Genomic DNA, 229206 nt, shown 5'->3' with positions numbered 1-229206 from the left:
AAAGATTTAGAAGTAAGTAGTTTTTCGAGAATTTCGATTAAACTGTAAATCACTTTCACGAATCAGCCCCCAAATGTAGTCTCCCATCATGTTCTCGTTATACTGTCCTTGGTAGCGGCATTCAAAGTCCAGTATATCCTGGTGGAAGCGCTCGCCTTGCTCCTCCGAGTACGCTCCCATGTTCTCCTTGAATTTATCAAGATGAGCATCAAGGATATGGACTTTGAGGGACATCCTACAGCCCATTGTGCCGTAGTTCTTCACCAGAGTCTCAACCAGCTCCACATAGTTTTCGGCCTTGTGATTGCCCAGGAAGCCCCGAACCACTGCGACAAAGCTGTTCCAAGCCGCTTTCTCCTTACTAGTGAGCTTCTTGGGGAATTCATTGCACTCCAGGATCTTCTTTATCTGTGGTCCGACGAAGACACCGGCTTTGACCTTTGCCTCAGACAGCTTAGGGAAGAAGTCTTGAAGGTACTTGAAGGCTGCCGACTCCTTATCTAGAGCTCTGACAAATTGTTTCATAAGGCCCAATTGGATGTGCAGTGGTGGCATCAGCACCTTCCGGGGGTTCACCAGTGGCTCCCACTTGACGTTGTTCCTCCCCACAGAGAACTCGGTCCACTTGGAAGGGTCCACCATGCAGAAGTAGCAGTTGCTTGAGTGGTCACTGGGTTCCCGCCAAATTCTTGGAATAGCTTCATGGCTCTCTTTTCCCCTCTGTACCATCCTACAAAAATACATTTATTTCACCCATGACTAATGTGTAAGAGATTCTCGCAACATTTTTCATATATGATATATTTTTTCAATAACATTGAAAATTGTAAAACATTTTAAAATTAAAAACTTTTACAATTTAAAAAATTAACAAATTTTATAACATAAAATTCCGAGCAACAATTGTCCATCTTACCTTCCAGAGATTTTTTTGCAGTGCTCGCAGGTGAAATGAGGTGCCCAGGGTTTGTCTTGATCCCCGACAGGCATGCCGAAATATGCCTTGTAGGCCTCACACATCTTAGCAGATGCTTCCACGGAGTACTTTTTCGCTCTTGTCTTGATAAATTGGCCGCAGACATAGCAAAATGTTTCTGCCGGATGCTTGCAGCCTCTTGATGCCATCTCAGAAAAATGCAGATATGTATCCACTTAGGCAGCTGGAACTAAATTGAACTGGTGGGCTTAAGGCCCCTGTATTTATACTACTATTTATATTACTGGAAAGTTCTAGAAAGTTCTAGAAGTTACTCCAAGTTTACTCAGCACTGAATCTATCTGGAATGTTCTGGAAAATAGGTAAATTTCAAAATATCACTGTCCTGGTCACAAAAGCAAAGTTTGTGGGGAATAATAGCCATTTTCTATACTTTTGAGGCATAAGCAATTAGGAAATAACACTTACTGCCCAGGAACAAAAAACAACAAAAAAAAATTGTTACACGGTGTTTTCAATCACTGAATATAATATAGAATATAATATAATTAGTTCTATAAAAAAATGTTACAGACTTTAAAAGTGAATGTGTCATTTTTTAAATTACTTGAGTTTTTTTTATAAATATTAGCCAGGCACATTTGCATTAACTTACGTGCATGGATCAGAATCTGTAACGGCAGTGTGTTCATTTATTATATGAAAACAAAAGAGATTCTTGATTCAGAATTAATTTGCTAATAAAAAAAAAACATGTTCTAGGTGGAGATTTATTAATAGTAAGCATTAGGAAACAGAATGTTCATGTAATATTAAAAGAAAAATGTGTGAGAGCACTTCTTGTTTACATCTAGTCACCCAGAGGTGGCTTGATTGATGATTCTATCTGGAACACATTCAAAAAACATCACCAGTTATTTGAAATTCCTGCTGCATAGATCCATGGAAGCATTAACAAGGCATTTCTGGAACCATGGTAACCCCAGAGAAGCCCAATTCAGTTGATAGGTGTTAAATATGAAGGCTCTACTAAATCAGTGTTCAATTTGTATTTATTCAGGCAGGACAAGTCCCACCACTTACAAATGGTAACGTTAAAAGAGCAAAATGACTGTGATACACCAGCTATCTTAACTAATGCAATTTTCTTGTTTAGATTCATATTGTATATTATTTTGTTTTTCAGTCATCACATCCTGTGACATTTTAAAAGCTAAACGCACCCCTACAGTGTAATCATTAACCTGCCCCCTGCAGCATTCTACATCCAGTGGTTGTAATTAATACCACGTTTGTTCAATGTTGAATTTCTTACTGATGCATTCCTAACATCCACTGGGGTGTTGGAGGCGGACAGGGTAATGGTTATTGTGTACCAACTGTACATCAAGAGAAGACATGCTTAAGGGCTCTTATGAGGCAAAAAGGGTGCTTTAAATTTTAGAATTTTAAAAAGTGGTGATGACTGAAGCAGAAAATCATATACTCTAAGTGACTCTAAGTAAGAATATCTCAGCTGAGATTACTGTGATGTTTCATTCCCATGCCAAGTTGCTGTTGAATGTGCAGGCACAGGGCTGGCTGGTCAACGTTTAAAAATCGCTGTTTCAGATGGGAGCCCCTTGGACACAGTAAAGATCATTAACCAGCATGTGGGCATTTCAATGGCCAAGGAGGAAACCCTGGATAGTGGGGCTTTTTGTAGGGAAATGAAGGTAAAACTACTGTATAAGGTGGCAATTGTTTCCATGTTTGAAGTAGAAAATGCAAAGGCAAAAACAGAGACGCAACAAGCTACCTTTTCCTGGTATAAAAATCTTTCACAGCTTTGTCACTGCTTACTAGTGTCCCCACAATCCTAATAATCAATAATCTTTTATTATATACATATAAGTTGAAAAATATTTACTGAGGAGGTTTATAATTTGTAAGCTAGTAATCAACACTGCTGATAACATGTTTTTGAACTGTTAGCTAAAACCCTTCAGCCCTGTGGTCTTGGTGATTTAGAAACCCTAGTGGGTCCATAAACTGTAACATGGAGCCCATGAAGGTGATAATGATTTTTCCTGGAAGAGTTCTTCAGAATCAATTTTTGCAAAAAACAAATAAAAACATCAATGAGGTGTACTAGAATTCCCAGAGGGACAGCAGCATCCGAGATTAGATTCCCAGCAACTGTACACGTCTGAGGCCCATTTCACAAAACGGTTGCATCATGCCGTAATTGCGTTGAGGACAACTTCTCAAACCAGCCCACATGTAATGAGAAAAATATATGCGCACACCTCAGTAGCTAACTCAGCAAGCTGGAGTTTCTTCCTCTCATATGCCTCATCCGTAGAATCCTCTCATGGCACTGTTAGCTCCACCAGGGGGACATGGCATGCTGAGACTGACCACAGGACACTGTCAGGTTCAAGGGTAGATGTAGCCATCTCAGGGGGAAAAGGCACTAGCAGCTTCCAATTGTCCCAGGCGAATGTTAGTTCTAATAACCTTTACTGTTGGTTGCTTTCCTGAATGGAGGAATGTTGTTCTCTGTGTGCCAGCTATTGCTGCTCTTATTACGTCGTTCTTCCAGTGCTAATGCCTAGCATCGCAGTACCTGGTCAAGTGTCCCTGGCTCCAAGACACCTTACATAATGTGCTTCAGTGTAGCTGGTGACGAACACAAAGGACATGCAGGTTTCTCACTTACCCACACATTCAGGCTCTGCTGTGATGGAATAACATCATATGTGGGCCTGATTAGGAAGCTAATCCTCCTCTGTTCCATTGTCCACAGGTCTCGCCAGTCAATCTTATGCTGTTCCACATTCTTCAATCTCATCCATTCTCCCTGCTTATCCTGGGACAAAGCCTTGACACACCTCATCCTCTCCTCCTTCAGTAACTACCAACTTCATCCTTGGAGCTGGAGTTGCTTTGTGCCTCTCGGGGGAGTCGAACTGAGACCAAGGCCTCCTCCTCCCTGTTGTACTTGCCCCATGATGTCACTGATACGAAGGGTGTCCTTTGCTGCCCACTTTCTCTCAGTTTTCACTCCTCACGCGATTCCATCAGTGTCACTTCCAGCCGAAGCTTACTGCACTTGAATTCCTCATAGCCGAGACTGGTAGCTGCTGTTTCCCCTTTACCACAGAGTGCTACCCTGCGAAGGCCTTGTTGAACTCCCAGCCATGTCATAATGTATGAACAAATCAAGGTTTCTAGTCTCTCTACTGTTGCCAGGTAGCACACCACTATCGATCCTCTTCAGCCCTTGCACTAGCTGCTGTCTCACCACTCCCACTCGGACTGTATCCTTTAAATCCTTATCGTACCACCTCCTAAGAATCTTTACAGGCATTTCTGCCATCAAATATATAACACTTTTTCTACTACTTTGCCTTCGATGATGGTGATGTTCCTCGATTTGGCAGGCTTGTCGTCCATGTGTGCTTGTGACCGGGTCTTACGTCACGTGCGTGGGTCACCGCTGTTTAAGCAATACAGAGAGACAACTGGGGGTGGATTTGAAACGCCGGCACAGACGCACAGGATTTATTAATACAAACGGAAATGAAAGTAAAGGTGGTCATGTGACGTTACCAGCCATGGTAACGCACAGAGGACACATACAGCAAGCTGTACAAAAGGCAAAATAAAACACAGTACAAAAACTACAAATAAAAGGTGCCCCAGAGGGCGAGCGCTAGCCTTAAAACGAGGCGTCCCACTCCAGGAACCGGCTACACTATGTAACCCTCGCTATACATCACATGGGATCACAATCCCCTAACTAACCTACTCATGAGCCGGTATTCATACAACGACTCCTGCTGCTTCATACGGCCTTGGCTGGGCATTGCCTTCACAAGCACCGCTTGCAGTCTCAGGGTTGCGTAGCTGTCGTTCCTGCAGCGCGGACCCTCTCCTCCCGAGTATACACCGCTCCCCTCTGGCATGGCGTTGCAGTCGCCTCGAACCATCTCCCGCAGATGCTTTTGAACTGAGGGACACTCGATCAAGACCCGCCCACCTGCTGATTGAGGTCCAGCACAGCCAATCACTTGCTGCCCTTCCCCTCAATCAAGCCTAGCAGGCAGCAAGTCTCAATCGAGCGCCCGTCTGTAAAACAATAATTCAATTAAACAAATCGACTCCAAAACGACACACAATAAACCCATTTCCCCATACAAATTATACCAACTCTAAATGCTCTAATAATGATAAACTACAAATGCAGTGATACAAATGGCTCTACAATTGTATGTTAGGGTATTATCACAACGCTTGTTCCCTGAAATACAAATGTAACCATTACAAAATGGGTATTTACAGTGCTCCCTCACGATAAGGCTCTCGGTTATAACGCGGCTCGGATATAACGCTCCTGCAGCATGTCCCCCAATTCCCTATTGATTCATGCAATATTTCTACAGTAAATACAGTACTGGTGTTCAAACTATAAACAACTTCTCAGTCCAACTTCCATTTCTGTCTCTCCCTTTTGATACAGTATCTAAACTGAAGAAAAGCTGCGCTGGCACTTTATAACACAGACATCTTATTCAGCATTACTTTTATATAACTAAATAAATATTAGGCCTATTACGTGGTTATCTTTCCTAATGTAGTTACTTTTTTGCTGCGAGAGAACCTGCAGCTTTCTCCGGGAGACGAGACGCTTCAGCCCCGCTCCGTCAGCCGAACCTGGGGCGAGCCCATTCCTTCTTCCTCTCTCCCGACCCGATCTTCTTCTCGCACTTGGTTTGCTTGTCTGTCGCTTCGAATTGAATCTCGACCGCCATTTAGTCAGGCTATTTATAGATTAAAAACTGCTAATTATAATGATCCACAAGTGGGAATGTTAGCTTTTTTTTGTAAAAAAATATAGCGTTGATTACATAGTGCTTTATGCATGGTTAATTCACGAAAAGTTACATTTTTGCTTCACTATATATGCATTATAGAAAGGGAGTTATTCTATTTTGTATTTTAGTCAGATGTATGTTATGTGTCCCGCGGCACCCCTCACAGCCTCCCCCATTTATAACGCTCTTTGGTTACAATGCTCATATTGTGTGTCCCCCGAGACCCGCGTTATAGCGAAGGAGCACTGTACCTCTTAACCCTTTGCGGTCCATTTATTAAATGTGCGTCAGCCAAGTCAGGTCTAATTAATTTTCACACGCGCAGTTAATTTTATACGCGCTGTTTAAAAGTATTTTTTTCACAGTCAAACGGGTTTAAATGGCCCTGCATATCAACAAAGCACTCACTAGGCATCTCCAGCCCGGTTTATTTTTCCAGAAAGCTTTTGACAACGTCCTGCATAAAAGATTAATTCTCAAAGTGAACACAGTAGGGATTCAAGGAAATGCATGCACATGGATTAGGGAGTGGTTAACATGTAGAAAACAGAAAGTACTGATTAGAGGAGAAACCTCAAAATGGAGCGAGGTAACCAGTGGTGTACCACAGGGATCAGTATTAGGTCCTCTGCTATTACTAATCTACATTAATGATTTAGATTCTGGTATAGTAAGCAAACTTGTTAAATTTGCAGACGACACAAAAATAGGAGGAGTGGCAAACACTGTTGCAGCAGCAAAGATCATTCAAAATGATCTAGATGGCATTCAGAACTGTGCATAAATGTGCATTATAAATATCATATGGGAGATACTGAATTTGAAGAAGGAATCTATGAAAAAAACCTAGGAGTTTATGTTGACTCAGAAATGTCTTCATCTATACAATGTGGGGAAGCTATAAAAAAGGCCAACAAGATGCTCGGATATATTGTGAAAAGTGTTGAATTTAAATCAAGGGAAGTAATGTTAAAACTTTACAATGCATTAGTAAGACCTCACCTAGAATACTGTGTTCAGTTCTGGTCACATCGCTACAAAAATGATATTGCTGTTCTAGAAAGAGTGAAAAGAAAAGCAACCAGAATTATCCCGGGTTTAAAAGGCATGTCGTATGCAGACAGGTTAAAAGAATTGAATCTATTCAGTCTTGAACAAAGAAGACTACGCAGTGATCTGATTCAAGCATTCAAAATTCCAAAAGGTATTGACAATGTCGACCCAGGGGACTTTTTCGACCTGAAAAAATAAACAAGAACCAAGGGTCACAAATGGAGATTAGATAAAGGGGCATTCAGAACAGAAAATAGGAGGCACTTTTTTACACAGAGAATTGTGAGGGTCTGGAACCAACTCCCCAGTAATGTTGTTGAAGCTGACACCCTGGGATCCTTCAAGAAGCTGCTTGATGAGATTCTGGGATCAATAAGCTACTAACAACCAAACGAGCAAGATGGGTAGAATGGCCTCCTCTCATTTGTAAACTTTCTTATTTTCTTACCAAAATGCTGTTCAAGTTGCCCAGCCGTGTGGCGAACGCACCAGCTGAATAGGCAAGGTTAAGGATCACCTCAGAGACCCGCTAAATTAGGCGCCTGTACCAATGCAGCAATAGAAGCTTCCACTCCACATCGTGCCCATATATAGGGTGTCTGTAATGGATTAAGTACCATCCCCATTACATGGGCGCTATTAAATGAACTGTATTGTTTAAAATGAAAGAGCTTGTACGTGAGAAAAAGAAAATGTTACCTGTTGCATGGTTTGGGTTAAAAGGTGCAGATCAGGTTTGGTAAAAGAAACAAAGTTAATAATAAAAATCTCATTACTGATCTTTGATATGCATTGGCCTAAACGCTAGTTCAATGGAGAGGTGCACATCTGCTGCGAAATGCGTTTCCTAGTTACCCGAATGATTACATCTTGTGAATCACTTATTTCATAATTAACTGGGAGACCCATTTAATAAGGGGAAAGAATGGAATTGGGGTTACTGAGGAAATTGATTTCTTAACTATTTGTATGCCTGCTGTTTTAAAAAAACGAACGGACCACATTAGGGAGATTCTCTGGAACACCATCTTGGATAGAGTAGTTGTCAGGTGATGCCATGTTTGTAAGGGCAGGGGTAGCAGTTTCTTACTGTATTTATGAGCACTTTTGGTAAGGGGCAGTTCATTGTTGGACAGAAGGGGTGTAAAATGAAATAAACTAAGGTAAATATTTTTTACTAATTATTCTGGTGTGATTAAATGAATGGAAAAAGGAAAATATTTAAATGGTAATTTAATAAGGTGGAAATTTTAGACATGTCTAAATTAGTTTGGTACTTGTTGGTAGATCCTGGAGGAGGTGTTAACTAGTACCAGCTATATAAGAGGGAAAATGTGTTAGTTGGGAGAATGGCTAGAGGTCTGAGGTAGGCGGTCTGCATTGACCTAGATATTGAGGGTGTAATTTTTTGGTAGTTTAAAGGAAAAAAATGCAAAACTGTCCAAATGTTTGCTGGAAGATATTTTTATAAACATATCTTTATTTCAAAGTTTGATTACAATACCCTTCTGCTTCCTGATTATGGCCACTTGGCAACTCTACAGTGTTCATAGACCGGTAAACAGCAGGAGCTGTAGCTGGGTGACCCCAGGATGACTGGATCTCAATCTGGGTGCACTGGGGGGGTGGGGGGGGCATGGGAGAGGTGGCAGGCTCGTCATGAAAGACTGACTGCGTTGCCTCACCTTCTGTAGACCAGGGCACCTGCAAGACTGCAGTGACCCTCTTGATCAATGGCAGAAGCTCTGCTGAAAGGGAGAGCTTAAGCGTAGGGGACGTGCTATCTGACTCCACGTCCTCAGACGGGAACGCCAGCTCCTGTTCACCCACCTCCTCAGAGGCGGTGGAGAGTGTGTCATCCTGTTGCCGATCTGCACTCGTAGCCCCTTAGGTGCCCAAAAGGATAGCCGGGGCCAAACATTCATGCAACTCTTCCTTGGTGGGAAACTGCTGCCCAGAGCTTCTCCATTTGCTCTGTCTGCCAATCACTTGGACGGTGACTCTTCTTCTTTGGAGAGAAGGTGAAGGAGAGGCAGAAGATGAGGAAGACTGTGGAGATGGCTTCCTGCATGGGCTTTCCCATGTGTGTCACCGCTCTCCCTTGGCACACAGCCATGGTGTGAGGACCCCGCAACATTCAATGCAGAAAATCCTGCGCGTATTCTCAGTGAAAACAGAAAAATATAATGAGAAAAGAAAATATTTTTTTCATACAATAATACAGTAATACAACTACTTAAATTATATAAACCGTCTCATAATATTGGCTGGAGCCAAAACAAATATAAAATAACTCCATCCGGAGCAACCTAGGAGGAGAACACAAAGTCAGCCGACTTACTTTGCTTGATCCCTGGGAAGGGGCAACTCGGGATGTAACAAACAATAGGCTGTAGTGCACAAATACGTGTAATTAATAAAACTAATACAGTGATTATTTGTAATACCACATATAATTTCCACACCCTGTGCCCCCCTGCCATTCCACACAGCACCCCAGCCCAGGCTGGAATGCGTCCGTGGTGATGGCCTCCTTTCTGGTGACACTGCCCAGCGCAATCGGAGTACTTATGTGAATAGGCTCTCCTGTCAGGTCAGTTCTTGAAAGGAAAAATGACACTGAGATTTGTGCGCCTAGTCCTTTATACCCACAGGGGCGGGCATGACTGCGTCACTGAGGCTCGGCTGAGCACCTTTGATATATTTATTCAGGTTTTGGTTCTTTAGGAGGGAAATAAACATTCGGTAATGGTTACTGTAAAAGGAACAGCTGTGTTTACGATGTTAGGTTATGCAATCATGTTAGCACCTGTTAATGTTTTCTTTAATACGTAGGGGTCTGTTTTAATTAAGAGTGGCAGATCTCAATACAAGAGCACCTAAAATTATGAAACCAGCACTTTCACTGAACCTTGTATTTAGTGTTGTTTATAGGAGGGTCAATAAATCTCCAGCACGATTAATGAACAAATGTACATGGATCCATTGCTGTAAGATAATTAAAATAGACCTGATTTTCCCCTGAAGGATTTATGCAATCAGCACGGCTTCAATGCAAACTGTACTTCAGGATCACACACTAGAGATGGGCCACTGGGGATTGGATTTGGTTCAGTTAGCTGTGATTGATCACAAAATGATCACACTAGGGGCTGTTTCTCATGGGCATATCTTCTCAGGCACATACAGCAAAGCCAGACTGCTAAGCCCTTGCAGTCTAGATATTGTGGAGAAATGAACACCAAAATGTTTGGCCAATACAGATAGCCCAGCAACTATCAGGCTCATAATATCCACTCGCAATGCTTTTCATCACTATTATTATTTATTTATTTAGCAGACACCTTTATCCAAGACTATATACTCAATAGTCAGTCAAAAATAAAACACCAGTTTAAATATAAGTTAATACTTCATTAACATAGCTCAAATAAAATGATTTATTGCATACACTTTTTAAACACAAAAACATTCAAAATATTTCTCATTAAACTTGTGAGCTTCATTTATGTATAAAGCACAAAGAGAACATTGCATATGTCCATAAATATCGGTTTTATTCACCACAGGGGATAAGCTTCCAGCATGTGTTATGTAAATACCATACACTACAATTTACTGCGTTTACTGCAGATCTAGACTGACACATTTATATATTTCTATATGTGAAGAGCAGCAGGCAACTTTCAATAAAGATAAGGGCTTGTCTCTACCCTGGTAGCATAGCAACCTGGTTCATCCCTGCCTGTCCATTCTCAAAAGGAATTTCCAATAATACTTCTTAAGTAAAAAAAACCTGACTTATTCATTAACAATAGCAGCTGTTGTATAACTGGGTAATATTACAGCTAAGTGTGACTAGCACGAACCAAGAACACCAGCACCCAATGTTTGTTTTACTGGTTCCTAATGCACTCCAAACAAACTAATGATCGTTGTAATATTATAATCATGATTAGGAACACAATGATCAATTCATTTTATTGGTCCACAAAACAAGTGCTGCAGTGGCAGTACAAGAGCAGTTGAGTATTGCAAGTAGATCTTTATCACAAGAATCAAATCTACTATCATTTTTTTTTTTTTTTTAAATTACACAAATTCAATTTTACTGAACTCTATTTGTTTCTTTTGCATATTCACTTACAGAAAGCTTTACAAATTACAATTGGGATACCATTAAAATACAAATATATTACCTTGAAGCATCCATTGCCCATACCATTGCAACATAATTGGTTGTAAAGACACAGTATCACATGGGTGCTGCACTGGATTACCATGGCTTATTGGTTCTTACAATGGGTGTGTATTGATATGAAAATGTTACCACTGAGGTACAGCTGCCCTTGTCCTAATCCATTGCATAAAAAAACGGATTAGTCATTGAAGAACATATGGTAAACGTAGCTTTTTTTTGTTCATGCATATTTTCAACAGACCTTATCAAATCCAATCAGCACACCCAGTACACAATAAAGAACAAAACCCTTTGACCAAGTTGTGTTTGTTTTTGTATGCTAGAAACATGAGCAACAGAGCTGTCAAATTTTATTTCAACATTTAGTAACCAAGTGATTCTTGTTATGTTCCAAACTGGTGGTCTCCACACGTACGCTATTTATTTATAGCAATGAATGAGTCTATCAATACAAAAGCTGTTTCCATGGTGACAAACATCCATGTTGCAGCAGGTAAGATGCTGTGGCTCGGGAATACGAAGAATAAAAGTGTTAATCACATGCCAAACTGTATCGCAGTCGTGTGACTTTATATGACAGTATATGATGATTTTTCTTAAAATATGTTACTACACATAGCAGGGATTCATATTCAGTACTTTGCCACCAAGATCTAAAATGTTGGATGAGCCAATGACATCAACGGTTCACTTTTGCATCCCTCAGTCAGAGCATACAATTTTGTCTAAGTTTCCTTTTACCTGGTGAAAGCTCTGGGTCAAACATTAAAAGCAAGGACCCTTTGCACTGATTCTCAACAGTAGAGAAACCTGGGATCCAATTAAAGTTTGTGCAGAAAACCCACATTCACAATGAGCAGTTGATATTGGTAATAGAAGCCTGGTTTCCTCTAAATGGATGGATGGATGGATGGATGGATGGATGGATAGATAGATAGATAGATAGATAGATAGATATGGAAAGAGCTTTTTACTGTGGCCTCAAATGACCTACCCCATTGTGTTTAATGTTACATTCCGTTTGCCAAAAGGCCATTATATAATTCGGTAGAATTTCCAACTATTCATCACCAAAGTTACGGCAGAAAAAATACATGATCAAATCATTGAATGATTTTTTTGTGACAAAAAATGTCAGGTTAATTAAAAAGTATGGCTGACACTAAAAAGGTATACATCTTTTTTACTTCTTATTTCTTTTGGTAATGTTTGTGACCGTCACATCCGCTGTTTACAATGCATTAGTAAGACCTCACCTAGAATATTGTGTTCAGTTCTGATCACCTTGTTACAAAAAGGATATTGCTGCTCTAGAAAGAGTGCAGAGAAGAGCAACCAGAATTATCCCATGTTTAAAAGGCATGTTCTGTGCAGACAGGCTAAAAGAATCGAATCTATTCAGTCTTGAACAAAGAAGACTATGCGGTGATCTGATTCAAGCATTCAAAATCCTAAAAGGTATAGACAATGTCGACCCAGGGGTCTTTTTTGACCTGAAAAAAGAAAAAGAAAAAATGTTGTTGAAGCCGACACCCTGGGATCCTTCAAGAAGCTGCTTGATGAGATTCTGGGATCAATAAGCTAAGAACCAAACGAGCAAGATGGGCCGAATGGTCTCCTCTCGTTTGTAAACTTTCTTATGTTTGTAGAAGCTGTGACATAACAAGTTTTCATAAGCTGCTATGTTTTGAAAACTATCTCGCGATTATGTTGAAAAAGATGCATGCAGTCATGCAACATGTTACACAAGGTAGCAATGGTAAGCCTTTAAAATATTAGTGGTTTTGTATGAAAAAAAGGAATTTATTAAATAAATCTTTACTTGATACATAGGAAGTGGGAACTGAACATTCCATTTGCATTTAAGACAATTACAATTCTATTACTATGGTACTGTGCTTCAACTAAGACTACATAAACAGAGGACTGGTCTTTGCTTTGTAAACAAATAATAGGTGCACAATTAACCACAGACACTTGATATCATCCCACAGCACTAAGTGATGCATCACTTCATCCCACATCTAAAGTAATTCCAATTTATATTGCTAGCAGCTGCTGTTGCTCCTCTATTCAAGCTGGCAGTCGGCATCCATCAACTGAATTTACTGAGAAGCATTTTACCAGTTCATTCATAAAATGCAGTTTTCATAAGGGCAATGACAGGATCTGCAGGAGCCTGCCTGCTCCACACAGCTCACGCGGCTCACGTGAAAGCCTCTGCAATGCTGGATTATTACCAGCGCCATGTGTGTGGAAAGGTCAAATCCCTCACACTGATTTACACCTGCCCCCAGTCTACCAGCTTCATGTCACCTAGGAAACATTCAAAAGGCAATTCAGTAACTAAGATAAAAGCCTCAAGGAAATGAGTGCATATCAGTGCGTGTAGGTTTGCAATTAAGATATAAATGGCACAGATTAACATAAGTTTATTTGCAAGCAAAATCCACAACCACACATTCTGAAAAATGAGTTTAGTAAAACAAGATTAACACATTCAGAAACAGTTGGTGCTGAAGGACTGCGATGAGCAGACATTGAGAAACTGTATCAAGGTTGCATGATGACAGTGTGCAGCTAGTCCCACGGAAAGTTTTTTGTTCTACATGCATCTGTTCCGGATGTACTCCCTGTACATCAGGATATCATCCTTGCAAAGTGACTGCACCAGACCTCTTCCAGCTTGAACGTGGCTTTCAAAGATCTCCCTGGATTTCCTGTCCACTTTCGGCTCCTGAGTCTCGTATATACTGTCGTTGGGGAAATATGATATATGGTTCCTGTAATAGATAAATAAAAATAAATAAATGCATTAAACCTTCTGTTTAGCTTAATGAGGTAGGCTTGTTAGGTCCCTCGTTTGTGTAAACATTTCCTTGTTGGAGTGGAGTGCTCCTACTAGGGATCGTGCTCCTGAAACAGGCAGATTTTCTTAAAATCTTGTGCGTGGTGACAGGGAACAGCGGCCGGGATTGGATTGGTGTGGATCCCCGACCGCTTGGTAGGCGTGTGTCTTGGCAGAGCGTTTCGCTATCAAAATGAGCCGCTGACACACCCTCAAGGCAGATAAGCCAGATCATGGCGGTTCACGGGTTTTGCAACAGTATTGTGAGTAATCCATACAAACTATTCGACAGCCATATGTGGAACAGGAGTCTTGGGTTTGTGTAACTAAAGTACTACTAGCTACATGGCCACCATCTGTTTAACCGAGTCGATGTAGCTTAGCATAGGGATTAGTTAGGGGATTTCCAATTGAAAGTATACGGAGGGCGTGCGTGTCAGTGTAGATTCCTACAGCAGGACCTCCCTTTTTAGTGACAGCAGCACTTGGCCGACTACAGGCAAGCTGTGTTTTTTATATTTTGTTTGCCTTTTTGTATAAAATCCATTTGTATATTTACTCCTGTGTGGTGTACCATTTTTGACATAGCCATGTGTTTCTACTGGAGCAACGCCACACTTGGGATAGACCATCGTCTCTCCCTGTTTGTCAGCGGATACGCACATCCCTATTACAGTCACTAACTGTTGTTGGTGCTCAATTAAGTGTGATAAGTTAATGGTTTTTAACATTGGGAAAGAACATTTAAGTGAGCATTGACTATGTATATGGTTCTATGACCAATAATTGATTACTATTAATAATATCAAGTTTAATCATAATTGAGAGGTTCTCAAGATATTTCTACCACGTATGGGCGCCTGTTGCCAGGGATTTGTATTTTAAACCATAGCTTGATTTATAACTCTCAATAGATCTGTTTTAGTGTAGATGAGTTTGCTAGTACGCTGGCGTCAGCATGATTCAGTGGGATACCATATAACACAGGTATGGTCTTGTCAGTGTCAGACCATTGGAATCACAAAATTATTATTATTATTATTTATTTCTTAGCAGACGCCCTTATCCAGGGCGACTTACAATTGTTACATTATTTCACATTATACAGATATCACATCATTTTTACATACAATTACCCATTTATACAGTTGGGTTTTTACTGGAGCAATCTAGGTAAAGTACCTTGCTCAAGGGTACAACAGCAGTGTCCCCTACTGGGGATTGAACCCACAACCCTCCGGTCAAGAGTCCAGAGCCCTAACCACTACTCCACACTGCTGCCCTATAACATTTATTTATTATTTATTTATTTCTTAGCAGACGCCCTTATCCAGGGCGACTTACAATTGTTACAAGATATCACATTATTTTTACATGCAATTACCCATTTATACAGTTGGGTTTTACTGGAGCAATCTAGGTAAAGTACCTTGCTCAAGGGTACAACAGCAGTGTCCCCCACTGGGGATTGAACCCACAACCTTCTGGTCAAGAGTCCAGAGCCCTAACCACTACTCCAAACTGCAAAACTACAAAAGAGCAAGGCTCAATATGTTGTTATAAGCACGCCCCTATTTAACACAATTAAAATAGTTAATAGTTAATATTATAGAATGCAATAATGTTAAATAACCAGATATGGCTTTACAATTATCAGATTTCATTAATTACAGACTCAAAATCCCATTTTCTTAACCTTTCTGAATCATGAATGCTGTTTTATTATTAGGTATTTAGAATCTAATTACTCTAATTGTGTTTATTGGCTTCTTCTTAAAGTCATGAATATACACAGTCTTAAAATATACGTAAAGTAGCCCATGAGCTATGACAGTTTATTTTCATTAAAATACCAAACCCATTAAAGGCTATAAATAAGGATTTTAAACATGACTATTATTGAACTACTGTATTTACTCAATCACAGTTTTGTTTTTTTTCGTCCTATGATGAAAGCAGTACATTAGGTCACTCAGTTTTTCTTCAACTTGAATCCAGCTCTTGTATCTCATAATTATATATTCTGCAGCTATGTATTACTTCCCAGGCTCTTGTTTTTTACATTTCACAAAATGCAGGAGTACTTGCATGAGATCAGGATATGTCAAGTTTGAGAGTCATTGTTTTCACTAAGCAAATCTGAGTATTAATTTATTATTACTTCTTTTTGCAAGACACTTAAAATAGTCTTCAGCTGTTACTGAGTGCATTGCAATCGCAGCAGGAAAATGCCATATTCATCTCCTAATGTTTGCATCTGATTTTATCAAACATGGTGGGCCAATGCAGAGCTGCTAGAGTGTGGCTCTGCCAGACACCAACAGGTGTTCTAACCAGGGGTCCTTTTCAGAAACTGAGATAACAGCTCAGTACTGTAGTACCATAAATGAAAATCAGCAGGAGAAAAACACAGGAACTCAGATTACATGTAAAGTGACAAAAAAGACCTGACATCTGAACACTGATGTGTATTAGGTTGTCAAAATAAAAACACTGACTGTAGTTAATATTTTACTGCAGTAACAGAAAGACAGCTGTGCTACAGTATTTGCTGGAAAGATCTAATCATTACCCACAACAACACCACCACCACCACCACCACCCACAACAACACGATTACGAAGATCACCTGTTATGGTTTCTTCGTAGGATGAAGTCCACATACAGTGAACTCCCGGTCTCCATTTTGCTTGGGTCAGGAGAACAAACAGATCTCTAAACCAGAGATCATTGCAATACAGTCCTTTTTGGTGCCAAAGTCGGTATCGTTCCCGTTCATTGTTGTCCAAATTTCGAAACAGTAAAAAGGGGGAATGGAGGGTGGAATATAGGTGTGTGGAGTTCTTCATCCTATGAAGAAACCATTGATTCCCTGAAATAGAGATGTAACCATTACCTAAAAGACGTATTTACCCTAAAGACCCTGATAACCTGAATAAGATATATCAAAGCTGCACGTCTGAGCCTGTGCCGCAGTCATGCCCATCCCCGAGGGCATAACTGGACTGCAGACACAGACATCGTCATCATTTTTCCTTCAAGGTTGCTGCAATCATGGATGCAGCGACCTTGAAGGTTAATGGTTACATTTCTATTTTAGGGAACCAGGGTTATGACAATAACCTAACATCCCCTATCAAGTACGAAATGTAACCATTACCTAATGGGTAGAAATACCAAAGCTGAACGCAAGGCAATATTGCAGACCAAATGGGAATGCCACAAGGCTAAGCAAGGCTACCCTGCCTGTTACCATTAGGAACCCCAGTAAAAGTAGCTAGGGCTAAAAAACTGAGGGAGCACTCACTTCTATGTTTATGTTGTAAGGGTGGACCCTGAAGCCACCCTTAACAGTCTTGTTCCAAAGCCTGGGTTTTGTGGATCTACGACATTCAGTCGATAGACCTGTGTAAAAGTATGGGGAGTGGCCCACATCACTGCATTGCAAATGTCCCTGACAGATGCACCTTGGAACAAAGCCCACGAAAGTTGCCATGCCCCTGGTGGAATGAGCAGTGAGCTTTTCTGGAGGGGGCAAGTTTGCTCACTCATAGGCAGTTTTGACTGTCTGTAATCCATGTAGGCAGCCACTGCTTAGACAACGATTTACCATGGGACTTAGCCCTATAACATACACAAAATTCTTCAGACTGCCTCCAACACTGTATTCTGTCCACATGATATGCTTGTGCCTGCACAAGACAAAGCATATGGAGCTGCTGCTCCCTATCAGACCGGAAAAGAGGTGGATGGAAAGCCTCCAGTTCCACAGACTGGTTGATGTGAAATGCCAAGATGGTTTTCGGCAAAAAAGCAGGACTGGTACGAAGCGTAACCTTTGTCCTGGCTTGTGCAAAAATTAAGCAGGCTTTCGCAATCAAAAATGCTTGAATCTCACTCACCCACTTAGCGGATGCGATTGCAAGCAAGAAAGCCGCTTTATTTATTTATTTATTTATTTATTAAATTGATAACCAATACTATTTTTTTTTATTTTTCCCCCAATTTGGAATGTCTGGTTATGCTTTTTTTCTCCTCACCGCAGCGAGTCCCCACAAGGGGCTACTGACAGCACCCTGGCCCAGTCCTGCCTGATTTTCTCCAGGCACAGCGGGAGCATGGCAAATGGTGGAAAGGCATACAGCAGCTGCCTCGGCCACTGGTGTGCCATAGCATCTATTGCCAGCGGGTCCCCGGCTCCTGTTATGGAGAACCAGAGGGGACAATGGGTCGATTCCTGGGAGACAAAGTGGTCTACCTCTGCTCTCCCAAACCATTACCAAATGAGGCTGACCACCTCCGGATGAAGCCTCCATTCTGAGGCATTGGGAACTCCCTTTGAGAATAGGTCCTGAGGCTGTCCTGGTAGTTTATATAAGCCACCACGGTATTGTTGTGCATCTAGACAAGCACATGTCTCACTTGAACCTCCTGTAAAAAAAATTTGCAAGGCTAGAAACTGCCTGCAGCTCCAAAATATTGATATGGAGACCCACGGGGGGGACCCTGCTGTGTTTGTGAGCTACTATCCTGTACAAGATGACCAAATACATGCCCAACAGAAGAAGCTAAGTACCTCATTGGCTCAATTTACTAAGTACATAGTTAACGTTAAGTTGTTGTCTACTTACCACTTGACAAAATCTGGGTCTGGCAAATGTTTAAAGGAGAATAAAAGATCCCTAAGAAAAACATAAAACAACTGTTGCAGGCCAGTACCCATTTCACTTTCATTAAACCTGCAAAAGAGGAATGTCAGGGTTTAAGAGGAGTGGTTAAAATGATGTCAGGGTTTAAGAGGAGTGGTTAAAATGATGTCAGCGTTTAAGAGGCGTGGTTAAAATGATGTCAGGGTTTAAGAGGAGTGGTTAAAATGATGTCAGAGTTTAAGAGGAGTAGTTAAAATGATGTCAGGGTTTAAGAGGAGTGGTAAAAATGATGTCAGAGTTTAAGAGGCGTGGTTAAAATGATGTCAGGGTTTAAGAGGAGTGGTTCAAATGATGTCAGGGTTTAAGGAGTGGTTAAAATGATGTCATCCCATTAAGCTGGTCATATTTGCCATGCTGTCTTTTTCAGTTACAAAATGTACTATTTTTTTTTTTTTAATTGAGTTATTTTTTTTTTTTATTTAATTGTATCATTGTACAAAAAGGTTGAACTTCTTTTTTTTATATCCTTTTGCATTGCACTGTGAACATCTAAATTATATTATTGTCTTATGTTTATCTAAGTTGTATTGTACTAGCAATATCAGTGCAAAACAAAACAGCAAATGTCAATAGATGACAAGACACCATTTCATGTCCATATATTACACTATATTATTGATACAAGTTCAAAACTCTTTGTAACCTGATGTCACACCGCACCGTGGGGGTCACCATTTTGCCATTATCACATGATTCTCTCCTCACGTGATTGGTAGTTTTATTGGACAAGCAATATGAAATATAAGTATTCCATACTTTCAAGCAACGTTGTTGAATGCAGCACCACGTATGCTATACAGTGTTGCATCCCAAGATCCCTCAGAAGATTCTAACTTAGAAGTTGGCTTTTTTGGGTTGTATCTGTTGACTCCAACATACATCAACATAGAAAAAGGTGTTTTATAAGGACAGCTGCAGTTTTTTAGTGTGTACAATAGCTATGCTGCTGCTTTTAATTTGAATTTGATTGTTGAGAAAAAATTCTGTACTTGTGTACTTTAATAACTGGAATACTATTTAAATTATTTCTACAGTATCATATTTGTAACTCTGTATGTTTTCTATCTGTGCTCTTGTTAACAGATGTAGGTCCATTACTAATAAGAAGCAATGGACCTAACACGCCTAACCTAGTATTGTGAAGGCTCTTTTGTGTCTTATAAAACAGTTGTTAAACTGTTGGGCAGAGCATCATACTTTCATTATCTGATTACTCTGAATTGCCACCAAAAGCTTTGCTTGATTTGCTGAGGCAATTCAACTCTTTTATTAATGTCTGTTTACATAAACATTGGCAAGGCTTAGAAATGTAAGCACAATTGTGCAATTTAACCAGACCCTTTCCTGATTGGGATGGCCCAGGGAAAACACCTATAAGTAAAAACTATAGAAAACTCATTTTAATATAAATGTTCTTGGTAAACAAGTTATATTAGGTATACAGTAGTAACAATAGCAATAGCAAAAACAAATAGTATTAAAAACTCCTAATTAGACACGCTAGTTAATAAAAAGCAGGAATCTGGTTTGTGTCCGTGAACTTCAATTAGATACGATCAACATTGTAGAAACGCTTGAGCTACTCTGCTGCTGAGTGGTATTTTTGTGAGCCCTAACTATATTCACAGCAATTATTTCACCTGCATGACTTCCATATAGTTTCTGAAAAGCAAAATTAAAAATGGCAGTGCTAACCTACAGTACATAACAACAAAAAGAAGAAAACACTGGACTTGATGAAGTTAAAAAATACACAATGGAACCAGAGAATCCACAGAGCACCTCTTCACTGACAATAAAAACCATGTGCGGCAAATTAGCTGCTTGGGCCCAGTCTCTCATTTTTATATTTGGAGCTGACTCTTAACTTGGCCCTTTTTGTAGATATCGCCGGTGATCATTTGCTGTTTAATATTTTAATATTTTGTACAGATAGTAAAGATATTTTAAGTGTTTTTTTTTTTTTTTTAAACCTGTACTGGTCAAATTCACATGACAGGCAAATATTAATAAATATGTGAGTGGTAACTGTTAGTATGTATCAATAGCAAATATCAATTTCTGTACAATGAAGCCCATATAAAAATTCAATTGCTTATTATTCTACGGACCATTTATTATCGTAGCAAAAGTATCATGTTGCCCTAAAACAAATCACATTGCGTCTGTTGTGTAGTGTCCTCCAGCTTGCTATACTAATGAGAAAACTTCAGCATCAGGAACTTTATATGTCAAGCAATACAGTCTTTAGCAGGGGAGTCGGTTTACGTCTATCTGCAGTCGGTATCAAAGAGGTCATGTACAGAGTTCACAAAAACTCCATTCCAAAGATAATATCATACTCAGTGTCCACAATCATCGGGATAATGATATTCCTGTCAACTTTCCCCCAAAGAGTTTGGTTCTTTATATAGAGTACCAGCAAAGTATGTCACATCATTCTATCCTGTCTAACTTAACCACTATTTTGCAACAAGATTTTATTCCACATGCAGTGAATAACCGGACATGGTGATCGACATCTGTCGTGCATTATTTATATCCTTGAAAGCAGTTCTGTACAGTATCTTTTTTTTTAAATTTAGTCGTCGCCAATTATTTTTACCCCGGTTTTCACCCCAATTTAGCATGCCCAATTATTATCTGTATCCCCGGCTCACCGCTCGCAACCCCCCCGCCGACTCAGGAAACGGAGGCTGAAACACGCGTCCTCCGAAACATGCTCCTTCCAAGCCGTCATTTTTCGCACTGCAGATCCACAGCAATGCTACCAGACCTATAGTGCCGGAGGACAACACAGATCTGGCGGCTCGGCTGCAGAGCCACAGGCGCCCGATCGGCCACAGGGGTCGCTGATGCGCGGTGAGCCGTGGATTCCCCTGCCGACCTAAGCCCTCCCTACCTGGGCAGCGCTCAGCCAATTGTGCGCCGCCCCCTAGGAACTCTCGGTCACGGTCAGCTGTGACATAGCCTGGATTCGAACCAGCGATCTCCAGGCTATAGGGCACATCTTGTGAGGAGCGCCTTTACTGGATGCGCCACTCGGGAGCCCCCCTGTACAGTATCTTACTTACATAGCCTATGAATTCAAGTCTCGAACTTAGACATGAAACACAGCATGCCAGCAGACATGGATCATGAAATGCCATTTAAAAAATATGCCACTTCATCTTTACTTTACTTCAGTGGGTTTCTGACCCTTAGTCATCTGATGAACTCCTGTGTCAAACAGTACACACACACACACACAAGGATTATATACTAGTATTTGTGGGTACTCGTTTGTTTTTGGACGAATAAAGAAACACATGAATTTGGTGTGGTCACTCCTGGTAAAGGATCTTGTGATTTGTTCTCACTGAAAGGAAACCACTAATCCAATTAGAGGTAAAAAGTGCATTATCCCCAACTGCAAAGTACTTTCAGACTCTAGTCTCAAACAAGCATTAGAGAATGTGTGTGTGTGGTCACATAACATTTCCACAGGATGCCTTTTCTGAATGTTTTTTTTTATTTTTTATTTCCATTCTTTCTCACTTAACAAAAAAAACATTTATCAAAGCTTTAGATTGGGATTTTATATATATATATATATATATATATATATATATATATATATATATATTAGGGCTGTCAAGCGCTTAATTTCTGATCGGTTAATTTATGGGCATTAGTTGATTAAATCAGTAGATTAAAATCGGTAGATTGACCTTTGCACATTTTTAATAAAGGTAACAATATTATAGCGGCTGTCCTGCACAGTAATACTAAAAAATCAGTAGAATCTAAAAAAATATAAAAAAAGCCCAATGGCAATTTGGTCTTTTTAAAAGCATTTTTATTATTATTTTTATTTTAGTAAATGTAACACATTTTCACAGAACAACCGTTCTTTTGGGCCATTGTCAGTCATATACTAGTACCTGAAAACACAAGACAGCTGAGCTGTGTTTCCATCATCAGTTGTTTACCATTACAGCTACGTATTTGGCTTCCTGTACTTTTGCTTTTACTCATTCCGAATCTTGTTAGAGGTACCAGAGAATACTGTGGCTATTGACAAGTGACTGCTTAACATGCTGTCGTAGTCAGAAATCAGAGAAAGTAATCCCACATAATTACCTCTATGTGAGGAATTGGTGCCTTCATCCAGTTGAACATCAATCTGGGTTTGTCCAAAAGTTTTGAGTGTAACAGTGGCTCGCAAGTGACTTTGGGAACGCATAGACATTCTAGATTGTTGTAGCCAGTGCTGTTCAATATCACATTTTCTGTACTGAAGAAAATACAGTTCAAGCAGTACCCTTTTTTTTAATTGACAGCTACCGATAAACAATATCTTTCATAATTTCAATTTTGGAAGTGGCGAGTATACCTTTCTGTGTCAGTTCAGGTATTTGTGGTGTATACCTCAATTTTTCCTGAGAAAGTTCTTCTTGAAAATTGAATTGTAACAAAATCGACTACAATGTCTCTGTTGTCTTATGACATTTGTTTTTTCATTTGTAAAAAGCAATTTGAAATATTACTTAGAAGTTTTCAATATAATTCTCAATAATGGTCTCTATAATAAGAAATATCGTGCAAAATTCAGTTATTCTTACTCCCTACTCTAGCATATTTATGTCCCGCCTCTGCTCACTAATGATTGGACAGCTGTAAAACCAGGGCAGATCTTTGACTTACCCATTGGTTAAATTCCCAATTATTGGACACCTGTATAATAAAAGGCAGATCTTTGACTCTCCTATTTGTTGCATTTCTTGCAGATAATGCAGTAGACTACTCCTTTAGAGGTACATGTCAAATGTTCATGAATGTTGAATGAAGATTTAATGCCTCTAATCTCTGTTTCAGAATGAATGTATTTACAGGTATTACATTGTGGTCTATTACATGGATATGTGCCTTTCAGTGGTTCCCCAGAAGGACGTGTACCACATATTCTCTTGTGATCTTGTCTCTTCTATATGACATCAAAGGGGGAGCCTGGAAAATAGGTGCTGTAGATGGGTCTTGTTGTAAAATGTTAAAGTTTCTTTGCACAACTGTCTGTATCTTTTTGTTGGTCGGGTGGTAAGTGAGGACCAGAGGGATTCTATCATCTGTGTGTTGTATTTTATTATTATATAAAACATTTTTTTCTATTTATATTTGAAATGCGGGATTTAGCTTTAGTGATGATCTTGTCCGGAAAGCCACAATTTCCTCTAAAGGAATAGTCTACTGCATTATCTGCAAGAAATGCAACAAATTGTATATTGGGGAAACTAAAAGGCGTTTAGCAGACTGGTTTGTAGAACACTTAATACCACTGCATTTCCAGTAGTCCGTCACTTCAACAGTGATGATCACACTGCTGAAGACATCACAGTCTGTGTGATCAATCAGTGCTATGGAACAAATGTTGCTAAGAAACAAAAGGAGCGAGAGTTTATCGTCAAACTGGGAACTTTGGAACTTCTGGGAATGAACATTCTATTCTAATAATCATGACACCATCCACAGAATTGTTGTATAATTACCAATCATAACAACAAGTTTACTGCATTGTGTTTACTATTCTTTTTAAAACAGCTGAAGGGCTTTTGCCCAAAACGTCCTGAAAATAAGATTTTTTAAGTGTAAAGATGTAAAGCTAGTACATTCGTATCTCAGAGAAACTGGAGAGGAACGGGAAATTAAAACAAGGTAAAGGCAATCATCCAAATAAAGCTGAAGCACTAACAGATAACGACACAGAACGTCTGTACAGCACTGAAATACTATGTTTAAAAAAAACAACTGTACTGTTGAACCTAGTCTTCTTTAATATTAGCATCACAAGGGTATACATGTATTATAAAAAAATAATAGATGGGCCTCCATCTATTTTATTTTATATATATATATATATATATATATATATATATATATATATATATATATATATATATATGATACAAAGAAAGAATTATAGAGATGGAGTTAAGAAAAGTGGATCAACTAAAAAGAGATGATCTACTAGATTATAAAAATAGAGCTAAAAAGGTCAAGAGTAATGACTTACTCTAAACTTTTGCCCAATATTTCTAAGATAGTTTGGAAACCCTTGCGGATTCTACATAATTCAGAAAAATTGAAAAAAAGTATTTCTTAAGGCTCCAGTTGTAGCATTCAAAAGAGAAGCTAATTTAGTTGATATTTCAATGGGGTTTAGGTCTGGACTTTGACTAGGCCATTCCAAAACTTTAAATTTCTTGTTCTTCAACCATTCTGATGTAGACTTGCTTCAGCTTCAGCACACGGACGGATGGTCTGACATTCTCCTGTAGAATTCTCTGATACAGAGCAGAATTCATGGTTCCTTCAATGATGGCAAGGCGTCCAGGTCCTGATGCAGCAAAGCATCCCCGAACCACGACACTACCACCAGCATGCTTGACCGTTGGTATGAGGTTCTTACTGTGGAACGCAGTGTTTGGTTTTCGCCAGACATAACGGGGCCCATGTCGGCCAAAAAGTTCCACTTTTGACTCATCTGTCCATAGAACATTGCTCCAGAACTCTTGAGGATCATCCAGGTGCTTTTTGGCAAACTTGAGATGAGCATTCATGTTCTTCTTAGTGAGCAATGGTTTCCGCCTTGCTACTCTGCCATGAATCCCATTTTTGCCCAGTGTCTTTCTGATGGTGAAGTCATGAACACTGACCTTAGCTGAGGTGAGAGAGGCCTGCAGATCCCTTGATGTTGTTCTAGGGTTCTTTGTGACTTCCTGGACGATTTTACGTCCTTGCTCTTCACTACTGTCCCAAACTTTCTCCATTTGGACAATATGGCTCTGACTGTGGTTTGGTGGAGCCCCAGAGCCTTAGAAATGGCTTTGTAACCCTTTCCAGACTGATAGGCATCAACAACTTTTTTCCGGAGGTCTTCAGGAATTTCTTTTGTTCATGGCATGATGTGCCTCTAGAACCTGTGTGCTGACAACTTCACTCTGATGGTAAGGGCCAAAGTTAGTCAGATTTATATTGGGCAGGGCTGGCCCAAATCAGGCCTGGATGTTAACCCAAGTACTCAAACAGCTGACCCTAATTATCCCTTTAATTGGGTAGAGTTAACATAACTTTTTCATACCTGAAGATTGCATGTTTGATTACATTGCACACCAAACAAAAGCACCAAACTTTGGTGTCATTTTTTCTCTCAGACTCCCTCTATATACTACTACAACCCACAAAAAATCTGACCAAATACAATGTGAAAAATGTGCAAAAATGCAGAATATATATATAAAATCAACAATAATATATTAGTATTGGTTGTATGGAGATTAGTTATAAATCTTCATTTGAAAAAAAAAAATTCTACCTTTTTCCTGTCGCTGTTCTGTGTTCTTTTCCTTTTCCGTTTGTTTATATCAGATATGAAAATCAGCATTAGTGAGCTATTAGAGATCAGACAAGCATTGATGGGCTGAATGGCCTCCTCTTGCGCACAACTTTTCTTATGTTTTTATGCAAGTAAGTTGGCTATTTCTATTTATTCAACAGCTTCAGAGCACGATAGTTAAAACTACAGAGGTGACGCTATAAACAAAGTTTTTCAATCACAGTTTCCAAAAAATGGTAGTAAACATATTCACACATTTTGAAGCAAGGTTTCAAAAGGTACTTTTTTTATTGTAATGGTTTCTTTAGGAAGCTAAATAATGGAAGCCCAAATCCTCTTATAATTAAAACTTCATTATAATGTGTTAGTACATTGACATTTAGAGGTGGAAGTGTATTTATAGTTATCTCTTGCATAAAGCAAGACAATCATCTGGTGATGGTTGGTATAAATGCAACACTGTTTAAGAATATGTAATAAATCACCTTGTACTTGCTTTTGCTGCTCAGGTAGCACATTTCAAAGCTATCAGATGGTGCATTATGTTTAGACAAAAACTATACACATATCCATGCTGTTGAAACAGAAGTAGGTTTGCTTACTATAAGCTGGTGAGACTGAGAATAACATGCTAACCTTTTAAACATGATTCAGTCAAGATGTATAGAAATACTGTGAGATGCTAAAACCAAAAGGGCACCTTGTTCTCATTTTCTAAGCTTCTTCGGAAGGGTACTTCCACTATTTTCCCTGGCAGGGGATAATAAATATATATATATTGTCTTATACACTGTCTTTTAAAAAGAGTGCTTTATACTGTAGTAGTGACAAACATACTGCACAGACATTTGATACCACACTTCTCCAGTATTAAACATATTATATTGAAAACCTTAAATGATATTGATTTGAATATACAAGTATTTCTGAATCCAGCTGGAAAGCATGCAGTCCATTACCATAACATCCAGACCAAATAAAGAAGCTGCCATGACAACCTGCTGCTAAGGATTTGTATATGAGGGTTAGGGAAGCAGCTTTCAAAACATGTTACATAACTGGCAAAGAATCAGACAAGTAAAATCCCAATCTCGTGCAAGTCACTTCACACACTTCATCCCAGTCATATTCACAACAGAAAGCAAATGAACAAAGAAGGAAACATTGATAAGGTGGGTCTTTATATACAGTAAGAAAGTGTGCAATCTAATAGGTTGAGAGAAATGTTCTTGTTGGTATGTTCTATTGAATAGGGATTGTTGGGTTACACGTGGAATCTGTTTATTTACAGTATTTTAATTACGTTTAGGTTCAGATAGGACATGGCAAGATTCTAAATACTGTACAAAGTTGTTAAATGCATCATCGTTTTACATAAAAAAAACCAAAAATCTATGCTGTTAAAGGTTTGTCGTGCTTCGTGTGTATACTGCATTGCTATACACCAGTTAATAGGTGAACCTTCTTTTTATTAGATCCCACGCTCTTGTTATTTATAGTATTTATTTTGTATAATGTGTGTGGTCCAGTGGTTAAAGAAAAGGGCTTGTAACCAGGAGGTCCCCGGTTCAAATCCCTCCTCAGCCACTGACTCATTGTGTGACCCTGAGCAAGTCACTTAACCTCCTTGTGCTCTGTCTTTCGGATGAGACGTAGTTGTAAGTGACTCTGCAGCTGATGCATCGTTCACACACCCTAGTCTCTGCAAGTCACCTTGGATAAAGGCGTCTGCTAAATAAACAAATAATAATAATAATAATAATAATAATAATAATAATAATAATAATAATAATAATAATAACAACAAAGTAAACCTTTTCGGTAAGGAAATGCCCAATTACTTTTCACAATTACTGATACTTTACATAAATTGTAGTTAATTTATAATAATGTTTTTGTATCTTGGAACTAACAAAGCTTTAAAAGTTGTTTTAGAAAATGTTTTAATTTTTTTTTTTTTTTTTTAAATAATTATAATAAATATTTTCGAATTTTCAGAAAATGTGATGTTGAGAAACGGTTTTAAGATTGCTCACCACAGGGGGAACAAAGTGTGTAGTCTGTATTACTGATGCAGCCTGAGGTTAAACTAGTGTGGCAGTAAATTTTCACTTGACAAAACCAGAATGGATGACGACAAAATATTAAGAAAATAACTAAAATTGTACAGTCTTCACATGGTAGAAACTTAAATAACACATCAGTAACTTAATATTTTCTGAAAATATATCCAATTTATTTTGGCATTCCTACTCCAGCCTCATGCTGTCCAGTTTCCTACTGGAAATGCTGTAGAACTACAATATCTTATTCTCATAAATCTCAAAACACTGATCTAGGGGGAGTCTGTGAGTTCTTTTTTATTAGGCCTTTTGTTATTTTTCAGCACTTTCCACCCAAATTGGTTTGACTTTGTTATGGACATGTTTGATTCCCACACTGCCTTCAGGTAATTTAAGGCTTGTCTAGTCTTACTGATTCTGGATATTATATGATTGTGTTCTCTTGACTGACACCATTGTCATAGTTTGTGAAGGTTATTACTTTGTCCTTGGCATCACTTTTCATGATCGTTTTGTTTCTGGCAATTACTGTCTAACTGAGAGCTTGCTTTTTTTACCTCATGAATGTTGTTTTTATTACTGTATTATTATTATTATTATTATTATTATTATTATTATTATTATTATTATCATCATTATTATTATTATTATTATTATTAAGACAGATAGAAGGAAGGACAGACAGACAGAATCAATCAATAAGGGTCAACGTTTAGAATAAGGGTCGTCATTTTTTTTCCCGTGTGTGTTTTCACTGACCTAATTTTGTACGTTCCCAAACATGATTTGTTAGCATTATTGTGATGATACACCACGGGAGGATTCTTTAATAACTACAAAATACGATTTGCCCGATTCCTGATGTGGTGACCCACTCATGTGATTTCTTTGGAATCAGAAAGTACTCAAAAGAGCCATCAGCTAGGATTGTACAGACACAGACAATGCCAAACGGATTCTGATCCAGGGAAAAAATATTCAAGTTCAATGTTGGAGCAACAGAGCTCAGAACCTGAATGATGTAAACATCATAAAAAGATTACATTTGAAGCAAATTATTTTGCACACTTTCAGATTTGCAATGAAAGTAACTACCAGCATTGTGACCATTTTGGAAGGATTTGGTAAAGGTGTGGAATTCCAGGATCCCCACAAATATTTCCAAGGGGGAACTACCGCTCCCGGTCACAGTCGATTTTGTGTAAATTTCTCCCTCACAGTGTTTTACTTGGACGCAGTAGAAAGTAAACATGTATGAAAGAAGAGAAGAGTCTATATTTTGGGAGGTCAAACTAAGTATTGCAAGTTGATACTTCTATGTGGCTTCTGGTTATTCAATACTTTAAATATAAGTATACAATATTAAGGAGGCAGTGTGGTCCAGTGGTTAAAGTCCAGAAGGTCACCGGTTCAAATCCCACCTCTACCACTCACTGTGTGACCCTGAGCAAGTCACTTAACCTCCTTGTGCTCCATCCTGTGGATGAGATGTTAAATCAATGTCCTATTATAAGTGACTATGCATATAATGCACAGTTCACAGCCTACCTCTGTAAAGTGCTTAGTGATGGTGGTCCACTATGAAAGGCGCTTTGTAAAAATAAAGATACTATACTACTACTACTACTATACAAGACAGCTTGTGTTTATCCTAATAGCACAGAGGCTTATTGCCAACGCTGTGGAAACGTGAGGTAGGCAATGTAGAACATTATATGGATTAAAAGGGATGAAAAATGCAGAACTGTTTATCCAAATGAAACCAATGTCTTTCAATCCAAGAAGACTGTTCTATCCCTCGCAGACGATGAAATCCCAGCTGACAGGGATACAGTGGAAGCAGTCATACATACAAGACACTTTACATTCCTACATATATCTGGAAAACTGCTCATCCAATTGTAATGAAACTAGGTTTTAGCATTATGTAGCATAAGCTATTGAGAGTATTCGTGTTTGGGGACACATGGGGGTATCTGTCTGTCCATGCATTTGTCCATCTGATTGTCACACTTACATTTTGGCATGTATCTTGAGAATCTTACCTAATGACATAATACCACTGTTATGCAACTTTCATGAACCTATTCATTGTTATTTCTTATTCTGTACAATTCTGTACATTCTTTTTTGATATACGTCATGGTCATCAACATTTTCATTCAGTTTAATTCTGAATTTACAGCCAAGGCAGGGGATGTATGCTACTAACATATGTATATCTGGGATGCAACAGCAGTTGTTCTGCCGTTAGTGGCTCCCTGAATGCTACAGTACCCCTTAAGCAGAATGAGCAGAAATTACCAACATGTTTTGATACACTATAGCCTCTTTTACACTGGCATGCTCTACCCAGGTCGCGACCCGGTGTCATGTGGGTTGGCTATGCGATTTCACACTGCTTTTTGAAGAAGCAGTGTCAACCTGGACGACAGAAGCAAGTACACAATGCGAGTACTCACGCAGGAGTGGCTGTTAGTTACTTCGTCAGCTTACTAACGGCCATCGTGCATTTTGTGTCGCTCAACCCGTGTCAAAGCGTGTCGACTCACATCCGGAGGGTCGCAGGTTTCACACTACTTGGGATTGTGATCCGGGTAGCCAAAACCCAGATCGGGATGCGGGAAGGAGCGCCAGTGTGAAAGGGGCTTAAGAAAACAGGATTATCATGGAACCAACAAGTAGTACTGTACTAACCCTTTGCGGTCCATTGTCGGACCTGGTCCGACCCTTTGCGGTCCATTGTCGGACCTGGTCCGACATTGCAATTTTTCCTATCCGGTCCATTGTTGGACCCTGTCCGACATCATCAAAAAAATGCAAAAAACGGGTTTCTAGTCGTTTTTTCTCCGGAAAAAGCCGAGAAAACCATTCAATGGCCAAGTGGGAGAGACAGGAGCCGAGACAAGCCGATAAAAATAAATTTTTTTTAAAAAAAAAAAGCGTATCTCATGATTAGTCATACATGCCCCTGGCATTACATAGGGGCAGTGGTCATAAGGAAACAAGCTGGCTATTACTGAATCAGCGCACAGAGACTATCACGGACATTTGCAGAGCTTTTTTGAGATGTTATAATAATAAAATAATGACTTGGATTGCATTATTGAGGAGTTTGGTGATAAAACGAGTGATCAGGAGATGATTGATCGGTATGTACGACTATTATTATGATTATTATTAATAATTATTTATTAGCATATATGAAAGCGATAGCGAACGAAAGGGTGGGGCGGGGCTGGAGATGCCTAGTGAGTGCTTTGTTGATATGCAGGGCTTTGTTGATATTCCCGTTTGACTGTGGAAAAAAAATACTTTTAAACAGCGCGTCTAAAATTAACTGCGCGTGTGAAAATAAATTGGACCTGACGCGCCTGACGCGCACTTAATAAATGGACTGCAAAGGGCTAAACAATAAAAAATGCTTTTTCTAAATAACCATTAGGTAGAATGGAAATAAATAATTGTGATTGACTACTCACAGGCTAATGACATTCTCAAAGTATCTTGAATCAGTCTTCTGCTGGCTGCTCCTCTCTACTTTATGCTGATTTTGACCGAGGTGAACGAACCTGTAGTGAACACAAGCGAAGGGACACATTAATAAATCAATCACTAGGAGTGCACTGTACCGTGCTCTGTAATCAGGATTTCTTAATATTATTGTGACAGATCAAGCAATCTGTAATCATGACATTCTCTCAAAATTACAGATATTGTAAAAACTGCAGACCTGTAAGGAGTTTAAACTTCAGCACTTCCCTGCCAAAAAATACTACTACTACAGTATACTATATAACTTTTTTGTCATTTTTTTGGCAGGGTTGCTTGTACTGGTGTGAAGTAGGTACTGTACATGTTTGTACAAATTCATCATGACTCATGTAACTAACTATACATATATATATATATATATATATATATATATATATATATATATATATATATATATATATATATATATATATATATATATATATATATATATATATCACACACACACACACACACACACACAGAGTAATATGCCGCATATCCGAGTGTGGTGGGACCAGAGTGAGGGCGGATATGTAAAAAGGCGGATAAATGAATCCTGTTTTAAATACCATTATACACAGCTGTAACAATTACTATATGCTCACAATTATTGTTTTGAGATTCAGCTTTTATTAGGGTGCTCCCCTAAATCCCTTGTTTTCGAAAGGTACTGGGTATTAATGCTTGTGACAGAGTAGCTGTCTGCCGTGTCTGTGTGTGCATTCACTGCTGAGTCACAGGCAGGAGATTGAGACGAAGGTTGAAGCTGATACACCCCGCAGGCGAACAGGATTTATTTACATATCAACACACTGAACAGCTCACATGACACTACAAGCAATGGCAGTGCACGGAGCACATACAACACAGTGTACAAAAACTCTGGTAGGATCTACAATATCTGAACTAATCTTCTCTGTTCAATAATAACATTGCAACTAACATTGCTGAAGAGGTTGATCATGGCGGATAAACGGTTAGGGCAGATATAAGAACATAAGAAAGTTTACAAACAAGAGGAGGTCATTCAGCCCATCTTGCTCGTTTGGTTGTTAGTAGCTTATTGATCCCAGAATCTCATCAAGCAGCTTCTTGAAGGATCCCAGGGTGTCAGCTTCAACAACATTACTGGGGAGTTGGTTCCAGACCCTCACAATTCTCTGTGTAAAAAAGTGCCTCCTATTTTCTGTTCTGAATGCCCCTTTATCTAATCTCCATTTGTGCCCCCTGGTTCTTGTTTATTTTTTCAGGTCAAAAAAGTCCCCTGGGTCGACATTGTCAATACCTTTTAGGATTTTGAATGCCTGAATCAGATCGCCGCATAGTCTTCTTTGTTCAAGACTGAATAGATTCAATTCCTTTAGCCTGTCTGCATACGACATGCCATTTAAACCCAGGATAATTCTGGTCGCTCTTCTTTGCACTCTTTCTAGAGCAGCAATATCCTTTTTGTAACAAGGTGACCAGAACTGAACACAGTATTCTAGGTGAGGTCTTACTAATGCATTGTAAAGTTTTAACATTACTTCCCTTGATTTAAATTCAACACTTCTCACAATATATCCGAGCATCTTGTTGGCCTTTTTTATAGCTTCCCCACATTGTCTGGATGAAGACATTTCTGAGTCAACATAAACTCCTAGGTCTTTTTCATAAATTCCTTCTTCAATTTCAGTATCTCCCATATGATATTTATAATGCACATTTTTATTGCCTGCGTGGAGTACCTTACACTTTTCTCTATTAAATGTCATTTGCCATGTGTCTGCCCAGTTCTGAATGCTGTCTAGATCATTTTGAATGACCTTTGCTGCTGCAACAGTGTTTGCCACTCCTCCTATTTTTGTGTTGTCTGCAAATTTAACAAGTTTGCTTACTATACCAGAATCTAAATCATTAATGCAGATTAAGAATAGCAGAGGACCTAATACTGATCCCTGTGGTACACCACTGGTTACGTCGCTCCATTTTGAGGTTTCTTCTCTAATCAGCACTTTCTGTTTTCTACATGTTAACCACTCCCTAATCCATGTGCATGCATTTCCTTGAATCCCTACTGCATTCAGTTTGAGAATTAATCTTTTATGCAGGACTTTGTCAAAAGCTTTCTGGAAATCTAAATAAACCATGCCGTATGCTTTGCAATTATCCATTGTCGATGTTGCATCCTCAAATAAAAAAAAATGTGACAGATTACTATATATATATATATTATATATATATATATATATATATATATATATATATATATATAGGGCACGAAATAACCTATGGCACCGGCGGCAATTGTAGCAATTTCCAAGCTGCTTGCTGCAATACCTCTCAAATAAATTTTTTTTAAAAACTTACAGAAAAAATTACCTGTAAGCCTGCCTGTCATTGCCACCGGTGTCCCTCAGTCCCTCAACCCATTCACAAACTTGCTCAGCATCAGCTGGCCCGTTCTCTGTCTAATCTCGTCCTGCGAGAAAATGACTCATTATCATAATCTACTATTGTTGCCATTATTTTTACTGTGCACCGCCCAGCACCAAGCCATGAGAAAGACATACTGTATCTTTGGTTAATGAAGGGCAAACAAGAGAGAGGGACGCTGTTAGACTGAGCTCACTATGACTGTGTTTGTTTTGAAATTGGATTATTTTTATACTATTTTATTTATACAACGGAAAAGTGACCTATATTTTATTTTTGTAAAAATTAGTGTGTGAATCACTCAGAAACATTGATTTGTGTTTGTCTGAATTACACTTTCATCAACATAATAGGCTCTCTATTTCTTTTTTGTTGTTTTATGAATGAGTATTACAACTACCTATCTCTCTATCTATCTAGAAATGTCTCAAACAAAGAATTTTAGGAAAAATCTTTTGTACAAAGGTTTTGCTTTTGTGGATGAGGAAAAAAAAAAGTTACAAGAAATTCACACCCTTTGATGCTATGATAGTTTTGTCTACAAGGTGCTAGAAATTCCAATATGATAATGCAGAACCTAATTCTAGAAAATGCTGGATTGTAGGCGAGTATAAAAGGGTTAGGCATAGGATGATTGCTGTCATTACCAAGAAATCAATATGGGAAAAAGTAAAAAGCTATCTGAAGACCTTAGGCAGAAAATGATTTATTGTCATAAAGCTGGAGAAGGATACAAGAAGTTTTCCAAGCATTTCAGTATCCCAATTTCAGTGATTGTTTCTGCTATCAAGAAGTACAAGACTCATGGTCTTGAAGAAGGTTCTTTCACCAAGAACAAGTAGAAGAATTGTGAGCAATGTTAATAACAACCTGAAATTGTCTGCCGAAGATATTCAAAGTGAACTAGCTGAAAGTGGGACTAAGGTTTCCATTTCAACCATAGGTCAAGTATTGCAAGGTGAAGGTCTGTCTCAATGTTCGCAGGCCAAGGAAAAAGCCACTCTTAGGAAAACGTCACAAGGAGTTTGCAAAACGGCATTTGAATGATGGTCTGGTGACAGGTTTTGTGGAGTGATGAAACAACTATTTGGTCACGCTGATAGTCATTACGTTTGGAAAAAGTCTGGTGAGGCGTACAAAGAAAAGAACACCATACCCACTGTCAAGCATGGAGGTGGTAATATCCTTCTATGGGGCTGTTTTTCCTCTAATGGCACAGGTAACATGGTAAAATGGATTCCATAGCATACCAAAAGATATTGGCCAATCATCTGAAACCCTCCACTACAAAACTTGGTTTAAAGCGCAACTGGACGTTCCAACACAACAACGATCCAAAGCACACATCAAAATCTACTTGACCTAGTCAAAGTCCAGATCTAAATCCAATTGAGAATTTTTGTTATGAGTTTAAGGCAGCTGTGCACAAGAGAAGTCCTCGGAATTTGAATGAAAACTTGTATATGGCCACAGTTTATAGTGAAGAAATGGCAATGACAAGGAATGAAAAAATAAGTAAAAAAATAAATAAAATGCAGTGTCAACATTATGTACAATTTTTTTCAGGAATAAACAAAACAACACTTATCTTGAACTTATCCTGAACTGTTATTTGGCATCCTTTTTGTTAATTCACTGGGGTAATGCAAGGCCTACACAATGTATTCTTTACTCCTGAGATATTTTTCTACTTTAAATGTGTAAAATAAAGGCACAAAAAACACACACGCACACACAGGGACCACACCCCCTGCTATGCGGTCTCTGCCTCCGTTCAGAGCGATATAATGGCTTTTATTACTTTTGGAAAACAAACGAATAGCCGAACTAATAGTTAAATTATGCACGAATATTCAAACATGAAAATCCAGTGTTCGTCACAGCACTAGTTTTTTTAGCAATTTAAAATAAACACAATCTTACCGCTTGTAGATCAATAAATCGTCTTCTGAAGGGAACTCCAAGAGATTTAGCCCGTACGCTTCCCTCATGGGTTGATGTATAAAGTCCTGAAAAAAAAAACACACACTCTATATATATATATATATATTAAACCTCTCACCACAAATACATCTCGCATCACATGCATCAATTTCTGACCTTTAATGATTACAGTTAATAAGCTGTGGGGGCGGGGGTAAGAGCTTTATAAATGGACTGAAATATAATAAAAAACATTAAGACACCATTCTGCCTTGCAATACAGGTGAAAACAGGTTCACAATGTACTATCACAAAAAACAATCTGCATCACCATTACACGAGTCTCCAATTCCCCCCTGCGATTACCATACCCCCATGAATACTGAAAAAACTTCTTTGCCTTTACAGTAAGTTAAGCGGCATTAAAATGAATGACACTGCCACAGTAAATACCTCTTTCCATGATACGTATGTGCTTTATTTAAGCTAAAGAGATGTACAGCATAAATTAGGTTTACTGTTTTGCATTGTGTTACTCAGACAACGAAAAACATACTTTCATGTTTTTACCTGTTTAGTTTGAATGACTGTAAAAAAAAAAAAAAAAAATGCTTAAGTTGTTTACACATGATGCTCACAATAAAAGATGGATCCATTCCACAGCCAAACAGTGGAATTTACACTTGTTAAATCTGAGGACAAACAGTTTAAATAAATGTTATACGTGAAACAGAAGGTGCAAAATGTCTTTTTACTGCAGATACCTTTAAACAACCTACTGGAAAGTACAATCCCAACACATTCTTTTTTTGGTTTGAGAAAAATAGCAGTTGCTGACTCTTTAGACCACTTGCACTGTATTGATGACTGCAAGAACATTCTAACTACACTCCAAGAAATGCAGAAACTTCAGATAGCTGATTTATGTTTTGATATAAAAATAAACACATTAGAATCAAATTCATTAAACTGATTCTTAACAAATTAAGTTTTGTTTTTACCGCATATACCTCATTTTCTTTCACTGTTTTTGACCCTTGCTTGAAAGATGCATACAGTTATTATTATTATTATTATTATTATTATTATTATTATTATTATTTATTATTATTATTATTATTATTATTATTAATTATAATGTATAGGCTGCACAAAGTTGTAATTTATACATCATGATGGAAAATAAGATAAAAGTGGTGCTGCTAAGGTTCTAAAAACATTACAAAAAAAATTAGAAGGAAAGAAAACACAAGAGATATCAAACCTAGGTCATAAAGTGTTTACTGCTAAACTATTTGTCATCATCAGTTAGCCACTGGTTACAAATTAAATCAAAATTTGCTGGTTTAGTTAATTCCTTTTAGTCAAATACAGTATTTAAATCAGTCGCTAACCACTCCTAAATGAGACCTATAAATAAAGCGTTGCTCTTCAAAAACAAATCATTTATTTTTATTAAAATATATCAACTGCCTATTAAGACATTCCTGTGTTCACAACAAAGAAACAAGACACTATAAATAAGCAATAATGTACGTTGTAATTTTGTTTTTCAAAAGGCACTTTGACAATAACTGGAATCCATTTAATAAAATGTCATCTAATTAGTCATTGTGTGTTTTTTTTTCAAAATGTTATGGGAAGAATTGCGTTATATTTCCTGTAAAAGTAATTAAAAAATAATAAAATGTGTTGTTTGGCAAAGCTTAAGAACAGAATAAATGACTTTCATTTCCACACCAATGTTTACATCCCACTCCTGCAATATCTCTAATTAATCTCAAAAAGGTCTTCTCTTTATTCTCCCCAAGAGGATAATAACGCAACTTATACAATGGTTGAATCAACCTCTGATGTGATACATTCGCATAGTTTGTTCCCTGCATAGTGAATTAGGTATACAAACTATTTAAAAAGTTAATAAGTCTCTAGTCACCCACCCAGGGATGCCAAAATGTAGTGAGATTGAGATCTATCTATCTATCTATATATATATATATATATATATATATATATATATATATACACACACACACAGACGTGCTCAAATTTGTTGGTACCCCTCCACAAAAAACGAAGAATGCACAGTTTTCTCTGAAATAACTTGAAACTGACAAAAGTAATTGGCATCCACCATTGTTTATTCCATATTTAATAGAAATGAGACTTTGCTTTTGATTTTTTATTCAACATAATATTGTAAATAAGAAATCAAATGAAAATGGCATGGATAAGAATGATGGGACCGCTAACCTAATATTTTGTTGCACAACCTTTAGAGGCAATCTCTGCAATCAAACGTTTTCTGTAGCTCTCAATGAGACTTCTGCACCTGTTAACAGGTAGTTTGGCCCACTCTTCCTGAGCAAACTGCTCCAGCTGTCTCAGGTTTGATGGGTGCCTTCTCCAGACTGCAAGTTTCAGCTCTTTCCATAGATGTTCGATAGGATTCAGATCAGGACTCATAGAAGGCCACTTCAGACTAGTCCAATGTTTTGTTCTTATCCATTCTTGGGTGCTTTTAGCTGTGTGTTTTGGGTCATTATCCTGTTGGAGGCTTTTTTATGTTTTTCTTTCAAAAGTGGAGTCCTCCTGGGTCTTCTTCCATGGAGCCCACTTTCACTCAAAAAGCGACGGATGGTGCGATCAGAAACTGACGTACCTTCACCTTGGAGTTCAGCTTGTATCTCTTTGGCAGTTATCCTTGGTTCTTTTTCTACCATTCGCACTATCCTTCTGTTCAATCTGGGGTCCATTTTCCTCTTGCGGCCGCGCCCAGGGAGGTTGGCTACAGTTCCATGGACCTTAAACTTCTTAATATTTGCAACTGTTGTCACAGAAACATCAAGCTGCTTGGAGATGGTCTTGTAGCCTTTACCTTTACCATGCTTGTCTATTATTTTCTTTCTGATCTCCTCAGACAACTCTCTCCTTTGCTTTCTCTGGTCCATGTTCAGTGTGGTGCACACAATGGTACCAAACAGCACAGTGACTACTTTTCTCAATTTAAATAGGCTGAATGACTGATTACAAGATTGGAGACATGTGTGATACTAATTAAAGAAACTAATTAGTTTGAAATATCACTATAATCCAATTATTTATTATTTTTCTAAGGGGTACCAACAAATGTGTCCAGGCCATTTTAGAATATCTTTGTAGAATAAGCAATAATTCATCTCTTTTCACAGCTTCTTTGCTTTATTCTATGACATACCAAAGGCATGCAAGTATACATGATAAAATAGCTTTTAATTTCATCACTTTTCAGGAGGAATGAAGCATTATTTCAATGAGCTGTAAGGGTACCAACAAATTTGAGCACGTCTGTATATATATATATATATATATATATATAGAGAGAGAGAGAGATACACACACACACACACACACACACACACACACACCTTAAGAGTTCCGCTTCATGTATAACAAGAATTCCCTTGACAATAAATCAGTAGTCACAAAACTTATCAGAAATATAAAACAAAATTTTATTTAAGAATAAAAAGGGTGCACAAATAATCTAATATTACAGAAAGGAAAGGCGATTTGTTAGAGATATGCTTGAATAGTATACAACTAATTGATTTCTTAGTCAAACGATTACAACTATCACAACATTATTAGCATACATGGCTAATACTAATAGTAATTATGGCTGGTCCCACACAGTATCTACTTTGCATTAGTAATTTTAATACTAGTAATTATTACTAAGTATTATTAGTAATAATTAATTCAACTTCCCATTTAGAATGGAATCCAACACTCCAATTTTTCAAATTCGTTTTACCGTGTTAATTTAGTTTAGACGTGATCTACCAAACTGATAATATGTTATCAATCTCAATTGATTCTATATTCAAATTAGGGGTGAGACCGAATAGTCGAACATTCGACTATTCGATAACGATGGCACCTATCGACAAGTTAATCCAACATTCGAAAGCTAAAAAAAAAAAAAGTATATTTTGAGTTTATTTTAAAGCCTGTACTGCTGTTTGGCTCTATGTAGCGGTAATGAAGATTGACTGGAGGGTGGGATTTGTTATTTCTTGTCTGTGATTGGCTAAACTAGAACGTACCTCGGCTAACGATGGCTTCCTCACAGAAAAGTTCAGCATGGAAATACTTCGACAAAGTAAATGAAAACACTGTTAAGTGTAAAATATGTGCAGTGCAATTAAATTACCACAAATCTACAACTGGTATGTTAACCCACCTAAAAGCCAAACACCCTTCTGCGACGCTAGCAACGACAGAAAAGGAAAGAGGACCGCAACAAACCGCCATTGCATCCTTTGCAGTGAGGCCTCGTCAGTGTGACAACGTACGTGCTGAAAAATCATCAGCCCTTATTGCTAATATGGTGGCAAAGGACATGCTTCCCATAAGTTTTGTTGAAGGTGAGGGCTTTCGGGAGTTGATGAAATTTGTGGAACCGGAATACACAGTCCCTGCACGAAAAACAATTACCACTCGACTCGAAAAAATGCATGCTGTTTCAGCAGCTTCTGTCCGCAGAAACGTGTCAAAGGCTGAGAAGGTGGCGATTACTACAGATGCGTGGACTGCACTGAATACCGAGTCGTACGTCACAATAACCTGTCATTTCATAGAGGATTGGGAAATGAAAAGCGTAGTTCTACAGACTCGTGCCATGCCAGAGAGGCATACAGCAGAGAATCTCCCAGATGTGTTGAACACTGCTGTAGACCATTGGGGTTTACTGGGGAAACAAACTCTGCCTGAGCACCGTCTGGTGCAGTATTGCCGGACCCGATGGAATTCAATCTATGACATGTATGAGCGCTTACAGGAACAGAGATGGGCAGTTGTCGCAGTCCTGTCTGACAGGGTGTACACAAAGCATTCAGATGCCCGCACACTTGACCTGGCTGACGACAGTTGGGACGTTATCGAGGAGCTACTGCCAGTGTTACGCTCCTTGAAATGCGCTACAACTGCTTTGTGCGGTGAGTCGGAGGTATCGTTCTCTATGATGTACCCTGTCACGTCCACTCTGCTGTCCAAGCATCTGATTTCTACCACAGAAGAGTCCACAAAAGTCTCACAGTTTAAAACAACTGTATCCGAGTCACTTAAGCGCCGCTTGGCACCCGAAGATACAGAAACAGCGCAGAAGGTGGCGCTCATCGCTTCATTTCTAGACCCCAGACACAAACACCTGAAGTTTACAGAGGATGCTGTCAGGAATGCAGTCAAAGATAAAGTTGTGGAATTACTTTCAAGTCTCCCGGAGAACACTGATATCGCAGAAGAGGAACCAGGTACATCAGAGGCAAGTGGACCACCCGCAAAGAAACAACGATCTGACAAGGATTCTACTGTGGCTACTTTATTCGGAGATGAGTACTACACAGACGCCACAACCTCTCTGCAAACGGAACTGGAAAAGTACACACAAGATGAGTGCATTCCTCCCTATGAAGACCCTTTGGCATGGTGGAAGGTGAATGAAAACAGGTACAGGAAGTTATCACGGCTTGCGAAAGCCTACCTGTGCATCCCAGCAACTTCTGTACCAGCTGAGAGAGTTTTCTTGGCTGCGGGCCTGATAGTCAACAGACTGCGCACTCGTCTTCTCCTGGACCATGTGGACATGCTGATTTTTTTAAACAAGAATAACTGAACATGATAATAATAATGGACATTGATAGCCTAATTATTCCTAAAGTTTTTGTTAGGATTGTTTTTTTTTGCTTCCATGGAAAGCTAGTGCGTTAATTCCACTCAGGTCTTTTTGTTCATTCATTTATTTATTAATGTTATTAAGCTAGCTACATACATACATAGCAAGCTTTTTTTTTTTTTTTTTATTCATTGAACTCGAACGCACAGGTATGTTTCCGATTTGATTTAACATAGACCGGTAGTCTATATGTTGAGTGTGGTTTGAAAACGTGGGAAAAGTAAATCGTTTAGTTAAGTGGACTGTATAAATTAGCTAGCTAGATAGTCTAATGCATTTTGTATTTCGCTGTTATGACCGGAAAACATTATTGCCACAAGGACGCTAATGTTAAGGCATTTGCCTCGCAGCTCACATTGCTAAACTATTATTGAATGAAAATTAAATTAATAATTGAATGCAAATTATACGGGAGACGCCCATATTTTATAAGCAATTGTTACTTTTTTTTTTTAAATTGTCACAACCTTTATAATTCATTTGAAATTGTAATTAACGGAAAAGGCTGTGACAATATCGGTAAAAAAAAAAATAACGCTTGCAAAATACAAGAGTCTCACACGAGAGTTGACAGGTGTGCTTATGTTACTGCTGTTACTATGGCATTTCCGTATGTTTCCTAATAGGAAGGTATTTTTTACATAGCCTAATGTTTATTTAACAAAGTTGTTAAAGTTGTTGTGTTAGCTAAGTATTTTCAAATAAAGTTCAGAATTTATTGCAATTGCAATAATTGTGTCACATTGCATTACTCCGCATTTAATGTACGTCTCATTTTGAAAGACGGGGGGGGGGGGGGTGGGATGGGGGATGGTGCGGCGACTATTCGATTAGTCGACCTCAACAGCTGTGGAATTATCGATAGTCAAAATATTTGTCATGCACATCCCTAATTCAAATTAACTCAGAAATGGGGCAATGATCAAATTCTCTGCATTTATTAGGTAACTCCTTTGAGTTACACATTTCAACAAACAAAATACATTTCTTGCACACTCTAAAACAGGAAGTTATATTCTATTCCTAGAACAATTTATCCACTAACTTGATAGCATTATCTACAGTTAATTTCTCGAGTCATAAAATGTTTAATATTTGATATACTGAATACTTATCGATTTTCAACAAATAAGTCAATCTTCTTTGGTGATGAACACAGCAGCTTCTCCCATCTCTCTCAGTTTGACGTTCCAACGAAAGAAGACGGTACTTTGCATTGTATTGCGTTGGCTGGCAATAAACAATAGGTCTTTTCAAAGGGAGGTAGGTCCTTATCTCCAACAGTCCTGCAACATTATCTTTGATTTGCCGAAAGGTCTCCAACTGGAATGGGTTCCATCGATCGGACGCAAGTCTGAGTTCAAAGAATGCGTTGCAATTGAAAAGTTATGTAGGTTGTGAAAGTGTCCCCTTTGCAACCGTTTCGTACGGGCCACAGGACCTTCCAGTTACACAGCTGCTGACTAGTTGCTTCAATTCGTTTGGTTAATTTCAAGCAGCGAAATAAGAACAAAGACACGCTATCGGACCCATGCAGCTTTCCGTTTCCTGGTTCAGTCTCTCGCAGGGCAGAGAGCAGAGCACCCTTTAGAGCTGGTCAGTTTTTTTTTTTGACGTATCTGATTCTATTCCCACTTCAGAGCAGATTTTAGAACAGATCTCAGGCACTTTCAAAAGCACATTTCAGAACCATCTCTGTCCCATTTTCCAAACTCTTGTCCCATGTTCTGACCTCTTTCAGAATATTTCTTCACCAGTCACTTTTCTTTTTCAGTCAGCTTCCATTTCTTGACCACACTCAGCACATAACTTCAGACCTTGTTCCAGTCTTTTTTAATTAAAGCTTTACCCGTTTTGTTTGGATCGTTGAATTCATAGGTGGGGTTTAACATCATGCAACGTGCCTAAACACTGGTTAATTCGTCTCTGGCCAAATGCTTGGCCTTGCCCACAGCTCATGATTGACAGTTCACTCAAAGTTTCTTTGTCTTGTCAAGCGTGATTGATGCTCCCCTGCCTGGTTCATGTCAATGTCCAGAACTGCCTGTTTGCAGAGGTCTCAGCTCGTGATTACGCAAAGGAATCTTTACAACTCAGCTTCACAAAGCTGCATTTATCTACTTTGACCGAGAGATGGGGGAAGAGAAAAAACATTAACTTGCAACTTTCTCAAACAAGTTTAAACAGTGTATATTACAGCAATAACCTGATTTGACTGCACTGTCCGCTACACCTGAAATACAAATGGTATCCATTACCGATTTGGATATACCTCTGTGTTGTCCAATTTTCCTGAGCACGGATGTCAAAGCTGCTCGGCGAAAGCAGAAGGGATCAGCCCCAATTTTTATTCAGGCCTGCTGTGTTGGAGTACCTTTGAGTGTCAGAGGGACCAGTGTAGTGTCCATGCACTTGGAAAACGTGCGAGGCGCCAGGGAGAGACCAAATGGCAGGACACAGAACTCATAGGAGGTTAAATGAAAAGCGAACCGCACATACTTCCTGTGGTCGGGACTTATGGGGATGTGGAAATAGGTGTACCTGAGGCCTACCGTGGTGAACCAGTCGCCTGGCCTCACTGCCTGCGACAGCTGTTGCGTTGTCAGCATTTTGAATTTCCGTCGCCTTACGAACAGGTTGAGCTGTCTGAGGTCGAGGATTGGCCTGAGGCAGCAACCTCATTTCAGCACCAGAAAGTACATAGAGTAAAAACCCTCTATCGTCGAGAGGGTGTATGATGGAGATGGCCAGGGCTGACCTCCCAAGACACTAAGATAGCATCTTGTGGATTCATGACCGTTGTCCGGGAAACAGTTTGACGCAGTTGCCTTTGTGGATGCAGTGGCAGAATGTGCCGGTTTTGGGAGCTGTGGGGGCCTAGGCCCCTTGTGCATCATTGGAGGCTTAAGAGCTGTGGTCCTCTGTTTAGGAAGGCTGCGAGTCAGCTCCTTGGTGGACTCCTGTGCCTGGTGAAAAGGCTGCAGCAGCTCATCCACAGTGGGCCCGAACGTGTGCCCTGGTGCAAACTGAGCATCAAACAAAGATGCTTTGTCCCCTCCGGGCAGCCCCCAGCGCTGCGATATTCCTCACCAGAAATAATACTCAATAGCAAGCTGTGCACTGATAACTGGCCAACATGCCACTCAGACCAGTTAAGGCACACACAGAAACAGAGAGAAAACTACCTTTAAATAATCAATTATTTTACAGAATAAAGATACAAGGTAGTTATTCTATAAATGTTTTCTGATTTCAGGTGCTGATATGGACTTTAGTCAATAGCCACGCTAGAATAACCCTCTCACTGATCCTAAACATTTATTTTATTATTATTTTATTATTGGAGACTTATAAACAAGTTAGAGGTGTCAGTATGGGAACAAAAATGGGGCCCTCTTATGCCTGTCTTTTTATGGGATGGATCGAAAATAAAGTTTTTCAACAGTACAAGGGACATACACCAATGTTATATCTTAGATACACTGACGACATATTTGGCATATCAGATAACACTAATGAAGATTTAATGGATTTCATACATTTTATTGACCAGTTTCATCCAGCTCTAAAGTATACATGGAACATTTCTAAACGAATTTCTTTCTTAGAAATTACAATCACGGTTTCTAATTGTACCATCAATACTACAATTTTCTACAAAGAAACAGACTCTCATTCATATCCAAGATACGACTCCTCACATCCCAAAGCTTGTCGCAACTCCATTCCATACTCCCAATTACTAAGACCGAGACGCATTTGCAGTGATGATAGTGATTTTTTGAATAAAACAAATGACATGTGTGCATTTTTCAGAAATTGTGGTTTTCCAGACACTATACTTAGAGAAGCTCAGTTAAGAGTATCGACAATAAACAGAAAGGATGCCTTGTACAAAACCAAAACACAGAATACCAACAACCGTATTCCCCTTGTTCTTACATATCATCCTATGACCAGAAAAGTACAACACATCATACAAAGAAATTTTAGCATTCTTCAAGCTCCTATTTTCAATAGCCCTCCTCTAATGTCATACAGAGGAGACAAAAATCTAAGAGAGCATCTGGTCCACAGTAACATTCGACCCAATCTGCAACTTGTAAATACATTCACAGCAACACAGTAGTTAAGGGAGCAAAATCCTCATTTACTATCCATGATACTTTTACTTGCATTAGTAAAGGAATAGTATATTGCATTGGCTGCATCAAATGTTACAAGCTATGTATTGGTCAAACAAAACGATGCTTGGCTGATCGCTTCATGGAACATCTGAGAAGTATACGAATTAACACCTCTACCTTTCCTGTCACCACACATTTTAACAGACATGACCACACTATAGAAGACATCACAATTTGTGGGATGGTTCATTGCTATGGAACTAATGCCACCAGGAAACAAAAGGAATGTGAACTTATTTTCAAACTAGGCACTTTGGAGCCATTTGGAATGAACATTCTATTCTGAGGTCATCATCATCATCATCATCATCAACATTCTGGAATTTTGTTTAAAAGACTACTTGTTTGTTTTGTTTTTTGTATTCAGCCGATGAAGGACTTATAGTCTGAAACGTCCTGATAATTGATTTGTAATCAATTATTCTACCTTTTTAAGTACCTGAAATATCCTTTTCTTTTTTTTCTGGTACTGATTGAGTTCCTAAGACAGGTGTTTTATAATGACATTCTGATCACCTGCTGAGTATGGAAAGGAACAATTATTAAATATTGGCAGAACTCTTAAGTGCCATCTCTAAAATTAGTCACTAAAAGTAATTTGAGAATAGACACAAAATTATAATCTTCAATGCACTCATGCACTGTTACAAAATGATCTTGTTTCAGACCCTAATTATCACTTACATTTGGGAAGGTAGTCTGTGAAACCAGCTGTATGTGTCTGCAGAAGCATGGAGCCTGGATAGAGGCTCAACATTACTTTCTGTTATTAAATTACAAAAGTCATTACCTAAATGTTAAGTGTATACAGCATCTACATGTATGTCATGATCATCCATGCACTTTTATAAGCATCATCAAAATCAAACTACTTTGTATTACGGTTGTTGCATTACATACATTTTGGCAGACACTTTACAAGCATGGTCAATGCTGTATATTTCTAAACAACATCACCTTCTACATAACAAAGACATGTTCCTGCAAAAAAGCAGACTTTTTTTGTTCAATTTTTAGAGCACAGTTTCAAAGGTCAAAGCATTTACATCTTAATGATATAAAATGTATTCAAAAATGAAAAATACATTGCTCAATCAAATGTGATTGTTTTCACGTTAAGAACGGCTGATATAACCATACTACATAATAGCAACTAACACCATGTTACAGATAAGTATCCTTTTAAATTTTTTCTGGCTAATTGTCACTTTCAGATTTCAATGCTGGGAACAAAAATCATCCACATTTTTTGAAAGAATCATTGAATTGTCTACATAATAAAAAAGGGCATTACATTACGGCAGAGCAAACATACAACCCGCAATGTGGATAGTAACTTAAATATATATATATGACGAAATTATTAATTTATTATTTTTCCCCCCATAAACTCTTTCCTATAGTAAAGGTGTACTTGAGGGGTCCACAAATCCGGATTTGACAGATATCAATAAATAATTAACTGATTGAGACCTGGAAAGAGGTTATGGGTTCGATTAAGTGATTTAAGGTATAGGTCTTCAGACCTTGAGGGCTGGAATTGTGCACCCCAGGGGATTTGTTACTGTTTTAAGGTCATGTGAATAGTACACCTTTTAATACGCACATATTAATTTATTTTTTAAATAAGAAAGCACTCTTTGATTTCCATTTAGGTGCAACATGCCACGCCACACAGGTCTAAAGAAGTTGGCAATTGTAGCTGCTCCTGACCACATTAACAGATTGCATACCTCCTGCATTCTGGCGCTGTCTCCCACCTCTGTGAGTTTGACTGGAGTGGATCGCTGGGATGGAGCTCCCTCTTCCTCCTTGTCGGTTCCAGAGTCGTCATCAGAGCTGCTCGAGATGGCCTCCTCACTGGGCGGGGGCGGGGCACTGGCTGCTGTCTTGCGCTGCAAAATCGTTTCCTCCTTGTTGCTCTTGTTACTGCAACAGCAGACAGCACAGCGTCAACGTATGCAAGGTTTAGCTGACTGCAATGTATTTCCATTATAGTGGAAGTCTCTAAATGCGATTGCATGCTATTTACACTGCTTGAAATGTGTCTCTATTTTTATCATTGATCAATGGTACTCCTGCAACTACCAATATTGATCCCCATCTCAGACCTTTCACAATTTCTACTATAAAATACATCATAATCATCCTTTTTTGTGATTCTCAAACTTTACCTACTTCAAAAGATGCTCTAGCAGCTGCGAAATTAATGTTTTACAAGGAGGGTTCCAAAGATTTTACTTTTTAAAAGTCTTTGTTTATTTTATAATGGGTACTCCCTTATAATTCAATCAACCTTCCCATTGTCCAAGAAGGAGTATGCAGTCATAACAATTCTATATTTTTTAATAATTCTGTGTTTTATAAAAACCGAAGTAGTGTTTCTATGGCAGCAAAGGTCATCCAAAATGATCTCAGCAGCATTCAGAACTGGGCAGACACATGGCAAATGACATTTAATAGAGAAAAGTGTAAGGTACTGCACGCAGGCAATAAAAATGTGCATTATAAATACAATATGGGAGATACTGAAATTGAAGAAGGAATCTATGAAAAAGACCTAGGAGTTTATGTTGTCTCAGATATGTCTTCATCTAGACAATGTGTGGAAGCTATTAAAAAGGCAAAAAAGATGCTCAGATATATAGTGAAAAGTGTTGAATTTAAATCAAGGGAAGTAATGTTAAAACTTTACAATGCATTAGTAAGACCTCATCTAGAATACTGTGTTCAGTTCTGTTCACATTGCTACAAAAAGGATATTGCTGCTCTAGAAAGAGTGCAAAGACGAGCGACCAGAATTATCCCGGGTTTAAAAGGCATGCCGTATGCAGACAGGCTAAAAGAATTGAATCTATTCAGTCTTGAACAAAGAAGACCACGCTAAAAGGTATTGACAATGTCGACCAGGGGACTTTTCCGACCTGATCAAAGAAACAAGGACCAGGGGTCACAAGTGGAGATTAATAAAGGGGCATTCAGAACAGAAAATAGGAGGCACTTTTTTACACAATTGTGAGGGTCTGGAACCAACACCCCAGTAATGTTGTTGAAGCTGACACCCTGGGATCCTTCAAGAAGCTGCTTGATGAGATTCTGGGATCAATAAGCTACTAACAACCAAACGAGCAAGATGGGCCGAATGGCCTCCTCTCATTTGTAAACTTTCTTATGTTGTTCTTATGTTGTTCTTATGAAAACTCAAGATATTGTAAAAAAATATTTATGGGTTATATCTCTCACTTTTAAAAGCAGCATCCCTTGAGGTTTACTGCAAAATTATGGATCTCAGGCAGGCAGACAAGTCAGGGAATTAATAGAACTCGAGTTCTATCCTTTCTTTTAGCAATTAAGGGTTTATGAGTTTGCTTGAGAACATTGGGAGCACTTCAAAGTGTCTGAGGAAGCCAATCTTGAGTCCGAGACACCTGCTGCCATTGTCAGGTAGAATTCTGATCATGTCTCAAGTTAACTCTGGCATATTATTATTATTATTATTATTATTAAAGAGTCAATGTGAACAATACTGGACGGTCCTTTTGCACACAGAAAACGAACAATATAAGGTAAACTCGGAAGTAAACATGTTGCACATAGTTTAGTTGAGGAAACAAGTAGAGCAAAAAACAAAAAATGTCTTTGAGAACTACATGAGGGTTACCAGACATCCCGTGAAAACTGAGATTGTCACAGTTTCAGAATTAATTTGTTGTCCCGGTCGGAAACAGTAAAACTGCTAAAATCGCCCTGGTTTTGCTATTGTATTTTATTTGTATTTTTTAAGTATAAAACTGCATCAGTGTGCTCTACAAGTTAATAGCAGAGTAATGTATTATGTTGTGTTAGCGCCATTCAAAAATAAAATAAACAATTATATGGATTATTTGTTTAACCGTTCTGATTATGTGTATACCATATGTTGAAATGGTAATAGCTGATCTATTTTTTAAAACTGGCTTTTTGTACATTTAACACGTGTTGACTAGATGACAATATAAAATTAACAAATTAATTGTAATGATCTCCAATAAATTCACCTGATGTTTAATTTTTAAACTATTATTGTGTTACACTTATTTTAATGGCTTCAGAGTTGCTATGACGTCAGTGAACTGAAGAAAAAATATATATATATTTTCCCGGTTTTTTACTGTGGAAATCTGGACATTGGAAGAAACTGAAGCTCCGATATAAATTCATCAGGCACCAAAATCCAAGCCGAACTGGACAAAACTCACAAAAATAGTAAAATACATATTTTACTATTATATCTTGTATCTTTTTTTAAATTAATTTGTTTAATGATGACAGTAGGAGAACTGTGCTGAATTTGCGTAAACTGCATTACTCTCCTACTGTAGGCATTCAATACATGTAGATCTATCAATTAATTTAGCAAAGTGCTCCCCCAGTGATTTCTTTCACAGCAATAAGTAATAATCTAAAACACACTATATTAAAAACCAGAGCAATACATCAATAGCTGCCATCTTTCAATATGCCTTACAGGATATTGTATACATCCGGTTCACACACCATATAAACGAACTGAGTTCACTTAAACTGCATTGTGAACACAAATAGACTCGGTCCTGAAAAAGAAAAAAAACTTTAGTTTGCATCCAAACGAACGCAGTCTCTTTGAACGAAGATAAGTGTGAACAGCAAGCACATTGATACACTAAACAAACCAGAATAAGTCAGTTTGAAACGGATCCAGTGTGAATGCAGCCTTAATAACCAAACCACTGCACTTTCCTGTCTTAGTGTGCGGGCATAAAAAGCCCATCAGAACCCTCTGTTTTTAAATCTAAAAGCACAGAAGGCATTCTGAATATTAAATCACACAAGTGAAACCGACACTCAATGCTGAATTTTTCATGACAAAAAAGGTTACTGAAAATAAAACCATGTGATGTTTACTGAGGATTCAGTTTAAAACAAATTGCATGAGAATATTATATTTAAATACAAAGTGTCAACTGAGTATGAAAAAACCAGAAATACACAGACGTGTTCCACGTGTCTGATCTCCACGTGCTACCCAGAGCTGAGAGAGCAAGATTGGCACACTCTTTAGTTTTAAAGGCAAAGGTTACAGACTGCATTAAAACCACTATAAAGCAATAAAACACTAAAACAATGCAGAGCCAAATGCATCATACCCTACCCTAACACTGATTTCCCAGTCTCCTCGGGTTTGCGAACAGTGAATGGGCTTGGGTCAATTCCAACAGTCTTCGGCATGAACTCCCTGAAAGAAAGAATATAATCATTTTAAAATGGAATGAAGTTGTATTCAGAATGGACAAAAAAACACCTTAGTACTTTCCAAGAACTTGTGGTATTTTTGTGGTAACTGTTAATCATCTCTAAATGTGTTAAGCAAACAGCATTTCTGCCTGAGGACAATGCCCAAGATTAGCACAGAAGGTGAAAAGATAAAAAGATGGACATCTGGACATTATTGTTGGAAAAAAAATGTAGTGCTGAAAAGCAGTTGCACCCCACACTAGCCTTCTGTTTCTGAGGGTGCACCAGTCTCAGGGCCAAAGTTGTTTTTGCACTCTAAATTTTCTAAAGTTTGGTAAGCAGATATAAAATCGTTTTAATAGATATAAACAGCACACATGCTATACAGAGACTGATTCAATGACACACTAAGAAAGCATCTGTGATCTTGTGAAATCAAGAATGAAATCCTATATAATGAATGAAGATTAGTATTAAAAAGATATAGCATCTCCTTGTTCCAAGTCTTTCAGTGTTATTTTTATTTATTTATTTATTTGTTTATTTATTTATTTATTTCTTAGCAGACGCCCTTATCCAGGGCGACTTACAATTGTTACAAGATATCGCATTATTTTTTACATACAATTACATTCTTTTTTACACATTATTTTTACATACAATTATCCATTTATACAGTTGGGTTTTTACTGAGCAGGTAAAGTATCTTGCTCAAGGGTACAGCAGCAATGTCCCCCACCTGGGATTGAACCCACGACCCTCCGGTCAAGAGTCCAGAGCCCTAACCACTACTACACACTGCTGCAGAGTGTTATGCCATGTGTCTCTATTTCTTATCCAACCCCATTATGCAGTTTACAATATAACATCTACTGTAAGTATACATACATAAATATGTATCTATCTAGGTTCAATATGGGCAACTCAAGATATTTCACTTGGTGAATTGGATGATGCACAGTATTTTCCCATTTTGCACCAATATTACTCTAGTTCAGTGGTTCCCACTTGTGGTCACCACTGAACTATTATTAGTCTCAATTAGTTTGGATAATTCACTCTTTACTGTTTATAAGAAAAACTTTGCAATTTTTCTTTAGTTATCTTTTAAAGATAAAAATGCACTGAAGAGACTCACACACACACTGTTAGGCCCTATCCTCACTACATCTCGAGAACCAGCTCAAAGCGTCCACACTAAAGTACCGTTTCATGTTTAGTCGGGCTTAATGCATACAAACACTATTAATATAGTCCGGTTGCAGTTCCTAGCAGCGCAATGGACTGTGGGACTTAATATGACATTATCCCACCATGCACTGCATTATGTTTACAACCCGGCAAATATGGAGACCGTGCACACGGAAGACAAAGCGCTTCTTAGCATGAACGTTACGGCTTTGTTTCATAAAAAAAACACAAGGCACATTTTATCATAATGTGTACATTTCGTTTTGAACTCTGAAGTTCTCCTTGACTGATTTAATCACTCCAGATATCAATGTGCCTTTGGCATCTGATCACGTCACTCCATGATCCACCGTTTTACAACAAGCCTCAGAAACTGTATAAGGTACAGCAGTATTGATAGTCATTCTCAACTCCTTCAGGTGCCTGTTCTGAGTAAGTACTTTATTTGTAATGTCCACACACCAAAACATATCACAAAGCATTTTGGGATACTGGAGGATACACAAAAAATGTAGTTCGGTATTATAGCGTCCATACTTCTGACAAACCACACTACCTGATGCGCTCAAATTTATAACCGGACTCGAGACTACCTCCTGAGGTGGTCTTGAGTCCGGTTCTCGAGTATGGCATTAAACGCCGTGTAGTGTAGACGTTAACCGTATTTAGCACTTTTAAGCTGGTTTAAAAGACAACTAATACAGTTTAAAGTGTACCTTGCAGGTCAAACACACCAATAAATTTCTGTATAGATTTCATCAATAGAAATAAAATAGTTTTTATGCGGTTAAAAAATATTAATAAACAAAGATATGATGGATTTTGTGTGGTGTATGGCCACACCCACTCAAAAATCGTGCTGGCCGGAATAAAAGCGGAAGTTACGTACGAAAAGGTAAACACACATGGGGACCGCCACTGAAAACATCGAAGATGACGACGAAGACCCAATTCATTTTAGGGAACAGGTGCCACAACCCTACATTTTTGAACCGCTGGCGAGGCAGTGGGATCCCACTGATCAACAGAGGCAGCGACTACATGGGGATCGACAAGAAATAGAGTTGTGGACCATCCAAAACCTGTGGCGGACCGGCAACACTGCATGGTGAGTGGAGTTTCCAAAATTGTAATGTGTTTGATTACCAATAGTATACACTTCACTATCTATACTCTGTAATTAGTTTTTATTAGTTTAGCGATTGTCTGTTATGGCCTATAATACCCATTTTTGTCATATTTTGTCTGTGATCACAGGGCACAGACTGTCACAGAACAGCAGACCACTGACAGTGACAAAGTGAAATCTTTTCAAAGACGATAAATTACAAACATTACAATAATGTACAGTACACAAGGATTGATAAGATGGCATTATATAAAGCAGATAAGACAACTTCAGCAATGAATATGGAAAAATAAACGTTTCTTTACTCACTGTTTCTTTACCATTACGTCAGTGGTACAAATTTTCTGATGCAGTAAAGTTCGGATAGTTGTTTGTAATTCAGAAATACAGGTTTACATTCCAATATGGTAATGCTATAACAACTATTTACATGTTTTGTATCCTGATGATGCACACACAATAATTAAAGTCTCTATATAATTTTAAAAGTGAGTGCTGATATTATGACCATAAGTTTGTCAAAAATAGTAATGTAACTGAAATACTGTAACTTACTTACTCGTTAGGTAAGCAAGGAAATTAAGAAACTGACAACCCACAGTCCACAAAACGATTGCGTGGGCGTTCAATAGCAGTTATTTTGTCCTCACCTGTGTTTTAGGTGACATTAATTTTTCAGCAGCACAATAATTGCTGGATGAATCAGCTTTTCTCATGATCTTAAAAACTGCATCATAACTTCTTCGTAATCCCTTTGATACTTGACCCCTTTCAATCCACTCTCTTCCATATGATCACTGCAGCTAGTTTTATCCATTTTCATTACTGTGTACTGTACTCAATACGCACTTTCACAACAGCCTTGACTTGAAGGCGAGTTGTATTTTTCAAATCTTATTTTCATTACAAAAAAACCCAAAAAAACAACCTTGCCTTATATTTGGGCTAATATGGTGTGGCAGGGAGGAAGCCCTACACATGGGAAATATGTAGTTTTGTTGTATATTTTTGGGTTAATTGTTGTAAATAGATTGATTTAATTAATTGTTTAACTGATGTTGCGCTCCGCCGGAGACGATTACCTGCCTGCGTGGAGCAGCAGCTGAAAGCAATGAGCTGTTCCAGCAGGCAGGTGGGCGTGTCTCAGCAGAGCGTCAGTATAAAAACATAGCGATCACTGTGATCGGGGCTGCTGCAAGGCCTGCCGTTTTCACGGCACCTTTGATTTATAGTTTGTTGTATTGTGTTTGTACAGTCATGTATCATCCTCTGTGCGCTACCATTGCTGGTAGTGTCACATGACATTATTGTTTAATTTTTGTTGGTGTTTACTGATTAAATCCCGTGCGCCTGTGTCAGCGTAATAACGTCAGTCTCTCCACCTCACTGTCTACTGTGTTCTCCTCGGCCGCCTGAGGCAAGTATACCAGGACACTACCACATGGGTATATATGTATACACACACCTTTGTGTGTGTGTGTTCATGGTGGTTTCCTATAAAACCTCAATGATATATTTATATAAAAAAAAAAAAAAAAGTGCTTCCAAATCCCAAGCAAGTCGCCCTCCAGATAGTCACGGTCGAGAACGTGCGTGCCACAAACGACAAAATTATTTTGGTGAATATTATTATTACTATTATCGTTTTTTTTTTTTTAGTGGTCCGTGATCCACATTAATCACATTTTAGAGGACAATCTTTTTTTTTTTTTTTTTTAAATAATAATGCTAATATTCTTAATAAACACTGCTGTATCCATTTCAGTGATAAAAAAAACCCTGCAAGATATATTTTAAAGGCATAGATATGTTGACAAGGCCTTAGATATGTTGATTTTCACAAATGCCCCTTCTTTTAATGATTTCAATGACAGCAGTATTTAGGTTTCTGGAAAGGTACGTTAGCATCAGTTGAAAAGCTATTTGGGTGTTTATGCAAAAGAAAGCAACATACCGTGCTGAATTAGTCATAGCCAGGCAGAAGGTGTCATCAAAACAACTCAGCTCATAGGGTCTAAAGAATTCTGTATAGGTATCAATGCTTTCATCGTATTTGTTGAGTCTCCTTACAGTCAACTTCTTTTTGTTCTCCTCACATGGGACTGCATATTGACAAAAAAAAAAAAAAAAAAGACATGCTTTAAATATAGATTTATTATTAGGACTAAATCAGCAAAATCTGCTTATAATAACTGACACCCTCAACCAACACTGAAAATGCCTTTAAAATACTTTATTTTATACTCTTTTGAAAAGGAAACAGCCACAATGATGCTGAGAAAGTGTTTGATCATAAGGAGTAGGTTTTAGATTTATATTTATGAGTTCACTGTTTGTACCAGAATGCACTAAAATCGGCAGCTGTTGAGCCATTCCATGAATATGGGTAATTTGTTACACTGGTAAATCATTAATGTCAGACAAGCACAAGATTTTTGTAGTGATGGGTCTATATTAAATTCACAAAAGGTTTAAACCAATGTGCCAGATGTACCAAACAAATGAAACATTTTCTGTGAATGGCCTTTGCATTTTACTACACATACGATCCAGAGTATTATTGACTCCTTTCTCATTATTATGTGGACCCTCATTCACCGCTCCTTTTTGATCCACTTGAACAAACCATTCATAGTACAGTTGGAATACAAAGTTAAATAACAGGAAACATAATTAAGTCTGAAGAATTTCTGCATATGCTATTCTTCTGAGCCCCAGAATTCAATTTGCTTACAACTGATCTCTTCAACATATTATTTAGATACAAATCCTGCAGTATACGCCATATAAAAACGAAAAAGTAAACAGCTTCCGCTGGGCGCTGAGGATTGACTTAGGGGGCTCTTTCATTTCTTTATCAAATGGTTGATTTTGTTGTGAATGTTTTATTCCCTTTTACTTACTAAATTAACTTTCATATAAAAAATAATCTAGCATTCTCTCAGAGCAGGGCTTTTCAAATTGTGTAATCAGTTGGCCTAATCAATTACCAGTGAATCTTGTTTAGCTAGACCCCATTATGTAATTGTTACAGCATAGTGTGCTGCAGCTGGTGTTTTGCAGGAAATGTTATGAAAGTCTGTCAGAACATTAAAAAACAAAATACCTTCATCAAAGGGTAATGGGAGATATGATAATATCCCTCCTGTCCACCAGTAAGTGTAACTACAAAATAAGAAACACAGAATTAAAATCCAAGGCAGAAGATGTTACATAAACATTTACCAGAATATGAACTCCAGGCAAAATGTTGAATTTTTATGTTCAAAATCGATAATTATCAAATAGCTACTTCTGGCTATGTAATGTTGCTGAAGTGACCTAGGAAGTGAAAAAGTAAGTACAGTGGTAGTTGGAACATGCTTACATTATTCATGGGAATGATTCTCAGGCACTATGGAGCCACCAGCTATGTATGTACCTTCGTCTTTCAAGAGGAAGCACCATGGTGTTCTTGTGATGCAGATAGAAATCAGTGGGGAGCTCCCAGAGGTGAGGTTTAGATTCAGAAGGCTGAAACACTTGCAGAAATAGATTTATGGCGTCCTGTCTGTCAGCATCTGTTTACAAAAACAGGAACATAGAGAAGTTGTTATAAACTGCTGCTGCCTTTCGTTCTGGTTTCAAGTAAAATGATTTTTAATGCGAGATCAGTGTAATGCTGAGCTCAGCACATAGCATTCAGTATGTCACACAGTCAGAAAGATGGACTCGCATCTAATATGAAACATTGATCAGCATGACCTGTATAAAGCGCTCCAGATAAGGTTTTGGGTCTGGGAGTAACTTGCCCTCTCATTTTAACACTGAGAGAGTAAAATGTATTTTAATCTCGATAATGGTAATGAGGTTAGCATTAAAACAGAGCCTTCCATTTTAACTGCAATTTTACTTTGAACTACTTTACAACCATGCGTGTGATCTACAAGGTTCTTTATTAGCACAGCGCATTTTTTTTCGAGGAATCACACTGACTCTGCAAATTAATTACATACTTATATTTTAACATTAAATTCAGTGAACATGTATCATTTATCAAGGAGAACAGGCTGATAACTGAAAGCACCCAGTGAAATGAATATAAAAGGTGTCATATTTCCATTGACAGGTTTGCTTATTTATTTACTGTACTGTATATTACAGGATGCAAAAAGCTTAAATAGGAGATTGATCGATCAATCTCTATCTTACTCTCTCAGTACTTTCATCTTCCAGCTTTATTTTGTATTGCTTTGGTTTTGTTGCTATCACTACTTACAAGTGTGTTCATACAGTGAACCGGATTTCAAATGAGACAGCCCCCTCCCCCACTAATCAGCACACCTTTAGGGATAAGTCAATAAGTTCTAGTGAAAAATCTCAGTTTGTAGGCAACACATTCAGTCATTTTGTACATATCCTTACCAAGAGTGAAACCAACAATAGGAGGTTAATGGTAAAGGCAGGTACACAAAAAGGTGAATTGGCTCCCTTAGTCATCATGCCAAAACAAAGTGAACACCCACTGTAATTAGAAAAGCCGGTTTATACTAGAAAGAGGTATTCATTGATGTCTGTGTTTATTCAGCTGTAGGCTTTTTTTTGTTTTTTAACCTTTTGTACAGAGAATTCAGGAGCATATACATGAGTGAGCAGGTTTCTGAAGTTGCATCAACGTTTGGGTATTTAAGAAATAAGGAATACAAAAAAAAAAGATACATCCAAAGCAGCTTACCTTACATTCTTTATTGACTCACTAAAGATGTGGCCGTGTTAAATAGTCTTTGGAGGAAAGTTTTAAAATGTGAATTCTTCTCTTGATAAGAGTGTGATAAGATTCATGCAAATGTTTTTAATGCAGCAGTGACTAAGTCAAGTATCATTCCTTCAAGAAACATTGAAATAGTACTGTTGGGATTTTTTAAATAACTACACTGCAACTGTTACATATGATGAGATGGGAAACATGCCATTTCACTACCATATTGACATTTCCCCCATCCTACTTGACCCCTTTGCTCTTTTTCTCAAGGGCACATTGTTTCAGTTGCCTGCCAGACATATGCAAGTTAGATCCAAGCACACCGGGAATACAGAAGAAAAATAAACACTTGATTACTTAAATATTTATTCACGTAATAAAAATATATGAAGTCTTATTAAATGATACGGAGGGAGCAGTTTCTCATGTGTCAACTCATTTTTATTTTTAGCACTTGTGCTCAGGATCGGTGTACTATGCAAGTAGGAATCTCTTCTTCCTATGAAGCAAGATGTCCTACTTTATTATAAGATATGCATGGCCTCCTCTGCATGCTGTTGAGGGCATTAGAAGGTCTCACAGTCAATTAGATGGTGGCTTCAGGGATATTTTGATCTAGAGCTCCTCTCTCCTATACATGCACTCATCAGGCAGCAAAGGAGACAATACAAAGGAAGATTCTAAATCACCCATTCATTTTTAACCCAGACTTTTCCTAGCACATACAAACTACTGTTGGCCATGTTGGAAGTCACACTGGAATAATCTGGATTTGGCCAGTACACACTGTAGAGGAGTACCTAAGCTACTTAAATCATTGATTTTACAATCAATCATAGGAGCCTTCTTGTCAAAGCATTCCAAGAAGATGACGGAAGCACTGGTTTACATATTAATCAAACAGTCATACAGACAGGTTAAGTTAATGTAAGTAGTGTGCATTGACATATATAACTAAATCTACTTTAGTTATATGGCAGTGGGCCAGGCCAAATTCTCAAAGCGATTTACTCCCAAATTTTTACCCAATTTCCAGTACATGTCCCTTTCACCAAACACAGCAATTCTAAAAGTAAGGTATTTAATGATTTACTGCTTCCCACCTGCTTTTTTATTTTAAATATCATGTACATACTATATCCGGTTTAATATCTCTTAATTTAGGGTATTTCCAGCAGTGAAATAAGAAAAAAAAAAAAAAAGAAAATTAGAAAAAAAAGAAAAAACTACTTGGTTGTTAACTTATATATTTAACTTGTTTAGACTTTCTTTCGTTTTACAAAATATCTGATGCTTGAGAGTTTAAAAGTTATGGAACACAACAGTCCAAGCTGATGGCATTTTCATCGCCCTTGATGTCTGCTGTAGATGACATCACACAGCTCACCAGGTGGCCAACAACCTTACAGTCTTCCATTCTTCAGTTTTCATCACAAGCATCCACCTTTCATTTAACTTGCTACATACTGAGTGTTTCTGTAGTAGATCAAGCCTCAATCCCCACTGCACCCCCTACCACCACCATTAGCTAGGTCAACCATGTAGTTTCAGACAGTGGATAAAGAAAAAAGGTATCTGAGCAAGAAGATCCAGGTTTAAAATCCCAGCTGAAGAAACTTCAACGGCTGGTTTCACAGGCCACTATTGGCGTTAAATATGGACTACCTTATCTAAGGTAACATTAGGTAGTATTAAGATTAGTGCTACTGCTATCCAGGGTCTTTGAAACCTGTTGACAGAGCAACTTCCTGTGGGTGTGAACTATCAAGAGTTATCTTAACTAATGTACCTTGCTTGTTCTTTATGTTCAGTTTGTATCACTTTTAGGTTTCAGTCATCACATCTTGGTGACTTTTTAACATTCAGCTTAAAGCACCTCTGTTGAACTCACTAGAGTTCTCGGAATCATCTCTATCCTCCATACAACCATTCACGACCAGTGCTGGGTTAAGTAGTGCCCTAGGCAGCATTTGCTCATAGTTGAACAAAGATACGTTTTTATTAGTTTCACTTTGGAGAAACTTCTCTCTCCTGACGCCACGCTGACAGGGATCAGTAACAGTATTCAGAGTGCAATCCAGGTATTGTGAAAGACATCAGTAAATCCATGTGATAAAATGAGCTGCAAAGCATCCACTGGTGATGATTTCTGTGGCAGGTGGTCGGCCAAGCTGAAGAATTCTTCACATAACTCATTTCCATCGCTGTCGGACTTTCCTCAATATGTCAAGTGTATCTGAAGATTGTTACACTTACTGCGTAACTCCTCTTTTTCCAGATCTTTAACACTGTGGATGTCGTACAGTACACTGAAGTATCTGCAGTGTTCCTGTGCTCAAAGCGATGCTCAACGGATTGCAAGGCAGTGTCGACAAGCGTATTGAAGCACTGAACACGAAATCGCTGTTCTGGATCTAGTGCAGCTTGGTCATCACACTCACAATCAAACTGTTTTCTCTTGCGACGTGGTTGTTCACATTTTCTGCTGAGAACTCTGGTGTATTTCCCATTCCTTCAGCAAGGTCCCTTGCTGTGGTTTTGGCATCATTGAGTCCTGTTTCGCCTCGGCAACTCAAACTGCCACACTGATGTAGAATGGTTTGCTTTGCATGATTTTACTGACTTGATTAATGCGAAACAGTATATCATACCACACAACGAGTAATACCTGGAATGTATACTCCTGCAAGCCTCATGTCACACTCCTGCGTCAGCACCCTGCTCTTCGGCAATAGCAATGAGAGCATCATGAACCTCTGCAATCTGAAACCGCACCTCTTTGACACTTTCCACTCTGCACTCCCATCGTGTTTGAGACAGTGGTTTCAACATTAGACCCCATACGTGGTCAGTAAATTTCCAGCAGTGAGTCGATACAGAGAATATAGTGTATATTCTCTGCAAAACACCAAAAAAAATTACTGCTTCGGTCAAGCTCATAGCTGCATCACCAATGACAAGATTCCAACTGTGGCATCCACAAGGAACATAGAAAGCCAAAGGATTCAGGTCCAGGATTCTATGTTGAAAACCCAAATTCTTTCCTTTCATATTGTCCCTGACCTCTACAGTCGTCAATGTTTAAACCAAGCCTCTCCAGTTTTTGCAGAAATTATTCTGTAAGACCACTAACTGTTGTGTCTTCAACAACAAGTGTTTTATGGTTTCAGGTCAAACACGAGGATTACAAACAAAGTGATACATGCCGTTGTATCACTTCCATCATTTATTATTTACAGGTGTTTGCCCTAAGGCTCTGGACATTGTATAAATCAATAAACAACCTTGCATCATTGTCTGTCTGTTTTGTATCCGTTCTGCACTGCACACATCTGTAACCACTCACCACTTTGCCACAGCCCCCCACTGGATGGCGCTCTAGGCAGCCGCCTATGTCGCCTACCCCTAACGCCGGCCCTGCAACCATTAACCTGTTCCCTGCAACACTCTGCCTCTAGTGGATGCAAGAAACACCACATTGAACAAATGCACCAAATTGCTTTTTAAAGTCAACTGCAGTACTTGTGCTTCGGTCTTATAAGGACAGTCAGGACACCACCGGGGAATAATAGGCCTTTCCGCTGAGCCGTTTTATCCTGGTAAAATAATAAAACTAGTCTTCCTCAAGCCTACAGCTCGTATTATATTACCATTGAGGGGGACTGCTTTCATTTCAAGAGTGTAAGAAATGTAGAAAAGCACTGTATGATTATATGCATGCCATCTCTTGCATTCAGTTCATCATACATGCCTACTGCGTTAGTATTCCAAATTCCATTAAAAACACTGTCAATTTGAAATGCCATTTGCACTTGAAGATCAATGTTATGAAAATAAATTAGGTTGGAAAACTGAAAGAACACCCACCAAGATGACCTGAGATGAAAGAGATGAAATAATAAGTGGCCCTTTCCAAACACAGCATATGTATATATTTATCCCAAAAACAACAAAACAGAAATAGGTGCTATTTCAGATCATTATAACAAATGGCAATGTAGCTTATCCGACAACAATGAAAGCCAAAGCAGTTACAATTGTGCCATTAACATGCAGGGATGGAAATAAGACTCCCGTTGCATAGCAGTTTGATCCATATCTGGTTTTACTATGAGTTGAATAAGACATGCCTGGGGTTGTTACCTATACACTGTGGCTAATCAAGCTCATAGTAACACCTGGAATGGGTAAAACTGCTATGCAATAGGAGTCTTATTTTCATCCATGATATGTTACATTGTACATCTAATTTGTTATACTTTTTGCTCCTGCTTGACCTGTAACTGATAAGGGATTCTTTAATGCAATAATTAATTACTTACAATAAGACATTCCCCATAATCAGTGACTTTACCTGAGAATGCATTGCTGTAGTATCGGGAGAGGGTCTGCATGATGTCTTTCGAATGCTGGGTCCAGGGTGCAATCTTTCTGTAGGTTTTCACTCTGTGGACGAGCTGAGAGCCCCCATACTGCAGAGACAGTGTGTCCCCGTGGTCTTCATACAGCTCTTCAAACAGTCTGGACAAAGGACACATCACTAAATATTATGTAGCATGCTAGAACACGCTATGTATAATTATGCTCCATCATATACACATCCAATCATTATAAAGATCTCAAAACGAGCAGTTTCAAAGTATTAGAAAATCTGCAAGCCATGCTGTCTTGTATTTCTTGGGTTGTTTTTCGTAGAGGTTGAAATTTTCCCCATCCCTTGCATTTGTTTCTTTCCTGTCAATAACCAATCAGCTGCTTCTCCTATAGACTGGCATACTTTCAGCCAGTAACAGGCTTTGGCCCTGAAGACGCTACTGAGGTAAAATGACAAAGGAGATAAAGTATTACATACTTCCTGGAAGGCCAGGCAGGCAAATGACAGCTTTCTTTAACCTAGTATAGTGGCGGGTGTCAGTTTTAAAATGAGAATACATGTCGTCTATAACATGTTTCTTTCAAAATTGCACATTTGAGACCTATGTAGCTAACGGTAGTGCAAAATGGGTAATATTTACAGAATTAATGTGTTATACAATTACTTTCAGTTCAGATATACATAGGCAATGACAGTGCAGATGCAGCTAGACGCACATTTCAGCTAGTGTATTACACAGTACATAGAATGCCTTCATCATGCAATGTATGATCAACATTGCACTAGCTGAAACAGTCAACTTTGAAAAACTTCAGTTAAAAAGCAAGATATGCAGGGACACCCCTCTCCCCCCAAAGGAAAGAAAATCAGGTACCTGCAGTCCACTCTAGTCGTGTAAATATGAAAATACACGGCACAGAAATTGCTGGTATACTAGCCTGTTTGTTTCCAGTGCATAAAGAACAGCTTCAAAGTGTGTTTTATCTCTAGTGTGGCATGTGTATATTCAGCAGGTATATGCTTACAGAGATGTATTTATTTTAATAGGAAAAAAAAGAGTCACTCTCCAATCACAAATACTAATTTCGAGCATCATTTTGTTGCATTCAGTTACAGGTCAACGCAAATTATGAAAATCAGGCAGAGCACAAAATCTGCTATAAAACAGTAACAAAACAAATGAAGTACCGTATAGACATTAGTTACCTGACACAGTCCGTATCAAACTGTAACCTAGGCTTGTCGATCATGCCCAGGGTATAAAGCTGGTATGCCAAAGCACACTTCCCAACCATGAACTGGGCAGTATTGGTACGATCCAGACAGTCCACACAATTAGTCCGCAAAACACCAGTCTACCATATAATACAAAAAAGAGATAGTTAGGTGATGGATCTTGGATACACTCTTTTATAACTAGATATTATTATTATTATTATTATTATTATTTATTTCTTAGCAGACGCCCTTATCCAGGGCGACTTACAATTGTTACAAGATATCACATTATTTTTACATACAATTACATTATTTTTTTACACATTATTTTTACATACAATTACCCATTTATACAGTTGGGTTTTTACTGGAGCAATCTAGGTAAAGTACCTTGCTCAAGGGTACAGCAGCAGTGTCCCCCACCAGGGATTGAACCCACAACCCTCCGTAGTCCAGAGCCCTAACCACTACTCCAGACTGCTGCCCAGATTTTCTAATTAGATAAATAATTACATTTGTACATCCCTAGAGATTAATTCTAAAATCACGTCACCAAAAATCTGTGTGCAAAAGGACATTTTATTTTTTATTTAAATTTAGTCGTTGCCAATGATTTTTACCCCATTTTCCTCCCCAATTTAGAACTGCCAATTGTGTTATTATTAATCCCGGTTCACCGCTGCAACCCCCTGGCGACTCGGGAAACGGCGGCTAACACACGCATCCTCCAAAACGTGTCCCTGCCTAGCTGTCTTTTTCCGCACTGCGAATCCACAGCGAGGCCATCAGACCTATAGTGCTGGAGGACAACACAGATCTGAATGGCTCCACTGCAGACCCGCAGGCGCCCTATAAGCCACAGGGGTCACTGGTGCGCAGTGAACCGTGGATTGCGCTGCCGACTTAAGCCCTCCCACGCTCGGCCAATTGTGCGCCGCCCCCTGGGAACTCCCGGTCATGGTCGGCAATGACATAGCCTGGATTTGAACCTGCAATCTCCAGGCTATAGGGCGCATCCTGCACTCCACGCGGAGCGTCTTTACTGGATGCGTCACTCAGGAGCTCTGGCAAAAGGACATTTTTGGTGGAATAGTTAGTAAGCATAGAAATACAGTAGAGAATGAAATACAGCAATCATGATAGGATATTAAACAGGTAATACATTAGGTATTTTAAGAATATAGAAAGATTTTGGCAAGTGGACCCCAAGATACCGGTACGTAGCCTTGAACAGCTCAGTCAATCGGGGGCCATTACTGAATAATGACTGATGGTATTTTATGCAGATTTTTTTCCCCAATTTGAAATGGCATATTCCAATGTTACCTCACAGCTGTTCCCCCTGTCTGGCCAATCACATCTTTTTAACCAGCAGATGTGAGGATAGTGTTGCCAAGCTACTCAACCCTGAGGAAAGGAGTTCAACCTTGAGGTTTTCATCTGTCCTTGTCTGGCACCTGGCCACTATTGGCAAACTCTATCCATTAGGTTGAAACACTTGTTTGTCTGTACCTGCATACGACCGCTGGCTGTAGAATAACCCCCAAGGTCACCCCACCTACAAGATAGACAAAATGAAACAAGGAGTCATCATGGAAAAACACTGATTGGGAACACTACAAGGCAGCCTAAAATGAGGGCATAATTATAAAGAGGAAGACATGGACTAATTAGTTACCAAAAAATCATCAGGTAAAATAAAGATACTTGTTTCCTCCTGTATTACTACACTGAGCAATACCACTTCGATGCTGCTTATGCCAAACATACCATTGTTTGTATGACAGACTACTCCTGGATCTATTTTTACAATCTCTTTACTTTTGGCAGCTTGTTAGATTCAGGCACTGCATACGCCAAAATACAACAACAAAAACATGTGCAATAAGTGATGCTAATATATTCTTAACACATTTCCTGCTGCTTAAGGCACACAACTCACTTGCTCATCCCACTCACACTAATGACTGAAGCGATTTGTGTGAAAAGATTTTGAGAAATTGCTTAAATATTATTGCCCACTTTAAAATGCCAAATATACTGCAGGTGAATGTTTATTTAAAACTGATAAACAGAGCATGCACCAAGCCTGAAAAGGTAAACAATATTTCAATATATTTCTGGAAAATGCCAAAAGTCTATATTTGTATGTATAAACAGTACTTTGGGATGCAGCATCTTATTTACATCTGTTATGTACCAGCAGTTTCTGACTGGATATTTTCAAAGTATCTGCCTAAAAGAAAATGCTTGGAACACAAAAACGTATAACTAGTATTTTGTGGTTTCATTCTCTGTGAAGTTTGCAATTTTTAATCTCTTGTATCTTTTGTTGCACCAACATTCCCAAACATGGCTCAGAGAATGAATACCACCTAAAAGACGATATCAAATATGTTTCATCCAGATTTCAGTTTGAGATCTATTAACCAACAGAACTTTGTATGTAATGATTTTTGGTTCTCATGAAAAAGGGGCCCTTATTGGCAGCATAGGAGACCAAGGGCCATTTTATCCACAAATATGGACAGCAGAAGCTTCCCAGATTGCCCTGAGCCATCTTTTTAAGACCTTTTATAGAAGAAATAAAGCATAAAAGATTGGTGCTTACCTTTCATCAGGCCTTGCTGTGTTACAGTAGAAATCTGGGCGATTTACAAAGAACCCTGTTCTTTTTACTACATTTTCTGCTATTAAGCTGAGACGATCCAGCACATTGCACAGTTTGCTTGTGAAAGTAAAAAAAAAAAAAAAAAGAGTCAATATTACTGTGAAAACTTGGCGCTGAGCTCCCACATTAAGACACCATGTAACATCAATCAGAAAATGTTATGAATGTGGGTTACCATTAACATGAATATTTAATGAGGGTGATTAAATATGCTGTAATTCTTTATTCATAGTTCAGATCATTAAAACATTATTTTCTCTCTGAATGCTGACGTTATAACTAAGGAAACAAAATAAACTAAAATATGCTCAAAGCTACCGACTATTAAAATTAATGAATATGTTAAAATTGCATTGCTTTCATTGCTGTAACTTCTGCTTGATTGGACAAGTGGATGCACAGCATTATAAATAGATTAAACCAATTCTTATCAGTTTTTGGATCTGTTGGATTTCTGTACCTCTTTGTGTATCTGGCCATGTCCCAGGCAATGTAATCGATGTGGTGCTCCGGAGGCAGAAACTGGTTGAGGTACGTCACGGCAGGATAAAGCTCTTCACTCAGGATGTTTTCATGCTTCCGCTTCTCACGTTTCTAGAGTTCAAAAAATAATAATTAAGATAGACTTAAATCGTGACTGACAGTACTGAAGACTGACACTCTTCTGATGATACGTATCTACGAAGTGAGTTCTCATTTCTCAGCCATCACTGGTTTGGGGGGAGGGCCAAACTGGTCTTCACTAGATAATTAAAAGGACAAAAATCTAATCATGTTGTTATTCCCTATGAAAGCAATGCTTTTTACTATTCACATCCTCTGGTCAAACAATAGCTTCCCCTTGTGTTCAACTGAGAGGGTTAAACACTAACAAAATGTTTCTGTTTCGGTGGTATGCTTTAGGTTAGCTTGAAAAGATGGCAGTGCAAAATCTTATCTTACACAGTATAATTATATAAGCTAGTCTAACAAAACACAGACATATGGAAATACACACAGTAAAACACTATGAATTAAACATCCCAATGAAAAAATAAGCACCGGTTTAGTTTTTAAAAAGTTTACCAACAGGTTACAAGGGTTTTTTTTTAATGTCGGATTTCTTGTGCTGTTGCTATAACATTTACAAACGTTAATCAGTTGTTCGCTTAATGGCCTTTTTATTTTGTCTTTAAAATGGCAATACCAAACAAACAACAAACAGAAAACCTTTTTTTCATAAGTGATTACAGCTGCTTTGGGGTACATACAGAACAATTACTGTAAAAATCATTAAGAGGTTTACAGTGACTTCATAAAAAGGCTATGTCATGTAGGTAAGAGCATGGCTTTCAACTACATCCAAATGAACACAGGCACGATGGAATTAAAAGCAAACTATGTAAGTAGCAACACAGAACTCCAAGAGAATGAGTCCACAGACTGCACCAAACCAGCCTGAACAGGCAGGTTCATGTCCATTCTAGTTTGTGAAGAGATAGAGGGCTTCTTCAGTTGCCAATAACTACAGCAGCCTTTCACAGGTTTTGGAATTGACGAGTTTGTTTGATGTGGGAAGAGGGTGAAAAACCCTTGATCACTGGATAAATGACACATGCTGAATACTTGCTATCGTCTACTGCCATGCAGGACAACAACAACAATAAAGTAAGACATCTTTATAATGTTATTACTCTAGGATTTTAAAAGCAGTATATAGGTGTCATTAGGAAGACCCCTAGTCATAATTTACAACAGAAGTACTCTGTGCTGGGCCAGACACTCGCTTGAAAGTAGTTACTGTATTACCTACATCAAGCACATCGATTTACAAATGCAAACAGTGATCTACAGTACATTTGAAACATGACACATGGTTGGCTGAGCTATATCTTGATTTCTACTTTTCCCAGATTAAAAATTATTAAACATTTATTCCTTTCTATTTCTACCCACCCAGCATTATTTTGCAGTGTATTTGTCTATTTTATTAGCATTTGTTTTCTTTGTCACACAGTGCACTACTTGCTATTTTTCATTCTTGAAAAATAACAAGTTTACTGCACTGTTTACGTTTCTTTCTACACAGCTGAAGAATGACTTTTGTCCGAAATGTCATGAAATACATTTTTGTATCACTTAAACCTTTTGTGCACATCTAATAAATACACTACAGTTATACCTCCTTTCAAATTTCTCTATCTATCTATCTATATCTATCTATACACACACATACATATATGCACATACAAACACAGTACTGGCACAGGTTATGGCAACAACAAATGATTTTCAGGAAGACTAGGCGTGGGGATTGTACAGTCCATTTATGGTACCTTAAAAATGTTTCTCCTTTTCCTAGGAAAGCAGTACAACTGGGGATGGGAAGTTTGTTGCCAGATAACTTTACTAAGACTAGGGCTGTGTTCAAAGGTTCAAATGCTAATTCGCTAGCCAGGAATTCGAAGGTAGTTCTAAACCTTCAAAGGTTCGTCACTAAATGTCACACATTTTAATTTTTAAAACTGAGCACTGTCCACCCCTCTCCGGGATCACTCGACAAGCGTAAATTCATATTATTATTATTATTATTATTATTAGTTTTATTAGTAGTAGTATTAAAGTAGTAAAATGTGACTGTGACTTATACCCTGCTTGGAACAGTGACTGTTAAATAAAGCTTTGTTTTACTTGAGTCAGCTGCAGTTCTTTTAACTGGCCGCAATAAGGTGCTGCTGCAATGCAAGCTAACTGTATATATCACAAGCAGCATCAATTACATGTACATAAACAATGTGTATTTTTATTTAAATGATAAAAACATGATTACTGTTCTATACAACATATTTTTAAACTACATATGAATGTTTTATTCCATTTATTATTATTATTATTATTATTATTTATTTCTTAGCAGACGCCCTTATCCAGGGCGACTTACAATCGTAAGCAAAATTTATATGGATTACCTGTATAATAATAGGATTTTCAATGAAATATAAACTAATAGCTATGGCGATGTCACCAGTTATGCAAATTAGTACAATTGAAGGTTCGAACCTGCATTCAGTAATGTGTTTCGAACCTTTGAAGGTCAAAATGTACCCTTTGTTACAGCCCTAACTAAGACTATTAAATATCCTGGTATCCTTGCATACAAAATCATCTCCTCTTTAAAAATATGCAAGAGATTTTAATGAACAGTCTGTCCCACATGCTGTGGTTCCCCAAATATGATCTACTTACTATCAATTCGGCATGACTGAGTATGACATCTTCTTCATTTTGCCCTCAAAAATAGTTTCTGTCTAAGGACTGCCATGATGGACAGCACTACAGTGAATATTATACCAAGTCCTGGCAGTCACCACTCAGGAGTCACCATCCCCAGTTGTACTGCTTTCCTAGAAAAAGGAGAACATTTCTGGGTTTCTACTAGATGTCTTGCTCATTAAAATATTTAGCATATTTTGCTAAATTAAAATATCAAAATATTTAGCAGGAGATGATTATCTATTCAGGGATATCAAGATATTTAGTAAGGAATTGCAATACAATCCCCACCTCTAGTCTTGCTGTAAATCATTAGTTGGTCGCCATAATTTGTGCTGGTGTCGTAACCGATACTGCCTCCCCGTACGACAGTGCCTCCCAGATGCATTATAAGATAGTATAAACCCATCCGATCCTGTCTAAGTGTACGACAGTGCCTCCCGGAGGCATTATAAGATAGTATAAACCCATCCGATCCTGTCTACCCGTACGACAGTGCCTCCCGGAGGCATTATAAGATAGTATAAACCCATCCGATCCTGTCTACCCGTACGACAGTGCCTCCCGGAGGCATTATAAGATAGTATAAACCCATCCGATCCGGTCTACCCGTACGACAGTGCCTCCCGGAGGCATTATAAGATAGTATAAACCCATCCGATCCTGTCTACCCGTATGATAGTGCCTCCCGGAGGCATTATAAGATAGAATAAACCCATCCGATCCTGTCTACCTGTACGACAGTGCCTCCCGGAGGCATTATAAGATAGAATAAACCCATCCGATCCTGTCTACGCGTACGACAGTGCCTCCCGGAGGCATTATAAGACAGTATAAACCCATCCGATCCTGTCTACCCGTACGACAGTGCCTCCCGGAGGCATTATAAGATAGTATAAACCCATCCGATCCTGTCTACCCGTATGATAGTGCCTCCCGGAGGCATTATAAGATAGAATAAACCCATCCAATCCTGTCTACCCGTATGATAGTGCCGCCGTAAGTCGAGAGATGCAAAAGGCAAATACAGCTTTAAAATCGTTGTACATGTAACTGTCTTTCACCAAGAACAGACTGTAGAAGCTGAAATTCATGCACAGTATTAATATAAATCGTCATGTTTTATTTTCAATACTACAATGGTTTAATACTTCTTGGACGTAGTCTGCATGTTATTTAGTGTATTGTGATATTAGTTAAAAAAGAGACACTCATCAAACCTTAATTTATATAAATAAAGCAACAACCAATGCCATTGATGAGTTAACACTGAATAATATATTGAGAGCTTCTGGTTTTCTGTGTTTTCGTTGTGTTTAACTACTTTCCTTTTAAAATGACTCTGAGCACTGTGTAATGTGTTTTAGCTTCTGAATTAAAACTGAGAAACGTCTTAATTCTGAAATTAATTCGTAAAGGAGAGGCGAAAAGTCAGACAAAAACAGAAAACCAGAAGCCCTGATGTAAATTGTGTGTACCTCTCGACACACAGGAGAGGCAGAAGGTCTATCGGAGAAAATTAGAGGTAGTCTGTTTTTATTTATTTATTTTTTAAAGGAAAAAACCTTCCAACTGAATGTACAATTTAAAAAAAAACGCAAAAGCAGCACAGATCTAAAAATAAATAAATAATCACAGTGTTCCACTGAAGCAAACAGTGACTAACAATAAACAATATAAACAATGACCAAACAAGATTTCTCTGTTCAATATTCTTTATTTCCTTGGCCAGAGCTCAAAGACATTTGCTCAAAGTACCCCTTTGTAACAATCTAAGGTAAGGTCTTCCAGTTAAAGCTACAGTAGCATTAGCTACACAGTTTTTTTTTTGCTGTATTAATTCTAACAACTAATAACATTAATAAAATAATCTGAGCAGTGCAAGTACTGTAGCCTGGTTATAACACTAGAAAATACATTCCAACATTACACAGGCATTATTGCAGAGGGAGTATTTTTAACATTAGGTAGGATTACGTTACAATTAGGCATGCTTAAAAGGGAGGGGGTCTGATCATTCAAACAGGGCGACTCAGCAGAATCTGGCATATTATAATATAATATATATAATTTTATTTATATATATATATATATATATATATATATATATATATATATATATATATATATAGCTAGATACAACATATATATATATATTTTTCTTTAAGTAGTAAAGAAAAGTCTTGACCACTTGACATAGCAAGCTTTTTGCACAATGACCCCTCATAAGTAAGATAATGTTTTTAAATGCCTCCCCAGGTTAAATACTATAAATAAATAAATAAATAAATAAATACATATTTAAGACAACTGGATTCCGAACTGGAGATTGTACAGAACCTGGCTAATTAGAAATTGTGTTTATGGCAAGCTACGTAACGGAATACTTTTTTAAATGAAAAGGGGGTGCCACAAGATCCACATTTCCAAAAAACGCAAGCTCCTGTGGTCAGCAGTAAACTAGTTCTGGTCCCTGCATTGGCCAGGGCACCTAAATAGCTTTATCAGGAACCAAGGCATACTGCAAGAGGCCATCGCTAAGCAGTCAAACTAACATCTGTGAAAAAGTCTATAAAGTGTGCAAACAAAGTGTGTGACCCTAATGCCTTTCCAAAGGAAGTTAATCTTCACCAGGAAATGGCTTCAAAGCTGTGTCCAGGCTCTATTCAATTTAACTAAATACTTTCCTTTCTTTATTTTTCTTCCTACTTGAAATAATTGTTCATCACTCTGTGCATGAACTACATGGTTCCCCATTATAAAAATGGCTGAATACAACCGGTGTCTTCCAACAAAGCACAACTGTCAACTAATCTTTATTTTTCCAAATGTGACAAATTCAATTTTCAAACTTGGTTTCACACATACTGTGCCTCTGTCTTCTTCCCACTTTTCTATTACCTTGAGCATGTAGTGGAATCATTACTGTGAACACTAAAGTGCTATTGTTTGGATTCTTTAGCAAAACGTTCAAAGCACCCCCCCCCCCCCCCCCAACACCACCAGCACCACCCACACACACACACACACACTGAATCACATGGCCCGACCTTGTGAATCTGTAGCATCCAACATGTGAGTCGCAATGTGACTACAATCAACTCAATGTCAAAAATGTCAGGCTGAAGCATTTGCAGCAACATAGGAATATTAATAAGATAAATCTAATGGGGTTTGTTTTGGAAATAGTTGGTAGTAATACCATTTGTTGCTTGTCAACGTGTGCTATGGATTCTTGAGATATGGATTTAATATACAGTTTTTACACTGTACTCGTACAATCATGCTTTTTGAGTTCAGTAAGGGTACCTTCACTCAATAACCCTTTCTATACCTGATATTTTCATCAAGTTTTACATTCATCAAGGTAAGCTTTGATCTGGATTTTAATAGTACTTACAATATGGCACTGGCTCTCTTGTAAATCTTTTTAAAACATATCCAAACACAAAATAGTACAAAAAAGTTTTAATGCACAAGGTTAAATGTGTTTCTAGGAAACAAACAATAAAGTAACCAGTTTGAGTTGCTGATTATCCTCTAAAAACAGCATGTTAACATGGTCTGATTTTATGCAAATTCTCAATTTTTATGCTTACGTAAACTTTCAGACACCAAAAAATGTATAATATAGCAAATCAACTAAAGCCATCAGTTTAGGTACTGGATAAATAAAACTTTTTTGCTTCGACTAGATTACATGAATAGATGTACTAAAGGGTTGCGTCCGTCGCAATCGTTGCAAACCACATGCAAACCAGTCGGAAGTGTAGCATGAAATGTACTAAACAAACGCAACGCTGTTAGCATCATTTTAATGAATGCTTTGCAGCTGCAGTTCTTACTTGCACTTTAGCCTTAAATGAATATGTAATTCTGGGCGTTCCTGCAGAAATTCCAAAAACAGGGTGGAGACAGTGCAAATGAGGGATCAAAAATATTGTAATGAGATGTACTAAAGCTACGGGCAATTGCAACACTTACAATTGCATCAATGTGTTAAGAACTTTTGAAAGCATGTTTAAACAGTCGCAATTGTTGCTAGCATTTCCCAGTCCGCTTTTTCTCGTGTGTTGCCAGTTGTGCTCAATGTATTTTTTGAGACGAACACCCAAGTACCTAATTTTCACTAAAGTCAGGGTGTACTTACAAGCCTTGAAAACAAATTTCTATGACATTTGTGGTTTTCCCAGCGTGTTGGGAGTAATAGACTGCACACATGTGCCACTAACCCCTCCAGCTCATTCTGAGCATCTGTATAGGACCATGATCTACTGTGTGTTAATTGTCTAGGCTACTAAGTAGACCAAGTTAAAAATAATAATAATACAAATAAAATAAAAAAATAATTTAGTTTCAATTTAAAATAATCTTTTATTTGCATTGTACACCAATGTGTACAATGCAGCAGCATGATTTATTTTGTGTTACCAGTAGGCTAAATTACAAAAAGTGCGCTAGATATTCATTTGATTTTACTACTGTACTGTATACTGTATAGGCCTACTGTACAGATTTATGATATTTTTACAAAATGTAATATGTAGCGTACCTAAAACACATTAGTGTTATTTCGGACAAACATGTCCGGTTTAGCGAGGGGCTACTGTATGATTATGAAAAGTTTTTGGGGGTGAAGGTTGGGGCCCCCACTATAGTATCTGCTGGGATTAAATTGCCTTTCATTTATATATATATATATATATATATAAATAACAGTACTAAAATAGATAAAATAAAGACAGAACAGAATGCATTGTACAGATGACAGATTTAACAAAAACAATGTTATTTTGATTCTTGCACCCTTGCATGTATAGATGTTATCCTTCGGGCACTCTCTGCTGCAGCAAACAACAACTCAACTGCTGCTATTTTATTCAAAAAAATGTTGCACAACTCTCGCTAGAGAGCTCGCTAAGATGATGTAAATAATATTTATATTAGTATATTGCGGCTCTTTTCATTAACATATATTTTCTTAGTACATACGACAAAATGTGCACTTTGCGAATTGTTAGAATGAAAATGCAAATTGGGGTATGTTTGCGCTGCGACTGGTCCATCTTAGTACATCTACCTCTAAGTCTTTTAATTGTTTCTGAAACTGACAAAACTCTCAGTCAAAAACATCCCAGTTGCTACAGATTTCAATTTCCTGTTCATATCTATATTTTTTTCACTGGGGTTACTCTTAAACAACATTACATTGTTATTTGTTTTTAAAATGCTCTAACAAAAGATTTTATAGTGATAGTTTTGTTAGTGCCAGTAAGATGCAAGGAAATTGATTTGAAAGCCCATACAATATGTAGTAAACTATGGAAAACAACCTGCAGGTGGTATTATCTCAAACTGCAGTGACACAGTACCTTGACTAGATTCAGTATAATTATTGGAGACCCGAACCTCTGAAGCATCTGGTCAAAGTGGAGTGCTGCTACGTGGGCGTAGGGGTCTGCTTGGTCCACTGCAAAAGAAAACAGATGAAAGGAACTAGTCACCTATTGTAGCAGTGTAGCAGACTCAAGGGGACACACATGAATCGAACCATAATGCCAATTCTGCACACATACTGTATACCTTCATTTTAAGGTGTGTCAGTGATGTGATGGTTGCCTGGGAACAATGCCCTTCAAGCCCAGGCTTAATGCACATTGTATTTTTATGTAACTGGATCAAAGCAGTAGGGTGACACCTTTGCTGTGAAATCGTAGTATGTGTCAAGAAGAAACTAACTTGGTTTACTCTTCATCATGAAATGTTGTCAAGGAGCACATTTATAAAGGTTTCTTTTTCGCCAAAGTCAGAGAAATATGGGTCTTTATTGTTCATTATAGGTTCCTTTCAATGGGAACCATGACTTGGCTATCCAGAGAGACTGAGAACCATAGAACTGTATAAGAACAATATAGTTCACGTGCTGGGATTGAAGTGAATGATTAATTAGAAATTAAATCCCGGCACAGCTGTATATATAGAGGCACGAATCACTCACTTGGGGTTGGTATATTCAGGGTGAAAGAACGGGAGAGAGAAGGAGAAGTAAGATCAGTCTAAAAACTAAAGCAATTGCTACTCGTGCTGACATAGCTAAGCACGATACTTGTGTGTTAAGTGTTCACTGTGTTTTCTGTTTTGGCCATAGTGCCATTTTGTTTTGTGCCAGTGTTTGTGTGTTTTGTTAAAACCTTTTGTTTTGTTTATTTAATATTAAACCGCACAAGCAGCGCTTTCAACAAAGTACCGACTGTCTGTGTTGATTCTCTTCCTGGCCTGACGTCATCAACAGGTAGCCTGTGCACACCATTATACAAAGACAAGCTATTTTGTGGATGAAAAAGCCTGCTTCTAAGACGGCCAGTGAGGAATGTGAACATGGAAGTCATGAAAGTATGAAGCTTTCAAAAATGCGCCATCATTTAGAAAACAAGCATCTTTCCCTGAAAGACAAACCAACAGATTTTTTCCAGAGGAAGTTAGCGAATCTGCAAAAACAACAAGATGTCATTTGATGCAAGCAGTGTGAATACTAAAGCTCTCTGTGCGTCCTACATGGTGGCTTAAGGATAGCAAGAAGCGGTAAGCCCTAACCCACTGCTGAATCACTATAGCGCCATGTGCTGCTGACATGGCAACTAATATGTTGGGACCTGATTCCACAAGTAAATTAAAAGTTATACGCCTTTCAAACGATTCAGTTGCACGACGCATTCATGAAATGACTGCTGACGTTCATAAATAGCTTTATATGCAAGTGAAAAACAGTGACGTTTTTTGCTATCCTACTTGATGAATCAACTGATGCATCAGAGGGCTGCACAGCTCTTAGCTTTTGTAATATACAATTGCGACAGATCTGTGCAGGAGGATGTATTGTTTTGTTGTCCACTTTCAAGTCGAGCTACTGTGGAAAGCATTCATGACACTGTTTCTGAAGCAGTTAAAGATGCTGGGCTGGTCTGGGGTCAGTGTATTGGTGGATGTACTGATGGTGCCAGAGCTATGACGGGAAAAAACAATGGTCTGGTGACTCGAATTCAGCATGTTGCACGCAATGCTACCTGGACTCGTTGTTCAATACATCGCGAAGCTTTAGCTGCTAAGAATATGCCTACTGGTCGATGGCTTTCCTGTGGGAAGGTTTTGACACGTTTGTTTGAGCTGAGATGAGAAGCAATGCTTTTTTTTTCTGGAGAAACAACGATTTCCTTATGCTGGACTTCTCCAAGATTCACAGCGGCTTGCAATGCTTGCTTATCTTGCAGATGTGTTTGATCTGCTCAATAAGCTCAACAAAAGTCTACAAAATGCAGCCTTGCCCCCAGCAGTACAGGACTTGTAGATTTATCATGTGATAATAGCCTGAAGCTCTCTTTTTCAAAACAATTACTTCATGATTTTTGGTTATCTCTGCGTATGGAATAATGAGAACTAGTATGCAAAGCCATTTAAGTGCTTGTGCCTTTTGCATCGACATGCCTTTGTGAGTCAGTATTTTCGAATCTGGCTGCAATCAGACAGTGCAAGCGGAGCGGACCGAGCCAAATGTATATGGAGCGGGAGAGTGGAGCGGGGTAGTTGCTGAAGCGGAGCGGACATTTCCAGCCCGCTTTTTCACAGCACTGTGAAGAACTGAGCACTTTTTTGGATGGAGACACATATGGATCACATTAGTTTACTGTAAAGCTACGTCTTAGTTGGTGCTTATCTTGGCGAGAGCCGAGTTCAAATCAGCATGAAGTTTTAACATCTACTCTCGTGTAATGGAAATCATTTATAAATGTAAAAGATTACTTCCACAGAAAATTCTTCACCATAAATAAAACAAGAATTAAAAAACTACTTTAAGGATGCTAAGAGTTCAGAGCTGATCACATTGGACAGCATTAATAAAGATGGTACCCATTATGAAAGTCAAGAAAGTTATGGGCAATCTTGTGTGTCAATGGCATCTGGGTACTTTCACTGATTATCCTGAAAACCTAAATAAAACACATGCTAATTCTGTATTATTTTTTTTTTTTCAAACTTACATCTAATGGGTGGTTTGGGCATCATGGTGGAAATGTCCTGAGACCAATACAGAGGGACAGAACCTCGGACTTGGACATAAGAAGAGTAACTCCCGGCAGTAAAGGACATCACTGATGCATCATGGATTATCTGTTCTGTTTCTACTTCATTAGCTACGTCCCCCTGCACAAAAAATAGCATGTTAAAACTCCCAGTCTATGACTTGAACTGTATATGTTGAAAACATGATGAGCAATTGAGCAACATTGTTTTTAGAATGCATTTTGTTGATCACCTTTGTTTGATTAGCTGTTACATACTATGCTGTTCATTTACCCCAACTATGCTCTTGTTAATTAGGAATCATATTTAAAAAAGCACTCAAATGGCAAACTGGTTCAGGTAAATTTATCAAGAAAGCACGCTTTATGAAGTGTGACCTTCTAGTAGTGCTAATGCCAAGAAATCAAAGCCAGCCAAACTTAAATCAAACCAATTGATGGCCAGCACAGTACTGTACTGTACCTCGCAGTTGGCTCCTCTCTTCAGGAAACGTGTTCCAGCAAACTTGCTCGATCTTCTGGCAATCAGGGTGACGTGAACTGGTCGACCATATATCAGCAGCTCTTGGGTGTTAAGGTTAAGGTTGGGAAATAATTGAGTGATGAATCACAAAGCATTCTGTTCCCGGAATTTAACCAAAAAACGGTGGGAGTTGTGTCATTTGTATAAACGCCTGGCTGTTTTGTTTTAGTTGTTCTTCACTTCATATGAATTAACTTGTGGTTACCACATGCCATTTGTAATTTCCATCTATTTAAAATGTGGACTGTACAATATAAATGACTTCAGTTGTATTAACATTGTTTTCTTTGTTCAGCATTGCTGAAATGCTGCTTGCCATTTATGTTTAATGTCTGTTTTTATGGAGGGATTTATTTAACGCGAGCAACACTTTCTATTTTGGGCTTTTACTCAAAAGATAAAAACAGAGCACACAGAATCTAATATATTGATATTCAAAACACTGACATTCTAGGCTGTAATCCAGACCAGTCACTGGTGGTTTCATTTGCTAAAAACTAAAACTAAAAAGCAAAACAAAATAAAAGAATCCTTGGACAGTAAACTGCACTGCTTTACTAATTTCCATGCTAAAATGTTTATAAAAAGGTAGAATTATAAAAAAGATACTGGACTGCCCACAGAATCCATGAATGACATACAAAAGCCAGTCTGGATGCACATTATCTTTGATTTTTTCCAGCAGCTGGGCATTCCACACATATTTTGCATAGGGTTCGTTGCTGATGCCATAAACCACTGAAAAACAAAACAACCTGAAAGTTAAGTCATGGAGTGCACAATACACTATCTGCCACAACCCTGGCCTTTCATAGACTTCAGTGTTTCTTTTTTTAAGGTCACTCAAATACTCTCAACACAAATGAACCTGACAATCCTACAATAACAAATTACATCGTTTTGGGGGTATCCTGGGCTTCTAAATGTACTAAATAAAAATACTTTATGCCGCAGGATTACATGGTCTACTGTGTTGAGAAAGGTTGTTTTTCCTATACTGCACTAGGCGTCTGCTTCTTTGAGTGGAGTTATTCTGGAGTGGAGTCAACAAGTTTAAATTAAAGGCTTTTATAATATGGACCTTGTTTTTTCCCCTGAACTGATGTTCAGCTAGTCACTCAAAATGCCAAAGTAATTAACTCCAACCTTGTGTAGGTAAACCTTCATCTTCGAAGATATCAAAGCTGTCCTGTCGACTCTGTGTTGAGACCTCCTCCGTCTTCAGCATCTCACTGGGCATCTTCAGGACTGTGAGATTGTACTGCAGGGAATGGCTCAAGTCATAGCTGTAGCTACAATTTCAAAACAAACGACCAATCAGAGCAATTTGAAGACAAGCTCCTGAATAAACAGGCCACTAGCTGTATATGTGATTCTATGTTATTCTCTTCACGTTATGGTATGCAAAATAAAAGAATACAATTAATGTGAATAGAAAATAAACACAGCAGTTTAAAATTTACCTGAAGTAAAAGTTGCTGGACAGATCAACATTTTGGAAAATCCTCCCATATCTAAAGGTGGAAAAAAAAAAGTTTAAATTATATTCACAATACCAGTTACAAGTTTGTGATACTGTAGTACTGCTAGTACTAATATTTGAAAAGCATGTTTTTTAACATAGCGAAAAAAAAAAATAAGACATGCACAGATTGTTCTTTTTTCATATTTGTAAGATATTTCTGCATGTAATACATGGCTATAGTATGCATTTTATTAACTCTTGTTTAAGAATGTTGAAATACAGTATAAAAACCAACACACATTATAGTGTATTGAGTTGACTATTGACCATTTTGTCCACAGTGACATTAAACATTATTAGGTAATTGAGAGGAAAAGAAAGATAAAAATAACAATATGGTTATCATACAGTAGTCAATGTTTGGTGTATTTTCTTATTTTGTCTTATTTAAGGTCACATTTCACATTTTTTATTAACCTACTACTAGATTTTTCGATATACTGCTATCCTTATTTGTGGTTGAACTAACTAGTAGAATGTTTCCAGGCAGATTCCTTTAAATTGGGAGTACAGTTAGTTTTCCAGCTGAGCTTGAATCAGCCCAGATATATAGACTTTACACAAGCAGGCTGACTTCTCTGTCTACAGGGATTATTATCTTGCCATTGGAGGCTAATGTAAAAACATAATAAAATAAACAATAACAACATCGACGTCATCAAGTTTGGACTACCTGGCTTCATCAGGATGTGCAACTCTGACCGAGTCATTTGGAATGTAGATCATATTAGTATCTTCAATTTTATAGATTGAATGCCCTCCTATATCAGCCATCTTTCTTCGTTTTGTAATCAACACAATGTAATAGCCTTCTAAAAAACGTACAAAACCTGTATTTGAAAAAGCAAAAAGAAAATTTACATGCTGGTTAAAGAAACACTTTCTACTGTCTGAATCTACATAATATTGTTTTTCATCTTTGTTGGATCCCATGACGATAAACACTCTCCCTCAGAAATGAATATCTGGCATGTTTAATAAATTTTACAGCACGTTTTACCATTGGGGGAAGTCTTGAGCAAACTGGCATAATTCAGTTTTTTAAATGTGTTTTTTTTAAAAAGGAATCTGTTAACTGATGTCAGAGTGCTGTTATAGCCTAATAACAGTAACAGGTTTAGGGTCTTGTTATGTTCAGGTAAAGAATGATTACACTCTCTCAGCATGATAAAGCACTGAAATATCTATTCTGGAAGTAAAACCTATACCATATACTTTAGGTTTCTTGTGCTATTTGTTGAAAGGAAGCATAGCAGCAGAATTTTTGCAAACTCACAGAAGTAAAAACAGACTTTCCAATTAATAACTTGCTTTTCAAACTGACCTATATAGCCCGTTAAGATCTACTTGGCTAAAAAGGTTAAGACACTTATTTGTAAATAAGCACTCTCCAAACCTCTTACCTCGACTTTAAATACAACAAAATGACCTACTTTTTGCTCTTGAAAGCAGCACTTAGCAAATAACCCAAATATTATATAAGAAAGTTGGGTATTACACACATGCTAATTATCTGTTTCTCCCACTAGTAGAGCCAACACATATCTACAAACACTAAGCAAAGAAAAAAGTCTATTTGACTACACAACTCAAGAACAGGTCAGCTTGCTCAGTGAGATGATTATATTTTAGAATAAAACCTACAACATGATGTGTGTTACATGCCAGTAAATGTCAAGTTGTTCCATTTGTACCTCATCAACTTGATGCATTTCCTTGAAGCTAGAGAATCCCAGTCTGTAATATTATTCAGCAATTTTATTACTTAGTGTATGTCTAAAGGTTTAGTCTGTGCTGTGTCAGAGACTTGATGTCACAGGCTTTTCTGTATTGCTTTCTTTGATTTGAACACATTGTATTTCTAGATAATTGAAGACATATCAGAAAGCATGCAGAATTATATTCCCTAGCCTTAGCATTAATGAAACAGCTGTTGTGGGAACAAAATAGGAGGAAAAATGACAGCGAAAAGAGATATAGGGGTTTATTTTAACAATCTACACAGTGGAGCATCTAAATACCATCGCTGTTTAACTGGGATTTCCCTCCAGGCCTGTTAAAGACCCACTTAAAAAAAATGTAGGTGGTGGCAGTGAGACCCGCCACTGTTTAAATTGTTAAAACAGACCACTTAAAATGTCATTATCCAAGGTTCTTACCAACAATGCCAAAAGCAGAAACAGACCTCGACAGTCCCGAAGATCCTTTCTGTCCGATTTTTGTCCGGTTCCCCAAATCTAAGCGCCCGAGAAGTTCCCTCACTTCTTGTTGGTTGTACACATGCTAACAAAAAAAACACATTTTATTTCTCCACTCTGTAGAATCCTACAAACATTTTTTCATTTCCCTGTGTTAGCAAACCACATTACAGATCATACAACTTTTTCTAGAACAACCAAAAAATATATAAAATCTGGAGGAAATGTTATTAAAAAGGAGCTGGACTGCAGAACGTGCCACGTGATCAACTGTGCCTACTACTGTAGTAAGCATGGTATAAAATATGTAAAAACAAGCATTTAAAACCATTGGGAAAAATCATAACACAGTCAACTCTCATTAATAGGATTAAAATTTAGCAGTCACATATTAGAAATTACATCTTATAGTACAAATTCATTAAAAACACATTTCCTGTTTGTGCAAATTATTTTGGAAATATACTTCTGCATAACCTTGATAATGCAAAACCTAAAGGGAGGACGGCTTAGAGTTTTGGAGAAGCATACAACCCCGACTTGCAGCTCTTGCTGTAGTTGCCCTGCGGTGCTTAACAGTACCTGTCAACAGCGTAAATGCAGAACGAGCCATATGTTTAAACAATGTGCTCAGGGATGACAGACATCGCATCAGAAGTGAACATTTAATGTAGATCTTGTAATCCCAAAACCACAACTGTGTTTAAATAGACACTGACGAAACAGATATTGTTGTAAAAATCTCAATTTACAACCATAACATTTTATTATTATTATTATTATTATTATTATTATTATTATTATTATTATTTCATTTTTTTTGATTTTTTTAAATATTTTTTTGATTTATTTTTTTTTTTTTAACAAATACGGACAAGGAATACATGTTAAAATTAAAAGCATATTCCTGTTAAAGTTGTTTGAAAAGGCACTGAAAAAAAGAGCCTGTGTTAAAAAAAAACATAAAGTACATGTTAAATACATTAAATAGATGTTTATTTAGCACAAATATTAAAAAAAACAGTGATCATTCTGTGAAATTGTCTATTTTCTGCTAGCTAGGACTATGCCATGATTTTTACCATGACAGAATCTAAACTATAATACATGATAATTACACTTAGGGCCTGATTTTGATCACAGGGAAACACACTAACACGAAAGCAAAGGTTGTTAGCACCTGATTATGGGGCACCCGGTGATCGCAAAACAAGCGCAATGAGACTGCCCGTCAAGTGATTTCAGTACCATTTTTTACCCTGAGTTTTTACATCTGTGCTACTACCAGGTGTTGGACAAAAAATAAGAATATGGCCTCCTTATCATTTTCAACTTAGTGATTTTAAAGATGGGGCAAAGGTTTGAGCACACTATCGCATGGAAGCTACTGAACACACTGTAAAAAAGCAGCTTGTGAGGGATACAATTAAGGAGGCAATGTGGAGAAAATACGTAACGTAGGTTAACACAATGTATTCTTTATTTCAAATTTTAAAAAGTCTTTGTCAATTGTGTGACAAAAAACATACCCTCTTTGTTAATTAGTTGTACTGTGTACGTCTAAAATAATAATATAACATTTCACTGGAATATATTTGAGACGAAACACACATGCTTTACAGATTTACAGGACAGTGTCCGTTTTGTACCTTGCAAAATTACAGGCTTAAATTTTCAGACACATCAAACATATTTAACACAGATACATACAGATATGTTATTGATTTTGAGAGGTTTTACGTACCTCGTAAATACAAAATCATAAAGAAATGAATGAAAGAGAGATATGAAAATGACACACATTGCCTTCCTTATTTTTTTTTGTTTAGTGTTGATCAAAATTGGGCCCTTAATGATACATGTCTAGAAACTAGGCCAGACAGAGAACTTTCATCATTTGTATTCTAAAATAAAAATACTAATTAGAAGGGATTCGCTATTACAATTACTTCATATTAAATAGGTCTATCAAACCAAAATAGTCAAATTTAAGAGAAATCAAAGGTAGTAAAAAAAACAACATGGAAAACTCCTTCCAAAAAGAGAAATTGAGGGGATAGTCATATTGTACTAAATTCTCAAACCAACAGTATTTTCTTCAAATTCTCATAATAGCTATTTTTCAATTCAAAGGGAAAAAAAAACAATTATAAATGTAAAAATAATAATATAGGAAGAAACAACTTTACTCATAAAGGCACTACATCAGATAGTCATTTATTACTGGTTTGGTAATTTGGGTACTGTGATGGGGTGCCAGCTCGGCCCTATAATTTGTGTTTATTATTGTTATTTTACTGTTTTTCTTAGAATTCTTGTTTGTTTTAGATTGGCAGGGAGGGGGTTAAATTCCTCCCTGTAAAATACATGTGAGAATGTGGCTGGAGCCTTAAGTGTTTAATTGTTAATTATTAGTTAATTGGGCTCCAGCCACAGACTATAAAAGACAGCTGAAACCCTTTGTTAGGGAGAGAGTTTTGGGGGTGAGTTTGTTTGTTGGTGTGCTGTGCTGTTTAGTTTTGAGAAAGAAACTGTAGTGAAGGCGAATGCCCAGCCTACATTTCTGTATTTTGCTTAAACCTTTTGTTTGGGCCCTTGTGCCTATTTATTTGATTATTTTTGTTTAATAAAGATCATTATTTTGCCCCTTACACTGTCTCTGAGCCTCAAACCTCTGTCATCCCTCCACAGGTACATTTTCATTTCTGGAAAAAAATCATGCTGAAAGATGAAAAGCTAGCCTAAAATGTTATAAAGAAATTGTCTGTCTGTGAACATATCAATAAAACTATTCATGTTCATTGTCACATGTTCAAAGAAGCTCTCCTGATCGGGCCAAGGCAAAACGTTTCTGGAGACATGTTTATCAAAGTAGAAGCCAGGTCTTTCTGAAAACACACTAACAGTCTGCACACACTAGGAAGCACTGTTTTTTGAAAAATGTTTCTGGAAATATATTGCCTTATTTATTTGAACTTAAAGAGTAAGAAGTGGAGTTCCAAAAAATATAGCGTTACACGTCCCCATGTGTTGCTACAACTGTTTAAATAACATACCTGTCATTTTCCTTTTCATTGTTAATATCCTGACAACTTTTTTACACTTATATCATTAAAGTCTGTTTCAAAACTGTTTTTAAAATAATTTTGTAAATAAGTTTAGAATTGTTTTATTTTCCACACCCGTGGTTTATGTCCATTTGCTTCAAATCGTCAGAAATTCGGGCATAAACTTTCTTATTTTTGACGCACGACTCCAAATCTTCCTGAACACTTCTATCTTCCCACAGAGTGTCCCAAGGCTGTACTTTTCTCTTATCACACTAGCTGCCCACCATGTTGTTTTTCTTTCTGGAGTGTACTGACTGTTGCAACATAATGATGAAAATCCTGAACCCCACTTTTGGCTCGGCTCGGCTCACAGACAGATTCAGACATCTTGTGAGGCCAGAGTTTCACGGTTTGGTTCTCACTCAGTTCGACAAATAGCCGGTGGAGAACGACCCGTACCTGTAACGTACCAAGCCCTCAAGGGTCGGATGTGCCAATGGAGAAGTGGTATAAGTGTCCTGTTAGACCTAAAAAATGTTACCTTAGGGAGTCCAAAATCAGTGCTACTATGGGGTCTGTGAAAGCAGCAAACCAAATCCTCAAGGTTTACCATATGTAACACAAAGATGTCCAATGTAAATATTAACAGAAAGATGCAAGTCAGTTTTGACACTGACTATAGCCCTATGTGAGATAGTTTTGATTAAAGAGTTCATACTGATCATGCATAATTACTTTAGATGACGAAAAATAATCTCCATAATTCCATTAGGACCCATTATTTTTTTTTTTACATTTAACAGATTCCTAAAACTAAATTCATAGTTGATATTATAACAAACTGAATAGTATCATTGCGTCTATAGTACATGACAATCAATCTCGCCAATATTTAATCATAAGCTATGTTACAATATGTCACATGAAGTACCTCCTAGAAACAGATTTGTTTACCACCTGCTGGTCAATATTTACAAATCCTTGCCTGTCAAAAAAAAAATGTAGCAGGGATTAGGAGTAAGATTGCTCAAACTTCAATGGAACTCCAGTACATACATTTAGTTTCCTATTTTAAAGGCAATAGTCAGATAGACGTTACACTCACTGACCACTTCACTAGAACCGCCTTTTTGCTGGAATGACACCCTGGAGTCAGAGTGGCAGTCCCAATTTCAATTTACAAGTTCATGCCATTTCTTAATTGGATTGCAATCTGGGGATTGAGCTGGACATGGATAATGACTATCCCAGGAAATACCTATCACGATGGACAGTCGAATGATCATATTGAAAGGTGTGCTGTCCGGAAGGATATACATTCAGAATTGATTTGATGACATAGTTCAGGTACTGTATACAGGAATGTGCTTCTGCAAACTGGAGTAGGAGGTCCAATGCAAATAGGAAGGGGTCCTAATAAGTGAGTGACTTCAGAGAGCTGATGTTTGATTTGCAACAATAATTAGCAGAACAGTGAATAGAGCAAAACGATTTACATCAGTGTTCCTTCGCCTAGTTTGAGACAGTTCCAAACCATTTTCTTCTTTTTATTTTTGTAATGTTTTTCACAATTCACGATTATAATTTAATTTAGTGGTGAAAACAAATATTATTTCAAGAAACTGAAATATAACCCAATGTGTTGTATTACGCATTGTGTCACTCAAGTTGTTGCACCCACTCTGTACCTACCTTATCATCAATAATAACCAAATCCTTGGGTTCTGTGCGATCAATTTTCAAAACACGGTATTTGGTTTCTGCCTGATTGCTTCCAACAAGGAAATACCTCTGAAAATGGAAAAAAGAACACGACAATGAAGTGTTTTGGATCACATAAACCTTGCCTAATCCTCTATGAATAATACAATACAGTGGTTTGGGTGCTTTAAAATACACACAGCACAGGAACAAAACTGCGGTTACGCTGTCTTGTGTCACAATAAAATGATCTACTTTATTTGTAATACCTAGGTTGTGTGATCCAGTGTATACTTCAATTTAAGTGATAGGACCCTTTTTATCATCCAACAGGTAAACAACCTACCATCTCCGATTGAGGCTCAGGCTTTTTCAAGGCAAAAAAAAAGAAAGATTTTGGAGTCTGATCAGGTCTCGGTTTGATAACTCATTTACTGTCTACTGGGTCAAAAAACTTTACTGCCTGAAAAGCATGTCAGTCAGCAGGGGAAGCACCTGGTTGGTTAATGACAGGAAAGAAGGCTTGGGTAAAACGTTACTCTCCAGGCGAAATAACCAAGGATATGCAAGACTACCTGAAAGTAATAAATATTTATGTAACCGAGTACCTTTTTTTTTTCTGTTTTTAAAGAATGTGTTTCTTTCAAAACCGCATACTATAGATCTATATAGCAAACACAAAGATCTGGTTTTGTTCACAGTGTGCAGCTCCACGCTATTAATAAAAAAATGGTATATTTAGGGATTAAATATCATTGTTACATACCAGTTATGCTCTTTTTGTCAATAAACAACTACTAAAATTGTAATATTTGTTACTTACAGCTCTTGTTTCATACAGAACAAGCTTCTGCACACAGTTAAGGATTGGAGCGGAAGTAGGCATGATAGCAGTGCTGTCTTCCAAGGTCTACGAGCTCTGAAAACACTGAAGAAAAGTCTCTAGAAACAAGGGTAAAACAGAATATAACTGTTAAAATTACTGCACACATATGCATACTGACATACAACATTATAGCGGCACCAAAACAACCAACATTTCGATTAAATAACTTTCCAAACACATATTCTTAGTGGAGTCCTGCGTTGAGTGAACTTGGCGGCTATCAGGGTTTTATTAATTTCACCCATTACTTTAAAACACAGCAGAACTAAGAAATAAAATTATACTAAACACATAAGAGACTGCCAAAGACTTTCCTAAATGTATCACTAGGTTAAATGCTGTTGTGGTGTCTTGTTTGCCATACACCTCTTTAAATCAGGGCTCTCTAATCCTGGTCCTGGAGGGCTGGTGTCCCTCCTGGTTTTTGTTCCAACTATACTCTAAATTAATTAATTAATTGAACCAATTAAGCTTCTAATAAGCACTTAATTGGTCCAATGAAGTAATTTAGGGTACAGTTGGAACAAAAACCAGGAGGGACACCGGCCCTCCAGGACCAGGATTGGAGAGCCCTGTTTTAAATGATAGCCACCAACACATATAGCATACAGGGTGCATAATACAACCCTGCAAATATGAAGTCACAAAGGTTAGTGCCTTGTTGCTTCTTTAGTGCAAGTAATTGTAAATATCAGTGAGGCAGATCAAAAAGAAATGAGCTAATGTATTTAACATAGTTAATCTACAAGATCACAGACAATATGGAGTAAATTAAACTAATTATACAGCATTGTTAATTTAATTGATTTATTAATTACAGGCTGTTCATGCTCACCCTGCTGCGGTACATCTTGTTCCTCTGCTAATGTATCTATGTTTAAATAAAACCTAATGAACTGCACATTAAAACAGCTTCAAAAGCTTACCCAACTGTTACCTTTTTTCTTCTTCACGAACTAATGCATTGGCAGGGCTATCGGTTTTATTATTATTTATTATTGTTTTTAAAGCTGAACAAGCCAAGATACAATCTGCTTTCAGTGCATGTTTACCATGTAAAATAATTCATGAGCCCAAAGTCAATGTCTCTGTTTAGCTGTTTGGACCAACAGTGGCATCAAATGGTGCATTTGGGTAAATGATGTAATTTGTACAAATTCTGCTTCCACAAAAAGAGCTAGCCCTGTAAAGATGTAATAATACAAAAGTGACAAGACAATTGGGACAAACTTTTTTTTTTTTTTTACCACAAGAACATAAGAACGTTTACAAACGAGAGAGGCCATTCGGCCCATCTTGCTCGTTTAGTTGTTAGTAGCTTATTGATCTCAGAATCTCACCAAGCAGCTTCTTGAAGAATCCCAGGAGACCGAGGAGGTATGACAGATGCCCGGTTTTTGGGATGGAACTGCATAACAGTCTCATGTTTTGATTGGTCCATGTCTGTCACATGAATATGTCGTCACACGAGTGGGAAAGCTTGAAGGCATTTTTAACAATTCGATCAGAGAGAGAGAGAGAGCGAGATCTGCTTTCCACAACATTTCAATTAAAATATAACGTGGTATTTTGCTGTACTAATGTAACAAACTATGGGTGATTACTTTATATGAATTGTAATGTGATGCACAAATGTAAGAATTGGCTTTCTGTAGTGGTGTACTTTTTTCTTTCAAATAGCAAATATCTATAATCATTTGCACGATACATTTTAATATCAAATATATATCTTCCATACTATTACAGTTTTGTTACAGGATACATTAGTTTATCTCTAATGTAATCACAGTTTTACATATAGACTGCTCGTTTTCATTTACGTCGCAAATTCTGGCCCGCTTTGCTTTTCAGATAATGTCCCAAATGGTGGGCCGCTACAGTTTTCAGATAATGTCCCAAATTCCGTGCCGCTCTGATAAAGTCCCAATTTCTGGGCCGCTCTGGTTTTTAGATAACGTCCCAAATTCTGCATTTTTGAATTCAGCCCAGTTTTTGGGATATTCTGCTTAGCTGACAGCCAAGTTTCTAAGTCATGCAGTCACAGTTTACCATAAACTGGACTGTGAATTCATTTAAGAGTATCCCTTAGTACATGAATCAAAGTTAATGTATTTTTTACTCTCCCCAGAAAACTTTTTTTTTTTTTATTATGAAAACAGAAATAAAATGTAAATGTTAAAAAAAACGGATTCCTTATTACAACGAAGAAACTACATTGCAATGAAATAGATACATGAAAATTAATTAAAGCAGTTGTTATCCTTATTTAAAGGCTAATATTAAAACACATCTCATTTGCTTATGTAATGTCCTATATATAGTCATGTGTAGGGGTTTATCAGACCTTCTGGGTTTAAGAGACCAGTGCCTTTCAACAACTTCAAATAAATCTTATTGTATTGTATGTGTCAACAATTTCCTTATCTATTCCTGATAGTTTATACTGTAGGCTAGGGCTTTTCACCTTTTATTAAACTGTACCCCTTCTATCTTGAGGTTTCAGCTCAAGTACCCTTTTACAATTTTTGCTCAACTGAACGGTGCATTTCCCTGATTAGGAGGCTTGGTGGTCCAGTGATTAGGGTTAGGAGCACAACTAATTTTTTCTAACTTTGACGGCCATTTCACAGCTTTTTTTTAATTGATGGCCTTTTGTAAAAGTGTTGGCCTTTTTTAAAAATGAGGGCCTTTTGACTGCATGGGAACCAAATAAGCTAGACACTCAAGTTTCTGGATTCATTATCTGCATGTCCCACAGGTACTCAGTAGCAATTTCAGCCTCCCAGCCCACTCACAGCTTGTTTGACACCCTCTTGTAGTTGACCGTTTCTGCTGTTTGTCAATCTCTTTTTTTTTCTTATAAATCAGTCCTTGCAAGAATCATTCCAAAAACACGAATCAGTTAGGGACTACCAGTCTGACACTACAGCCCTTTAAATGGAGTTCCTTCATCATTCTGTGGTTGAGAAACACTTAAACAGGGACGTTTTCAAGTACACTGAAATATAGTGATTTGCGTCAGTCTAAGACACCCAGTTTGTGGATAAAATGCGTGTGCATGTGTTTGTTACTTAAGTAATTTAGGGTACAGTTGGAACAAAAACCAGGAGGGACACCTGCCCTCCACAACCAGGATTGGAGAACCCTGCTAGCAGATTCATTGCTCCATATCACCAGATTTACATTGCGCCCTTTTTAATTCAAACACCTAATGAATCCCCCTATTGTTTCTTGCTACTTCTGCATTTGTTATGTGCTTCTCCAGGCAGAATGTATGTATTTTATGAAACAAGCGGTGTGAAGTGTAGTGACTACATCTTCTTTACAGTGAGTGTAAAGCGATCAGTTTTGTTCAAGGAATGTATAGCTAGGTGTGTGCGTGCAAGGGTGTGTGTGTGTGTAGGGGTTGCATTGTGGTTTGTGCTTGCAAGGGTTGCATGGTGGTGTGTGCGTGCAACGGTTGCATGGTGGTGTGTGCATGCTGGGGTTGCATTGTGTGTGTGTGTGTGTGTGTTCAGGGGTTGCATGCAGGGGTCGCATGGTGGTGTTTGCATGTAGAGGTTGCATGGTGGTGTGTGTGCGTGCAGGGGTTGCATGGTGGTGTGTGCATGCTGGGGTTGCATTGTGTGTGTGTGTGTGTGTGTGTGTTCAGGGGTTGCATGCAGGGGTCGCATGGTGGTGTTTGCATGTAGAGGTTGCATGGTGGTGTGTGTGCGTGCAGGGGTTGCATGGTGGTGTGTGCGTGCAGGGGTTGTGTGGTGGTGTGTGCGTGCAGGGGTTGTGTGGTGGTGTGTGCGTGCAGGGGTTGTGTGTGGATGTGTGTGTAGGGGAATTGGAGTGCAGGTTTGGTGCAAAAGAGGGGGCGGGAGGCGAGGGCATATAAGGGGGTGCAGGGAAAAGACTGGGAAGGGTAGGGCAAGGAAGATATATATTTGATATTAAAATATATCGCGCAAACGATTATAGATATTTGCTATTTGAAAGAAAAAAGTACACCACTACAGAAAGCCAATTCTTACATTCATGCATCACATGTTAATTCATATAAAGTAATAACCCATAGTTTTTTATATTAGTACATCAAAATACCACATTACACTTTAATACAAACCGCTAACCAAGATCATGCAAAAGTCTCTTGACAAAGGGGTTGTACCGACAGACTGGAGAATTGCAAACGTAATAACGATCCACAAAAAGGGAGACAAAACCGAACCAGGGAACTACAGACCAATAAGCCTGACTTCAATTATATGTAAACTTACGTAAGATCCAAAATGGAAAATTACCTATATGGTAACAGTATCCTGGGAGACAGTCAGCATGGTTTTAGGAAAGGGAGATTGTGTCTAACTAACCTGCTTGATTTTTTTGAGGATGCAACATCGACAATGGATAATTGCAAAGCATACAACATGGTTTATTTAGATTTCCAGAAAACTTTTGACAAAGTCCTGCATAAAAGATTAATTCTCAAACTGAATGCAGTAGGGATTCAAGGAAATGCATGCACATGGATTAGGGAGTGGTTAACATGTAGAAAACAGAAAGTACTGATTAGAGAAGAAACCTAAAAATGGAGCGAAGTAACCAGTGGTGTACCACAGGGATCAGTATTAGGTCCTCTGCTATTCCTAATCTACATTAATGATTTAGATTCTGGTATAGTAAGCAAATAGGAGGAGTGGCAAACACTGTAGCAGCAGCAAAGGTCATTCAAAATGATCTAGACAGCATTCAGAACAGGGCAGACACATGACAAAATACATTTAATAGAGAAAAGTGTAAAGTATTGCATGCAGGAAATAAAAATGTGCATTATAAATATCATATGGGAGATAATGAAATTGAAGAAGGAATCTATGAAAAAGACCTAGGAGTTTATGTTGACTCAGAAATGTCTTCATCTAGACAATGTGGGGAAGCTATAAAAAAGGCCAACAAGATGCTTGGATATATTGTGAAAAGTGTTGAATTTAAATCAAGGGAAGTAATGTTAAAACATTACAATGCATTAGTAAGACCTCATTTAGAATATTGTGTTCAGTTCTGGTCACCCTGTTACAAAAAGGATATTGCTGCTCTAGAAAGAGTGAAAAGAAGAGCGACCAGAATTATCCCGGTTTAAAAGGCATGTCGTATGCAGACAGGCTAAAAGAAATTAATCTATTCAGTCTTGAATAAAGAAGACTACGCTAAAAGGTACTGACAATGTCGACCCAGGGGACTTTTTCGACCTGAAAAAAGAAACAAGGTCCAGGGGCCACAAATGGAGATTAGATAAAGGGGCATTCAGAACAGAAAATAGGAGGCAATTTTTTCAGAGAATTGTGAAGGTCTGGAACCAACTCCCCAGTAATGTTGTTGAAGCTGACACCCTGGGATCCTTCAAGAAGCTGTTTGATGAGATTCTGGGATCAATAAGCTACTAACAACCAAACGAGCAAGATGGGCCTATTGGCCTCCTCTCATTTGTAAACTTTCTTATGTTATTATGTTCTAATTGAAAGATTGTGGAAAGCTCTGTCTCTCTGATCGCAATGTTAAAAATGCTTGCAAGCTTTCCCACTCATGTGACAGACATGGACCAATCAAAACGCGAGACTGTTATGAGGTTCCGTCTCAAAAACCAGACCTGTGTCATACCTCAGATTGAGGGTCACAGAATGCTGTACAAAATATTACTTGTCGGTTTTCAGCTAAAGATACGTTGAGTTTCATGCTGACAGAAATAACCAAAAACAAGTGTCACTTTGGCAAACATTTGTCTTCTAAACATTTAAAAATGGGACCCCCTCCTTTCCTTAGTTTCATGGATGCATGGGGGTTATCATATTAGAAGAGTAACTTACAATGTGTTTCATCAGTCAAAATGAAAATAAATAACATACAAAATATGAGATATGGATAGTTTTCTTTTAAATATTACTTTTCATCTGGGAACCGTGGGTCTCTTCTATCTGTTATTTGTTATACCAGTAAATGCAACTACGTGTTTTTAACCTTACCGAAAAGGCCATGTCTGCGTTTGCAGAGTGCGGTGCAAATTAATGGGGACAATAAAGAAAAAAAACCTGCAAGCAAATAGAGACAGCTGCACAGCTCAAATAACGCCTTAACCAAAATGAAGTCTTAAACAGAAACACGCCGTCTAAAGACAAGAAGTAGGATGTGAGTTAACAGTGCTGAAATTTAATACAAACAAACACCGCAGTGAATTATAATGAAAAATAATAGACATTTCGATGTCAGTACCTTTGCAAGCTTGTTTCCATCAGGTGATTGTCATGATGTGAATCAGCTAGTACGGAATGCGACACAGCCAAAAACACTAACCAATTTAAAAACGCGATTTCGAAATACAGTCGTTGTTTCCTGATGTCAGGGAACTGCAGCACATTTATTAGACTAAAATTAAACAAAAATTACAGATAATAGCACCAATTACTCATTTAGTAATGTGGATTTAAAAAGCAAACCAAAATATTAGTCCTCTAACAATTAAGAAACTAGCCATGTTTTACAAAACATTATTCTGTTCACGATACGCCTTTTTCAAATGTAAAGTATATACATTATATTATTTTCTGTTTGTATACATATTTGTTGTAAATAAAATGCATTATAATATATGTAATAAATCATTGTTCAAATAAAAAATATAAATAATTAAAAAAAAAAAAAAATTGCCTTTCCCAGAATGCAAATTATGCTGTGACGTCCGGTATCTCCATGGTTACAGGTAAAAACAAATCAGTCAAAGAAGGGGATTGAAGCTAAAGCCACACGAAGCAAAGTAAACAGAGTAAGTGAAGAGCTAGTTTACATTTTAACGTTGTTGTATTACTGTATGTCTTATTGTGGAACATAAATGCATGTAAACATACTAGTAGATTAAACTGCAAAAAAAAAAATAAACAGATGTGTTGTTTAGATGCGACTAGCAAATCCATGTTTGAAAAATGCAGCGTGATAGTATTACTGATACGAAATAAAGTAAGAAGTGGCAAGAATGCAGAAAAGTTTGTCTATTTTTACGCAGATGACTGGAATAGTCTTCAGAAACAAGCAGGAAAAAACAAGTACAAGTAACCAAAAAAATGGAAAACAAATTTCGCTGTTCTGCCAGCTCTGTGTCCTGTCACCTAGCAACCTAGTAAGCTATTGAGAACGAACAAGTCTTTACCGCAACATGCCGTAAGGCAATGCACATACAGTACTCACTTACTATGAGCACAGTATTCAGACGCCTTCTAAAAACGACCAATTAATATGTCGCAAGTCTGAATGATGATTTTGTCCGTTAAACTGGATCAAATTCATTTGACTTTTAAAACACATTTCTAGTGGAGACGTATTTCTAAACAGACTGAAGCAGTAGGGTAATTAAATATTCTTAGTGTCTAATACTGACAAATAAATACAAATGGACAGCTATATTAGAATAATAACTGAACGGCTCTGTAGTATCTGCTGATCGGGAGGGGGAAAAAAATCCAAACAACTTTACTCCTTTTAAGGTAAAAAATATGGACACCGCAGAAAATGGACAGGTCCTGGAACAGATCCCTTTTCTTGACAAATTTGACGAAGATGAAGCTGAAAAAGAGATTCTTCTGTCAAAACCAACCTGCTTCATTATTATTGGAAAGCCTGTGAGTTGAGAACAACTTCTAAACGACTTGTTTAGGTTTCTCATCCAACATGTACAGCTCTGGCCAAAGGTTTTGCATCACCCTTGGGAATTAACAAATATACATTTTGCTTCAAAAAGTAGACGGAAACCTGCTGAATAATGTTACGTTAACATATTGAATTACATACCGCTTTGTAGTTTTCCATATACTTAACGAAAAACTGGAAAAATGAAATGGAAAAATGTGACATTTTAAAATCTAACATGAAATACTGTATTACTATTATGGCTTCCAGTGCACTTTTGCATATTATTTCGTAGTTTCCTTTATGACATGATGTTAAGTAAAATATTTAAATTACGTTCATATATATATATATATATATATATATATATATATATATATATATAAATGATGTCTCAAACCTAAAATTCTGTGTGATGCAAAACTTTTGGCCAGAGTTGTAAACCCTTATACTGATCATATTCCCTTGGTGAACACCTTAATAGCCTTGAATTTTCTTTTCAAAACCTTTAGCACAGATACCTATAGACATTTCAGATTTGCTTATATACAATAAATATATACAATACACTATTAATGCAAACAACCTTTGAACCTATATGTTTATGTAGAATGAATGAGATTATGAGAATCCTCTGTATGTGTGCATTTTATAACATTTTAAATGAAATCACCATTTGAAAAGCCATGCATCAAAACTTTGAACACATTGACCCTTACAATCTGTAAATCTATTTTCTGAATTACAGAGCATAGGCAAGTTCACACTAGCCAAGAGATTATCACAGACCTGGAAATGCGTCCTTATTAATGGTAGGTTACTGTCTGGAATCACACAAATTATTTGCCATCTTTATATTGGAAATGTGAACCATGTTGTGTAATTTTCATGTATGTTTACTTTCAGCTACTGAACTCATAAAGCAACATATTGCCATTAAGACAGAACATGGCTTAAAGGTAAGTTATAATTCTTGCTAGTTGCAGTTCCGATTACGGAAAATAATTTAGGGGATGTAATGTCTGTGGAGAAGCCAGGTTACCATTAATGCAGAACAGTATCAGGTTGTAAAATGAAATCAATTATTTTCACTTTCCATTCACTATAAAATGTAATAGCCTTGACATCCTTGACACTCGACCCCCACAGATTTGTATTTTGTTTTATTTTGTAGTATTTAAATAGTGCATTTTGTTTTAATGAACGTCTATTAGAAAGGAAGTGAATAATTAAAGAATGAGTAGTTTTTTAAACATTTGTTTACTGCCCCTTTCCTTTTTGTGATGTTTGCAATTATTCTGAGAGGTTCCATTGCAATTAGTAAAATATTTTTACGTTGTGGTATTTTCTGTGTTAAGATGTTCTGACCTGTTTAGGAGTGGCTCTTCTGTTCCTGCCATTGACTTATGTAACCCGGGCTAGATCAGCAAAAGTGTCTTATAATGAACAGGTATTAAATATGCTTCTTTTTGTATTACTTGCAATACACCTGTTCATAGCAGTAGATAATACTTCTGAAACAGTCTTTGGCTGATCTAACCTGGGTTACATCAAGAGTATAGTGACTCTTTTCTGATAGTTACAGTAAGAACCAATCAGAATGATTTGCAAACATCACAATTTGGCAAGGGGGGGGGGGGGGGGGGGCGGTAAAAAAACTTAACTTTTCAAATTAAATCATTTTTTAATATTCATCTGAATTTTGGAAAAACATTTAAACTTAAAAATACATCTTTATTTCAGCACTAAGAAATTAGCCTGCAATTCTGTGTGTGTGTTTTTTTTTTCTTACAAGTTTATGGAGTTGCTTAATCAAGGACTAAGCATTCATGAAGAGCTGGTCATAAAGATTATTCTGGACAAGATTAACTCACCAGAAGTTGAACATCATGGTAATAAAGATTAACCACAGCATCTAATTCAGAATTCAATACAGCAGAAGATGAAGGCTGCAGATGCTATCAGAAGCAAAGTACAGATAATTGTTTTGTGTTGTTAATTCTGAATTTTGTACCACCACTTTGCAAGTAACAGTAATGTAAGTATTATTGAAAAAAAATATGAAACCTATTTAAAACAGTAATTAGAATATTTTAATTGTATTTTACCTTATAATATAATGATAGATTCTAGAACTGTGCAAGAATTTCCCAGAATATTTGCAAAAATTTCTCACCAACAACTCAACAAACATCCAAAAGCAGCAGATACTGAACAAATGGCACACTTGTTTAGTTCTTAAACCTCTATGAATTTGAACTATTTTGCAGGTTATGTTCTATGTAGCCTTCCTTCCATGTCAGAGGAATACCTTAAGATCTCAGAGCAGATGGAGCTGATAAAAAATCTGAAGCTGAAACCAGATTTCATCATAAACATTAAGGTAACATATTCATAATGCATTACACAGATCAGTTCTTTACATCTGCCATTGATGTGTCCTGAACTTTTTAAAATTTAAAAAATATCATTCCCTCACTGACTTTAACCAAGCTCCTATAATTCAGAGAAACCTAACAGACAAAGCAATATAACCCCCCCCCATATAAGTTCAGTATAATAGTTTCAAGCAAAGGTTTTTTTAAACTTAAATGATCATCTACGTAGTTACTGATCAATTGACTTTTCAGTATATGTGAGAGCTTGCCTGTAGCGGCAGGCAGAACAGTCAGAAAAGGTCCTATACTTCTTTTTGTTGTTGTTCCCTGTCTAATTTCCCATTGCAATAGGTCTCTTAGTTCTTTTAGACTGCTGCATCCTGGCACATGCAGGTAAGCTTTTATACTATAAAATCACTTTTGTACATGAAAATTAAACTTTGAACTTATTCAACTTAATTGTTATATTGGACTTTGCATAAAGAATCAATTTCAGGTATTCATTTCTTGACTGGATTGTCCAGGAATAAATCATTTAAGCTTTAACATTATGGCAGTAGTATTTGTTCAGCACACTAAGTGGAATGTTCCCAGATATGACAGTGTGTACATTAGCTATTTGAAAATGTTCCATCCGATTGTCCTTCAGTATCCTTACGTGTCAAACACAATCTTTTTCATCACTGTGTCAGTAACAGAGAGTGTATTTGTTCCTTATGAGTCCTTGATGCTTTTTAATTGAATTAGTGTCCTGACTATGACCTGTGTAATCGGCTGTCTGGGCAAAGGCAACATCCAGAAACAGGGCAGTTGTACCAGAAGGAACAGTGGGACCCTGAGAAAGTAGAGAAAAAGAAGAAAAAACAAACTGGAGAAATGGAAGAGGCAGAAGAGGAGGAAGAAGAAGAAGAGGAGCAGGAGGTATGCTCTGCTTTAAGATGTTTTGGGATATTAAGGGGTATGTGAGTGGCTCACCTGGTAAAGGTGCGGGCGCAGAATGAGTCATACAGTCAGGGGAGTGTCCTGGCTTTGCGCTGGGATTCACATTTGCTCTGGCTCCCCCACGGCTTAGGGAGGCAACACTTTAGAAACACTTTGAAAAAGCAGATTCTGAGTGAGTGTATAGTTCACAATTTGATTGCCAGTAACGCAGCAGGTAAAATGGTGATCTAGACCATTCAGCAGTACAACTAAAGCAGACTTTTAAACAGTGCTTTAGTGTACAAATGTCATATTTATTTTTAATGGGCCCCTCTTACACACTTTCAGTTTAGCACAATCAGGGAAGAAGTCTAAATGGTAATAATACTTCAATGTTGCTCCTCAATGTTCCTTAAATTTGAACAACACTTTTGGAGACAACCACAAAGAGAAACAGACAAAACTTTACTGCTGAGGTATTTTTATTTTTTATTTTCTGTTCACTTTTCAGACAAAACTGCTGCCAATACCTTACATCATCTTGATAGCATTTAAGCACTGCCTTGCAAAAGATTGCAAGCATGACCTATTTCCATTTAATAGATTTCCTTGAAAATTAATAGGAGTAAAGTTCATACTAAACTGTGTATTTGTGCAATATTTTATTAAAATTAGATAATTGATTCTACTTCTAATTTCAATCAATCAATCAATCTTTATTTGATATAGCACCCTTCACAATGAATTGTCACAAGGCACTTCACAGGTACAACATAATAGTAATTATTAATACTATACAAGCAATAGCAAACATTAAAACATTTAAAACAAAAATCAATTAAAATGCAATACAATACAATACAAGGTAAAACTATTAATATTAAGATGTGAATGATAGATTGTAGAAGTGTGTCATCAGTCGTGTTTTACAAGCTGCAACAGTTGGTGCCTCCCTTATGGAAACAAGCAGCCCATTCCATAATTCGAGGGCCCTAAAGCCAAATGCTCTACCACCAGTGTTCTTTTTTGATACCTTAGAGACAGTAAGCCTGGGATCGCAGTGGTCATCTTAGTATATATGGGATTAAAATATAATTTAAGTATGAAGGAGTCAAACCATTTAATGCTTTGTATGTAATAAGCATGACCTTAAAATCGACCCTAAACCTTACAGGAAGCCAATGTAGGGCTGCCAAAAGCGGCGTAATGTGGTCATGTCTTCTACTTCTTGTTAAAACCCTGGCAGCAGCATTTTGCACAAGCTACAATCGGGATACGGGAATACCAGAAAACAGAGCATTGCAAAAATCCAGTCTGGATGTTATGAAAGCATGCATCAGTCTCTTTGCATCTTCCATGGAAAGAAAGCGTCTTAGGATAGCAATATTTCTTAAATGAAAAAAAGACACTTTAGTTATTTTTCTAATATGAGTTTCAAATGAGAGATCTGGGTCAAAAATGACACCCAGATGTCTCATTTCAGACCTCAATTTAAATGGGAAGCTGTCAACTGCAAGAACATCTGAATTTGTACTGTTTAATTGATTTTTTGATCCCAATAACATTACCTATGTTTTATCAGAATTTAACAATCAATAGTTTTTTGACATCCATTGCTTAATGTCGGCCAAACAGATAGTAAGGATATTTGCGACTGAGTTGTCACTTGATTTAAGGGATAAATATAATTGGGTATCATCTGCAGGACTTCTGTTTGTTGGTTAGTTCAGCGATTTGTTCAGACCATCTTTACAGGCAAGATAAAAGACCTGTAATTTGGTATCGTTCCAGCTCACAGCATGCACGTTTAAGCTTCCGAGTTGTGTCATTAAACCACAGGGATGATCTTTTGAAGGCTATTTTTTTGTTTTAAGGGGTGCTACTATCCAAGATACTACTTAGGGTGGAGTTGTAGCTGTCCACCAGTACATTAACTGATCCTAAATGAATGGGTGCTGAAGTAGATAAAGCTTCCAAGAATTTTTCAGTAGTGGAGCAATTAAAGGACCGAGTTTTCTAGGGGTTTTATTGGGCTAGGTATTATTAGTTAAAAAATAATAGCAGAATGGTCTGAGATTGCAAGATCACTGATCGACACATTTTGGATGTCAAGACCATGGGTGATAATTAGATCAAGTGTATGACCATGAATGTAAATTGAGCCTGATACATGTTGAACAAAACCAACAGACTCAAGTAAACTCATAAAATCCTTTCCAAGGGAATCTCCGTCCATGTCAACATGTACATTGAAGTCACCCGGAACCACAATTCTATAATGTTTGACAGCGGGCATTGACAAGAGTTCACCAAACTCAGACAAGAACAGAGAGTTGGGTCTAATTTGAGAATGGAAATAAAGAATGTATGGCTATTTTGAGTGTAATTTACAAATTTTGTTCAAACTCAATATGAATCAGGTTGGCACCTAACTGTTGCATTTTACTAACTGTTATCCAAATCAGATTATCCAGATGTGTCCAAATCAGACTGATAATCCCTGACCTTGACCGAGGAGTCAAAGGTTTCCCACAATCCTTGTATATGATTCCATTTGCCGTTTGACAGTTAACTCTGTAACCCACTTTGTTTGTGAGATGCATAAGGAAAAGTTATTTTAGTTTTCTGCAGCAACTACAGATAAATATTGTGCTGGAATGGTGACCACAGGTTAATTTGTAGGTATTTCTTTACTTTGTTCATACTTTTGGACTAATATAACAGTTTCCTTTCCTGTTTTTACTTTTTTAACTATTATATTTATGTTGTATTTTGTTTATTTACTGTTTTTCTTATGGACTTCTGTTTACAAAAACTACCCTGTCCATAATGGTTATTTGTATTTTACAATGTTTTGTACTTAGGCAGAGGAAAGTGAACTCCAAAAAGAGAATGTTGCTCAATTTGTGAAACGGCCAGAAGATTTTTTGGAAAACTCAGAGAGAAGCATTGCACTTTATAAAGACACTTTACTCATTCCTTTAGAGGTAAGTACATGTTCATTAAGCAGTCTCACACATTTTTTAAAGTTTGAAAGTATTTTAATTGATTGTACTATAAGATTATAGTGTGGCCAAAACTTTGACTATTCATTTCTGGAAGAAGGATACTGACAAAAATAAAATGTATGCTGTTTGAAGGGGTTGGAAGTTTAAACAGTGTAATCAGATACATCTGTTTTACATCTACACAAAAACAACGAGCACTTGAGAAACAGAGGCCAATTAACAGTTCTCAGTTGGTGCAAAAGTCCCCAAAAAGGTCTAAATGGACATATACACTGCTCTGTGGTTTCAGTTGCTCATGCAACTTTTTCTTTTACTGATATATAAAACAGTTATACCCTTTAAATGCAACGTGTTATAATCTCTTGTTATATTTATTAACATATTACTTAATTCGTTAATTCAGAATATATAAATATTTCTAGCTAGTTTGCAGCTAGAACATCACAGCTAGGCCATTGAAGCAGCTGTTCATATAGAGTGCTTCACATATCTGCATATCTTTTACAGTATTATATCTGCATATATTTTACAGTATTAAGTAGAAAAAAAGAAGAAAAAAAAGAACCGCAAGAAGGGCGGGGTAGTTGTAATGTTGCTTGTGCTAATAAGAGGTAAACAATTTTAAATGTGTGTTATCAGTTCTTTTCAATGCATGAGATTTACCTTATTACTTTGTTCTATGCAGGATTATATGACTGATCATGATCCGCAGTACCTGATTGAACTGGACGGTAACATGAGTCCCAATGAGCTGTTTATGGTCAGTCCTGAGCTTTGTTCCAGGGTCACTATGTTTATTTTTTAACTGTATTTCATAACATTATTTCACACATTTTTTACAGAATATTTTTCAATAGGCTTTTATAAAATACAGCTGTGGCCAAAATATTTGCATCACCTAGAATTTTAGGATTGAAACATAATACAAATAAAAATAAACTATATGAACATAATTTAGATCTTTTATTTTAACATCATGTAATCAAACAAACTAGAAAATGATATAGCAAAAGTCTACCGGAAGATTTGTCACATTTTTCTATTTTTGTCTATGAAGCAAAATGAGTTCATTCTATAGAGTGATGCAAAACTTATGGCCATAGCTGTACATTGCTTACGCTGCCACAGTGATATTTTCTGGGGGCTGAAAAGACTGATAAAATTGATTTGCTATGCCTTATCACTATGCAATATAGATTGGTATGTTGTGTATTTTATTGTAACATAAAATATACCAATATGTGTGGGAAATAGAGAATAATGCATGGAGTAGTGTGTGATATGAGAATTGAATGCCCACCCAAGGGTGGACATTAAATTCTCATTTATCACACACTACCCCATGCAGTATTTTTTATAATCTGTGGTGAGCAATTTTATTTCCTGGCTGAGAAGTGAGTGAGAGAAGACAGTAACCATGCATGTGAGGTACAGCTGGAATTCCTTTCAGTTTGACAGCTCGCGCTGTTTCTGGTGTTAATGATGCGCTGTTTCTGGTGTTAGGGCAGCAGTGTGGAGTAGTGGTTAGGGCTCTGGACTCTTGACCGGAGGGTTGTGGGTTCAATCCCCAGTGAGGGACACTGCTGCTGTACCCTTGAGCAAGGTACTTTACCTAGATTGCTCCAGTAAAAAAAAACAACTGTATGAATGGGTAATTGTATGTAAAAATAATGTAATGTATGTAAAAAGAATTTGATATCTTGTAACAATTGTAATTCGCCCTGGATAAGGGCGTCTGCTAAGAAATAAATAATAATAATAATAATAATAATGAGCGCGTGTATTACGGGAAATACCAACTGGATGAGCCCATTGAAAAAATTGCTCACCAGTTTATTGCTGTGTAATGTTTTTGCACCATTTTAAGATTTGGGACATTTGAGGTGGAAGGTGCCATATAAATAACTGTATGATTTTAACATTTGAGGGTATATTGGAGCCTCTGTCCTTATGTTAAACATTCAGTTTTCCATGTGCATACACCTGTGGTTTGTGTTGGGTTCTACTTTTTCATGTTACTAATACTGTAGCTCAAAACTGAATTTATTTCACTGGTTGGTTCTGTAAGAATGCACACATTCTGCATAACATTGCTGTGGCCACTGACTGTGTACGAGGTCTCTTTGACAACAGTAGAGAAGCTGGAAGCTTTAATCAGTTCATACATCAGGAAATGGTTGGGAGTTCCACGCTGCCTCAGCAGAGTGGGACTTTATGGTAAAGGAATACTGCAGCTACCAGTCTCCGCTCTAACCGAGGAGTTTAAGTGCGCCAAGGTTAGACTGGAAATGACATTAGTAGAGTCACGCGACAAATGCGTAAGGGAGGCAGCACCTGTGCTGAAAACTGGAAGGAAGTGGGCGGCAAAGAAAGCTGTGGAGGATGCAAAGGCTGCCCTTCAAATTGGTGATATCATGGGGCAAGTTCACCATGGAAGTGGGGGTCTTGGTCTCAGTTCAGCTTCTCCTACATGGCACAAGGCAGCCCCAGTTCAACGGAGGAAGCTGGAAGTCAACAAGGTGCAAAAGCAGGAGGAGAGGATGAGGTGCATAAAGGCCATTTCCCAGGCCAAGCAGGGAGAATGGATGCGATGGGAGAGTGTGAACAATGCAAGATTGGCTGGCAAGACCTATGGTCAATGGAACAGAGCAGGATCAGTTTCCTCATCAGGTCAACATATGACTTTCTCCCATCACCACAGAACCTAAACCTCTGGGTAGGAGAGGATCCCTCATGTCCTTTGTGTTCATCACCTGCAACATTAAGGCACATTTTGACAGGATGTAAGGTGGCTCTTAGCCAAGGACGGTTTACTTGGCGCCATGACCAGGTGCTGCGATGTTTGGCCTTAGCATTGGAAGACAAGTGTAACATGACCAGTAAGTTGCCACCTGTACCATCAAAACATTACACACAAAAGACAACATTCCTCCGCCCAGGAGAGCAACCACCAAGAAAGGGTGTTAAAACCAATCCTCGCCCAGGACAACTGGAAGTTGCTAGAGACTGGAAAATGCTGGCAGATGTTGGTCAACGGCTTATTTTTCCACCTGAGATTGCCACCACTAACCTTCGACCAGATATTGTCTTGTGGTCTGGATCAGCACGCCTTGTTCACCTGGTAGAGTTAACAGTGCCATGGGAGGATGCTGTAGACGAGGCGTATGAGAGGAAGAAACTGCGGTATGCTCAACTAGCCACTGAAGCGGAACAGCGAGGAAGGAGAGTCCGGGTTTACCCAGTGGAGATGGGTTGTCGAGGATTCTCAGAGACGTCGTATTCAGTGGCCAAGAGTTGCGTCGCACAGTGAAGAACTTATCTGAAGCAGCAGAGAGGAGCAACAACTGGCTGTGGTTGAGACGGAAAGATTCTGGCTGTGGATCTCAAGCACAATTGAAAGAAAGAAACTCTGATGTACAGGTAAGTAAGCTGGGCTGAGTTGAGTGGGGGATGGAGGGGGGTGATGCTGGGACACCAGAATCACCGTCGAGCCCTCTTGAGGTGTTGTGGGCTAGTCGATGAAACACCGAGGATGGAAGGTGCCCACTTGAAGACCCCAGAGATGTACCCTACTTAGCTCAATCCAGACGGTTGTCATGCTGATGCGCTGGGGAGACCGCACTGTGGTTGATCCCCGGAGCCAGCATCGCAGCCGTTGTGTGTGCTGATGCACTTGGGAGGCAGTAAGCTGATCCCTGGAGCCAGCATTACACTTCAGCCATTCACACCAGACAGAAGGATATCTACATCATCATATGGAAGGAAACGCAAATGGATGGAGACACATATGGATCGCATTAGTTTACTGTAAAGCTACGTCTTAGTTGGTGCTATCTTGCTGAGAGCCGAGTTCAAATCAGCATGAAGTTTTAACATCTACTCTCATGTAATGGAAATCATAATGAAATGTAACCAAATGAGCCATGCTTTCTGACTATATGTGATAAAGAATGTCTTATTAATATAGCTTAATAAATTACTGTGTACTAGCTTAGGCAGTTTTCTCCATTGCCACTATGAAATTGTCAAACCGCTTATTTCCTGGCAGTCAGTAATATCCCGACTGGAGTCCATGGGTCTGAGAAGTGTGGCGGTGGCAGTCAGATTACTAGAGTCTGAGGAAGAGGAGATTGATACTGTAAGTGGAATGGGCAGTATCAAATATTTATAACCATAAAATGTTTGTATTTTTATTTCTATACAATCTCTACAAGATCAAACTGTATTTTTTAAGTCTGTTTTAAAAACATTGTGTATGTCTCAATAGTGCCAGCTAGTGGAAGTGATTGTATTTGCAATAGTTCTTTAGTCAGTAGTCATATGCATTTACTTGGCAGGCATTTCATTTAGCGCTATCTGTTGCATTGTTTTTGCACACAGGAAGAGCTGTTGAGAACCCTTTCAGCCAGTAATATGGTGGCTCCAAGATACAGGTGGCGAAGGAGTCGGTGGGGTCGGGCCTGCCCTGTAGCTTTGAAACAAGGACACATCATCATGGGAAAACCAAATTTCTCTGTTGGGTAAATTGCATTTCATCCCTCTTAATGCATGATCTTTAAGACAGTATAGACACCCTACCAATACTTTGTAATTTAAATGAGAAAGTGATGATAATGTCATTCGTGGGTCAAATGAGGACAAGCCTCTGTGCATTTTTTATTTAAAATAGAAACATGCAGTTATGTCAGAAAGAAGTGGTGAATTATAAACATAACTCTTTCCTGAAATGGTTCACCTAATATTAAACCCTCTTAAAACATGTTAAAATGACAATATTTATGAAGAATATTATGTATTTAAGGGTTACATAGTACATTGTGGTGTTTATATTAAATGCATTACTTTACCTTAGTAGTGTGCTGTATTGCACGTACCACAGCAGTATATTTCTTTCAATCTAGATCATTTTTATATATTTATTTCATGCCATGGCATACATCAGCTGGGGAATAAAAAACTCTGAAGCATTTAGCTTAAGAAAGAAGATTTGGCTTGGCTTCATTGTGTATCCAAATCATGCTTCCTCCTACAACAACACTGCTGGTTTACTTTTCCCCAAATTGTCATGTATTTCAATCAGAGCATCAGCCCAGCTGGCCCAAAAGCATTTATTATTATTATTATTATTATTATTATTATTATTATTATTATTATTATTATTATTTATTTCTTAGCAGACACCCTTATCCAGGGCGACTTACAATTGTTACAAGATATCACATTATTTTTTACATACAATTACCCAATTATTCAGTTGGGTTTTTACTGGAGCAATCTAGGTAAAGTACCTTGCTCAAGGGTACAGCAGCATTGTCCCCCACCTGGGATTGAACCCACAACCCTCCGGTCAAGAGTCCAGAGCCCAGAGCCCTAACCACTACTCCACATAGCATGGTTTGTATAACCACACAGTGTCAGAAAAGAAGTAGTTCATACTATTGGTTAAGAAGAGTGCAAATTAAATTCAGCCAAGAAAGATGCTTATCCAACTGTAATGAAAAGGACATTCTTTAACACAAGATAAACAGAATATCAGAATCTGGGAGTACACTGTATGGAGGCTGTCTTTGCGGCCATCTGTTTATATGTCGCACTACATTTTTACATATATGTGGAGAATCACTTATCTAATTGTGCTGTACTGTGAGTTCTTTAGTGCAAGGTATTGAGAATATCACATTTACATTTTTGCTTATACATATGTATTTACAGGTGATGTATGTCACATATTTGCTTATTTAAATTATTGTTTTTATTCTTACATTTTATTTACAGGTTCCTGGATAAAATATATGTGCTTTCAACCCAAGAAGCCATGGACAAATTTATGTCAAACCCCCGGCCATACCTCCTGCCCCCCATGCCTAGGCCCCCCTGTAAAGTAGTGGTTGTGGGACCACCATCCTCAGGAAAAACAACACTTTGCAATTTAATTGCAGAAAAATACGGTGCAAAGGTAGTTATAAGTGAACACAGAAACTGGTAAAATGATACATATATCCTGTTAAAAGATTAACTCCCTCATTCAGTGTTCATCTCATTCAGTTTGTTTAGATACAGTGCATATTTGAAATATGAGTATTCTAGATATGAATTCTCGATAAACCGTTTACATGCTACTGGAATTTGAAATTTACATACAGACATTTTGCATGACCACAGAATAACCAAATAATAAGACTAAAAATTAAAGATGTTGTTTTAAAAAAAATATATTTGCATTTTTAATGTTGTAATGTTAAATATATATATATATATATATATATATATATATATATATATATATATATATATATATAGAATAAAACTAACTAGTTTAGGGCTGTTCTCTCAAGGAACATATCTATGCCATGTGAGAAGAAATTACCATATTCCTTCAAATTTAAGACGCACTTTTTAAACCAATTTTTTCTTCCCAAAAATTGCCTCTTAAATTCGAGTATAGTGATGCGTGTATTAAAATCAGCAACAAAAGATGTGACGCCCGAGTACACAAACAGCAACGTGACTGACTGCCGAGAAAAGACAAATAAAAACTTTACTGCCCAATCTCAAATAATCCATGACATACAGGCAGCCATTTTCAAAGAAGTGGGAGTCATTGTCTGGGTGAAGTCAAGTAATTAAGAGGACTCCTCCAGCTCAGAGGATGATGACTAGGAGAGATTTGTTGTTGTTAAGGCATGTTAATTTACCAATATACAATATCCTTTACCAATATGCCTAATAGACAAGTTTGTAGCATTTCATTGTTTTATTTTTTCCTCAAATTGAGGGTGGGAAATTTGGGCTGCGTCTTAAATTTGAGGGAATACGGTATGTAGCTGCATTGACAATAACAAATCTAACAAATATTACAAGGCCTATAAAAATATCTTAATTATAATATGTAAAATGTAACTGCATTTCTTTTTACCCCACACATTAAGGTTGTGGACATGGAGAAGCTGATCCAGACCCTGCTGACTGAAGAGCGAGAGAAGAGCCTGAAGAAGGTCACAGAGATGACACTGCCTGTTGCACTTGGAGAGGTGATGGAGAACCATGAACAACAGGTGATAAACGGCCTGACAGGTAAGTCCAAGGAAAACCACAGTGGAACTTCTCATTACTGCCCTATCATTGTAGTTTTTTCTTTTTTTTTTTTTTTTTTTAAAGGATTTATCATTAGTTTCTTGTTGATAAAATGAAGTGAACCTTGTTTTCATCCATTTGAAGCCCCTGATAAGACGTGCTTTGTTTTGTGAAGCTAGATGAAATGAATTATTTCTCAGATGAAATCACAAAACATTTTTTTTCCGTGGTAATTTAGTGAAATATTAGATTTTATTTAGCATGTTGATACATGTTTATGTCTGCAATGCTCTTATTTAGTCTGCTGCACTCTGTGAATGTGGCTCGTAATACCGTATTCATAAAGCACATATGACTGCTTGCCAGAAAGGGTCCATCTAACGATTGCTTTTGGATTGTGTCCTGTAGCCACAGGAGATGTTGAAGCAGCTAAGATCCTTTCACACCAAGCATGTTGTGTCAAAGCATCAGCATCCAGTGTAACATTCGGTTTTGTAGATTACTGTACATACCAGTCATGTAGCGTAAAACAGATGGCATCTAACATCGTTCCCATTTGCTGTCTTATTATATACTGAGCATCAGAAGAAACTTATCACTTATATTTGAGCATCAACAGAAACGTATCACTTATATTTGAGCATCAAAAGAAACGTATCACTTATATTTGAGCATCAAAAGAAACGTATCACTTATATTTTTATATTTGAGCATAAAAAGAAACTTAGCACTTATATTTGGATAAAATTCACTAGATGTGATCGAAAAATGACAAACTGTGTTTTAGAGCAAGTGCAGTGACTTTTTATTCTGCTTATTTAACAATCATGAAGATGCTGCAAAATGATCTGTCAAGTTTCTTTTGATGCTCAGTATATATATATCAAAAGTCAAAATGTATCCTTTCGTGCACAACAATGCTTCAGTATACAAAGGTGCTGACCACAGTGAGGTAAAAGTCAATGGTACAAGTGATTGTCTCTTAACTTACTCCAATAAATAGGGAATGGTCCTTCAAACTTCAGTTTCCCATCGCTCAGGATAATCGAGAAAGCTAAGGTCGCACATTCCGTAATGTTCCTTAATGATACACACTAAATCAAAGATTAAAGATTCTTTTCATTTTATTTAGTCAAACAGGAGATTTAAAAGTACACGTCCCCAATGCGTTTTGACTCGAACGAGTCTTCGTCAGGTGGTGAATACAATGATCAAATATGAGCAGCAACTCTCTTTATACAGGTCATCGTTAATTACATTCAATCATAGTATCAATTAACAAGTTAATGGCAAGTTTAAATCTTAATACAACACTTTGTTAATACTTATTTCGTCTCTTCATTTAATTGATAGATGACTAGCCCATACTTTTTCAATTAAAATCAAACAGCACTTAGGTAGAAGCCAACCACTCACATATATCAAAACATTCCAATTACATTCATAATCTAGCAATTGCATAGTCTAAAATTATTATTGCGAATAGCTGCCTTATGTTCCGCTATCCTTGTTTTTAAATTTTGTTTCGTTTGAACGATATATACTAAGCCACAAGGGCATTTAAGTATGTAAATGACATGAGTTGTATTGCAATTGATGAAACCTTGTATTTTGTTTTTTTTACCTGTATGTGGATGGTTAAAATACTTAGTATTAAGAGTATTGGAGAATTGCACACATTTACCACAACGATAATTACCATGTCTAATTGCCGTTAGCCAATTGTCACTGGGAGATGATACACAGAAGAAACAATTGAATCTTTTATGTTTCTGCCTCTTTTAAAACAGAATCTCGTCAGAATAGTTGATAGTACACCCAGATTAGGGTCATATTTTAAAATACTCCAATGTTTCAAAATGATTTTTTGGATTTCATTGGAGATATGATTGTGTTCCATTACAAGCATCATTCTTTCTTTCTTTGGTTGGTCATTATTAACGGGTTCTATTAAATCTATTTGTTTCAGTTGTTCCACTTTGTTGTATGCCAATTTTAACGTTGTATTATTATAACCTCTAGATCGAAATCGATTCTGCATATCCAATGCTTTAGTTTCATAATCTAATGAGTTACTACAAATGTGTTTCTAAATGTAACAATTGCCCACAAGGTATGTTAGAAATTAGGTGTTTTGGATGATCACTTTTCACATGTAAAATCGTGTTACTATCAGTTGTCTTAGGAAAAACAGAAGTGTCTAGAGTACCATTGCAATTTATTGAAATTAGTACATCTAAAAAATGTATTTGTGATTGACTATATTCCATTGTAAATTGAAATTATTTGAATTAATGTATTCACTAAACATAATCAATTCAGCTTCAGATCCAGTCCATACCATCAAGATGTCATCAATACATTGTTATCGTAGTTGTTACAATTAACTACATTTGTGTTAAGATCGAATTATTTTTTATTTAACAAAAGTATTATTTACAAATTCAAGGCACAGCAATGGGGTCATCCTTTGCACCTAACTATGCACATGTATATATGGGATATTGGGAACGCCTGTTTATTAATGACAGATCCTCCTACACTCCTTTGCAAAACACGCTTTTCTGGAAATGACATATCGATGACATCTTGATGGTATGGACTGGATCTGAAGCTGAATTGATTATGTTTAGTGAATACATTAATTCAAATAATTTCAGTTTAAGATTTACAATGGAATAGTGTAAATCGTGCAGGGCAGCAGTGTGGAGTAGTGGTTAGGGCACTGGACTCTTGACCGGAGGGTTGTGGGTTCAATCCCCAGTGGGGGACACTGCTGTTGTACCCTTGAGCAAGGTACTTTACCTAGATTGCTCCAGTAAAAACCCAACTGTATAAATGGGCAATTGTATGTAAAAATAATGTGATAACTGTATAATGTGAAATAATGTATAATGTGTATAATGTGATATCTTGTAACAATTGTAAGTCGCCCTGGATAAGGGCGTCTGCTAAGAAATGAATAATAATAATAATAATAATAATAATAATAAATCACAAATACATTTTTACCACTTGACAAAGACTTGTTCAAGCCGAAATGCGTCGTGGACGTGAATTTTTAAATGTCCTGTTTGTCTAAATAAAATGAAAATAATATTTAATCTTTGAGTTAGTGTGTATCATTAAGGAACATTACGGAGTGTGTGACCTTAGCTGTCTTGAGTCATGGAAAACTGAAGTCTGAAGGACCATTCCCTACTTATTGGAGTAAGTTAAGAGACAATCACTTGTACCATATATACATTGTGGCAAAGCAACCAAAGGCATTGGATTGTTAGCAGTCAATCAGGAAGCAGGAAATCTCCAAGTCATTTTATAAACACAGTTATATGATTATATGAAAATTTCAGCTTTCAAGATATCAACTTTCTCTTTTGATGTCCCACAGCAAATGCAGATGGTGTATCGACTATACCAGATGAGCAACAGGGAGATACAAAATCAGTTTCATCAAGTGAAAAAAGTTTTAAACAAAGTAAGTTTCCAGTCAGTTTCAGTGAGTTTTTCATCATTTGGTAAAAAATGAAAATGGTGCAGTAAACGGTTACGGTACACTTAACTCACACACTGAAAAACATAAAATTCTGCCACAGTTACGGAGGCGAGGAGAGCAGAGCAGAGCACTTTGAAAATCAGATATAGGCTTTACTTTCTGTGAGGTTGCCGAACAGTTGCAGTAATGGTGAGCAGAAAGCAAGGCAAGAAGTCCTAGATGGAAGATACAATATTATAACTTTTATTATCAAAACAACAAAAAAAACAAAACAAGGATAGATGTGGCAAAATAAACAGAGCTCTTCAAAAGTAAAAACAATAGATAATTAATAGGGTTAAACTCGGCTTTAACAAAGGATTAGCTTGCCTTTAGCTTCTCCAAACATCAAAACAGTTATAGAGTTGACATCGTCACTACTTCAAGATCAAACTACAATAACAAACCCCCTGCTGCCTAGGTGAGCTTATTTACACCTGACTACCATCAGCCCTGCCCTCTAAACTCATCCAAGTGAGAGGGGAATAATTATTTCAAAATATTTTGTAATTTACATACTTTACAAATAAAGCACAATTCGATGGCCATTAGATTTTCATTTCTTTCTGTTTACTAATATTTCTAACATAGGTATTTTCCTATACCGGTACCACTAAATTTGAATTCTCCCTGTGTATTTTGTATTTTAAAACACAACCCCTCCTGGAATATTCTTCCAACAAAAGTGTGCACCCATTCACTAAAAGAATATGCACATTTTGCTGTGTTTACACAGATTACTAACTTTTCTTTCTTTTTTTTTCACAGGTCTCCCGGCAACAACACCAACACCCCTTCCTACCGGTAAATACACTGATTTACATACTTTTGCAATATGTGACATATGGTTTAAATGTACAATTCAAAATTAAAAGTACAAGCAGTTAGTACAGTAATGTTTTGTACCAGTCCTTGTATCACTGTTCAGTCCTTCTAAAACAGCGATGAAACAGCAAAGTTAGCTTCTGTTGTTTTTAGTGAGGGTTGGAATGAACCACTCCCTCACACTTTCCAAAAACATGCATCATTTATAAAAAAAAATAATTAAAAAAAAGTATGTTTAGTTTTATGTTTTCATATTAGGTCTGTATTGTATCCTTTTATAAGGTTATTCATTATGTCCATGTGCACAAGTCCATGAAACAGGGCGAGGCGACTAGCATATCGTTTTTTAAAAGGTTTGTTTGTGTTGGTATTTCAATCTGGATTTTTTTGGGGGCTTTTTTTAGCTTTTTTTGTGGTCTGTCTGGGTTATAGTAATACTATTTATGTCTATGCCTAGGCAAGGGGTAAAAAATAAACAGCAGTTAATTTGTTACATTACATTTTGTTGAAATCCAAAGCAATAGTATATCTTGTACATCATGTAATGGGCAGTGCTTTTACCTTAACAAAGGTAAGATATATTTTGAGTTAAAAAACAGGCATTGTTTTCTTGAGCTGTTTTGTTGTGAGATGGTGTCTCTGATGTGCTTACAGTCAACATCTATTTTATGTATCCAGTAAATACTTTATCCTGCTATTTTGTCACACAAAGAACCTACAGTACTGTTTTATTATACAGACGTTGAAAATAAAAGCAATAGTATATCATCCAGTCTGGAAAGGTAAGATATATTTTGAGTTGCTTGTTAATAAAAAGCCTGAGTTTTTTTTTTCTTGTGCAACAGTATCTTTAAATTCAGTCTTCCTTTAATTGTTTTAGTTGACCTAAAATAATCTGGTTAAAGTGGTCTCCACTTCAACTGTGTATATGAACCACCCCATCACAAACTATCCCATACAATTTGATAATAGATAATAAACGTCTTGCTTAAGAAGAATTAAACTTACACATTTGGACTTCAAAATGATTAAAATATTTGTTTAATAAACATTGAAACACTGTATGGCCACTTTGAGTCAGAAATTAATTTTTCTGGTGCTTAGGTACTGTGATGTTGACTGATGACTGCTGATACTTTTTCACTGTTTCAAAAATGGATATATAAAACTATGTATACAATGTAAGAACAAAACAATATTTGTATACATCAATAAATCCAATAACCTAGACTTAAGCTGGAGCACTAAAGACATTACACACAGATTTATTTTTTTTTAATAGATGAAGTCATCAAGAATGAGATGCAGCTTCCGATTACATTTTCGGTTGAAGCCTATATAGATACACTGGAAAAGGCCATCCATCAGGTAAATTTTATTTTTATTCCATGCAAGGTCAGGAAGTTATCAACACCACTGTAACTGTTTCTCTATTGCAGAAAGTTAACTGTTCCAATATTTAATTCTGCCGTTGCACTTGAGTGAATGCAAGGTAAATTACAAAATTAAAAAAATCACCCGTTGGGTACAATTTTTAATTCCATTCATATACTTGTAGGTTATCAGAACCTCAAACAACTGTATTCAGGTAATTTAAACAGCAGCTTTCAGAGCAGTCAGAGCAGCTTTTCCTATATCTGTGGCAACTTTCTGAGTTCTGTGTCCTGCCATTTGGCCTCTCCCTGGCGCATCACACGTTGTCCAAGTGCATGGACACTACACTGGGCAGCAGTGTGGAGTAGTGGTTAGGGCTCTGGACTCCTGACCGGAGGGTCGTGGGTTCAATCCCAGGTGGGGGACACTGCTGCTGTACCCTTGAGCAAGGTACATTACCTAGGTTGCTCCAGTAAAAACCCAACTGTATAATGGGTAATTGTATGTAAAAATAATGTGGAAAAAATAATGTAATTGTATGTAAAAATAATGTGATATCTTGTAACAATTATAAGTCACCCTGGATAAGGGCATCTGCTAATAAATAAATAATAATAATAATACTGCTATACTCTTATAACATCAAATAGGCTTGTTCTCAAAGGCTTACCTCATTGTAAAATTTAAAACAGTCTCATCAATTTATTACGGAGCCCTATTTTCAATCGATGCTAGGTTAAAGGCACATTTTCTGAAATTAATTGAACAGTCCTTACCAGTAAATGACATTAATACTAGAAAATGTGTCTTTTCTCTGGTACTTAAAGATAAATGGGGGCCCTTATAGCCATATTCAGAAACAACACTTGAGTGTTAGTGCTCATCTAAGTGTGCCAAGTTCATTTTCAGAAAGCACTCTTAAAATCATTCCTTAAATCTTACGTTATGTGCACGCCAGTCGCTGTATAGGCGTGCAAACAAGCACATTTTATATCTAATGTGTATTTTCACTTCGAACATGATACCTGGTATTACACACCTCTTCTTGTGAGCCATGCATTCAGTTGTCTTGCACTTCCTTGGTCATTTATATGGTCTCCACCCCTTCAACACTTCTTTGCTGTCATTAACCAGGTTTCCTAACCTGCCTTGACCCTGAAAATGCTGCTAAAATGAAATGACTAAGAAAGTGAAACAGTAATGTACTTCCTGAGTAAGGAATGCAAACCGAGAACTTTATTTAACCTTGTACAGTGACAGTTTTTCTTGTTTTGGAAATGTGTAACATTTGTTTCTCTCAAAACTGCACATTTGAGACCTATATAGCGAATGTAAATGTTGGACAGATAAGATTTATGGAAATGTTTTGTTTGCTACAACTACTTTAAGTGGGCATTAGTGTTTTTGATTCTGAAGTTGGCAGTAAGTATTAGATTTATAAAGCCTTGTGTTGTTATGTTTAAGGGGTAATAACAAAGGCTTAAAAATAACTCTGGTCAGCATTACAGCTTTTCCTGCAAGTCCTGCACTTTTTTATTTGGTTGAGGGAAAAATGATAAGGACTAGGAAGAAAGTTGTAACGCTTTTGAAAGGTAAGAAAAAAAATTGACGCCTGGTTATTACCTCTTTTAAATTGGGTGAGATAAGTAATCCAAATTGCATGCATTTTTATATTTAGACTAGTGAAGAACGAGGTACCGAAGTTCCAATTGGAGGAGGATGGGTGTTGGATAACTTCCCAAAAAGCAAAGCTCAGTTGATATTGATGCAGGAGAGGGGACTTATGCCTGATTGTTTAATCTGTTTGAGAGACAGTGAAGATGATGGTAGGTACCCCAATCCAGTTTAAGGACATAGCAATAGAAACTGCTTTAGTAAAACAAGAAATATAATGAAGTACCAATGGTTCATCCTGTTAAGTCTTCTTTTCTTACTTAGGGCCTCTTAGTTGTTTCAGTGAAACTGCGTGTTCTCTGTTTTTGTACACATCTTAACACCATATAAGAAGTGCATTCAAATTAATAAAAGATTAATTATCAAATTAGTTCATTATTTCATTTTACCTTCCAATACTGTGATTGGGCACTCCTAAATTAGAGGTATAGGCACTACATGTATCATTATTAATATTATATGCTGTACTTGGAGACAACAGTTTCCCTCATTTGTATAACACACAGATTTCACCTCAGATTTTACCAACTTGGATCACTATTATTGCTTTGTATAATCAATGTAGATGTTGCTTATTATACATGACTGCAGAGGTTAAAGAAAAAGTACACACATATATGTATAAAACTACCATGATTTGATAACCATATTTTGTCTTTTCCAGGTAAGTATCTCCTTAGAAGACTTTATTTACTGAATCAGGATCAGATTAATTCTGCCATTTTGGAAAGACTGAAGGAAGAAAGAACAGCGAGAGTACATGAAGCAAGGGAAAGACAGTAAGTCCTTCTTGTATTGAAGCATAATTTCTACAAGGCACTACAAAACTTGCAGTCAAAATGAAATATAACATTGGCATTATACATCATATAAATGTCTTCCAATTTCCTTTAAGCGTTCTATTTTTATATGCATGGTTTATGGTTATATTTTCTTTGAATAGACTTTATTGATCAAATGTTCAAATACAAATGAAAAATGAGCAATGTAATACTTGTAACACTGGACTTGGTAAACAATAAAATAAAATGGATGTATCACCATCTTATCACCATCTTTAACTGATACAGTTGGTACGTTAAGTAACTGAGTAGCTCAGAGCGAGAATTCTAACACTCACTCAGATCATAGATTAAATCTGCTCTGTAGCTCTGAGCTGCTCAGGGGGAGTGGAACTGAGCATGCCGTTACTTGGGCTCTTTCACTGAGCTGCTCTGAGTGGCTCACTTAACTCACCCACTGTCTTTGTTTCATGATCAGGTAGTATCTTGAGCAGGTAGTTACTTGTGCTGTTTTATTGCAGACAAACAAAGTTGGAGGCTTTAAGAGAAGCAGAGCTGAGGACGGAGGAAGATAAGCAGGGCAAGCTTGAGGCAGTAGAGGAGTTATCAGAAGGTAAAAGTCCATTACTCTTTGTAAAATACAGGACATTAAAAAAATAAAAGTACTACTACTACCTTGCTTATATCAACAGAACAAGATATAAAAGAACATTCACAATCAGAAACAGATGACAACCTGTCACAAACCGACGCAGATAGTTCACAACTTGAGACACAGTCTGAGGTGGAACCGCAAGCCAAGACTGAGGTTGAACCGAAGTCTGAGGTGGAAACAGATCTTGAGGATGAACCAGGTTAGATTCTCACTTTCAGAATAAACAGAATCTAGAGATTCAGGTCAGGAACCTGAGCACTTTCTTTAACTTAGTGTAGTACCAAATATCTTGTTTTAAATAGAATACATGTTTGCTATAACGTGTGTTTCATTCAAAACTGCACATTTGAGACCATGTTAATGCACAACAGGTAAGAAATGTGAAATTATTGTGCCAGCTACAATCACTTTATCATTACCAGGCTAAAGAAGATTGAAGGTCTTTATGCTGACTGAACAAGGGAATGAAATGTGATTGGAAAAGTATGACAGTGGCATTAAAATAAATGTTATTTAGTTAAAAGTTTTACTTTGAAACGTACTAGTAAAAGTTACTATTGTCTGCTTTTTTATCCATGTTATAATTAAGTGTTAAAAGTTCTGGAGGAAGTAATTATAGTTTATAATTGTAGTTTAACTTCGTTATGCCTAGAAATTACTTTGCCCCCGATTTTGGAAGATGGTTACCCAGAGGTCACAGAGATGGAAAAGTACAAACTTCAGGTGAAGAACTTCATATTGGAGTGGCAGACCATGGAAAGCATTTTAGCAGGAACCTCTTCCGTCATGCCCACACTGTTGGAGATTGCTGGGAAAACCCCTCTGACTTTACTCAGTGATGCAGTCACCAAAATTGAGAGTAAGTAGAAGCTGTGGCCTTGACATGTCCTTGCAGGCATATTTTCCAGTTATTTAAAGCAAGAAATTCACTACATGAACATTTCCCAAGCTAAACTGAGGGAACTATTCTGTAGTCGTTGTTTGCAATTGTTTTGATGGCTTCTATTAACTTCGATAAAATGTAATAATAATAACACAATTATAATTTAACTTTTCTTGATTAAAGTAACTCAAAGTACTATACTGTACGCAGTCAAGTAAAGCATGTGGTTAGACATACAGTACAATACAGTACAGCAGGTTAAGCAATTCAAAACATTAAGGTTGCATGACATAACAGTATGAAAATGCCAATACTTGCTTCTTGTTGTTGTACCCAGTTTTACAACTGTCTTGTACTGAGGTACTAGTCTAGTGGCCATCGAGATCCATTCTAGTCCAGGTCTTTACTCCAAGAAGGTCCAAAATTAGTTAATTGAAGTAGCTAAGGGTCAATGATCTCATTTAGGACATCATTAGAACAAAAACCTGAATTAGAATGCATCTAGAGGCCACAGTTTTGCACCACTGGTGAAGTCTTATGATGACAGTTAAGTATTAGAATGTGATCAATTCTGGATCAAAGTTCATGTAGCCAGCTGACTCACTACTTGAGGTCCGTGGGAAAGTCCTTAGATGTGTGAGATCTAACAGCACATGTACCTCGACAGTGCCTTTAAAGTACAAAGCCTGGGAGATGACAGGGGTGGATCTGGATGAGGAGGAGGAAGATGCCCAGGCAGCTGCTGAGGCTGAGGAGCAGAACTTGGAAGAAGAAGAAGAAGAGGAAGAAGAAGGCAAAGACGAGGCAGAGGTCAGATATCAAAAGAATTGTAATTAGGTCAATGTTTGTATTTGCTAGTTTTTGACCTGTTGTTATGGGTGGTCACACAGAAAAATATAGAAACAAGAAATAACCAAGCAAGGGTGCATTCTTACATACTTTGTTATGATTGCTATGGGAGGAGCTGTGTTTTTCTTCCTTGGGCAAGACCTAAAGAAATCAGCTGGTGAGCTTTAAATAACCTTTTGGAAGAACTTCAATATTTGTGAAAGAAAGCATTTACAGTATCACTATATTATGCTATACTGTATAACATTTGTTGTACTTTTGGGATCAAAAATATATACAGTAGTTGTGTCCCAAGAGGCTTACCTAGTAAAAGCACTGGAGTGCAGGTTAATGAAACATTTCAAATTGAGTAGAAAAAGTAGGGTAAAAAGGATCAGAAATTGATACAAAAAAAAATCTATGAATCTATTCATTAATTAAAATATGGTTGGTGAAATGTAATATCCAATGCACTGTTGTGGAATTGAAGTTACCAGTGGAGTTTAAGTTACTTAAGTTGGATACATTAAAGATTTGATAAAACTGAAGAAAATTATTAGTAAACTTGGAAAAAGATTGTCGAAACGTCAGGAAACACTTGTCTGTTACCTTTCTTTAGTTTTACTCTAATCACGACAAGGCAATGGTATATTGACAGTGGTTTGTAAACTTTTTTTTCATGTAGAAAGAAAGCCCTTCACAAAGGAACATGGGAGACAGCAAGCACTTCTGTCCAGTAACTCTCAAGGAGAAAAACATATTGTTTCCATGCACTGATGAATATGCTGCCAAGTATAAAGAAAAGGTTTACTATTTTTCTAGTAGTGAAGCCCGGGAAACTTTCCTGCTCAACCCTGAGGTGTATGTGGCTAAGACCGAACCACTCAAAGTAAGCGATCATGAAAACTATAGAATTGTAAATGGTTTAAAAGACAAAAAAATGTAAACCAGTACACTTAATTTTTAGTATTTCAACACCTGTACTGTACATTACTACGTAAAAGCATATAGACCCACAATAAATATTTGATTTACAGTAAGATGACAAAGAATAATATTTTATTGCAATGTAATTTTAATACTGTCTTAGCAATGGAAAGCATCGTTTTGAGTTATGAAATAGTCATACAATTTCAAATTGAGTCTTAGTTGCATGTTATTTTTAAAACTATTGTTATAATGTTTTACTGCATATAGATGTGATACTCAACCAGTTACTATTTTTTGTTTTACATCCCAAAAATTGACATGAAATGTCATTTTTTATTATAGGTAGATAGTAGATAAATCTGTCCTTTTTTAATAGGTTTAATTTTTTTCCCCCAATATTAACCATTATTCGATCAGGCCCCTCCAGTGAGAGTGTTTCTTCTGGGTGCACGTGGCTCTGGCAAAACAACCCATGGTAAGTGGCTGGCCAACAAACTGAGCATCTTCCATATCCAATTCAAAGAATGGCTGCAGGAGCGCATCATGTTTAAAACTCAGAAAAAGATCAGGCCTACAGATGAAGAGGAGCAGGCCACCGATGAAGAGGAGGAGGTGCCCCAGGACCTGGTGGACATGCTGGCCGCTCGAGGTTTGGAACTGCCTGCTGAGCTTAAGTCTGAGGAAAAGCAAGAGGAAACTCCAGCTGAGGTAAAGATCCGTTACCTTACCTCTTCCTTCGATAGTTTTTCAAACTCAGGTTGATGTACTAAAGTGTTGTGCCTGTCACAATAGTTGCAAACCAGTTGCAAACGAGTCAGAAGTCTAGGGTGAAATGTACAAAACATGTGCAATGCTGTTAGCGGCTTTTTAGGGGATATATAATTATAATGAGATGTACTAAAGCTGCCGACAATTGCGACACTTACAATTGCATCAATTTGTTAAGAACTTTTGAAAGCATGTTTTAAACAGGTATCTCTAAATCATTAAAATATCTCAAAATAACTTCCTGTTCATTTGGAGATACCTCAATCATTTCGATATATCTTAAAATAACTTCCTGTTCATTTAGAGATCTCACTAAATCATTTTAAGATATCTCGAAATAATTTCCTGTTCATTTAGCATTATCTACAAAATGGTTTATTTACAGATATCTCAAATTCATTTAGGGTCAGCTATTGTCGCCTGTTTTTTTACTGTTGCTAGATGTGTGGCTATAACTCGTTAACTATAAAGGTTACAGGTACATGGCATACATGAAATGAATGTGCACACACTAGGCTTTCATAACAACAACAAAAAAGTGAAATAGTCTGAAACACACCTTGTTCAATACAGATAACAAAAACCACAGAAGAAGAGAAACTCTTGAGAAAAAAAATATTATTTATTGTTTGTAAAAAATATCAAATTAGCATGGCCAGCTCAAATCTGACAGTGTACAATGAAACTTCAACATGTAGGGAACATGGAAAAATAAATTGAACAAATTGGATAATAAATAATGAAATGATGGCCATATATACAAAAGGGACCAAAAGCAACCAAAAAAAAGTATTCATTGAAAATGTGCAAAAGAAAACAAAAAGAAAAAAAAGAAAGAAAAACCCATTCAAGTGATTCATCCCAGGCACCCTGATCATGTGGCACAAGGTGGGGCTGTTCACTGTGGCTTGATTGGCCAGCGAGGTGGCGACCAGGGCAATGTAACCCTAAACAGCTCTAGTCTCGTGCATCTGATCCACAAACACAAAAAAACAAATATATATTTATCAGAAAATAGATCCTTGTGCCTTCGATGTCGCCATTTCTCTTATTTTGTAAAGACTTTGTGTGAAAATGTTTGTTTACTGCACCGAGGTAGGTCTGTCTTCAGCGCAGAGCAACATTCCAAAACACTGGCATTCAAGGCCGTCTCACAGTGCCTGAGTAAAAAAGAGTTAGAGCCAGGTCGCAGGCGGGATATTTAACATCGAGCGGACCCTAAAGAGTTAGAGATATCTGCACGATTTACAGATATCTCAAAATATTTCAAGATATCTTAATGCAATTTGAGATATCTCTAAATTATCATTTGGCTTGCCATAGTATGTGTATGATGTGGTCGGTGATACATTTTCTGTCCTGATATTCTCAAGGTGGAGCTTAACGATGAAGAGGAGGCAGTCAGATCTTACCTGTCTGATAATGAGGCGTTGCCTCCAGAGGTTCTCGACATGATCGTTCCAAAGTGCTGGGAGGAGGAACCTTTCCGGTAACATTGCACTTTAATCTGAGGAAATCATCATGAATGATTGGTCAAAATTTCAGTACATCAGTACACCGAGACCTCTCTAATAAAAGGTCCTCATTCTAAAAACGAGTTCTGTTAAGCCCGCCACACACAGCCCGACTGAAGGCGTCCCGACTCATCTCATCTCAACTGGCCGTACACAGTTTGCATGAATCGTATCAGTGTGCGTGCCCTTAAAACCAAGATTATGCACATTTCAGTCGGGATGTCTTCAGATTTGAAGATTGAACATGTTGAATCTTTTTCAGACGCAGTTTTGTTCAGATGTGATCAGTCTGTCTGTGTGCAGCGGTTGCCGACCAAGACTGACTGAGACCAATTAGTCATAAGGGTGTCAACCAATGGTGAAGCAGGTTTAAGTGACATAGCTTGTCATGTAACTTGTCATACAAGATGGCGGAATATTGACAGCTTTAGTTCCACAGGTAAAAATACATTAGTCTTGAATTGCTCCAAGTGTCCCGAATTAAAAAATTTCAGATATGTGCACATTTGAATAGGGTTTTTTTGGCGTTTACTAATCAAAGGTAAATTATCAATTTACCTTTTTATTATCAATCTACTGGCAGCCTATATTTTCTTACTGCGCTAAAACAGAAGTAACCGGTGTGTCGATCTCCAGTAGGTCACAAATCACAAGCCCCTAGATCCACACGCTGAGAAAAAAAAAAAAAAAAACGCCAAAGTCAAATAAAAAATAAACAGGTTGGATTTTATTTACCACAGGCTAAAGTGTAGTAGACAAGCTATACAAAAAGTCAAACACTGCCTGAAACGTTTGCACGGTGTAAATGGTCAATTAATTAATAGGCTAAGCGGTTTTTTTGGTTGCCTCGCAGCACTGTCTCCGTGGTCTAATCACTATACGATGCCATGCATAATACGAGGGTCGCTATGTTGGGCTAAGTTAATACAAAAATGTGTACAGGGCAGTATTAATTAAATCTGCATACATAGTAATCACCAGGATCTAGTTGTGGTCCGTCTAATTCAGTCTTAGCAGTGTGCGACACCCAGTCGTGAAAAACTCAATTGTAACATCAAACCAAAACTGAGCACAACTGATCGCAAAATCTGTGCATACTCAGATGAGATGAGTTGGGATGGCTTGAGTCGGGTTGTGTTTAGCGGGCTTCAGTGTTTGGCTAATAAACAATTACTTAAAAATGCACAATATCTAAGAGGCCTGAAGTCCTTAACTGCAAGTACGATGGCAAGAAGTTCTGTTAAGCTGTTGACCGAGTTGTGCTTTGATCTTCAAAGGTGATTAGCCCCTAGCTGTGCAGTAAGACAATTCTTACATAATGTATGAAGTCACACCATTCTACTCTATGTAAATAGTAACACCCAACATTTATGACTGACAAAGCTGCTATTGCAATGTTGTTGTTTTTTTTTCACAGTTCCAAAGGGTTTATATTGGAAGGATTTCCACAAAGCCCAGAGGAAGTCCAGTACCTGGTGGAGCGCAGTCTGTTCCCAGACACCTTTGTGATTATGGAACTGGCAGTAACTGATATCATACATCGTTTGTTGCCCCCGGTCTTATCCAAATGGCAGAATAAACGAAATAAGAAGCTGGAGAAACAGAGGATTATCAAAGAATTGAAAAACAAATTGAGGGTGAAGACATAATATACTGCACATAAAAATCCTAAAATGGCATTGTCTGTCGTATCAATGCATCTTACACTGAAATAATCCTGATGTTCAAAAGTTAGTTAGCAAAAACTCAGATAATCATGTCAGATTTTCAGTTTATGTTATTATTGTTTAATTGTATCTTTTAAATGCCAAAGTTGTATTTAAATTGTTGATGATGCTTACCATCCAAACTTAAATGTCATACAATTTCCAGATTGTATAGTGATTTTCTTTTTTTTTTTTTTGCTCGACTTTAGGAGGAAGCAATTGTTAAAAGGAGAGCTGAACTCTTAGCTGAACAAGCAGAAAAAAAGGCAAGTAGAACCAAAATTATTTATCTCAACATCATGCTGTTTTTAATTTTAAATTGCATTTTCAGATTTTGAGTTTTTAGTGCTACAATATTCCAAATTATGGAAGCAAGAAGTAAATGGATGCCATTCCTTAAAACCCCACCCCTAGGAAACCAAGAACAAATTAAATGAAAATGTATTCGGTCATACAACCATTAGTAAAACCCTCACTTTTCTGTGTATTACAGGAAATATTAACTGTATGAGCCCATTGAAAAAATTGCTCACCAGCTGCTCAACAATCCAACCACAAACTGTGCACAAACTGTTGACTATATTTTTAATTATTGGCTTGTACTGTCTAATTTGACGACTTAAATAGCAAAAGTTAACAAAGTATATACAGAATTAACTTGGTGAACATACACAATAATAAACTACTTACAGTTTCACACAGAAATCAAGCGTTGTCGATTGTTTCGCATGCAAAAACACACACTTTGAAAGTTCTGCTGACAAGCTTGTTATCCTGAATAACCTGAGCTTTAAAGCCAATTGAACGAGAACTCATTTTTCGCTTCTCACTCATTGTAACCAGCTGCACTTGGCAGTTGCAAATGAATGAATGAACTATCTGTTTCCAGTGAGAGGTCAGTCAAATGAAACAAGAGTGTCAAGTAAAGTTCAGTCATGTGAAATGACAGTGTCGAGTTATTCACTAGTCTTTTTAATATTTTTTTATCCCTTCGGTACCGGTAATAAGTGTCAAATTAAAAAATTAAAAGAGGCAGGATGCATATATTTTATATGGAGAAAATCCAGAACCAAGACTGTCTGTTAATATGGCAGGGGGAGGTTTAACCATTATCATCACTGTAGATTTATGTGTATGTGTGTACTAACATCCATGCAAACCCCTGTGGTTTTCTACAGGTAAAAAAGGATAGAGAGGAAGACAGTGAAGAGGAGGAGGAGGTGGAGGAAGAGGCGGAGGAATATGATATTGAGTCAGCCCTCTTGGACGAGTTCCCGCCAGAGGAGGATGAGGACGATGCAGAGGAAGAACAGGAGGGTGAAGCCATTGAGCGATTGGAATCAGAAATAGGGGAGAGGTTTCAGTCAGACACCAGCAGTCTTCAATCTGTTCAGGTACTGATAATACAAAGCACTATGGCAGTTTGCATCCTCTACTTCCGATTGGTTGCTAGGATAAGTATATTAAACATTAATGTATACTGCATACTGTACGTACTTTTCTTACAACTGTTTTTACATCTGTTTCAGGAATTGTTGCTTGAAAATCATATACCCAAGATCACTGTCAGGGCAGAACGGATGTCCCATATTGTGCGCTTCCAGCTGTTTGAAAAGCTGAAGCCCCTGGTGGAGAACAGAGAGGCTATTTTCGAGAAATGCTACCCACTGAGTTTCAGTCTAGCTCGCAAGCTTCTACACTCCTCATATAAAATCACCAGTGGTTTTGGCTGCTGGGACCCTGTCAAGGTAAGATTTGGATGGATGTGGTCAACAACTATTGTAAGCTTAACTTTTCATTGCTAAATGTATGAGTCTACAAATAAAAATGTAAGTACATTAACAGATGGGTATTATACATTTACTGTATACCAATGGCTTCCTGCTGGAAAATCAAGTGTTTAGAGTGATTTACTTATTTATATAATTTGCTATTGTCTTGACAGCTAAGTGAAGGAGCTGTGATTCAGCCGATACAAGGTCCTCAAAACCCAAGCTACCCTGTGATCTACCGCCAGTTCATTTACTTCTTTGCGTCCAAGCAGAACAGAGACAAATTCATAATGCATCCCATCAAATACCTTCGACAACCCAAACCAAAGCCTATGGTGCCAATCAAGGTTGCAGTTGTTGGACCCCCAAAATCTGGAAAGAGCACTGGTAGGATAAATGTGACATCTTTCTCATACAGATCTCTTAAGCTTCAGATTGTTGCTTTACCACATTCTTTAGTTTCATTGAAGAAGTTAAACTTGTGAAGTGTTTATTGGTGGTTATATTCCATAGTACTAAATATGTATCATGGAGCTTAAAGTTTACCTCAGTTTGTATTGATGTATTGATCTTTAACAGTCCAATAAAATATAAGCAACTGCCATTACACTGCAAATAAGAATGTCAGCCACCATGGACAGCACTGATGTTTCCATCTTTCAGTCAAGCCCTTGTATATATAAACTATGGTCAGATCTAAAAGCTTTCAATCTCCATGGTACTTCCTGGATAAATCTCACATTTCTGCCTAACACCTACAAATAAATTACTAAAAGCTGAATATGGAGAACCTATTCATTAATCTATGTTTAACCTATTACTTTCTTCAATCACAGTTGCCAAAATGTTTGCACGTGTGCATGGTCTGCAACGTTTGTCAATAGGAGAGGCCATACGTTCGCTGTTGTCCAATCAAAAACAGAGAGAGTTGACCATTCAGATAAAAAAATATCTAACCCAGGGTTTGGCAGTTCCAGACGAACTAGCAGTTCAGTGTCTGGATTTGGCCCTGATGGACCTTGTTTGCCAAAGCAGAGGGTATGCTTATTCATTTTATAACTATAAGTATTCTTTGTTTGGTTGTACTGTTCATGTCTTTGTTTGTTCCCTAAATGTATTTTGTTATCAGTGCATGGATTTTTTCCCCCCCATAATCTCATTTGAAATTCAGTTAAACTAGAGTGTCCCTATTTTCCTGCAGAACAGATAAGTTATGACTAACAGCAGTGCCAATGACCCACACTGTTAACCTTTTTTGCAGGGTTGTTTATTGTCTGTACATCCTATTTGAGAACTGGTGCCAGTTATGGTATTAAATGCCCACTAGAATCTGGGCTGAGACAATCAGATCTTAATTTTATTGGTACGCAATAAAATAGTGCATTTCATGTATGTATTTGTTTGTATGTAGATTTGTTCTTGATGGCTTTCCTAATACAAAGAAGCAAATGGACCTCTTGGAAGCCCGCTGTATAATCCCTGTGAGGATCTTTGAGTTACAGATGGAAACACAGGAGGTTCTAAAAAGAGGATTAATCGATAAAATCAATAATGAGAGGTAAACTGTTTAACCACCCCTTTTTGATTACTATGTGTCTGTTGTCTTTATTGTCAATTTATCAGCCTTTATTATAATGTCAGAATGGATTTCCATGACAAAGCCCAATCTGAATAATTTCACTGAAATGGATATCATCTGTTTTCTTCTCAAGTAACATCACCCTGGTTTCACAGAAACCTCTAATCTTAGATGAAGATAACATCGGGTAGTCCAAGATTAGTGTCCTAGTCTGTGAAATTAGGTATATAAGTATTGAATGTATAAATGTAAAATATATAAATTATTTTAGTAAAAGTGTTGAGTTCTAGCGCTGAATCACTTTTTTGAATTTCACATTACGCTGCATGGCTAAACAGATGTTGATCTTGATCTACGTAAAGTCATTCTCTGTGTTCAGCTGTTTAATTTAGTTTTAAACATTTTTTCCATTCATTGTACTTGTTATGTAAATGTTTATGTAGTGATGTGTTTTGTTTTTTTTACTCATAAAGATGACCTCATTCATGGAATTACCAATGTACTGTATCCTTTATTTATACAGTCATCTGTCTTTAATGATTCGCTAATAAGAGTTTAACTGTTAACTAAATCGCTTTCTGTAACACGGATATGTTTTCAAATGATTTTTACTAAAGTACATTTTTTGCAGTGTTCCAACACTGTTGTTATTTTATGAGCTTGTAATAAAGATTAGCTGTGAAAGATTAGCCCCTGGGAGAGAACCCAACACTATTAACCAGTTGATGTGTCAGATCAGGGATGACAAAACACTGCAGCGGGTGGAGATTTAATAATATATACACATTTGAATAAAGAGACATTTCACTTTGAATCAATGCCTATAATACAGCAGAAAGTGTTATACTAATAGTTCATTATAGGGATCCCCACAGCCATACATTATCTGTTTCCTAATGTGTTTTCTCTTGTTAGGCCCTACCCACTGCATGACAGTCCACAAATTCTCGCCATCCGCAATTCATGTTACAAGACCGAGATCCTTGGTGTCAAAAAGTACTATGAAGAGCAATTCCAGAACTGGGTGGTTATTGATGGTGAGAGGAGCAAGTGGTGGGTGTGGAATAAAGTACTTGAGGAGGCAAGTACAAGTGTGAAGCAAATTCAGACTTACCTGGAGAGGATTAGAGAAGGTAAGTGAAAATGATGTGCCGTCATGATCATTTGTTTTGTTTTATTTTATCTTACTAGTTTTGCTCAATAAACCTCTCTAGAGTAATTCTCATCATTTTTACCTTGTTAAGCTTTTTTGTTCAATATTAATTCAGATTGTTGTTGGGCTTATGTGAATGTGCACTACTCATCTTTGTTAAGGTTTTGGTTTAAAATGATTTACATGTCAGGGATTAAAAGGCTTTCATTTTAAGATCAACAACATATTGCATGTTTTTTTATTTTATTTTATTTATTTATTTATTTTTCATTTCAATTACCAGTATGTATTGCTGTGGCAAAGTGCCCCCCCTGTGTGTGTTATATGTTACGTGTTGTGTGTAAATGTTGGTGTATAGGCATTGGTACACGGGATATAAGCGGTCTGTGTTTCACGTGTGTGTAAATTGTATATTTGTATTTAGGCACGGGGATGGCACATCACATCACGTGCAAGTAAAAAGTAATATGTGAGCACGGGGAATTGCACTTTAATTAATTCACGTGCAGTTGTACCGAGATTCCAATTGAATGATTGACTAGCAATCGAATCTCGGTACAACTGCATAAAAGCTGCATGTTTTCACTCACTGGGGGTTGGTGTTCGGTGAGTGGAGAACGGGTTAGGAGACGGAGGGTATTATAAAGTAAAAGTAAAGTAAAATCGTAAAGATAAGTGTTTTCACTCACCGTGTTTGTTCGTCTGTCCTGCACCGTCTGTTTAGTGGTTAGTCGTTTTGTATGTCTGTTTATTTTGGCGCAAGTGCCGTGTCCTGTTTTTTGTGTTTTGTTACAAACGTTTATTTTCTGTCTGTTTATTCATTAAATGCTGAGCGAAAGCATTCGCTCAGCTCCACCAAACTCCACATCTCTCTGTCGTTTGTGTTCCTGTCTTCTGGTCTGACGTCACCCACTCAGCCATTCTTGTCACAATTGCTAAGAGCATTCCAGTAATGTTAATGTTTGTGACAAAGTGACAAAGGATAAAATATCAGTTTTTTTTGTTAGATTGTACGAGTTGATAATGTTTTTATTTGTTGAAGGCCGTGTGATCTGGGTTTTTAAAAGGACTATTTCCACTGGAGTGGAATAGACAGACCAGACCATGTTTCAAACAATGTTTACCATTTATTAGTTCCAAATACCCACATACCCTACTGTATTTTACAAGGTCACTGTGGTTAAGTGTTTACCATATTTCCTCCTTTCCCATTGTACTTGCTGTATCTCTTCAATCATTCTAAACCTAAGTTACCTTCGCAACTCTACTTAGGTCAAAGTCACCTCCAGCAAACTGATTTAACATTACCAACACATATTCTTTCATATGATTACCAATACATTTTACGCTACAACATGAGGATATTACTTTAAATGTACTGGGAGTTATTATTGGTTCACTGAAGGTAATAAAAAATGTACAAAAGAGCAAATTAAATACAGTTACTTGTATTTACCATACAATTAACTCAAACTACTGTTCAGTTTTATTAACGCACTGAAGCCACTGTTGAACTGGGCCAGGTCACTATGTTGAGAAAATAGATAAACTTCAGCAAACGTGTTCTTTGTTCTAATTCATAAGCCATTGAAAAAAAAGCTTTCATTTGGATAGCAAGCTAATTCATGCAACATAATCTGTAAGTGAGACAGATTATGCTGAACAAAAAGAATAAAACACTAAATTATACATGAACCCTACTAAAGGAAGTGGCCTGCATGACAGCATACAGTAATCAGAATATAAGGTACAGCTTTGTCTCCAAAACACTTGTAAGTATTAACAAAGCCATGAGTAATATGCAGAGGTTTATGATTGGTGCTGTTCTCTTTAAAATTTAACGACAAATTATAACGACATGTACTTTGAAATGTACGGTTCTATTCACAAATCACTTTCAAAGGTGAGTTTAGATAAATTAAATACATTTATATTCATGAAGTAGACCCGGACTAGGATTCATGATTACCACATTAGATTTTATCCACCAAAACAAATCTTAATGTAATTTATGAGTTAAAGCTTAGCATGCCCCTATATTCATATCAAATACTGTCAAAATTGAAAGTTTTATTAAGTGGAGTAGGGATTATCTCAAAGACAACATTGTTGTGAGCAATCCTATTCTCAGTTTCACCAGAATGTGCAGTACAGTACAGTACATTCACACAAGTGTGTTCTTCCTTTTTTTTTTTGTTTAGGGAAATCAGCCAGCATTGATCGGTTATGCATCACACCCCAGGAGCTGCTATCTCGTTTGGGAGAGTTTGGCCAGTACTGTCCTGTCAGCCTCGCGCTGGACAAAAAGCTGGTGGATTGCTCCCTCTCCACATCTTTAGAGTACACAGCCGAATTCCGTGGGCACTATTACAAAATGAAGTCTGGGGAGTATTTGCAGGTTAGCTGAATGCTGATCACCATATAAGAAAATCAAAATAAGTAAAGCTCATCCCTTTATAAAAAAAAAACATACAAAATTGGTTAGCAAACACAGCCTGTTGGTGTTTGCTATCTAAATCAACACATCTAGGCCACATCAGAGTTTTATGGCCTAGGTTTTATTCACACCTTTTTTTCTCCCCAAAGAAATTCCTTGATACACCGGAGATGTTTGTCCTGCCACTAGCTCCTAACCCCCTCCCTCCACCACACCTGTTGCCGAAGAAACTGTCTGCGGCAGCTGTTAAGGCCAAGTTCCCCAAACAGGCAGAAATGCTGGGATACTGTCCTGTGACTTACCTGGATGGAAAACAGAGGTATTGTTAAACACTTATTGTATACATTATATTATAAATCACATATCACACATCAACCAATCACAATATTTGCCAAGATTCCAGTACCTCTTAGCTTCAGAGCTTTATACATTTTTTGGCAGACAATACTGATAAATAAAAATATGGTAAATGTACAAATTCTGAGTATTTTTATGTATTTATTTGCTCAAATACAGGTGCTACAAGCATTATTAGAAATCCAAGTTAGTGAAAACCCTTTGTACAAGTTGTCAGTTTCTATTTTTTGTTCTTCCTCCTAGATATGAAGCACTTGTTCCTGGAAACATTGAGCATGCTGCTGAATACAGGGACAAAATTTTTATTTTTGCCAGTGAAGAAAAGCTGGAAACATTTCTGAGGTAATTTATACGGTACACTGTGGAATTCCTTGTTTGGGGGAAATCATTTAAACCTGTATCTAATTTCACTTCATCTTTGTTTACACAATTTGTAGGTTACCTGAAACATATTGGAATCAAAAACTCCCAAAAAAACTCCCACCAAAGAAAGAACCAGTGTTGCTTACTTCCCTTCCGATGCTGGGTTACCTTGAACAAGTAAGACGCTCAGTAATACTAAGGGTTAATAAAATGACAATAAGCAAGTTGCCTCCTCTTAGGATGGTTTACATGAGAATGAGATACAAACACAAGTCTTTGCCACAAATCCACATGAGTGAAATAAACACTATTCTCCATGATAGTTAATGGAGTATTCTGTTTACATAACAATTACAATGTATGGATTATAAAACCTAATTTAAATTAGAATCTGAATTAGGAGAATGACTTTACTAGATCAGCTCTGCATCTGCTTACTAACATGACTTAATTTGGAACAGTGTGATTCGCACGGCCATTCTGTTGCTGTATTTCAATAAATGAGAGAGAGAGAGAGAGAGAGGGAGAGAGAGAGAGGGAGAGAGGGAGAGAGAGAGAGAGGGTGAGAGAGAGAGAGAGAGAGAGAGAGGGGGGGGGGGGAGAGAGAGGTTATGTAAGGCATGAACTCTCAATAATTGTTGTATAAACATATTTATGTCCCTGTTTATACATTCTCATTAGCTAAGTAGATTGAGCTGGATAATTCTAGTATTACCTGGATTATATTTATTGTAAAAGTCTAAAAACCAATTCCACATAGAACCTACCAAATTTAAAATAAAATTGTTCAAATTGAGAAAATGATTGTGTCCAATAATGTGCACTTTGTTCTTTTAATGTAAATGATAAGTGTATTTAATGTAAAGACTTAATTAGTTATTGTTATTCCAACATTTCGATATATCTCCCTGAATATTTCTTTAAACATTTTTCAACAGGGGACAGCAACTTCAATAATAAATGCTCTGACGGCTGTCGGTTGCTTGAAGCCTAAGTACCCATTTCTCAGTGTGACGAAATCTGCTCTGCTATATCTGGGGTACCATTTAAAAGGTGAGATCATAAAGAAAACCAAAAAAGTTCTGCACTCAAAAATTAGAAATTATTTCCTTTATTTAAATTTAAAACTTTTTTTTTTTTTTTTTTAAATGTGCAGTTCTCAGTCACAAACATGTTTCGTCCATAGGCTTCATCAGCGTTCACAGGTGCCTGTGATACTAAGAATGTATAATTAATCAATTAGTAGAGGTGTTAATCATTTTACAATCAATAATTCAGTATAACACAACATGTTTTACATTTAAATAATCCTTGTCATTCGTTACATGAACACAAAATGAATGGCATATTATACAATGTCTATTTATCAAACAATATATTGATCTCATGCTTCAGCTAACAAAGGTTAAAAAGAGTTATACTAATAACCCAGAGAATATAGACTGGAGCTGAATGCATACAATTAAACAATTAATAACAGTCACTATTGAATATTAAACAGTAAAGACACACATTCATACCAAAACGAAACAATAAGTCAAATTAAACGAACTAAAGATATGGAGATAATTCAAAGTCTTCTTGGGCATTAATGTGTTCAGTTTTAAAATCAAAAAAGTTTCCTCTTTGCAATAATTTAACAGCAACATCACAAAGGTGAGATCATAAACATTTTTATTAACATCAATTTGTTGTTAATGAAAGAAGCATGATAGGCATCACTGAGACCAAAGTCGTCTGAATAAGCCTACCTTATTTCACAAACCTTATTTCACTGTAATTTTTATTGTAGGTAGTACAGTAATATTAATAAATGGGTCTAAAAAGAGTAAATATAGAGTTAGAGTGCTATATTCAAATACGACTGTTTTTTAGTGTTTAGATAATTAAAATAGTCCCCATTGCCCTAAAAGCATGCCACAGTCTGGAAGGATCAATCTTTTAGGGTGTGAGGGAGCAGTTAAGTCTCCATGTCTTTTTGTGTTCATAACCTGTGAACGCTAAAACATTTTGTTCAACCTTTAATTCCAATTCTCAAATAATAAAAGATAACAAAAAAACGTATTTTGTTCTTTTTCACCTCACAGCATATAACCCCAGAAATTCGGACTATGTGCGTAAGAAGTACAAGAAGAAGCTGGAACAGTTTGAAGAGTGCTGTGAACTTGTATCATACCTGGGATCAAAAATGACTCACAAATACAAGGAACCTCAAGAAAGGCCTATTGACTTTGATCATAAACTTCATACGTTTTTGTCTCTTAAAGGGACTGAACCAACTTCAACTTGGGTTGTTTAATAGCCTTCCTGAGCTTCTTTACATTCAGCGTGAAGTTGACACAAAATTTAACTTTTTCTTCTGCACAATTCTAATATGTTAAGAAACTATATTCTCCATTAACTCGTGCTGTTTTTAATTCATACGGTGTAACATACTCTGTAAACCAAATAGCGGCATCAATGTTGTGCATAATTTGGTGTCTTGGTAAATTATTTATGAAATGCCAGTGTGAAAAGGGTCTTTCTTTGCCTTGGTAAGGGGAACACAAAGCATACCGCATATAGTATTTTGTTTGAAATGCTTGTATAAAGAGTTTGTAGATATGCATACTATCAACAAATCCATAAACTGTATTAGTCAGTTCTTCGATACTCCCAGTTCATATGAAAACATAATTTGATAATAGCAATAGGCTAAAATGTCCTGCTTTGGATATACAATGTGTGATCAATTACCAGTAGAAATAATAATAATAATAATAATAATAATAATAATAATAATAATAATAGAAAATGATTCAGTGCCATCAGCTTCCAGCTCTAGCGGACTTCATCAGATGGTAGGTGCCCATCAATCATCAACTGTAAATCAAATTTAAAATCAATCAACAACAAACAACAAACCGAGACACAGACAGTTCAGTAGTAATATTGCTCCATTCAGATATCTGGCACTGTCCAGATAAACTATATGTAACTCTGATAAGTAAAAAGTTATTTGTTTAATAAACTTATTTGTTTTTTTGTCTCATTATGAACATTTTCAAGACTATTCTCCTAAAACTTCTCAATGGAAGAGTACCTGACGAATCATTACAAGTTAAAAAGTAAATCAAGGTTTTAAAGTGTTGTTTTAAAGAAATGAATGAGAAAATGTGTTTGGATCTATCACAGTCCTGGAGTTGGCTCCCCATTTTTACAGTTTAACTGTACATGCCTCTGAATAGATCATCAATCATTTGGCGTTTGAATTTGCTGTAGGAGCTCAAACGTTGTGTAAGAACATGAGAACATAAGAAAGTTTACAAACGTGAGGAGGCCATTCGGCCCATCTTGCTCGTTTGGTTGTTGGTAGCTTATTGATCCCAGAATCTCATCAAGCAGCTTCTTGAAGGATCCCAGGGTGTCAGCATCAACAACATTACTGGGGAGTTGGTTCCAGACCCTCACCATTCTCTGTATAAAAAGGTGCCTCCTATTTTCTGTTCTGAATGCCCCTTTATCTAATCTCCATTAGTGACCCCTGGTCCTTGTTTCTTTTTTCAGGTCGAAAAGTCCCCTGGTCGACATTGTCAATACCTTTTTAGAATTTTGAATGATTGAATCAGATCACAGCTTAGTCTTCTTTGTTCAATAATTCTGGTCGCTCTTTGCACTCTCTAGAACAGCAATATCCTTTTTGTAGCGAGGTGACTATAACTGAACACAATATTCTAGATGAGGTCTTACTAATGCATTGTACAGTTTTAACATTACTTCCCTTGATTTAAATTCAACACTTTTCACTATATATCCGAGCATTTTGCTGGCCTTTTGTATAGCTTCCACACATTGTCTAGATGAAGACATTTCTGAGTCAACATAAACTCCTAGACCTTTTTCATAGGTTGCTTCTTCAATTTCAGTATCTCCCATATGGTATTTATAATGTACATTTTTATTGCCTCACACTTTTCTATATTAAATGTCATTTGCCATGTGTCCGCCCAGTTCTGAATGCTGTCTAGATCATTTTGAATGACCTTTGCTGCTGCAACGGTGTTTGCCACTCCTCCCATTTTTGTGTCATCTGTAAATTTAACAAGCTTGCTTAATATACCAGAATCTAAATCATTAATGCAGATTAGGAATAGTAGAGTATTCCTAATCGAATGTAACCTTTGCACGCCTGGACAACCTCCAGGCTCACACGAAGACCCACAACAAGGAGAGACCCACTGAGGAGTTGGCAGAGAGCAGTGCAGGGGTCGAGGAGGTCTGGAGCATTCTCCAGATGCAGTAGTACCAGCTGCCAACCTCCGGGAAGCAGAAGATTCAGCTGGTGGTCACCAATGAGGTGTACAGTATCAACTTCGTGCCTGGTTAAGGCCAGGGAATAAGTATCATCACTGCTGACGGATCCCAAAACATGACTCCAGAGCAGGCTTCTGGACTGACCCTTCTAACACAGCCATCACAGCACGTGCAGAACCTGGCCCTGGTCACGCAGGGAGAGTAGGCACAACAGATACAGACCATCAGTGTAATGGAGGGTCAGGTAGGCGTAGGCCAGCCAGAGCAGATGCACGTCATTACTCTGACAAAGGAAACCATGGAGCACCTCCAGGTACACCACAGGCCACCACAGCACCTGCAGATCATGCAGAGACCTTCACAGCCCATCCACGCCATGCAGGACTCAGCCCAGCAGATCTGTATCAGCCAGGAGCCTCCTGCTCAGCAACTGCAGATGAGTAGAGAGCAGCAGGAACAGGCAATACACATCAGCGGACACACACCCCAGCCGATCTCCATTAGCCAGACAGCCCAACAGATTCCCAAACATCAGATAAAGGGCACACTTTTCAGATCAAGGCAGGGACTGTTTCTTACCTCTACACCACAAATGTGCCAACACAGGACTCACCTGAATCAAGTGCATTTCTAAAAACTCAATTTGTTGAACAATTATACAGTATACCAATGTGATTCATAAATAATGAACGGTATGACAAAGAAACACTTACTGCCATTCGCCAGGCACTCGGTACTTTCCATGAAACTTTGCAACAACTAGGTCGCTGCTGTACTACAAAACTTTACTTACTTGAATACTTGAACACCAACACATGTTCATCATTCAACACTCTATGTGTTCCTGTCCGCCATTACAGATTTGAAATTTGTCCATGTTTATTATAAATAGCTACAAGCCAGATGTCTGCTCAGGTTTGGGGGTGATATATTGCGTGATATTTGTGTGGAGACAGCACTTTCCCTTCCCTTCATTCACTTGAATATCGGTTATCTTAATGTATATATATTGTCTGTTGGTTTCCTTTGGAATTTTTGTATTTATATAATACCTTGTGACAAACGTTTGAATAGAATTTGAAAATAACATCTGAAAAGTTTGTTTCTTCATTTTTTTCAATATTCTTAAAAGGTCATTGGTTTTGTGATGTGTTATCTGATTGTCAAATGATCAGAGATTTATTTCAATGCTATAAGAATGTATTGCAACTAAAAGACCTGAAAAACAATTTGTGGCTGAAGCATATGAGAGGAGAAAGTAACAAAAAGTAAATATAATGCAAACTCATCTATTAAGCTCGCTCTTGCTGTCTGCCACGTTCAGCCAAACACAGCTCAAATAAAGATCTTGCGCACCCTAGCGTAAATTGAATTTCAATTTAATGGAAGCTGTTTACAGCTCAAATAAAGAACTTTCGTCCTAGGATAAATTGAATTTCAATTTAAGGTATGCTGTTTTTGTCCTTGAGTAAACTGAATCTCAATTTAAGGTATGCTGTTTTGTTGTTAATCGATGAGTTTTTTGTTAATAGATGAGTTTGCATAATATTATTATTTACTTCTTGTTACGTTCACCTCTCATACTAGAGCGGCCATTTTGGGGGAAAAAAAGCTTTGAAAGATTTAAAGTTATAAGTGTAAATAGTTGTCAAGATGTTAATGAAAAGAAAAATGACAGCTACGTTATTTAAACTATTGTAGCAACACGTGGGGACGTGCAACGCTGTACTATTTGTCAGAACCAGCTACTACTCTTTAAGCACATTGGAGGCTAAATGGTTTAAATGGGAAAAGATGAAAATTATATTTTTAAAGCAAAAGGTCTTTCCTTGTTTAAGATTACTTAAATGCTGTCACATATTTCTTTTAATTTTAAGTATGCATTTGATCATTTTCTTAAAATAAATAATTGTAATGTAAGATTGGCTTTAATGAAACAGAAATGTAATACAACGTTAATGATTAGTTTAGCCCACTCTATTGTTGGTTCATGCTTTTAAAGCTCCTATAACCCATGTTTTACTGTACACATTTCAATGATTTAACCTTCAGGGACCTTGTTGACAGTACAGTTTGTTTACTTAAGAATCTAAGGACTGCTCCCTAGCAAAGTAAAAATGGCTTGTCTCCTATTGCAAACATACAGTATTACAGTACTGAAGACTGTGTTGTTGAATTCAAAGTGTGCCACAGATCAAAACTTGACCAGAAAGGAAAATATATTTATTGTGCTCATAGGTCCTTGTTTATCAAAGTATTCTACTGGCAATGCAATTTACACCATTTTGTGAGTAATAATAAAAAAAAAAACACTATGAAACAATCAATGTGAACTGTTTTAATTAGTCAGTTTATCTCAGTTAAAATTGTTATCTGATTGCAAATTGCATACTAAAAGTTTTCAATAAGTACAGTGGAAAACACTTCCCAACAGTAGTCCTTTGCAAGTCGTGATATCTGTGAATTAATATTCAATAATTCAAGGATCTGCTTTCCATTTTTTATATAATATATTGTTTTTAAATGCAACCACCTTTCTGTTTACAAAGCGTCAATAGCAACACTGGCGCGTTCAAAAGAAAACTGCATGTCTTCCGCTAATTGGTGTTGCCATGGAGATCACGGATTTGTTTACAGTCTGGCTCGTCCTCTGAGAGTACAGAGCATGCCATGGCTCCCGAAGTGCAGCTGGAGATTGTGGGTCTCCTGAAAGAGACAGCCTTTCAAATCGCGAAATGCATTGCGGAGGTAACTCAAAAACCCATCGAGTTTATTTTAAAATAATAATAATAATAATAATAATAATAATAATAATAATTAGAATAATAATAATAATAATAATAATAAAGTAGCGGTTTCACGATAAAATTTTGTTGTTGATTGATAATCAGTCATGTTATTACACATTTGCATGAAGTTGGGTTTTACTGGATGCTACGACACATTTTTTTTAATTATGTGTAATATATGTGTGTATTAAACGAAAAAAAAAGTAAGATCATTTTTCGTAATGTATTGGTTATAGTTTTGGTTGTTTTACAGTAATTGTAAAATAAAACACCTGTACTATTTTCTTAAAGACGCATTTGTTATATAATTTTATTTATTGTAATAGCACGTTACTTAGTTCTACACACGATTACTGCAAATTGATTTTGTGCAGTTATCTTTGATTGTTCTTTCAATTATCTACTTTATGTAGGAAAGTCAAAGAAATTAAGAAAAAAAAAAATGTTGTACCAAGTAAAGGATGTGTTTTACAAAACAGGGCCTGAAACTGAAGTTTCCAAAAAATTTCTCAGAACCAATCATTTGTCCACTACTGGAATGCGCATGGGATGAATATGTAAACAATAAAAAAAAGGTAGGTGTCTTACTAAAGTCATGAAATATGACCTGTTGCACAGTAATTAGGTCCCAGGATTTTTATATGTGTGTGTGTGTGTGTATATGTTTGCTTGTGTTGTATTTGAAAGATCTGTGCTGAATTAAAGTTTTAAAAAAGCAATACGCCAATAACCTACATATTTTCCACACAATTATACAGGGACCATTGCTCACGTGATTTATCTCTCTAAAATAAGTATGACAATGGAATAAAGCTTTGATTAACACAACATCAAGAGTAATTTCCATATTTTCCTTTTTTTTATTCAGTCTCTTAAAGGGGAATTTTGGGAGTATTCCTCAAGCCTCATGTGTTTTGTGAATGGTCAGCTCATTGGTAATGAGAAGGATTTGAAGGTCTGGGCTGAGGAACACTGGGATTTCATTTTTTTTAGGCCACTTGCTCTCTACTTGGCACTTGCAGAAGATTTCTACTCAAGTCACCTGGGAAACACAAAGGTACGTTTATTTCAAGGCCCATTTTGCATTAAATTAGCAGCAATTTTTGGTCTTCCCTTTTAACACTGCTGCAGTATTTGGTGATAAAGGTTTTGGATAGAGACCCATTAGTTATTAGTACCAAGAAAACTGCTGTCAATTTTACTTGATATGACCTACAGCAGAGGAAATAATTAGGTAGTAGGAAGCAATATTATATGCATTTTGTTCTATAGCATTGTACTTGAAAAAAAGTTAAAAAAAAAAAAAAGGCAAACATTTTTTTTTTCTTTCTGATCACAATTAAACTGAGACCAGTTTTCTTCCACTACCAGGGTGGAAGAAAACATACTTAGTCCATGGGTGTGGAAATTATGTTTTTTAACTTCATGCTGCACACTTTTATGATGACAGGAAAGGAAGTGACTGTTGTCTTGCCAAAGTGAACATGGTCTTATTGTTAACCCATTATAATTCCATCAAACTTTTGATCAAATCGATATTTTTTCTGCTTTGTTTGTAGCACACATTTGTATACATGGATATCTCCATCGGAGAAAATGCCATAGGGAGGTTACTATTTGAGGTAAATCCTGGACAATGCCAAAGTTTTGCATGATCTGGTGGCATGCACAGCCAGCAACTGACAGAAAATTGTTTTTTCAAAAGCTTTTTTCAGATCTCTGTCCAAAGACGAGTCGCAATTTTCAACAACTGTGCACAGGAGAGGCAGGTTCCACTGCCGGCAACCTGCAACTCGCATACAAAGGGTCGATATTTCACCGTGTCATACCTAACGGCTGGATTCAGGGTGGAGGTAGGGTAACATAGTTACATGGCATATGGTGTATCATCAGTATGCCAAATATATGTTTATGTTATGTTCTATGTACGTCATCTTATAAATGTAATTAAGGATTTTTTTTAATCTATCTCATCATATGAATTTTATGTATAGATGTCATCCCCCGTACATAGAACGTATGACCAAATTCTAAAGCTAAAAAAACAACACTTTTATGTTTAATAGGAGCTCCTGAGTACAATCTTTGTTTTTGTGATTGATACGTTAATACGTTGTGAATAGGGTGTCTCTTATTATAACACCAATCACACAGTTTGATCAGAATACAAAATTTACGAGATGACACCCAGCTCATGAATGAAAGGTGAGGATCAATGGCACAGGCTACAATTATATGAATGGTGAGGATCAATGGCACGGGATACAATCATGCACGGTGTAAATGGGCACAATGTGAGCTTACCCACAAAGCTCTCCTATTGCTTCACAATAACTGAGACACGGGCAACCAATCCTGCCTTTTTGTCTGGGCCGTTGTCTCCTAAGCAGAGACTGCCAGTAGTGCTGAATTGTTTAGTGGTTTTGTGTTGCTGAGTGAGCAACTACTGTCCTGTAATAAAGGATTATACATTAATGCATTACGCTACCTAGCCCTCTGTCAGTCTCGGTAAATGGCAGGAATATTATGTGCATACAAACACTATAGAGGATTAGCCAAAATACCCTGCTATGAAGGTCTATAAACTCAATTTTCAAGTCCCTTTACATTAATGGAATCTGGAAGAAGATTGTAATGTGTCTTTTGATTTATTTAACAATTAAACCAGGGGGCTCCCGTGTGGCGCATCCAGTAAAGGCGCTCCACGTGGAGTGCAGGATGCGCCCTATAGCTGGTTCGAGTCCAGGTTATGCTATCGCCGATCGTGGCCGGGAGTTCCCAGGGGGCGGTGCACAATTGGCAGAGCGCTGTCCGGGTGGGGAGGGTTTATGTCGGGAGGGTTTATGTCGGCAGGGTAATCCTCGGTTCACCGCGCACCAGAGACTCCTGTGGCCGTTAGGGTGCCTGCGGGTCTGCTGTGAAGCCATTCAGATCGGTGTTGTCCTCCAGCACTATGGGTCTAGTAGCTTCGCAGAAGACCTGCAGCGCTAAAAAAGATGGCTTGGCAGGACACGTTTCGGAGGACACGTGTGTCTGATGCCGTTTCCCGAGTCGGCGTGGGAGTTGCAGCGGTGAACCGGGATAAAAATGATAATTGAGCATTCCAAATTGGGGAGAAAACCGTGGTAAAAACCATTGGCGATGACTAAAATTTACAATAGGCCTGATACAGTCTAGGGGTCATGATAATATTGTTCTCTCTTGACATTCAACTATGTAAAATACAATAACATAAAAATATCGATTTCTCAAATGTATGTTTCATCTTTTGCATTTATAGACATCTCAGGAGGAAAAGGAGTGGGTGGAGAATCAATTTACGGGCCAACATTTGAAGGTAAATGAGCTGTAAATGTGCATGACCTTTTACTCAAATAAATGAAAGTATCCCATGATGATAAATAGTAAGGGATTCTGATTTTCAGGTTAAAAAACAATGAGTAAACTTTTAAAAAAATGTTTAATCTGGCTTTATTTCTGAACACACACACAGAGTAAAGTGACATTTTATAGATAGGCTGCCCAACAACTCAGGATTATTTCTACTGTACAGGTACATGCATTTAAAATCTGCATTACTCTTCAGTTGACGTATTATTGATGAATAAAATAATAAAATCAGAAAGGGTGAAACCAATGATATCAGTTGGTTACACTTTTTACTGGGGTAAGTAGAATTCTTTGTATTCTCTGTCTTTGTGGAGTAAATAAAATACAGTAATAAACTATTCTGTTGCTGTAGTATGTGGAAATGTAAGCGTTATTATGTATTATTTTATAAATCTTTAAACACCATTTAAAAGAAAAGCAACTTATTGGCAATGAGGATTAAAAAATGGTAGTCCTGGACATGCTTGTAAGAAAAATAGCTCGGGCTACAATGCAGTTGTAATGACGTTTGCTAGACTGAGATTTAACCTGCTTGCAGTACCCACTTTTCACCAACAGAGAGTACTGTCCTCATCACCTCCCATTGTTTTTTTTTTTGTTTTTTTTTTAAATATTGATGTTTTCTCAGAAGTCACAAATAAATAGCTTTTTTTAAAATGTGTTTCTAGATGAAAGCTTTGCAGTCCCCCACAACAAAAGAGGGATATTGGGGATGGCCAATAAAAGAAGGCACACAAACGGATCTCAATTTTATATTACACTTAAGCCTGCGCCCTGGATGGACACAAAACATGTAGCCTTTGGGTGTGTATACTAGAATCTTATCCTGAGTTGTTTGTGTGCACATAAACATTTTTTTCAGGACTGCTGCTTTGTATTCATTGTAATTGAATGATACTATCATAATTAGTTTTGTCCAGAGTTCCAAACTCAGTGTTTAAATATGGTATTCAACATATAAAGAAAAGTTAGCCACTTCTCATATGAACAGCATAGGAAGTGTTTTTATTAAATAAATTGTAAGAACACTAAAGTTCTGGCACAATAGCCTTCATCTGAGAGAACAGATAGCAAATACAAATATAAAAAGGTGTGTCAGTTAAGTACAATCTAATTCATTCAGTATTCAAATCACATTTCTCATCTACAAAGCAAAAGGTATAGTAAATATCATCATAAATGCATATTTAATTGATAAATCTACACAGTTAATGTTGAAATGTAGGCATTTATTAAGCCCTTATGCAATATATAGACACATTAAGTGGTATGATTTACACTGAGGTACATTTTTTATATTTATATTTAATTTTAATATAGAAGGACAAAGTACAAGCCCCAATATGCAAGGTCATTAAAAATAAACATATTGTGGCTTACTGATCTGTAGCATGTTTCCATACACTTTGTGATCTGCCATGGAAAATAACAACTTATAATGCCTACTGCACGCGTTTTGTAACCCAACAGTTCGCCGACATGAAACCAGCCTTTCTCTTTTGTAGGCAGTTGATCGAAGGCACAGAGGTTCTGAAGAAACTGGAAGCTGTCCCCACCTACAATGAGAGACCAAAACACGAATGCAAAGTGATGGACTGTGGCATATATGTACCTTAACTTTCATAAAAAATAAATAAAAAAAAGAAATTATTGCATGTACAGTAACATATAAAAATTGACATCATTCACCCCTTGTCATGTTTTTCAGGGCATATACAGTAACTGGGAGAGTATTTTACTTTTAATAATATGTTGCCAAAACTGACTACTGTAGTACAAATATTTATAAACCTGTTAATTGTTACCAATTAAAGCAACAGAACTAGATCAGGGACAATCAAGTGGTGGTGGGTGGGGGGGGGGGTGTATGATTATTACAGTTTGTCTCTGCTGAAACAATATATGCAGATTTTCGAGCACTCTTATAAAGCCTTGCTCATTCTCATTTACTTTCTATACATTTACTTTAGATATATCATTCATAACCATGAACACTGAATTATGCCTTTTTTTTTATTAAACTAAAATAAACTTCATCAATTCACTGACAATAATGTGAAAAACTTTGTCAAAACATTTCATTGAATTTAATGTATTTCTTTTAGGTTTTTTTTCTAAACTTACTGCAGATAAGCAATATTAATGAATTACAATAAGGCAGTTCATGAAAGAGTGAATGGTTTTATTTGCATAGCCCAGAATATATGCGACTATATGATATGTGTAAGCAGAATACACTGAGGCTGGAAACCGGCAATAATTAAATGCAACTGAGATTTCCTATGAGAGTAAATGAATATTGATTATAAATAATAGTATTTTTAATTGCTTTTTTTTCCCCAGAATTGTCTGTTAACATTGTCACAACAAATGTAGAACTGAATCTGTTTCCTTTCACCACTTTTAATGACCTGGAGTAAAGAGTTAAATACAGTGCAAATAATACATTTACTGCCAGGAATGAAACACATGGCAGTAACACAATCATGCACACATTTCAACTGTTTACAAGTAATCAATATACTTTTAAAATGAACATGTGGGTCTTCGAGTGGCTCACCCGGTAAAAGCACAGTGAGTCATACAGCGCAGCTGTGTGGTGTGCAGGGTGAGTCATACAGCGCAGCTGTGTGGTGTGCAGGGTGAGTCATACAGCGCAGCTGTGTGGTGTGCAGGGTGAGTCATATAGCGCAGCTGTGTGGCGTGCAGGGTGAGTCATACAGCGCAGCTGTGTGGTGTGCAGGGTGAGTCATACAGCGCAGCTGTGTGGCGTGCAGGGTGAGTCATACAGCGCAGCTGTGTGGTGTGCAGGGTGAGTCATACAGCGCAGCTGTGTGGTATGCAGAGTGAGTCATACAGCGCAGCTGTGTGGTGTGCAGGGTGAGTCATACAGCGCAGCTGTGTGGTGTGCAGGGTGAGTCATACAGCGCAGTTGTGTGGTGTGCAGGGTGAGTCATACAGCGCAGCTGTGTGGTGTGCAGGGTGAGTCATACAGCGCAGCTGTGTGGTGTGCAGGATGAGTCATACAGCGCAGCTGTGTGGTGTGCAAGATGAGTCATACAGCGCAGCTGTGGTGTGCAGGATAAGTCATACAGCGCAGCTGTGTGGTGTGCAGGGTGAGTCATACAGCGCAGCTGTGTGGCGTGCAGGGTGAGTCATACAGCGCAGCTGTGTGGCGTGCAGGGTGAGTCATACAGCGCAGCTGTGTGGTGTGCAGGATGAGTCATATAGCGCAGCTGTGTGGTGTGCAGGATGAGTCATACAGCGCAGCTGTGTGGTGTGCAGGATGAGTCATACAGCGCAGCTGTGTGGTGTGCAGGGTGAGTCATACAGCGCAGCTGTGTGGTGTGCAGGGTGAGTCATACAGCACAGGTTTGTGTCCTGACTGCGATGTAGCCGGTCTTCGCTGGGGAATTCTGAAGGGAACGACTGTTTCTCTTCATTGCACTACAGCGAACCCTGCTGGCTAGGCGCCCAGTGAGCTCAAATGCGGTCACCTGCAGGGCTGGCCGTTGTCCTCCAGAGGTCAGTAGCTTGCTGACATCCACTCTCGGGTTCCTGGGTGTAAAAGAGGAAGCTTAGCTCGGTCATGGAATCAGAGTGTGCCCACTGAACCTTCACTTCTACTGAGCTGTGTAGGGAATTGCTGCAGAGAGGGGGAAAATGATTGGACATTTCAAATTGGGGAGAAAATCTGGGGTAAAATAATTGGGCAAAAAAAACATTAGTCCCAAACAGCCTATCAATACTGAACTGTGAACTAAACAGGAAATACAAAAGTTACATTTACTTAGCCCAAGTACAAGAAACTGGTGCACGAGCAATAGATCTTACATTAAGGGTTGGCTTCACAGTCCCTGATGAGCACTAATCGTGGACTACCTTACTGAATGTAACATTATGTTGTCCAAGATTAGTGTTAATCAGGGTCTGTGAAACTGACCATATGATGTTAAAACTGGTGACCCTCTACTGTGATACAATACTCCAACCGTGCAACCCTTTGTTGTATACGCTCATTTGTTGCAGCACAAAAAACATTATTTTGAGTACAGTTGTGCATATGTACTGTAACTTGATTTTGAGTGTGGGACTATACCTGCCTCTCCCGCACCTCCATGTTGTTTGTAAATCAGTTTTAATGGACTATGGTTAGCTGCCTTAAAGCCGGAAGTCTTAAAGTCAGTTTTAGCTCTTATTAGCAATCAATATTACCACTGTTCTCCCAATTCCTCTGTTAAAAATGTTTGGACTCTTGTTTTCTGCAAAAAGATTCTCAGGATATTAAAAAACAGGACCAGTCACAATGTTAATAAAGCTGTAAGGGGTATTGGCATTGGTTAGGCTGTAATTCCACCACCCTCACACTGTTCCAAGGGATGTTTCTGTTTTTCCTCATCAACTGAGTGCACATGACTCAAAGCAGGAAAAGATGTAATATTTGAGGACATTAAACATCTTTCCTGTTACACATAATATCCTCTTTTGAGCATAGCTTTCTAATTTAATAGTGCCTAACTTGCAGGCAGTAATGTTTTATTTTAACAAGCACATTGCTATAACAAGAAAGCCTCTGATCTCATCAACACAGGACTGTCAAAATAATACGGGTGCTTTCTCTACAGCATTTCTCACTATGACCTTTCATTGACTCTGACGCTAATTTACATCTGCTGAAACAGAAATAGGCCTACCTTGTCTCTTCCACACCCACTAGTGGCTTATTGCTACACTTTCATCTATACAGTGCCAGGCCTTATATAAGAGGTATTAACTGTGGTTAAAAAAAAGTTTGATTTGTCAGAATGAAACCGATTTTAGAAAATGAAAGACCAGAAATAGAGCACCGTCCCACAATCGTGTTCGACTTACACTAAATTGTTTATCTATTTGCTACTTTTTTCCAGTTTACCCTTAAGTGCAGTATAATTTATCTGAAGGCAGACCTTGTTGACAGTACAGTTTGTGTGTCTAGGAGATTTATTTGAGAACTGTTTTGACTGCTGTATGTATATTTTAGAATAATTAACCCAGAGCAAAATTAAAATATTGTCTTGCTGTACGTTGATCGGAAACATAGACAAATAAATATAATGACCAGTAACTGTGTTACGCCAACACACCTAACTAACAAAATACGAAAAGGTTTAAACGGGCATATGATACCAAGAGGTTAAACAGTGCAGGCCGGCTGCGACTCAGCAAGCACAACTCTCCTCCTCCCACCGCGATGAGTCAGTGAAAGTGCCACATGACCTGGACAGCAGGAAGTAACGTACAGCGCCACAAAATCAGTTTATAGCAAGAACCAGAAGTTGTATCTTGCTTAAGTTGTGCAGCATTATAGCCCATTTGTTTTTATTTCAACTTCGTTCATATCATCTAAAAATGTATTGGAAACTACTCTTTGCGGCATTAACTCTTACCGTGCTGGGAAGTACAACAGCCGAGGAACCAGGTAAGTTAATTTTAGAAGTGTTGCAACACGAACATTACAAGAGTATCGTATGTCGCACGCTGTATTTCTGCATCGGTCCACTATCTTGGTTTAAAATTAGATTTTGTTTCATCTATTCTATACTTTTTAATTAGTTTAATACAATGTAGTTACGTTATGACTCGACAGAATATTTCACAAGATTTTTGTTGTTGTTGAAAAGGTATTATATTACAAAAATAAATAATAAGAATGCAATGATATTTAAAAAGCAGTCGAATAGTAGATTTCAGTTTGATTAACGTGTACTTTCTCCGTATATGTTGTAGTCGATTACTGATCACTATGGGTCACGTATTAATAAAACACGCAGCAGGCAGTTTGACACCAGAGGACCAGTTACAGTTGAAAACAGCTGGTCGATTCAGCTAAAATGTGGTCATTCCCAGTTTAAACTAAGCAGTCGTGTCTTTGAGATTCGTTCGGAATAACCACAAATTCAAGGGAAAGAGAATATTCTAGCAACATGGTTCTAGCGTTGCCTCCCAAATATATTATTGCTGCTTCAAATAGGCTAATATTCACAGAAACGTTGAAGTGATGGTGTTTACGGTAACAACGTCCAGTTATCAAAGCAGCTAGCTTTATGTATGTATTGATTTATGTAATTTGAAATACCAAAAAGCAACGCCCAGTTTGTTTGGCAGTGTTTTGGTATTTCACATTTTTAAAATACAGGTGGAAAAACAGCTGACTCGACAGCCACGTGTCTGGTCGAAACTAAATTGAAAATACTGTAAGTTAGGGGTTGATAAGTCTGGGATAAAAACAACCTTTGTCTAAATAAAATGTTCTTAAGGAGCAGTGACGGAGTTTGGTGTTCTGGCCTCTGGTGGCGGCCCACATTCATGCCGTCAATCCTTGTGTTTGCATCCTTTTTTGGCTATCGGTAGATTTTGAAAAATGTAATCATCAATTTCTTAAGGTTCCTCTCTTGAATAGTATTTCATTGTTATGTTAAGACGTGGCTTTTACATTAAAGCCATAGTAAAGTACCTGGCTGTAACTTAAATACTGTAGAAGGGTGGTACAGAATCATTAACATTTTCTCACCATTGGAAAACTGTATGAATGCGTTTCATTAGCATATACTTGTCTATGACAGGGCGCTTTAAGTTTAGGCAACACCTCAATCAATTTTAAATCCAGGGCTTAATTCCTTCCTTCCTCCAGTACTTACTGCTAACTCTGTGCTTAAAACTATACAGTTAAATTCAATTACAGTAGCCTATTTGTTACAGGAGAAACGCACTAGCTGAACTGTAGGTTTACTTTGATTACTTTTTTTTAATTACATTCTTGATAATTAAATAAAATGATGGGCGTTGTAGTCTTCAATTATATCTAGGTTCTAATTATATTCAGGGGCGTCATTTCAGAATAATTCAGGGTGTGGTGGAGCCGTGTCTGCATTAACATTCTCTGTTCCAAATAGCATCATGAATGAGAAAAAAAACAGGCAGTAGCTGGGCTTTGTCAACATCGTTCTTCTTTAAAGAAATTATACAAAATGAGTAATGCAAGTATTTTGAAAGCACAGCAGTGGTTTATAGCAAACTAAAACGTCGTTCCACTAAGTCTCATGTCATGGTAATAAAGAACGATATATGATAATTTCTTGTTGAAGTCACGCATAATATAAAAGGCAAGGTTAATTTTGTCATGCTTATTAACTCTAGGTTGAGTTTACCATGGCTAAATAAGATTAAAACCGTATCCACACTGGAGGCGAGCGAATAATTTAGACGTCGCTGCAGTCAAATGAGAGTATCCACACCAGCAGCGAGTGAGGCGAGCGACGTCCCTTTGAGAACAATTTGCTTCGCTAAAATATAACCTGTTTCTATTTTTTTTTTTTTTTTTTTGTCACGCGAATGGAATGAAACTGACCAATCAGAAGCAATGCCAAAACCCTTGACACACGTGAAACATACGCCTCAAAAAACGTCCCTCCTCAAAACAAGTTAATCATAGAATACAAAAAGTTAATTTATGAGGTGCAGCAGTAATTATTATTATATGATTGAAAATTGAACACTGCAAAGACATGTAGAAGAAAGACAGGTAGTGGATTTAGCAACACCGAAACATTTTCTTTCCGATTATGCAAGTTACATAAAAATACGTATTAATAAGCAAAAATAAACCGGACTATACATGCAGACTACATATGCGGAATTGAAATGAAAAATGTGCGCTTTTGCTGGCTTTTAAAAATGACACAAAAGGTCCCGCATTCATGTGACCTAATTTTAAGCTATGGCATTTATTTGGTTTGTTTGTTTTTATGATACATAACATTTTGTTCAGTAAATTGTTCTGTGACATAAATCCTTGACAAGAAGGAGGTCTTTACATATGCATAAAGTGAAGTTTTGTGGAGATTCAGCAAACAAACAAACATGTTATCGAGGTCCTACTATTCTATACGTTGTAAAACAAAGCCAGCAACACGTTTGTGTTCTATGTGACACTTCCCAACATTACCAAACTCATACATAGTCTTGAAGATTATGAGCCATATTTATGAAGCATTTTCTGTCAAGTTCACTGCTGTTTTAAAATGAAAAACTAAATAATAATACAAGGTAAGTGGTGACCTGCACATAACACAGGTTATATTATTATTATTATTATTATTATTATTATTATTATTATTATTATTAACAACAAAATAATAATAAATATAATGTTGCACTTTAAAATACTTAAAGTTAATAAACAAAAAGGATCAAAGAAGGAATTTGTAAAGAAACACAAAAGAGATTGCAGTAAGTTGTATATATAAATGTATAAAAATAAATTAATTTTGTTGAAAATATCAGTTCAATTATACTACTATTGTTTAGCTGTGTGCTGACAGACAGCTGGAGATGTACCTGGCTTCAAATCAGACTACTACGAGTACAACTGTACAATTACTACTAATATATGATAACAATACAACTGTTGGATATATAGGGATGTTCAATAACTCTGATCTATAGATTTTACAAGTCCAACCTTTATTTTACAAAGGAGTTGCCGGAGGTCAGGGTGGTAACCTTTTATCAAAACAAGCCCTGTTTTGTAATGGGCCAGCCCATCTCTAGTATGTCCAATAGGAATGCATGGGCTGGGTCATGTATTTATTTCCAGTCTTTTGGATCGTTTCCAAGTCCTGTCTGGTGTGGATTGAAAACTGAAATTTAAAGAAATGACAAGAATGTAAAATAAAAATAGGGTCAAATTGAAAACCGAAAACGCACAGCACAGCCTTACACATGAGCCTAAATCTCGTTGTCAAAGCTATGGTTCCTTTTCTTCAGAGCATAGATGCATACATAGTTTTACCTGAGCATAAGCAATATTAATAATTTCTTCCACAAGTGAATCCCTCCTTACTGTTTTGCTGTCGTTTTAATTTCTTCTGTTTTCCACCTGCTATGGCAAACATTTTCCTCTGACTCATAGAAACAATAGAATGCAATGTAAACCTGTGATGTCGATCTAATCACTGGAGAACAATGAACTATCAGTCAAAAATGAATGACTGCCCGCCGACGCCTTGAGACGCCTTGAGCGCAAGCAATTACATCGCATAGCAACCGTCGCAACTTCATTCAGGATCCGGTTAGATTAGAAAAGAATGATGTTTAAAAAATGGGTGGGTGGGGGGGGGTCAAAAAGTGGAAGAGATAATGGAGCCTATAGACCTATGAAAAGTCGGGGGGGGGGGCTGCCCTATAGCAAATGACGCCCCTAATATATGTATTATTTTTCCATTGTTAAGATAATTAAATTGCAGTATCAATCCAGTTATTCATGATTTCTCCTCACCTATGATTCTGTGATTTAACCCGAGGACTGGTCACACAAGCAGAGTTTCCTGACAGCCAGAAGACGGAATGTTGCTTTGTAAATCCTGTGGCCACACGAGAGGCGACAGTCCTGCTGTCAGTAAGGTGTAAAACTTCTGGCAACAAAATAATGTAAACCAATTGTTATTCTATATACATAGGGGGAAAAAAATACTAATTTTATTATATACCTTCAAATATAGAAAAAACTAAACAAAATACTAAAGAATTGGCTACAATAATTGTTGCATTGACATTACATGGTACCGGTATTTAATTATTTTGTTTCCCAGGATTAATCACATGACAAGTGTCTCAAGCCTACATATCACATCAAATGATGCTTTCATAGTCAGTATACTGTGATTAAGTTACTGACAAAGCATTCCGAATATGAAATTGTAAGCATTGTTTTACCACTTGACACTACTATCAAGTCTAATTGTCTAGTATTGAGATTGTTGCTGTCATATCATCATCAAAACAGAAATACTGTATCCAAAACACGTTGCTGGGTTGTCGACGGCATGTTGACCAGCGTGGACACACAAGGCAACATGCAGTCAACACGCCTCTTGTTGTCGTCAGCAGTATTTGCTGGTGGGACTTTAAAGACCAAAATTCCAACGTAAAACCCATTGTTGTCTGTGTACATTCATGATTGATGTCTAACTGTAATATAATATTCAACATGGAAAAATAAAATGTATCACTATTGGGTTAAAATGCCAAGCCAATATAAACATACTATGTAAAGCCAATATAAACATACTATGTAAAGCCAATATAAAACCATCCATTGTCTTACCCATTGTTGGCAATCTCAGAACTGGTTTAATTTTGTTGATTTTTTTGTAGAATAAATCAATTAAAAAAAATAGTAATATGCACATTTTATAAAATCAACACTATAGACTGAACCAGTTTTTCAAGTTTTGGTGCATCTCCTTTTAAAAATGAATGTCTTTTCAGGTGCCTGTTCTAATCAGACCAGCTGTGCAGACTGCTCAAAATTCCTCTTAGAGAATCAAACTGCCTGTCAGTGGGTGGTGTGCACAGGTGAGTACTAACAATGGCTGCAGCAGTATGTTATTATGACTATTATACACAGACCCAGTGGTTCACAGGGGTTTTCATATATACAAACATCTCAGTTTGACTAGCAAACTTGTTTAGAATTAGACAGTTAGCCCTTATTCACAAGGTTTAAATAAATTACAAAAAAGAAACCATGTTCATTAAACATTGTTATTAAATAAGCCAGCAAGAGTGTGTTTTATTCATAAAAAACGAACTTGACTTGCAGTACAATAAAACACAAAACAAAATGTCAGCAATGTGGATTGTGTGCTGTAAGGTCCTTGATTTCGTTTCCCAGGCAGTAAACAGTTTAGATATAGATAGGGCTGTGCTTTTCTAACCAGGCTTTCCCTTCCCCCAGCATGTTTGGTTTTTGTGGGTGGGAAAGAGATGATGGCTGCTGGTTAGCACAAAGCTGGAAAATATTTGCACTTCTGTAACAGTTATCTATAAATGTTGTACCGATAGATCTTTTATAGTTATGTATAAAAGATCTATCAACACTTTTCACAGCCACTGAACTAATTAACTAATGCAGTTCACTTCATAATTTCTTGCCGTTCCTTCTGAGTCATTAGTTTGTCAGCTGAAACCAATTGAGAACCAATTGCAAAGTCACTGCATTGTTTTAAAGCTGTTAAGCAGCAGCATGTAGGGTATTTAAAGTATGTTACAGTGTTGCCTGTTTCAATGTATTGGAAGTCCAAACTCTGGTTCTGTGAAGTCATGCATAAAACATTTAGCAAGGAATCAGTCAAGCATTTTTCTTGGTATATATGTTGGTATAATTTATTAGATAATTAACAGTGCAGTGTTACCCCAAAGGGTTTCTGTACTGCCAAGACAAATGCCATACTAATATTGTTAAAATATGTTTTATCCACAGACTTTATGGCTGATTTTACTGACTGTGATTAGCATTATTCTTGTACTGTACTACCGTATTGTACCTTAGCTGCTGATCAGGCTTCGGGAAAGCAGATGATAGTGTTGTGGCAGAATAAATGTCAAGTACATAAAAGATAAACAACAAGAGATGTAAGGCTAATGGGAAATGCTTTTAAAATGCTTTTAAAATATTACATACGTGTAAAGGTGCTGCTCTAAAATGAATAAAGCATTCTGAATTGGCTGTAGCCACCTCACCACGGCTTAATTTAAATGAAGAAGAAAAGTAATACGATAGAGATTTTTCCCATCAGAAGGCACACAGTGGAAATGCTAGTTATAATAAAAAAAAAAATTGCAATTCCATTTTTATTTATTTTTTGTATCCTAGTAACAGTGTGTGATTTATGGTATGTTTTCAGTGCTGTGCCTGATAGTTTTCAGTTGACTGCACACAGTGTGCCGTACACTGTAATTGAAGTCTGTAATAAAAAGTAAACCTTCGGTGCGCTGCCGCCCCAAAATGAATGGGGCGCCAGCGCATGAAGGAGTTTTGAGAGTTAAAGCGAAAGTCACCGCTTGCAAACAACACCTAGATAGATTTAATGTCGTCTTTTTTTTTCAAAACTGTTTACTTACTGCAGTGTACTGAGTTTCTATAATCCTTAAAGATAGCGGCCGAGAGTCACGTACGAGAGAATAAAGTCTCGCGGCACTTAAAATATCCAGCACTACTTTTATTTATTTATTTATTTTAACCAGAACTACTCAGAATGCGGCTCATAGTGCTTTCGTCACTGACATCCACTTCCTTAGAGACTGTTGTAGCGTTTCAGGCATTCTAAATTGGGTGAAAAATACAGTAGCTTGGTGTCTTAAAATATCTCTGCAGGATTTTGCCGTACTGTAAGTTGCAGATATGCGGGAGCACATGCAGGTGTTTTCAAAGACATGCGCGATTCCTGCAATCCCGTGCTGAAATTCAAGCCCTGTAATATGTAGCATATATCTGTTTTGTTGCCATGGGTCATGGATTTGATTATTACTTCTATAGAAATAGTTTTAAACTGTCTTGGTAACTGGAAGATTTGTACACCTTTCCACCAAATTCACATAATGAGCACCTGTTTAGGCATTGTGCAGTCTAGAAACACAATAGGCATTGAGTAAAACACTCGTAGGGATTTGTAACAGGAACACAGTACATTAAAGGGACACTATATAATTACTATACAGCACTTTGTAGGAGGTAAATACCATACATAGGGGGAAAAAAAGGTTTGAATGCCAATGCTTTTGTTTGTTTTTCTTTAACAAAAACAGATTAACCCCATGGACGGCTTTTTAACTACAAAACAAAGAAAGCCATACAGTAAAGGTTAAAAAAAAATCCTGTGTTTTATTTCAGGTAGAAACATAAAGTAGGCAATGTTTTATTTTTATAAAGCAATAACATGACCTTTTTAACTTTCAACACAGTTAAAATAAGTGTGGAAAAAGGGGCATTTTACAATGAAAAACAAAAAACAGAAACTAGAGCTGAAAGAAAACTAAAACATTGATCACTATACAGGTCATTTCTTTTGCAAGTTGGCGTGATATACCTGACCTGTATCATATTACAGACAGAAACGGACCCCGATTGACTCGCTTCCCAAATCTGAAGCAGCATCGGTGGCAACTTAACTAGTATGTAGATATGTTAACGTTTAAGCCTCAGTTTCACATATCAACAGTTCCATTACTGATGTTAGTAATGTTTTCTTGATATCAGTAATAACATTTTTGATATCAACAATTCTATATTATTTTGATATCAAAAATAGAATTATTGATATAAAAAATAGAACTGTTGGTTTAAAAAATATTACCTTTTATTTTGATATTAGAAATACTGGTTCTTGATCTCAGCAATTCATATTTTTTATAGAAAAAATGCATAGTAATTACCAGTCTTTACTTCTTTGCTTGAATAAGCTTGTTTGCGGGTAATTTGAAGGAGTACATTAAGGCATGTTTTTCCTCTATAGAAAGGGTCAGAACAGAAATATCTGTCATTAACATGCAGGTGTTTTCAAAGACATTATATAATAATAATAATAATAATAATAATAATAATAATAATAATAATAATAATAATAATAATGAAAATAAAAATAATAATAATATAAAATAGCTAATCAATTTGCTGCAGTTCCTGTTGTCCAGCAGATTGTAGTTCTCAGGCTCATTGATAGAAGTGCAATTTTTGATGTCAAGAATTCCATTTTTGATATTTAAAATTTGAATTATTTATATTAACAATTCCATTTTTGAAATCAAGAATTGCATTTTTTTATATAAGTAATTGTGTTTCTGTCATTGTATCATTTCGGATGGACATTTTTTCCCTTCAGATACATACATTTGTTTGGATATTTGTCCCAGCACTATTAAGAAGGCTGATACTTTATACTGTTCCATACACCATTTTGAGAAAAAAGCCATTTTAAATTTGTTTTGCTTCCTGAGTTATACTGGAGCTTGAATGTGTTGTTTATAATCTTCAACTGCTCCATCAAGTAGTTACAGTGGCTAAAACTAGTTTGATGTTTGTTTTTCATAAATAAAATACATTAAATAAATAAATAGCTTAGATTTTAAAAAGTAGACACAGTACCACATCTTAAAGAGTAAGTAGCGGTGTTCTGGAAAATATATATTGTTGCACGTCCCCACGTGTTGCTACAACTATTTAAATAACGCACCTGTCATTTTTCTTTACATTGTTAACATCCTGACAAGTTTTTACACTTCTAAGTGTAAAGTCTCTCTCAAAGATCTTGTCGAGATGTCTGTTTAGTGGACTCGGGTTTGTGAGTTCCACGAGATGTCTGTTTAGTGGACTCGGGTTTGTGAGTTCCACGAGATGTCTGTTTAGTGGACTCGGGTTTGTGAGTTCCACGAGATGTCTGTTTAGTGGACTCGGGTTTGTGAGTTCCACGAGATGTCTGTTTAGTGGACTCGGGTTTGTGAGTTCCACGAGATGTCTGTTTAGTGGACTCGGGTTTGTGAGTTCCACGTAAGATTTATAATTGAGTGTTTAAAGTTGGGGATGAACATATGCTAAATATAATACAGTACGTTCCTTTCTCTTCATACAGGATCATCTTCAGTTTCATACAATATTAAAATAAATAAATTCCTTCATGTCAAAGTGAGACTACTTTGAGGGGGAAAAAAAGTGTTAATGCGGTAATAAATAGGTATATTGCATGCCTGTGCTTTTAAATACAATTATCAAACCATTTGATTTATTTATTTATATATTAATGTTGTATGAAACTGAAGACAGTCCTGCATGAAGAGAAATAAGACGTACTGTATTGTATTTTGTATGTTCCGCAACTTGAAACACTCAATTGTAAATCTTACGGAAAACTATTTAAAAAAAAAAACAAAAAAAACAAAAACAAAGAAACAACTGTGTACAATTCTACCCATAGACCATATTTTGTTTTCATCCCTTCATGCATTTGAGCCATATGGGACTTTCCAACAGGGTTATTGACACCTTGCAAAATGCCAGAGCATTATCTATCAGGACATTGTTCCTCGCTGTAGGCTAAATGTAGTGCTTGGTGCACTCATGAAGCCTCCATCTGAGCCCCTGTATTCAGCAGAGCTGAAATTTTTATCATTTTAAAGCGGCTTTCTTGCTCGCTGTCACCTCCACAAAGCGGGTGAGGGAGATGCAGGCATTTTCTATTGCGAAAGCCTGCTTAATTTCTACAGAGGCCAGGACAGGTTATTATGCTCCATACCAATCCTGCCTTTATGCCAAAGACTATCTTGGTATTTCACGTCAACCAGGCTGTGGAATTGGAGGCTTTCCATCCACCACCTTTCCAGTCTGACCGAGAGCAACAGCTCCATACGCTCTGCCCAGTTTGGGCCCTGGCGTGCTACGTTGACGTTGGAGGCAGTCCGAACAATTTTTTGTCTGCTATGGGGTGAAGTCCCATGGTCAAGCCCTGTCTAAGCAGCGGCTGTCTACGTGGATAGCAGACACAGTCAGGACTGCCTATGAGCTGGTGAACTTGCCCCCTTCAGAAAAGCTCACTGCCCATTCCACCAGGGGCACGGCAACTTTGTGGGTTTTATTCCAGGGTGAATCAGTCAAGGACATATACAATGCGGCGGTGGGGGCTACTCCCCATACCTTTACTAGGTTATACAGGCTGAATGTCGTGGATCCTCAAAACCCTGGTTTTGGAACTAGAGTGTTAAGTGCGGCTTCTCCATCAACCTTTACAACACAGGCATAGAGGTGAGTTTCTCCCTCAGTTTTTTCACCCTAGCTACTTGTTACTGGGGTTCGTCTTGTAGCATTCCAGTCATTCAGCAATCTTGCCCTTGCAACGGCTTTGGTACGCTCACCCATACAGTAATGGTTACATTTCGTACTTGAAAGGGAACGTTAGGTTATTATCATAACCCTGGTTCCATGTAATAGAAATGTAACCATTAGGCTTTAAGGTCGCTGCGTCCATAATTGCAGGAGGCGTGAAGGAAAAATGACGTTGAGATCTGTGAGCGCAGTCCTTTTGTGCCCTCGGGGGCGGGCCATGACTGCGTCACAGGCTCAGAGAGCAGCTTTGACTTATCATATTCAGGATTCGGGTCTTTAGGAGGTTTATACCCATACAGTAATGGTTACATTTCTATTTTAGGGAACCAGGGTTATGATAATAGTATTTTTTATCCCCTGCTGGATTTGTATTTGAGACCTTGAAACAAAGAAAATTGCCTGGTGGAGATACCACATTGAATGTGGAGGGAAGAAAATCAACGCTGTTTAAAAGGTACAAAAAGTGTGTGCACTGGGTGTTTTACATTCTCAGTACAGTAATTGCATTGAATAGTTTGGGGTTTACACTATTCAATGTGCATTAAACTAGAATAAAAGGGCTTCAGGACCTAGACTTCTGTTATATTGCTAGTGACCCCACATACTGTACTGTACCAGTTTTGCAAAACTGTTATCACTACTGGGTCCTACCTTGTAAAAATGATTAACGATCTAACTGAAGCCACTGTGGAAAAGTTTTTTCCAAAGCAATCCTCTCAAGCAATTTCTCACTGCAGTATAACAGATTTTTCCAGTCAAAGACTTTTAGTTCTAAGGTCATAGAAGTGGTTGGGAACACTCTGACTGGCATCTTTGCAGTAAGTAACGAGGGGGGCTGTTACATTCTCCAGCTTTTACATTTTGTTGCATTTTTTTTCTGAAAATAAAATACCATTTACTTGAGTAAAAAGATAGGAAAATTAGCACGATTCATTTTGCAAAAGTAAATAAATATTAAAAAAATATGATGCTGATTGGTGCTTGATAAAGTAAAAGAACAAAACAACCACTTTAAGCTTTCAGTTGTTTTTAGATATGGTGTGAAAAGCTGTATCTGCTTTTTCATTTAATTGAATAAGGCACTAGGCTTGTCATTATTATTATTATTATTATTATTATTATTATTATTAATATTATTATTATTATTATTATTATTATTATTATTATTATTATTATTATTATTATTTATTTCTTAGCAGACGCCCTTATCTAGGGCGACTTACAGTCATAAACAAATACATTTCAAGAATCACAGTACAAGTATTAATACAATTAAGAGCAAGATAAAATACAATGACTTCAGTTCTAGTAAGTACAAGTATATTACAAAATACGAATCAATATCGGAGCAGATAACAGTGTCAGTGATAGTTACATCAGGATACGATTAAATGCAAAATACTACAGATTGAATAACACTTGTGGCAGATTACAGTACAGTACTCTGAAAAGTACAGGAGTAAGTGCAGTAAAATAGGGAGCAGATAAGTGCAAGTAAAGTAGTGTCCAGAGGGAAAAGAGGAGTTCTACAGGTGCTGTCTGAAGAGGTGAGTCTTGAAGAGGCGCTGGAAGATGGTCAGGGACTGACATCTGTAGGAAGGTCATTCCACCACTGCGGGGCGAGGGTGGAGAAGGAGCGGGCTTTGGAGGCAGGGGAGCGTCGAGTGCTTTTTAAAAAAAAGCATTTCAGTTGTTTTGTCATTTACCCTTTTTTAGGTACAGTATTAGATTTTTTTAGTTACTCTGTAATCCAGCACACTGTCTTATCCAGCACAATTTTTTTGCTACCAAACAACGCTGGATTGGACAGGTTTTACTCTACTTGGGGAAATATGCATGTGAGAAATATGAATCTATAGACTGACAATTGTAAAAGACTTGGCAAGCAGAGAAAATCTTAATAGCTTTAGCTGAAATGTTTTATTTTTCCTTGAACAGTAAGTGGTGTTTGAATAAAACTTTCTGTGGCACAACTGGTTACTAAGCAACTTCAATCTATATTAGACATTACATAAAGTAAACATTCAGTTAGTCAATTAATTATATGCTGGTCAGCATAAACATCGGGGTTTAAAGTCTGTGGAGTGTTAATTGGATTGTTAAAGCACTGTTTAATAATGCGTAGTGTGTGAGGACACAGATTATTCTGGGGTAAATAGAATACCAGATAGGTGGTACATATTGCATTAACTCATGAAGGAAAATCGGTGAGTGCTTCGATATTTATGTACAATTGTGTTGCTCTGTAACAGCTGTAAAACGGCATACTGGTTATCACTTGAAGATTATTGCGTATAAACGTGGGAACATTTTTATAATAGGCTCTTATGCTGGTGATGTTCGACTGCCATAGGCCAAGGCATAAGGTCTGTGCATTCATATTTAATTAATTCTATATATTACAAAATCCTGTCATGGAAGAGCAGTACTGCCTGCTTTTCCTGGAAAAGAAAAACCTGTATACTGCAAAAAAGGTTTTTAAGAGAACATTGCTGCTAATGGGGAAAACAGACGTACGTGCAGCAAGTCATTTGTGCCTAGGTTAAATAATTGACATGGTTTAAGGGATCCAGTAGGTCACAATAGGATTGATCGAGAATAAATGTAATGAATAAGTGTAATCTGCAGGCAGATATTTGAGAAAACAATTTTGTGATTGTGTTCATGCGTTAAATATCACAGCAAGGTGTAACATTATTTCTGCATACCACGCATACTGGAGTGCATTTGCTGATGTACAATCTATTTTAATTGTTCGGAGATGTGATTTGGAGCAGAAAGCATATCTTGCAACAAGTTTTTTTTTTTTGTATTAATACTGTTGAGGGAGCTCTTCATATTTTAAATGGTGAGCTAGTCTTTGTTTGGACACAAGAGTAGCGCATACAGTACTGTGTGGTGCAGGAATTTAATACCATGTAAAAGTGCTTAAAGGGCAGGGCTTGCTTTGATAATCCCAACCTCAAACGCAGAATTTTATGTTTGTGCTTTTGAAAGCATTTATTTATTTATTTATTTATTGATTGATTGATTGCATTTATATAGCGGTTTTCATACAAAGGTATCGCAAAGCACCGTACAGTATTTACACAACACAATACATTTGTATAGAGGTCCCCAGGCATGTCACACACACAACTGCTACATATTAAATAGTATATTTAAATAAAAGTGTATAAAAATAAATTATGCTAAAAAGCAGCAATTTAAAAGTTACATTAAAACCCACTAAGATAAGAAAGCCGTTTTTATTAAAGTATGTTTTCAGTCTTGAATTCAGCGGTCCCAGCTTCCCTGATGAAAGAAGAAGGGCATTCCATAATTTAAGAGCTCTGCAAGAAAAAGCTCTTCCTCCCGTGTTAATTTTGTTGACCCTAGGAATAACCAGTAACCCTGCATTCTGTGATCTAAGAGTGCGAGGTGGATGATACAGGGTCAGTGTCAGTATTTAGGGCTTAAACAGGGGTAATATGTTCACTTTTCCTGGTTTTAGTCAGAATTCTAGCAGCGGTATTCTGAATAAGCTGTAAGCGAGACACCACACCTTTTTGGGGATACAGTGTAATGCTTGGCTCAAGTAAGAAAAGTGCTCAAACAGGAAAAACAAGTGGAACAGGTCTCCAACTAAAATGGTTGCCAGTACGACTAAGAATTATTTGGAAACTTTTGTTTGTTTGTTTTAGGTTAGACGCCATTGGGGGGTGGGTAATGTTGAAATAGCAAGCAAACTGGAATCTGAAATAACAGCTGTCTGATTTATGGCCACCTGGTTCCGATTTCATTTTTGCAATGTCATGATTGGTGCTTTTATTTGGGTCTACTCCTCCCTCATCCACCTGCTTGTTCTTCAGCAAATTAACAGGGCAGGCCATTTAATGTGGTGTATGTCTTGTTTGTTTGAAGCTACAGTGCTCATCGAGATGAAACATAAAAGGCCAGGGAACAAGAGTGGGCACAGATCCAGTACAGTATCTGGAGCTATTATTAGAGAGTTTAATCAAACCTTGATGCGTAGTTGTATTCATGACTTGTAACAAGAACACCTTGTCATGCATATCCAACATTAAAGCTGTATTATCTATTTAGAAGTGGACAAAACAATCTAGTCAACCAGTTTTTGGAGCTTGTGGTTCGTAAACAGAAATAAACATAAACAGCATGCAAATAAAAACAATCTATACGGATGTGCTCTCTGTATTCAGTACCCTCCTCTAAGAGCCATTACAGATCTCTTTTGTGTACTCAGTGTTGTCAGTGTTGTTAGCTGGCATGCTAATATAAAAGATGGTCGTTGACCAGTCAACCTAACCATTGTTGTAGCATGAGTTTTATTTTCCTATCCTACCTTGTAGGTGCCCCCTCTTTGCAAACTATATATGGAAAAAATGATTTCCTACAGTTTTCAGGGATAGCTGGTGCAAGAAAGGCACTGTAGAGCAATTTGGCAGACAGTAACAATAAACCACGGGCAAGAGGATGGCACAGCATCATTTGCACAGCAGATTTACTGCGATGCTATAAAACAGCCAAAAAACTGTACTTTAGTCTGCTCTGTTCAGATGCCCTATAATGGTGATATGTACCTCAACAGTACATTAACACAGTTCATATTTTGAATCTGAGACAAAACATCATAGAACAGTAGAGTTAAAATAAAAACACCATAACGACCATTTTGTGGTTGCATATTTTATTATTTATTAATTAATACTACTTTAGTAATTTGTTAATACATTTAAATTCAGAAGCAAAGTCCACATTTTGTTGGCCCCATTGCTGGCCTTAATTTGCTTCATGTTTTACAGTACTAAATGTATCTGATTTTAAATCTACCTGCAAACTCTTGAATTGGTATGTTTAGTAGACTTGTAACGATAATAATCGAATTATTTATCGATTGGGACCACACAATAAATCGATAATATTTTAATGAAATCGAATATTCCACAAGATTAAAAACTTGTCTTGTATATATTAACTTACTGTCAAGAGCACAATCTGTGTTGTTGCTTCTAAAAGTCACTGAGAATATGCATCTGTGAACAAATACAGGATGATGATGCAGAGATCAAGAGTAACCTGCTTTGTTAATGTATTTTATACATATTATTCTGTTTTAAATCAGTCCCAACTGTAGCCGTCTGTCTTGAGCGAAACTAATATTTAACATTACTACGTTGTCACATGCCGCTGTTTCAGAAAAAGATTTTTCATTTTTATTTTTTTTACCTTTTCGTTTTGAAGCAATGCACTATCCGCAACCTTTTTCGTTTTTGATTGCTGTCTGAGTCTAAATGCCGCAGGATCGTAGCTCGACATATATGATCCAATGAAACATTGCAGGTTGTACAAAATAGTTTGCCACCAGCAGAATGCAAAATTATTGTACACGATCGGCTGCAGTAATTATTGTAGATTTTCCTGTCCAGTTTTCTTGAAATTAAAACCAGTTTATAATCACATCAGGAACCTGGACCGATACACATAACTTAATTGGATTTAAGTGCAGGGTAAAAGTACACAAAATAGACAGTTTTCACGGTGAAGAATGAATTTCACGGTCCATGTGACGTTTTTTTTTCACGGCTCTGAAATAGGTAGGGCCTTAGTAATGTACTGTATAAGCGAAACGCTTCTCTTAGCACTCCAGTATGTGACGCATTTTTTGGTTGCGACGTGGTATGTAGATTGATTTGGCCTATACGTGTATGAAAGAGATTTTATACATATTCAAGTATGGAGACGCAAAATAAAATGATCAACCGGAGTTGTCGCTGTCGAAAGTTCCGTTGCAGGAAAGGGTAGGCTACCTCGAATGTAGTATTTGGGGGAAAAATGACGATATAGTTGTATTCACTGAAGATAATGCAAATCTATGTGGCTATGCAAAGTCATGCAAAGTTTTGATTAAAATATGACAGCAAAAAGTGAAATGCATCTCTGCAGCCGTGGCACACTGGAAGGGACTGCTGCTTTCAATAGCAGAAGCTGGGCCACGCAATTCAGAAATTGTAACCAAGAGATATTGAATTATGTCCATATGAATAGACCATAATGTTAATGTAGTTTTCAAACCTTTTTTTTTTTTTCTCATTTGGACAGTGGGGTTGATTTTTTTTTTCTTCTTAATTTACTGTTATGTTTACACTGGAAATTTGTCAGATTTTACACAAAACAAGGCAAAGGCTAGTGATTGCAGGAATATGAAAATTGGAGAGGGCTATATTTAAATGCCAATGTATTTATCAAACATGTCTTAAAACATCAGGATTTGTTTGAATTCGTTTTTTATACCATGCTCTATAAAAAGAGGACTTATTGTTCCTTTAAACTGTTACTGTGAAGTTGTTGTTTTTTTTTTAAAAAAATTTTAAGCATTTTAACTCGATAATGATAACTAATCGTTGCTGGAATTTGCGCGATAATCAATGTCAACGTCAGGGTTCGATTTACAGCTGCTGTTAGAATTGTTTTTACTTGTTACAGTTTTTCAGCTATAGCCTATTATGAATAGTAAGTTGTTCAGTTTGCTTTTTGCGCTGGAGAGCTTTTATAGAAGTGACACCTGCACTATTCCTGCAGTGTAACCTCTGATAAGAAGAGACATATAAACAGTGTAATAAAAAGGCTGAGAATGGGGCTTACTGCTGTATTTGTTTTTATCTGGCTCAGCACAGTCTTCCAGAATGCACTGCTTCAGAGGGCTGCCGTTTTGACTATTCAGGGCAAGCTGGTCCTTTGCTAGTCAAATTGACTTGCAGCTGGGAAGAAAAGCATTGAAATGGGAAGCTGACTTGGGAGCTCCACTGAGCACCTCTAGGTTCACAGATTCTTATTTTTAATAGGATATCTGTAAAGAGCACATGTTACAAAAAAAAACACCACAAACAATGGAAATGACAATAAACTGACAGTATGATAATCTTGGGGTACATGGAGCTTCTAACACTCTATATACTAATTCTATATACATTTAATTTATAAATAAATACATTTAAATTACCGGTATATATTTTTTCTTTTAATCCGGATGACTTTTTTTTTTTTTATAGCAGGAAACAGCTCCTCATTTACAAGCCACTGTTTGAATAAAACTGAAGCCCTCGGCACAAATTGCACAACTGTCAACGCAACTTCTTGTACAGGTAAGTCCGCAATATGTTCTCGTTCACTTTTAAAATCACTGAGTTGTGTATGAATGAGTGTGAGTATGCTGTAGCAGCTGGCTTGAAATATGTCTGCCTATTAACTTCAGAAGAAAGCTACATCCCATGCTTTTAAATACTGGAGTGATGGGAGCACACTGTATTTCTTCATTGAGGCGTTTGCTTGGGTGTCAGAGGGGTGTTGTGTAGTAAGCACTCTGATCAGGTTGACTAGTTAGAACATCTCTCTAATTGAATCTTAGGCTATGCCCGCACTACATAACCGATCTCGAGAACCGTACTTGAAACCGTTCTAATTAATCCAGCTCAAAGCGCCCACACTGAAGTACCGTTTCATGTTTAGTCGGGCGTAATTCATACAAACACTATTAAAATAATTTGGTTACTAGCAGCACAATGGACAGTGGGACTTACTTTGATAGTATCCCACCATGCATTGTATTTTATGTTTAAAATTTGTGTTATGCCCCATATTAAGAGGTGCATGTTGCAAAAAACAAGATCTTTTGGGGGGAAAAAGTAAATGCAAACACACACATATAAATGTGTATATATAAGTAGGGCTTTAAGTTTTCAGGTTTAATTTTTGATCACATGATGTCCTTTAAACTAATTTGGAGCCAATTTCTCTTTCTTAATAAAATTCAGAAAAAGCTGTTAATTACAAAACAATGTCACTTGTTTTTGCCTTCATATCTTGACTGAACCTTAATCTGCTTTTATTTCAAACAGAGCTGACAAATTGCATGAATTACTTTTAACTCTCATTTCATTCTTGAAGTCGCCTAATTTAATGCTGTGCTTTTGTTATTTTCCCAGTAGTTTAACAGACATGTCCTGATGGATTTTCTTTTCAGGATAACAGACCCAATAAGGAGTTTACACTTCAGGCGCCAGTTCAGTTCTATTTGCAATGTCCATGCGCCAAACATATCAAAGAGCATTTTAGGACATTGAAGGTTAACAAAAAATGTATTACAGCGTCCACACTTGTGACAAACCGCACTCCCTGATGCAATCTAAATTAGAAGCGGACCTGAGGTGGTCTTGAGTACAGTAGTAAACACTCTGCAGTGTAGATGCTAACTGTATTTAGCACTTTTAAGCTGGTTTATGATTTAAATGCATAGTGTGGACAGGGCCTTAGATTTGGACCACTCAAGACTAACTATAGCCTGTCATCTGGATTCAGTTTAAATCCAGTGAGATGTTAACAAGGTCCTGATAACCATGTGAATATTTAATAACCTGCCTCTTAAGCAGGGGTGTTAAGGATTTGATCCGCTAGTATCCCACCAGGATAGACCACCCTTGGACTTTATTATAGCATTGGATTTCATCAGCTACCTATTTAAAAAAACAATTCCTGAGGGGTTTCCTAGTGCTGTAAAATGCTCTCATATATATATGAGTGCCTATAAAGTCTACAACCCCCTTAAACTTTTTTCACATTTTGTTGTGTCAGTGCCTCAGAGTTTCATGCATTTAAATGAGGATTTTTTTCCACTTATCTACACACCATACTCCACACTGTTAAGGGGGGAAAAAAAATTTATTGAGAAAAAAATTATATATTAAAAATACAAAACTGAGTTAATACTTGGTGGAAGCATTCAGCGACAGGAAGCAAACCACAGTTCGCAGGATATCAGCACCCCTGTCATAGACGTGAGGAGGACTTGCATGGACACAGTTAGTGATGAACCTAATGATCCTTGTGAACCCGGTCAGACAAACCAGCATAAGAGAGAAAAGAACCTCAACGGGCACAAACCTGGAGTTAAATGGCCAAGAGCTTGTGAGAAAACTGTATGGGACACAGTAAACACAGATCTCTGGAGAAGAGCAGAACAAAGTCAGAAGGAGGGACTCAATCTTTTACAAAGGGTCATAAAAGCATCTAAGTTTGAGCTGGAGAGATATTTGGAGGAAACACATACAGATTCAAAAAAGCAGGAGCCTATGTCAATTCCTTCAGACATCCCACCTATCAATCCACCAGAATACCAAATGGAGGACTGTGCACCTAAGTGGAAAGAAGTAGAGCAAGCTGTGAAAAAAGCAAGGGCTTCATCATCACCAACTGTACTGCTGAACCTTGTAGTCTTCAATATTAGCATCACAAGGGTATCCATGTATTATAAAAAATAATAGATGGGCCTCTTCAGTGAGTTACAGGAAAACAATTCCATCTCGGGTTTCTGTGCCAGTTTATAAATTACTCGACCTTTGGTCTCATAATTTTATGACATCAGAGAAACCCTAGATGGAATTATTTTCCTGTAAATCAATGAAGCCCAGCTATTATATATATATATATATATATATATATATACACACACCACTAATTATTGTTGTTCATGTGTTTCTTAGATAAGAATTTTTTTTTTTTTTCCTTCAGTCAATTCAACCACTGTTGGTCCACCGACTACAACCAACTCCACTACTGTAGTAACGTCAGGTAATGAATTAGGGTTAGGAGTTCTGTTAGTCCTGGTTCACCAGTTCAGACCCTTTTAAAAAACACCTTGTGCTGCTGTTTTACAGATAAAACATTTTTGAATTTATGGAGCTACTTTTTTATTGAATGTTATATATGTTATTTGACTAGTATAATAATTGGCAGAAGAATTTGTTAGTAAAATGTAATCTAATTTACTATTAATATTATTATTATTATTATTATTATTATTATTATTATTATTATTATTATTATTTATTTATTTGTTTATTTTATTTTATTTTATTTTTTAATCACAGTTCCTTTTAACACGACCACCACTGCTGTGACTCCAACCACCCCACACAATGCCACCCTTCCAACTACAGGCAAGTACTGCTTTCACCCATAACCACAGAACACCCAATCTTAACATATGTACAGCTATGGCCAAAAGTTTAGCATCACTCTATAGAATTAACTAATTTTAATTTTGAAACCTGCTGAATAATGTTACGTTAACGTATTGAATTACATACCACTTTGTAGTTTTCCATGTGCTTAACGAAAAACTGACAAAAATGGAATAACTTGACATTTCAAACTCTAACGTGAAATACCGTACTACTGTTGTGGCTTCCAGCAGACTTTTGCGATATCATTTTGTAGTTTCTTTGATGTTAAATAAAATATCAATTATGTTCATATAGTTTTTATTTTTATTACATCTCAACCCTAAAATTCTAGGTGATGCAAAACGTTTGGCCATAGCTGCAGAAATACTAAAAGAAATTAGTTTCTGACAAGAAACATGCTTTACTACTGAACCGTTCAGTTGGTTTAGGAAACTGTGACTGCTGCTGCTATGGAGTGGAAGCATTTTGTGATTGACATATTTTTTTCTTCATCGCAGCCCAAACCAACTCAACAGTGCTCCCCACCACAGCCCCCCCTAAGAAGTCCAGCTTTGATGCAGCCAGCTTTATTGGAGGCATCGTGCTGGTGCTGGGCCTGCAGGCTGTCATCTTCTTCCTCTACAAGTTCTGCAAATCCAAGGATAGCAACTACGACAACCTCTAAGAGCCCAGCTCATCCAGCGGTGTGGCAGTCGCTGTGTGCACTGCTGCCTAATGTCAACCACACCCCCTCCTTCCAAACAGTGTTTGCTGCAGAAAGCAAACAGCCTCTTTAGTATGTGGTGAATGCGTTGTTCTTGCGGTTGGTCACACAGTGTAATCTCCGGTGTGCCACAGGTAACTAGCTCATGCTATGTGTGATGTTTCTACGTGGCCGTTCAGAGAGTTCAATTTTAGGTTTTTCTGTGCTAAGGTTTATTTTGTGGTTGGCTGCCTACTCCTATTACTTAAGGTTTTACATATTTTTTAAGAACACTCTTTATTTTTTGTGTTTTATTATTAGATGAAAACTTTTTTTTTAATTAAAGGAACATTCTAATTGTTAACTTTCAAGGAGATGCAAAGTTACATTTGTTTAGGCATTTAAAATTGTCGGTAAACGAAACATCTCTGGTTTTAATTTAAGATGATCTCAAAATGAGCAATACTATATTTTCCCTACCACCTTAAAACAAATAATCATTAAACCACAATACTGCATTTGATTTTGCTTTTCATGTATGTTAACCAAAAATGGTTATTTGGTTTAATAAACTGGGTGATTTAACTTATCTTGCTGATTCAGGGGGGAAAGTGCATGCCTTTTAAAAAAAAAAAAAAAAATAAAAACAGCTGTACTGTTGGCGATCATCCCAGATTTAATGTTAACTAAACAACATGGAAAACCAAAAATAGAGAGAATTGCCAGTCAGGCTAGTGAAGCCCTGTGTGTTGACGTTGACAATCTAGCGATGTGGTTAGTTACTATTACAGTATGTACTGCCAGCTGATCTGATTTCTTTATTTTTCTTTAAATATCTAGATTGTATTTCTGCCCTTGGTCTCCGCACAACAAAAGGGAATACATTTCCCCAGTTTAGCCACACTTGGCCAGATTAATCAAGGTCTTTCATCTAGTGCAATCCTGCACCAAAATACAAAATAACTTGTTAATGTTACAAAACCAGTAACCAGCAACTCATGAGGTTCATTTAATAACTGAAAATGTTAATATTGTGACCTAATTAAGTTTTATATTCCCTTTACCAAATAAAGTTATACAGACACCAATTTGGCATAAAGATCTTCATAAACCTGATAATTCTTTTTTTTGTTCAGTTTTTTGTTTTAAAGACAATCACAGTTTATGTAAGAGTTCAGTAATATTTAATACCCTCATGTGCAGTTCTTCGTAAATGTACGGAACACTTTAGTTTCCCCTGTTTTTCTTTGAAACCTGAAATAATGCAAACTAAATGAAGATAAGTTTCATTGTGGTGGAGAAACAAAAAACTGCTGCATGTTTGGCATTTGAAAAGTGAATGTTGAACAGAATGTGTTCATTTGCACTGTTTTGCAAACAATGGCTCAGGTTCTGTGCACGTATATATGAAAATTTAGCAAAAATGATTTTATAAAAAAGAAAAGTTAGATTAATGATACTACATGCTGGTCAAGCATTAGATTGCACTGGGTGGGTTGTGCATTATTCTTTTTTGTTATCACTTTGTATTGTAGTCAAAAAATTGCCACCAAAATTCCTGAGTGCTTTACAAGTAATGCCATGCTGATTTAGTTGCCAAAGTATGATGATGATTTGTACAAAATCTAATAAATATGACTATAAATAAATGTATGACCCTCTTTCTGCCAATACTGATATAAGTGTGTAGCATTTCATAACACTGATTACAAACGTTGTTTGCAAATCATTGTACTTGTGTTGGTCTCCACTGTCTATTACAGTTAGATACTTTTAGAAATGAAAACTAAATGACTGCAATAAAGATCATGCCCAAAGAAGTATTTATGGTCTTTTCATGTGTGGCACATATGAAGTAGGGAGATATTTTAGCCTACATTTAGCTTACTTTTGCATGCCTTGAACCTATAATATGAATGTTTTTGTTTTATGGTCCAGGCGCTGGATTTGTACAAATGGTGGTATTTGATGTGAGTGCCTAGCACATCCATGTTACAGAATGCCACCACTGAGCTGGCAAATTACAAACTCCCAGTCATAATGCCTTGTTTCAATAAGCCACTGCCTGTACATAACTGATCTGGTTACAGCATTGCTACAGATGTTTAACATAGATGGAGGTCTTGCTCTTAACTTTGACGACATGACAACAATAAACTACTTTAAAGGTGGTGGTGTTTTTTCTTTTGCAGTACTTATTTCCAGCACCTGATTACATTTCTGTCATGGTTTGAACCCTGGTTAGCTATGCTACTTTTGCATATGCAGTTGGTTTTACAACTTTGCTACAAAGCAAATGGGGGATCATAGTACTGTTGTTTGAAGACAATGTAACTTCCCTTGCATTTACTTTTCTGAACATGCTGTAATACAAGAAACATACTTATTTTGCACAGCTAGATACATTATTCGGTTTCAATAACATTGCTACACAACGGGCTCTGAGTGTCTGAGTATCTTGGGGATTCAAATAAGGATGCAAACGCTTGGTTTTCAATACGTGTTCCAGTGTGATGGGAAATCTTCAATGTTCTTCATGCATCTTTTGGCTATTGCAGGTTTTTGAAGTGGATGGAAACAAGGCATACATGTTCATAGAATCCAGCGGCTGGATATGCTTGTACTAAGCCTTGTTGCATGAAAATGGTTGTTCTTTGGTCGCAACAACGCATGTAAATCAATTTGGTTTTAAGTGCCTTTTAAAAAATGCAATTTATTTGAAGTGTGGAAAAAAATAAAGACAAAAGAAAACCTTAAAAGGGATTTACAGGAGAGTAACACAAGTGATGTGTTTTTTTTGTTTTTTTCCTCTAAAGTGTAGTCAGTTATGTAACATTTGCCTTTTACCACAGTGGCTTGCTCTTCTCAAATTGAGCTGAAAGTACCCAGAGTATCACAAACACTGGGATTCCACTGGTCAATCAGTCCTTGACCTGCAAAGCTTACAATACACTTACTGTTGTTACTGGGGTGGTTCGTCCTAATTTCCCTGATACTTTACTGTCAAGAGTAAAGTGGTCTGCCCTTATGCAAGTAACTGGGTCCAGATTTGATTGACTGGTGCCTACACTGAACTCGCACTTCTGAATCACTTCCGACTGCAGATTTGTAGCTCCATAACCTGCCTAGTGATAACTAGTTGGATACTATGTTAGCTGTGTGTTTTTGTGTTTTTTTGGAAGGGTCTTGTTCCCTTTCAAGTACGAAATGTAACCATTACTGAACGGGTATTTACCTTCACCCTTGAGGGATGAAAAGCACTGCACTCACAGATCTTGGTGCCATTTTTCCTTTCATTAGACTGACCTGATCGGTGAGCCTTGTTCAAATAAGTACATTGTTGCTTCTGTCTGTATATATTTAGAATTGTTTGTGTTTTTACACAAATGTTTATGTTATATTAAACTAATCACGGTAATAGTTTTCTATTTACACGTAGTGTGCACTCCAGCTTGTTGCGTCCTGCTGCAGCCTTGTGCCCTTTGCGTGAAGTCAGCGGCTAGAGTCACTCCTTCCCAGGCATCCAGCAACATAAGTCAGCTGACTGTGCTGTCCCCCCAGGCTGCATAGCTCCAGCTAGAGCTTATTTATATTTCTTCTTGCTGGTTTTTAGAACTATACTAGACGGGTTATATTATTTATGTAATTGTTTAATTACTCCGAGATGAAAAATCTCAGCTGATTGGTGGTTTTCCTCTTTTACTCATTCCCCTGGGGCTGTATTGATGCGCCTTTCTGAAGACCGACTTGGACAGATCAACACTTTGTAGGGAACTACAATAGACATCAACTTCAATTTGGAGAGTTTTGCTGGATCTAGCAAATAAATATGCATTGCAGTAGCTGTAACAAAAGACCCGAGAATTTTTTTTAATTCATTTTTACATTTTTCACCAGATGAACAGAATAATTTAAAGCAGGTATGATTTATTGATTTATTGATATTTACTTTTTATATTTTGACATGTGATTACATAAAAAATTGAAATCGATAAGTCTACACTCAGGCCAGTCTGCAACGTGGTGCTAAGCGCATGTGCAGCAAGAGCAGCTGCTGGGCTCAGCAGCACTGTACAGGACTGAGATACTCGCTTGCTTGCAACTTCAACCCCAGTATCTTGATGCCGTTTTGGTGACAGCTTTTAACATCACCATTACGAAGGCTGTTTGTCCATTCTAACAAGCAGGCTTCCCTCAGTCTCGTGTTGGTACTGACTGTGGTTTTTACAGGTGCGCATCCCAATACGTTGCCACCCACGGTGACTGCGAGCCGGTGGACCCATACCAAAAGGTACCGAGGTCACAGACCCGGTCTCGGGTTACAGCACCAGTACCATCCTGGTACTGACCCAGTGCTAAAGTCACCAAACCAGTACCATACCGACCTGGCGCTGTCCCGGTAGCGGCCTTGTACCGACCCGGTGCTAAAGTTACCAAACCGGTACCGAACCGACCTTGTTCCAACCCCATACCGTCCCCGTACTGACCCTGTGCTAAAGTCACTGAAACTACCTGATGCCGCTCCTGAACGGTACCAAAGCCACTGAACCGGTACCGAACCGGCCTGGGGCCAACCAGGTTCTGAACTAGTACTGACCCGGTGTTAAATACACCAAACTGTTACCAAACCGACCTGGTACCATCCAGGTACCGACCAGGTTCCAGCCTGCTACCGACCAGTGCCGAGGTCACCGTTCCTTTACCGTTCCATTCCATGCCCGGGTTATATCCCTGTGAGACATGCAAGGCCAGTCTGCCTATTGAGGACAAGCACAGCAGGTGCTCTTCTGCGAGTTTTGTGTCCCTTTCTCCATGCGCACGCTTAAGAAACGGTTATCCCACATCTATAAGAAGCATTCTACGTCCCTTACTCCTGCTTAACGCTTTCCCCATCACCCTCACCCCATGGCTCTGTACCAAGGGAGAGCGAACGACGCACCCGGGAAAGTAACCCAGGCAGGAAACTTCGCAGTCTTTCTCATCCTTCTAAAAGATCTGGCCAGCTTTTCAACCCATCAAGGAACTGTTCTCGCTGAATTACTGCAGGAACATTAGGCGCCAGTCCTCTTGGGACTCCATGAGGCTGCAAGCGCAGATTGGCCACAGGAGGACATAATGTCAATTACCGCCTCAGACGGCACGTCCCCTGCGGTTACGCTCTCCCTGTCGCTAATCCAGAAGGCCACTGTAATCTTGCAAGTGCCCTGGCCTACAGCATGGGAAACAAGGCAGTCAATTTTTGACGCGGAGTCTACCGCCTCGTCCATATCCCACCCCCCACCCGGTTCACTTGGATTTCCTCTATGAAAGCACCACTATTGCACGCCCAGATCACTCCGGGGCATATGTTTGGTCCAGCGGTGAACGAGATTCTGCAGGGCTCTCACCACATGCAGGAATCCACAAAGGAGCTGGTTCGCCTGCTTCCCAAGTGACCACCTCCAGTACATAAACCAGTGGCAAACTGGCATCCTAGGCCCCAGGAGCCTCAAAGACTGGCACACTGACAATTTCTTTTGTTTTTTTATTAATTAAAAAAAATAAAGCCACAAGCATTAAAATCCATCACATTTTGACAACTGCAACACATGTGTAGTATAAACAGATATAGTTCATGGAATGATCTGACAGTTATTTTCATTTACATGTTAACCAACCTAATTATTTTTACAATACTACTCAAAAAAGAATTATAAAAAAGAATAGATTACACATTATTTGTTTGTCTGCAACAGCATACTGTCTAAAAGCCTGCATATTTACAGTAAATGCTTCCTTATTGCTAAAGCTACACAAAAGACCCCAATTTCCACACCTTGCAGACACAAAGATGCATTTATTTGCTTTGGGTGTAGGAGCTGGGCTTGTCAAAGCAGTGTAAATAGGGATGCCATATGTCGGCCGATTCAATGAGTTTCTCACAGAAATGCATCATGAGCTGATCCCTCCAGGATGGGAGAAGGCTGAGTCGACCATGGATGAGAAGTGAGAACTTACATTTCACCATTTGCATAGTGCACTGATTTGGGAATGTGACACAAGTATTCAGGTAAAGGTATGCTGTTACAAAGTTTGGTTCATGAACCAGACTGCTACAACACTGGAGGGAATCTTGACAAGCTAGAACATTCTCAGCCAACCAAATGGTTAACAAACAGTCTCCAGTACTCCAGTGAAATGACTGACCTTTCTGACCCTACACAATCACTCTATGACTGCACCCTAGTTCCATAACAGTCATCTTTAGTGCTGTGCTGGTACCTCAAGGTCCTGGGCGTGTCTTTTGCAGCTACTTCTTGCTGAGTCGAAGGTCCTGCAGCTGTGTGATCAGCCTGTGGGGGTTGACTTCTTCAAGGTCTGGTAAGAGAGCTTCTGCAACCTTGTTCCCGAGCCTAATTGGCACCTGATATACAAGAAAAGCTTTCAGTTGATGTTTTAGCTTTTTACCCTAGAATACTTGTGATGGCACAGATTCAAAAATAGCAGCTTTAATACAGGACATTTTTTATTCAGGGCAGCAGTGTGGAGTAGTGGTTAGGGCTCTGGACTCTTGACCGGAGGGTCGTGGGTTCAATCCCAGGTGGGAGACACTGCTGCTGTACCCTTGAGCAAGGTACTTTACCTAGATTGCTCCAGTAAAAACCCAACTGTATGAATGGGTAATTGTATGTAAAAAATAATGTAATTGTATTTAAAAATAATGTGATATTTAAGGGGAGTAGTGGTTAGGGCTCTGGACTCTTGACCGGAGGGTCGTGGGTTCAGTCCCAGGTGGGAGACACTGCTGCTGTACCCTTGAGCAAGGTACTTTACCTAGATTGTTCCAGTAAAAACCCAGCTGTATAAATGGGTAATAAAAATAATGTGTGAAAAATAATGTGATATCATGTAACAATTGTAAGTCGCCCTGGATAAGGGCGTCTGCTAAGAAATAAATAATAATAATAATAATAATAATAATAATAATAATAATAATAATAATAATAATAATACAGATGCCATCCACCTGCACTTGTATCTATGTCACCCATCTAATGTGTGGCTGCAGAACAAACTTGCTAGTTTTGTAGGCACAGATCAGTTAAACTTTTTGTTTTAAAATTCTTACATCCACACATCCTTATACTGCATGTACAGTACAGTAGTATCTTAATAATGTTTGGAGCTTCACTCACAGTTTTGGGTCTTTGAAGCCGTGTGTCTTTGCCAGTGGTGCCGATGCTGTTGACAGCCTTCCTGTCCAGTGTGGGTGAGGGCTGCTGATAGTCTCTTGACAGGACGAAGGCTGAGTGTGTTGAGAGCAAATTCCAGCTTGCAGAGCCTGAAACAGTCAAATTACATGATTTCATGTGTAGTATCTCAAATACGTGTCTGTATATTAAAATTAATGCCAGCTAAAGATTTATATAAACTGTATTTTGGATTTAAAATATCACATAAAAATGCCATTAAAGGATTTCCTTGTATTTCAGAGCTTGAGGGGCCAGGAGACAAAATTCACCCCAAACCTATATTTCATACCCATAATGCTAGCCACTCTTCTTAATCATAGGAAAGTAGAGTGCCTCTTTAGCAATGTTGATCCAGCCCCTTTTTGGTTTTGCACATGACAAACCAAAAGGGGATGTGAAATTACCGATATTAACAGATTTTAATCTCTGTGCAGAGGGTTTTTTTTGTGGGGGAATAAAACTTGTATTCTTGTGTTCGCTGCCTTTGCCGCATGTAGACAACATCATCACAGCAACTGCATTGTGCTTTGCGAAAGACGGTGGACATGACCTGTTTTCATTTAACAAATCAACCTGAAAATCAATGGGAACTGAAATGTGTATTTATACAAATCTGTATCCAAATCGCATTGTTGTCATATTTTTTACTTCAAAAGCATTAACTGTACAAAAGTTAGTTCATTTTTTATTTATCGTTTCCCACTCCTATTGTGTGAATGCTGAAATAATATTCTTTGACCTTGATCTGCAGTTAAGTTATCCTATCCTTATATATGAACCAGTTTACCTGTGTGACACTGAGATACAATATATAAAGGACGGACAGACTAAAAGTATATGAATTCAGGCTCTTCAAATGCTGTCATGAAAGAAACTCCTAATACCTGGCCGTATACTTGTGATGCTGCTTGCTCTTCTGGACATCAGGGGCTTCTTAATGACACCTTTAAAGGAAACAAAGTAAAGGTTTCAGTACCCGAAAAACAAAATGGCGACAAGTGGTGCTCATTTAATGGTTCTTTCAGCCCATTCCAATACAGGACCATCTTTTACCAGGTCATAAATTACTTAGTTGAACACCTGCTGTAGGTTCAATTCAATAATAAGGTGCATGAATGGAACAAAGCCCAGGAACACTAAATTGAACAAGTAGAAAAGTATACTGTACCTGCAGAGGAGTTCCTCTGGGACAGAGTTGCTTCAATGTCGTACACCTGACTCTGCAGCTCATCAACTCGCTGGAAGGCGTCCTGTTTCAAGCTGCGCTCGAGGGAAAGCTGGCTTTTCACCTTACAGCAGTGCAAGAGAGAGTGGCGCAAGGTGTCAATTGTTTTATTACAATTTCAAGAAAGTGCTCTAAAATGCAAGTATCTTGTAACGTTTCTAGCCTTCAAAGATGTATCCTTTCTAGTTTTATCTTTAAAGACCATTTTTCCCATAACAACAACATTTTAAGGAAAACATTAACTGGCTCTAATGCCATTTTTTTTATTTGGAAACAGTTAAGAAATTGTTTCTAAAAATTATTTTCTAAAAAAAAAAAAAACTTTATAGCAAGAAAAAACATTTTTTGTCAGTGCAGGATCCTGGTAATAAATCTGCCTTGATATAGTAATTTTACGGGGATCAGAAAAAGTGTTTCATATGGGGCTCTAATTCAAGGGTTTGGTGTTTGGTAGGCTGTGAAAGCAAAGCTTTACCACGCATACAGAATCTACATCGCAAAAACCTTGACAAAATAAGTACCTCCTTCCTTACGTAGTTAAAAGCCCTGCACAGAATCACTCACAAACCCATAGGTAATGTTTTATTCAAAACGCCTCATTTCGTGACAGTACAAGCTGGGTGCCAGTTGGAACATGTAATGTTATTGGAACATTACTATTATGTATCTGATTATTTGACAGACGCCTTTATCCAAGTACAGTAAAGAAGAAAATACAGGTTGTTTTAGTTTACCGTATCTCATCCATAACATCAATATACTCAATCAGGATTATAAGGTAAAAATAAGAAACAAAGTGAACACTAGCTTTCCTTTAGTGTGGTGTATCTGTTTGTTGCACACCTGTCTGATCTCCTTGTCTGTCTTCTGGTTCTGGAGCTGGGTGGTCTTGGAGTTGTTCTCTAGCTCTCCAGTGAGCACCTGCAGCTGCTTCTCCTTCTCCTCCACGTCCTCCAGCAGCCGCCACAGGTTAGCTGCCTTCATGCTGTCCAGATGCTGCCGGCTGCGAGTCTCCTCGGCCGCCCGGTGCTCAGACTCCTTCAGCAGCTGTCTCTGTTGACAGACACAGGCATAAGTAACAAGCAGGCTCCTGGCTCACGACAGCTGTGTCTACACTACTTGGATATCGCTGACTGCTTTTCACTGTGCTTTTAATTTTTATTTAGTGCTGTAAATAGTTTTTATTTAGTGCTGTAAATAGAGTTCTATTTTACTTCTGTTTATATAGTTAAAGAAATACCTCTTCATCTACTAACAGAAGCGTTCAGGGGTAGTTTACAACCACACAATGCAGGAAGACATTCACAAAGTCAAACAGAATGTTTGGGTATATAGCCAAAAGTGTACAGCTATAACCAAAAGTTATGATGAGGCTGTATAATGCACTAGCAAAAACGCACTTGGAACTGTGTCCAATTCTGGTCACCATAGCACCAAAGGGACATTGTGACCCTGGAGAGTCCAAAAAAAAGAGCAACCAGACTAATCCCTGGTTTTAAAGTACTGATCAATGAAGACAGGCTGAAAGAAGTGAATCTATTTAACAAATAATTAGGCGGGGGGCATGATTGAAGTCTCTAAAATGTTAAAAGGAGTTGACATAGTTAACCCTAACCAGTACTTTAAGCGCAGTACAGAAACCAGGACCAGAGGACACAGTTGGAAACTAAGTGGAGATAGACTTAGGACCGAGGGAAGGAGACACTTTTTCACACAGAGAGTAGTGAGGGGATGGAATGGGCTACCTAGTTATGTTGTTGAGGCAGAATTACTTTGATTCTGGGATCAAACAGCTACTACAAACTGGACAAGCTTAGATTCTTGTTCATAAATGTTGTTATGTTCTTATTAGCGAATAAAGTTTAGTAGGGTGACACTTCATGTAAAATGTTATGTGAGGAGATGGGACAATGGGACCGTTTCAGGCTCTGCAATGGGACAGCCTGAAACTGGGTATAATGCAATACTGTTCATGTTCACAATGTTTTCACTCAGACTGTTCCTAAGATCATATAGACAGTTCATGATGAATCCCTTACAGGGTTTGAATATTTCTACATTTTGTCATTTGAACTTTCCAGAGAAACTCATTATATATTAAAAGTATATTGTCAAATGTAAATACATTTGAAAACGTACATTTAAATGTAGTTAACATAGGTTAAAGGAGTATTAGCCAAATAATGTCCTTAGTTATTAGCAGGAGAAACCTTTTTCTTGCTGATCACTGATTTTACAGCAATCAGATCAGGTTAAACATAACTGAGTACCAGTAAGTATAAAACCTGCCAAATACAGCTTTGTACAAATTCAGTCCAATGTTTAAATCTGTGGCTCATTTTGTATTAGACCATCTTTATAATACCATCTGATCCTTTTATTATCACTTTACAGCTAAAGGGTTGAAACACAGTGGATTTTAACCATTAAAACACAGAAGCACTCATAGTACAAATATGCCTGTTTCTGTGGAATGCTATATTGTGTTAATTGGTACTGTATGTTATTCTCTTCTACAGTGAATTATGCTTGTCTTTAGCATTTCAATACTGTACAACAAAGAGCTTGTCCCCATTTGCTCCCATTATATTCAGGATATGTCAATGTGTTGATAATAAGAAGTGATATTAACTGGGTTTGACTGTACTTATAACTGTGTTTAGCAGCTTTCACATTACCTGCTTGCCCAGCTGTTTCTTTATCGTCATGTACTCTTTCTGACACTTGGACAGAGCCTGCCTCACAGCCTCCAGCTCCTGTTGTAGCAGGATCTCCTCCTCCTCTGCAACCATCTTCACTGCCAGGCACTCCTTCTTGTGCAGTACTGCCTCCTGCCAATACCAAGGGTTCAGAGGTAACTCTCCCATGGCTCTGTGATAACAGCTTATTTGGTGCTATTCAATGGACTTGCTGCTTAGTGTAAAAGTCGCAAGTACAACATTCTGTCACGGGACAGCGGCGTATGCTTTGCGATGACCTCATTCAAATACACTGCGCAACATTTAGTCACCAGGTGGCACTATGCGATATGCTGTATTTCCATTAGGAGTATAGGCAAAGAAAAGTTATTCCATCCCCAATATTCAAATGCAATTCTTTTTTGCATAGTCCAATTAGGTAGTGTACATGAAATGGCCATAAAGTGAAAGTCAAAACATCATGTGGCAAATACAAATATACTGCTGGAAAATTGCTGAAACAAACTCTTATCGAACAGCTACAATCTACAGCATCAGTAAACGAAAAGCTGTCTTCAGACTTTTTGTCTGTTTGTTTCAATGCAGTAAGTGCAATATTAAAGTCAAGTAAATGAGAGGTAACATGTGAACAGGGGTAGCATAATAATAACTAAGTGCTACTAAGGTTATATTAAATAATGATGTCACTGCACCGTACTACCTGAGTTCACTTTACAGCAGTTAACTGACTAAACTATTGAAGGCTATATCTTGGCAGCCACTGTGAGATATTTGTGCTATTCTTAGAAAGTACAGTATTTCATGGTGATGTATATTTTCATGGTCCTGACACTGAAAGTGTTTTATATATACTGAATTTCTGGCAGAGACATGCATGTTGCTCAGCATGCTGTGCAGCAGAGTGCTCTTCTTGCCTCAACAGAGGTGTGACCCTTAACTCCTAAAGCCCCTGCCTGCTGTACCTGCTGGTGCTGTCTGAGCTGCTTGCGAAGCTGGCCCTGTTTCACAGTTTGTCTCCAGCAGCCCAGGGACTTGAGCTTACAGAGTAGGCCTTCCAATCGGCTGTTCTCCCCTCGCAGTGCCTGCAGCTCCTCTTGCTAAACAGGGAATCAATACAAACAAGCACATGACCGCATTAAAATCATTTATCTTGATTAAAACCATGCCAGATGTACACTTGGTGTGGATTCTGTCTGGTCTACCATTTCAGGTTCTTTTAACAAGCAGAACATCTTCAGGTCTCTGCTCACTTCAATTCAAACTGGTTAACGAAGTCACTTGACCAGTGTACATATATTATATGAAAAGTATGGAGTGAAACATGACATGTCCCCATAGTAGACCATGGGGACTAGAATGATCTGGCTGACACCCAGCATCCACCTATAATTGGCTCCTTTTAACCCAGGTTATCTCATGTGAATCTCTACAGTTGCTCTACAGTTGAATTTTTGGGAACGTAAGGCACTGTGAAATTAAATGTTAACATCCCAGGTTGTGCATTTTTAAGCAAGGTAATACTGTTGATGTATCATGTGGAAATAATTTGAAACATTGTTAATAGAGAATATAAACAATTTGCAACTGCTACATTTGGTAATGCAAAGGTGCATAGGATTCTAGTGTATCCTGGTGGCCATGATGAGCTACATCACATTTTAAACAATTGAAATTGTCTGTGGAATAGGGTTCCCGTGTGGCGCATCCAGTAAAGGCGCTCCACATGGAGTGCAGGATGCACTCTATAGTTTGGACGTCGCAAGTTCGAGTCCAGGCTATTCCACAGCCGACCGTGGACAGGAGCTTAAAAAAAGTGAGCTGAGCTTAAAAAAAACAAAATTGACCATTCTAAAATGGGAGAAAATAATACAAATAATTGGCAACGACTAAATTTATTAAAACAAAAAAAAAGAAATTGTCTGTGGAAGTCAAGATCAGGTGAATGCCTCCTAATGCATGTTCTATCCTTGAAAGTAAAACAAATGTACAAATTGCTGACACACTTGTTGAAGTTTTTGTGTCCCTTGATGAAGTGCCACCTCTGCATAGTTTCTCCACACCAGTGTTTTGGAATTATGTCTCCCGGCTACCCGTGTTTACATATTTTCAATATATACAGAATCCAGCATGACATTTTCACAATACATCATGGTTGGACTGAAAAAAAATGATTGTCTTTTCTGTTCCTTCCCTCACTAAAGCATTAGTTAGAAGTGAGAGTATGAGATGTTTACTTCTCACTGAAGTAGAATAATAATAATATTTCACCCTTGCCAAGGTTCCCTTCAGTGCCTCGTCATCTTTGGTGGAGCCATACTTTTTCTTCAGTTTTATTATGTTCTCAACCCCCTCTCTCCGCACCTCAGTGACCAGATCACTCACGTCCTGGTTCATCCTCACGTGGTATTCATCTAACTTCACCTGGGTTTCAAAAGGATCAGGTCATCATAATAAGAAAAAGGTGATTATGTTCTGTGTTTTGTGTTAAAATTCGGTACTAGTTACAGGGGACAAACAAACCATTGAAACACAGTTGTACTTTTCACTTCACTGATTAATTTCTTATGCAAACAGAATTCTTGATCAGAATAACGGTTACCCCAGCTATTCTGTCATTTTGTGAGGGAGTAGTAAACTACTTACCTGTAAATGATAACATGCTACAAACATGCTTCGAACCAGCTCTTCATATTCATGCTGGACCTCTTTCCTGACCTCCTCCCTGAGGCTCTGCTTTTCTTCCTCTAGATTAGACAGCTTGGCCCTCAGTGCTGTAATCTCCACAATCATCTCATGACTGAGGTCCGCCGTCTTTCAAATTGGATAAGGAAATAATTAGAATTAAAACACCTAAAGCAGTAAGGAAGTTCCAACACAACACAGCTCCCAATTGACCCACTCCTGTGTGTTTTTTAACTCTGTGCAATTGTTCACTATACCCAGCCCAGGTAGATGGCACTTTATTTACGGTACTTCTTTTAGGGGAAGATTGGATTGTGTCTTTTTATAACTAGTGTAGATCAGCTGTCATTGCTTTTAAAAGTGTTTATAATGCCATCAAAGTGTTTTAAATACTGATATTGTATTCTTTGTTTGGAGCACAGATCAAAATGCAATGATGGAATCATGTATAAAATAGTAACTGTGTGTTGGCCAATGGGGTTAGGTTAACCAGACTAGACTCATCAGAGAAACTGGTTAAATGATAATATACCTGACCCTCAAGTCCTTCACATTGTGTCTTGGATTCTTCCAATGTCTTCAGATCCTGCGTTTAAAGATCACAGTTAACACAAAACACATTAATCTGCTGAACACTGCAGCCATTTATGATTAAGCACAGACAGAGAAACCAGCTCATATTAATAGAACAGAACTATAAGGATACATACATAATACTTACATACATACATTCACACACATCAGTACTGGCCTTATTACATACTCAAGGGTACGGTTCAATACGCCACTCTTACTACACACATTTTTGGGAGTGCAGAGGAGGAGGGCTGGGGAAGGGTTGGGGGAAGCGATGCAGGAGGTAATCGACTCTACGTTGTAAATGAGCACTGATTCTCTTGTCATGGTAAAAACAATAAACGTCATTTGAAAAAATATATATGTATGGGACAGCCTATGAGGAGTGACGAGTACCATGACATTTGTTGTGAGACATATCGTATTGTGATTTCTATTTTGCAATACATATCACATTGTGATAACTGGTACCTACCTGTTCCTTCTGGTAAAGCAGTTGATGTTCCTGCTGAAGGATATTCTCATAAAACATGGAGTATGTCTCAAAGTTACTGCGCTCCCTGGCCATGACATCACATGCCAAAGATGTAAGGCATGCCTCTAAATGATCTTTAGTGAATGTAAGCTGTAAAATAAGAAAGAAAAAAATGTACAAAGTTTTAGCCTGGGACATATTTTCTAAATGTGTGCAATCTTAAATTTACTATTATTTTTTGAAAGGTGACATTTCCATGTTAATGTTACAAAATGAGAAACAAACAACTTGATTATGTAGGTGAATCACGTTACGCAATATTTACATTAATGTCATTAAACATATTTTTGCTTGTGCATTTTCTTTTTTACAAAAAGAATGTTCTATTGTTGCATTGTTAAAGTTCAAACACTTCTGTAAAAGCTCCTTAACCTTGTCTTTATTCTCTTCACACCTCTCCAGCAATGTCTGCAGAAAACTTTCAACAATCTGGGGTCTGACAGCTGAAAAGCTTTCCTTCATGACAGGGTGCTTCCACAGCTCTAAACAGAAAAAATGCTTTATTCATTGTTTTAAGGGAAAATTAAGGCTGGCTCATCCACTTACTTCACAAGCTTTTTTTATGAGCCTGGCTATGAAAACGACTGTTTATTTTAAACATCACTAAAGAACAACTGGGTTGTTTTGGATACTGTCTTACCCTGGGTGCCATGCGTAAACCTTTTTATTCCCACATTCATATAACCTGTTTATCTTTACATGAGCCTTACATTATGGATCGAAGGTTCAACACAAACCTAATACCTTTGGACTTCCTTTGAGCTCTCTGATTGGTTGACACTAGTTTGCATCCAATCACTATACAATTGTATTTTCATTAACATAGCTAAACCATTTATCTTTCACATTTAGCCACATCTAGCTGAAAGGGTGTTTAAAGTGTAATGAAAACCAGTGATAATGTATTCACTGTTAACTGAAATCTTCACATGTGTAACACAATGCCACATCTAAAACTCAAGAATTGATAAAAAGGCTTCATGAATACGGCCCACCACTGTTACAGAGTACTCCACTGAGATGGAAACTGATCTACTGTAATTAATGGCAGCTTCTTAGGCAATCAGAAGTGTTGCATTGCGCTAATATATTTATTACAATCCATATGACAGAAATGGGATTTCAAACATCAATCAGGAAAACCACACAATTCAAATTGTATTCCACCTCTTAAGAATTGTTTAATTATTTATCCTGATGAAGGTGGAAAGCAGTTGAGTGTGCAGTGTTCCTGACTGATGATCTTGCAGGGGGTTTGAAACCAGCAGGAGTTTTGGAGCACAGACATCAATAAAGTAGTGCTTCAGTCAGTCGCTGCAGTTTGCATGTTCAAATAATCTCACTGTGGTTTCACCTGCTGGGAGCCCTGTGTCCTGCCGTGCCCTCTCTGATATGACCAGCGTCAGCTCCTTCGAGATCTTTTTCTGCACAGCATGAATCATGTGGCCCTCCAGACTTTCCAGCAGTTTATGAAGCTGAACAAATAGTCAAACATAAATATATTTATTGTTCATAAATAAATAATAAAAAAAACAGATGGCTTTAATGTACACAGAACTTTGAGTGGACTATTATAACACACAAAGTGTGAAAAACACATGAGCTGGTTCTTCACCTGATGTGTTTTGGTCTCCACCTCAGAAGCTCCTTTGGGGAGCAGGATGGGCTGCGTGTCGCTCACCAGTCCTTCAAACTTGTCCTCTTTCCCCAGCTGTCTGGCTATGACTTTCATGGTGGGGTACAGAATCTCCACTCTAAAGAACAGGACATAAACCATCTAGCAAGTTACTGTAATGCACTAGACATTGCTTACTGTCGTTTTCCTGATTCATATTTTCAACATTATAAGTATTGCTTGTTGAACTTGAACCCAGACATACAGAGTTTTGAGCCCGTCTACAGTTTAAATTATACACAATCTCCCTTGCTTGACTGTATTTCTTGTTTTAACTCTTGTTCATATCTTGTCATTTAAAATGACCCTCCCCACTCCCCCCCCCCCCAAAAAAGAAAAGCTTGAAAAAGGACAAGCCCAGGCTCAGGCTAACAGTACATCTTCATACTTGGGTCAAATGATGTTTAAAAACCTACAAGGTATTTCTAGTACATGATACAGTGCTAGTTGAACTAGTTCTAAAGCAACCCCTTACTCCATCACTCTAATCATGCTGAATGGTCACCTGTAGATCTTCGAGAACTGCTTGTAGAGGGACACTGTGTTGATGTCTTCCACGCACAGCCGCTGCCGCCCCCACTCTGCCTTAAACACCTCCAACTGTTTCCACAGCACCAGGAAGGCTCTCAGCAGGGTGTACACTTCTATATGGTCCTGCAGCAGGGCTTGGAAAGAAGATACCTTCCCTTCTACTGGAGACAGCTGATCTTCAAGCTCTGCTACCCCGCTGATGGCAAGCTGGAATCCAAAAAGCAGGTTATCAGAATTGACATGATATGATGCACATATGCAACATTGTCAATTTGAAGTATGTATATATATATATATATATATATATATATATATATATATATATATATATATACAGTATATTACAGTACTTTTTAAATAACACATTTGTAAAGGTATTAAGCAGAGCATACAATCTGCTTGGTTGAAATTCACAAAGCTGGTTATAAACCGTAAGTGTTGTTCAGTGTTGTCTAGTTCAGTACCTGCATTTCAGTGACTTTAGAGTTATTATCTTCCTCCCAACCCTGCAAACTGAAATTAATCATATCCTGGCTGCTCTGCAGGACATCCTCCATCAGCAATGACACCCCCAGGATCTCCCCATTGGCCACGTTGCGATTGCGGTCATTCAGCCCAGAGAGGCAGAGCTAAAGAAACAGACATGGCGTGTTTTCAACAAGACTGGAGCTTAAAAAGTGAGATCACTTGACTTGTACTAATTGGTTTGGTACCAACAAGGCTTTCAAAATAAAAATCTGTTTGTTCAGATGTGAATGGAACATCACATCACTATAGGACATCCAAGTTGATCAATCATAGTAGCTGCTTTGGCTGTGTGTGAGGCTTTTATTATGCCTTGGAAAATGTTTATATCCCAGTGTATTTCTGGAACCCTCTTGCTGGTCCAGGTATCTCAGTAATATTATCATTACCTGGATGAAAACAAACTGAGCATGGAATCATGAAGAACATGTTTTACAGCTAATGGGGAAAAGGGTTGCTCTCCAAAGAGATGTAATGCAGACTGGCTTACCTGCATATTGTATTCTATTGGTTGAATATTGCAGATAGAGAGTGGGAATGCACCATGTCCTGCTTGGAAACTTCTCCAGGGAAACAACCTTTGAGCCTACAAACAGAAAGCATGTGTAGATACTGTAGCCTTTTATTTACAGGAAATTCTGTGTGAGATTAACAGGACAGGTCAAGTTATATCTTTATATTTTCTCCATAATCTTAGAAACTCAATCATAATTTTTGTTTTAGAAAAGTAGTTTTCAATGATGTGACATTGAAACATACATTTTGCTAAACATGTGTTGAATAAAATATAACATATACACTATATAAAATATTGTAAACACACTCCTGCAAACCAAGGGCAAGGCTTTTATAACACAATGCAATTCAGTGTCACGTTCTAGAGTTTGATCCTTTTCATCAACCACCAGTATCTCTTGTCTTACTTGGGAACATTTTTATTTAATGTTGCCAAAGAAAAGTGAAATAATGTATGAGCTGCACTTTATATATATACATATACATATATATATATATATATATATATATATATATATATATATATATATATATATATATATATATATACACACACTGAGTGTACAAAACATTAGGAACACCTTCCCAATACTGAGTTGCACCCTCTTTTGCCCTCAGAACAGCCTCAATTCGTCGGGCATGGACTCTACAAGGTGTCAAAAGCGTTCCACAGGGATGCTGGCCCATGTTGACTCCAATTCTTCCCACAGTTGTGTCAAGTTGGCTGGTAGTGGATCTCTACTCTGAATAGCTTGTTCCATCTCATCCCACAGATCTGGTGACTGGGCAGGCCACTGCAGTAAGCTGAATTCTCTGTCATGTTTGTGGAACCATTCCTGGACAATCCTAGCCTTGTGGCATGGGGTATTATCCTGCTGAAAAAATCCATTAGTAGATGGATACACTGCTGCCATGAAGGGATGCACCTGATTGGCAATGATGTTCGGATATCCTGTGGCATTCATACGTTGCTCCACTTTTTTCAAGGGGCCCAATGTGTGCCATGAAAACATACCCCACACCATCACACCACCACCACCCTGCAATGTTGACACACGGCATGATGGATGCATGTACTCATGTGGTTTTCTCCATACCCTAGACCTCCCATCAGTGTGAAAGAGCAGGAACCGGGATTCATCAGACCAGCCAATGTTTTTCCAATCCTCCAGTGTCCAGTGTTTTCGTTCCTTAGCCCACTGCAACCGCAGTTTCTTGTGTTTTGCTGAAAGAAGTGGAACTCTGTTAGGTCGTCGGTTGCCATACCCCATTCGTGTCAAGGTACGACGAGTTGTGCATTCTTTTATGGTTCTTTTGGCACCAATGTTGTACTGGACTGTCAGTTGACTAACTGTAGCCCGTCTGTTGCTCTGCACAATTCGTGCCAGCCTCCTTTGGCCTCTTTCATCAATGAGCCGTTTTCGACCACTGGCCTGCCGTTGGCTGGATGTCCTTTGGGTGGTGGACCATCCTTGATACACACGGGAAACTGTTGAACGTGAAAAACCCAGCAGCGTTGCAGTTCTTGACACACTCAAACTGGCGCGCCTGGCACCTACTACCATACCCCATTCAAAGGCACTTAAATCTTTTGTCTTGCCCATTTACCCTCTGAATGGCACACATACAGTACACAATCCATGTCTCAATTGTGTCAAGGCTTAAAAATCCTTCATTAACCTGTCTCCCCTTCATCTACACTGATTGAAGTGGATTTAACAGGTTACATCAATAAGGGATCATAGCTTTCACCTGGATTCACCTCGTCAGTCTATGTCATGGAAAGAGCAGGTGTTCCTAATGTTTTGTACACTCAGTGTATATATTTCACAGAAACCTAAATAAAGAGTGCTCAACCCATGCTGAAAACACGTGATTGTTACTGGCTGGCATGAATGTGTTATTTGATTGATTCCACCTCTAAGAGGTGTTATACTGACCCTGACACTGATTGGGTCCAATGGCTGGGGCACAGTAATCTGTGAGCTGCACACACTGCTGACGAGAGAGGTACTCAGGGCAGGCAAAGCGTGGTACATGTTGTCTGTCACTGTCTGATAGGCCTCTTTGTTGCCTGCTGCCAGGAAAGCTTCCCTGCAAGAACAATACAAAAAATGATAACAACTGACTGGTGAGGACAGTACAGCGGTGCCCAAACGTTTGATTGCCGCGTACCCCCTTCCAGACCTATCACCTGTCTGCGTACCCCTAGCATACAGATTTAGATTTGAATGTTATTTTTAATCTATGCTTTCATAATACACATACACAATATAGTACATAGAATATAAATGACTATAATAATATAATTAAGGCTTCTGATTTTCAGTTAAAACCGATAAAATACTGTGATACGAAAAATGAAATCGGTGTATAGCCAATAAAACACTGGAAAAACACTGGAAATGGTCACTTAATTCACGTTGACTTCACCACTTTTCCATTAAAAAAAAAAAAAAAAAAAACTACCACAAAAAAATTATAAAACTACCTTTCCCAGTGCAGCTGGGCAATGTCCCTCCTACCTGACTTGTATCTATCATTGATTCGTTCTGAATATCTACCCCAACTACTGAGTGGCAGCACACACCTATATTTCTGTTGCAGACTCTGCTTGCGAGATTTAAAACAAGATTACAATTAGGAATTGAGGCTTGTTTGCGGGATGTAGAGCTGTATTACAGTTAAGCTATGGAAGATTTAAAACAGAATTGCAAATTGTGGCTAAATGCAAAAAAATGCTTACACACAAAAACCCCAGAAGAACGTGCCCATGACCATAAGGCTTTTGTTGTGGAAGACAGCAAAGGAAAGAAAGTACAACTTAAGGGTGCAAGTACTGTCGAGTTACTGTACATATTTAGACAGAAAAAAACATCCAAGCATTTTGGAAAGTAACCGAAAACAATAATGTCATACAGTATATAAAAAGCGAACGCCCCAAAAACAACCGATTTACACAAAACTCAAAAACAGGTAAAAATAAGCACCAAAAAATGAAATTAATAAAGTCCTAAATATAATGCATATAATTCACTCTGTACGGTGATTGGTGGCAGGGGCTCTGTACGTCATTGTCTCTGTGTATCTTTGTTCTCATTGGTACTTCTTGGAGGTTTGCAATAAACGTGTGCGCCACAACCCAAGTGCCTCGCAGCTGCATGATTGTCTTGCACCGCACAGCCTCTCTTTTTGTTTCTGAAACTAACATATTGTGTCTTTGTAGTTTCTGGCATTTGAGGATCAGATTTCAGCTATAAGGGTATTCTAGGCACGCCAGCATCAGACGACCACAGATGGCATATTGTGCAGACACTGTTGAATGCTAACACATCAAACCTAGCGGTCACAGTGGATCACAGGCTCCCTTACCTGATCAAGTGCCGTACACCTGTGTCAAACTGCAAGAACAGGATATCTCTTCGAAGATGAAGCAGCTTGCCTACTTCCTGGGGACTGGCTGGATCACAGAGGTCATCGATCTGTTTCTGAATCTCCTGAAGCTCAGCACCTTTTGTCAAAAAAATAAATAAATAAATAAAATGTAGTGTTATCCTTCTGTTAATACTACGCCACCTATTTCCTATGTTCTACACACTGTTTCTGAATTGTTCTCTGTTGCAGTTAAAGTACAGTTGTCTCTCGCTAATCTGTACCAGCTGGGTGCAGAAAATCGCTCACTTTATATTGCATCTGTACTACAATGTTCTAACCCTAAATGACAACATGCACTGTACTATGGATGTGCAGGTCACAGTTCATAGTAATATTTAAATTCACCTGTGTGGGAAATATCAGTTTGTACAGTTGCTTGTTCTTGAATGAGCAAGCAGTTAAGGTGGTGCCATAATTTAGATTTAACTCAGCCTGGGGTGAGAACAATACACCTTAAATTCACCTGATTAAATTAATCAATCTTCAAGTGAACTCATGACAAATAAACCTATTAAAATGCAAGGCCATTATGAATCTTGAGTGCTTCCAAGAAGTTACCAATTCCTTCTGTTCCTCCCCAGTCAGCAGTGAGCTGCTTGGGCTTTCTGGACCTGCTGATAGCTGAATAGTTTCCGAGGCGAGCGAAGCTGACCAGGTAGGAGACAATGTCGTGCAACGCTCCCACAATCTGTAGGGTCTGCTGAAGTGATCTGTGGCAGGTCTGATGCAGAAACAGGAAAAAAAAACAAAACAAAACACTGAATACAGTAGATCATCCCTCAGTTAAATCAGGTTAACGTGACACAAAAGTGGGGAAATGTTCAGAGAGAAATACAATTAATTGAACAGTATAAAACTATCAACTAGATAGATTTGTTTTCCCTATAACCAAGTTACTGTGTGTTGTGTTAAATCTAGAGTATAACAATGCTTGTTTCATTCCCCACCATTGTAAAGCCATATACATTTTCAGATCAATCCAACAAAGCTTTGAGAAGTTCTAAATCTTACAAGCTTGCATAGAAACAAACATACAAACAAACCTGTTATACCACTTCAATAACATCCCCTGAATGCAATAATGCATGACAGAGAAACCTTTAACAGACCCACAATATTTCTTGCATGGATATACAAGTCAACAGTTTAGATGGGAAGCGGACAGGAAGGCGCTACTAAACTGCTTACGTTTTCCTCCAGGGACTTGAACATGATTAACACCTCTGAGAAATGAGGGATGAACCACAGGTTAAGGAATGACTCCCCGTCTCCAGAGAGTAAACAGCGAGGCCTGCGCTGGAAGCACCTAGCGATTGAACAAAGAGACGAGCAATACAAAGTATTCAGATGCACCTGAACCTATGTTGTGAAATCCAGCTTCTGGAAAATAACCAAATAGGCACAAATAATTCACAACCACAAGCCAGCAGAGGTGGTTGAATACATTTTTAGACAGTATGTGGGTATTTACATGAATGAATGAATATTGCAAAATTGATCAAACCTGGGGTCGGAGTTGAGCCCCTCCTCAGAGTCCCTCTCTCCTTTCCTCTCGTGTGGTTGGCCCAGCATGAAGTAGGTGTCCCTGATGGAAGGGATATCCTCCAGCAGTGCTGCCAGACTGTTATAGTATTCAATAATCTGACCCCTCAGTGAGTACTGACACATACGATGGCAGAACCTGGAAGTCATTGGCAGGATGAAACTGTTATCATATAGTACAGCTGTATTTAAACTCTGGTTAAACCAGTTGGGTGCTTGGGCTTTCTGTGAAGGACCTACAAAGCCATGGGGTCAATATGCAGATGTGGCCCAGTTGCACCGACATAATGAATACCAACCTCCACTCTAGACAGACACATTTATCATTTAAAATAATCGATTACTTACTTTTGACAGAATTCCAGAATTAGCCCCCTCTTAACTTTTTGTGCTTCTTCCTGAATATATATGAAAAAATAACAGAATCATACAAATATACACAAAACAACATCACTATGATAACACACTATATATTTACAAGTGCAGCTTCTAATAAAACAGCAGCAACATTTTGGACTGGTGAAGGAATTAAGTGTTCATTTTAATTGAAAACGAAACACTGTCTTGGACTATCAATAATATCCTAAGGAAATCATTAACAAACTAGATTCTAGGCCTTTCAAGCTCAGGCTCAACTTTGTGCAGCAAGTTTTAAAACCAACATCTCTTAATAATTCAAGTGTTTTGGTCAATTGAAAAGCCTGCCTTTTTTAAAAGCCCACCACCACAGTCATGATGCTCATTGTGTGACAGGCCTACTTACAGGACTCTTCATGATGGTGCCCATGGCTTGCTTCTTACTAATGAATGTGTTTAGCATCACATCACGGGGGCCCGCCTTCTCTAACTGAATTGACACAAAGGCTTCAGGAGGCCTTAACACAGAAAAAAAAGGAACAATGAAAAAAATAATAAGTTAGGACCCCAGACTTACAGGTACTTTACTTAGTATGGATGAAGCTGATAATTTACCTTCTTCTAGCCCCAGCCCCTAGTTTTGGTCTTGCTGAAATGGAGGAGATGCCTGGTGCAGTAAATTGGCTCTCTAGCTCTTTAGCAGCTAAGGAGTTTGGTCCAGTCGCTGAGCTCCCTCGACTCCACGAGCCAGCAGACCCTCTTTGAACCTGCTATAAAGAGCAGTGGTTATAATCGGGGGGGGGGGGGGGGGGTCTTCTGATTCTGCAGCCATGACCTCATCAGTGGCTTGTCAGTACCTGGAAATGAGGTGCTGCAGTGTGTAAGAGGGTATTGGTGGCTCCGTAAGGGAAACTCTTCCCTTTGGGTCAAAGAACAACCAAGGTCCCTGTATGATGTTAATAATCTTAGAGATGACCTAAACCAGCATCTCTTAATAATCCATGTGTTTTGGTCAATTTGAGATAGACTCTGATCTGGCATGTGTATCAAATAACTGTAATTGAATGAAAATAACTTACTAAACTAATTATATATACCGAATTGATTTTCAAGTTGCTGGAATAACTTATAAGGTCCATGAATTAGGGCCAGCCTGTCTCCAAGAACTACTAACTCCGTATATTCCAACTTGTTCTTTGAGACCAGAAAATGCAGTTTTAGTTGTTCCAAAAAGTCATCTTAAAATCAACTGGAGCCAGAGCATTTTGCTTTTGTGCGCCATTAGGTAGGTTGAAACATTGGATTCTTTTAAGTCTGAATTGAAAACATACTTTTTTAAATGTACTTTGTATAGCGCTCTGGGATGCCATGGCATGAAGGGTGCAATATAGAAATACATTTATATGGTATTGTATTGTGTATATATATAAAATAATTATTTACAAGTTGGTATTTAAAGTGTTACAATAAAAGTTCTTACGTTGCAGCACCTTACAGGTCTTATTTATGCTAACTTCTGATTATTAGTGAAAGATGTGCTTGTGACATAAACAGGTGTTGATCCATGTTTGAAAGCATGGAAATCTTTAACATTTAATTACAGGGGATGGAAAAGAGTCGTCATCTGTATTGTTTGACTTCTTATTTAATCATTTAGTTTGGATAGGCTTTTCCAATGTAAAAAGGTTTGTTTAGAACCAGGTAGCAACAATAACTAAGGTAAATGGATAACTGATATCACAAACTGATATCACTGGCACAGCCACTGTTTAATTAATAAATCAAATAAAGGTTTGTTCAACCTATTGTAACTGAGTTTTGCAAGTCAGGCAAATTTCACTTGAGATTTCAGTGATATACAGGTATTGGAAAAAAGGCTGCTTATCACTTTACCAGATCTTCTTGTAGACTGCACCTCTGTGAAATATTTTTGTGGTTGATCAGGTTTAACCAATGCCTTTCAAGTCTAAACCCACTGATTATCTTTGTGTGCAGACAAACAATGTGCTGTGAATAAATGAGCTTATAGGGAAATTCAGTTTACCGTGTCATCTACCTTCTGAGAGAGCTGCTGGGCCTGGTGACAGAGCGAGGCCTGCTTCACTGCACCAATGAGGGCATTCTTCTGCGTCACCTGACAGGCCAGCACGACCTGCATGTTCTCTATCCCAGACGTTGACAGCAGCTGAGAGAGAAGAATGACAAGCATGAGAATTCTTGTACACTGATAGTGTCACCCTGTTGTTATTTATGTGTGGGATTAAGGTCTTACTTGAAGTACTGCTTCCTGAGTCCGAAAACTGAACTTTCCAATTTGATTTTCATCAATCTCTTGAATCCCCAAAAGCAAACTGGATGGAGTGTATCTGAAAAGGTTTAAATAAAAATAAATGTAAACCGTTTACTCACCTAAATGTATATCATTTACTCACCACATATGCAGTCTTAGACAATGTGGGAGAAATTTGCAGTTATTATTGAATATACTTGTTAAAATGACATTTCAATTATTGTTACTATGAGACTTAGATGCAGTGATGCTAATTAAGTTTGTCTTTCCCCAAGCGTCCTTCCCCCAAAACATTCTTGATTGATCTACTTCAAGGACTAGATATTGGTAACAGGGTCGTAAAGATTTAAATTGGGGAATATTTTAGATTACCTGCTGTGCTGACCTGCCTGTCTGGTTGAAACAAACAGAGCTGATTTGTATCTTTTAATTAGGAACGTTTTGTCTGAAAGCCAATAAACAGCTTTCTTCCTGTAACGGGTTAAGAAGGGAGACACCTGGTGGATACGAGGTGCCATGACGCTCTCCCATGAAATGACTAACACTGTTCAAAAACAGTTTGACAAATGAGTAACAATTTAATTGATTAAATTGTTATAGAATAATTTTAATAACGAATCTTGTGGACACAAGTTTAAGAGTTGCTTAAGTATGTTTTCCCAATAAAACTGAAATGTTTACTGTGTTTTAAATCTTAAATTATTTTCCTTTAATTATTGTATAACATGTTTAACACCTGAAATTGGTGTCGTTCTATGATCAATATAACTAAAGTTATATCAAAATAAACTTTTGTTCTATAAAGATTACTGTTTTAATGAATTATCGCTCCATGGAGGCGGGACATTGCTTGTGTTGATGACATTGGTTGTTTAATAGGACGTGTCAAAATATCAAACACCTCCTGTTTAAGAGCGCTGAGGATAGTAGCTGTTTTGGATACGTTTTGAATCAAAGGCCGCAAAGCCGCGTCACTTGCTTCCTGAATTGATCCACGGAAAGTGCGTACAACCTCTGCCAGGCGGATGTCCCAATCATCGGGGCCCAGTGACCTCTCTTCACACCCTTTCCCTCCGCTGTGGACTGAGGGGAAGCAACTGGGTCCCCTGCATGAAGTAGCCATTTAAAAATGATAAGTAGACAATTTTCATATAGAAAATAATTTAAAAATAATGTATGGAGCGTAAATTGTTTGATTATAAATAAAAATTGCGACGTGGTAGCAGGAGCTCTATCAGCAAGCAGCCATCCCAGTGACAGGGTCACGTGATCTTCTCCTGTCACAGTTCTTTTTGATATATTTGAAAACACAGAAAAATAGAATGGTGAATATAATTCTATAAGAAATATAACATTTGTTAAGGACTAAAACTCTATATGTATATTTAAATATTAATCACATAATGGAGGTGCCGTCCTGTATATTAAGAAATTAATATGAACTAATGTTTGTATATTCCTGTGACAGGGAGGCCTGTCGCTGGTTCATGGAGTGTATGTGTGTCTTTGAGAAATCAGCTGTGATGCGCGGCAGGAGACGCATTGCTAAGAGACCAAGTACAGCAGTAGACTTGCCCGGAAAGTTGCGCAGAGTTGAAAAAGCGTCTGCGCCACAGCTTGGGGCGACTGCAATGCCACTGACTGGCGCTGAGTGAGAGTTTGTTTAGATCAAGGAGGAAAACGTTTGCTCTGCAGGAAATAATACTACAGAACCCTTCAACTGCAAAACAGTGCCTGTGAAGGCGTGTGCCCAGCCAGGACCGTGGAACGGCCTAGAAGTAGGTCAGGTTAGGGGATGTATAATACAGAGAGGGTTACATCGAGTAGCAGGTTCCTGGAGTGGGACGTTCCTGTTAGTGGGACTAGTGCTCGCTGTTTTGTGCGGCAAACCTTTATTTTGAGCTTTGTTTTGTTTCATTTCTTTATTAAATGTGACATTAGGGCTAACATTGCAGGTATCCTAGTGTCAGCTCTGTGTTGTAATTAAATCTGCACGCCTGTGTGGTGCGTCAACACCAATGCTCTGTGTCTGACTCAGTATTTTCCAGACTACCCACACAGGTAACACATCACCCTGTCACAATTACCAACATAGTGGGGGTGTTGCCTAGGATATTGAGGTATTAATGTTAAATATTATATCTTGAAATATGCACTAAAACAAGACAAACTCTTAGACTAGACAGATTCCTATATAAAATTATATCAGTTTATTTTAGCTGTTATAAACTTTAATTTCAGGTGTTTTTTGTACCATTTCTTGGTTGACATTATACAGTTGTGAGAAATCGTGAATAGTGAGAATATGATGTTCGGTAAGTCTTACATACCAATAATCTCTTAAAACCTCTAATAATCATTAATAAACTTGTTTTTTAATAACCAGTATCGCAAACATTTTAATTATTAGGGTTAGGATTATCAGCAACAGCGCCACATCCTGTCGGCCATTTTGAATACCTGTCCACCTGGCTGTCATCCTCCAACAGGGCAGTGATGAACACAGGGGGCGGCTGGTCTGCCTTCTCCCTGTGAGCTGCGAACTCAAACTGCACAGGCCGCAGGTACAAGTGAAACTCATTGAAGCCCATCTCTGCAGAGAAGGTCCTGTACAACCTGGAGAGACATCAGTGGGGAGTGAACAATTACAGGTGGTGGAGCTGCTGCAGATGGGCATGGCAGGCTTTTCTTGTATTTTACATTTTTACATTGTCGAAATTACTGTTGGATAAGGAACAATGAGAGCATCTAATGATATTGGTGTCCCCTTATTGCCATCTTTAGCTGTAATTAGTAATTTGTTTCTTTTGTCAAGCTTTATAACTACTTTGCTAACTGAGCCTTCGATTATCAGATTATCAGAGGATACCCACTGAGCTAACTGTGAAGTCTCTGAGGCAGACTCAATCAAGCGATGGCGGAGCGTGATGAGTTCCAGAAGTCTGGAGAAGGTCTCCACAATGAAGGCTTGCTTTTCTCTGCCCTGTTTCTTTTCACCCTCCTCAGCAAACTCCAGTGCTGAAAACCCAACGTCTCTCACAAAGAAAGGGTCTTCAAAAAAGATACCTGAAAATAGCTAGAAAAGTAAAAACAAGAAAAACAAAGAGAGAGCAGAAAAGTTTATTAACTGTTCAAATCTATCGCACATTTCAGAGTGATAGACCAGGTTACTTTTGTATCATTATAGATGCCTGGTCTATTCTAGATAAGTTTTGAATTCAAGAACACTAAACCAATATTTTCTTAAGGAATGTGAGGCCTTTCAAGTTTAGATACACATCATATCAATTTAAGCCATCAGAACTGTACAAGTACTTATCTCAAGATACTCTTGTAAGTATCTTTAACAGTAGTAAGTTGTATATGTTAAGGAGCAAACCCCTTTTTTACTTGATTTCATGGGACTTGTCAAGTATTTACACTGATGGCTTCAACTGATTGATTATTCCTAATTGTATTATTCCAGGAATGTTATTTCTAAAACATTTCAAATTGTACTTGTGCCTACATCCTTTTGTACTGGTGTGCTGTAGGAGGCTCCGGGTGGCTCCAGAGCCTGCCACTTCTCCACAGCCAGCTGCAGGAGCTGCTTCTCCAGGGCGACACTCTCTTGGACCGACTGGGGCCTGCGAAGCTGGCAGAGCTCGCTGTAAGCCTGGTTCAGTGCCTGAGGGATCCTGGAAGCCAGGCCAAGGGATGGGTGGAACTCCAGCAGAAACACATTCCTCAGAGCAGAGCTGCAATAAAAGAGAGAGAGAGGCAAGACTGGAACAGAACTACTAATCATCAACCATGGAACTGAAGAAAAAACAAAAGGAGACTTTTTTTTTTTTTTAAATAAGAAATTTTGTCGAAAAAGAAAACTGTTTAGGCTTCTCCCGACATCAGTGCATCAGTGAGTTCAGCACTTTTGTTGTGGTGTTTTTATATTCATGAGAGAGGGTATTATGAACCTCTATTTAAATTTCCCCACAATGTAAGCTGTTATCATGTTGTCATTTGGAAGACACTTTGCTTACCTGTTGTTATTGATGGCAATGAGTTGCTTGGGGGTATAGTTTGGAGGTAGGCCAAATTCATATACATTTCCTTTCTGACCATCCCTCCAAACTCTTTGGACATACTGCCGCTGCTCATCTATCTGTTCAAAAACAATAAAGCCTGTCACCAGCTGAATGAAACTAATTGTGCAGAAGTTATAATTGTGGTTATAGTTCATGAGGATGAATCCCACATACAATCCCGCATAGCTGTCAGTAAAAAATATTTTAAGTGTTATAACTATCAAGAGCTCAATTGGGGTGTACTGGTAGAGGCTGAAATTGGGATCTCTACCTGTAAAATATCAAATTTCAAATTCCCATATACAGTACTATACTAGTGGTAAAACTAGTAATGTTCAATATGCATATTTTGCTCTGTATTATAGATTTAATTACAATTGTAAGCGTGACGTATGTACTGGTACATATGCATCTTATTATATCCCTGCTCTAAAGATTGTCCAAACCTGCTTGTTGAGGATGTCCCTGATGAGCTGCTGGTGGTACTGCAGACAGACGCACTCCTCTTCGTAGGCCGTGACAAAGTACTGGCTGCTGATCTCAAGCCGGGGTCTCTTGTGCATGATGTCCGTTATGACTTGTGCCAATGCAAACCTTTCCTCGTGATCCAACACGTGCTGGTAGGCCTCAAAATAACAATCCAGGAGCTAGGAAAAATGATTTGTATTTACTGAGGTGCACAAAAAACTTACAATCCATGTTTGAAGCTCACAACCCATATATATATATATATATATATATATATATATATATATATATATATATATATATATAGATAGATATATAAATGCTACAGAACTCCAAAAAATCGAATATTATAGGAAACTCGTTGAGGCCATCTGGAAAAAAAAACTAAAAAAATCTGTGTTATGTCGAGATCACAAGATAATTTATCTCAGGATCACGAGAAAACCCAAGTGATTACTTCCATTTTTCAGACATAATTTATCTCAGGAAAATGGAAGTAATGACTTCCATTTTCTCGAGATCCTGAGATAAATTATTATTTTTATTATTATTATTTGTTTACTTACCAGACGCCTTTATCCAAGGAGACTAGGTTGTGTGAATTATGCATAAGCTGCAGAGTCACTTACAACTACGTCTCACCCGAAAGACGGAGCACAAAGAGGTTAAGTGACTTGCTCATGGTCACACAGTGAGTCAGTGGCAGAGCCAGGATTTGATTTGGGGACCTCCTGGTTACAAGCCCTTTCTTTAAAGATAAATTATCTTGTGAACTCAACAAAGAATTATTTAATTTTTTTCCGATGGCCTCAACGAGCCGCCGTAGGTTTTGGACGGTACTTTGGTATTTTTCTTGGGACTAGACGCTTTATTTATTTTTACTTAATTGTTTTTTTTTTTGGTTTTTTTTTGGTAACCAGCGGAAAGCTAATGAACAACATTGCTCTGCAGACATTGTTACAATCGTTCACACAATGATATTTAACATAGTTTAAGATCACCTGTAGTAAGAAACCACCTGTCATAGAAGACCACTGTCTTCCAGAACCAAGACATGCTATCTACATTTACAGGGAAATACAATCTCTAAGAAGTGGGGCCTGCTAATCTCTTATCCTGTTGGATTTTTTTTTGAAGAAATAGACTTGAATAGATATAGAGATAACAGCTGATCACAATGGCTTGAATGGCAAGTACACACCACTGCAGGCCTTCTTGTTCATATAAGGCACAGATATTGAAATCCCCTACAAGCCACCGAATTCTTTGGAAAATCCTTACCTGCTGTTTATTTTTAAGAAAAGCAACTTCACAGGTCCACAGCTCAAGCAAAACTGCAAAGCGATCAACATCCACGTGTGCCCAGAAATTCAGGTTTGTTCCAGGGGCCTGTAGGCAAGCTGAAGAATGGGACTGCCTGTTGGCTTTGTGACCTAACAGAAACAAAACAGAAGAACCCTCTTTAATAAGAGGTGAAATGACACCATACAGACCTGCACATAAGCTTGTAGCCTGTATTGGTTTTGGTTGATCATTTAACAAGCATGTCCATAGCATACATCCCGCACCACAGCTACAAATACAAAATTAGAGGTATAGGTAACATGAAAAAGTACATCACTATGGCCTGCATTCATAAAAATGTACATTTGTACAAGGACATATACCCCAAGATCCAGAGCTAAAGAATTTCCTAACCAATGTTCATTACAATCGAATAAGCGCTAACTTAAATATATGTAAAAATGAAATAGGAACGGACAGACAGAGAGGGCGCCTTCATATACACCCAGATTCATCTCAATCGGATAAACTGTTCTCTAGATGGAAGTAAGAATTTAAGTGTGGCAGTCAACAGACAAAAAGCTATGCATCCCCAGGACGGGGGTAATAAGTTTCTCATAATTCTCAGTCATTAATCGTAAAGGCCATTGTTTCAGAACATGAATGACATGTAGTGTTTGTAGACAATTAATAACAGCTTTTCTTACATTAACCAACTGCTGAGATTCATATAATGCACCCTCTGGTGGCGAACCAGAGCTTTACTTGGTATTTTTAAAGCAATGGTTGTCCCTGCACTCCAAGGAGCAGGTCAGCGTTTCTGTGTTACCTTTGTCTTTCTCGATGTACTGAGAAGCCACAAGAAGAAGCACATTCTCCAGCTCCTGCAGGTCCTTGACAGCCTCGTCATACATGATATACACTCCTCTTTGGTCCTGGGTGTGGATGTAGCTGTCCTCTGTGGTGTAGAAATCATCATAGTTTTCAACCTCAGGGAATTCCATGAACTCAGCGCTGTGCACCTGCAGCCCAAACACAGTAAACACAGTAAAGGACCAAGCTAAACCTACAAATAACAGAACTGCATCTACGGCATCAGATTTCATTATCAAATCTCTGGGCACAGATGGAACTTTTAACAGACCAGTGGCCAAAAAAAATGAGGAGGCACAAAAAAGGCAGAGGGCAAGGGGACCCCTTAAGCCCCCAGCAGCAGTAGAATCTTATTATTGTATTCTGACTGACAATACTTTTCATATCTTCTTAATGTTTTACCCCAATTTGGCTGTTAAACACATTTTCTCCACTAGCCAACAAAGAAAAGAAAACAGCAGCCCATCATAATTTATTCTAATAACTGTAACTGTTACACACTGCCAGCGTATGTTTAAAAATGCACTGTATACAACATTATTATAGGATTTAGATTTCAAGACAACGTCACTAACATACTTTGCATAAAATATTTTCTAAACAAAGTTGTTAAGGCAGGAGAAAGGCAGACAAAAATCAAGCACATCCTATTGGCTTAATTTGCTAAATCTGCCCTGCAGTCTTAGTCTTACTTTGTCCATGTGAGCTAATTACAACAGTTACTGAAAGGTAAATAGAACCAGCAAGACAGTTATTAGCTGCACCCCTGGCCAGCCAATCCACTCTCTCATACCCACCACTCTGAAATGACCTGTTCTTCAAAAAAAAAAAAAAAGTGGCCTCCCTTTAGATTTTATACAAAGCGTAATCTAGTATGGCAGTCTTCATCAGCCAATCTCATTCTTCCTTTAAAAATGCCTGCACAATACAAACCCCAAGGACTAATAAGACAATAAACAGCTGTGTTTAAATATCTTGCGTTTTTAAAATTGTCCTACCGTTCTGATGGATTTCTTTTTTTTTCTGGTCACTTTTTAAACTTTTTAGACACAAAACCGAATGATGCAATTAGGTGATGGTGCCTGTCGATGAAGGCTCTATCTTGTGGAAGTTGACTGCGACTGGAGTTATGCGTCTCAAGCCTCATTTTCATATATATATATATATATATATATATATATATATATATATATATATATATATATATATTGTAACAGGCACTATCAGCACAGGAAGAAGGAGACCTTCTAAGGTTATCAACTCATTGTCAGGAGACACTTTTTCACCTAATGCCTTAAAAACTCTGATTTAGTGTTACATCACTTTATGATTGGAAGGTACGGGTGACCTGGAGTTTCTTATTGATTTCATGAATCAGCTTCTCCAGAAAACCTTCTTTTACAAAATAAAAAGTTATTTCTCTGTTCAAGATTGCGCAGTGTAGTTATACTGGGATAAAAGTTTGTCAATCATATCATTTAGATTAATTTATATCATTTTTAGTATGTTTTTAGTAATTGTAAAAGACCAATTTTTCAACTTTTGCATTCAACAGTGTTACCTCGAATACCTAATGCTCATGTGTTAACGCCTAACAATGAAGAAGATATTATACAACATTTTTGTCAATATAGTTTCTTTGAAACGTAATGGGAACTTTTTAATTTCTATGGTCAAAAAATCAGACCAGTGAACCAAATGTCAGTGCATTTTTACTATTTAAAGATGGTGGTATGGTATGTGCATTACTAGTACATGATCTTTGACCATTTCACTTTACTAAAATATTGGAAAATGGATGTCCCGCACGGATGTAAGTAGCAGTGTTTTGTTACCTTGTAGTCAGCAGGTGTGTTGTGGAGATACTGGTGAGAGCCCAGTCCCCCAGCAGTACCAGAGCCCCCTCTAGCTGCGTTCACCCAGCAGGAATCCTCAGCTGTTTTGGTCAGTTTCATCCCATCCAGGCTGAGGCCTGCAATGCTGAAGGTCAGGGTCCTCTCCACAGAACGAAAGTAGTTCAGAAATCCCAGACATATGCGCTTAGAGAGAAACATAACCAGATGATATAACTGCCACAAAGCTTTCAAAGAAATAAAAAGTTAACTCGCCTTTGATGAATAGTAGTTAAGTTGTGAATTAACCATTCCCTTGGTGTGGTAGAAACATGGTAGAGGCTCCTTTTTGCATTGCCAGGATGTTGTGATCCCTGTGTGCGTTTTACCTGCAGCTCTCTGATTCGCAGGTGGCGCAGGTAGAGGAAGGACAGGTAGGCACCTCTCATCATGACTGGGTCTTTGATGTTCTCCTCTTTGCCTTCATCTAACCCCAGCAGCTGCATGGTATCCATATAGCAATAGCTACAGAGAAATAGACAGTCACTTTGTCGGTGTTAAATACTGTACATTGGGCTTGATTTACTCCAAAAACCCTGCTGTGAAGAGGTTAGTAAACGATTAGGGTATGCAAAGAGTTAGGGTTCAGGGATATGGTAAGCAAAAGACATGGGGTTAGGGTTAGGATAAGCAAAGGATTACAGTTATGGTTAGGGTTAGTGTAAGCAAAGGTTTTAAGTTAGGGTTACCACTTTTTTCAGTAAGGAAAAAAGCACACAATAAAGTTACTAAACCACAGATATTGTGAAATTAATCTTAAACTGTTCATCACAGATGCTTTTTAAAAATTAAAATTCATTTGTTATACCCCTCTTCTTTTTTCTTTTTCTGAGAGCCGGGGCGTTTGCTCTGGTTAACACTCTCTGATTCCTGTTCGTTTGACTCAGGTTGGCTGCTTTCTTCAGGTATAGGTGCCTGTTAAAAAGAAATACAAATCCTAAGCAGGTACACTATCGCATTGTCATCAGAATACAATGAAACCTCACTATTAAAAACAGTCAAGGTTCTACTGCTTCAGGCACATAGTATTTCTTGTAAACCACATGATTAGTTATTTAACAAGTTCTTAGTTTAGCCAATTTTATATATTTGTGCTTCATTCAAATTCAAAACCTACAAATGAGTAACATCATGTCCCATCCAAGTTTTCAGAGGGTTTGTTAGTATTATTAGAAGGGTAATTTAAGAAGGCTTGGCACATTTGGGGCTTCATATGGTGGACTTAATTCTGAATACAGGGGTGGCCTTAAAATTAAATGTGACCTCAACAGCAGCAATAAAAGACAGTAAAAAAAACTGCATTAATTGTTCTAAATGTGAGATTTTTCTGCACACTGTAATTTCATACACGTGTGTAGTTACTAATTATATACTGTAGTAACACTCATCTAACGGTATAAGACAATCATATCTAAAGCAGATCATCTGACTAATCTTTTTCACTCAGTAGTGTCAATATGCATTTACCTGAAACAAGTCTGGAGAGCTGTATATTCTCTTCCAGATCTGATTGGTGTGCTGTCCAGTGGGATGTGATGTCACTGACAAGGGCTGGATGGGCTCAGGCTCAAAAACTGTGGCTGCATGTTCTTTAAGGGCCTCCATCAGCCTGTCTGGATCAGACACCTTGCACCCAACAAACACAGGTAATATAACAGCACAGAATAACATAGCCTGTGATTATTCTAACATAAATAAAAAGGAAAATTAAATCAGATTTAAACCCCAGTAAAACAAAACAGAAGTACAACAGCACAGTATTACAGTAATCGTCCACACTTGCCCATGCTGTACTGGAGATGGATGCACATTCATTTAGATAGTGTAAGCTAATAAATATTTAGTCATATGGTAACAGCTCATTCATATGTACTAGGGCTAATTATATTATAGGCAATAATATATCATGCTGGAGTTAGTGTGCTTCAGCATAAGAGCAACCAAAACCAAACTGTTATGTACTGCACTCTTAACATGGATTTACAAATCACCTTTTCAAATAACTATTATATTATAACACCCTACAGGTGCCAGGATGATGTTATGTTACCTGGAAAAACTTGGAATGCAAGTGTAGAAGTTCATCCACAGATCTGTCCTGCTTTAGTTTTGTTATCATTTTTTGCTGCCAGGGATCATGCTTGGCTGTTATCTGTTACCACAATGCAAAGAAATATATACATATATAAAGTTTGGATTAGAAATCACATATGAGAAATCAGCCAATCCTTGTTAATGATTTGTTAAAATTCCAGTATATCTTACGTTATGTACAGATGTCATCCTGAACATATGGCGTAGTTCTATGTTTTTTGTGATTAATAATAAAGTAATATGTCATGTATTACTTTATTATTAATTTCAATATCCATCTCTCCAACCCCACCCACTCTGTCGGATTCCTTCCTCTCCTTCACTCCTTCAACTTCTCTCTCTCTCCATCCCCTCCTACCCACAAAGCTGGCCGTCAACTAGACCTCACCTTCTCCAGTGCCTGCTCTCTCTCACCTCCCTCCTATCGACTCCTTCTCCCAACTCTCTGTAGACTCTGCTACCTCCACCCTCTTCTCCTCCCTCAACTCCCTCTGTCCCCTCACCTCCCAACCTGCTCACCCCTCCCCTCCCCAACCCTGGCTCTCCTCTGTGCTCTGCTCAGCAAGAAACCAAACTTCGCTCTGCTGAAAAGAAATGGAAGAGAATCAAACTCCCTGCTGCCCTAGACCTCTACCACTCCCTCCTCTCCTCCTTCTCCTCTACTCTCTCCTCTGCTAAAAGCTCCTATTTCCAGTCTATTATCCAATCCTCTGTGTTTTGTATTTGCTATTATTAGGACTGAAGTCATTGTATTTTGTATCTTGTTCTTAATTGTACTGTAATTCTTGATATGTATTTTTTTGTATACAACTGTAAGTCGCCATGGGTAACGCTGTCTGCTAAGAAATAAATAATAATAATAATAATAATAATAATAATAATAATAATATAATTGTTTTTGCACAGTTTGAGCAGCCAAAACATGCCCACGATGACACACGACAAATGAATTTACATAACTTAAAGCTCTCCTTAGAATGACCCCAATGTGTTAGTGTGGAGCTATACCTTTATAAATGGAATCCAGTTAGCTTGTTTCTTTAGGGCCATGCTGGGTTTCTTCATTCCCCACTGATCTGTCCCTGACTCTGTGGCACCGTAAATCGGGAAGGTTTTCATAGTTTGTTGTTTTTTAAAGATAAGTCTAAATTTACGAGCAACCTGGAAGACAAATATATATATATATATATATATATATATACATATATATATATATATATATATATATATATATATATATATATATATATATATATATATATATATATATATATATATATATATACACATGTGTTACATTGCCTGTGGAGTCAGATTTATTAGCAAATTGTCAAAAATACAGTAAATTTTACCAGAGTAAATAGTTCCATCTCGTTTGCAGTGTTTCTGAGGTCCTCTGTGTTGTAGTCAATCTGAAAGTGTGAAATCAGGTACTGGAGCTGGGGTTTAAACTCTTTCAGTTCCAGTTGCTGGACTGGCAGTAATGCAGTGACCTCACTTCTATACAGTCCTAAAGAAACAACATGCAAGGACAGAGTTTTTTTTTAACCAAGAAAAAATCCACGAGCCTGAAAGAGTAAGTAGCGGGGTTCCGAAAAATATAGCGTTATACGTCCCCACGTGTTGCTACAACTACTTACATAACGTACCTGTCATTTTTCTTTTCATTGTTAACATCCTGACAACTTTTTACACTTTTATTTTTAAAAGTCTGTTTCAAAGCTCTTTTCAAAACGGCCGCTTTAGTGCACTGGGGTTTGAGATCTGTTCTCTAAATCACTGCAGGAAGTGCTCTGGCTTTTCTGTTCCATACCACATCATGGATCATTATTGCTGTTACCTGTTTGACAGTGTGGGCAATAATCCTTACACTATCAGTGCACTAGAGCGGCCATTTTGTCAGGATGTTGACAATGAAAATACAGTAGCAACACATGGGAGCGTGTAACGCTGTATTTTTCAGGATCCCACTACTTACTCTTGAAGGTCACAAGATTTTTCTAGCCTCAGAAAAACACAGACAAATGAAAAGGTAAGGGGTCAAAGATTACACTATTGCACCATGGATTCTCCAAGCAAGCTGAAATGGTACAAGGCAGCTATATAGAACAAAAAATTAATCCCAATACTGAAGTGTCAGAACCCAGATTAATAGCAGAAATCAAGACAAGGAAATGAGTGCAAAATATATTAGCATTTGATTCCATCTGTTTTAAAAAGTAAGACTATTAAAAGCTTGTATGTGTACGAACAGCTACTACTAGGGTCTTGTTCATTGCAAAACAAATCAGATTAACAATGCAGTCTTACCTTCAATGTTTGTCATAACTGTGTGACTGCTGATGGAAGAAACCATAATGTGAAGTCCGCTTTGGAGTGGGGATGCTGAGAGAGTTTTTCCTGACAAAAGATGCAGTATTTAACTTTTAATGTACCACACAGGAAAGTGAGTCAAAGCTTGAAGAACAAACAGATTACTTGATTCAATGCAGATTTAGAAATAATAAAAGAAACTTAATAAACTCAATGACAAAGTCAAAGTCTTTCTCAATGTCTTCAATGTCATTAACGATTTTAGCACTTGCGTGTTTAATAGTTATGCATGATTGATCCAATGTAGGCTCTGTTTTTTTCTTGAAAAGAGACGTTTAAGCAATAATGGACTATTCCAGATTAATAAACAAAAACACAAAGAAACAAAAATATTTTGCATTGGTTGCTAAAGACAATGTTGTTGTTGTTGTTATTGTATTTTATGCCTTCAACTTTTAACACGTTTCCTGACACACTGAATTGTGGTTTGCTCCTGTTACCTGCTGAGCCAGACAGGCTGGACACCGCTGTGCTGGGGCGCGCAGGAGAGCGCAGGAAGGAGGACAGGGAGTCACTTAGGCTGATTGTGTCACCAGGGTCCTGAACTCCATCAGAGCTTCTCGTGCTGCTCACTTCCATCCTCTCAGACACAGGCAGGTACTGTAGCACCTGGACATTTGCTCAATAATCAAGCTCAAACTTAGTCCTGATTTCTCTTTCCACATCGCTATGTATGAGTAAAAAGTTGGTCGACTCTGACTCTGAATTTTGTTTCATATCAGGTTTATCGTTTATCAATGCCACCTACTGAAACTCACACCAAGAAAAATGAATAAAGGGCTACGCAACATTTTTTAACTGTGTGCTAAATACATGTAGTGCATATTACAGGCAGTGTAACTACAATGTTGCTGTTGGTCCTGTATTTTGAAGTGTATCTGAAAGAATGTTGTAGGTAGGCAAATTCTGCATCAAGAATGTCCTCATTATAGACCTAGTCTACAGTGCCTGGTATTAAAGACTCACCCGCAGGTAGTTGTGGATGGTCTTGACAGACTGAAGATGACACACCAGCCACTGAAGGTAGATCACCAAGTCTTCTTGGGTCACAGCATTAACCGGCATCCCTTTTTCTGTCAGAAAACTCTCCCTGGCAACAGACAGTCTCCGAGCTCTCTGCACGGTGTCGTCATACTCCTTCATGATGTACTCTAGTTGTTTCTTGGAACAGTTAAAGGAAAAGGATTAAAACGATTTTTTCAGCTTGTGAAAGGCTTACGATTTAAATACAGCACCCGGAACTCATACTTGACTAAGTAAGTGGGTCTTTTCTTTTTTTTGTTTACAACAGCATATTAAAAAAGAGTTATTTGATACAAGAACAGCATAAAAAATTTAATAGACCGTTGAGATGTATATATGCATCAGAGATGTGTGCTGCTGGTCAAGTAAAGTTGAGATTTTGGGATAGTTCTGGCCTTCCCCTGAAAAATGAGAATGTCTGCTTGGTGTTGGTGGGGAAGTGGAGGATGAAACCAAAAGACAAGTGCAGGGAGGTTCAGCTGGTTTAACTTTTACAAAGTGAAAACGAATAACCGTAGACCTGTAAAAGGGGTCTTGAAAAACAATTCACTCAACACTGCAGACCAGTAACCGGGGCCAGTCTTGAGTTCGCTCCTCTGTAAGTTCTATACAGCTTTTTTCCATATGCGTGTAAGACAACTAATTAAAACTACGAACTATTTAATTAGCTATACAGTAGCATGGATGCTGTTTTGCATTAATGACTATCATGGTTAGAAAAGCCGTGATGTGAACAGGTTGCTTGCAGTACCTTGTACAGAGGATAGAGCTGTTCAATTATACCAGAGTGCTGACAAAACCTTCTCCATCGCAGCATGCACAGATATTTAAACTGCACCAGCTGGGAAATCCGATCTGTGTAGAACTACAAACATGCACAAAAAAGAAAGGTTAGGGGCCAAAGACTTAACAGAACAATTGAACCTTCCAGTGCAAGTAGCCATAAAACTGGGGAGGAAACCAGAAACAATACTGTTACAATCACAGCCCATCAGTCAGGGAATGTGGTTCTGCATATATGTTCATGAGTTCAGAAAGTTCTGAATATAGACCACTCTCCCTTGATAATCTATTTGCTTACCGGTACTTTATTAATCGCTTGCCCTTAGTTCATATTTTTTGTAGTTTTATTGATAAGTGCTAATCGTGCTCCGTGAAACCATCTGCATAAAAACATTCTTCAAATAACTCATTAAAGTTGTGACGTTAGCACAACATGCAGTATCAGTAAAAATGCATTAGCTTCAAGACAGGAGGCTGTGTGGTCCAGTGGTTAAAGAAAAGGGCTTGTAACCATGAAGTCCCCGGTTCAAATCCCACCTCAGCCACTGACTCATTGTGTGACCCTGAGCAAGTCACTTAACTTCCTTGTGAGATGTAATTGTAAGTGACTCTGCAGCTGATGCACAGTTCACACACCCTAGTCGCTTTGGTTAAAGGTGTCTGCTAAATAAACAAATAATAATAATGGAGTTTTACAAAATTTGTAGCAAAAGCTAACCTCCTCAAATACCAGTGCATATTCAATTAACAATACAATGTATTATTGTCTGATGAAAGACATTTTTTTTCCTGTTTGATCAAAGCTCAACAGGACACTAATTCTATTAAATGCTGTTAGCTCCCCTCGCATTGTAAACTACAGTAATATATAAATACTTCTGGTGAAGCTGACTGTTTTACAATGTCATGAGAAAGATTAGAGGCTGCCCCCTGCTGGTTACCTGGTGGAGCAGCAGCGGGAGGCTCTCTGGTGTGTACTCCTGCCTCAGGCAGCTCTCTAGCTCCCTCTCCATCACATCAGCCTGAGCAGCTACTGGCCTGGCTTCAGCTACCTGCAACACCAACTTAATAGTGAAATCTAATCCGCTCATAGCTGATAGAAAATCACACTCTGATCGGCTGTCCGCACCACGCTCGGAAGCGAGGAGAGATAGGGGACTTTGGGGTATCCTCATGGGGTAAACAACACAACATCAACGGATTAAACAGTCAAAAACATACGACAATGGCAAATAATATTTCCACAACAAACCTCAGTTGAAAACCTTACTTACAAACAACACGACATGATAGTAAAAAGCGACAATGACAGTGAATGTACTGTAATAGTGAATTGATGATGGTTGCGTTGGATTGAAAGACCTGAACTCCAGTCTTGTCCCTCAGTGCTATCCTTACAGACCAGGTACAGTCAGATATGTTTTCTTTTGTATAAACAAACTTCATCCCACACATTATTTACCTGCAAGCCTTTTCTCAAGATCAGCTCCCTCTCTTTCCTGAAGTAGGAAATATCTTTTGGAATAGGCACAGAGCTGAAATAGAAAAACGATGCGATTAGAACATCTAAACACATGGTGAAACACAAGCTGCATACCCTGTTCTTATTCCCTTTGCAAATAGTCTATATCACAAAACAGCCATGCAGTCTAGGTAGCTCATTGTAGCTTTCCCACACTATAAGACTGTATCCCACTGGGGCCTCCCGAGTGGCGCATCCAGTAAAAGCACTCGCTCTATAGGATGAGCTCCATAGCCTGGACGTCGCCGGTTCAAGTCCAGGCTATTCCACAGCCGACCATGGACGGGAGCTCCCAGTGGGCGGCGCTCAATTGGCCGAGCGTCGTCCGGCTCAATTGGCCGAGCGTTGTCCAGGGGGAGGGAGGGTTAGGTCGGCCAGGGTGTCCTCGGCTCACCGCGCACCAGCGACCCATGTAGTCTGGCCGGGCGCCTGCGGTCTTGCCTGTAAGCTGCCCAGAGCTGCGTTGTCCTCCGACGCTGTAGCTCTGAGGCGGCTGCACGGTGAGTCTGCAGAGTGTAAAGAAGCGGGCGGCTGACGGCACACGCTTCGGAGGACAGCGTGTGTTCGTCTTCACCCCTCCCGAGTCAGCGCAGGGGTGGTAGCGGTGAGCTGAGCCTAAAAATAATTGGGCATTTCAAATTGGGAAGAAAATAATAAAAACTAATTGGCAATGACTAAATGTTTAAAAAGAAAAAAAATAGACTGTATCCCACTACCCAAATTACCGTAATGGCAGTCAGCTTGTTTTTCAAGAGGGACCCAACTATGGTACTATGGTAAACCAGTATTAAGGCCACTGTGCAGTTGTTGTTTGAAATCAGGCGTGCTGCCATTGATGATAAAGCTATGAGTCTTGGTGATATACATAGTTTATTCAGGTTACATTTGAGATACAATTGCATCCTAATGGTATTTTTAAACAACGAATTCACCAACAAACAAAACAAACATTATTCCATTTCGTAATATTATTAAAAATGTGTCATAAATACTGCAATATTTTTTTGGTTTACTGTTATTATTTCCAGAATACTTTATTCTTAAATGGTTCAGCTGATTCATTGTATAATGGTTCAGATTCACAATTTGTGCATAATAATAATAATAATAATAATAATTTCATGAGTGGTGATGCTGGTATTAGTGGAAACCACAGCTAATATGTCACTACTGTATTACCTGTAGGACCTTGCAGGTGTTCCTTGTAAAACTCCATTTTCTTCAATCTCTGTCTTCAGTTCCACCAGCTGCACTGCCAGTTCCTTCTCCATTAACTGGAGCTTCTCAGTGGAGGAGATCTTGTAATCCTCTGCCATTTCAAACATACTAAATGCACCTCTCAGACCAACAAGCGGGAACTGTAAATAATTAATATTACATTGATAAGGGTTGGCAAGCTAGCACAGCAGTTTAGGTCACTGGCATCTCATGCCATTCACAGACTAGGATTGTTTTGGAATGCAGCCTAGGACAAGTGGAATAAGCATCATGGTCTCGACCTAAATAGTCCAAATCACCAAACGATTCAGCACAATTCTCATGGGCGAGGCCCATGACTGAATGTCAATTGGTGTTCAGGTCGGGCATGAGGTGCACTTTCAGAGCTATAAGGGGAATGCCTGCCACCACCACCATGTCTGTGGCCTATGTGATTGACTCACTTTTCATGAACAGCAAATACCTTGTTCTTGGAAACTTTAAAAATGTATTAAAGTGTTTATGTTATAATGGTCACCCGTCTTCACTTTTGCAGAGTACATCAAAATACTTCATTTAGGTTAAAGAAACGACACTTTTTTTGGTTTTATTAAACATTATTCTACAATGTATTTCAATAATTCATTTAAAAGAAAATTAATGTAGTTACACGTTTCATGATTTTAAAACGTGTATGAAGTACAAACTGATTAATACTTAATAGTAATGTCGTTTTTGCTTAGTTTCAGAACATTGCATTTTCGGAACATTGAACCTATTCGACAAAACGGAGTGTAAGGTTACGAACCTGTGTTAGATACACTTCACAGTTCTCCCAGTTGTTCAGCCACCACTCTGTCCACCGGCAGAATATAATTAGAGACTGGCGCACGATTTCAAATCAACAAATCCAATTTACGTAACGTTTCCAGTAAGGAATATATTCCCGCACCTTCTATGTTTTTTTTTTTTTTTTTTTTAAAGTAGTTTATGATAGTCTCTGTCTGTGGTGTATACAAGGAGACCAGTATGTTACTTCCTTCCAAATCCAGGCGTGGACTTGTCTCAACAGTTACTATAGTGACATGATGCACACCAAACAAATCTCGCTTCTCCGTCTATTTTGCTAATTATTAACCCGCATGAGGATTGTATTTGCCAAAGAGCTTTAGCGTTGTCAAATACGGTGCATCTGTGTTAGAATAGCATACCTTCCAAAAACATACAATCTGGTATAACACGAAAACAGTACATTTATTGAAATGTAGTGTTAATTTCTTAAGGAAATATATTACGCCGTATTAATTGATGTGTATTTCTATGTTTGTGACAGAAAAAAATGAACTTCAGACGTACGTTTCTAAATTAAATTGCTGTAATTTAAGTACATCGCTGAATAGGTTATGTGCCAGCTGTCCTCGATATGTCTGATTGAGGGTTACTTTGCAAGGTTAAAAGTTGTATTTGAGTAGAATTTAACAGTGTTTGAAAAGTATACACGGTAACATACTTTAAGCAGTATAACCGATTTTTATGTTTCATTGTTCTGCTTCTGCATTCTGGGAAACATCTGGCAAAATATAGATATATGCAGGACATCGTGGTGACTGAAGTTATAAAAAAAAAATTAAAAAACCCACCAAAGACAGCATTTACCCGCTAGATGCGTTGCCAGATTTGGCTGGAAACCCGCCAATCTGACAGCACTGACTGGGGGAGTAAACTAGAGAAGTCGAAAGTGAAAATGAAAATCTTGGGGAATTGTTATTTATGTGGCATTGTTTGTATTGTCCTCTTGATTCCCTAATAAAACATTTGATCACAAAAAAAAAAAGAATTGCAGTGAGAGACAGTCAGTGAGAGTGAGAGTGCGAGAGAGTGAGGGATACTGAAGATGGGAGTGACGTGGAGCGAGAGCCTGAGGGAGGGCGAGAGCTCCAGAAGTGGAAGCGGGGGTCAGTGGGTGAAGGAAGGAGTTTGGGTCTTTTTAAAAAAAATTTGCGACATGGTCTTGGCCCAAACGTGTTATTTCAAATAATAAATTGCTTATTAATTGTACCTGGCAACACTCTTCGTGTTCTGATTTATCATCGAGGGCACTGGTCATTACATTGGTTTGATCATGGAATCCATGCCGTGGAAGGTGAAGCGGAGAGAGCGGATAGACCAGGAGGAGCTGCGGCTAGGTCCACAGATGGCAAGGAGAAGCGGGAGGCAGAAGAGAGTTTTGAGAGCAACATAGCGGACTCCATGCGGAACGAAAAGGGTTGGAGAAACATCGTTGTGAAGACGGAGGTGACATCACCGCGCATCACGCCAGCGAGAGTGCCAATGTGCAAACAGGATGAAGCGACATCACTCCAAGAGCTAACCACCACACTGGAATGCCGGTTCGGGAGAGTGTAGCCTGCTGTCGGCCTGCGCCAACGCTTGGCCACCCGCTACTGCAAGCTGGGGGAGCAACTAGGCGTGCTGGCAGCCGACTTGAGGTACCTGGGGCGGAGGGTATCCCGACTCCCTGCCAGTGGCCCAAGAGGACCTGGTAATGGAGGCTTCATTCCAGGGCCTGATTCCTGCTGCACTGCGCTGTCAGGTCCGACTTGCTTCTCCAACCTCCCTGAAGATCGCCCTGGCCCAAGCTGAACGGGTGGATGCAGTGCTTGAAGAAAGCGAGTGTAGTCAGACCACTGGAGAAGCTCAAGGAGAGGAAACGAAGCCTACCCACCTGCGGCTGAAGGCCTACCAAGCTCAAGCCTGTGAAGAGCCCGCTTGGCCAACTGAAGTCATGGCGTTTGTCGCCGCCACACAATGCACCTGAACTGTGGTAAAGCAGGTCACCTCCAGCGCCAATGCTCCCAACGCCAGACTGCCACTGCCCATCAACCAGAGCCACCCCAGGGAAACGTCACAAGGCTGGTGTAAGCGGGACACCGCCGGCCCCTCGACCTGTCCCTGTCGCTGTCAACCACCAACCTTCTCAGCCACTAACCGGGGCTCAACCGTACAGCCGGGAGAGTGGGGCCCCTCTCTCCCCAGAAGTAGCTGACCTCTGCCCACCAGGACCAGCTCTGGCAGTGGGCAGGACCACTGTGGGGGACAACTACCACGTGCCAATCTGCATCGAGGGGGTTCCATGCACCGCTCTGGTGGACACCGGTTCCACAGTGACGCTGGTTCGACCGGACGTGCTGCCAGCGGGAGTCAGGCTGGAGCCCACTACAGTCAGCTTGCATACCATCACTGGAGAGATGGCACCAAGGCAGGGGAAGGGTAAGCTGTCCATTGAAGTTGCAGGACGGCCAGTACACCACCCTGTGTGGGTAGCAGCTGTCCAGGACCATGCATATTGGGCCTGGACTTCCTCCGCTATACAGAGGGCAACTGGATCTCAGGACCGGGACATTGCAGCTGCGAGGGGGCCTGACCCTGGCGCTGTCCTACCCAGGGGGACCTGTCTCACCACCTGGCTGGTTGAGCCGCCAGGCCAGGACCCCACAGTCGTCTCAATTGCCACCGAGCCAGGTGTCCTCGGCCCGCCCCCGGGCTCCAACTCGACACCAGCGACCAGCCCTGTCTTACCCCAGCTCAGCCCAGCGGAACTCAGCCCTCCCCCGGACCGCCTTGCAACCCTGCTCGGCTCTCCCAACCACTGTCCTGCTGCTGCTGGGAAATGCCGTCCTGCTGCGGCTGCCCAATGCCGCCAAGGCCAACAGCCCTCATGCTGCCCTAGCTTGACCCAGGGGAACCCCTTGCAACCCCTGCTGCGGGAAGATGCAACCACGCAATGCCCTACCACCAGGAGTGACCTCGCGCCCCCAGCAGTCTCCCCTCAGCCACCAGTCCCGACCAAAGACCCAGCACGCAGCGCAATACATGCAGTCTGGCTCCCGAGCTGCAAGGGACTTTGCCTAGACGGACCATGCTGCCAGTCTGGCTCCCGAGCTGCGAGGGACTTTGCCTAGACGGACCACGCTGCCCTGCAGTGGCTCATGATGTTCCGGGAGCTGGAGGGACAGGTCGCCCGTTGGATTGAGCAGCTTCAGACGCTCCACTACCAGATCCAACACCAAGCGGGATAGAAACACGCCAATGCGGACGCCCTATCTCATCGACCCTGTGCTCGGGAGGGATGCAGCCACTGCAACCGGAGGGAAGAGAGGGTAGCAAAGCTGGCCGGCCAGGGTGAAGAACAATGGCGGGTGGGAGTATCATTCGAGAGGGTGGAATGGAGGGCGCACCAAGAATGGGACCCGGACCTCCGTCCTGTGATGGAATGGCTGGAGCAGCAGAGAAGGCCTCTCTGGGAGGAGGTAGCCCCCCTGTCCACCACCACCCGGGGGCTGTGGGCCCAGTGGACCGGTCTGGCTCTGCGTGACAGTGTCCTCCAGCAGCAGTGGAAGGAGCCGGCAACGGGGGAGGTGAGGTGGCAGATGGTCCTCCCCGGGGTGCTGCGCCAGGAGATGCTAGACGCCCATCATGGGACCCCTGGCCATTTTGGAGTGACGAAGACCCTGAGGCGGCTCTGCCAGTCCTTCTACTGGGGTCGGTGCAGGCGGGACGGAAAGGACCCCAGGGCCGGTCGACACACCTCACTCCAGCAGTACCAGGTCATGGGCCCATGGAGAGGGTTGCCGTGGATGTACTAGGCCTCTTTCCTCTCTCCGAGAGGGTGGCCCTCGATTACTTCAAGTGGCCTGAGGCGTACACACTGCCAGACCAAGAGGCGGAGACGGTCGCTGAAGCATTGCTGGAGGGGTTCTTCAACCAGTTCGGTCTTCGCACCCCTCTGCACCCACAGAGTGACGGACTGGTAGAGGTTCAACCGCACGCTGGCCGTGCAGCTGGCCCTCACCACCGCCGCCCACCCACCTGCCCCTCATGCTGTTGGCCTGCCGCTCCGTCGTACAAGACTCTACCGCCTGCACCCCTGCCCCTCCTTACAGAAGCCCAGGGGTCATCAGAGGGGTTAAACGGGCAACCCTGACTGAAGACCCAGGATCACCCTGACAAAAGGAGAGAAGACCGCCTCCATTACAACACCGGCTGCCAACCTACCCGCCAGGATCCAGAGGGAGAAAAACAGACATGAGGGGAGAGTGGTTGTCTTTTAAGGGGGGAGGTGGCCAATTGCAGCCAAGAGTTTTGGGGGACAAAAAGAGACTAAGGTGGGGGCAATGTAGCGATCTGTGCATTTGTGTTTACGTACCGTTTTGTGTTTGCATATCGTAGAACTGTATAAGAACAATATAGGCTATATGTACTAACCGCAGACAGATGGACATACCTATATGGCACAATGCAGCTCCACAATCGGGAGAATTATAAAGTGCAATGCCAATCACATTGAATATAAAAGACAAATTTTAAAAAAAGCTTTTTTTAAAAATGCAATTCAAGTCTGCAAAACATAAAGTGCCTAATTTTGGTTTAAAACTGAAAAATGAATGGTTACCATGTATGGGCATGATGGAAAATACTGTAAAGTGACTGCATCTGTATTTTTTTTTTTTTTTTTAATTTTTTGCGCAAACTCCATGGCCGAACATGTATTTAAGAAAAAGAAAACCGTGCTCAGTTCTTTGGAGTGCTGTGAAAGAGCGGGCTGGAAATGTCCACCTCTCTCCGCTCACACTCTCTGTGCGAGACACATGCATTACCTATTAAATGTTACCTCATGATCAATGGCAAAAGTTTAGGACATTTCTAATTATCCACCCAAAAAAAAAAAATTTAAGCGTTTGTATTGGAGTATTTGGTAATGTTTATGAAAGGCAAAAACATTTGGTTCTTGAAAAGTAAACTCCTGAAAATAGAAGTGAATTAAATTTAAGTTGACAGATTTAGGGAAATGGGCCATTCCTTCCATTGTTCTGTTTCCAACATCTTTCTGAAACAGAATAAAAAAGTACTCCAAAACCTGAAGTCTTGCAGTCCTACTTTGTAGTATTGTATAAGCAAGCCACCTCAATACCAGTCTATGAAATCTTCAACACTTTCACATAACAAATGATAGAACTGTGTTTCCATTACAAAACAATGACATTTCATGCAATAACCATTATTTATTATAAAAAACAAAACTTCTCATTGACAGACAGTGTTACATTAAAAACACAAGTTACTAAAAAAGAAACAAGCCCGTGCAATACACTTAAAAAACAAAATACACAATAATTTCATGAGATTTGATTAAGATTTTGGATCACTGCACAACAGTAGAACTGCCGGATATACAGCACTTGACAGTGTTGCCCTTTCAGCATCAGTCCCATGGGAGCCTCTGGTTACTGCACCCACATGATGTCATCCTTCTTCAGGTTCAGCTGCAGTTTTTGTACATTCTTCAGCAGCTGCAGGCTCCCCTGGTTCGTGTGCCCCTTATTGGTTTTAGGGGAAGGTCCTCGATGTCTGACAGTGGCGGACAGTGGCTTCACTTCACGCACTTCTGTTTGTGCTCCAGCGCTGGCTAGCCGTCTCTTAGCCTTCTGACTTTTCTGCTTCAGTTTCTGAACCTTTGGTGGGTAGACAGTACCAGGACATAAAATAAAAAAGACAAAAAATATAATTAAAATTAAATAAAAACCACTACAATGTGAAACAAATACAGTTACTGTGCAACACATTGTAATAATCAAAAACATTGCAGAGTTACATATGCTATATTGTGCTACTTTGTAGGTCAGAAGATTTCAATACTGCACAGCAACTAACTTGCATTTAAACTATATACTTGTATGATGCTTCCCAAAAAGTGATATTACTGGAAGTGAGATTTGTGATTGATAGTTATAGCTTGTCCCTGTATATTCTTGCTTATCTTTCTTTCTTAGTAGCTGTAGCCAATAATCAAGCAGAAATGCTGCACCATCAGATGCTATTGTTAAATGTCTAACAAGTGAAAACATTTTTGTATTTTAACCACAGCATAATTGACACCTGACTTTCGAGCTTTTGGGTCACAACGTGGTAGGACCCGAGGACATTAGACGCCGCATTCCATTACTGTCATTTAGTTGTAATCCGTTAACAGTTCTAATCACAGCTGGAACATTTCTAAGCGTCTAAGAGGCTAACCATATAACACAGTAATAGTTTCATAAACATACCTTTATGTCTAGTTAATTTACGACTATAAAAATATTCAAGCAAAGCGAACTGCATCCAAAGCAGTATACAACATCAGCTCAACAACTTACAGCAGCTTGATGTTTTTTGAGCTTAGAAATCTGGTCCCCTTTCACCTCCATCCTTTTCACCAGACAGTCCAGCTCCCTCTCCAGGTCCTCGCGCACTTCTGTTTTCCTGGTCTCCTGTATGTGTTTCAGTAGCTCCTGATGTTCACTTGAACAAAATAGCCACCTATTAAACACCACACCTGTGAAAAATGTCCACCACCCCCAAGAAGAGGCAATACAACAACGACTGAAGAAAAGTCATGCTACGTGAAATATAAGTTTATGATAATGATCTTAAGGTCCTATTTGTTAGAGAATTTGTCTGAGAGGAATAAAACAATTGTAAATAAATAAAACTAGGAAGGGACAGCTGAACGCAGGAGCTGTTAAGTAATGGTTCTAAATAAGGTCTTGCTAGTTTATACAGTTAAAGATAGTATTCCCCTTCTATGTCCTATGCCATTGTTTGTGAAAATAATTAAATCAGTGAAGGCCACAAATATTTTGAAAGGTTTAAATTTGACAAATACGCTTCAAAATATATTGAATTTTATTTAGAAACAGTTATTGAAATGAACAGTGCTAGAGCCAACACAGCTGTATATACTGCATTGTAAAAGAGGCTGCACATTGAATCGCTAGGTTTGTGAAAATACTGTAAACACACCACTTACAAACTCATTTGTCCCAGTTCATCTTGCAAAGCCAGCAGAAGTTCTGACAAGCTCCCGACCGAAGAGGTGGCTGAACATGAAGACGCAGGTCTGCGGAAAGACCTCTTCTCTGCAGGGTCTGTGCTTCTTGGGAACCTCATGGGAAGAGTGTGGCTTCCATCGTAGAGCTTTGGGTTGTGGTACTTCATAATGTGCAGGACATTTTGAACATTAGCTCTCACGGAATGACTGGGACTGGTAGACTTGAAATACAAATACATGAATAAAATAATGAATGTACAATAGCTAACCATGGGCATGGACATATTTTCACGGCTGTTGCAGTCGTCAATAATCAAGTAGTAATGTCCACTACTCCAGATAATGCTAAACTAGCAATTTTCAGCCATCAAAGAATGTCTAATAAGCTTGATAAAAAAAAAAAAACAATAAGGACATCCATATAGAAAGTGGTGGATTGCTGTACCTACTCAGTTTAACAGCTGCTTTAACAGACCACGATTAGCACTCGTCTTGGACTACTTTACCTAAAATACCATTAGTTAGTCCAAGATTAGTGATGAATCAGGGTTAAACCAGACATAGTATAGGGATAAAGTACATTGATACATTTTTATTTAGACTTTTCAACAAAGTACAAGATAGATCTTTAATAAAAATATGTTGGTACAGTATGATATTTTACTAAAAAAAACACCAAAAACCCCCCCCAAAAAAACACCATACTGTTCCAGCCACGAAATGAAGTGTCTTTGCCTTGCGATAAATGGGAGGCACAGGTAGTTCTTTCTTTGCACTGGAAATTTTCTAAGAATTAAAAAAAAAAAAGGTTATACCAAGAATTGATGGGTTTTTCAGAAGAAAAGTAATATTTTTCACAATTTGACACACATTACCCAAACCTGGAGGTGCTAAAGAAATATATATTTTTTTAAATGACGTCATTGTTATTGAACTTCTCAGCAAGCTACTATTTCCAACTATTGTTAAAATTGCTATCTAGTGGTATAATATGTTTTTTAATTATTATTATTATTATTATTATTATTATTATTATTATTATTATTATTTTAAATCCCAACACTGTAAACTGTGGCTTTGGATGAAAATCCAATTCAGGAATTCTCAGCCAGCGTTTAACCATACAGCAGCATCTTTTACATTTCACTTTTCCTGTTTTGGTTTACATTTGAATATCGGTTTTTAATTATAATTTTTTGTTATGCACATACTTGCATGTAAATAGACACAAAGAAAAAAACTAATTTGTAATTCTGCCCCTGATATTTGACAGTGAATAGGTTAAATAAATAGATTGTCCATGCCTACAGATAGTGAGAGAAGACTCCTACCTTTGCAGGTGTAATTTTAGTCTTTTTCTTTGGTTTACATTCAGCAGGAAGTGAAGACTGGATTATTCTGGTTATTTCCAGTCCTGTCTGAAGCTAGGATAGGCAAAATGAGTGGTGTGGTATTATGAAGACAATTTTGTGAAATACAGCAACATGAGACAAAGTGCTCTGAATGTATTCCCTGGCTGTCAATCATTTTCAAAACTAATACAATTGTACGGGTGTACACATTATATATAAAATAATATTGTAAACAGGCAGTATGCAGTACAAAATACTGTATTCAGCTGCACGGTTATACAATTATTTAGCTAGAATGCACCTTAAGGGGACACATAGATGTATCTAAAACCGACAGCCATAGAAATAAAACTAGGAACGAGAGGTTCATAGATTCCTCTTTGCTTCAGGCTGGTGTCAGAATACCTAGACTGCAACAACCAGCTGAATTTCAGTCATACCTCTTTGGTGAAAAGGCTTTTATTAATGATTTGTTTTCCTTGGTATGCCTTCTATTTCTCAATATTAGACCAAAAAAGTAGTGTTTTGTTTGCGTTTTTTCAGATAAAAAAAAAAAAAAAAGTTTGTAGGCAAGATATTTTGTAATGCAGTTCCCGGTCAGAAGGTCTTCTTTCATTCCCACGTATGTTACTTTTGAGGAATTTACAACATAACATAAAACTAATACTTCCAAATTTTTATTTTATCAAGATACATTATTTAATAATGTTGACGTTGTCTCGCCAAAGCACAACACCTGCTGGAAAGTTACAGAGCTGGAACAGCTCAGGCTTCAACAGTAGGTGTACTCATATTTAAACCAGTCATGTTTCAGGTATTGGACACTTGCTGTAAACTTTTTTTTTTTTTTTTTTAAAACAAATATTCTACCAGTGTCTGATTTTTAAAAAGCAGCAATTTATAAGCAGACGCATCTCTAAGTAGCTTCATAACCTACCTGGGCTGCTTTTTCTTGTACAAGCTTGTACTGATGTTCTTCTTTCAATAGTTTTTGTTCCAGCTGCTGAATCTTCATCTTAAAAAAATAAAAGAAAAAAGCATCAAAACATATCACGATATTCTCATATACTATATTACACTAGCTCTCATTATAAAGTATATCAGAAATACATTTGGATCATAAGGGTGCATTTACCTCAGCCTTAGTTTGAGTGGCTGTGAGTTTAAGACATTCTTGCTCTAGGACTTCCAGTTTTTCCAATTTCGAGTACACTTCGACTTGGTCTTGAATTCTCTCTTTCTGCAGTAATACCTGCAATAAACAACCACATTCATCTGAAAATTACATATTGGAAGTAATGCACTGTAACTTTAATATATATTATGCTTTAAAAAAAAAAAGTTTCTACTCCTTGGAATTAGACTTTTCAATAGCACTAAAATGTAGCTTTTGCATTGCAACTAAGTGGCCCCTATTACGGCTTAACCAGAAGATCATGAACAAACTGATTTCAGATTTTTGTAATAAGTGATTAATAAATTATAGATAGACAGAGATAGATAGATAGATAGATAGATAGATAGATAGATAGATAGATAGATAGATAGATAGATAGTACCTGTTTCTTTAGAGTTTCATTTTTTTCATGCTCTGCGATTTCCACCATTTTCCTCATGTAATCCAACTGCTTTTCCAGGAGAGAACAGCGGGCCTCAGCGGAACCCAGTTGGGCAGTAAGCTCTAGAGACATGCAAAATACACAATGAAAGCAGTTGCAGTTGCTGCAAAGCAAAAAACTCTGAATAAAATAACAACAGCCTTTAAGCACAGATATCCCTTTAACCCATTTTTTAAATACCTGTTTTCTGTTGAGCCTCTTTTTGCACAAGGCTGCTCTCGCTCTTTTCCTGTTCTGAAACGTGTTCATGCTGCAGGGCTTTCTCACATAGACACTTCAGGTTATTCTCTGCTTGAGTTCTCTCCAGCTCTAAACGGCGAATCTTCTCCTGAAGAGTCTTCAAGGCGGATATCACTGCTGATATTAGCAACACAACCAATTTAAACCCCTCCCAACAGGTAAATCGAGCCATAGGAAAGACTTCAATGCTCTTAAGTATTTAGTTGTCCACACATTATAAAGCAGCCAAGGTTTTACTTTAATACTGAAAACAAAGCTTGCATAATGTACATTTCAAAACAGGTTCAATAACTGTACTTTAGCTGCTTGAACAAAAGTTATTGTATTTCTTGCTCTTATTGTATTACTTGTATTGTAACACTTGAAATGTATTTGCTTACGATTGTAAGTCGCCCTGGATAAGGGCGTCTGCTAAGAAATAAATAATAATAATAATAAAAATAGCTACAATGCACTACCACTTTTGTTGCATTACTTAACACTATTGAAACTATTGCTCCTGGAACTGCGTCGAGCAGCAGAATATAAGAACATAAGAACATAAGAACATAAGAAAGTTTACAAACGAGAGGAGGCCATTCAGCCCATCTTGCTCGTTTGGTTGTTAGTAGCTTATTGATCCCAGAATCTCATCAAGCAGCTTCTTGAAGGATCCCAGGGTGTCAGCTTCAACAACATTACTGGGGAGTTGGTTCCAGACCCTCACAATTCTCTGTGTTATATTCTAAACAGAATCAAGTTTTACTATAGCTCAGATGGAAAAAACGAAGTAAAAAGGGTGACAAACTCAATAAAGCTAATATTTTCCAAGAATGTACTAACCTTCAGCAATAGGTTAACATAACAACCCCCCCCCCCCCCCCCCACAGCTGTAAATACAATGTTATCAGTAGTACAATGCAAATGGATAAAGACCTGCAACTGTGACGTGTTCCTCCATATACCCCCAAATTCTGATGCTCTTAATTTGTGGTAATGACTCTCATTAGGAAAAGAACACACATTTGTTTGCCTGAGTCGACTAGACAAGGTAGTCACCACTGAAAACAAACAAACATAGATTTCATGTCTAGTTCTGTGTACTTAGTTTCTGAGGGAAACTGTCACTTTTCTAGCGGACTATTCGGTTCTACGCCCCAACTCTGATAACCACCAATTCAGCACAACAGGGAATCCCAAACTTTCAGTTATCTATCTCTTACCTTGAGTGTTTGATTCAGATTTCCCTCTGCCAATTTCAGAACTGATATTTTGGATGCCAACCATTTGTGAAACAGTATCACAATGACCCTTGCAATCTACAGATAACGCCGACGGCATTTTCTCTGGAAGCTGATGAAAACTACCAAAGTAACTGTGCTTAAATGAGGATCCCATGCCCTGTAAAGAAAAAATAAAACATCACAACACATTTAAAAATTTTACCTGGAATCTACTGTTTTTTTCATTTTTCTGGATTTATCTTAAATGGAATACTGTATATATATATATATATATATATATATATATATATATATATATATATATATATATATATATATTACTCTATAAAGCCCTTATCTAGCAGAACATGTTTTATTGAAATATAGACCACTCCATGCATCACCAACCAGCATAAATGTAGTTAACATTTCCTCCTCAGTTTGGTCCACCAGAACTGTATTGAACCTATTACATGAATTTGTATTTGTTCCAACTCCCCCCCTTACAAATATTAATAATTATCTGGCAATACGACTGTTTCACTGTGATTTGGACTTTGGATCTTTTTTAAACACAAGAACAACATAGTCCATGCAACAAAATAATGAATAAAACATTCAAAATGAATAAATCAACAAACGTGACTATTGTTTAACACAAACAACATACAAAACTTAAACACCTGATTTGTGCGGGTCGTCTTTGTAGCATAAGCAAAAAAAGGCGGCTGGTCGTATCAGGACACACCACCACTCACCCGATAAAAACAAAAAACATAAGAGAGGCCAATAACAACAGCAAGCCACGCACAGCCAAGGTTCAACAACAATAGTTGGTTTATATGAAATGATTAAACCCCAGTTTAACATAAAAACAATAATAATAATAAAAATAAAAAAAATCTCTGAAAAATAGTAAAACATATGGTGTTTTCAGAAGACGAGATTCTGCCCAAATTAAACATTTTTAAAAATACACATCAATTATACAATTAAGCATTTATGAACGCTACCTGCTAATGTATTTTTTTCCCCCCAGAGAGGCCCTTTCACTTTCAGCAAGACGTATCCCAGCTAACAAGTCTCGCTTTGTTTCTCGTCGCCTGAGTGACCAGCTGCAGCTACAGTTTAAATTTCCCTCCTCCTATCCCGCTGCTCACCTTGTCTATTGGAGGCGGGACCGTGAACTGGAGCAGCATATAATGTGTTCTGGAGCAGTATCCAAAGAATTGTCAAAAAATAAACAGAAAATAAACATCAGGGGAATAAAAAAAACACAGACCGGAAGCTAATAAAAAAAGCTTCTCATTAGCATGTCTGCAGAAATAGTTATGAAGCCCATCTTGCCTAAACACTAGATTATTAGTATTCTACCTGACACCACATAAAGTTCTTAGATGGGAAACATAATGCCGGTCTATGCAGTGCATGTTTAGTGAATTAAACGGTGGAGTAGTATTTTGTAGGAAATATGCAAACGAAAGGAGTGATTTATAAAGGGATTTGGGGAAAAAACGGTATTAAAGGCCATTGAAACAATTCTAGGGGGACAGAAAAGGTGCCCAGAAAGCCATGATTGTTAATTAAGTCTACATGAAAGTACTACTGTACTTTAATTAAGGTTGAGGTATTTTATAAATCTTATAAAAAATAAACGTTAATACATATTTCTGTCGGGTAGATGGTATTAGTAAAACCTGATGGAGGATTTACTGCGCCGATAAAGCACACGTGCAAGAAGAACGGGTGCGTTCAGGACACTTTGTTGCCGGCTGGATTGCAGACGGGAGTCTGCGCGTAACGTCACGGTCTGTGCAGACGGAGCGTGGACAGCTTTGGTAGATGAATAACAGTTCTGAGCAGAACCAAAATGGAGGTGGTGATGAGAGAAATTCTAATCGCAGAGGAAGTGGATGCAATCGAAGTTCCCTTTGTGCTCCACAAGCTTCATAATTTACAGCATGATCAGAAAATGTATAGTAGAAACAGTCCCTGCTATAAAGAGATAATATAAACGTATGTTTTGTGATGTGAGACAAATTAATGAGTGTTATAACAGGCAGGATTCCCCCCCCCCGCCCTCTCACAAAGGGGTTTTTAGACAGTACTGTATTTTGATTTGGGACAAAAATAGTTCAAATACTTGCACATATGGTCACATATCTCACTTCAACTACCTGTTATTAAAGCAGATTTATTCTCCTTAATTCAAAGTAGGTTATTCCCTGTCCCTGATAGCCTTTCATCAATAACCAATTACACATGCTGAAAATAAGAGCGGTTTTAGGTTCATTTCAACCGTTTAGCATTGTTTTATTTTTTAAAATGTTTAAACCTTTAGAATAAATTTTAATTTGTATTACAAATCATTCATAAGATAACACTATGTAACGCAATTTTTGTTCCTGGGTAGTAAGTGTTATTTCCTAATTGCTTATGCCTCAGAAGTATAGAAAATGGCTATTATTCCCCACAAACTTTGCTTTTGTGACCAGGACAGTGATATTTTGAAATTTACCTATTTCCAATGAGAAAACGGGCGAATTTGTGTCTTTTCGTTCACATAAAGTCAGAAAAAAACAACATATGAATCCAAATTAACATGTATTTATACTAAAGTAATACCAAAATGACTACAAAAGATTTAGAAGTGAGTAGTTTTGTGTAATTGTGCCGTAGTTCTTCACCAGAGTCTCAACCAGCTCCACATAGTTTTCGGCCTTGTGATTGCCCAGGAAGCCCCGAACCACTGCGACAAAGCTGTTCCAAGCCGCTTTCTCCTTACTAGTGAGCTTCTTGGGGAATTCATTGCACTCCAGGATCTTCTTTATCTGTGGTCCGACGAAGACATCGGCTTTGACCTTTGCCTCAGACAGCTTAGGGAAGAAGTCTTGAAGGTACTTGAAGGCTGCTGACTCCTTATCTAGAGCTCTGACAAATTGTTTCATAAGGCCCAATTGGATGTGCAGTGGTGGCATCAGCACCTTCCGGGGGTCCACCAGTGGCTCCCACTTGACGTTGTTCCTCCCCACAGAGAACTCGTTCCGCTGTGGCCAGTCCCGCCTGTGGTAGTGCGCCTTGGTGTCCCTGCTGTCCCAAAGGCAAAGATAGCAGGGAAACTTGGTAAAACCGCCTTGGAGACCCATCAGGAATGCCACCATTTTGAAGTCTCCTATGACCTCCCAGCCGTCCTCATCATACTTCAAGGCGTCCAGCAAGGTCTTGATGCTGTTGTAATCCTCTCTGAGGTGCACCGAGTGAGCCAGGGGAAGAGACGGGTACTTGTTACCATTATAGAGCAGCACGGCTTTGAGGATCCTGGATGAGCTGTCAATGAAGAGGCGCCACTCATTCTGGTTACAGGCGATTCCGATTGCCTTGAACAGACTGGTCACATTGTGGCAGAAGCAGAGCCCATCTTGACGGGTGAAGAAGCTGGAAAAAGGTTGGTGACGCTTCCTCTGATCTGCGACTTGCACACTTTCATCCAACAAGTTCCACTGCTTGAGCCTAGACGTCAAAAGCTCAGCATTGGACTTGGTGAGACCAAGATCTCTAATCAAGTCGTTGAGGTCTTTTTGGTTGGGGTAGTATGGATTTCTCTCCTCAGCTCCACCTCTGAAATTGTCATCTGGATCTACAACGTCTTCCTCGCTCTCTGACTTGCTGCTCTCTTCTAAAGACGGCTGCTCTCTCTCCGGAGGAGTGGGTACGGGGAGCTCATGGCAGTGTGGCACCGGGGCGATGGATGAAGGAAGGTCCGGATACGTGATAGCAGGTGCATTCTTGCCAGTCTGACGTTTGGAAGGGTCCACCATGCAGAAGTAGCAGTTGCTTGAGTGGTCAGTGGGTTCCCGCCAAATTCTTGGGATAGCGAACTTCATGGCTCTCTTTTCCCCTCTGTACCATCCTACAAAAATACATTTATTTCACCCATGACTAATGTGTAAGAGATTCTCGCAACATTTTTCATATAGGATATATTTTTTCAATAACATTGAAAATTGTAAAACATTTTAAAATTAAAAACTTTTACAATTTTAAAAATGTTAACAAATTTTATAACATAAAATTCCGAGCAACAATTGTCCATCTTACTTTCCAGAGTTTTTTTGCAGTGCTCGCAGGTGAAATGAGGTGCCCAGGGTTTGTCTTGATCCCTGACAGGCATGCCGAAATATGCCTTGTAGGCCTCACACATCTTAGCAGATGCTTCCACGGAGTACTTTTTCGCTCTTGTCTTGATAAATTGGCCGCAGACATAGCAAAATGCGTCTGCCGGATGCTTGCAGCCTCTTGATGCCATCTCAGAAAAATGCAGATATGTATCCACTTAGGCAGCTGGAACTAAACTGAACTGGTGGGCTTAAGGCCCCTGTATTTATACTACTATTTATATTACTGGAAAGTTCTAGAAAGTTCTAGAAGTTGCTCCAAGTTTACTCAGCACTGAATCTATCTGGAATGTTCTGGAAAATAGGTACATTTCAAAATATCACTGTCCTGGTCACAAAAGCAAAGTTTGTGGGGAATAATAGCCATTTTCTATACTTTTGAGGCATAAGCAATTAGGAAATAACACTTACTACCCAGGAACAAAAAAAAAAAAATTGTTACACGGTGTAATTAATGACATGACTCGAAGGCGATTTACACCCCCTGACTAGGTGGCAGTAGCACATGGAGTGAGGATTGTATCTGGTTGCCTACACACTTCTTTATCAGCCATCGCTCGTCTATTGTTTTGAGCCGCGGCTGCTCCAGCGCAGTACCTCTTGAGAAGCTGCGTGGCTGTGCAGACTCTTAAGCCTGTGGATGCGTGACTAGGTGACGTCTTTTGCGTCTGAGTTCACGCAGACGATGAATTTGGA

At 38.1% G+C, this 229206-nt stretch overlaps 6 protein-coding genes across 17 annotated transcripts; 3 read left to right on the top strand and 3 right to left on the bottom strand.

Annotated features, from left to right (window-relative positions):
- Positions 1-13466: 13466 nt before the first annotated feature.
- fig4a (FIG4 phosphoinositide 5-phosphatase a) lies at positions 13467-94155 on the bottom strand. Of its 3 annotated transcripts, XR_009328671.1 has the most exons (25): positions 93867-94155; positions 87549-87667; positions 86717-86815; positions 81936-82059; positions 80450-80606; positions 79715-79765; positions 79398-79543; positions 78861-78989; positions 78192-78292; positions 77687-77849; positions 75023-75120; positions 66859-66992; positions 66339-66455; positions 65240-65285; positions 63716-63864; positions 62489-62655; positions 56815-56953; positions 56500-56558; positions 55348-55495; positions 50991-51074; positions 47554-47749; positions 35918-36003; positions 31525-31614; positions 16528-16770; positions 13716-13833 (listed from the first exon to the last, which is right to left on the bottom strand). XR_009328671.1 is itself a non-coding variant. In XM_059023783.1 (24 exons), exons 2-24 carry the CDS (start codon positions 87609-87611, stop codon positions 13656-13658), a joined length of 2697 nt encoding a protein of 898 aa, XP_058879766.1. In that variant the 5' UTR covers positions 87612-87667; positions 93867-94154; the 3' UTR covers positions 13467-13655. The 3 variants fall into 3 exon arrangements, 2 of the variants coding, with proteins under 2 accessions (XP_058879766.1, XP_058879765.1); XM_059023783.1 differs by lacking the exon at positions 16528-16770 and having other exon boundaries at positions 13467-13833; positions 47581-47749; positions 93867-94154; XM_059023782.1 differs by lacking the exon at positions 16528-16770 and having other exon boundaries at positions 13467-13833; positions 87549-87665; positions 93867-94153.
- A 179-nt stretch (positions 94156-94334) lies between these two features.
- On the top strand, positions 94335-134823 carry ak9 (adenylate kinase 9). The gene is made up of 39 exons (XM_034003459.3): positions 94335-94416; positions 95132-95266; positions 96022-96085; positions 96180-96232; positions 97069-97165; positions 97544-97656; positions 98399-98572; positions 101437-101559; positions 102266-102340; positions 105629-105718; positions 105961-106100; positions 107356-107536; positions 108510-108654; positions 112046-112132; positions 112958-112993; positions 114297-114382; positions 116067-116214; positions 116727-116841; positions 117366-117457; positions 117537-117698; positions 118152-118358; positions 119050-119192; positions 119896-120099; positions 120558-120848; positions 122282-122397; positions 123840-124059; positions 124338-124394; positions 125307-125522; positions 125658-125876; positions 126074-126287; positions 126737-126938; positions 127312-127458; positions 128395-128612; positions 130834-131030; positions 131219-131388; positions 131670-131768; positions 131864-131966; positions 132728-132842; positions 133877-134823. Exons 2-39 carry the CDS (start codon positions 95141-95143, stop codon positions 134086-134088), a joined length of 5457 nt encoding a protein of 1818 aa, XP_033859350.3. The 5' UTR covers positions 94335-94416; positions 95132-95140; the 3' UTR covers positions 134089-134823.
- Positions 134824-137467: 2644 nt separating this feature from the next.
- Positions 137468-143916, top strand: ppil6 (peptidylprolyl isomerase (cyclophilin)-like 6). Of its 3 annotated transcripts, XM_034003177.3 has the most exons (9): positions 137471-137529; positions 138632-138830; positions 139351-139446; positions 139740-139928; positions 140431-140493; positions 140577-140724; positions 142152-142208; positions 142930-143065; positions 143767-143916. In XM_034003177.3, the coding sequence occupies exons 2-9, from the start codon at positions 138753-138755 to the stop codon at positions 143876-143878; spliced, it is 879 nt and encodes a 292-aa protein (XP_033859068.3). In that variant the 5' UTR covers positions 137471-137529; positions 138632-138752; the 3' UTR covers positions 143879-143916. The 3 variants fall into 3 exon arrangements, with proteins under 3 accessions (XP_058879763.1, XP_033859068.3, XP_058879764.1); XM_059023780.1 differs by lacking the exon at positions 139351-139446 and having other exon boundaries at positions 137468-137529; XM_059023781.1 differs by lacking the exons at positions 138632-138830; positions 139351-139446 and having other exon boundaries at positions 137487-137529.
- A 3522-nt stretch (positions 143917-147438) lies between these two features.
- On the top strand, positions 147439-170830 carry LOC117403103 (sialomucin core protein 24). 4 transcript variants are annotated; one of them, XM_034005066.3, is made up of 6 exons: positions 147444-147719; positions 152570-152656; positions 165011-165100; positions 167523-167582; positions 167882-167950; positions 168475-170830. In XM_034005066.3, exons 1-6 carry the CDS (start codon positions 147650-147652, stop codon positions 168639-168641), a joined length of 543 nt encoding a protein of 180 aa, XP_033860957.3. In that variant the 5' UTR covers positions 147444-147649; the 3' UTR covers positions 168642-170830. The 4 variants fall into 4 exon arrangements, with proteins under 4 accessions (XP_033860959.3, XP_033860958.3, XP_033860957.3 ...); XM_034005065.3 differs by having other exon boundaries at positions 147446-147719; positions 165008-165100; XM_034005068.3 differs by lacking the exon at positions 167523-167582 and having other exon boundaries at positions 147439-147719.
- A 3376-nt stretch (positions 170831-174206) lies between these two features.
- On the bottom strand, positions 174207-213162 carry si:ch73-242m19.1 (uncharacterized). 2 transcript variants are annotated; one of them, XM_059023777.1, is made up of 49 exons: positions 212861-213162; positions 212035-212213; positions 210796-210868; positions 210275-210385; positions 209302-209415; positions 208494-208688; positions 207968-208136; positions 207465-207554; positions 206507-206664; positions 206163-206315; positions 205111-205212; positions 204528-204686; positions 203869-203975; positions 203390-203525; positions 203004-203207; positions 201125-201317; positions 200293-200444; positions 198990-199190; positions 198499-198620; positions 197988-198216; positions 197353-197555; positions 196940-197095; positions 194462-194555; positions 194234-194374; positions 192805-192959; positions 192596-192707; positions 192181-192230; positions 191795-191971; positions 191479-191596; positions 190849-191011; positions 190228-190366; positions 188796-188949; positions 186830-186925; positions 186279-186443; positions 185789-186021; positions 185224-185362; positions 184963-185083; positions 183981-184090; positions 183549-183698; positions 183030-183083; positions 182459-182626; positions 182084-182236; positions 180778-180912; positions 179795-179947; positions 177960-178169; positions 177060-177180; positions 176776-176835; positions 175835-175980; positions 174207-175062 (listed from the first exon to the last, which is right to left on the bottom strand). In XM_059023777.1, exons 2-49 carry the CDS (start codon positions 212178-212180, stop codon positions 174949-174951), a joined length of 6804 nt encoding a protein of 2267 aa, XP_058879760.1. In that variant the 5' UTR covers positions 212181-212213; positions 212861-213162; the 3' UTR covers positions 174207-174948. The 2 variants fall into 2 exon arrangements, with proteins under 2 accessions (XP_058879760.1, XP_058879761.1); XM_059023778.1 differs by having other exon boundaries at positions 192805-192956.
- A 4932-nt stretch (positions 213163-218094) lies between these two features.
- Positions 218095-225622, bottom strand: LOC117403319 (centrosomal protein cep57l1-like). 4 transcript variants are annotated; one of them, XM_034921424.2, is made up of 11 exons: positions 225496-225621; positions 224336-224513; positions 223074-223250; positions 222834-222955; positions 222410-222526; positions 222212-222289; positions 221254-221346; positions 220628-220708; positions 219902-220143; positions 219249-219393; positions 218095-218564 (listed from the first exon to the last, which is right to left on the bottom strand). In XM_034921424.2, the coding sequence occupies exons 1-11, from the start codon at positions 225532-225534 to the stop codon at positions 218337-218339; spliced, it is 1500 nt and encodes a 499-aa protein (XP_034777315.2). In that variant the 5' UTR covers positions 225535-225621; the 3' UTR covers positions 218095-218336. The 4 variants fall into 4 exon arrangements, with proteins under 4 accessions (XP_034777315.2, XP_058879757.1, XP_058879758.1 ...); XM_059023774.1 differs by lacking the exon at positions 225496-225621 and adding an exon at positions 225349-225484; XM_059023775.1 differs by lacking the exon at positions 225496-225621 and adding an exon at positions 225094-225261.
- Between the last annotated feature and the right edge of the window lie 3584 nt (positions 225623-229206).

Source organism: Acipenser ruthenus, chromosome 5 (assembly GCF_902713425.1).
Source record: "Acipenser ruthenus chromosome 5, fAciRut3.2 maternal haplotype, whole genome shotgun sequence".
NCBI classification, from domain to species: domain Eukaryota; kingdom Metazoa; phylum Chordata; class Actinopteri; order Acipenseriformes; family Acipenseridae; genus Acipenser; species Acipenser ruthenus.
The sequence above is the reverse complement of the archived record's forward strand: the minus strand, read 5'-3'. Positions and strand labels throughout refer to the sequence as shown.

Bases quoted from the DNA above. Each gene is read 5' to 3' on its own strand.
- si:ch73-242m19.1 (XM_059023777.1), bottom strand. From the start codon at position 212,180: ATGTTTGAAATGGCAGAGGATTACAAGATCTCCTCCACTGAGAAGCTC. The intron at 191,597-191,794 runs GTTTGATCAATT...TTCAATCGCTAG, and splicing joins GGGCTCAACTCCGACCCCAG to GTGCTTCCAGCGCAGGCCTC. The intron at 185,084-185,223 runs GTGAAGAACCAG...CTATTTGTTCAG, and splicing joins TGGAGACCAAAACACATCAG to CTTCATAAACTGCTGGAAAG.
- LOC117403319 (XM_034921424.2), bottom strand. From the start codon at position 225,534: ATGCTGCTCCAGTTCACGGTCCCGCCTCCAATAGACAAG. The intron at 222,956-223,073 runs GTATTTAAAAAA...GCATGTCTCTAG, and splicing joins AGAGGCTCAACAGAAAACAG to AGCTTACTGCCCAACTGGGT. The intron at 218,565-219,248 runs GTAAGTTGTTGA...TACCCACCAAAG, and splicing joins TCAAAAAACATCAAGCTGCT to GTTCAGAAACTGAAGCAGAA.
- LOC117403103 (XM_034005065.3), top strand. From the start codon at position 147,650: ATGTATTGGAAACTACTCTTTGCGGCATTAACTCTTACCGTGCTGGGA. The intron at 147,720-152,569 runs GTAAGTTAATTT...ATGTCTTTTCAG, and splicing joins TACAACAGCCGAGGAACCAG to GTGCCTGTTCTAATCAGACC. The intron at 167,583-167,881 runs GTAATGAATTAG...TTTTAATCACAG, and splicing joins CACTACTGTAGTAACGTCAG to TTCCTTTTAACACGACCACC.
- ppil6 (XM_034003177.3), top strand. From the start codon at position 138,753: ATGGCTCCCGAAGTGCAGCTGGAGATTGTGGGTCTCCTGAAAGAGACA. The intron at 140,494-140,576 runs GTAAATCCTGGA...TTTTTTCAAAAG, and splicing joins TAGGGAGGTTACTATTTGAG to CTTTTTTCAGATCTCTGTCC. The intron at 143,066-143,766 runs GTGTGTATACTA...TCTCTTTTGTAG, and splicing joins ACAAAACATGTAGCCTTTGG to GCAGTTGATCGAAGGCACAG.
- fig4a (XM_059023782.1), bottom strand. From the start codon at position 87,611: ATGCCTACTTCCGCTCCAATCCTTAACTGTGTGCAGAAGCTTGTTCTG. The intron at 80,607-81,935 runs GTAAGAACCTTG...TTTCAAATACAG, and splicing joins TTCTGCTTTTGGCATTGTTG to GTTTTGTACGTTTTTTAGAA. The intron at 66,993-75,022 runs GTACTGTGTCAC...TTTGAACTCTAG, and splicing joins TTATACTGAATCTAGTCAAG to AAACGTGAGAAGCGGAAGCA.
- ak9 (XM_034003459.3), top strand. From the start codon at position 95,141: ATGGACACCGCAGAAAATGGACAGGTCCTGGAACAGATCCCTTTTCTT. The intron at 112,133-112,957 runs GTAAGTTTCCAG...TTTTTTTCACAG, and splicing joins TGAAAAAAGTTTTAAACAAA to GTCTCCCGGCAACAACACCA. The intron at 132,843-133,876 runs GTGAGATCATAA...TTCACCTCACAG, and splicing joins TCTGGGGTACCATTTAAAAG to CATATAACCCCAGAAATTCG.